The sequence below is a fragment of the Oncorhynchus tshawytscha genome, linkage group LG01 (genome assembly GCF_018296145.1).
Source record: "Oncorhynchus tshawytscha isolate Ot180627B linkage group LG01, Otsh_v2.0, whole genome shotgun sequence".
Lineage (NCBI taxonomy): Eukaryota > Metazoa > Chordata > Actinopteri > Salmoniformes > Salmonidae > Oncorhynchus > Oncorhynchus tshawytscha.
Window position 1 is genome coordinate 38314253 of NC_056429.1, and position 276506 is coordinate 38590758.

At 43.1% G+C, this 276506-nt stretch overlaps 7 protein-coding genes, 1 long non-coding RNA gene, 1 other non-coding gene and 1 pseudogene across 33 annotated transcripts; 6 read left to right on the forward strand and 4 right to left on the reverse strand.

Moving 5' to 3' along the window:
• The first annotated feature begins 1793 nt into the window (after window positions 1–1793).
• Window positions 1794–18059, forward strand: LOC112250362 (histone-binding protein N1/N2). Of its 4 annotated transcripts, none has more exons than XM_024420447.2 (15): window positions 1795–1985; window positions 3408–3452; window positions 3611–3724; window positions 8313–8393; window positions 8720–8838; window positions 9190–9561; window positions 9909–9949; window positions 13068–13135; window positions 13238–13311; window positions 13527–13715; window positions 14201–14370; window positions 16652–16756; window positions 16891–16968; window positions 17418–17543; window positions 17874–18059. In XM_024420447.2, exons 1-15 carry the CDS (start codon window positions 1927–1929, stop codon window positions 17910–17912), a joined length of 1680 nt encoding a protein of 559 aa, XP_024276215.2. In that variant the 5' UTR covers window positions 1795–1926; the 3' UTR covers window positions 17913–18059. The 4 variants fall into 4 exon arrangements, with proteins under 4 accessions (XP_024276231.2, XP_024276215.2, XP_024276223.2 ...); XM_024420455.2 differs by having other exon boundaries at window positions 9238–9561; XM_024420463.2 differs by lacking the exon at window positions 17418–17543 and having other exon boundaries at window positions 1794–1985.
• On the forward strand, window positions 13965–14098 carry LOC112261842. The gene has a single exon (XR_002955228.1). It is a non-coding gene; the product is annotated as a small nucleolar RNA SNORA16B/SNORA16A family (small nucleolar RNA).
• Window positions 18060–20551: 2492 nt separating the features above from the next.
• ccdc17 (coiled-coil domain containing 17) lies at window positions 20552–32328 on the reverse strand. Of its 3 annotated transcripts, none has more exons than XM_024420488.2 (13): window positions 31919–32328; window positions 31718–31852; window positions 31396–31600; window positions 30379–30523; window positions 27465–27572; window positions 27068–27204; window positions 26698–26820; window positions 26295–26497; window positions 26123–26199; window positions 25741–25956; window positions 22893–23115; window positions 22530–22640; window positions 20552–20850 (listed from the first exon to the last, which is right to left on the reverse strand). In XM_024420488.2, the coding sequence occupies exons 1-13, from the start codon at window positions 32117–32119 to the stop codon at window positions 20704–20706; spliced, it is 2031 nt and encodes a 676-aa protein (XP_024276256.1). In that variant the 5' UTR covers window positions 32120–32328; the 3' UTR covers window positions 20552–20703. The 3 variants fall into 3 exon arrangements, with proteins under 3 accessions (XP_024276256.1, XP_024276246.1, XP_024276265.1); XM_024420478.2 differs by having other exon boundaries at window positions 27035–27204; XM_024420497.2 differs by lacking the exon at window positions 31718–31852 and having other exon boundaries at window positions 27035–27204.
• Window positions 32329–36267: 3939 nt separating this feature from the next.
• On the reverse strand, window positions 36268–49916 carry LOC112250401 (fibronectin type III domain-containing protein 7). Its single transcript, XM_024420509.2, has 14 exons — window positions 49799–49916; window positions 49426–49441; window positions 48941–49198; window positions 48328–48588; window positions 47370–47627; window positions 46849–47103; window positions 46288–46542; window positions 45747–46004; window positions 45308–45565; window positions 44864–45118; window positions 44304–44564; window positions 43936–43965; window positions 43736–43773; window positions 36268–36394 (listed from the first exon to the last, which is right to left on the reverse strand). The coding sequence occupies exons 1-13, from the start codon at window positions 49850–49852 to the stop codon at window positions 43742–43744; spliced, it is 2451 nt and encodes an 816-aa protein (XP_024276277.1). The 5' UTR covers window positions 49853–49916; the 3' UTR covers window positions 36268–36394; window positions 43736–43741.
• On the forward strand, window positions 36319–49871 carry LOC112250405. 6 transcript variants are annotated; one of them, XR_006083290.1, is made up of 9 exons: window positions 44487–44622; window positions 44950–45144; window positions 45291–46035; window positions 46290–46357; window positions 46851–47147; window positions 47384–47599; window positions 47842–47939; window positions 48040–48117; window positions 48292–49871. It is a non-coding gene; the product is annotated as an uncharacterized LOC112250405 (long non-coding RNA). The 6 variants fall into 6 exon arrangements; XR_006083286.1 differs by adding an exon at window positions 36319–36563 and having other exon boundaries at window positions 44411–44622; window positions 47384–48117; XR_002953523.2 differs by having other exon boundaries at window positions 47384–48117; window positions 48292–48649; window positions 48797–49871.
• Window positions 49917–65124: 15208 nt separating the features above from the next.
• LOC112260441 lies at window positions 65125–70222 on the forward strand (annotated as a pseudogene).
• An 835-nt stretch (window positions 70223–71057) lies between these two features.
• LOC112250413 (G-protein-signaling modulator 2) lies at window positions 71058–92911 on the forward strand. Of its 3 annotated transcripts, none has more exons than XM_024420548.1 (14): window positions 71058–71254; window positions 83128–83349; window positions 84196–84331; window positions 87292–87431; window positions 87632–87755; window positions 87940–88055; window positions 88305–88460; window positions 88675–88783; window positions 89090–89261; window positions 89653–89729; window positions 90654–90869; window positions 91109–91271; window positions 91521–91759; window positions 91989–92911. In XM_024420548.1, exons 1-14 carry the CDS (start codon window positions 71226–71228, stop codon window positions 92166–92168), a joined length of 2079 nt encoding a protein of 692 aa, XP_024276316.1. In that variant the 5' UTR covers window positions 71058–71225; the 3' UTR covers window positions 92169–92911. The 3 variants fall into 3 exon arrangements, with proteins under 3 accessions (XP_024276316.1, XP_024276306.1, XP_024276298.1); XM_024420538.2 differs by lacking the exon at window positions 71058–71254 and adding an exon at window positions 73322–73507; XM_024420530.2 differs by lacking the exon at window positions 71058–71254 and adding an exon at window positions 78746–78990.
• A 10967-nt stretch (window positions 92912–103878) lies between these two features.
• LOC112250426 (dynein axonemal intermediate chain 3) lies at window positions 103879–140958 on the forward strand. 8 transcript variants are annotated; one of them, XM_024420579.2, is made up of 5 exons: window positions 103881–104158; window positions 104388–104623; window positions 118912–119041; window positions 119337–119433; window positions 126317–126945. In XM_024420579.2, the coding sequence occupies exons 2-5, from the start codon at window positions 104583–104585 to the stop codon at window positions 126544–126546; spliced, it is 498 nt and encodes a 165-aa protein (XP_024276347.1). In that variant the 5' UTR covers window positions 103881–104158; window positions 104388–104582; the 3' UTR covers window positions 126547–126945. The 8 variants fall into 8 exon arrangements, 4 of the variants coding, with proteins under 4 accessions (XP_024276338.1, XP_024276347.1, XP_024276328.1 ...); XM_024420560.2 differs by lacking the exon at window positions 126317–126945 and adding an exon at window positions 139422–140958 and having other exon boundaries at window positions 103882–104158; XR_002953527.2 differs by lacking the exon at window positions 126317–126945 and adding an exon at window positions 127382–127439 and having other exon boundaries at window positions 103902–104158.
• A 10059-nt stretch (window positions 140959–151017) lies between these two features.
• On the reverse strand, window positions 151018–241220 carry LOC112250445 (rho GTPase-activating protein SYDE2). Of its 6 annotated transcripts, none has more exons than XM_024420607.2 (7): window positions 238707–241217; window positions 214543–215277; window positions 194087–195273; window positions 190929–191055; window positions 169285–169466; window positions 168663–168894; window positions 151018–152840 (listed from the first exon to the last, which is right to left on the reverse strand). In XM_024420607.2, exons 1-7 carry the CDS (start codon window positions 240910–240912, stop codon window positions 152116–152118), a joined length of 5394 nt encoding a protein of 1797 aa, XP_024276375.1. In that variant the 5' UTR covers window positions 240913–241217; the 3' UTR covers window positions 151018–152115. The 6 variants fall into 6 exon arrangements, with proteins under 6 accessions (XP_024276375.1, XP_024276367.1, XP_024276394.1 ...); XM_024420599.2 differs by having other exon boundaries at window positions 194087–195276; window positions 238707–241216; XM_024420626.2 differs by having other exon boundaries at window positions 194087–195276; window positions 240804–241210.
• A 13684-nt stretch (window positions 241221–254904) lies between these two features.
• On the reverse strand, window positions 254905–265570 carry LOC112250471 (UPF0690 protein C1orf52 homolog). Its single transcript, XM_024420655.2, has 3 exons — window positions 265134–265570; window positions 257117–257330; window positions 254905–255830 (listed from the first exon to the last, which is right to left on the reverse strand). The coding sequence occupies exons 1-3, from the start codon at window positions 265440–265442 to the stop codon at window positions 255676–255678; spliced, it is 678 nt and encodes a 225-aa protein (XP_024276423.1). The 5' UTR covers window positions 265443–265570; the 3' UTR covers window positions 254905–255675.
• Between the last annotated feature and the right edge of the window lie 10936 nt (window positions 265571–276506).

Below are 276506 nucleotides of genomic sequence, written 5' to 3' on the forward strand. Positions count from 1 at the left end.
AATACTTTTAAGATCAATTGGATAAAACAATTCCTAAGAAGACCCACTTCTATGTGGAATTGTATTCCTCATCATGTCTTCTCTACTTTTGGTGGCCTTAACTTCATGTTGGTTTGCAATTATAATATTGGCAAAGTTCCAGTGAAACTTTCTGCTTTTCATCAGCAGGTTTTCTTGTCATGGTCCTTAATTTATAAGCATAATTTTTCTCCACACAGATATTATATATGGAATAATTGAGATATATTGTATAAAAAATACTTTGTTTTTAGAATATTGGTTCTGAATTACTATCCTATTGGTGAGACAACTGGTAAATGCAGAGGGTCTTTTACTCAGTTATAAGGAATTTGTATCACTTTACAAGGTCCCTGTAGCACCTACAGATTTTGCAATTGTTTTAGATGCCATTCCCTCAGGTTTTGCTTTATTATTCAGGAATGTGTCAAGACCTGACCCTCAGAGCCTACCTTCCGTTGACCCTGTTGACTCATCAGTAGGAAAGATTTGTTTCTCTTTTGGTCCATTCAACAACAGAGCGATATGAACCTTGTTTCAGCAGGATGTTGTATCTATCTATGCCTTAGTGAGATGGATTTATTTATAATATCTGTTGGAAAAGAAGTTTGGATGTTGGTTCACACATACCTACTTGTTAACAAAATGAAGGAAGTTTCCTTTAAATTATTCATAAATATTATCCTGCCAACCAACCACAATATGAAGAATTTTAAGGTAAAACATTAACTCAAATTGCTCCTTTTGTAATGACCACCCAGAAACAGTGTTGCATCTTTTTTGGCATTGTATTCATGTAAGAAAACTGTGGCAAGGCATCAGTAGATTTATAATTGAACACATTTATGAAGATCTTAAACTATTGTGGAGAGATGCACTGCTTGGATTCTTGACCTATGATAGAAATAAGATGAAACATTTTTATGTAATTAATTTAATTATTCTTTTGGCCAAATTTCATATTCACAAATGTAAATTTACAAAAAAACAAAAACAAATGTTCTTAACTTACAAAAAGAAATTGAACTATATTTTAAGACAATTAAATACTCTACTAACAAAAAAGCTGTTAGAATTATAAGTGTATGTATGTCCCTTAAGGTCCTTGTGTAATGTGATATTGTACCCCCTAGCCCAATTGTCCATAGTATATTATTCATATATACTTATGTTTCCACATGTACTTCCTGTATTGATTTGTTGTTAATAAAAAATAAAAGGTTTTCCCCTACTCCGCAAGGGCCGCGTCTTTTTGGAGCGATGGGTAACGATGCTTCGAGGGTGACTTTTCGATGTGTTTAGAGGGTCCCTGGTTCAAGCGAGGAGAGGGACGGAAGCAATACTTTTACAAAGTCTGACCCCATAACCTACACCACCCCTCTACCTTTCTGCATGCCCCCCCAGGGGGAAGTCCCATACAGGGGAAGAAATTCACCCGTTTTAAACAAAGTCCTCTACATGCAATGGATTGATTTCATGTTTTTTTATTAACAGTTGAACGGCATTCTTTCAGATCATTTAAGAACGTTACATTCGCAGGTAGCCTAGTGGTTAGAGCTTTGGGCCAGTAAACCGAAAGGTTGCTAGATCGAATGCCCGAGCTTACAAGGTAAAAATCTGTCGTTATGCCCCTGAACAAGGCAGTTAACCCACTGTTCATAGGAAGTCATTGTAAATAAGAATTTGTTCTTAACTGACTTGCCTGGTTAAATTAAGAAAATAAAAATTGTATCATGTTACTTTCCCTTTAATATTTTCTCCCGCGTTTAATCAAGTTGAAAGTTCAACGGAAGTGTGCACGGTGTCAGCAAACGCGCCAACAAAGAATAGTGTCAGTGAAATAAAGAACCTGACATTTTCCTAGAAAATCTGTTCATTCAGCTAGCTACACAGTTTACACTACGTTGTATGCGGAGTCAGTCACGTAACATGACAGAGGAAACAGCAGTTGCTTCAAGCTCAGGAAGGTGAGACATTTTGTAGGACATTTGTTTGTGTGCCTTCGCCTATCCCTCTGGTGTGTTAGCTAGAAGCTAGCTCACTTGTGTTTTGATAACTACCAACAGTATCTAGCTAATCACCAGTGTCTTTAAGCCGTTGTGTACTAGCTAGTTAGCCGAAACTTGTTCATGTTCCCATTCAATAAACAATGCAATATAGCAAGCTAACAATACGTTCCGCTCCAACACCCAACCAGCTACTTAAGGTGCGTTCGTAAATTCGCTCTAGCTATACTCTAATTTCGGAACAGTTTCGTCAGTGCCAGACAGAGCGCAGAATAACTGATGAATTTACGAACGCACAACACCCGTTGAATATAGCCGGTGTCAGTAAACGTCGTCAAAGCTTAATTAAATTGCTGCCAGCAACACAGTTAGTCGCCAACACTCGGGATAACATGGAACCAGCTCTGCTAGGGTGAGTAAGAAGGTCAGTGAGCCAACGTTAGCTTGACTGCCTTTTGAGGTCAGAACGCTCGGATCAACTCTTACTCCTCGGCTAGAGCGTCTAGTGTGCGCTCCAATAGCGAAATACTGAATTTTACGAACGGACATGACAATGCTCTGAATTTACGAACGCCCACAGCGCACTCCAGATTGACTTTACGAACACACCCTTAGTTAGCCCAATTGATGCTATTCGTGGGTGGTTAACCGTAGCCTTCTAATTGTCGTTAACTGCGTTACACTATCCTCTAGCTAACGGTACCGATTATTTGCTAGCTTCCGCGAATTGAACGTGACGATCTGTTGCACTTGCTAGCTAATGTTAATTTTATACGCCAAGGTAGCTAGATAGAGCTAACTAGTTAGCCCAAAATTGTTAGCTAATTGGCTGCGTTGCTAATTGGCTAGTGAAACTAGCTAGCAAAGCATGAAGCAATTCGCCTACTTCCTGGTACTCAAGAAATGCACGTGCTTGCTGGCGTGACATAGCTATGATGCTAACTAGAAATATTTTTCCAAAGCTTTCTATAGCTGAACAACGAACGCCACTTTTTTTTTTTTTGCTATCCGGCTCACCAGTTCAATTCAACGTTATTGTCAAGACACACCAGTGTCAACTTGCAAAACGTGTTTTTTTCTAACACTAACGTTACCTGGATGGCTCCTATCTCCTAGAAGCAACACTTCCGTTCGAAACAGGATAGAATAATAGTCACTGGCATACTGAGATTACCGGGGGGGCGGGGTGTCTGACTAAATTAATAAAGTTATGTTGCTCGAAGTTACGTTACCACTCCTGCACTTGGAGGTTTAACCCTAGCCTCATGACCTCTGCAAAAACTATTTAGCGTTCACAATAATGTTAATGTACCTAAACGTACTTGACTCGACAATATTTTGTAGCCTTTATTCTATAATTGACTGCATGTGTCACTGTTTCAGCATGGATGAAAAGCCTGGGTCATCAAGTGCTATGGCAGCAGACAGGTGAGGAACTGTGCTTTTTGATTTTGCTGGTTTGAATTTATACAGCTTTTATGATAAGGTTCCTCTTGTACCTTTTTTAGTCTCAACTCCACACTGATTTATCATGCAATAGGTTTGTTTGAGTGAAGTACAAAATATGAATTGTGTCTGTACCACAGCTCTGTCGACGTGATGGCGGAGGCAAAGAAGCTGATCGGCGCAGGGAACAGGCACCTGGTGATGGGAGATGTCGTTTCTGCAGTCCATGTGTTCCAGGAGGCTTGTGGCATGCTGTGAGTACTGAGAACAAATGGCTTGGACCAGGGGTTTGTGGGTCTGAGGAAAGAATGCCTTTGCAGAAAATTATTTTAGAAATCTGTCATTTTACATGACTGCAGACATTACAATCTATATGTTTTGTTTTTATACCACGCAACTTATCAACATGACAAGCTCCTCCTGACATTTGCATACTGAGATCAATAAATTACCCATGCCTTAAGTGTAGCCAATAGCATGGGCCAATTAAGAGTGGATACACTGTTAGGCCTATAATATGAGGAAGAAATTATAGTCTACCAACTTTCCAGTGGAACTCACCGGTTCAAACAGATTTTTCCCTCAAATGTATTTTGAAATATTGCCAAACAGCTTCTAGCCGCTGCCTGCTGTTCATTGAGTTGTGGCTGTTTTATATTTCCCACGCAGGCTGCCTAATTGCTGTAGACTAGGCCTATGTGCTCATGATGTGACCGCACAATCTACAGCAATTTTTAAAAATAAGCTATTGATCCTCAGTGTCTCTTATGCTGGTGTAGTATTTTCAATTATTTAATTTATTAATAGACAGGTGTAGCCTAATTATATCATTTTGCAAATGTATTTCAATTTATCTCCAGCACCCCTTTCTGCAACATTGTTTTCTTCCATGTTTACAATGAAGGCCAAATAAGTTAATCAACACTTATTAATTCAATCAATTGTGGTCAGTAACCCCATATGAGGTTATTGTGTAGGTAGGCCTAGTGTTAAAATAATCAGCAAGTAGCCTAGCCTACAATTACGAGAATTAATTCAGTAAGTCAATGAAGCGTGGTTTCAGTAATATTGTTATTGAAACGATGTAGGTCTTTTTGAACAATGCAAACGTATCAAATTACTTGAAGAGCTTATGTACAAATGTTTATTTGCATCAGTAGGCTAACTGACTGAAAAGTATCAATGTTCAGGGAAGCTCATCAGGTAGGCTATAGACTAGAGGTTGACCGATTGAATCGGAATGGCTGCTTAATTAGGGCCGATTTCAAGTTTTCATAACTATCGGAAATCTGTATTTTTGTACGCCTATTTATATATTTTTTTACACCTTTTATTTAACTAGGCAAGTCCAGTTAAGAACACATTATTATTTTCAATGACTGCCTAGGAACGGTGGGTTAACTGCCTCGTTCAGGGGCAGAACGACAGATTTTCACCTTGTCAGCTCGTGGGATCCAATCTTGCAACCTTACAGTTAACTAGCCCAACGCAATAACGACCTGCCCCTCTCTCGTTGCACTCCACAAGGAGACGGCCTGTTACGCGAATGCAGTAAGCCAAGGTAAGTTGCTAGCTAGCATTAAACTTATCTTATAAAAAAAAATCATAATCACTAGTTAACTACACATTGTTGATATTATCTAGCGTGTCCTGCGTTGCATATAATCTGACTGAGCATACAAGTATCTGACTGAGAGGTGGTACGCAGAAGCAGGCGTGTAAACATTAATTCAAACAGCACTTTCATGCATTTTGCCAGCAGCTCTTTGTTGTGCGTCAAGCATTGCGCTGTTTATGACTACAAGCCTATCAACTCCCAGATGAGGCTGGTGTAACTGAAGTGAAATGGCTTGCTAGTTAGCTCGCGCTAATAGCGTTTCAAACGTCACTCGCTCTGAGCCTTCTAGTAGTTGTTCCCCTTGCTCTGCATGGGTAACGCTGCTTCGATGGTGTCTGTTGTCGTTGTGTTGCTGGTTCGAGCCCAGGAAAGAGCGAGGAGAGGGACGGAAGCTATACTGTTACACTGGCAATACTAAAGTGCCTATAAGAACATCTAATAGTCAAAGGTTAATGAAATACAAATGGTATAGAGGGAAATAGTCCTATAATAACTACAACCTAAAACTTCTTACCTGGGAATATTGAAGACTCATGTTAAAAGGAACCACCAGCTTTCATATGTTCTCATGTTCTGAGCAAGGAACTGAAACGTTAGCTTTCTTACATGGCACATATTGCACTTTTACTTTCTTCTCCCAACACTTTGTTTTTGCATTATTTAAACCAAATTGAATGTTTCATTATTTACTTGAGGCTAAATTGATTTTATTGATGTATTCTATTAAGTTAAAATAAGTGTTCATTCAGTATTGTTGTAATTGTCATTATTACAAATACATTTTAAAAATTGTCCGGTATCGGCTTTTTTGGTCCTCCAATAATCGGTATCGGCGTTGAAAAATCATAATCGATTGACGTCTACTATAGACCTAGTGTGTGTGTGGAGAAGATATGCATTGCTTTCAATCGCTAGAATCAAATTTATTTATATAGCCCTTCTGATATCTCAAAGTGCTGTACAGAAACCCAGCCTAAAACCCCAAACAGCAAGCAAGACAGGTGTAGAAGCACGGTGGCCAGGAAAAACTCCCTAGAAGGGCCGAAGCCTGGTTCCTCTCTAGGTTATGAGGGGTGGCCAGCCCTCTTCTGGCTGTGTCGGGTGGCGATTATAACAGAACATGGCCAAGATGTTCATAAATGACCAGCATGGCCAAATAATAATAATCACAGTAGTTGTCGAGGGTGCAACAGGTCAGCACCTCAGGAGTAACTGTTAGTTGGCTTTTCATAGCCGATCATTGAGAGTATCGCTACCGCTCCTGCTGTCTCTAGAGTTGAAAACAGCAGGTCTGGGACAGGTAGCACGTCCGGTGAACAGGTCAGGGTTCCATAGCCGCTGGCAGAACAGTTGAAACTGGAGCAGCAGCACGGCCAGGTGGACTGGGGACAGCAAGGAGTCATCAGGCCAGGTAGTCCTGAGGCATGGTCCTAGGGCTGAGGTCCTCTTGAGAGATAAAGAGAAAGAAAGAAAATTAGAGAGAGCATACTTAAATTCACACAGGACACCGGATAAGACAGGAGAAATACTCCAGATATAACAGACTGACCCTAGCCCCCCGACAAACTACTGCAGCATAAATACTGGAGGCCGAGACAGGAGGGGTATAATCATAAGAATAATGAGAATCATCAGAATAATGATCATGAGCTCTCACCTTCAATTTATCTAATGTTTTCCAGCCTAATTATAACAATATTGAAAGAAATTCAGTGGGGTAAAACATCTGACATTGATGCTGGTCTCAAAGCAGCGCAATGATGCTGTCCCAATCAAACCGGTGCTGGAATTATTAGTTGACCACACATGGCAGTTGCGTTACATTTATTATAACCAGTGGTATTCTTTTAGCTGCCAGAGCATTATTATTAAGCCATCATTCTGAATGAAACTTCTATAAAATCATTTTAGAATATAGGCTATATACAATTCATCATGCATGATTGCCTACACATACTGTGACTAATCCTAAAACACAATTAGGCCTACCTTATTATAAATCGGGCCTTCACTGTCAGTTGATAACTTCATGTTGTACAGATGAAATGCCCATGCTGCATATGCATGCCAACTATTTGATCACAATCAGTTTCATGGTGTTAGGTTCTACATTTTCAGAGTAAATAACTCATGGACCCTAGACCCTTAACCAAGTTTAATTCTTCCCAAAGGGCCGTTACAGCTGTAGTTCAGACAAAGACATGTTCTCACCATCATATATATATATTTATATATATATTTATATATATATATATATTTATTAATTACACCCCCCCACTTTGGAAACTCCTCTCTAATCCTTACATCTTATGACTCGGCAGCAAGTAACAGGATAATAAACCATTATTTCTCCTTTCAGGGGATCTGACTTGACCTCAACCCCTCCTTCGCCTTATCCACAGATGTCCATCCATTTCCCCTATAGCAATCCTGTGACCACCTCCTGTCCACCCAACACATTCCAAAGCCATCTGTCTTTCTACAGAGACCCATTACCTTCTGACATAAAACCCAGTCTTTTTCACTTCTTATATACGGTCTGATCTGTCATGTCTTTGATCTCTCAATGGTCAAAGTTTACCCCGACTCCCAACAATGGGAATATGCGTTTCGACCTTCTTGAATGAAGTAAGGGTGGCTAATCAGCTGAACTCATCCACTTTTTACAGCAGATGGAGTTAATCACAGCCACATCATGATGGAGGAAAAAATGCAATATTTCAGCACAATCATCCTAAATTGTCATAATAAATTAGTGTTTCTGGTATAACAGTAGCCTGACACGATCACGCTATTATATTTGGTTTGTTATGTAGGATACTAATTCATCATGAAGTGATCTTGTGAGATACGGCTCCATTCTGAGACGTGGCGGAGCATCGCTCCGCTGTCCACCGGCAGCACTACACCACTGATTATAACGGTTGAATAACTTTGTGAGTTTAACGTAACCACATCTCTATGAACTAAGTGGCACATTCAGTTGACTATAATTTATTTACACCATTGCAGCAGTGCCAAAGATTTGGGCCTGACCCAACATTATTCGGTGATAAAGCCCTCAAAAGCCAGGTCCTGGTGAAGTCCATGCTTGGATTGACTGGATTTGTAATGCTATGAGGGTCATGTATTGATTGTGGATTTCTGATATTACAAGGAGCATTTAATTTATTCTTTACCTGACCTCAACCAGTACTGCTAATCTGACAGCTCTTGTCCTTCAGGGCTGCGAGGTATGGGGACACTGCAGATGAGTGTGGAGAGGCCTTCTTTCTGTGTGGGAAGTCTCTACTGGAGCTTGCCAGGTAAGTGGAAGAATGATACTGTTACTGTATGGGTCTTTTTTGACACATTTTCTAGTTACATTTTAGCAGACATTATCCAAACTGACTGGAAGAACTGTTGAGAATGAGTGACTTGTGTATTCACTATACATGGGGTATGTCCGGGTTTGGCTGGTGTAGGCCGTTATTGTAAATAATAATTTGTTCTTAACCTTTTTATTTAACTAGGCAAGTCAGTTATTAAAACAATTGTGGCCCATGTGGGATTCAAACCCACAAGCCTTCTGTTGCCAGCACCACACTCTGCGTTATGAATATTTGAATTAAATGGCTGTGTGGTGTTTCAGGGTGGAGAACACTGTCCTAGGTAATGCTCTTGAGGGAGTCCCTGAGGAGTCCTCTGAGGAGGAAGGAGAGGGAGAGAAGCCAGACAACTCAAAGATTGAGAGTGCTGACAACTTGGAAGGTGAGGAGTAGCCCATCTTCACCTGACCATCACTGTTTATGGCTGCTTGTCACGTAACTCCTAGCTAACTAGGCCAATTGACTTGTGCTGGAGCAAAAACTAACAATTGTTAATTTTTTTTCATTGGCATTAGTAGGTGTCTTCAACATGATATCAAGTATTTACATGCCCCCTGTCAATGGGCTTATCTGACATGGGAAGAGGGAATGACCCAGTCAGCTCTGTTCAGTGAGGGGGGGGAAAAGGCTGGTTCATGCTATGGTCACAGATTGAGCATTTATTTTGACATGCACTCTTTTTGGGGAGAATGATTTAACATAAGTTTTCATGCCCCATGTATCTCTGGTGTAGACAAAACAAGGGATGAGCTAAGAATGCAGGTTTATGATGTGACGGCAGAGAAAAAAACTGATGGGGAGGATGGCAAAGCTGAGCCAAAGGAGGAAGGGAAGAGTGAATCTGAGGCAGTGGCAGAGGGGGAGAAAGAAACCATGGAAACAGAAGCAAAGGCAGAGGACGCTGCCAAGCCTCCTGCCAAGAACGGGCGTGATGAGAAGTCTAAGCCTCCTGTGGATGGGGTGGAGGAGACTCTTTTTGCTCCTGAAGATGAAGCTAGAAAAGATAAGGAGGCTGGGCAAGAGGAAGCTCTGAAGGAGATTGGCGTGAAGGCTTCTGAAGAGAGGAATGGAGAGGAGGCTGCGGAGGAGAAGATGGAGGAAGAGGGTGAAGTTAAACTTATGTCCTGTGTAGGAATCTGTTCGGGTGCACCAAGTGGATTGGGACTAAAATACCATAAGAATGGCTGTTAAACAAATAGTTGTTGAACCTGCAGTAGGGCTGTAAAGGGATTGTAAACTCAAGTCTCACTTATCTTGCTAATGGAAGTTTAAGCTGCACTGTTGGGAATGGCCGCTGTCACATTATTACTGGAATCACAAGCTCTTCCTCTTCCACTTGTCTTTCCTAGTGAACTATAAAACTCTGGTTTTGTACAGTTGGTCTTTGGTTTTCCTGAAGTGTAGGACTGCTGCAGTTTAGGCTTACTGTATTCTCTTGGCCTCCACTCTTAGATGATGACGACGATGAAGGGGAAGGCACTGGTGAAGACAAAGTAAGTTATCCTTTAACCTCACTAGGGGGTGAGGCCAGGGGGTTGGCTAGCATCCCACCTGGCCAACATCCAGTGAAATTGCAGAGCACCAAAAACAGAAATACTCATAAAAATTCATTAAACTTACAAGTGTTATACATGGGTTTAAAGAAACTTCTTGTTAATCCAACCACTGTCAGATTTCAAAAAGGCTTTATGGCGAAAGCATACCGTGCGATTATCTGAGAACAAAGCCCAGCAGCCAAATCATTACAAACAGTAACAAGCCAAGTAGAGGAGTTACACAATTCAGAAATAGTGATACAATTAATCACTTGCCTATGATCTTCATATGTTTGCACTCAAGACTCTGATTTACTCAAATGTTCATTTTGTTCGATAATGTCCCTGTTTATATCCAAAAACCTCTGTTTTGTTCAATAATCCACTGTCTCAAACAACATCTGGTGACATTGCAGAGCGTGAAACTCAACAAAACAGAAATTATCATAATACACATAAAAGGTACAAATGTTATACACCGGCTTAAAGATAAACTTCTTGTTAATCCAACCGCTGTGTCAGATTTCAAAAAGGCTTTACGGTGAAAGCAAACCATACGATTATCTGAGAACAGCGCCCAGCAGACAAATCATTACAAACAGTTAGCAGCCAAGAAGAGGAGTAACAAAAGTCAGAAATGGCGATTAAAATGTACAGTGCCTTGCGAAAGTATTCGGCCCCCTTGAACTTTGCCACCTTTTGCCACATTTCAGGCTTCAAACATAAAGATATAAAACTGTATTTTTTTGTGAAGAATCAACAACAAGTGGGAGACAATCATGAAGTGGAACGACATTTATTGGATATTTCAAACTTTTTTAACAAATCAAAAACTGAAAAATTGGGCGTGCAAAATTATTCAGCCCCCTTAAGTTAATACTTTGTAGTGCCACCTTTTGCTGCGATTACAGCTGTAAGTCGCTTGGGGTATGTCTCTATCAGTTTTGCACATTGAGAGACTGAAATTGTTTCCCATTCCTCCTTGCAAAACAGCTCGAGCTCAGTGAGGTTGGATGGAGAGCATTTGTGAACAGCAGTTTTCAGTTCTTTCCACAGATTCTCGATTGGATTCAGGTCTGGACTTTGACTTGGCCATTCTAACACCTGGATATGTTTATGTTTATGTTTTTTGAACCATTCCATTGTAGATTTTGCTTTATGTTTTGGATCATTGTCTTGTTGGAAGACAAATCTCCGTCCCAGTCTCAGGTCTTTTGCAGACTCCATCAGGTTTTCTTCCAGAATGGTCCTGTATTTGGCTCCATCCATCTTCCCATCAATTTTAACCATCTTCCCTGTCCCTGCTGAAGAAAAGCAGGCCCAAACCATGATGCTGCCACCACCATGTTTGACAGTGGGGATGGTGTGGCCAGGGCGATAAGCTGTGTTGCTTTTACGCCAAACATAACGTTTTGCATTGTTGCCAAAAAATTCAATTTTGGTTTCATCTGACCAGAGCACCTTCTTCCACATGTTTGGTGTGTCTCCCAGGTGGCTTGTGGCAAACTTTAAACAACACTTTTTATGGATATCTTTAAGAAATGGCTTTCTTCTTGCCACTCTTCCATAAAGGCCAGATTTGTGCAATATACGACTGATTGTTGTCCTATGGACAGAGTCTCCCACCTCAGCTGTAGATCTCTGCAGTTCATCCAGAGTGATCATGGGCCTCTTGGCTGCATCTCTGATCAGTCTTCTCCTTGTATGAGCTGAAAGTTTAGAGGGACGGCCAGGTCTTGGTAGATTTGCAGTGGTCTGATACTCTTTCAATATTATCGCTTGCACAGTGCTCCTTGGGATGTTAAAAGCTTGGGAAATCTTTTTGTATCCAAATCTGGCTTTAAACTTCTTCACAACAGTATCTCGGACCTGCCTGGTGTGTTCCTTGTTCTTCATGATGCTCTCTGCGCTTTTAACGGACCTCTGAGACTATCACAGTGCAGGTGCATTTATACGGAGACTTGATTACACACAGGTGGATTGTATTTATCATCATTAGTCATTTAGGTCAACATTGGATCATTCAGAGATCCTCACTGAACTTCTGGAGAGAGTTTGCTGCACTGAAAGTAAAGGGGCTGAATAATTTTGCACGCCCAATTTTTCAGTTTTGATTTGTTTAAAAAAGTTTGAAATATCCAATAAATGTCGTTCCACTTCATGATTGTGTCCCACTTGTTGATTCTTCACAAAAAAATACAGTTTTATATCTTTATGTTTGAAGCCTGAAATGTGGCAAAAGGTCGCAAAGTTCAAGGGGGCCGAATACTTTCGCAAGGCACTGTATCACTTATCTTTGCTCTTCATATGGTTGCACTCCGAAGACTCCGTGTTACGCAATAAATGTTTGTTGTTCGATAATGTCCCTGTTTATGTCCAAAAACCTCAGTTTTGTTCAGCAATCCTTTGGAACAAAGCGCAGTCACAGACAGAATTAAAAATCAAAGTACCGTAAGTTCATAGAAACATGTCAAATGATGTTTTGTCATAAATAATCAATATTTCAACTGGACGAAAGTTTCGTCAATAGAAAAGGAGAAACGCGTAAGGCGCGCTCCCGATCGTGCGATGGACTCATGTCTGGAAATGTCCACTGTCCTCTCATTGAAAGAGCTGTATCGCCCTCATTTTTCAGAGTAAAAGCCCGAAACGATGCCTAAAGACTGGCCACGTGTAGAGGAAGCCATGGAGATCGTAAACTGGGTCTTAAGTCTTTGTATGGTGGATAGGCTTTCAATGGAAAAACCGCCTTTCAAAATAATAGTACTTCCTGGATGGATTTTCCTCAGGTTTTCACCTGCCATATCAGTTCTGTTAAACACAGACATTATTTTAACAGTTTTGATAACTTAAGTGTTTTTTCTATCCAAATCTACCAATTATATGCATATCCTAGCTTCTGGGCCAGAGTAGCAGGCAGTTTACTTTAAGCATACTTTTCATCCAAAATTCCAAATGCTGCCCCCTACCCTAGTGAAGTTAAACAATGTCTCTTTGTCACAATGTACTTATTTTGTATGAAAATATTTCACGAACATCTAACCTTTTTTTGTTTGCTTCTTCCCATCTCTTGTAGGAGGAGGAAGTGGGTAACCTGCAGCTGGCTTGGGAAATGCTGGAGGTCGCTAAGGTCATCTACAAAAGGTAAACGCTCCCTGTAGAAAGCTACCATGAAACTTTGTTTTGGGTGTACATTATTCCAATGGACTACCTTTCACCTGTTTCCCTCTCTCCTTATACAAACAGAAAGGAGAACAAGGAGGACCAGTTGATGGCTGCTCAGGCCTATCTGAAGCTGGGAGAAGTTGGAGCAGAATCTGGTATGATCTTCATTTGCTGTCTCTTGCACGTTTTATTTTTTGCTCAATGCAAAATGTTTTGCTACGGCTTGCCCTACTGAAAACGCACGTAGTTAATGTTGACTTTATACATCCCATTTCTGATCACCTTGCCCTTACCCCTCCCTCAGGTGTTAGACCCTTGCACCACACACTACAGATGTTTGTTTCATATTCACGTGCCTTCCCTCTTCTAGGTAACTACCCTGCAGCTGTGGAGGACTTCCAGGACTGCCTGTCCTTGCAGCTGAAGCACTTGCCCCCCCACAGCCGCCTGGTGGCCGAGACCCACTACCAACTGGGCATGACCTACTGCATCACTGGCCAATACAGCCAGGCCATCCAGCACTACAGCAGCTCAGTCAAAGTCATTGAGAGCCGCCTGGGTAAGGTGGATAAATAAAATGATACATGCCACGTATCTATGCATTTTAGTATTTGAACCTCCAACCTAGCCGTCGCTAGCGCCATGTTACCAATTTGGCCTTACAGGATGGATGGTGGGAGTGGGGTCTAGGGGACTCCCCTCTGACCTTCTCCAATGGGTTTTAAGGAGGAGAGAGAGAGAGAGAGAGAGAGAGAGAGAGAACGTGACGAGTATGCAACTGAGATTTTCCCTAAGTTTTAAGGAACTAACTGGCCCTCATCGAAGCCGATTTGGCATACTCTCAGCGGCGTCGGTCAACAAAGGAGCTAAAAGCGTCTTTTACCGATGACCACTGTTTAGATCTCTTGTAGCTTATCAGCGACAGTTTGGGAAAGAATATCAACTTTTTGCACTTGATTCGAAACTACCTGCAATCACTACTGCACTAGGTATGACTTGTCAACCTCTGACCTGTCACTTACAAACATTGTTTCTGGTTTCTAGCCATGCTCCAGGAGGTGATAGACAAGGCAGAAGGTGAAGACGGAGCCAAAGAGAAGACTGAGCTGGAGGAGCTGAAGCAGCTGCTGCCTGACGTCGCTGAGAAGGTAGAGGATGCCAAGGAGAGCCAGAGTATGGCAGGATCAGCCTCTGTGGCCATACAGCAGACATTGGTGAGTCCCTGTGGGATACTGGCTCGTCTCAGGGTTGTGTTTATTTGTCACCAAACAGACTGAAACTGGCAGGAACTTGTCCAGTAAATGCTCTTTTTAACCCTCCTGTTGTGTTCGTTTCATGTTAACTTCTTACGTCTCAAATCCCCTTAACGGGGTCGATATAACAACAGCCAGTGAAAGTGCAGGGCGCCAAATTCAAACATCTCATAATTAATATTCCTCAAACATATACAAGTATTTTACACCATTTTAAAGAAACTTAGTGTCCGATTTTCCAAAAGGCTTTACCACGAAAGCACACCAAACGATTGTTAGGTCAGCACCTAGTCACAGAAAAACACCGCCATTTTTCCAGCCAAAGAGAGAAAATGAATCACTAACCTTTGGTCTTCATCAGATGACACTCATAGGACTTCATGTTACACAATGCATGTGTGTTTTGTTCGATAAAGTTCATATTTATATCCAAAAATCTCAGTTTACATTGGCGCGTTATGTTCAGTGATGTTTTTCTTCCAAAACATCTGGTGATTTTGCAGAGAGCCACCTCAATTTACAGAAATACTCATAATAAACATTGATGAAAGATACAAGTGTTATGCATGGCATTATATAGATCCATTTCTCCTTAATGCAACCGCTGTGTCAGATTTCCAAAAAACTTCAAAAAAAGCACACCACGCAATAATCTGAGTACAGCGCTCAGACACAAAAACAAGCCATGTTGTGGCGTAAACAGAAGTCAGAAATAGCATTATAAATATTCACTTACCTTTGATCTTCATCAGAATGCACTCCCAGGAATCCCAGTTCCACAATAAATGTTTGTTTTGTCCAAATACCTCCCTTTTGTTCGTATTTAGTTCACAAATCCAAATTCATGAGGCGGCAGCACTAGGTCCAGACAAAGTCAAAAAGTTCCATTACAGTTCGTAGAAACATGTCAAACGATGTATAGAATCAATCTTTAGGGTGTTTTAACATATCTTCAGTAATGTTTCAACCAGAGAATTCCTTTGTCTTTAGAAATGCAATGGAATGCAGCGAACTCTCACGGGCGCGCGTGTGACTGAGCTCATGGCACTCGTGCCAGACACCTGGTTGAAACAGCTCTCATTCTCTCCCCCTTCACAGTAGAAGCCTCAAACAAGGTTCTAAAGGCTGTTGACATCCAGGGGAAGCCTTAGGAAGTGCAATTTGACCCCATAGACACTGTGCATTCGATAGGGAATGACTTGAAAAACTACAAACCCCTGGTTGGATTTTTTTTCTCAGGTTTTTGCCTGCCATATGAGTTCTGTTAGACATCATTCAAACAGTTTTAGAAATGTCAGTGTTTTCTATTCAAATCTACTAATAATATGCATATCTTAGCTTCTGGGCCTGAGTAGCAGGCAGTTTACTCTGGGCACCTTATTCATCCAAGCTACTCAATACTGCCCCCCCCAACCATAAATTAACGAATTCTGTGTTCTCGGTCCAAAATGACCACCCCATTATAGCTGATTCTAAATCCATAATAATACATGTTATCACCTGATGTTGTGTCAGATCTTTTTTATCAACTTAAGTTGTTGTGATCGTTAAGTTTTGAACTTCTATTTGCTATTTATGGCCTGTAGGCCTCATTGACCTGAGCTCACAACTTGTTTTTGAGATAATAATAAAAAAGCAGTGTGGATTATTTTCACTAACATACTCAGATGAACCCTTGCTATTTATCACAGGCTACTTTGTGTCAAAGTTTGACAAGGACTCTCGAACACACATTGCATGTAGGGGTCTGAAAGAGGAAGTGTCCATCTGATGAATGGGAATGTGCCTGAACTCAATGTTATACTATAATTGTAGTCTCACCCATTCATTTCTAATGACCGGGAACACCACAGGTGTACAAAAGTTAAATAAAACACCCAAAATGTAATGAAAATCATCCAAATGTATTTTGTGTGTTCATATGCCCCTGTGTGGACAAAGTCATTGACACTTATGACAATCAGATTAAATTAACTACATTTTTCAGAGAACTTGTAAATCGGTCCAATTTGACCACACAGCAGGAGGGTTAATTTACTGTTGTAAAGTGTTTTGATACGTGTTCTAATGAATGACTTAGTATAGCAGGTCTACTAAATGTTTATCACCAAGCAAGGAACAAGTTCAGTCCACTTCTCAATTGCTAATGAGAAGTTGACATGACGATTTAGCCAGCTTGTTTATGCCATTGATCTGTGGATGTACTGTCTTTCTTCTACTGATCATGTCTGATCTCTTCCAGGCTGGAGCTTCTACTTTGTCAGCATTCCCATCCTCTTCCTCATCAGCGTTTGCAGAAAATGGTGGACCTTCATCTTCCTGTTCATCAGCATTTGGAACCAGTCAGGTAACTACAGTCTGTACATTTTTTTTTCTTGCACCTGGAATGAAACCTAGTGCTAATTCAAACAAATTACTTGGATGTCATTAACTTCAGTAAGCAGCGGCTCTCATGACCAATTCCCTTGCCCTGTGTTTTAGATTTCTGTCAGATCGGCAGCCGATTGCGCATCTTCCTCCAAATCTGCATCAGACATTTCCCACCTGGTCAGGAAAAAGGTGAGATCCCTCCCCACCACCGCTGCGTACTACTACACCCAATCCCAGCCTAACAGGTGGCGAGGCTGCTCATACCCTGGTCTATACATCATGCTGTACATTACTGTGCTCTGCTTGTAGTAGACTCCTCCTTTGTCTAATCTGTTCATGCCCCCATTCCTAGTATGCTCATGTTGCATGAATTTCTTCCTTGCTCTTAGTTGCGAGGGTGACTTCTCTTTTTAATGGTGTTTAACTACTTTGCTTTCCATTCCAATCTCCCCTTTTGTGGTTGAGCGTTATGCATGTTTAGTACATGTTTTGATCGGGCTTGAATTCTGATGGCTGTGTGTGTATAGTTGTGATTGTGTAGCGGTGACTTTTGGCTTTTGTGATTGTGTGGGTAATGTTAGAGTAGATTGTGAGGGAGGTCATGTTGAGAAGTGACTTTGGTTTGTATTCCTGAACAGAGGAAAACTGAGGAGAGCCCCGTAAAGGACACTGATGCTAAAAAGACCAAGCAGGAAACTACAGTTAATGGCAGCGGCGATTCCGGCTCTGGCAGTAATGGAGTCCAGGAGAAAGGGGCACAGGAGGCGAGTTGATAGGTTTATAACTCATTCTCAGAAGGGTTAGGTGCAGCAGAGGAAGTTGCTATTGGTGGCATCATGTGAAAGGGGGACCCCCACCTTGAACTGTCCTTTTTAAACATTTGAACAGACTGGAGTGCTATGACATATTTGACCAAGACTCATACAGGGGGTTTAAGTTCTCAAACTGATTAATCTCTACCGTGTTAATGGACCCCTGATAAGAATGGCAGGTTTGTATATGTGGATTAAAGCAGAGTCCAGGCATTTAACATTCTGATCTACGTCTGCTGTCAGATTGGATGACACTTTCCCCCCCGTTATTTATTTGTATAGCCCGGCAAGCTGTCCGCCTCTGTGGAATCCTCGGTGTGAAGTAACTTCCTCTCCCTGATCTTCCAGCCAGCAGAGCAGGCCTGCCCCTTACGCCCATTTACACTTTTGTTTCTGTAAATATGACAATTTTTCACATTTGTTTGTCTAGTTTTTGTATACTTGTTGTAATAAAAGTTCATTAGAGTATTTGCAAATGTGAATCACTTGTCTTTGGAATTAATTCCACTTTTGCCACAGCTAATGGAGATGAGGCATCTTTTGTCTCATCTCCACTAGCTGTGCTGTTTGGCTGCGGCATCACTGTAGGGCTCAAAGGGATTCCTCAGGCAGTCCTCAGGCTAACAAGCTGATGCAGACACCCAAATATGAGAATGTTATCCATGGAATGGTTGCCCACCTTAAAGACAATATTTAACTGGGGCAATATGTGTGAGAGGTTTACCAGACTAGTGAGAGCCATGGCATGGGGACACTGGACCCCCCCTCTTGGCCAGGTTCCTTGGGTTAAATGCGAGAGGCATTCAGTTGTACAACTAACTAGGTGTTCCCTGACCTAGACCTAGTGCCTCCTCCCATGGAGGAGCCTCTTTTTTTTTTTTTTGGACCATCCCACTCCAGGAAACACTGCTCCCTGCTGGCTAGTGGTAGATGCACAGAATCAGAACTATGTCCTTGCCAGGTGAGAGCCCACCAAAATAAATCTGAGGGGCGGGGGGAAAGGAGCTCTGTATGAAACAGTCAACCAAGTACGACTCTTAAGTAGGTACTGGCCCATTGCTAAAAATGAAGTCGCCATAAGTGATGGAGTAGCTTGCTGTGGAAGTGCAGCAGTGGAATACTGAGTCCCCACACCTGTGAGGCAACAGGGAGGGAAGAGTCACTGCCTGCCTGAAAGACAGATCTACTGTCTTACTAGTAGACAGGTTTTTAGAAATGTTTGCAAATAAAAACCTTATTTACATAAGTATTTAGACCCTCTTGCTATGAGACTCAAAATTGAGATCAGGTGCATCCTGTTTCCATTGATAATCCTTGATGTTTCTAAAGCTTGACTGGAGTCCAATCAATAGAATTTACCACAGGTGGACATGCTTTGGAAAGGCACACACCTGTCTATTTAAGGTCACACAGTTGACCATGCATGTCAGAGCAAAAACCAAGCCATGAGGTAAAGTAATTGTCCGTAGCCCTCTGAGACAGGATTGTGTCGAGGCACCGATCTGGGGAAGGGTACCAACAAATGTCTGCAGCTTCGAAGGTCCCCAAGAACACTTAAATGGAAGAAGTTTGGCACAACTAAAACTCTTCCAAGACCTATCCACCTGGCCAAACTTAGCAATCGGGGGAGAAGGGCCTTGGTCAGGGAGGTGACAAAGAACCTGATGGTCACTCTGACAGAGCTCTAGAGTTCCTCTGTGGAGATGGGAGAACCTTCCAGAAGGACAACCAAGAGACAAATACCTTTGCTCACCTTTCTAGTCTTTTGGCTGTAGCCAATCAAAGGCTTCCTTCTACCTGAGGGGACATCCAACCCTTCTACCTCCTTGTCCTCTAAAAAGAAGGGATTGATCTCACTGAAACCCAAGTGCAGTAACTGAGCAAGGTTGGTTGGTGTGTATTGTGGAAATGTATTAGATTCCAGCTAAATTATATTGAACACAAATATGGATGCAATATGTAAAGTGTTGGTTTCATGAGCTGAAAAAAAATATCCCAGAAATGTTTCATATGCACAAAATGCTTATTCCACATTTTGACCAGAAATTTGTTTCGATCAATGTTAGCATTTCTCTTTTGCCAAGATAATCCATCCACCTGACAGGTGTAGCATATCAAGAAGCTGATTAAACAGCATGGTCATAAAACAGGTGCACAGGACAATAAAAGGCCACTCTAAAATGTAGTCTTGCCACAACACAATACCACAGATGTATTAAGTTTTGAGGGAGCGTGCGATTGGCAGTCTGATTGCAGGAATGTCATTGTATGCCGCAGCATTAAAATTTCCCTTCACTTGAACTAAGGGGCCTTGCCTGAACCATGAATAACAGCCCCAGACCATTATTCCTCTTCCACCAAACTTTCGTCCGTCAGACTGCCAGATGGTGATTCATCACTCCAGAGACCAATGGCGGCGAGCTTTACACCATTCCAGCCAAAGCTTGGCTTTGTGCATGTTGATCTTAGGCTTGTGTGTGGCTGCTTGGCCATGGAAACCCATTTAATGAAGCTCCCAACGAACAGTTCTTGTGCTGACGTTGCTCCCAGAGGCAGTTTGGAACTCAGTGAGTATTAAAACCGAGGACAGACGATTTTTACGCGCTTCAGCACTTGGCGGTCTTGTTCTGTGAGCTTGTGTGGTCTACCACTTCACAGCCTAGACATTACCACTTCACAATAACAGCACTTACAGTTGACCGGGGCAGAAATGTAACAAACTGACTTGGAAAGGTGACCTCCTATGCCGGTGCCACGTTGAAAGTCACTGAGCTCTTCAGTAAGGCCATTCTAAAGTAAATGTTTAGCTATGGAGATTGCATGTCTGTGTGCTCAATTTTACACACCTGTCAGCAATGGGTGTGGCTGAAATAGCCAAACCCGCATAACTTTGTAGTGTGTGTTAACGGTCTTCATCATAATACCATCATTGAAAACAGTGAAAAATAAAGTCATGGGTTTTTGTGTCTTTATTTGCACATTGTAAACTGACAACTTACAACAATCAATGGAAAAGGTCAAATGAAGTAACATGTACACCGCTCTCTCCTAAATAATCACAGTGATTATTGTACTTATTTCCATGCACTAAAATCATCAGTGTCATCATCAATCACCTCTGATTGGGGTCCTCCATGGGGGGAGGGTCTTTGTGATCAGTGTAGGGAAGGAGAGAAAAAAGGTTATTGGCTGCGGAGGGCTGTAACATTGACAAGGAAAGGGGTCTATTTCCTTGAAGAGTTGGAGGGATATTGGACACCTGTAATGACAGAGTACACACAACTACTATCAACAGAATAAACTCTCTGAAGCTTTATGTAGGACTGAACACACCAGGTCAGCATCTACAGCATTTTTGAAATGCGTACAGTGCCTTCGGAAAGTATTTAGATCCCTTGACCTGTTCCACATTTTGTTACGTTACAGCCTTATTCTAAAATGTATTAAACAAAAATATATCCTCAGCGATCCTTGCCCAAAATGACAAAGCGAAAACAGGTTTTTAGAAATGTTTGCAAATTTTAAAAACCTTATTTACATAAGTATTTAGACCCTTTGCTATGAGACTTGAAATTGAGATCAGGTGCATCCTGTTTCCATTGATCATCCTTCAGATGTTTCTACAACTTGATTGGAGTCTACCTGTGGTAGATTCAATTGATTGGACATGATTTGGAAAGGCACACACCTGCCTATATAAGGTCACAGTTGACAGTGCATGTCAGAGCAAAAAAACATAGCCATGAGGTCGAAGGAATTGTCCGTAGAGCTCCGAGACAGGATTGTGTCGATCTGGGGAAATGTCTGCAGCATTGAAGGTCCCCAAGAACACTGGCCTCCATCATTCTTAAATGGAAGAAGTTTTTAAACCACCAAGACTCTTCCAAGGGCTGTCCACCCGGCCAAACTGAGCAATCGGGGGAAAAGGGCCTTGGTCAGGGAGGTGACCAAGAACCCGATGGTCACTCTGACAGGGCTCTAGAGTTCCTCTGTGGAGATGGGAGAACCTTCCAGAAGGACAACCATCTCTGCAGCACTTCACCAATCAGCCCTGTATGGTATAGTGGTCAGACGGAAGCCACTCCTCAGTAAAATGCACATGACAGCCTGCTTGGAATCTAAAGAACTCTCAGACCATGAGAAACAAGTTTCTGCTGAGCATCACTTCTAAATGCTGAGTGTCACTTCTGGAAGAAACCTGGCACCACCCCTACGGTGAAGTGTGGTGGCAAGCAGGGACTGGGAGACTAGTCAGGGTCGAGGAAAAGATTAACAGAGCAAAGTACAGAGAGATCCTTGATGAAAACCTGCTCCGGGCCTCAGAGTGGGGCGACGGTTCACCTTCCAACAGGACAACGACCCTAAGCACACAGCCAAGACAATGAGGTAGTGGCTTCGGGACAAGTCTTTGAATGTCCTTGAGTGGCCCAGCCAAAGCCTGGACTTGAATCCGATCTAACATCTCTGGAGAGACCTGAAAATAGCTATGCAGCAATGCTCCCCATCCAATCTGACTGCTTGAGAGGATCTGCAGAGAGGAATGGGAGAAACTCCCCAAATACAGGTGTGCCAAGCTTGTAGAGTGGTACCCACAAGAAGACGACTCAAGTCTGTAATCACTGCCAAAGGTGCTTCAACAAAGTACAAAGTAAAGGGTCTGAATACTTATGTAATTGTGATATTTCCGTTTATTTTTACAACCCTGTTTTTGCTTTGTCATTATGGGGTATTGTGTATAGATTGAGACGGGGGGAAAAATAATTTTAATACATTTTAGAATATGGCTGTAACCTAACAAAATGTGGAAAAAGTCAAGGGGTCTGAATACTTTCCGAAGGCACTGTAAGTCACCACACAACTGGCAAACAGAGTCATGTTGAAACAGTACAATGATGTGGTCAGAGAAGGGTGTTTTTTGGAGAATATAATGAAATGTACCATGGAGGGGTACTTATAGTGGCTGGTGTTGCTTGGGTCAATCTTGGCGAGCGACTGCACATCCCGGTCCCGAGCATTGACCACCCGTAAACACAGCTCCATGTTGCCCACCTAGAAAACACAGACACACGACTTAGACGTCTGATCCCTTCGTGTGTGTTTCATCATGTGTCATTGCATCTTGCATGGCTTTCACACCTCATGACTTCCTAACACATAATAGTATTGCATGTGTTGGAAAAAATTGTATATGTATGTCATCCTTAACTGATATTGTCATTTTTAGGACCTTGTGTATAATGGATTTTCAATCCAACTTCATTCTAACCACTAGCAGTCAGCCAGACGGGTGTCTGCCCTCACCTGGGGGACTGAGTTGAGCTGGACTGGACTGAGGGATGGTCGGATGGGGAGGGCACGTACTGGCACTCTCCAGTATCCGCTCTGAACCTGATTGTGCTGGTCGAAGAGCTCCAGCCGTGCCCAGCCCCGGGACACCAGCCTCTGGACCTCCTGACTGTAGGCGTCCAGACCTCCGGCAGCTTGAAGCTCAACCACCAGAGACAGGGAGGGAGACGGCTGCATCCTGAAGGTAGAGAGTTTTGTCTTTTATTATTATTAAGTTTGGGGTCACTTAGAAATGTCCTTGTTTTTTTTTGTCCATTTAAAATAGTATCAAATTGATCAGAAATACAGTGTAGACACTGTTAATGTTGTAAATGACTAGCTGGAAACGGCAGGTTTTTTTATGGAATATCTACATGGGTGTACAGAGGCCTATTATCAGCAACAATGTGTTCCAATGGCACGTTGTGTTAGCTAATCCAAGTTTATCATTTTAAAAGGCTAATTGATCATTAGAAAACCCTTTTGCAATTATGTTAGCACAGCTGAAAACTGTTTTTCTGCTTATAGAAGGAATAAAACTGGCCTTCTTTAGACTAGTGAGTATCTGGAGCATCAGCATTTGTGGGTTCGATTACAGGCTCAAAAGGGCCAGAAACATAGACCTGTCTTCTGAAACTCATCAGTCTATTCTTGTTCGGAGAAATGAAGGCTATTCCAAGTGAGAAATTGCCAAGAAACAGAAGATCTCGTACAATGCTGTGTACTACTCCCTTCACAGAACAGCGCAAACTGGCTCTATCCAGAATAGAAAGAGGAGTGGGAGGCCCCGGTGCACAACTGAGCAAGAGGACAACTACATTAGTGTCTAGTTTGAGAAAAAGACACCTCCCAAGTCCTCAACTGGCAGCTTCATTAAATAGTACCCGCAAAACACCAGTCTCAATGTCAACAGTGAGGAGGCGACTCCGGGATGCTGGCCTTCTAGGCAGAGTTCCTCTGTCTAGTGTCTGTTCTTTTGCCCATCTTAATCTTGTATTTTTATTGGCCAGTCTGAGATGGCTTTTTCTTTGCAACTCTGCCTAGAAGGCCGGCATCCCGGAGTCACCTCTTCACTGTTGACTTTGAGACTGGTGTTTTGGAGGTACTATTTAATGAAGCTGCCAGTTGAGGACTTGAGCCATCTGTTTCTCAAACTAGACATATGAATATGTAGATATTCCTTACAAAATCAGCAGTTTCCAGCTACAATAGTAATTTACAACATTAACAATGTCTATACTGTCTCTGATCAATTTGATGTTATTTTAATGGACAAAAAAAATTAGCTTTTCTTTCAAAAACATTTCTAAATGACTTTTGAACGGTAGTGTATGTACAGTGGCAAGTAAAACTCTGTGAACCCTTTGGAATTACCTGGATTTCTGCGTAAATTGGTCATCAAATTTGATCTGATCTTCATCTGAGTCACAACAATAGACAAACAGTCTGCATAAACTAATAAAACACAAACAATTACACGTTTTCATGTCTTTATTGAACACACAGTGGAAACATTCATTCAGTAACTGGTTTACCCTCCGTTGGCAGCAATAACCTCAACCAAATGTTTTCTGTAGGTCAGGAGGAGGAATTTTGGACCATTCCTCTTTACAAAACTGTTTCAGTTCAGCAATATTCTTGGGATGTCTGGTGGGAACCGCTCTCTTGAGGTCACTGATGAACATCAAGGCTTTTAGAGATACTTTTGTAACCCTTTCCAGATTTATGCAAGTCCACAATTCTTACTCTTGGGTCTTAGATCTCTAAAGTTCGAGGCGGGCAATGCTTCTTGTGAATAGCAAACTCTCATTTTGTGAGTGTTTTTTATAGGGCAGGGCAGCTCTAACCAACATCTCGTTTCAATGATTGTACTCCAGGTTAGCTGACTCCAATTAGCTTTTGGAGAAGTCATTAGCCTAAGGGTTCACATGGTTTTGCCAACCTATACTGAGTGTTTAAATTATGTAGTCAATATAGACAAGAAAAATACAATAATTTGTGTGTTATTAGTTTAAGCAGACTGTGTTTGTCTGTTGTTGTGACTTAGGTGAAGATCGGATCTAATTTTAGAACCAATTTATGCAGAAATCCAGAGGGTTCACATACTTTTTCTTGTGTGTGTGTGTGTGTGTGTGTATACATGCATACATTTATTTATTTTACCCCTTTTTCTTACCAATTTCATGTTATCTAATTGGTAGTTAGTCTTCTCCCATCGATGCAACTCCCGTACGGACTCGGAAAGGTGAAGGTCGAGAGCCATGCGTACTCTGAAACATGATCCTGCCAAGCCGCTTCTTGACACACTGCTCGCTTAACTCAGAAGCCAGCCGCACCAATGTGTCGGAGGAAACACTGTCCAGCTGGTGTCCAAAGTCAGCATGCATGTGCCCGGCCCGCCACAAGGAGTCACTAGAGCGTGATGGGACATGGACATCCCGGCAGACCAAACCCTCCCCTAACCCGGACGACGCTGGGCCAATTATGGGCCGCCTCATGGGTCTCCCGGTCGCGATGCCTCTAGCACTGCGATGCACTGCCTTAGACCTCTGCGCCACTCGGGAGGCAGAGAGTTTTGTCTTAGACAAATGTGAAAGAGTGCATTTTCATTCCACCCCAAGTTGTAGTGAACAAGCAACCTTCTGAACAACACCACACACAACTCAAAGGAAACCTTAGCTAACAGCACGAGACAAGTCTGTCACTCAGTGAGCAACAATTGCCTTTTGATCTCAGGGAAGGTGGGCTGTCACCGATAGACTCCAGCCAACATGCTATGGATGAGTTTCACATGTACCTTTTCTTCTCCGGGTGCGTTGCTTACCTGGGCATAGGCTGTTTGACTGCCAGGAGGGCATAGTTCCCAGGGGGCACAGTTTGACTGTAGGGCTGACCCCCTCCAGGCTGGCACTGTGTAGGGGGCAATGGGGTAGGCCGCCCCACCTCCTGGCCTCCAGAGTAGAGACCAGCCACCGGACGCAGAACCCTCAGCGTGGCATCTACCCCAAGCATCAAGTCATAAAAGACAGCAAAACCAGCCCTGCAAATCAACAGGGTTTAGAGTAGTTTAGAGGTACTTCATACCTGCACATCTGAGTTAGTTATATAAATGTGTCTCTAATAATGTATGTGAAGGTAATGTTTTATTTTAATCATATAGAAAACTGAAATAGCCAACATAGATGTGCTAGTCATAATGGACTCACGCAGGGTCATAGGGCGCAGGCCCAAGGGAGTTGAGTACATGCCTTTCCTTGAGCGTGGAATGGGGCCTGGGCTGGGTCTGCAACAAGAACATATGGGGGATATACTATATGGGCCTAATGTCGTCAAAGAAAACCAGATAGATAAACAGCAATATTAACATAATAGCTTTACCAGTGCTGGAGGGGCATATATCTGGGCAAGGGGATGCATGGCTGGTGGGGCAGGGAATGGAGGGGGTGGGGGCAGCCTCCTGTCCCTAGGGCCCTCTCTGGCTCGCTCTACTTCCCTGCGAAGGCTCTCGAGCTCAGCCTGAATGCTGGCCATGTAGTGGGTGTGTTCTCTTTGGATCTGATGGAGCTCAGACCCCACTGCAACTGGATCAGAGGAATATAGAATCCCATCGAATTAGAACGACTCTACAAGCATTGGAATGGATAGTAATTCTACACATCCCATGGTAGTCACTGTGAATGTGGTTACTCCTAACTGCCATTGTTTGTCAGCAATGTTGCTTGTCTATGTATATAATTATGTGCATGTTAATCACAGAGATGAGATGGAGAGGACAACCCACCGTCTTCCCGATGGTGTTTGTCTCTGGCCAACTGGATTCTGAAGATCTCTTCCTCCAGTCTCTGGTTCTCTTGCTCCACAGCCAGCACCTCTGAGTTCCCAGCCCGCTGAGGAGGCTTCATCCCTGGGCAGAGAGAGTGGGAGAGAAGGGGTGGTTAGAGAGGCACCAAAGTTAAGAGGAGACAGTACTTTTTTCTTTAAAAAACAAACAATATTCAGTTATTTGTCTCTTAAAGATAACAGAAAGACAAATAGGTGCAGGCACAGACATAAACATGCACAATAGAAACAAATCACTCAAGGTGGCACTAAAGCACCCAATGTGACATCCTCCATACCCCAATGAAGGACCATGCAGGACTGACACTCACTCTTCCTCCTGCCATTGTTGTCATCCCCAGATTGGGCCTGTTGCTCTAGAGTGTGGGCCTCTGCCTGCATGTCATACATCTGGGCCAGGACAGCCGGATCAGAACCACCTGACTGCATGTAGTCCAGCCTCAGAGCTCTGTCACACCAACAGACACAGTCAAACACAGACATAGATACAGATATGTTGCAGGATAGTAATACCGTACATTGCTACTACTAACACTACAGCAACTATTTAACCAGGTTAGACATTGAGAACACATTTTCTTTTTGAATTATGACCTGACGGCTACTTACTTGCTCTATGATTACAGCTTCTAATATCACCAACAATGGTGCTAATAATAATGTGTACTTTTTGTACTATGAGGTGTAAGACATACAAATATTACTTACCTTATTTGGGTGGAGAGGGGTCCATCCACAGAGGATATTAGGTCAAAGTTGGCATTATGTCCCTTCCTGTGGTCAGGGTTGGGTGAGTCAGACGTGACCTCTTTGACCCTATGAAAAGCACAGAAGAACATCTTTGTTTGTTTGTTTTTTTCTTCTAGTTTATAACCATGTCTATTTATAACTTAGAACTCATCACTTACAGTTGAAGTGGGAAGATTACATACCCGTTTTTCAGCCACTGCACAAATTTCTTGTCAACAAACTCATTTTGGCAAGTCGGTTAGGACATCTACTTTGTGCAAAACACAAGTATTTTTTAATGTTTTATTTCCAGACAGATTAATTCACTGGATCACAATTCCAGTTGGTCAGAAGTTTAATTGCACTATGTTGACTGTGCCTTTAAACAGCTTGGAAAATTCCAGAAAATGATGTCATGGCTTTAGAAGCTTCTGATAGGCTAATTGACATAATTTGAGTCAATTGGAGGTGTACCTGTGGATGTATTTTAAGGCCTACCTTCAAACTCAGTACCTTCAAACTCAGTGCCTCTTTGCTTGACATCATGGGAAAATGAAAAGAAATCAGCCAAGACCTCAGGAAAAAAATAGTAGACCTCCACAAGTCTGGTTCATATTTGGGAGCAATTTCCAAACGCCTGAAGGTACCACGTTCATCTGTACAAACAATACTAAAGCAAGTATAAACACCACGGGACCACCTAGCTGTCACACCGCACAGGAAGGAGACGCGTTCTGTCTCCTAGAGATGAACGTACTTTGGTGCGAAAAGTACAAATCAATCCCAGAACAACAGAAAAGGACCTTGTGAAGGGTACAAAAGCATCTATATCCACAGTAAAACGAGTTCTATAATGACATAACCTGAAAGGCCGCTCAGCAAGGAAGAAGCCACTCCTCCAAAGCCACCATAAAAAAGCCAGACTACGGTTTGCAACTGCACATGGGGACAAAGATGGTACTTATTGGAGAAATGTCCTCTGTTCTGATGAAACAAAAATAGAACTGTTTGGCCATAATGACCATTGTTATGTTTGGAGGAAAAAGGGGGAGACTTGCAAGCTGAAGAACACCATCCCAACCGTGAAGCACAGGGGTGGCAGCATCATGTTGTGGGGGTGCTTTGCTGCAGGAGTGACTGGTGTACTTCACAAAATAGATGGCATCATGAGGAGGAAAATTATGTGCATATATTGAAGCAACATCTCAAGACATCAGTCAGGAAGTTAAAGCTTGGTCTCAAATGGGTCTTCCAAATGGACAATGACCTCAAGGATACTTCCAAAGTTGTGGCAAAATGGCTTAAGGACAACAAAGTCAAGGTATTGGAGTGGCCATCACAAAGCCCTGACCTCAATCCTATAGAACATTTGTGGGCAGAACTGAAAAAGCGTGTGCGAGCAAGGTGGCCTACAAACCTGACTCAGTTACACCAGCTCTGTCAGGAGGAATGGGCCAAAATTCAACCAACTTAATGTGGGAAGCTTGTGAAAGGCTAGCCAAAATGTTTGACCCAAGTTAAACAATTTAAAGGCAATGCTACCAAATACTAATTGAGTGTATGTAAACGTCTGACCCACTGGGAATGTGATGAAAGAAATAAAAGCTGAAATAAATCATTCTCCCTACTATTATTCTGACATTTTAAATTCTTTAAAAAAAGTGGGGATCCTAACTGACCTAAGACAGGAAATTTTTATTAGTATTAAATGTCAGGAATTGTGAAAAACTGAGTTTAAATGTATTTGGCTAAGGTGTATGTAAACTTCTGACTTCAACTGTACAGTCATGGCCAAAAGTTTTGAGACTGACACAAATATTAATTTTCACAAAGTCTGCTGCCTCAGTTTGTATGATGGCAATTTGCATATACTCCAGAATGTTATGAAGAGTGATCAGATGAATTGCAATTAATTGCAAAGTCCCTCTTTGCCATGCAAATGAATTGAATCCCCCAAAAACATTTCCACTGCATTTCAGCCCTGCCACAAAAGGACCAGCTGACATCATATCAGTGATTCTCTCATTAACACAGGTGTGAGTGTTGACGAGGACAAGGCTGGAGATCACTCTGACAAGCTGATTGAGTTTGAATAACAGACTGGAAGCTTCAAAAGGAGGGTGGTGCTTGGAATCATTGTTCTTCCTCTGTCAATCATGGTTACCTGCAAGGAAACCCGTGCCGTCATCATTGCTTTGCACAAAAAGGGCTTCACAGGCAAGGATATTGCTGCCAGTAAGATTGCACCTAAATCAACCATTTATCGGATCATCAAGAACTTCAAGGAGAGCGGTTAAATTGATGTGAAGAAGGTTTCAGGGCGCCCAAGAAAGTCCAGCAAGCGCCAGGACCATCTCCTAAAGTTGATTCAGCTGCGTAATCGGGGCACCACCAGTACAGAGCTTGCTCAGGAATGGCAGCAGGCAGGTGTGAGTGCATCTGCACACACAGTGAGGAGAAGACTTTTGGAGGATGGCCTGGTGTCAAGAAGGGCAACAGAAGCCACTTCTCTCCAGGAAAAACGGCAGGGACAGACTGATATTCTGCACAAGGTACAGGGACTGGACTGCTGAGGACTGGGGTAAAGGGTTATGTGGCCCATACGTTAATTGACAGCATGCCCGGGCGGATTGCAGAGGTCTTGAAAAAGAAGGGTCAACACTGCAAATATTGAAACTTTGCATCAACTTCATGTAATTGTCAATAAAAGCATTTGACACTTATGAAATGCTTGTAATTATACTTCAGTTTTCCATAGTAACATCTGACAAAAATATCTAAAGACACTGAAGCAGCAAACTTTGTAAAAATTAATATTTGTCATTCTCAAAACTTTTGGCCACGACTGTATGTGTGTGTGAGATGGTCATTTGCTGCCGTCTAGTGGACTCACCCAGGCTGCAGGGTAGTGATGTGGTCTTTGAGCTGCTGTAGAGCCTCTTCGTTTCTCACCTCCTGATCCCTCAGCTCCAGCAGCAAGGTCTCCAGGTGGGCCGTGCTACCCTGCCCTGCCAGGGCCCCAAGCTGCCATGCAATGTCTGACACACATACTAAATGTAATCCATTACAGTTACTAGTTACCTGTCCAAAATTGTAATCAGTAATTTAATTTTGGGATTACCCAAATTCAGTTACTTAATCTGAATACTTTACTTTTGGATTACTTTCCCCTTAAGAAAAACACAAATTAACCATCAAGCACATTTGGTGTGTCATGATAGTGGTCTCTGACTTGTGGTCAGACTCTCTCAGGTAGAATAAACTTAACTTGAATGTCATTGAGAAAACAGAAAAGTATCAATGTATTTTTTTGTTGCAAATATCCTTTCTGTATAAAAAAATGATACAAGAAGTTATCTTTTTTTTTACCCCCTTTTTCTCCCCAATTCCGATCTTGTCTTATCGCTGCCACTCCCCAATGTGCTCGAGAGGCAAAGGTCGTGTCATTTGTCCTCCGAAACATGACCGGCCTAACCGTGCTTCTTAACACCCACTCGCTTAACCCAGAAGCCAGCTGCACCAATGTGTGGAACACCGTTCACCTGATGACCAAGGTCAGCCTGCAGGCGCCCGGCCTGCCACAAGGTGTCGCTAGAGCGCGATGAGTATAGCCCCCCGGCCAAACCCTCCCTTAACCCGGACAATTGTGTGCCGCCCTATGGGACTCCCAATCACAGCCAGTTGGATCATACCTAGGTCTGTATTGACGCCTCTAGCACTGCGATGCAGTGCCTTAGACCGGCTACGCCACTCGGAAGGCAGTAATCTAGTTTTTTTGTATTGTATCTGTATCTGTAAAGTTACATGTAACTGATCACACTAGCCAATTTAACCTTTCTACATGAAAATCTGTATAAGAGATTCCTTCCTCCATATCTCTTTGTGTTGGAGGATCTCTATGGCCCCTTACCCTCTCTCTGTTGCTCCAGGAGTTGGTTGTGGGTCTGTATCTCTGCCAGCTCCTGGTTGTGCTGCTCTGCCATCTCTCTCAGCCTCTCCCTGTGGGCACACTTTCTCCCCAACACCTGGACCTGGTCCTCCAGACCTTCGGTCTCAATAGGCCATTTCGGCAGGTTGGGCATACTCCCCTCAATCGACATCCTCAGCTTGTGAAACTATAATTTCAAGCATGACATTTGTCTGAGTCTGTTAATTAATATTAAAGGGACTACAAAGGTGGCTATAGGTTATATTGCATGTCTAGATGGTTCAGATTAAGCGTTCGTAGGCACCTCATTAGTAAGGTTCCTCAATGCTAGGCTCTCTGACACACTGCCCTGTAGGTTATCTTCTTTCCCAGCTCTCCGTTCTGTGTCATTGGTCCTCCCCTGCATGTTCTGTAGGTGCATACCCCGCTGCTCTCTCAGCTACCAGGAACAATCAATGTTAGACAGACACACTACAAGAGCCACTATAACAGCTAACACACTTACCCTTATAAGATCAGGGGTGCGTGCCGGCTTTGGATAGAGTCCCTTTCGCTCAGGCTGCTCTTGTCTCAGCACCATAGGGTCTCCAATGCTGCTCCCGATACAGAATAATGCTTTGTGTTTCTCCAGAAGGCCAAGGGAGCGGAATGCCATACTACACTCCCGACAACGGAACTCTCCCAATGACTCCATCACTGCGTCCATTTTAGTCAAGTTCGCAGGGTAACAACAAAAGGCAAACACCACATGTCCCAAGAGTGAAAAATTAAATGTACTCCTAAATGAGCTAAACGATAATCATTAGACTATTTACCCCTCCCCTCCAAGTAAACATAGTTAGTTATGCGGTTACTTTTCTCATGTGCGTAACAGGACTGGATATGCTTCTGGTGATTTCCCTGTTTGTTGGTTACTGTCACCATGTCGACGACTGTGTTGTGGAGGACGGAGGGCCACAACACGGAATTCTCAAATCAGCTCTATAGTCTTTGACTACGCAAATTGCTTTTACAGGTGTCACTGGATAAGTCTAGTACTAAACATATCACTTCTGTATGATTTGATTATTTTATACAGAGAAGCAGACAACTGTTTGGCAATCTGATGCAAAATATTTATTAAAATGTTATTTTTTTAAGATGCAATAGTTTCTTTCTCGTACAGTACATGACGCCAAATCAGTAAATAATGTTCTCAAAATAATCTGAAATCTTTCAAAAGTCACACTTTATATTTTTTACAATCCACCTTGAATAAAGGCTGCAAGAACAATATGCAGACAAAATAAATTGTTTCAAAATGTACCAAATTAGAAAATAAAACAAAAAACAAAGAGCCTTAGATTTGTGGTAAAGCTGTCTGAACATTCTACCAGCCAGGATTTTTTTTTTCAAAATCTAGTACTGTAAATGAATACATTTTACAACAGCAGTTTCTCATGTAAGAAAGCAAACCCGTATCTTAATAGAAGCAGTAAGGGAGACTAAGTTTACAGTCTATCAACCGAATAACTTTAATTTTGCATGTCTGAAAATTAAAAAGACAACAGCTACGATGAGAAGTCACACTTAATGTTGGTTAAACATGAAACTGACATTACTTCTGAACTTTTGTTTATGCCTCAACTGGCTACATTCAAATCAGTATGGAATTAAAATAAAATGTTGGTCCATTACTGCAAATGAACACGGAAATAACAAAGAGAAACAACCGAAAACAGTTCTGGCTGGTGCAGACACACAACAGAAAACAAACACAATAGAAAACAGGCTACCTAAATATGGTTCTCAATCAGGGACAACGATTGACAGCTGCCTTTGATTGAGACCCATACCAGGCCAAACACAGAAATAGCAAATCATAGAAAAACTAACATAGACAACCCACCCAACTCACGCCCTGACCATACTAAAACAAAGACATAACAAAAGAACTAAGGTCAGAACGTGACAGTTCAATTGACATTTTAGCTCCTGGGAAAAGACTAAAAAAACGTATCGAAAGAAAGAAAAGCCCTAAGGAAGGTGTCACCTCTGAACCCTCTGTCACACCAGTGTTTGTATGACCAGTCTCTTGTGAATGAGCAGGAAGAGTGCAATTGAGCAAGGCACCGTGACGTTAGGAGGGGTGTAAAGCCACGTTAGGTGTCTGTGTCGTCATATGATGTCTGGCTGCTACTGGTGCTCTCGGTCTCTGTAACCTCTTCTAATTCAGGCTCTAAAGGGTTTCTCAAGGACAACAGCAGGGGCAGGCCCTTGAGAAGAGGCTTTAGGTGAACACTGTTCTGGCCAAACCTGTTCCTCTTCAACTAGAAAACACAGACAGTTTTGCACCAGATGAAAGTTGATTGTATTAGTTTTGGAACAGGGCTGCCTCTTGGGCGCATAAAGTACTTAAGTAAAAATACTTTAAAGTACTACTTAAGTAGTTTTTGGGGGGTATCTGTAATTTGGATTTGACAACTTTTACTCCACTACATTCATAAACAAAATAAATGTACTTTTTACTCCATACATTTTCCCTGACACCAAAAATTCTTGTTACATTTCAAATGCTTAGCAGGACAGGATAATGGTCAAATTCACACACTTATCAAGAGAGAATCCCTGGTCATCCATTCTGCCTCTGATCTGGCCTGGCTATCCGTAAATTGAAAACAAGAAAATTGTGGCGTCTTGTTTGCTTAATGTAAGGAATGTCAAATCAAAATCAAATTTTAATTAGTGACATGCACCGAATACAACAGGTGTAGACTTTACAGTGAAATGCTTACTTACGAGCCCCTAACCAACAATGCAGTTAAAAAAAAAATATGAGAGAATTAGAAATAAAAGTAACAAGTAATTCAAGAGCAGCAGTAAAATAACAATAGCGAGACTATGCACAGGGGGGTACCGGTACAGAGTCAATGATGCGGGTGAACTGGTTAGTTGAGGTAATATGTACATGTAGGTAGAGTTATTAAAGTGACTGTGACTATGAATAGATAACAGAGAGTTGCAGCGGTGCAAAATGGGTAGCCATTTGATTAGATGTTTAGAAGTCTTATGGCTTGGGTGGTAAGAAGCCTCTTGGACCTAGACTTGGCCCTCCGGTACAGCTTGCCGTGTGGTAACAGAGAGAACAGTCTATGACTAGGGTGGCTAGGGTCTTTGACAATTTTTAGGGCCTTCCTCTGACGCCGCCTGGTGTAGAGGTCCTGGATGGCAGGAAGTTTGGCCCCAGTGCAGTACGCACTACCCTCTGTAGTGCCTTACGGTCAGAGGCCGAGCAGTTGCCATACCAGTCAGGTTGCTCTCGATGGTGCAGCTGTACAACCTTTTGAGGATCTGAGGACCCATGACAAATGTTTTCAGTCTCCTGAGGGGGAATAGGTTTTTTCGTGCCCTCTTCACAACTGTCTTGGTGTGCTTGGACCATGTTAGTTTGTTGTGAAGAGGGCACGACAAAACCCAGTCCTGGAGGGCCGACACACTTGTGGTTTTCATCCTGTCCTTCTAATAAGGGACTAATTCAGACCTGGGACACCAGGTGAGTGTAATTCACTACGAGGTAGAAACAAAAAAAGTGTTTTCGGCCCTCCAGGGCCGTAATTTAACAGCCCTGGAGAAAAAAATCAGCGGCAGAGCAGAAGTTTAAGGGTTAAGAGTCTTACTCAAGGGCTTAACGGCAGCAGATGGCACCTGAGATTCTGATGTCAGAAACCCACTGGTTGCCAGCTCACTCCCATCAAATTTCCCCGTCAGCCCTGGGATTTGAACCGACAACCCTCCGGTTACTGGCACTGGAGATGATGAATACATTACATTATTAATTTGTTTAAAAGGTTTCATCACTTTAGAATATGCTTTCTTAGGAGTTATTGCGTTCATGTTTGTACGAAATGCTTATTTGCATTTGATTATGTGATTAAATCCATTTCAGGCTGTATGAAGAACAACACAGCATGAACATTTGGAATTGGTTGCAGCCAGGTTGTGGTTTTGAGAGCTTCAAAGTTGAGAACCCATAGGACCTTCAGAAGTGTGTCAATTTATTGGAGGAAGTATTAGAGGAAGTCCAGCCATGGTGGATTGGGAGTTGAAGGGAAGTGAGTGGTGATTGGATTGTCTGCAAGTCCATCAAGGAGTGTGGTGCTGGAAGTGAAGCATGATGGGGTTGGGCTTGGAAAGTACTTTTCTATAACAGCCTGAACTCTTTTTATCAATCTCTGAAATTATATTACAAATATCCAAACAACAAATAATTAATGTAAGAAATGTGTTTTATTGAAAGGAATATGCAACAGTTTTATAGAACTCAAAAAATACATACTTCAAACAGTTTTATTCTTATGGTTCATCCTGGGAATAAATGACAGAACTCAGAGAGGGCTTACAATTAGACAGGTGGAAGATGCAATAGTGTACACTTCAATTATTAAATGTTGTTCATCATTGTTTTTTATATTTCCAATTAATGATCGATAGTTGCCATTCGAGTTTCAGTTTTAATAACAAACATTTCAATTTCTGTGCATGATGTACAATTCTGTAAACCTTTGTACAATCAATACAAATATTTAAATGTGGAACATTTCACCTCCCTACTTGAATACATTTAATCCACATTTAGTTTGGTAACTACTTATCTTTTAAGTAGCAGTAGTAGTAGGTACTTTTTATTGCATTTTGCTGACATATATCCAAATAAAAACATTTAATTTCTCATTCTTATTAAAAACGATGCAATCACTTAATAAAAAAAGTGTTAGATAAAAATAAAGCTACTTATTCAGGATGAATTTGTTGTTTAATTCAGTATATTTGTTCAGATCAGTAACTATAGATGTTTTGCACATCCAAAAAACAGGTCTTAAACTAAACTATAATTTAGGCTGGGATATTTTGTAGAGGTTCACTTCCTCTTGGGGATTAGGTAGACTTGTTGGGGGAATGAGAAGCTTGTTTCTGCTCCTCCTGATATCTACGGGACTGGGAACTGTGAAAGCAGAGAAGAATAACATGAAAAAAAAAACATTTATTAGGCATGTTAAAAGGACAATTGCACTTCCTGATTTGGCCCGGTTTTGAAGATTGCTCATTAAGTAATGATGGCGGCCATGACTGAAGCCAAACGAGAGTTGTCTTGGTGGTGTGGTTTGATGTGGGTATGTTATGTTTGGATATTGTACCCTGGCAGTTTCTGTTTGTCCCTCCTGAGTCACCATAGCAACAGCATAGCCATTTCTTTAAAATAGCCAGAATTAATTTAAGATCCATCAAAAAAGCTGTAACTAATTTAGACGTTTTAGAGGTCTTAGTAGTGCAATTTGACATCGAGCTAAGGTCTTTGGTGCAGTATTTCTGAAGTTAAAACATGTGCATGAAAAACTGGTCAGTGCACTGCTTAGCATTCTTTCGAGTCGGGAAAGTCTGGCTGCGTGCTCAGGACTGATTTCTGAGAACAATAACATGTCTACAACTTCATAATCGGCAAGCAGTAAAACTATCATAGATAAAGCACAAGCTACACACTGTTTATCAGTACCTGAATCACTTAATAGCTAGCTAAGTTCCAACTGTTTGTCAATGAAGCTAGCAAGTAGAAGCGAGCAGGCACATTGAGCAGCCAGGCCACAATCAACTTATTAAGTCAATGGCAAATGGTGACTATACTTCAGTGCTGTTTAAAAAAAAAAAAACGTTTACACTATTATAGGCCTGCCGACTTTTGAAGATAGGAAATTTCACTCCAAGCTATCTTGAATCTCCTCCCCTAGCCGGGTCAGCACCCCTACTTCCCGTGGTTATGAATGCAACAGGTGGATTGATGTGAATATAATGTAGCCTATGGATCTGGGCTAATGCAAGTGGTGGGTTAAATCACTAGTAAGCCTAGTAGGCTGTATAGCCTGTTATCACATACTGTCATAAGCAGGGATGTAGTGCTGCCATAGCGGGAGGAAGAGGTGTCACTTTTTTCAGTTTGAGAATACACGGAGCTGCATGGTAAAATAATTTATAGAAAATTCATTCTGATAAATTCTAAATAAAATATATTTAGGCCTGATTTCCACTAAAATGCCATGAAAATGATAGAACGCCAAACTAAATAAATATGTAGGCTATAGATGCCTATTGGTAGCTAGCCTAAATGGCAGTCTGGTGTCATAGACTGGACCTAACATAGTAAACATAAATCCCAGAGACTCAAATTAGTTTGATATGTTGCGTTTGCTATGGTTACATAAGACAGATGGTTACTTAAGGCAAAAACGAAAGTAGGGTGGTTGCTCGGGGTGGAAGGTGGTTGTATAAAATGAACGACTAGCAAACAAAAGTTTACGAGTTTGAATCTTATCATGGACAACTTTAGTATTTTAGCTAATTAACTTTTCAACTACTTATTACTTTTTAAAATCTACTTTGCAACTACTTAGCATGTTAGATAACCCTTTCCGTAACCTTAACCCTTTTAGCTAACCCTAACCTTAACCCTTTAAACTTAACCTCGCTTTCGTATCGTTTGAGATTCCCATAGATTGGAAAGCTGCCTCGGTCATCCCCCTCTTCAAAGGGGGAGACACTCTAGACCCAAACTGCTACAGACCTATATTTATCCTACCCTGCCTTTCTAAGGTCTTCGAAAGCCAAGTTAACAAACAGATCACCGACCATTTCGAATCCCACCGTACCTACTTTGCTATGCAATCTGGTTTCAGAGCTGGTCATGGGTGCAGCTCAGCTACGCTCAAGGTCCTAAACAACATCATAACCACCATCGATAAGAGACATTACAGTGCAGCAGTATTCATTGACTTGGCCAAGGCTTTCGACTCTGTCAATCACAACATTCTTATCGGCAGACTCAACAGCCTTGGTTTCTCAAATGATTGCCTCGCCTGGTTCACCAACTACTTCTCTGATAGAGTTCAGTGTGTCAAATCGGAGGGCCTAGTGTCCGGACCTCTGGCAGTCTCTATGGGGGAGCCACAGGGTTCAATTCTCGGGCCGACTCTCTTCTCTGTATACATCAATGATGTCGCTCTTGCTGCTGGTGATTCTCTGATCCACTTCTACTCATACGACACCATTCTGTATACCTCTGGCCCTTCTTTGGACACTGTGTTATCTATCCTCCATACGAGCTTCAATGCCATACAACTTTCCGTGGTCTCAAACTGCTCTTAAATGCAAGTAAAACTAAATGCATGTTCTTCAACCGATCGCTGCCCACACCTGGCCGCCCATCTAGCATCACTACTCTGGACAGTTCTGACTTAGAATATGTGGACAACTACAAATACCTAGGTGTCTGGTTAGACTGTAAACTCTCCTTCCAGACTCACATTAAGCATCTCCAATCCAGAATTAAATCTAGAATTGGCTTCCTATTTTGCAACAAAGCATCCTTCACTCATGTTGCCAAACATACCCTCGTAAAACTGACCATCCTACCGATCCTCGACTTCGGCGATGTCATTTACAAAATAGCCTCCAACACTCTGCTCAGCAAACTGGATGCAGTCTATCACAGTGCCATCCATTTTGTCACCAAAGCCCCATATACTACCCACCACTGCGACCTGTACGCTCTCGTTGGCTGGCCCTCGCTTCACATTCAAACCAAACCAGCCAAACCCATTGGCTCCAGGTCATCTACAAGTCTCTGCAAGGTAAAGCCCCGCCTTATCTCAGCTCACTGGTCACCATAGCAACACCCACCCGTAGCACGTGCTCCAGCAGGTATATCTCACTGGTCACCCCCAAAGCCAATTCTATCTTTGGCCGCCTTTCATTCCAGTTCTCTGCTGCCAATGACTGGAACGAACTGCAAAAATCACTGAAGCTGGAGACTCATATCTCACTCACTAGCTTTAAGCACCAGCTGCCAGAGCAGCTCACAGATTACTGCACCTGTACATATCCCATCTGTAAATAGCCCATCCAACTACCTCACCCTCCCTCATCCTACCTCATTTGCACATACTGTATATAGACTTTTCTACTGTATTATTGACTGTATGTTTGTGTATTCCATGTGTAACTCTGTGTTGTTGTATGTGTCAAACTGCTTTGCTTTATCTACGGCCAGGTTGCAGTTGCAAATGAGAACTTGTTCTCAACTAGCCTACCTGGTTAAATAAAGGTGGGGGGAAAAAATCCTAACCCCTAGCCTAGCTAACGTTAGCCAGCTAGCTAGAATTCATAACATATCGTACGTTTTTGAAAATTAATGAGCATCTCGAATTTATGCACAGAATAATACGAAATGCTCTGAGACCAGGTTGTAAATGGTGGTTTCTTCCATGTATTCTTTCTCTATGGCGGTGGCACAAATGATGAACTGTAGGCGTGTGTGCAAAGACAAATCCATCGGAGGCTTGACCACTGTGTGGACCAAATCCAACGTAACAAGAACAACCACAGGCAGAAAACTCCACCAGGGGCTTGCTAAAACGGCTGTCATCAAAAGAGTCTTCTACAACGCACTTGAACTCGCCCTACTGTCCGAGTACTGTCCTTACACCAACGAGATCTAGGATCCAATTCCCCGCGTGTCTGCCATGAAGTTCCTAAGACTCCATGGACCCCCTTGCGCTGTGGAACCCAGAACGATACGTGACCACTGCTGCCTTTCAGCACCACAATTCGAAGGCCGCTCAAATAGTTTAAAATAACCCTTAAAACCTTTTGTGACTAGGGGGCAGTATTTTCATTTTTGGAAAAATAACGTTCCCGTAGTAAACAGGATATTTTGTCAGGACAAGATGCTACAATATGCATATAATTGACAGCTTAGAAAACACTCTAAAGTTTCCAAAACTGTAAAAATATTGTCTGTGAGTATAACAGAACTGATATTGCAGGCGAAAGCCTGAGAAAAATCCAATCCAGAAGGGACTCTTATTTAGAAAGCTGTACGTTCCTATGCGTCCCTATTGAGCAGTGAATGGGTAATCAACCAGATTCCTTTGTCTATGGCTTCCCTAATGTGTCTAGTGTCACAATGCATAGTTTCAGGCTTTTATTTTGAAAAATGAGCCTGAACGACAACATTGCGTCAGTGGTCAGCCGGAGGCTCTCAGATTGTTTTGTGCGTAATAGACAAATGCGGACATTGTTTCTCTCTTTCCTACTAAGAAGCCACCTGTCCCGGTTGATATATTATCGAATAGATATTTGAAAAACACCTTGAGGGTTGGTTTTAAAAAACGTTTGCCATGTTTCTGTCGATATTATGGATCTCATGTTTTGAAAGCGCTGCGTTCTAATACGTCCCTATTGAGCAGTGAATGGGCTATCAACCAGATTACTTTTTCCCGTATTCCCCAAGGTATCTACAGCATTGTGACGTAGTTTTACGCATTTATGTTGAAGAATACCCGTAAGCGGCTACATTGCGCAAGTGGTCACCTGATGCTCTCAGAGTGATTCTCGTGTAAAATACAGAGGTAGCCATTATTCCAATCGGTCCTACTGAAAAACCAATTGTCCCGGTGGATATATTATCGAATATATATTTGAAAAACACATTGATTATAAACAAGGTTTGCCATGTTTCTGTCGATATTATGGAGCTAATTTGGAATCTTTTTTGGTGTTTTCGTGACTGCAATTTCCGGGTGATTTCTCAGCCAAATGTGAAGAACAAATGGAGCTATTTCGCCTACAAAAATAATATTTTGGGAAAAAATGAACATTGGCTATCTACCTGGGAGTCTCGTGAGTGAAAACATCCAAAGCTCATCAAAGGTAAACGATTTAATTTGATTGCTTTTCTGATTTCCGTGACCAAGTTACCTGCTGCTAGCTGGACAAAATGCTATACTAGGCTATCGATAAACTTACACAAATGCTTGTCTAGCTTTGGCTGTAAAGCATATTTTGAAAATCTGAGATGACAGGGTGATTAACAAAAGGCTAAGCTGTGTCTCAATATATTTCACTTGTGATTTTCATGAATAGGAATATTTTCTAGCAATATTTATGTCCATTGCGTTATGCTAATTAGTGTCAGTCGATGATTACGCTCCCTCATGCGGGATGTGGAGTCACTAGAGTAAGACTAGTAGGCGTAGGCCTCATCACTTATGATTATTATTACTAGCAATACAAATATGATCACTTCTCATAATGGTGCTCGCTGCTCATTTAATAAAGTTAAATCAAAGCTGAATCAGATTCTGGCAAGATTACATAATGATAAATTAGTATTTTACATAACAGATACAAATATAATAGCATGTAAGCAGGGGCACAAATTTCACTGGGGATGGGGACATGCGCCCCCCACACACACATTCTGAAATTGCCTTTTTATCCCCCCCAGTTTTATCATTGGAATGTGATATAAAACGAGGCAATGGTGTGGTTTACAAAAACACCTGTCATTTTTTATCTGAAGCTGCACATTCTTTCATTTTTTCTCATGCAGCCAAAACTCAACGCGCCGCAGACTTTGATTGAAACAAAATAGGCCTACAAGAAATGATAATAGTTTGTTAACTTGTTGTTGAAATGACGTCTGTGCCCAGTGGATACCTTGTCTGGGACCTGATGTTTCAACCTTTTCTCTCTCTCTTGCTCTCACGTATATAGAAGAGGATGTTGGAGTATTTGTCAAATTATTTGATATCAGTTATTTTGCCATGAAGTCCCTCCAGTCCCCCTCCATATCAATCACTGATTGCAAATCTTCATAGTTTGTCACCAGATCTGATTAGCGGGGTGTCTGAGGACTCCAAATCACCCCCCTCCCTTATTGGAGACAACTTCTATAGAATTAACAATACAGTGGAAAATAGCTGTATATTGCTATAATGAAAATGTTTTGGGAACAGTTGACAATAGGTTTTCCTCCAAAAAACAATTGAATTACATAAATCTTCATAGTATGACACCAGAACCTGTTAACAGAGTGTCTGGGGATTCTAAATCACCCCCTTTATTGGCAACAATTGTATATAATTAACAGTACAGTAGCAAATAGCTGTATAGTGCTATAACTTATTTAGTTTAAATGGTACAGAAGCAAATGTTTAGATCAATCAAATGTATTTTATAAAGCTCTTTACAGTGCTTTACAGATACTCAGCCAAAACCCCCAAAAGAGCAAGCAATGTAGAAGCACAGTGGCTAAGAAAAACTCCCCAGAAGGCAGGAACCTAAGAACAAAGCTAGAGAGGAACCAGGCTTTGAGGGGTGGCAAAGTCCTCTTCTGGCTTTGCCGGGTGAAGATTTTATGAGTACATGTGGCCATTAAGGCAAGATCGTCAGTCAAGATGTTCAGAGATTACCAGTAAGGTCAAGTAATAACCATAAAAACGTTGTAGTGCTGATCATTGTCTCTGAATATACTGAAATTGTCTTTAAGGCCTTCGACTGGGGCCTTCTATGAAGGGAGTAGTACACAGCGTTGTATGAGATCTTCAGTTTCATCAGTTTTTGTAATTCTCATAATAGTGTTTTATATCAACTATCTATTTATTAGAAAGTTTAATTTCCCTATATCGATTATGTTACTTCAACTATACTACAGCTGTTCCTGTAAAATTACACACCCTGATCTGTTGCACCTGTCTTTGTGATTGTCTCCACCCCCCTCCTCCAGGTGTCGCCCATCTTCCCCATTATCCCCTGTGTATTTATACCTGTGTTCTCTGTTTGTCGGTTGCCAGTTCATCTTGTTTGTCAAGTCAACCAGCGTTTTCGTTCTCTGCGCCTGCTTTTCCCAGTCTGTCTTTTTCTCGCCCTCCTGGTTTTGACCCTTGCCTGTCCTGACTCTGAGCCCGCCTGCCTGACCACTCTGCCTGCCCCTGAGCCTGCCTGCCGACCTGTACCTTTGCCCCACCTCTGGATTATTGACCTTTGCCAGCCCGCCGTCCGGTACCGTTGCCCCACCTCTGGTTTACTGACCCCTGCCAGCCTTGACCTGTATATTGCCTGCACCTGTTGGATTATTAACCTGTTGTTAATTCAACGCTGTCTGCATCTGGGTTTTACCTTCATACCTGGTACACTGGATAGGTGCAGTGAAATGTGTATGTGACAATAAAACATATAAATACTGTATATAAAGATCTATGGCTGAAAACCCTATTCACTCTGACAGGGTATTGACCCATAAATTCAGTTTAATACTTCCTGTTGTGCTCTGCTGTGATTCGATCTGCCGCTCAAAGGCTATTTATTCCTAGAGTGTGTTCAGCTGGGATGACATGGGAGCTACTTTGGGAGATAATGGTAAATGCAGTAGTTATAGTATTATGAGTGTATGTTTGGATTGTGTACTAGGGGTGCTCTGACTCAAACTGATGAGAAATTGCATGATACATACCATCTGCTAGTCCAAACTTCTCTTTCCTCGATAGATTACTGTGGGAAAGAATATATTTGAGAAATGTTAGAGAAGTGAATACATTTAGCACTGATGCATAATTTCCCCTCCATTTTATCCCACAAAATACCATAGGCTTGAGTCTGTGAAAACCAATACTAGGCTACAGATCATTTATGGAAAAAAACTCAAAAACATACCCATTCCAACATTGCTTCCCGAGCAGGAAACTGAAATCAGACAAGAATATGTTAATCAATCAATCAATCAAATGTATTTGTAAAGCCCTTTTTACATCAGCTGATGTCACAAAGTGCTGTACAGAAACCCAGCCTAAAACCCCAAACAGCAAGCAATGCAGGTGTAGAAGCACGGTGGCTAGGAAAAACTCCCTAGAAAGGCCAGAACCTAGGAAGAAACCTAGAGAGGATAATAATCTGGTATATGCCAATGGCTTTGTAAAACCATGCTATACAAACAAAGCAAAATTAACTAGACTGAAATGTAATTTCCTTTTAGATTATGTATGTAGATCTTTCAAGTGGTATTGTGGTATTGAGTAGCCTACCTGAGTACATCCTCTGGGGGCAGAACTGGACCATGGCTCCGTCCTGGGTGAGAGGGGCCACCACTACGTTGTAGACGTCCCCACACATGATCTCCGGCACTTCACAGGTGTTGCCCCCGGGGGGAGGGGTGCAGGTGTAGTTGGACTGGCTACCAACCATCTTGGCCGTGTAGTTATGGAGACCGCCAGTGGAACGCCAGTATACACGCAGTGTGTTGTTGGCCATCCTGTACAGCTTCACGCCCGATGGACAACAAGCACCTGGGAGGGAAAGATAGTTCAGTAAGGCACAAGAGTGGCAACTGTGCAGGGCGCAATGGTATGTGGATGTTAAAATGTACTTGGCTATGATCAAACTCTTTTGATCAAACTCTTTTGTAACTTAATGTTATAGAAATGAATTGTGTGTAATTCACCTAGAGTCAGTAATTCACCTAGAACGTTTTCCATTTTTCCATTCCACTGACTCAGTGGTCCCATTGTTGCTATGATAGGTGCTTCTGTCTTTCACTCATTGGATGAGAAGCTGGGATCTATTAGTCTATCTATCTGTCACTCACTGGATGAGAAGCCATGATAGGTGCACTCAGACATGTGTCCAGTGCGGCTGATGGCCTCCATGCTGACGGTGTAGTTTGTTCCGCAGGTGATGCATCCCATCAGGCAGTGGGTGTCCAGGGTGTGGCAGCGGGCGGTGCCTTTCGGTGAGGTCAGAGAGGTCATGTAGGTGTGTGTGCCTCTCGCCATCGACCAGGTGACATTTGTCATGGCCTGAGTCACCTGTTCAACGTTAAAGGTTGCCGGGCAACAGGGTGCTAGAGGACGAATGGAAAGCACAATTGTGAGAAATGTATACTTCTTTTTTTTAATCTATCTGCAGATAGCTGAATGAACAACTTCATAAAATGTTCACCACAACATCACCAGTAACAAGTGATACCAGTAGTCCAAACGAATTAACCAAAACCTTTCCCTTTCTCCATATAGTTTCCATGGTTCCCTACCTGTTTCCAGTGGAATACTGTAGCTGGGAAAACTGTCGCCCACGGTGGTGGTTGCTATGGCGCTGACCTCATAGACCTCGCCACAGGGCAGGTCAAGTATCTCACAGGACGTTCCTCTGGAAGTGCAGGTGTTTCTGTTGTCCTGGGCCACTACGCTCACTTTGTAGGTGGTACCTGCTCTGTTGGGAGTACTAAAGCTGACATTGACACTGGTGGTGTTGATCTGGGTCACATTCAGGATCTCTGGCATACAGGGAGCTGAGAAAGAGAAAGTGAAGGAGAGAGGAAGTGGCATGGGGAGGGTTAGCGTCACAGTGATCTTTTACCTGTGGTTGTAATGACACACATCATGTTTTCCCATTCATCCAAATAAACTGGTGATATGATTAGTTAGCAGACACTTCTATGTGGCAATTTTTCTTAAAGATGTTTGTGTTACCTGTCTCCTTAGTGTGTGATCTGCAGGTGTGGTTGCACCCTCTAATCTCATTACAGGGGATCACCACCACACTGTAGGGGCTGTTACAGGTGAGGTCGGAGAGAGCGCACACTGGTGCCGTGTCGTTACACAGGATGACCTCTGACCCTTCCACCGCCCGCGTCTCGTACACCTCAGCCCCGCGCACTGCTGACCACATGATCTCCAGGGTGCCGGGGGAGGCCAGGGAGATGAACACGTCCTCGGGACAACAGGGTACTGGGGATGGACAGAGAGATAAAGGGAGAGAGTAAGAAAGAGAGAGAGAGACATGGAATATATTTATTTCAGTATTTATATCATTGTGAATATGAACTGATGTGGGCTATCTGAAGAACATCTATCAGCATTCATATTTATTTAGATCCCCCATTCAATGAGGTGAATGAGACTTGTGTGAAAAAATTGTATTTATTTTTTAAATAGCGTGATTTCAGAGGCACATTATGTGTGCTGGGTCTCTGGCACACCGCTAGACTGTAGAGCTAAAGCTTCTACTTACAGGTGGTGTAGTTGAGCACGGGGCCCGGTGGGCTGGATCCAGCCAGGCTGAAGGCGAACACAGTCATCAGGTAGGTGTATCCACACTGGCAGTGATAGTTACAGCTGGTGGAGCTGGTGTTGCACCTCTCCTCCTGACCATCATCCCTCTTGATGAAGGCCACGTAAGTGTCGGTGTAGGGTATGGCGTCCCACAACACAGAGCAATTACCTGCCTTGGTCTCCTCCACACGCAGAGGCTCTGGTGGGCAGGGGACTGAAGGGAAACACACGGCAGAGTGTGCAGTTATTAGATGTTCATCATATGGTTATTACATGTCTGTAATAGTGGCTAAAGGTTGAGTTATTCATGTTACTTTCAATAAATTCCTGTGTTGTTAGTACCTTACATATGCATCTCATGCGTTGATGAAATAGTAGAATGATCTCAAGTGTATCAATATGCTGTGCTTTACATAGCAGGTTTGTGTCTTCTATTACTAGATGTCACAAACCTGCCATATAACAAACAATTGATTTGTTTGCTTGATTGATTGACTGATTGATTGATATGTCTACGCACAGGTGATGAACTCCTCAGGAGCAGAAGGGATGCTGGGTCCTCCCTCGTTGATGGCTGTCACGGTGACGGTGTGTCTCTGGCCACACCCCACGGGGGCCAGGGTGCAGGTGCCGGTGGTAGAGGTACAGTTCAGCCCCTCTGAGCTGAAGGCCAGGTACTCCCCTGCCCCCTGAGATGGAGCCCAGGACACAGACAGACCGGCCTCAGAGCCCACCATCCTCACCTCCAACTCAGTGAGCACAGGGATGCATGGACCTGGAGGGAGGAGAGAGAAACAACATGAGCACACACACAATTAGGTACAGACCTAGACGAATCCTAAACGTGCTTACAAATATACTGCACAAATTGGCGCTCTTGCTTGCCATTTGCTCCACCCTATCCCTATCAGGTCTCAAAAAGGCCTCATTAACTGAAAGTTAAATAAAGCTAGATCAGGTACATTTTCTGAAGAAAATGAAACAGGGCAGTGTAACACTGAAGAGTGTACTTGCTAACCAAAAATCCCCTCTCTTCCTTACGTGTGATCTGGCAGACGGTGAAGTCGTCTCCCTGTCTTTTCTCGGGGTCCCAGGCATTGCCCTTGATGCAATAGGTTGTCCCAGCCTCCAGGCCAGAGAAGGTCACGCTGGTGTCAGTGGTGTTGAGCTTCACCCTGCTGTCTGAGCCCTCCATGATGATGCTAATGGTGTACAGGAAAACGTGGTCCACAGGCTCCCACCCCACCACAATGGTGTCATTGCTGAGAGAGGTGGAGTTGAGCTTGGGCGCAGCAACCACTTTAGGAGAGAGACAGCAATGAGACATGTTATGTAGAGTGTGTATTTGTTTGTCTGTGTTGGGGGTGTTCATGGTTTGCCTTTTATTTGTGTGATATCATTCAGAAAGCTCTAAAGTGTATTTTCTGTTCTGTGGGATCACTTTACAATGTACTACTACATGACTGAGATTTGAGACGATCAAAATTCTCTCCCTCTCCTCTGCCTTCTAAAGAAGGTCAAACCACAACACAATAGGATGAAACTGCTGGTGGCTTGTTTTGGTACATGAAGATATCCGATAGACTGACTAACTCAGGTCCTATTCCCAGGGTAACCAACACAGTGTTCTCAGTTGTCAACCCAGTTAGGTAAATCTCTTTGTGTATGGAGAGGGGTCAGATATAATTACAGCGCATACCTCCCTCCTCAGGGCAGCAAGAGCATCTCACTAATAGAGGAAAGTACCGGATTTGCAATACCTCATCTGAAATCAAGTTTTTAAGGTCAGGTATGTAGCTACAATCCTCTTCCTGGCTTTGGCTCATTTACGTCAGCAAAGAGATCGAGTGACTTATGGTGGGGGCACTGGAGATAAAGGTTGTTACTGTTTTCCCTATCAATGACTAATTTCTTTATACCAGGCTTTCATACTCTTGTGTTTTTTTTTCTTTCCCCCCAACAGACGGTGAATGTGAATGTGAGATACAAGGGACAATACCTGTCTTTGCTACCACAGGGAGGGAAGGCTGGCTCCTGCCTCCGCTGTTGATGGACATGACACTGAGAGTGTAGTCGGTGTAGGCCTGAAGGTTGAGCACGGTCCCAGGGGAAGAGGACACCTCGGTTTCGTAGAAGAAGGCCATGTCGGCGGTCTCGGCACGCAGGATGTAGGAAGTGGCCCCGGACACCTGAGTGAACTCCACGGTCATGCTCTCACTCTGTTTTGATGTTGCCATGTTGATGGTGGGCACCTCAGAAGCTACAGTAGGAAAAAAAACAAGAAGAGGGAATTGTTGAAACTCACGTAAGGAGATGGAAATGTAAGGATTGTAACCAGTTACACCACAATAATCATACCTGGTTTTATTTTTCACTATAAGCCCACTGTTATAATATACTTTATATTTCTTATGAGAGGTTGTCCCTTAACATTGCTCTAAATACAGATTTTATATATTCCCTTATAGCTCTGATGAGAGAGAAAAACAGAACTGGCCCTGGAGCGGTGATTAATGACAGAATATTACGAGATCACAACATAATGTATAGCCTATTGTTTCACCATCATCTCCTTAGGGTCACATAGGAGACATAGGAGACACTGATTTTACCGGTGGTCTCTTCTACTTCAGCCTGGCTCAAAACATTCAGGCTGTTATCCATGGCCTCAGCCCTGATGATGTACATGTTGTTGGGGGTTAGAGAGTTGATGGAGCCCATCACAGAGTTGGCACCGAACTGGGCGAAGGCTGAGGCATCCAGGGAGTTCTTGGAGGTTGCTGTGATCTTGTAGGAACTGGCTCCTGAGCATCTGCTCCACTGCACTGTCATACTCTTAGATGTTACGGTGAATATCGACACTGTGATTTCTATATGAGGAGAGAGATAGAATCACTGTCAAATGCTGGGTTCATGTCTGGATCAAATTAGAAAATATTATAGCACTACTATTGCATACATGTATTACAATTACATGATCATTCTAGTGTAATAATCAGGATTATTTTAATCCACTTTCATCCGACCATCATTTTCTGCAGTTGAAAAAATTGTTTAGGAATGTACATGTATTGTGACAAAAATATAAATGTTTTACCTGATGAAGCTGAACTCTGGAAGTAAAAACAGAAAAGGAAGTAAAAACCGTAAGAAATATATATATATAATACTTTTAAGGGAATGTAAAACAAATTATATTACACAATGTTCATACCAGAAGTTTTATGAAATTCAAGCAATCACTTTCCTGGAATGAATGTTCCCTACTCAAGGTTAATCTTACAGTACACCTGATGACAGGTATGCCAGTCAATAAGGCAGTGTTCCCTCTAGATAGCTCATTCCTCATTCCTCATTCATGTTCTTTGATGTTATTGCAATAGTAATGTATTTGAAATATATGCTATGTCCTACACAAATAGCACAGGTATAAAGCTTCACAGTAAAAAATTAAAAGTCTTCCTTCTTACCTGAGAGCCTATGCCTATCAAGGCGAAAATCACCATCCAATTAATAAATCCCATTCTGTTTTTTTCTTCTTGATGTTATCCTTTTCTGTTGTTTCTTGCACTCTAGGGCTTCTCTTGATTAGTTGAAAGGAGCTATTTGAGAATTGCTTCACGTTCTACGTTTATCCTTTCTTTAACACATTTCTGGTCTGTGTTGACTGAAATACCTATATGTGACCCCGCCCACTGCAGCCAATCATTGGCAGGGCTAGAACAGCTACCTGCAGGCAGTGTTGTGTTCAGTTCGCTCCAACGTTTGCTACGTTTGTATTGAATGACACATTTCCCCCAAAACGGTGCATGGGTACGTTTCTGTTTGCTCCCGTTTGGTGGGTGTGGTGAGGTGTGGCCTGATCAATAAGGGTATGACATTATCTCACATTTCTTTTAGACTAACATTTAGTTTTCAGCAGCCAATCACTGGCAGGGCTAGAATTTGTATAAACCTTGCTGTCTGTCTCTCTGATTTTTGCAACATTGTTTAAATATTAAAATTTGATCTCCAGCTGTCCATAGTAATGAACGTGTCGGGAGTCGTGACGAGACAGACAGGCAGGCAGAGTTTCGCAGCCAGTCGAAATCATGAATCAGCTGGCATAATTTTTATGGATATATACAAAGAAATGTAAATTGAAAAAAGGTAAAAACGAAACAAAGTGTAGCTAGTTTGCAGTCTTTCCAGCTTCAGTTTGAAGTGATTGTGTTAGCTATGTTGTTGGCTAGCTCCTCTGAACAACAGTGTCCTGATGAGAAAGTACATTTTCTTGCCCGGTGAAATCGCACCTCATTGGCTCATTGTTATTGATGTATCCAAATAAATGTTACAAGAAAACAGCATAAACAATTAAAAATGCAGCTACTGTTGTTATTCTGGCTGCACTGTTTGACGTGACTATAAGTTAGCCATAGTTGGCGAGCTAGCAAGCAAGCAAGGGATAAGAACATTGCCAGCCAGTTTGGCAATATAAAAATTGAACATTTCGAACAAAACAACAAGACTGAACTACTGGTTCGTGTCTCTGGCAAACGGATAGAAAACGAACGACCACCCGACTTGGGTAGCAACCCTACATTTGTGTCGGGACTGTTTCTTGTGAAAGGATGAAATAGTATGAATAAATTCATCCACAATTTTTGTTTAATTAAAATATGTAAATCATTATTTTAATATGTTGGTAACCCATTATATAAAAGTAATGCCATTTAAGTCAGTGTTTGGAAAATACAGTAAATTGGCACGGGTGTTGTTAGGCCCGAGAGGAAGTCGAGGGCTGGCAAAACGTGTCACTATATCCTCCAAAGACCGACTTCTCTGGCATTGTCACTTAATTATGAGTGCGATATCTCATGTGGGGATTCGCTAGGATCACCTACTCTCGGAATAACCTTTCAAAAGCATTTGTTGGAGACAAGACAGGTAGAATGGTGAATTAGGTTGTCCCACACATCCTTTAATAGGAGGTATTTTCCCGCCTTCTGGTTATTCTCAAGCATCCTTCTCTTCCTCATGCTCTTGTGAGCAGGGGAATACGGTGAGATATCTCACCCCTAATATCAGTGAAACTGGGGTTATGCAAGTAACCTTAAATTGTCCTTCAATTATTTGTTTTGATATCTCACATGTGGGGATATGGCCAACTCCCATATCGCAAAGACATGCTCTTAAAAGCAGTGTTAATTTCGTCAACAACAATAGTGGGAATAATATTAGTTAAACACCTATTTTTCTGTGGCAATTGAGAAGACTATAACTGACTATGTAGACCGAAAGAAAACTAAAAACAAAAATAATTTTTCAATTCAGTTGACTAAAACGAGACGAGAGGAAATTACCTCTGTGACAAAAATCTGACTAGAGAGTTTTTGGACAAGAGTTGAGAGCTTTTCAGTGATAAGCACAATTAAATATTAGCAGTGCAGATGCGCAGCTTTGTTCAGCAGTGGGAAGGACATGCCACACCCGGCACACACAGCCTACATCAGCTGTTGAGTTGCGGGGAAGCAAGCGATGAGTGTAGGCAGACAGGTGCCACCTCTGCCTCCAACTATACACATTGTGCAGGTGACTCTCTTGCTTCCCCGTAGCTACACTGTTAGCCATTTTTGCAATTTTATCAGTAGCTTACTGTATTAATCAACTGTATAAACTGAACACAGTAGATTGCACAGTAAAATACTTTTTTTTTTTTACAGCAACACTGCAAGACCTTTCTGTAATTTCAACAGTAAAACACTGTAAACTACTGTAAATGTGTTTTACAGTATTAATTATGGTGCATTGTGGGAAAATTTTGTGGGTGGGGAAAGAGTCTCTGCCCATTAAAATATTTTGTGCCTTGTAAGAGGCTATATTTGTCAAGTACCCCTGACTGCAGTGGCCAGGCTCAATGTGGATGGAACGTTTGACTTTTTTTTGTCCATCTGAGGTCGTTTGCTCAAGGCACACGTTGAATACAAAACGTATTTCATTTTTGAAGATCGTAAGAAATATTATATGAAGTGGTAACAGCAGATGTGTTTAAGGATGCAAATGAAAAGTTTTTATAACGTTCAAGACTTACGGCAAGGGAAAGTTCTGCAGGAGAGAACTAGGCACCACCATCGCCTAATTTGCTGCATGTTTTCATTTGAAAAGGAAAATCACACAATCGGATGGGTATCCCAAAAACCATTATATCCACTAGTGATGAGAATTTCATAATTTATACATACCTCAGTGAATATATCAGGAATATATTTCAGGATGTAGAAGACCCCCCCCAAGAAGTCACAGCATGTCACATCAGCATCCAGTTTGATGTATGAATTGTGTACGTAGTGTAAAAACTGTAGGCAATAGGTCCTAAAAAGTGTCAACAATAATAAACAATAAAAAGTATGAGCAATAACAGTAGTGTGCTGTGCTTGCTGCAAGCACAGAAATAATAATCACTTTACATATGTTATAACAGAAAATAGGACTAATATAATATACTGAATAGCCAGCATCTTACCATCACAACAAACACCCCACAGTTGTTTGTGAAACCTTGCTTTGGTAGGCCCTGTGGTGTGAACAAGGTACGATATTCAATAAAGGAATAACAATCAAGACTTTTGGTACAGTTCAGTGGAATCCTTTAAAGGAATATCTAACCTGAACATCATCCACACCAAAAGTCCTCAAAGGTCCAGGGGACAAGATCCGAGCACTGTTTCTGTGAACAGTGTATGTGAAGTAAAGGAAAAGTACAATTCAACAGCTTTTTATACTCCAGCATGCATAACAGTTTTGAACACAGTTGGAACTGAATTAGCCCAAGTATGTTTCACAACATGTATGGATGTTGCTGGACCAGAAAATGTATTTTCGACTGCAAACACACCATTTCTCACATCAATGCACTCACATGTCAAAGATCTTTCATTGGACACTGTTTCAAAGCAATGTGTATGCTTTCTTTGTAAATGTGTTTTGAAGTTTTTCTTATTTAACTTCAGTTTGCAGTGTGGACAAGTTACAAATGACTTTTCTTGACTTGCCATGTATGTTGGGACCAGGTGATTTCATTATTGTATATACTGTGTTTAGGCTGTGTAGACTCGCTATGTGTAACTAAGGGAATGGCATCAGCGATACACATTTAGAGCCAGCCAAACACAAGGCAGACATTGAAGAAACACAGAAAATCAACGCTCAAATCGATTACAGAACTGTGCATGTAAACCTAGGCTTATTGCTCAAGTAGGCAAATTTGTCCAAATAAGATTCCCTCATTGTGAGCAATTAGCTAGCTCACGTGCAAATCGGTGCTAATTAACGCTATGCTAACATCGGTACGGTATTTGGTCATATAAAAATATACCACTGCACTGGTATAACATGAATATTACAAAGTACATTACGCATAATGACAGTCTCAGTTACTTCCGTGGTTTATATTTTTATTCATGTAGGTTAGGTTAGGTTTGATTAAGATTCGTTTTCGTTGACGTTGATACCTTCGACGTTTACCTCAACTTGGGTGACCTTGAAGGAGCCGGGAAGGGTTCGGGTTATATGCGTTTGACTCCGACCACATTGAGCCCGGCCCCGAACTGCACACTGCAGTCAGGGGCTTCTCATATTTTTGCACCTTTGAGTGAGAATGCTGTGCCCCCACAGAATATGGTATTATAGTGTATTTCAGAAATTCTACAAACCTCTACAGTGACTTACTGGCCAATTGCTGCCAGTCATTTACTGTCATTCAGAATACATTTTGGAGTGCCAAAAACCTTTTGAACATTAGTGGGTGTGTGGTATTGGTTCTCACTCATTAAACATATTTTGAGGCGTGTCTTGTAAGAGGCTATATATGTTGCTGTGGTAAGGGAGATTGCTGTACGGATGTAAGTGATACTTGAGTGTTTCCCCAACAAATACATTTATATTTATAGGGGACACATCAAAGTGGCAGGAAATCTCAAACCTTTAATGTTTGAGTGGCTAGCCATATCCTTTTGATCTGGTTTGCCCTGTAGTCACTGTCATTTTAGAAGCCTTTGTTATAAGGCCTAAAATGCAAGTGATATAAAACCACCAAATATAAGTTGGTATGCTGTAATATATCATTAAAGTGGAACTAACAGCGTTTAAAATACTTTGCAGATATGAAATAAACAGATAATTATATCAATAAAAAAAATCAAATTCACAGTTTATGCTGCAAAACCAACTTTATAAGAGGTTTTAAAAATAGGTTATATTTTCCTCAACATTCCATGACATACACTAAGGCATTGTTGGCTGAATAGATGGATGCAGTTCAATGCATGATTAATATAATTCACCAATACTTTTCTTAGTAGTCCAAAAAATATTGCTATCAGGTTGTACATCACAGTTGGCCTGGTACATTGTTTGCTGTCTCTATTCGGGATGCACTGTTTCAGTTTCAATGACTCAATATGTTCGACAAAAACGGACGATTGTAACTAAGGCTGGGAATATCAATACAATCAAACTAGCAAGTCAGTCATAACTTTGCTAATATGCTAGTGTACATATTTATGGATCAAGCTAGCTGCTAGGAGGACATCATGTCATTGGATGAGTGACTGACTTTTTCCCCTTGTTTTGTTTTTCAGTGGCTACACAGCTAGAGATGCACGTGTCATTTGGTTTGGTGGCAAGACATGTGAATCACTTTGCTAGCTATGCTAAATGACTGTTATCCAGTTAGCATATCTCTTGTGTTTTAAAATTCACTCTGGCTAGCTATCTACCCTGATTTCAGAGCACTCTTGTTTAGGTATGCCAGAGTGCAGAATAACTGATGAATTTACAAAGGCACAAGACTCGGTGAATATGACTGGCGTCAGTAAATGTAGGCAAAAAAGTAATAATTATTGTTAGAGTTGCGTCAATTCGAATCTGCTATCAGGATAAATATGACAATGAGTCACTGATTGTATACTATGTATTTTTTATTAGCTAAGCAATAAATGGCAAATGTAACTTACGTATATATGGGCTCACTGTAATACCACGCAGGGCAGAACAGGGAACTGGCTGGATGTACGTAAACAGTGTTCTTATACTGTGATAAACCTGTCTGTTGGCCTATCACAGTAGAGGCTGAGCATGGTTTAGACTTGCTCAGCCTATCGCAGGCGCTCAGGCTGGTTCCCGCCTCATGGCGCTTCTTGGAGTCCTCCCTCCGTCGATGTATAGATTCTTATTGTTCTGGTATCGCAGCCTAGTTATAACATTTGCTCAGTTCCTGCTATTGTGTTGTTCAGTATTTTTCCATCTCAGTTAAACCTCGCGATGACCACCCCTCCCTATACCTGATTAACCACAACTTTGTAAGACACAGCAAGTCACACCATGTGCTCAATATTGTCACATACAAACACAAGGACAAATCATCTGCTGGGCTGTTATCTACAGTTTTGCAACATGCAGGTCACACCATGTTACTCAGTTCTTGTCACACACACAAACAGGTAAGTAGATGTAGCAAGCAGTTGTTTAATCTCATGATGATGCTCAAGTGCACAAATGCAGATACTTCACACAGCCAACATCAGATAATATTTAATCATATATATATATATATATATATATATATATATATATGGTAATGGCTATAATGTAAAACACAGAATCCCACATTAGTCACGAATGCTCTATAAAACACGTGTATAGGCTAACCAACTCTGCTAGGGCGACTAAAAGGATAATTGAGGTGTTCTCTCATTTGTGTCAGGAAGTAGCTAGCAAGCTAGTCAACTTCAGCGTGTTAGCTTGGTTGCTTGATTGGGACAACACATGCATTATTAGCAGGCAAAACTGCATTGTTGCTTAAGGGCTTGTAAGTAAGCATTCCACTGTAAGGTTGTATTCGGTACCTGTGATAAATAACATTTTATTTGAAGCTGCAAATCAAATTGTATTTGTCACATACGCCGAATACAACCGGTGTTGACCTAACAGTGAAATGCTTACTTACAAGCCCTTAATTAACCGACAATGCTTTAAGAAGTTAAGATTTTTTTTAAATAAGTGTTAATAAGTAGAACATAGAAAATAAAAGTAACAGATAATTAAACAGCAGCGGTAAAATAACAAGCGAGGCTGTATACAGGGGGTACCGGTACATAGTCTTAACTCTTAATTAACTCAATGTGTGAGGGCACCGGTTAGTCGAGGTAATTGAGGTAATATGTACATGTAGGTAGAGTTAAAGTGACTATGCATAGATTATAAAAAGAGAGTGGCAGCAGCGTAAACGAGGGGTCTGGGTAGCCATTTGATTAGCTGTTCAGTCTTATGGCATGGGGGTAGAAGCTGTTAAGACACTTTTTGGACCTAGATTTGGTGCTCCGGTACCGCTTGCTGTGCGGTAGCAGAGAGAACTATGACTATGGTGGCTGGAGTCTTTGACAATTTCTAGGGCCTTCCTCTGACACCGCCTGGTGTAGAGGTCCTGGATGGCAGGAAGCTTGGCCCCAGTGATGCACTGGGCCGTATGCACTACCCTCTGTAGTGCCTTGAGGTTGGAGGCAGAGCAGTTGCCATACCAGGCAGTGATGCAACCATGCTCTCGATGGTGCAGCTGTGGAACCTTTTGAGGATCTCAGGACCCATGCCAAATCTTTTCAGTCTCCTGGGGGGGATAGGCTCTGTCGTGCCCTCTTCATGACTGTCTTAGTGTGTGTGAACCATGATAGTTTGTTGGTGATGTGGACACCAAGGAACTTGAAACTCTCAACCTGTTAAACTAAAACCCCGTCGATGAGAATGAGGGCGTACTCGGGCCTCCTTTTCCTGTAGTCCACAATCATCTCCTTTGTCTTGATCACGTTGAGGGAGAGGTTGTTGTCCTGGCACCACATGGCCAGGTCTCTGACCTCCCCCTATAGGCTGTCTCATCGTTGTCGGTGATCAGGCCTACCACTGTTGTGTCATCAGCTGATTTGATGATGGTGCTGGAGTCGTGCCTGGCCATGCAGTCATGAGTGAACAGGGAGTACAGGAGGGGACTGAGCACGCACTCCTGAGGGGCCCCCATGTTGAGGATCAGCGTGGCGAATGTGTTGTTCCCTACCCTTACCACCGGGGGGCGGCCTGTCAGGATGTCCAGGATCCAGTTATAGAGGGAGTTGTTTAGTGGTGAAACATAAGATATTACAGTTTTTAATGCCCCGTTGGTAGGATATACGTGCTCGTAGTTCGTCTATTTTATTATCGATTGATTGTACATTGGCTAAAAGGACTGATGGTAAAGGTAGATTGCCCTCTCGGCGACAGATCCTTACAAGGCACCCGGATCGGCGTCCACGATAACTCTGTCTTTTCCTCCTGCGAATGACGGGGATGAGGGCCTTGTCGGGTGTCTGGTGTAAATCCTTCTTGTCCGACTCGTTGAAGAGGGGTGTGGTATTGATGGAGTTTGATGCGCCATGAGTTTGTGCTCATGGCGCATCAGAACATAACAGAACATAAAAACATTGTGGTTATTTATACATATAGAACATAATTAATGAGAGACTGGGTTAGCGAATTGTACTTGCAACCACGAATCCTAATGTATGACCATGAAATTCTAAGTACAATCTCAGGTAGTTCTTTCATCATTATAATCCCAATTAAAGTTGTGCTGTTGCAACTGCTTGTACACACACAGTCCAGTTCAAAGTGAATGATAGCAGGCCCTTGTGGCAAATACAGTACAGAGTGTGTTCTTAGTGCCAGCATCATTTTGTGTTGGTAAATGGAAAGCTACGAAAAATATAGATAAACTCTCTTGGTAAATAGTATTGTCTACAGCCCTCAAACTCAACTCTGTACTTCGAAGCCAGTTCCACTGAATTTAATTGTCCCCCTATAAATCAGGGACTGATTTAGACCTGGGACACCAGGTGTGTGCAATTATTTATCAGGTAGAACAGAAAACCAGCAGGCTCCGGACCTCGTAGGGTAAGATTTGAGTACAGCTGGTCTACAGCTGGTAGGGTATTCTAACTCAGGCGAGCATAACCTCAAATCTTCCATAATATTCGAGATCGTGCACTAGCTGCTGTTAACAGAGACAAACCCCCCCCCCCGATTGTATAGAAGAACCAGCTCGGGTTATGTTTTCCACGTCCTTGTTCATCCATGTCTCGGAGAAACATAGGATATTATAGTTCTTCAAATCACATTGATAGGATAGTCTTGAACGGAGGTCGTCCAGTTTATTCTCCACTGATTGCACATTCACCAATAGAATGGAGGGTGGAGGCGGTTTATTCACTCGCCGACGTAGTCTCGTCAGGTATCCCGCACGCCGGTCTTTAGAATGCCGCCTCTTCCTTTTTGAGTGTCAGGGTTTTGGGCCTGGTCTGAGCAGAATGTTCTTTGCCGCCGACTCACTGAAGTAGAAAGTCTCGTAGAAAGGATTGCGGTAATGTGTGGACAAAAGTTAAGATCTCTCATGCAACTGTTTGGACTAATGATTGCACCCCTTGACAGACAGCTAGGTCAGTGTATAGCCTTGGTCAGCATTGGTCAGTGCACTGTCAAGAAATATACAAATAGAATGCACTTGAGTGTAGGGTAACTTTTCCAATATATATATTTTTTTATGGCCTGAGAAATAGTATCTTTCATTGATTGTTTTGCCAGTTGGATCGTTTGTGGGAGGGGGCAGCTCTGACAGTCAATAACATAGCCTAGGGATTGACAAGTAGAACGTAATAAATACTAAGGTTAAGCTATCTACCATTCATCTTTCAACTAGGAATAAAGGAAACGATCATTGAGGAAGTCAGAAATATGGAAGGTAATGGGACTGGACCTGTTTATTTTGACACAACACTCACTATTGCGTTCTTGAATGCATTGACTGCATTCCTTCACCGTTCCATCACTTAGACCATGTTAATTGGGTTACGTGCTCTATTCCCGACTGCACACTACCCAGTCATTGTTTTGATACACTGCTGGTTGGGAATGTATTGTATGCTGCGTTTATGATTGACATCTCTCGTCTAATGTGAAACATTCAACACAGTGTCTTAATCAAAAGGTATCATATCAAGGTCATAACATGCATCTTTTCTTTCTCAGATATTGATCCTGGGCCACTTCAGCACTAAGCTTCTGTCGACATGCTGCAAAACGTCTGACCTGATGCAGGAGGGAATCACCAGTATGTCACACTAATGGAAATGATAATTTTCATAGATGTCTACTGTTTGGCCTTACTTGCGACCGTTGCGGATTGTAACCATGATTTCAGGACAACAATATGACAGCAATTGTGGTGGTGCACAATCTGTGGTTGACTTCTTGTAATTGGAGAATTACATTGCAAGTGGACGTTTTCACACCTCAAAGTGACGCTTCTGTTTCATGTAGAAGGGAGGTGAAAATATTAGATCCCTGTAAGGCTGTCTGTTTTGTTACATGCAAGATGGATATAAGAATGTGTCCCCACAACAGCATAAGCAAGACTGACATATCATTAGCATAGAACTTCTTATGTACTCAATTAGTACAAATAACCAAAGGCTACTTAGAATATGTTTAAAACAGTTGAAAGTGGTGTTATTGATATCCGCACCATGAACTGAAATTAAACTGTATTTTCTCTTAGTTGTGTAGGACCTCTACAAAAGCAGAGAGCCTGTACTGGAAATGAAGGCCATCTACTTCATGAGCCCGACAGCAAAGTTTCGACATCATTAAATGTCTCTACACCATACTCCACCTCAATATGAACACGTCTATATTGATCATCATTCCAAACAAAATAGTACAACTTGTTCTTCACGTGTTCTAGGTTTGACAGGGCTGTGAATGTGTATTTGTAGTGAAATATTTCCATTCAGTGTTGACAGTGTGTGGATGCCTTCATTGGTGACTTCAAGCTGAAACCTAAGTATAAAGCAGCATATGTTTATTTCACTGACTGTAAGTATATACTGAGGGAAGAAATATTCTGACTTTTTTATTATAAACCCCTTTATTGATGGTCAATTCTGGAACTCCTCCCCACATCAGATTGTTCTGATGAGTTGTTCAGCAAGATGAAATAGTACTGTGCAAAATACATACGTGTCTGCAAGGAAATAAACATTTCCTTCTTGCCCCAGGAGTCCCAAGTAAGTTTTTTTTCTTTTCCATTCACATAAGAAACTATTACTCTCCCTTACAAAATAGCTTGCACCATGTCAGTTACTGTAGGTTATTCATTTTTGTTGGTCTGTGAGTGGTGCTGGATTTCCGAAGGGCAAAAAGGTACACAAAATCCTGGAAGGGCGTTGCTCTAAAATCTTAATATGATGTTATAAAATGTGGCAATCTGTCAACGCTAGGATTCTGTAACGGAATATCTGGATACAGTAACACTTGTAGATTTATTCAAAAGACCTGTTCTGTTGTCAGGAGAAAATGCTTGAGGGGTGTGACTTGGATTATATGATCTGTGTTTTATCCCTCTTAAAAAAGCTGCTTTTAAGAATGCAGAAGCATGGGAAGATTATCAGTTACCGTGTGTTGATGGCACCTAGTATTTGAGAGTGAAGCTGAACACGATGAATTCAGTCAAAATTATTGGCTTTTGTAAATGGCATAAACACTTTTCTGGATGTTCCTCTCATCCATGTACAGTGGGGAGAACAAGTATTTGATACACTGCCGATTTTGCAGGTTTTCCTACTTACAAAGCATCTCAAGGTCCTGGAGTGGCCTAGCCAGTCTCCAGACCTGAACCCAATAGAACATTTTTGGAGGGAGCTGAAAGTCCGTATTGCCCAGCGACAGCCCCGAAACCTGAAGGATCTGGAGAAGGTCTGTATGGATGAGTGGGCCAAAATCCCTGCTGCAGTGTGTGCAAACCTGGTCAAGAACTACAGGAAACATATGATCTCTGTAATTGCAAACAAAGGTTTCTGTACCAAATATTAGGTTCTGCTTTTCTGAGGGGCTTTGACCCTGTGACCCCCATCCTTTTAGCTTGCCATGTGCCTTAAGCATGTTCTTGAACAGAAATACAGTGCCTTCAGAAAATATTCATCCTTTGTGTCACTGGGCTACACGCAATACCCCGTAATGTCAAAGTGTAATTATGTTTTTAGACATTTCTACAAATTCATAAAATATGAAAGGCTTATTTCACTTATAATTCACTGTTTCACAATTCCAGTGGGTCAGAAGTTTACATACACTAAGTTGACTGTGCCTTTAAACAGCTTGGAAAATTCCAGAAAATGATATCATGGCTTTAGAAGCTTCTTCTAATTGACTTAATTTGAGTCAATTGGAGGTGTACCTGTGGATGTATTTCAAGGCCTACCTTCAAACTCAGTGCCTCTTTGCTTGACATCATGGGAAAATCAAAGCAATCAGAGCAATTTCCAAACGCCTGTAGGTACCACGTTCATCTGTACAAACAATATTATGCATGTATAAACACCATGGGACCACGCAGCCGTCATACCGCTCAGGAAGGAGACACGCTCTGTCTCCTAGAAATGAACGTACTTTGGTGCGAAAAGTGCAAATCAATCCCAGAACAACAGCAAAGGACCTTGTGAAGATGCTGAAGGAAACAGGTACAAAAGTATATATATCCACAGTAAAACGAGTCCTATATCGATATAACCTGAAAGGCCACTCCAAAACCGCCATAAAAAAAGACAGATTACGGTTTGCAACTGCACATGGGGACAAAGATCGTACTTTTTAGAGAAATGTCCTCTGGTCGGATGAAACAAAAACAGAACCGTTTGGCATAATGACCATCGTTATGTTTGGGGTAAAAAGGGGGAGTCTTGCAAGCTGAAGAACACCATCCCAACCATGAAGCACAGGGGTGGCAGCATCATGTTGTGGGGGTGCTTTGCTGCAGTGGGGACTGGTGCACTTCACAAAATGGATGGCATCATGAGGTTGGAAATTATGTGGATATATTGAAGCAATATCTCAAGACATCAGTCAGGAAGTTAAAGCTTGGTCGCAAATGGGTCTTCCAAATGGACAATGACCCCAAGCATACTTCCAAAGTTGTGACAAAACGGAACCAAACATCTCGAATTTGACTCATCAGACCAAAGGACAGATTTCAACCAGTCTCTAATGTCCATTGCTCGTGTTTCTTGGCCCAAGCAAGTCTCCTCTTCTTAATGGTCCTTTTAATAGTGGTTTCTTTGCAGCAATTCGACCATGAAGGCCTGGTTCACGCAGTCTCCTCTGAACAGTTGATGTTGAGATGTGTTAGATACTTGAACTCTGAAGGCTGCAATTTGAGGTGCAGTTAACTAATGAACATCCTCTGCAGCAGAGGTAACTCTGGGTCTTCCTTTCCTGTGGCAGTTCTCATGAGAGCCAGTTTCATCATAATTCTTGATGGTTTTTGCGACTGCACTTGAAGAAACGTTCAAAGTTATTGAAGTTTTCCACATTGATTGACCTTCATGTCTTAAAGAAACTGTTGTTTCTCTTTGCTTTTTTGAGCTGCTCTTGACATAATATGGACTTGGTCTTTTACCAAATAGGGCTATCTTCTGTATAATACCCCTACCTTATCACAACACAACTGATTGGCTCAAACACATTAAACAGGAAAGAAATTCCACAAATTAACAAGGTACACCTGTTAATTGAAATGCATTCCAGGTGACTTCCTCATGAAGCTGGTTGAGAGAATGCCAAGAGTATGCAAAGCTGTAATCAAGGCAAAGGGTGGCAACTTTGAAAAATCTCGATTGTAAAATGTGAACTCGGCAAAAAAAGAAACAACCCTTTTTCAGAACCCTGTCTTTCAAAGATAATTCGTAAAAATCCAAATAACTTCAAGGATAGGGTTTAAACACTGTTTCCCATGCTTGTTCAATGATCCACAAACAATTAATGAACATGCACCTGTGGAATTGTTTTTAAGCTTACAGACGGTAGGCAATTAGGTCAGTTATGAAAACTTAGGACACTAAAGAGGCCTTTCTACTGACTCTGAAGAACACCAAAAGAAAGATGCCGAGGGTCCCTGCTCATCTGTGTGAACGTGCCTTAGGCATGCTGTAATGAGGCATGAGGACTGCAGATGTGGCTAGGGCAATAAATTGCAATGTCCGTACTGTGAGATCTCTAAGACAGCGCTACAGGGAGACAGGACGGACAGCTGATTGTCCTCACAGTGGCAGACCACGTGTAACAACACCTGCACAGGATCAGTACATCAGAACATCACATCTGCGGGACAGGTAGAGGATGGCAACAACTGCCCTAGTTACACCAGGAACGCACAATCCCTCCATCAGTGCTCAGACTGTCCGCAATAGGCTGGACTGAGGGCTTGTAGGGCTGTTGTAAGGCAGGTCCTTACCAGACATCACCGGCAACAACGTCGCCTATGGGCAAAAACCCACCGTCGCTGGACCAGACAGGACTGCCAAAAAGTGCTCTTCACTGACGAGTTGCGGTTTTGTCTCACCAGGGGTGATGGTCAGATTCATGTTTATCGTCGAAGGAATGAGCGTTACACCGATGCCTGTACTCTGGAGCGGGATCGATTTGGAGGTGGAGTGTCCGTCATGGTCTGGGGCGGTGTGTCACAGCATCATCGGACTGAGCTTGTTGTCATTGCAGGCAATCTCAACGCTGTGCGTTACAGGGAAGACATCCTCCTCCCTCATGTGGTACCCTTCCTGCAGGCTCATCCTGACATGACCCTCTAGCATGACAATGCCACCAGCCATACTGTTCGTCCTGTGCGTGATTTCCTACAAGACAGGAATGTCAGTGTTCTGCCATGGCCAGTGAAGAGCCGGATCTCAATCCCATTGAGCACGTCTGGGACCTGTTGGATCGGAGGGTGAGGGCTAGGGCCATTCCCCCGCAGAAATGTCCAGTAACTTGCAAGTGCCTTGGTGGAAGAGTGGGGTAACGTCTAACAGCAAGAACTGGCAAATCTGGTGCAGTCCATGAGGAGGAGATGCACTGCAGTACTTTAGTATCTGGTGTGGCCACCAGCTGCATTGACTGTTACTTTTGATTTTGACCCCCCTTTGTTCAGGGACAGATTATTCCATTTCTGTTAGTCACATAGTCACACGTCTGTGGAACTTGTTCAGTTTATGTCTCAGTTGTTAAATAGTGTTATGTTCATACAAATATTTACACATGTTAAGTTCGCTGAAAATAAACGCAGTTGACAGTGAGAGGACCTTTCTTTTTTGAGTTCATTTTTTTGGTTACTATATGTATTATTTCATAGTTTTGATGTTTTGTTGTCTTCACTATAATTCTACAATAAAGACAAACCCTTGAATGAGTATGTGTCCAGACTTTTGACCGGTACTGTACGTTTTGGGGTGTTTTTTTTAACGTACGCACGGTTTATAAATGAGGCCCCAGGACCTGGTGTCCCTGGAGGTGTTAAAAGGACAAATGGATGAACAGGTTGTTGGGACATCTAGTTGTCACCTGATGTCCCTAGTTTACGTGGCCTTTTGTAAGGAAGCATGTTTTACTTTACACACACCACACATATGCCTACACACACATCCACTCACTGTTTGTTTGCTGTTGTGTTTGTGCTGTTGGCAGTGTCTTCAGTCTTTGTCTGTTTTGTCTTAAATTGATTTTTTTGTTAGTTTTTATCCCAGCCCCCGTCACCACAGGAGGCCTTTTGCCTCTTACCAGGCCGTCATTGTAAATAAGAATTTGTTCTTAATTGACTTGCCTGGTTAAATAAAATAAAGTAAAATCATTGTATTTATCATTATTTTCTGTTTTCTAGATCACAATAAGTGGCTTATCCCAGCTTATGAAAAAGATGCCCCACTTCCGCAAGCAGGTGGCTCAGGTATGTAGCACCATGTAACCTGGTCCATTTTGGTTGTCATCCTGAGTTGGTCTGCTCTGTTTGGGTGTGATGCCTCTGAGGCCCAGTATATTGTGTTTTTTCTTTTCCACCTGCTCTCTATGGTAATGATACTGTGGAAAAACAGGTCAGTCCTCTATTATGTGACTGGGTTTGTTTGGAAATTAAAGCTGTTCACTTATACTGCCATGTGGGAAAATGTATTGATATTAGAATAAAATATTAGACTGTTTTTCTCAGCCATGTTTCTATGTCAACCACATAAAAATGTCCATCTGAATTTGACTGAAGACTGTATGAACCACTTCCAGAAGAATGTGCAGGAACTCTGCAAAGCTGAGCAGGAACTCTGCAAAGCTGAGCAGGAACTCTGCAAAGCTGAGCAGGAACTCTGCAAAGCTGAGCAGGAACTCTGCAAAGCTGAGCAGGTATGCTTTACAGTGTTTCATGTTTTTGGACAACATGTCGCTGTTGTAATGTACATGTCCCTTATGTATGGCCTTGTGGTTTCTGACTGATGCTGTGTGCTCACTGTTGTGTAGGACCTGGCAGTAGGGTCTGATGTGGAGGGTCAGAAGGTGAAGGACCCGATGAGGACACTGCTTCCTGTGCTGTTGCACCCCCACGACATCTACTGCAAGATCAGAGCTGTTCTCCTCTACATCTTCAGCCTCAACGGCAAGTCTGCTGCTCTGACTCACCCTGTGCCCTCACAGTTTTAAAGAGGATCTTTAAATGTACATGTAAACATTTAGATGCTTTTATATGGCATCTATTCAATTGAAAATTCAAAAAAAGTTTACAGTTTTAAAATGGAAGATCATGAATTCCTTATGTGCCCCTTGCCAAAGGTACCATTGGAGCTTCAGCTATAGGAATATTCCTTCAATAGAATCTCTTTTCGTTTGGCCTGAGGTAACTTTAGTCAATTACTATTTTTAAAACCTTTTTCTTTCTGGTTCTGAACAGGAACAACAGAGGAGAACCTGAACAAACTCATCCAACACGTTAAGATCGAGGAGGACAGAGTTTATTCTCAACTGGAGAGAACTGGGAGTCCCCACCACATCTTCGGTTAGTGGGATTTTATAGGGCATAGCTGTATGTAGTTTGCTAGATCTTAGCATGGTCATAGCCCAGGTGGATTATACAGTACCATCAGTGTATTGTATTATAGAGTGGAACTTCACTAGTTTTATGTTTTTTATTTTTCTTGCTATTCTTATTTTGTATCTTCTTACCTTAAACTTTACTTTTATTTATGGTTTTGTTTCTATGTCTCTCTTTCACTCTCTCCCTCTCTCCAGCCAAGCTTGTTCCCACTACTTAGGTCGTCTCGAAGGGAGCGATTTCAGGAAGAGACATACAACCTGTCCAGATGGACACCTGTCAAAGACCTGATGGAGGTCAGCGTAATGCAGACGATGATAACGTTGATAAACCGTTTCTTTGTCTCACAGAACAGAACTGTGTCACTTAGCTTTTTTCAGGCACAGGGAGGGAGGGAGTTACAAGGGCAGGGTGGAACAGGAAGTGATGGGCCCAAACAGAGCCTGTATTCACAATGTAGGAGTGCTATTCTAGGATCAGTTTACCCTTTTTAGATCTAGGTTCCATGGACAGTTTGGACCTGATCGTAGATCAGCACTTCTTCTCTGAGACACTCTGTAGAGTTCGAGGTGTCAAAAATGCTCTGAATGTGAAGTTTTATTACAGTTTTCATGAGTGCACCCCATAAAAGACACACTGGTAGCCTACACACCCATTTCACACATGTAGTTTGTTGTCATCTGTCAAAGCGGCACTACAATCAGAGGCTCCATGTGTAGCAACTGAAGTGGGAGATTAATAATCATTGCCGAATGGAATGAGTAGGCTACAATGATCAACCAACAGGTAGGCTGAGGTTTAATGTGAATAGAGTGTTGATGCAGTCAAGACCAGCACTACCAGATGGTATGATAGATGGCAGCAACAACTTTGTCAAACTAATGCCAGTCAGTTTGGACACGTTGTTCTCTCTATTTCTCTCCCTCCTTGCCACACACACCTGCCCCTGAGTCTCCATTGAAGTTTCCCACCCCCAAAAAGTTTCTCTTTAAAACGCATGTATTTCGATATCCGAAAACACATCATGATATTATTCAAGTAGTGAAATCATTTCAAATGCCCATCCCTAAATTGAACAAAGGCTCTGGTTACTCTGCTAGGGATGGGCATTTGAAGTTATTGCACTATTCAAAATGTTCAGATAGTCGAAATACATGTTAAAAATTCAATGGAGACCTGCTCATGCTACGAACTTGTTGCTGCCATAGGTTATCTATCTGGAGGTAGTGCTTGTCTTGACTGCATCAAATCGTTGTAAAGAAGCTAGCTAGCTACAGTAGTCCGCTAAGTTAGCCAGCTAGCTCAAGTAGCAAGTGTAATTTATGCTATTTTGCTATGCTCCCCGTACTGGTCTACAACAACTCCTTTCATATGAAACAGTAGCCTACCTTTTGGTTGATCATTGTAGCCTCCTCAATTAGCCAACTTCATTCTGTCATTTTTTAAATTACCCATGGAGCCTCTGTAGCGCCTCTGATTGACCGACAATAAGCTACACGTGTGTAGGCTACCAGTGCTACCATCTGACCTGAAATCCTGCAGCTGCGGTCTTGGAATTTGTTCATATAAATGCCAGAAGTTTAATTTCAAAGATGGATTTTAAATTCTAGCTTCTCAATCCAACGTGAACATTCTGGTAATTTCGGAAACTTGGTTGAATAATTCTGTGCTGGACTCTGATGTATCTCTGTCTGCTTATAATATTTACAGATTGGACAATTTGCAGAGGTGGTGGTGTAGACATTTATAAAGGACAATTTAAATGTTACAGTTTCTCTTGCTGCCTCTCTCCCTAAGCAGTTTGATTGTCTCGTTCTTAATGTGGGCCTTGGTCATAATAACCAGCTGACACTAGTAGGAGTGTATCGCCCTCTCTCGGCTCCCTCATGTTCTCTTAGCAATTCAGATACATTTATGTTATCTAAGTATGGTAAATCTGAACCATTCATTTCAGGCGATTTCAATATTGATTGTGGGAGGCCAGTGTCAGATACATTGAAAGATATTTGCTATGAGCTAGACCTGTCTCAGCCTATAACTGAGCCTACATGGCCACATCCTAAAGATCCATCAATCTACCCTGATTGATATTATTTTGACAGATACTCCAGATAAATATGTTGCTAGTGGGGTTTTCCCAGTGGATTTGAGTGACCGTTGTCTATGTCAGAGATGTGAGAATACATCAACCTAATCCCTCGTATCATCACTAAGAGGATCGTTAAAAACGTGTGAACAAGCTTTTTTACATTATTTTAGTGACCTTGATTGTATCCCAGCTATCCCTGCCTGGACCTGATTTTTCTTTAATCTTTTTTGCAAATGTATTTAATAATATTGTAGATAATCATGCATCCTTTAAAACTAAGAGTTAAAGGTAGATCGAATGCCTGGTTCACTCCTGATTTATCCGAAGTCATTCATAAGACATGTTGCGTGGGTCAAGGCCAGGAACACAGGTTTAGGCCCAGATTGGAAATATTTTAGGCTTCTGAAGAATCAATGTGTAAGACAGAAAGGCTAATCAGAAAGGCTAAATCTGATTTATTATGTAACCACTGTTTCTGATTCAGGAAATATTCAGGAGTGGCAGGGAGCATTGACACTCAAATCAAACTCAGAGGCTTCTCCCATCCCTGGCGTGTATTATGCCAGTTTGTGACAATGAGTGGTTCACGTTATTTTGCTGCATGTCAGTTATACAAGCTGAACTCTATAGCAGGAATTATCAACTAGATTCAGCAATTTATTTATAGAGCAGCTGATCGGGGGTACGGAACATAATTATTAATAATTTGTAGACTGCAAATTGACCACAATAATCCCAGATATAGTATTTAACTAAAACACCATTTCAAATATTGCTCACATTTGTATATGATCTCTCTATAATGCTTGGGAATACTTGGGACCAGACTTCCAAAATGAAAATCCCTTGGAGACAATTTCTGGTATTGTTAGTCTTATGTCCAAGAATGAAAATCCCCCAAAATATTAATTATTTTGTGGATTTGTTTAGGGCTCAGAGAACTTTTGTGGGGTGGGGGGGGCAGGCAAATAAAAAAAAACACGTGCCAAATTCGGGTCTGCGGGCCGACAGGTTGGGAACCCTGCTTTATAGTCTAGGTCTCGGATATGGAAGAGATGCAGATGATTCTTTTTTAATTAATAAAATCATATATGATAATGTAACTTATTAATAAGTTCCAATCTCACACACACCCTCTCCATATCTTAATCCCTCTCTCCTCTCCTAGTGCCCGTCAGAAACACAAGGCCAGTTCTCAGGATGAGCGGAGGAGTGGCTCCAGGCTCATCATCTTCGTCATTGGAGGGATCCGCTACTCAGAGATTCGCTGTGCCTACCAGGTCACACTGTCCATCAAGTCCTGTGAGGTCATCATAGGTGGGTACCAACAGCAGTGGGTGAATCTCAAAAGTATTCACGGTTAGTTGCGTCCTCTCTCATCGCTTCCAAGGTGAATTGAGACTTTTGAGATTCACCCAACCATTGCTATTGTCCCAAACTACAGCCCAGTCAGTACCTGTTCTAGTGCTTGACACCCCCTGCTGTAAATAAATGGTAGTACAAAAAACAAGAGGTAATGAATGAAAAATGAAGATTCACAGTACAACAGTATGGTTCTGTCATGGTCTTGAATGTCAGGCAAAGCAACACTACAGAATGTTCTTCATCTGTGATTTTAAGAACATTATTTTGTTAGTAAACAAACATGTAATTTTCATTATATCTCCAGGATCATCCCACATTGTGACCCAGATCAAGCTCCTAGACGATATTCAGGCCCTGAGCAAACCAACCTCCACCAAGGAGTCCTTTACAATAGTGAAAGAGTGACCCACCCTGTAACCCTTCCCCCTATGTAACACCAACCACACTCCCCTTTCCCTGTACCCCTTCCTCAAATGTAACACCATGGGTGGACAAAGTGTCCTCATAACTGAGGGAGAAAATGGGTCTCCCCCTCTCTGAGAATATGAGGCTTCTGTAATGTAATATATCAAATCTGCCACATGTTTTGCCAGGCTCCCTGAAGAATACAGTATCACAGCCATCTTTTACATTGTGTCAATTGATTGTTGGTGGTGAATCATCGCATTGGAGTGTGTAGGCTACATATATTACTAGCGCCCCATATTGACCCCGTATTAGCAACCTGAATTGAATTGACTGAATTTTTCAGACATATTTTTGGGGGATAAGTGCACCGTAGAACATATATAACATTAAATAAATGAACAAAATATCTCCACGTCTTTGATTTTCAGATCAGTGTGTAAGAGGAAGCTGCTGTAGAGTATTGAGACTGATCCATCCCTAGTCTGAGAGACAGAGCAGATTAGGCTCACAAATCAGTTTTTGAACACAGTATATAAATAGACAACAGGAGATGGAACAACATTGATACTACAGAGGACAAGACTTCCTCAAATTGTTGTTGCTAAATTAATTGAGCAATAAAGCATTATTAGTGATAATTAGGTGGACATGCATGTAATGTCTTCCATTTGCCTCATAACAGAGTCTTGTGAATCAGATTGCATTTCTTATTCAAATATTAGATTCGTTTATAGACCAAGTCCATTGACAGTAGTAGTCTAATGCTGCCTTTGTTTCCAAATTGACCTTGAAAACAGTAACAGAAAAGTAAAAATTACAATGTATCTCGACTATAGGTATGTCGAAATGTAATTGGTCAAGGATAAAAGTGTTACTATTAAGGCGTGGTTTGCTTCAAGTTGTGTTTAGCGCCATTGGCCAATTTGGTATTTTGTGGGAGGTGGGCACTGGCGAAAGTAGTGAGGCAAACATTTTTCACTTCAATGAAACGGTCTATTTGCTAAAAATCGACATTACTGCGAAATTGAAAATATGTATAGGATATGCTGTTAGGTTTCTGAAGTCTAAGCCACATTGAATAATGGGCGAATCCGAATACACAATTATAAGGTAAGTTTGTTCAGGCTACTAATGCGAACGTGCCAGACGACTCCACGCATGAAAACAGTTTATTAACCTTGGGGCTCATATGGAAATGTGCATGGAATTGAAGTCTAAATGCATGAATATCTACGCTACACTAACTATGTTTTATTGTACTGTGATTGAGAAGCTTCTTGCGTACTTTGTACTGATCTGGTATACACTAACAGCGAAAAATGGCATACTACCAAGTGGACCAACCAACAAAATGCAAACAAGGGAGTAAAATGCTTGATTGGTCCTAAGATTATGATCAGGGTAAAACAGTTTTAATCTATAAGGTAGGTCATATACTTCAAAATCAACTGGTATATTTCATTAGGTTTAATTACTGTCTGAATAAGGACAGGATATTGGGCAATTGGTGGCGTGTCAGATCTGACTTTGTACCAGTTCCTGACTCCAGCATGGTGGGCATGTTCATGATGTTGTCATTTTATTTTTTTAACCTTTTTATTTAACTAGGCAAGTCAGTTAAGAACAAATTCTTATTTACAATGATGGCCTACACCAACCAAACCTGGGCAAATTGTGTGCCGCCCTATTGGACTCCCAATCATGGCCGGTTGTGATACAGCCTGGATTCAAACCAGGTTGTCTGTAGTGATGCTTCTAGCACTGAGATGCAGTCCCTTAGACCGCTGCACCGCTCGGGAGCCCATTCATAGCCACACAGTGCAACCCAAATCCACAGTACAGCAAATTTCCCATCAGGTCCTGATGACTCGTTCGCAGATAAGTCCCGATGACTTATCTGCTGTGTTTCGCGCTTCTTTCCATCCATGTAGAAAACCAAATAACTTGCCCTGGCCCACCAGCCTGTCTTTCATCAGTCTTGAAAGTAGGTAAAATAAGCAAAAACCAGGGTTGAGAATGAGAAGCCTTCCAAACATCCAAGCCAAACATCCAAGCTGAAATGCAGGCAACCCTAATACAAAGTCTTCTATGAATGGTTGCCTTTTACACACTACTGGGCCTGCAGTCTCACTCCCTTGTCCCCATGTTGTGATTACGTTGAACCCTCTACAGCAGGGATTGGCAATTTTGATGGGGCTGGATGCCACAACAAATCTGAACTCCGCATGAGGGGCCGTAGTGACTCGCCGGTCTGCATCCTCTCATTCAGAGTGACTGACAAATCAATGTGGGCCTCCCTGTCCATAATTCGAACTTGATTATTACAAATTCAGATAGCTGGCTCGGCCAATAGAACATGTTTTAGCTGACATGGGCTAATTGAGTGACTGACATAACAAGAGAGGAACTTCTGATGCACAACCAAATTTGTGTATTATACTACTCTAACCCAGTAAATTGACACCAACTTTTTTTACGGCATACAAAAGGGGGGTGGTTGCCCATCCCTGCTCTACAGGATTCTGGCCCTAATCCTTCCAGTGCGAGGCCTGGTCTTACTGTATGTTACTGAGAGAGCACATTGAAACTGGAATGCTTTTCTCTAAGCCACCATAACATTGGAGTTAGTGCTTTACAAACGAGCCGTTTTGCCTATAGGTGAAGCTGGCTTGATATTTGAAACTCTGACCTTGACTTTTGGCGTACACAGTTCTGTTCAAGCCCCCAACCCTTTATACGCTGAATGTGTGTGTTCCTTTGTTGAATGTCTTGCCCGACCACTCTATAGTCTGGTCCAAAAAAACTCCAGGTGTTGTGGAGTTTAACTGACAGACTGCTCAGCTGATTCCGCTTTGTCCAGCTGCTTCTGCTTGCTGCTACTGTACCTCTATCACTGAGTCTGTGTTGCTATTGTGCTGCACATGGAGAATAAGGCCTTATTTCTCACCCAGAATCTCCAGTTTCCCTCTAATGAAACCGAGTGGGGGAGAGAGGTAATCGAGAGATGGGGGGTTTTACTTGTGAAGTCTTTGCTGTTGTTTTTCCCCTTGTGCAACGTTTGTGCGGTGCATTTTTTTCCACTGTCTTGCTTACCCTTTGGCACTCACACAGCAGTGTCTGCCTGACTTCCTTTTGAAATGGTTTACATCTGGTTTGGTTTTTATTTGAGCTACTACATTTTATTTCTTCCAAAGTGTATGGTTGGCTGTGATTCCTCCACCATGCTCTCTTTTTCTCCGCCTGGTTTTTAATTTGGATCATAATGACTTCTGTACTTGTTATGCACCCAAAATGGACAGCAGTGTTTCTCTGCTTAGCGCGCAGGATGAGGAGCAAGCGCTTCATACCCGCCACATATATAAAGTATGTGTGTTCTCTCTTATTTTGGGGCATGTAACTATGCCACCCTTTTGGAATGTCATTTGATGTATTGGTTAGTTCAATCTGTGTTCCCTGTGGTGACAGTGACCGGAGGTAGGCGATTCTCTCCTTCAGTCTCAGTACACCGACATCCCAGTGGTAGGCCAGTGATACGGAGTTGAAGTAGCCTGAGGTTGTAAGCAGTGTTTTTTTTTGTTGTTAATATTTAATAGCAGAATGAAACGATACTGAGAACCCTCAAGTGAATGCCTTGCTTTCTAATGTCTTTTATAGTTTGGCCTCGGTCCTCCACAGTGCACACTGTGAATGTTCTGCTCTCCATTTTGTAGCGTGTCTCTGAACTGAAGCACATTTCAAAACATGTCCAACTGTCATTCCGCAGACCGGTTTGCCTGGAAATGGAGCAAACCGGTATAGTGTAGATTACATAGCAACGTCTCTCTTCCTTGTAAAAAAATAACCCGCCCCATTTTACTGGGAGTAAAGATCCTGGTCAATAGACAAATAATCTGTCATTGCCATGTGCATGACTGAAACCTTAATTCAATACAATTTAGACCGGAGGTGTGAACTGACCAGTGCTTTGATGCCACTTGTCCTTGTGAAAGCTAATAGGTAAACATAGGGGTTCACCGTAGCATACACCCAAGCCGAGGGCACCTTGGGCCAGGACAGTCATTACGGTCGTTCCATGTCATTTCACCAAGCCATGACAGCCACCAACCTCAGATTGTTCTGAAATGATTTCTGTATTTAGAAACGGATAACATTCACATTCCTGTAACATTTTGTCAATATAATATGATATCTTAAAAATTCAGCTAATTGATTGCACCCAAATTGGCCATTTTAATTTATAGGATTCATATAATTTTTTAATAAATACAGTACCAAAATCTGTTTTGGACCAACATTTGTTTTTAGACCGTGAGTTAGACATATTCCTTTCAGACATAGAGCTGATACTATATACTTGTTGTTGAGGTGGGATTGGCTTTGGGAATGGAGGGTCCCTGGGTGGCTTTTAACCATTTCATTGGATTCCTCATGTCTAACTTGGTTAGAAACATGTTTGGTACAAATCAGATGTTAGGGACTATATTTATTGAATATTATATTAATCCTGTAAATTAAAATGGCTTTTATTTTTTATTTTTTTGGAATTTATATATATTGTAACATGTTGCAGGAATTATAATCTTATCTGTTTCTAACAGAAACAATTTCAGAACAATCAGCGACGGTGGGTGTCAATCCAATTGTATTTATTTTTGTGCTTTTTGAGGTGGAACAACCCATTTTTAATGAGTTAATGCACTAAATACAGACAAGTGGATTTCTTCAGATTGGCCTTATTTACCCAACTGGAGAATAAGTAGTGGGCCACCACAGTGCCTTGTAGAAAATTGAGTTCTTACCCTGTTCCTGTTGTGCAGCAGATACTATCTCCATCATGGACATTTGACTTCGTTATATCCGTCAGTTTAACCTTTCTCCAAAGTTCATATCAGGGGTGACTGAAACTCATGTAGGGGTTCCCTGAATCTCATCTTCACTATCTTTATTAATCTGTTTTCAAGTCAGTAATACACTACATGACCAAAAGTATGTGGACACCTGCTCTTCGACCATCTCATTCCAAAATCATGGGCATTAATATGGAATTGGTCCCCCTTTGCTGCTATAACAGCCTCCACTTACCTGGGAAGGCTTTTTCACTAGATGTTGAAACATTGCTTCGGGGACTTGCTTCCATTCAGCCACAAGGGCATTAGTGAGGCCCAACACTGATGTTGGGCGATTAGGCCTGGCTGGCAGTATGCATTCCAATTCATCCCAAAGGTGTTCGATACGGAAGTTTGGAAGTCGCCCAGTATGAAGAGCGGTGAGCCATCGTCAGGAAATTAGCTTCTCAAGGTGTCAAGCACATTGAGGAACTCTCCAATGGCACCTGGACTGTTTCGATGATGATCAAATAGCACCACAAATGCCAGACAGAAGGGTGGTTATAGACATGAGCAATCCACTGAATGATTTTGATGAAATCAATTTCAGGGACCGTTTCCGTATGTACAAAGAAAATGCAGCTAACATTTGTTTGCTTGAGTCATAACTTTCATCTGACTCTCTTCTGGGAAGGCCCATCCCTCCTTCACTTGAACACTGGGATTTTTTGCAGGGTGTCACGTCTGCTGCAGGCGCAGTTGATGAGTTTTTCTCAAGTCAGTTGTTCGACTGGAGCTAGCTAGTGTGTTCATGTTATCAAATGCCATTGAAATGGCAGCAGCGGTATGATGGCTAGCATATTCATGAGCCCGACATATGACTTCAGTACAAAATCCTCGACGACCCACTGCGCTGTCAGACTCAGCAATGCTCATGGGGCTGATATCGCTGGTCCAAATGTCAGTCGTGAAGCTAATGGCAGTAACGCTATTACTGTGTAACTCCGGTAGGGCAACATTTGAAAAATAGCGTGTGAACCGGTGATCGACCAGTAGGCGAAGAGCCAACATCACCCACGACAGAGAACAGTTGATTGTCAAGGGCCATGATTTCCATTATCTTGGTGTTAATGGATTTCACCTTTTGATTTGTCTTGCTGAAATTGTTTTACTCTTTCAAATGTCTGCTCGACTTGTTGACTGCTCGATCCACACAGCAGACATTGTGGGCTATGTTAGGAATGCTGTGTAGCACTACATTTTACGTGGCGTCATGTACCTACGTTATAGAGGTATGCATGTCAGCTTTGACATCAGTTTTGCACATCGGCGTTAAACTAGACATCGGGTCGACGGTAGCATTTTTAGCTAATATCATCTGATTCCAATATATCGTGCATCTCTATAACACATTGTCATTAAGATTCTAACAATATGACAAAAATGTAATGGTTATAACCAGTTTGGACATATATTTTTTTTAAAAATGGTTTTCCCCATTGCCCCTCCTGACATTAGGGCCTGCTCCACTCCCTTTTTCCTAGAGTTGAAGGTGCCGTGCCCAGTTGATAATCACCCCCATAATTGCTTCAAAACTGAATCAAAACTAATTTCACAGATATAACAATAGATTAAATAAAGTACAGTAGGATGGGGGAGAATGGGTGTTGATGTGCAAGGGGAAGCTAACGATGCATAATTATGTCATCACCAATTGTGAATGAAGAACAGGGCGGGTCATTGCATTGCATTCGTCTTTTCTAATTATAATCGCAAAATGGTGTACCCACTATCACTCCACCAAACACCAGCAGTTTTTTAAGTTGTCGGCATGCTTCAGTTCGCCTTGTAGGTGACCTGAACGATTGTGCTTGCATACTCCCTCAAAATACCTTTTGAGGGCCTACCGAGTGGCGCAGCAGTCTAAGGCATCTCTACAGACCCAGGTTTGATCCCGGGCTGTGTCGCAGCCGGCCGAAACCGGGAGACCGATGGGGCAGCACATCGTTGTCCCAGCATCCTCCAGGTTAGGGGAGTGTTTGGCTGGCCGTGATGACCTTGTTCCATCGAGATCTAGCGACTCTGGCGGGCCGGGTGCATGCATGCGGACGCAGTCGCCAGCTGGACAGTGTTTCCTCCGACACATTGGTGCGGCTGGCTTCCGGGTGAAGCGAGCAGTTTTTCAAGAAGCAGTGCAGCTTGGCAGGATCGTGTTTTGGAGGACACCTGGCTCTCGACCTTCACCTTTCCCGAGTCCGTACAGGAGTTGTAGCGATGGAAGAAGACTGTAACTGCCACTTGGATATCATGAAATGGGGAGAAAAAGGGGGATGTAATTAAATACATGTTTTAAAGACCTTTGCTTGAACAATGTAGTACCGTTTTGTCAATTTTGAGACGCTGTAACCAGTATACACAAAATAGTAGGATTTATAAAATCTATCATTCATTTTGACATTTTTTATCGAGTAAAATTCCACGACTAGAATCTCCATCCAAGTTATTTGGTGCAGTGTTTCTCATTGAAAAATATTTAGCATCTGATGCTGTTTTGCATCATATGATACAAAATGCATCATACGGGGATTATTTCCTTATTTTGAAACTAAAATATCTTAACTTGATTGCTGACAAGCAAAACATTGGGAATTATGTCAATAATGGAGTAATGAAACAAATACCAGAGTTTTGGGGTTTGAATTTTCCTCTAGACCTTAATGGAGTATGCTACACAGTGAGAGCATGCGTAATTTACAATGGCAAGACCTAGACAAATGGATGCACATGCTGCGTTAGCTTTGCTACAAGATCTAAATGAAAACGTCTCCGATGATCCAGAAATGAATCGTGACATTTCTGATTCATGCTGAACGGCTTTCCCTATCTGGGAAAGGATCAATATCAGGCAGCAGGTTAGTGCGTGTTGGATAATGTTTCGGATCAGATGGCATGGCTGTACTTTGTGAAAGGAGGAACTTGCTGCTGACCTGTTGCTGTGTTCTACAACATGCTTGACTTGGCTGCTATCAACGCACAGGTGTTGTTCATGAGTCTGACACACAGGGCTACGACACGAGTCTGACACACAGGGCTACGACACGAGTCTGACACACAGGGCTACGACACGAGTCTGACACACAGGGCTACGACACGAGAGCCAAAGCAGCAGCAAAGAGTCCATGTGAAGAAACTGCTAGTTGGGCAGATGCACTTGAGCAGAACCCATCACCATGGTCAATTTGGGTGCAATCAATTAGATTAATTTCTCAAAGAGCAAATTATATTAACAAAATAAATTTGCAGGAATGCTAATCTTCTGTTTTAGGGACCACAGCGTTTGGTCCCTAAAACAGTGCGCTGAACGATCAGCAGACGAACACTCGATCCACATTCGTTGAGGTGTCATAAGGAGTGGGTATGCCCAGCCTCAGTCAAGAGTTCACAGGTATTTTGTAACAAAAAGCATTAGTCAATCCGGGAGCCATTTAGCTATCCCCTGTAATTACCTATGAACATGCTGGCTAATGAGATGTGACACGCAACAGCAGGTGGCCAAGAGGAGGGAGGAGACGATATGCTGCCGTCGGCTAAGCCCTGCTTACTGTAGTCACTACCACAACCCTTGAACCCATTCCTGTATGTGAAACCTACTTTTACCTCGACTGCAGCCCTGACTCGACTGTCAACAGAAGATTTGATGCTCTGGATGTCTAACTGGGAGGGGTTAGGAGTCCAGGACAGAAGGCAGTTATAGCCCGAAGTTGTGCTGTTACTGCAGGTCAGAGAGACTGTTTTAGAGACTGTGTCGACATTGGCGAGTCTTCCTGGGGAGATATATATTTATTTTTAGTTTTTTTGTTGTTGTTGCTGTATCTGGGCTAGCTAACGGTTCACCGCCATTGGTATGTGTATGCACGCCAAAGGACAGCAACTGAGTTGTCTCTCCCGAGTGATCAAGAAGCTTGCGATGTCTGTCCTATCAAGGGTCCGGGAGTGGGTTAGGATGAAGAGAGGCAGCAGGTATGTTAGCTATAGGTGCAGCACTGAAGTCTCTGGATGACTGGCTCATATGTCAGGCCCCAAAGACCGATTAGCTTTGCATGGGTGTCGGGCATTATTCTAATCGAACTCTAATCACAGTAATGATTTGTCTTGGACATTGGTTGTTTGAATCGGATGCTGGAAAATGCTTGATTGGTAGTGAGGAGAGCAGGGGTTTACTGTATTGTAGGTGTTGGATTGAGTTGACTATGTTTTTGCCACTTCAGGCTGTGTGCCTCCAGCATGTGTTATATGCTGTGCTGTATGGAGGTGGGGAGTCATGCTTGGACAAAGCCATGCTAATTATGGTTAACTATGATGTGACGTAATAATAATCCTATAGTTTACTCTTCCCTCAGCAGTATACTCTCCGGGTAGGTACTGTAACCTTGTCCTCAGGCTAACCCAGGAAGAGTCTGGTGAAAGGCACTACTCTTCTGGTGAGACCATTTTTTAGAAATGCCTGTTGTTTTGCTGCCTCTATGGTGGCATCAGTGGAAGCCTGAAGCTGTACTTTTTAAGAAAGCAACAGAACTTCCCTGAGGAGTAACCAACCACAGCTGTTTTTAAGCTGGTGGTGGCAGGGTGTGGACTGTGTACTTCTACAGTATAGATGCAGATCCTAACCACATGCACGGATGGGTGTGCTGTGGAGCCAAACTGTCTTCGTGGAATGATGTTTGGTTCGGTATACCAACATGACAAATGTATTTCAGCAGTCCATGTCATTGGTCTGGTGTACCCGGAGTGCCCGTCTGTGCTATCATGCAAACTATTGTCATGCCATGTTTGGCATGAGCACAAACAGATCTGGGACCAGGATAGGTCTGGTATGCTCTGATTGGGACAGCACTTTGACCGTAACTGTTATGTTTGCTATTTGCGATCTTGTGTGTTTGTTCTGGTGGTGGTTGTTGTCGGCCTTTAACACTAGAACCGCCATAGGCCAACAGCCACTGATGTTTGATTTTGTAGCTATGACCTGCTCCTTCCATGACTTTTCCTAAATGTTTGTATTTTACACTACTCATTTGTCTGAATTTTAAAATCCTGAACAGAAAAGTATTTAGGGTCTTTTTCCCCATACGTATTCCTAACATAATCCGCCAAGACTGTGCTGTGGGACGTTGGTACCCAGCTACGCGCTAATGTGTCGCTCTCTCCTCACTGAATGAATCACAAATGGATGAAGGGGTGGTAATTGTGCACCTTACTTGACAGTTGAATTTAAGTTAGGCCTAACTGAATGAGGTTGATTTTTCATTTAGAACAACAATAATATAATGAGTTTGTTATGCCTTTATCAACACCAAATAATTTGACCATGCCTTTGGGGTTGATAACATTCTCTTTTACATTTTACTTTTGTAAAAATAAGCTGTTATTTGACTATTTACTATAACTCTTACTGAGTGACTGTATTGTAGGGGAAATGATAACATACTACATGTTGGAGTAGGCCATTAGAATAATGAAAAACATATCCTTGACTCTGTCCAGTGAAACAATTGATGCCAGCCCACTGAATGAATGACAAATGCATGGAATAGGTTATAAATGTGCAAGTTGCTAAACATCACATTTTAAAGTAGGCTGAATGAGGAGGTTGAAGATGTTGATTTATTTTAGAACAACAATGGTGTAATGCCTGTTTATCAGCTTTGGCACTCATGTTAATTTGACAGCACGCCTTGAGGGTTGATACGATTTCTCTTATGTTTTAGCTATTACAGGACTATGTTTACTTTAACTCTGTTACTAATGTAATTTATTGTAAGGGAAACATGAACAGGCTATGTGTTGCTTTAGGCCTTCAGAATGATGCAAACCATATCCTTGACTCTATCCAACTTGATGAGCGGAAAACAAACGATGCCACCGGCCTGCAACTCATTTTGTACATGATGAGTTAGCCTGTAGACAAGATTCAATTGACAATCTGATGAGAATATTCTGCAGTTTTGTCATACAGTGCATTTATTTTGTTTTATTCTTTTTTACTTTAGTTTATTTGGTAAATATTTTCTTAACTCTTCTTCACCTGCACTGTTGGTAAATGTGAACCTGCACTGTTCACATTAAGGTCTACACTTGTTGTATTCGGCGCATGTGACAAATATTTTGATTAGGAAGTATTCAAACCCCTTGACTTTTTCCACATTTTATGTTACAGCCTTATTCTAAAATGTATTCAATAGTTTTTTTCCCCCTCATCAATCTACACACTACTCCATAATGACAAAGAGAACTTTGTTTGTGCTAACTTATAACATTTAAATAATGATACCTTATGTAAATAAGTATTCGGACCCTTTGCTGTGAGACTCGAGATTGAGCTCAGGTGCATCCAGTTTCCATTGATCATCCTTCATGTTTCTACAAATTGATTGGAGTCCACCTGTGGTAAATTCAACTTGATTGGACATGATTTGGAGAGATACACACCTGTCTAAATAAGCTCCTACAGTGTCAGAGCAAAAACCAAGCCATGAGGTTGAAGGAATTGTCCGTAGAGCTCCGAGACAGGATTGTGTTGAGACACAGATCTGGGGAAGGTACTTAACAATTTCTGCAGCATTGAAGGTCCCCAAGAACACCGCAATCATTCTTAAATGGAAGAAGTTTTGAACCACCAAGACTCTTCCTAGAGCTGGCCAAACTGAGAAATTGGGTGTGAAGGGCCTTGGCCAAGAACCTGATGGTCACTCTGATAGAGCTCCAGAGTTCCTCTGTGGAGATAACTTTCCAGAAGGACAACCATCTCTGCAGAACTACACCAATCAGGCCCTTTATGGTAGAGTGGCCAGACGGAATCCACTCTTCAGTAAAAGGCACGACAGCCCTCTTGGAGTTTGCCAAAATGCACTTAAAGACACTGACCATGGTCTGATGATACCAAGATTGAACTCTTTGGCCTAAATGCCAAGTGTCACTTCTGGAGGAATCCTGGCACAATCCCGACGGTGAATTATGGCGGTGGTGACGTTTTTCAGCGGCAGGGACTGGGAGACTAGTCAGGCTCAAGGCAAAGATGAGTGGAGCAAAGTACAGAGATCCTAGATGAAAATCTGCTCCAGAGTGCTCAGGACCTCAGACTGGGGTGAATGTTCACCTTCCAACAGGACAACCACCCTAAGGACACAGCCAAGACAACGCAGGAGTGACTTTGGGACAAGTCTCTAAATGTCCTTGAGTGGCCCAGCCACAGCCCGGGCTTGAACCCGATCGAACTTCTCTGGAAAGACCTGAAAATAGCTGTGCAGCAACGCTCCCCATCCAACCTGACAGAGCTTCAGAGGATCTGCATAGAAGAATGGGAGAAACTCCCCAAATACAGTTGTGCCAAGCTTGTAGCATCAGACTCGAGGCTGTAATCGCTGCCAAAGGTGCTTCAGCCAAGCACTGATTAAAGGGTCTGAATACTTATGTAAATGTAATGTTACTGTTTTTTGCTTTGTCATTATGGGGAATTTTGTGTAGATTGGGGGGGGGGTGTACTTTCCGACTGCATTGTATGCTAAAGGGGACACCCAGGCAATGTTTTCTAGCGGGTACTTATATGCTGAAAGGGCATGTGGTTCTAGCGTTAATATTGTTTTACCCTGGCTACCACAATGTCCAGGTGCAATAAAAATTCCTTTCATAAAGATGTTGGTTAAATTTCACGTGTCTATAGGCAGAACTTGGCGTCTTCTGAGGTTGCGTTTCTAGCTGTTAAATCCGCTATAGTAGTCTTAGAATGATCTATTATGTGTAATATATGGTCTACTTTGAACCAGATGGATTATAGGCTAGATTTATGTTATGTTCTGGGCCTGGCACTGGGAGAATGAATGGATAAGGATGTTCATATAATGAGTTTTTTGGGGAGAACATGACTGACTCTGCATACATTTTGTTTTCCCCCTTTTGTTCTGCACCCTGTTTTATACAACCTTTTAAAATCTAGAAGTGTTTTGCCTTATCCTTCTGAATATATAATTTCCACACCTGAACAATCTAAAATTCAGAACTGATGAAAGTATACCTCAACTTTCCTCCGAAATGAGTTTCTGTTCCTAGACTGTCTGATCACAAGTGTGTGGAAATTGGGCTATAGTGTTTTTCTCCTTCTAGGATGGATATGTCCTGTCTGGAGCTGGCCCTGAAGGGAGAGAGGCAGTGTAAGGTGGGGGATTACCATGCTGGGGTCTCCTTCTTTGAGTCGGCCATCCAGGTGGGCACAGAGGACCTCCAGATCCTCAGCGCAATCTACAGCCAGCTGGGCAATGCGTACTTTCACCTGCAGGAGTACAGCAAGGCTCTGGAATACCACTGCCATGACCTCACCCTCACCAGGTACACACACTTAGCACGACCTCTCACTGACCAGGTACACAGCGCCGCCATGACATCGGAACACCGCTACAATCTCACTCTGACTTAACCTAATGTAGCAGGTGTAAAATAAACACGTGAAACTAAATGCCATACATTCTGGTCTTGACGAGAAGGGGGGGGGACACTTTTGGGATGTTTTCTTCTACACTGCTCAACCAATCCAGTAAATGTGGAGGAGGAGTTAAGATGGAGTTGTTGGACTCTACAGAGGCTACTTGGGTGCACACTACCGCCATGACCTCTCTGACCAGGAGCACACTACCACCATGACCGTAGGAACCTAAGGTCCGCCTTGAGCCGCTGCCTTTGGCCAAGTGAAGACGTCATTAGAGTAACGTGAGACTCTGCTGCCCTTATAAAACTGGTCCAATGAGAGTTTGTTTCAGTCTTAAATTTACATTCAAGTCATTTAGCAGACGTTCTTATCCAGAGTGACTGTATACATGTTCATACTGGTCCCCCTTGGGAATCAAACCCACAACCCTAGCGTTGCGAGTGCCATTCTCTACGAACTGAGCCACACGGGACCATGTGAACTGTGACGGTCTAGAGAAATGAGAGCTGGGGGACTGGCGAAGTGACCAAGTGATCAGTTTGTTGGTTTGGGCAGAAAGTAAGCAAAGCACCCAGTATCCCATGGGGATAAAACATTTATCACCTCAAATGGGAGCCTTACTCGAGTAGGGAGACAAATGCTGATTTGTGAAGCAAATTCTAATTGATATTTTCTCGGTCAAGAATGTCTCATGGTACAGTATACCATTGATGCTTCTCATTCTGTGTTTGGATGTGATTTCTCTCCAGAACCATTGGGGATGAACTTGGAGAAGCAAAAGCCAGTGGCAACCTTGGAAACACCCTGAAGGTTCTGGGACGGTTTGATGAAGCAGTGGTCTGTTGCCAAAGACACTATGACATTACCAGAGGGATGTACGATAAGGTGAGACATTCAAACGTAATAATTACATCACAAGTGTTAGGTTCTAAACAGAGTAAAAACTCAAATGGAATACTAGGAAAAGCTCAAAGTTTATTCACCCACTAGGTCAAACAGCTGCTAAGACAAATACCTGTTTACACAAGCACATATAGAGTATTTATACACTCTTACTAGGTGGGGTGTCAACTCCTTCCATCTAGACAGCCAATACAACTGTTGCTAGTCAGGAACTTAATTGCTTCCTCTCGCTGGTGTAGTCATGGCCCCTCCCCCTGCTAGAACCTTCATGTGTATGTAAGTATGTGTGTGTAACAGGACTGTTCCTTGTCACTTCACCTGACCTGACGCCGAAATCCTCACTCCTCTCTAATCCACGGCTGTCCTACCTTATCAGTTACTGAAACCAAACTGTTGCCCTTTGCCTCCCTCCTTAGGAGCCTTGAGATTTGTCTCTTACCCCCTTTATCTCTCCAATTTTGATCTCATCTCATCGCTGCAACTCCCCACCGCCAAACCGCTCTATTTAACAACCGCCAGCTGCACCAATGAGTCAGAGGAAACACCGTTCAACTGAACGGTCAGCCTGCAGGTGCCCGGCCTGCCACAAGGAGTCGCTAGAACGTGATAAGCCAAGTAAAGCTTTCCCAGCCAAACCCTCCCGTAACCCAGATGATGCTGGGCCAATTGTGCGCCGCCCTATGGGACTCCTGATTACGGCCGGTTGTGGTACAGCCTGGGATCGAACCCAGGTCTGTGGTGACTGCTCCCGGGTCTGTGGTGACTGCTGGAATAAGTGATTAATAATTACAATTGAAGTCTAAGTTTACTTACACCTTAGCCAAATGCATTTCAACTCAGTTTTTCACAATTCCTGACATTTAATCGCAGTAAAAATTAGACCGCTGCACCACTCGGGAGGCCCAACAACACAATGTTTTGACAGAATGTCAACTTTATTCACTCCCCCTTCCTCACGCAGTAACTTTCCATACACCTAGTTCTCATCCACCCTCCATTGACCTCAACATAAACCACCCTTACATGTAACATAATCAATAAGTTCTAGTATGGTAACATGAATAAGTATATTTCAAGCTAGAATCCAACACAAGTAAATAATATTCTTGTATTGTAATTAGTAGTACTCAGCAACCCTGGTCCTGGAGAGAAACATGCTGTTCTAATCTTGGTTCCAGCCCAACACACATCTTATTCAAACGTTCAATCATAACATCAAGACCTTGTTTAATGAAGATTTAGTGCTAGACTGGAACGAAAGACCACTGATTGTGGCCATTAATGTATTTAGCCAAATACATTTAAACTCAGATTTTCACAATTCCTGACATTTAATCATAGTAAAAAATCCCTGTCTTAGGTCAGTTAGGGTCACCACTTTATTTTAAGGATGTGAAATGTCAGAATAATAGTAGAGAGAATGATTCACTTCAGCTTCATCACATTCCCAGTGGGTCAGATGTTTACATACACTCAATTAGTATTTGTTAGCATTGTCTTTAAATTGTTTAACTTGGGTCAAACATTTTGGGTAGCCTTTCACAAGCTTCCCACAATAAGTTGGGTGAATTTTGGCCCATTCCTCCTGACAGAGCTGGTGTAACTGAGTCAGGTTTGTAGGCCACCTTGCTCGCACATGCTTTTTCAGTTCTGCTCACAATATTTTTCTAGGATTGAGGTCAGGGCTTTGATGGCCACTCCAATACTCTGACTTTGTTGTTATTAAGCCATTGTGCCACAACTTTGGAAGTATGCTTGGGGGTCATTGTCCATTTGGAAGACCCATTTGCGGCCAAGCTTTAACTTCCTGACTGATGTCTTGAGGTATTGCTTCAATATATCCACATAAGTTTTCTCCTCGTGTTGCCATCTATTTTGTGAAGTCCACCAGTCCATCCTGCAGCAAAGCACCCCCACAACATGATGCTGCCCCCCCTGTGCTTCACGGTTGGGATGGTGTTCTTCAGTTTGCAAGCCTCCAAACATAACGATGGTCATTATGGTCAAACAGTTCTATTTTTGTTTCATCAGAACAGAGGACATTTCTCAGAGGACATTTCTCCAAAAAGTACGATCTTTGTCCCCATATTGCAAACTGTAGTCTGGCTATTTTATGGTGGTTTTGGAGCAGTGGCTTCTTCCATGCTGAGTGGCCTTTCAGGTTATGTCTATCGGACTTGTTTTTACTGTGGCTATAGATACTTTTGTACCTGTTTCCTCCAGCATCTTCACAAGGTCCTTTGCTGCTGTTCTGGGATTGATTTGCACTTTTCGCAAAGTACGTTCATCTCTAGGAGACAGAGCGCTTCTCCTTCCTGTGCGGTATGACGTCTAGGTGGTCCCATGGTGTTTATACTTGCATACTATTGTTTGTACAGATGAATGTGGTACCTTCAGGCGTTTGGAAATTGCTCCCAAGGATGAATCAGACTTGTGGAGGTGTACAATTTTTTTTCGCAGGTCTTGGCTGATATCTTTGATTTTCCTATGATGTCAAGCAAAGAGGCACCGAGTTTGAAGGCAGGCCTTGAAATACAACAGGCACACCTCCAATTTACTCAAATGATCTCAATTAGCCTATCAGAAGCTTCTAAAGCCATGACATCATTTTCTGGAATTTTCCAAGTTGTTTAAAGGCACAGTCAACTTCTGACCCACCGGAATTGTGATACAGTGAAATGTAAACAATTGTTGGAAAAATTACTTGTGTCATGCACAAAGTAGATGTCCTAACCGACTTGCCAAAACTATAGTTAACAAGAAATTTGTGGAGTGGTTGAAAAAACAGGTTTTAATGACTCCGACCTTATGTAAATTTCTGACTTCAACTGTATGTGTTGATGTCTAGACTAGTTTGACGCCCAACCCTCTTTGTGTGCTGGGCAAGTATTTACAATGTTGGTTGTGTTGGCCTGTTCCTCTCTGTGTGTGTGTGTGTGTAGGTTGGGCAGGCCCGAGCGCTGTATAATTTTGGCAACGTTTACTACTCCAAGGGGAAGAGTATCTGCTGGACTGGAGCAGAGCCAGGAGAAATCCCAGAGGAGGCCAAGTTTGCGCTAGTCAAAGCCACAGAGTATTACGAGTGAGTTAATCAGTGGGTTTTTATAATGGAGTCTGCCTATGATGTAAAGAGTGTAATGGTGAATAAGTATGACTTTTGTGAATGTCTGTGACCTTTTTAATACTTTATATGATGGCGTCTGCTGATAAATGACAGTAAATTACGAATAAATTACTTTTGGTGAATGTTACCCTTAATACTTTTGTCTGTTTATTGTATAGATTAAACCTGTCCATTGTGAAGGACTTGGAGGATCGGGCAGCACAGGGACGAACCTATGGTAACCTAGGTAACGCATACTATCTGCTCGGAAACTTCCAGAAAACTGTGGGGGCCCATGAACAGGTACATACCCTAAATTAGTGGCATCACAAGTCTTAGTACATGACTATCAGGGTTATTATTTCTATATATTTTTGTGATGCATGTGTGAATATTGTTGTATGATATTATATGTTCTCGTTACTTTATTTAGTAGAAAAGAGAACATATCACTCGGACCACTCAAATTCTTCCATTTGTTTTGAAGCGTCTCCTCATCGCTAAGGAGTTTGGCGACAGGGCGGCTGAAAGGAGGGCCTACTGTAACCTAGGGAACGCCTACATCTTCCTGGGCCAGTTTGGAGTGGCAGCTGAACATTACAAGTGAGTGGACTTACTTCCTTAGACCAATTGACCATCAAAGGCCCAGGGACTTCTCAGACACTACTGCCAAGTTAGTACATGTATGTTTGGATGTGGGAAAGAATAAAAACAAAAAAAGAAGGAAAAGTGGGGGGGAATTATAAGTGAATGTTTCTGGAAATCTCTTACCAAAGCCTCACAGTTAGGGGCAAGCAAGATTAGTTTCTGGTGACCTCTTCCTTATCATCCCTTGACCTCTGCCCCCCCCAGGAGGACTCTGCAGCTGGCCAGGCTGCTGAAGGACAAGGCTGTGGAGGCTCAGGCCTGTTACAGCCTGGGGAACACCTACACACTGCTGCGCGACTACGAGAGAGCCATAGACTACCACCTCAAACACCTCATCATCGCACGGGAGCTCAAGGACAGGTACACACACTTACAATACTTGGTTGCTTATGGTTGTCGATCGTGTATGACCATGACCATCTTTAATTATGAGTCCTCTGAACATGACCATCTTCTTTGCCTAAGACATGCATTGTTCAAAAGGCTTATGCAAAGTGTTCACAGTAGGGAAGTGTACTTTCTGAGTTGGCAATTACTCAATCTCCCTTATGTCTGTCCTTCTGTGTTTGTTCAGAGTCGGAGAGGGAAGAGCGTGCTGGAGTTTAGGAAATGCCCACACGGCCCTGGGGAATCATCAGGATGCCGTTCACTTTGCTGAGAAACATCTGGAGATATCCAAAGAGGTGTACAGCCTGGTCAATGTTTACTCCACCTCCCCTATCTGATGCATGTTATCAGTACCTGTCATCTAGTCACAGATCTTTCTACATGGAATTAACCTGCTCGTTATTATCCGATAAGTCACAACTCTAGGAATTCCGTATGAATAAAATGAACGAGGCAATCTCTTCCGGTACTGAGGGGAGGGGTGAGGACAGCACCTCGACTCTCTATATGGCCAGATTATTCCCCAGCTGTGTTCGAGTTCTTCTTCTTAATGTAGTTATGTTTTTTTCTCTAATACACTTCTCATCCTCCATTTTGTCCAGACTGGAGACAAAAATAGCGAGGCAACAGCCAGGATGAACTTGTCAGACCTGAAGTTATTGCTGGTTCTGGGTCAGAACCCAAGCTCAAGCCTCAACACCAACAGCAGCTCCAACTTTAACAGCAACAGCTCTGTTCGGACTGAGAACCTCAGGAAGCAGAATACCTTACCAGGTACAAGTCCTTACCGTCCTACCAGTAACAATGCGACAGTATTATTATGATGTACTATATATATATTGATTTTTGTGTAAATCAATATGGTCCTGTGTGGCTCAGTTGGTAGAGCATGGCGCTTGCAACATTGATCGTGGGTTTGATTCCCACTGGGGTCACCCATGCGAAAATGTACGCACACGGGTTACTGTAAGTCGCTTTGAATAAAAGCGTCTGCTAAATGGCATATAATATTATTATAAATAACCATTATTCCATTTGAACTCATTATGCTGAACCTTACACAAATCTGTAGTTCAAAGTCAGTCCAGGTGCAAGCCTGGCAAAGTGACACTTGCAAATGGATACATATGGCACACACACCGACTTCTGATTTTGTTCGTTTCAGGCGTTAAGTCAGAAGGAAGGAGTAACAGTATGGAGAACTTGGAGGTGGTAGGACTGAGTCCTGAAAAAACTGTGGAGGTGGGTACAAAAATATGTACAGTACACATGCATGTTAAGACACTTACATATTCTTATGAGCAGGAATACCCCCTCTCCGTCATGTTACTATTGAATTGATTTACACTACCGTTCAGAAGTTTGGGGTCACTTGGAAATGTCCTTTTTGCAACGAAAAAGCCATATCTCAGACTGGCCAATAAAAAGAAAAGCTTAAGATCTGATCCGGGGCCTCCCACTCCACTTTCTATTCTGGTTGGAGCCAGTTTGCTCTGTTCTGTGAAGGGAGTATTACACAGCGTTTTACCAGATCTTCATTTTCATGGCAATTTCTTGCATAGAATAGCCTTCATTTCTCAGAACAAGAATAGACTGACGAGTTTCAGAAGACAGGTCTATGTTTCTGGCCATTTTGAGCCTGTAATTGAACCCACAAATGCTGATGCTCCAGATACTTAACTAGTCTAAAGAAGGACAGTTTTTTTTCTTCTTTAATGAGCACAACAGTTTTCAGCTGTGCTAACATACTTGCAAAATTATTTTATAATGATCAATTAGCCTTTTAAATGATCAACTTGGATTAGCTAACACAACGTGCCATGAGAACACAGGAGTGATGGTTGCTGATAATGGGCCGCCGTACGCCTATGTAGATATTCCATAAAAATTCAGCGGTTCCAGCTACAATAGTAATTTACAACGTTAACAATGTCTACACTATTTTAATGGATAAAAAAATTGCTTTTCTTTCAAAAACAAGGAAACGTCTAAGTGACCCCAAACTTTGAACGGTAGTGTATGTAAATTTAGTTTTTATTGATTGGTTATATAGCGCTGGTGACGTCTCGACTAAACTGCCTACACACACCACCTATCACGCCCCTATCCTCCATGTTTATTTTCATGTACCGGTACGCTTGTCTTCATGTACTGCCCTTACAACAGAACTGGGACGAAGGTGTGTTCAGGCCTCCTAATCCTAAATCCAGCATGGCCAAGGCCTCCTCCAAGCTGTTCTTTATCAACCGGCTCAGAGGGAAGAAACACAAGAAGCACAGCTCTCCTACCAGAGATGGAGTTCTCCAGGACACCAGGAACAAACCCACAGCCCCAGAGATGGACACACAGAAGTCAGAAGCCACGGTAGCTTCAACCGTAGAGGTAGGCCTACATAGTAGCGTAATCATATAATTGGTCTATTGCTATTATTTTAAATGCATTCCTACGGGTTCAACAGCCTACTTTGGTTTAGCTACAGTAGATGACATGGAGGCTGGGCATGTTGTGCAGTCTATTGTAGAATTCTTGTCTTAGTAATGATATTCTTTTTATGGTTGTCATTATATCTGAGACTTTTCTGGTTGTTTTAGTGGGTGTTTTGTGCCTCTTTTCTCCTGTAGATTGGAGGTTCTGACACTCTGGGTGATGAAGGCTTCTTTGACCTCCTAAGTCGTTTCCAGGGCAGCAGAATGGAAGACCAAAGATGCTCCTTATTGGACGACCAGAGCAGTCTCATCGACCCACTCTCTCTCTGTACCACCCCACCCGTAGCCATGAGGAAATGTAAGTTAGTCTCGCCCACCCTCTGCATTACATGTGTCTACCAATGTGCCTGGTTGGCACTTTGTGACCTACAGATCGTCCAATGCCTTTCCTGTACGTGCCTTGTGATTTTCCTCCTTGAATTTTGTGTTCATAATAAAAAATAATATTGCTTTGGCAAAGGAGATGTAGCTTTCAGGCTAAACTGAAACTACTTCTTCCTTTTCCTCATCACCCCTTCCTCACCTCTCTGTCCTCTGCTACCTCAAGTAACTACTTCCGCGTGCGAGGCCAACCTGGAGCCTGGGCATTTCCTGGACCTGCTGGCCACCTCCCAGGGCCGTCGGCTGGACGAGCAGAGAGCCAGCGTGGGCAGCAGCTTCCCCGGTCTACGTCTCTGCAGCTCCAATCATTCCCTCAGCCCCCCCACCACGCGCAGTCCCCTGATGACCAGTACTGACCAGCCTCAGGCTGATGACGTTTTCTTCGACATGCTAGTCAAGTGCCAGGTAATCAAGACCTAGCCTACAGTAGGCAATTTTAGGTGGTTCACTGAAAATGACTTTACTATTCAGAAGTTAGTAAAAGCCTCATTTGCTTACACCTTAGTACTGATTATAAAGATGATGAATTGTAACTCATGGACCAAATTTATTGAAAAATACTATATTTCAGAAATTTTGACTGACACTGTTGATTTGAGATCAAAATCTGGTCTGCTCCAATGTGCCTCTGTAGGGTTCTAGACTGAATGACCAGCGGTCTACAGTGCCCCCTCTCCCCACTAAGGGTTCTACTGTCCCAGACGAGGACTTCTTAAGCCTCATCCTGCGATCCCAGGCCAACAGGATGGACGAGCAGCGGGTCCCACTACCTCCCAGCTCTGATGCTGTCCCTAGCCAGCCCTGCCCAGACTGATGCCTTATATGTCTGCCTACCTATCCTCTAACTTCAGCTCATTCCTGAACTCCTCACAGCCTGTTCCAGACTGACTATCCCACTTTTACCTGCCCAGGCACGAGCTCCTCAAGATTGATGCAATCATCACAGGGTTTCCTCTACCACAGCTGGAAAATGTATCTACCCTGTGAACCCAAATAACCTCTGCCAGACATTCACGACAGTATTCCCCTTTACACTCTGGATTCACACAGCCGGGCTCAGACAGTCAATTACATGGGTCTCCAACTCCACACAACTTTCAATGGATTAGTGGACCGTCTTCTCTGCAGGGAAACATGATCTGAGCCCCCACACTACTGTAGAATCACCAGGTTTGAGTTGGAAGAAGCGACATGAACTTGACTCCTGCTGAAATGTTTGAATTGTGTTTTTATTTCTATACAGTGTTTGAGTTGACACTTTCTATTATTGTACAGAAATGTTATTCTGGCAGAGATTTTCATTTTTTTCATTTTTTATATGGTGACGGATCCTTTCAGCTGTTCTCAGTATGTGAAGAACCAGACATTGCAATGAACTTTGACACCAATTTACCAGACATGTCATAAACACCTTTTTAATGAAATGTAGACACATACAAGCTTATGTTGATAGAGTAAAAAAATATGATGCGCAAAAAAATTTATTGTACAGGCCAGCAATGTTTTTTTTACTTCTAGTTTATGCTGACCATGGGGAAATAAATCATTTCAACACTTTTTGTGCTTTTACCACATTTTCTCCCAAATTTCGTGATATCCAATTGGTAGTTAGTCTTGTCCCATCTCTGCAACTCCTCTACGGACTCGGCAGAGGTGGATGTGGAGAGCCATGCGCCCTCCGAAACACGACCCTGCCAAGCTGCACTGCTTCTTGACACACTGCTCGCTTAACCCGGAAGCCAGCTGCACCAATGTGTTGGAGGAAACACCGTCCAGCTGGCGACCGACGTTAGCTTGCAGGCGCCCGCTACAAAATTCACTAGAGTGCAATGGGACAAGGAAATCCCGGATGACGCTGGGCCAATTGTGTGCCGCCTCATGAGTCTCCCGGTCGTGTTCGGCTGTGACACAGCCTGGGATCGAACCCGGGTCTGTAGTGACGCATCAAGCTGTTTCCAGTATCCTAATCCACTCTGATTCAATGCTCGCTCATAACTAGAAGCAAAATGTCCTTTGGAACTCCAGCTAAAAAGCTACAATCTACTGGGCTAAGGAAAAATATGTTTAGGGAAAGGCAACTTCTGGCAACATTAATCAAATGAATGGTGGAAAGTCTTTGAACGATTCACTATTTAATGTTTACAGTACATTCAAATAATCATCTCACATATAAAGCTGGTGCATATCAGTGCCTATCTTCATGTGGTCATAAAATGTAAAGAAGTTTATCAGGCATTTTACACCGTGACTATTCATAACAGGTCCTACCTCATCCCCAGGCTCGATGCTACTGCTTAGAGAGTTGGCTGGTAGATGTGATTTAAAATAGGTCTAGAAGTCCAGGACAATAACATAGTTTTGCAGGGCTAAACCATATAGTCATGTGCTGGTCATGGTTATGTACACGGTAAGGTTTCTTAATAATCTCTAACTTCAGGAGACCGATAAAGGTCCACTATGGCTGTCTATTGATTCAGATCTGTTTTTCTCGTGAGTTGGGGGACAACTTTTTAGAGGTTAAGTTACATTGGTTGAATTTTGAATTAACATCAAACCCCTGTGATGTCACTCAGGTTGATCTCACTTGGGGAAGCAGCTGGTTATGGAGGAGCAGGTACTGGAGCCCGACTCCCCTCGACCTGGTAGCATGCTGAGGTGGGCAGGTCTTTGCACTCTGACAATGAACACAGGCAGAGCAGACACTGATCCACTCCTGTTGCTGCAAGACAAACAACAGGAGGATTGTTCTGATTATGAATATTTTGAATAGAAAGAAATGTCAAAAGGGGAAAAAAACTCATGGGAAATGTAATAACAGAAGTGCATATTCAAACAGCAGATCAAAATATTAGGCTTAGAAATCGGTTGAAGTTAGGGAAAGGGTTCATGTCTGCTGGCTGTATACACTGCCTATAATGTGTCGTAGATATCGGTGATTAAGAAGGAGATGAATGTGTAGAGGTAGACTCTGCTGAACAGACACACCAAATAACTAATCTGCTGTATGTCCTTGGAAAATAGGATATGTGTTATCTCTGTTGGTCAAGGAGAACAGGCACTCTGATACTGTGTTCCAAAACTCACAGCTAAACAAAATGGTTATGGTAATAAAATAACTTTTCCCAGTTAGGTCTTTTTCTGTTAACACCTGCACCTGTGTGGTTGAGTGATAACACTCTAAACACAAAGATCAATTCCAGTTTGATCTTGTGGCAGGGCCCGAGCACGATCCAGCCACAGAAACGGTATCCCAGGTAGAAGATTCTGGTACTGAAACGCTGCTCTCAGGGTCAGAGTGGGAATCTAGGAATACCCCAGCACAATATACACATCAATGGAATTCTGGTGGAATTGATCAAATATTCCACTTAACTAAATAATAGGGCTTGTGCGAAGCATCAAGTTTTGAATTCAACATGAGTGTCTTACATTGTACCTCTTGAAGTAGCCCATGTAGTGTATGACTCTCATCAAAATGAGAACTGTGCCTGTCCCAAGAAAGATGTTGCAGACATTGTAATGGGTCAGAATCTAATGGGGGAAAGAACAAACGCTGTCACCACAAATTAAACATATGTATGTGAAGGCACAGACACACAGTACAAAACTTTACCTTTGTCTGGATTTTGAGAATGGAGCCAATGAGGATATACCAGCCTTTCAGAAACTCCAGTCTATCTGACCATGGAACCTCAACACTGGTGGACTATACAGAAGTCTATGTACTCCTGTCAAATCACACAGACAGGTTTACACAGACTCAGCAAAAAAAGAAATGTCCCCACTCAACTATGTTCATTTTCCGCAAACAATGTAAATATTTGTATGAATATAAGATTCAACAACAGACATAAACTGAACAAGTTCCACAGACGTGACTAACAGAGAAATGGAATGTGTCACTGAACAAAGGGGGAGGGGGTCAAAATCAAAATGAACACTCAGTATCTGGTGTGGCCAGATACTGCATTAAGTACAGCAGTGCCTCTCCTCGGCATGGACTGCACCAGATTTGCCAGTTCTTGCTGTGAGATGGTACCCCACTCATCCACCAAGGCACCTGCAAGTTCCCGGACATTTCTTGCGGGAATGGCCCTAGCCCTCACCCTCCGATCCAACAGGTTCCAGATATGCTCAATGGGATTGAGATCCGGGCTCCTCGCTGGCCATGGCAGAACACTGACATTCCTGTCTTGCAGGAAATCACGCACAGAACGAGCAGTATGGCTGGTGGCATTGTCATGCTGTAGGGTCATGTCAGGATGAGCCTGCAGGAAGGGTACCACATGAGGGAGGAGGATTTCTTCCCTGTAACGCACAGCATTGAGTTTGCCTGTAATGACAACAAGCTTAGTCCGATAATGCTGTGACACACCTCCCCAGACCATGACGGACCCTCCACCTCCAAATCGATCCCGCTCCAGAGTACAGGCCTCGGTGTAACGCTCATTCCTTTGACGATAAACGCGAATCCGACCATCACCCCTGGTGAGACAAAACCGCGACTCGTCAGTGAAGAGCACTTTTTGCCTGTCCTGTCTGGTCCAGCGAAGGTGGGTTTGTGCCCATAGGCAATGTTGTTGTCGGTGATGTCTGCCTACAAGCCCTCAGTCCAGCCTCTCTCAGCCTATTGTGGACAGTCTGACCACTGATGGAGGGATTGTGCATTCCTGGTGTAACTCAGGCAGTTGTTGTTGTCATCCCCCACCTGTCCCGCTGGTGTGATGTTCGGATGTACCGATCCTGTGCAGGTGTTGTTACACGTGGCCTGCCATTGCGAGGACGATCAGCTGTCCGTCCTGTCTCCTTGTAGCGCTGTCTTAGGCGTCTCACAGTACGGACATTGCAATTTATTGCCCTGGCCACATCTGCAGTCCTCATGCCTCCTTGCGGCATGCCGAAGACACATTCACGCAGATGAGCAGGGACCCTCGGCATCTTTCTTTTGGTGTTTTTCAGAGTCAGTAGAAAGCCCTCTTTAGTGTCCTAAGTTTTCATAACTGACCTTAATTGCCTACCGTCTGTAAGCTGTTAGTGTCTTAATGACCGTTTCACAGGTGCATGTTCATTAATTGTTTATGGTTCATTGAACAAGCATGGGAAACAGATCTTTGAAGTTATTTGGATTTTTACGAATTATCTTTGACAAGATAGGGTCCTGAAAAAGGGACGTTTCTTTTTTTGCTGAGTTAATATATCAATAAAAAATATGCGGATTCATAACTGACTGGCTGAGAAAAGACGTCCGTCTTGTCCTGATGTTGTGTAGTGGTGTGGGGGCTGTGCTTTGGCAAAGTGGGTGGGGTTTATCCTTCCTGTTTGGCCCTGTCCGGGGGTGTCCTCGGATGGGTCCACAGTGTCTCCTGACCCCTCCTGTCTCAGCCTCCAGTATTTATGCGGCAGTAGTTTATGTGTCGGGGGGCTGGGGTCAGTTTGTTATATCTGGAGTACTTCTCCTGTCCTATTCGGTGTCCTGTGTGAATCTAAGTGTGCATTCTCTCCTTCTCTCTCTCGGAGGACCTGAGCCCTAGGACCATGCCCCAGGATTACCTGACATGATGACTCCTTGCTGTCCCCAGTCGACCTGGCCGTGCTGCTGCTCCAGTTTCAACTGTTCTGCCTTCTTATTATTCGAACATGCTGATCATTTATGAACATTTGAACATCTTGGCCATGTTCTGTTATAATCTCCACCCGGCACAGCCAGAAGAGGACTGGCCACCCCACATAGCCTGGTTCCTCTCTAGGTTTCTTCCTAGGTTTTGGCCTTTCTAGGGAGTTTTTCCTAGCCACCGTGCTTCTACACCTGCATTGCTTGCTGTTTGGGGTTTTAGGCTGGGTTTCTGTACAGCACTTTGAGATATCAGCTGATGTACAAAGGGCTATATAAATAAATTTGATTTGATTTGATGTTAATTCTCAATTGGAGATCGAATTTCAATATTGAAACAATGTTGTAAATGTCGAGAGACAGACAGCAATGATTGTACAACTGCCTGTTGTTGCAAACCAAATGTTAGGCTAGAAGCAAGGGGAAATAATATCTAGATGCTTTTTACAGTGGAGATCAAGTTAATTAATTGGCTGGTAGGACATTGGATGTGCAGGAATTTCTCAGATGGAACAGAAAACAAGATGTACATTTTTGCATCGTAGGCTAACCTGTGCTAAACAGGTTTTTCGCTTAGAACGCGTCTCAACCAATGAGTCAGGTTTGTAGGCCTCCTTGCTGGCTCATGCTTTTTCAGTTCTGCCCACAAATGTTCTATAGGATCGAGGTCAGGGCTTTGTGATGGCCACTCCAACACCTTGACTTTGTTGTCCTTAAGCCATTTTGCCACAACTTTGAAAGTATGCTTGGGGTCATTGTCCATTTGGAAGACCCATTTGTGACCAAGCTTTAACTTTCTGACAGATGTCTTGAGATATTGCTTCAATATAGCCACATAATTTCCCCTCCTCATGTTGCCATCTATTCTGTGAAGTGCACCTGTCCCTCCTGCAGCAAAGCACCCCCACAACATCACAACATGATGTGATGCCCCCCCCCCTGTGCTTCACGGTTGGGATGGTGTTCTTCAGCTTGAAAGCCTTGCCCTTTTTCTTCCAAACATAATGATGGTTATTTTGGCCAAACAGTTCTATTTTTGTTCCATCAGACCAGAGGCCATTTCTCCAAAAAGTACGATATTTGTCCCCATGTGCAGTTGCAAACCGTAGTCTGGCTTTTTTATGGCAGTTTTGGAGCAGTGGCTTCTTCCTTGCTGAGCGGCCTTTCAGGTTATGTCGATATAGGACTCGTTTTACTGTGGATATAGATATTGTTGTACCTGTTTCCTCCAGCATCTTCACAAGGTCCTTTGCTGCCGTTCTGGGATTGATTTGCACTTTTCGCACCAAAGTACGTTCATCTCTAGGAGACAGAATGCGTCTCCTTCCTGAGCGTTATGACAGCTGCGTGGTCCCATGGTGTTTATACTCGCGTACTATTGTTTGTACAGACGAACGTGGTACCTTCAGTCGTTTGGAAATTGCTCCCAAGGATGAACCAGACTTGTGGAGGTCTACAATTGTTTTCTGAGGTCTTGCCTGATTTCTTTTGATTTTCCCATGATGTCAAGCTGAGTTTGAAGGTAGGCCTTGAAATACAACCACAGGTACACCACCAATTGACTCTTCTAAAGCATGACATGATTTTCTGGAATTTTCCAAGCTGTTTAAACTTAGTGTATGTAAACTTCTGACTCACTGGAATTGTGATACAGTGAATTATATGTGAAATAATCTGTCTGTAAACAATTTTTGGAAAAATGACTTAGATGTCCTAACCGGCTTGCCAAAACTATAGTTTGTTAACAAGAAATGTGTGGAGTGGTTGAACACTTGTGTTGGAGTCATTAAAACTAGTTTATGTAAACTTCTGGCTTCAACTGTATGTACAAGGTGGGCATTTCTTCATAAAACAACTTTGAAGCACTGACCTTCGGCAAATCGATGTATTTGGAGCTAGATTCCACAACGCCTGACCTCTAATCCATGAGTTTATTCTGCTACTGTTACTCTAACGTTTAATACTAGTAGGAGTTAATCTTAGCTAGCCAAAGAAGAACAACCACGCCACCCTTATTCCCCACCGCCGTTAACTAGTTCGTTTACAAACTTTGTCATTTCTATCTTATCCATCAAAGTGTTTTTCTCTACCCTGTTTAGTTTCACCACGTGCCACCCAATGTCTCTACAACTAGTTTTAACAGTTAAGACAGTAGCAAGTATTTGCCATCAGATGTCGCCACAGCACATGTTTTGTTCTGACTAGCTGGCTCTGTAAACTGGGCTGAAAATTACACTGAGTACTTGTGAACAAGCCTCAATCGATTTCCATGGATTTTGTCACACACCAGACAGAAAGTAGACAAAACAGACTAAATAAAGTAGGTGTAGTAGGGTGTTTGATACAGCATATTAACTCTAAATACCTTGTACTCCACTTCAAATATATCTGTGATTAGTCCTAACTGCAGGCATGACCACAAAGAGACCCAAGAGCACAGCCAGTGTGGGCAATAAAGTGAAAGCCAAAGGTGTGTATGACCCCCATATATAATAAGTATATGGTATAACCTCTTGAGTATATCTAACTTTGGATCACCATATTTATTCACCTTTTTATATAACGCTAATGTAATTTAAATGAAAAGTAAAGTAAATAAAGTATGACAATTCAACATTTCTTCTGTTTTGAATCCATGTAGACAAACAAGGCTGATGAGTCTCCTGTAGGAAGTGTTGCAGGGACTGGTAAGATTTATTTGATGCATTATACAGGCTAATAGACATTTTCCTGAATGTTCCTGGCTCATTTCCTGTAGATCAAACTCATGATACTGCAATGGCTAACACTTAAATATAGAACAATAAGCGGGGACCGCCCAGGCATGAGTTCACTGAAATTCACTGGACTCTCTTCTACTGCTCCAGAAATGTAGACCACTGACACCATTTCTCTGATGTTTCCATTGAAATTCAATAAATCATTAGCAACCTGAATTCTGCTTTCTGAATAGGCCAGCGATGGGTCTCTAACATAAAGGGTTGTGTGAAAATGCTTTGCCTAAATTACTGCAGCCGTCGCTATAGTATAATCTCACTATAGCCTGACTGATTTACAATTTGGTAATAAGGACATCATTTCCCGCTGAAACTATCAAGTCTGTCTGATAAACACCAGCATGATCTACATCTGGTTTCTCATCAATTCACATTACTTTCGCAGCAGAAATAAACACAGTACTCTAACATACTTCTGTTCCAAAACAAACAGGACAGAGAACAGCTCTTTGCAAAGTACCCTCCTGATTGAATGGCAAGCCTGTATATGAATGCTTGGCTGGCTGAGAAGGCCTGGCTCCTACGATACACGTCGTTCACTCAGAGAGATACTAAGGGTTCCAGAGGAAGCCTAAGGCCTGAGCCTATTTTCCTCTTTAACAGTGATGTAATGTGTACAATATACTCAACAGTGCTGACTCTTTGGGGGGGAAAAACCTGTATACCCTCTGCATGCTTTTGATGTGAGCAAGGGTGTACTGTTGCAGACCCTGTGGACATGCACACGACTACTGGTATAATACACTGCTCAAAAAAATAAAGGGAACACTTAAACAACACAATGTAACTCCAAGTCAATCACACTTCTGTGAAATCAAACTGTCCACTTAGGAAGCAACACTGATTGACAATACATTTCATATGCTGTGTGCAAATGGAATAGACAACAGGTGGAAATTATAGGCAATTAGCAAGACACCCCCAATAAAGGAGTGGTTCTGCAGGTGATAACCACAGACCACTTCTCAGTTCCTATGCTTCCTGGCTGATGTTTTGGTCACTTTTGAATGCTGGCGGTGCTTTCACTCTAGTGGTAGCACGAGACTGACTCTACAACCCACACAAGTGGCTCAGGTACTGCAGCTCATCCAGGATGGCACATCAATGCGAGCTGTGGCAAGAAGGTTTGCTGTGTCTGTCATCGTAGTGTCCAGAGCATGGAGGCGCTACCAGGAGACAGGCCAGTACATCGGGAGACGTGGTGGGGGTTGTGCTTACAGCCCAACACCGTGCAGGACATTTGGCATTTGCCAGAGAACACCAAGATTGGCAAATTCGCCACTGGCACCCTCTGCTCTTCACAGATGAAAGCAGGTTCACACTGAGCACATGTGACAGTCTGGAGACGCCGTGGAGAATGTTCTGCTGCCTGCAACATCCTCCAGCATGACCGGTTTGGCGGTGGGTCAGTCATGGTGTGGGATGGCATTTCTTTGGGGGGCCGCACAGCCCTCCATGTGCTCGCCAGAGGTAGCCTGACTGCCATTAGGTACCGAGATGAGATCCTCAGACCCCTTGTAAGACCATATGCTGGTGCGGTTGGCCCTGGGTTCCTCCTAATGCAAGACAATGCTAGACCTCATGTGGCTGGAGTGTGTCAGCAGTTCCTGCAAGAGGAAGGCATTGATGCTATGGACTGGCCCGCCCGTTCCCCAGACCTGAATCCAATTGAACACATCTGGGACATCATGTCTCGCTCCATCCGCCACGTTGCACCACAGACTGTCCAGGAGTTGGCGGATGCTTTAGTCCAGGTCTGGGAGGAGATCCCTCAGGAGACCATCCGCCACCTCATCAGGAGCATGCCCAGGAGTTGTAGGGAGGTCATACAGGCACGTGGAGGCCATACACATGACTGAGCCTCATTTTGACTTGTTTTAAGGACATTACATCAAAGTTGGATCAGCCTGTAGTGTGGTTTTCCACTTTAATTTTGAGTGTGACTCCAAATCCAGACCTCCATGGGTTGATAAATTTGATTTCCATTGATAATGTTTGTGTGATTTTGTTGTCAGCACATTCAACTATGTAAAGAAAAAAGTATTTAATAAGAATATTTCATTAATTCAGATCTAGGATGTGTTATTTTAGTGTTCCCTTGATTTTTTTGAGCAGTGTATATATTTTTTACAACTCAATCTCATCCCTACATTGTCAGAGGCAGAGCTGCTTTCATGTACTGTATTTCAACGCCACCCCTGCAAACATGCTTTTGGTAATCTGTCTCAATTATAAGTCTTAACAAATGCAGGCCAGACCAGCAGAGGAAAGGCGTATCTTTTTACTTTAGATTAGGTCATCGGATCTTGTGAAAAGGGAATATGAGAGTGTTATGCACTTGGGAGGGTCGTCTTAGCTGATGCAGTATGACACAGCCCTATAGAATATAATGTGTTGGAGTTGCTCTGGAGAATAGTTTAAGCTATAGGTTAAGTATGCTTGGTCTGTCTTTTGTAATTTGAAAAGGTGTGTTAGACAAGGTTCAATAGTTGTTTTTGTTTTTTTGTGGGGGGGGTTCTTAGCCACAGGAAGTAGGGTTGCTGTAGCAACCACTGAAAAGAAAAGGAAATTGTAGACAAAAAATGTTTTGCTCACAAAAGTAGTCCACTCGGCCTTTACTGGTATTGGCGGACCGATATAGCCGTCTGAGGCGCATGCATCAACAAAACTCATCTGCCACTAGCCGTAGACTTTCTAGGGTCATATTCAGTAGGGCACACCATAGCAAAACATTTTGCCACAGAAAATATAAATAAGTGTTCTTATTGGACAAATTCCATAAACAGTCTGACCCTTTTCCCTCTCACATCAAATGACATCTTCCCCATGACTTTGACCTCTGCCACCCAGGAGCAGTTTGGGTGTCGCTGGGATGAGGACGTGGCTGGGGACAACCCCTACAAGATCTTGAGGAAAGAGGACATCGTGCAGGACATGAGGATTAGGGCGGCCATGTCTGATTTCAACCCACCAGATGGTGCTAGTAGGCTGATCTAAGTCCTTATTTTCATGCAATATCCTTCCAACCAATATGATGGTTGAATCAGAGATCTCATGATTAGGTTGAGGGGTCTAGGTAAGAAAAATACCTGCTGCCACAGTTCCTAGCCTGGTCCCCAGCCTGGTCTCATTGACTAGACGTAACATAGTACATTTAAATCCAGGACACTCATATTACTTTGATATGTCAAGTTTGGTATGGTTACATAAGACAGATGGTTACTTAAAAAGGCAAAAGTGAAAATAGGGTTGATGGTTGGGGTGGATGGGTGGGTGTATAACGCAAACGTCTAGCAACACAAAGGTTGCAATTTCGAATCTCATCGCGCACAGCTTTAGCATTTTAGGTAGCAACTTTTCAACTACTTTTAAGCTACTTCGCATATTAGCTAACCCTAACTCTAACCTTAACCCTTTTAACTAACCCTTCCTCTAACACTAACCCTTAAACCTAACTCCTAAACTTAACCCTAACCTTAACTCTAACCCCTAAGCCTAACTCCTAGCCTAGCTAATGTTAGCCAGCTAGCTAACGTTTGCCACCTAGCTAGAATTTGTAACATATCATACGTTTTGTAAATTTGTAACATATTGTATGTTTTGCAAATTCGTAACCTATTGTTCGAAATGGGTGATGGACATCCCCAAATTAATACATACTATATGAAACGTAACATATTATACTAAATCGAGGGTCTCAGATTTACGCAGACATAATACGAAATGCTCTGAGACCAGGTTGTGGTTTCAGATCTGTTTCTGTTTTTAACCATAAGAGATGGAAAGACAGCACAAACACGTCTGGGAAAGGGCAACTTAGTACCCACCTTTCACTCTATTTCCTTTCACTCTAAATATATAAAGACCCATCTTACTCTTCTTACTCCACCTAGCATCCACCTTTCCTGTGTTTTGTAGCATGCCCCAACACTAGACTAGATCATCAAATATCACTCCGCTGTGTGGTGTAGTGCCGTTTCCACGGTGACGTGTGGGTGGTTGTTTGTCCTCTAACACCCTGTGACAACAACTCGGGCTCTTACTGACCCAGACCCCCCCAGCCCTTGTTAATGATCTTGTGCTAATACTGTTAATGTCTCACTCACAATGACACACATTTTGTGTCATGACCAAATGTTAAAATGATGTTGAGTCTAAAGTGTTAAATAGATATCGCTGTTTTAGTCAGGGTACTTCTGCTCTGGTTTAAAAGTATCATATTTCATAACACCCTCATGTTATGCAGACCTGCAATTCCCCGTGTGCAGTGCACTGTGCACTCAATGACCTTTCTTGTGTGTGATAAAACAGGACTACCTTTAGGATGAGCTCCTCCTGGTCTACGTCAGGGTCTTCATCGACGTATCCAGCTTCTACCTGCTTCTAACAGTGGAAGCAAAGGACAGGCACCTAAAGGTGAGTCCATTTATTACCTGTAATCTGCTTGTCAGAATCATCTTTTTTTAAACCGTGTGTATTCTGCATGTACTCTGTGACATACAGTAGGAAATCACATTTTACAACTGTATATACATGAATTAGAAAGAATAATGAAATGAAAGTAAGTGATTAAACTCAAAACAGCTCATGAAGAATGTCATCCTTCCTATTCTCATCATTTATAATGTGTGCCTGACTCATGCAGCCCATAGTGGCCGTGTGGGATGAGGAGGCTTTGGAGCGAGAGTCATCTGAAGTGTTTGCAGCACAAATCCAACAATGAGTTGTTTGGAAGGAATCGGTGACAGTGGCTAACCGCAAGCCTTGCAACTGGTAATTCAGACTGGGAAAATACGTTTTGAACGGTCATCCAATTCGGAATTGTAAATCTTTTTCTTTGATGACAAAATTTGCCAACGAAGGACCGCCGCTCACAACAAGGTCAGTCCAAAAATGTCTTATATGTTGCTGCATAAATTATGTAATACGCCAGAGAGATATGGTCAGTCATATCAGTATGTTTTTTTAAAGGCAGTAAACGAGGCTGAATGAATTGTTTCGCTGCCAGACAATGCTCTGCTTATAGTCAGGTGTAGCAGTGCCATGGTAAGATGTTGGGACTGCTGTTGGGACAGCTTTATGTACGCCCTAAAAGTTTGTGGGCACCGTTTGTCACCGTTATAGTGCAATCAATGTATAGTTTAGTGTTGTGTAGTGGCTTTGCTGGCATACATCCCACTTTCATTTTTTGGCCCCACCAAGATTTACATGCTAAAATCACAACTGAGTACTGCATTCTGAATTAAATTACTTGTAGCTATTGGCCAGTAAGTTACTGCAGAGTTTCAGGACTAGGTTTAGTAAAACTCCTAAAATACAGTATGTTACCATTTTGTGTGGTGGTACAGAATTCTTAATCATGGGTTCAACAAGTATAGCCACTTACAAGGCACGCCTTAAAATATGTTAATGAGCCAGAGACTCTTTCCACCGCCTACAACATTTTCATTCTACATTGTTTTACTTTTGAAATTACAGAAAGGTCTGACAGTGTGCTGTAAAATGAATGTATGGTGTTTTACAGTGCATTATACGGTAATCTGCTGTATTCAGTTTATACAGTATCATAATGTTAATTAATACAGTAAATGACAGATCAAATGACAAAAGTGGCTAACAGTGTAAGGATTACATTAAAAACGACCCAGCTGCTCGGTCAACCCAGCATGAAAGTAAAAAATACCCAACTGATGTTTAAATTAACCCATGTTTGGTATAATCGCAACAAGCCAACATGTTGGGTTATTCACGCAACCCAACTGTCTGGGTCAAAAATAACCCAGCGTGTGTTCTGTCCAATATTTCTGAAAAAATATACAAATATGCACATCCAACTTATCAGGTGCAGGACAGAAGAACATGTCATGACGAAGATCTAACACGGATCAACATTATTATTTTTTTGTGTGTATGATTAAATCACCATCGGAGCATAGCAGAGTTGCAGACATTTCTTTTTTCTCTGTACAATATTTACCCAGCACTGGGTTACCAAAGAACACAAATTGGGTTGTTTTTAAACCAGCATTTTGTAGGTGTTGAGATACAGGTATTGACACACTCTGACTAATAAACTTCTTTGTGCTGTTGTCATCTCAGGTTGTGTTATGGGATATATCCGCCCACGTAGAACAATTACAGAGTACACGCACCAGCAGTGGAAATAACATCACAATGAACACTAACGTACAACCCAATGTCCTAAAAACACTGACTTGATCCCAGTGGTATACCTCATGTGAAGTCATTGTTAAAACGTCTTTGGGACTGGGGGGCAGTATTGAGTAGCTTGGATAATAAGGTGCCCAGAGTAAACTGCTTGCTACTCAGGCCCAAAAGCTAGAATATGCATACAATTAGTAGATTTGAATAGAAAACACTCTGAAGTTTCTAAAACTGTTTGAATGATGTATGTGAGTATAACAGAAATCCAGCCAGGAAGTGACAAATCTGAGGTTTGTAGTTTTCCAAGTAATTGCCTATCGTATATACAGTGTCTATAGGGTCATATTGCACTTCCTAAGGCTTCCACTAGATGTCAACAGTCTTTAGAACCTTGTTTGAGACTTCTACTGTGAAGGGGGAGAGAATGAGAGCTGTTTCAACCAGGTGTGTGGTAGAGTGCCATGAGCTCAGACCTGCGCGCGCCCGTGAGAGTTAGCTGCATTCCATTGCATTTCTAAAGACAAAGGAATTGTCCGGTTGAAACATTATTGAAGATTTATAATAAAAACATCCTAAAGATTGATTCTATACATCGTTTGACATGTTTCTACGAACTGTAATATAACTTTTTGGACTTTTCGTCTGAACTTTCGCCTGGACTTGCCCGCGCCTCGAGAGTTTGGATTTGTGAACTAAACGCGCAAACAAAACAAGGTATTTGGACATAAATTATGGACTTTATCGAACAAAACAAACATTTATTGTGGAAATGGGATTCCTGGGAGTGCATTCTGATGAAGATCATTAAAGGTAAGTGACTATTTAAAAAGCTATTTCTGATTTCTGTTGACTCCAACATGGCGGATATCTTTTTGGGTTGTGTTGGTCTCTAAGTGCTGTACTCAGATTATTGATGGTTTGCTTTTTCCGAGAATTTCTTTTTGAAATCTGACACAGGGGTTGTCCAAATAACTCCTTTTGGTTTGCGCATTCAGTACACAATGTAAACTCATGACGCGTGGGCAGGTCCAGGCAAAAGTTCAGACGAAAAGTCATATTACAGTTCGTAGAAACATGTCAAACGATATATGGAATCAATCTTTAAGATGTTTTTATCATAAATCTTCAATAATCTTCCAACCGGAGAATTCCTTTGTCTGTAGAAAAGCAATGGAACGCGAGGTAACTTTCACATGAACGCGCGTCACGAGCTCGTGGCTCTCTGCCAGACCTGTAACTCATTCCCACCTCCTTTACAGTAGAAGCATCAAACAAGGTTCTAAAGACTGTTGACATCTAGTGGAAGCCTTAGGAAGTGCAACATGACCAATATCCCACTGTATCTTCAATAGGGAATGAGTTAAAAAAATGACCAACCTCAGATTTCCCACTTCCTGGTTGGATTTTGTTCTCAGGTTTTCGCCTGCCATATGAGTTCTGTTATACTCACAGACATCATTCAAAATTTTTTAGAAATGTCGGAGTGTTTTCTATCCAAATCTCATACTATTCCTATATTAGCAACTGGGACTGAGTAGCAGGCAGTTTACTCTGGGCACGCTTTTCATCCAAACGTGAAAATGATTCCCCCTAGCCCAAACAGGTTTTAAGCAAGCGGAACATTACTACAACATTGTAGACTATCTCTGCCCTAACTTAACCATATACCTCTGGTAAACCAAACCTAACCTAACCATATACCCTGGCAAAACCAGACCTAATTAGAACACAGCAAATTCTCCAGTGTTTAAAACAAAATCAACACTGTGAGTGTTGTCTGTGGACCCATATAGAGACAGTGTTAAAGTGTTAAATTAACACACTGCTTAGTGTAAATTCTTACTCAGATATTTCCCAGAGTGCCTTGCCTTTCGAGTAAATTGTATACCGGACACTTCTGATCTCCAGCACCATGGGTACCCATACAGTTAACTACACATTCCTTTTTCTATGCACTCCTGCACACTCATCACATCACTGCTGCAACATGACCATAAGCTTTTCACCTAAAACACCATGATGGGTTTGTGGAAAAATGCTTGCGCGGAATAACTGACACAGTCTAACTTGACTTTGCCAGGAAAAGACTCTGCACCAAAACTCAGCAGGACAGACAGTGTCTTTCTTCTCTGTTTCACCATGCGTTCCACCGGGTCTGTCGCACAGCATGGAGAAGACTAAGCTTTGCGACTACCTAAAGCATCTAAACTGAAACAACCATTTCAGTAACGGGCGCAATAAATCCAAGTAACATATTGGATAAGTTAGAAACATTTTTTGTAATTTATATTTGGGTAGAATAAGATGAATTAATGAATCAATCAAACACAAACATAGATTTTGAAACAAGTATCAAGTATGAAGACAAAGAAAGAAAGATGCTCATCAGAGAACGGGGTAAAACAAACAATTATAAAAAGTATTCCTGCAATAGAGCATGCTGGTAATGATAATGTTATAATGACGGATGTGGTTCAAAGTGATGGGTGTGATTTTCACGCCCCTGTATTAGTTAAATACGTATGGCATTGTGTTAAATAAGTATTTTATTTATTGACAGCATATTCACTTAGGATCTAATTTTGTGAATTCCATGGAACTGAAAAAGGGTGAATGCAACAACCGTGTCTGTGTCACTAACAAATACTGTACGGTCATGGGTGGTAAACTCTAGAATTTACTCAAAATGCAAGGCACTCGAATTATGCTTGAATAAGGCTTTACACTAAGCAGTGTGTTGATGTAACACTTTCCCAGTGTCTATATGGGTCCACAGACTACACACTTTGTGTTGATTTAACACTCTCAGTGTATTTTTTTTCCAACACTGGAGAATTTGCTTTGTAACAGTACAACCTGGTGAGTCCAAAGCCATTGCCACCGCCATCCCATATGGAGGTGGTCTCCCAAGTGGCACACTAGTCTAAGGCACTGCATTGCAGTGCTAGAGGCACCACTACAGACCCTGGTTCGTTCCCAGGCGGAGCCACAACCGGCCGTGATCGGGAGTCCCATAAGGCGGCGCACAATTGGCCCAGTGTCTTGAGGGTTTGGCCAGTGGAGTAGGCCGTCACTGTAAATAAGAATTTGTTCTTAACTGACTTGCCTAGTTAAATAAAATAATTATCCAACCTTCATAAGTCTCTATCTCTGTCTATTACATTCTTAGAAGTAAAAGAGCCTCAAAGAACATTTTGGGATTCAAAAGAGTGCCACACAGTTGTTTTTTATTGTCACATACACCAGATGGGTGCAGTGAAATGTGCTGTTTTGCAGGGTCAGCCATAGTAGTACGTAGTACAACACTACTGGAGCAAATTAGGGTTAAGTGCCTTGCTCAAGGGCACATCCACAGATTTGTCACTTTGTCGGCTCAGGTATTCAAATCAGTGACCATTTGCTTACTGTCCCAAAGCGCTAACCACTAGGCTACCTGCCGCCATTTGAGGAACCCCTGTGTAAAGGTTCAAATAGAATCCTTTTGGTGATGATATGGGTAACATGTTTTACCTTTTTAATAATATATTGTAGTGGTGACAGCCTATCATAAGATTGGAAGCGTGGATTATTGGACATCTGGCTTTCAGATAGTTACTTTTGGCCACCCGTGAGAGTAAATGTCATTCCTGTTCATAATGTTAAAGGTCATGAACAGTCAAAATCATGTTTTTCAGTAAATTGGATGATATTTGTATGAACCAAATCAAAGTAGGAAAAAATGACTGTTGCTTCCACATTATGTTGATCAAGTTTGATCATAAAGTTACTGTGCCCCTCTCCCATGTCAAACACTTGGATTCAGGAGGTGGGATTATTGAGGGGATATGGTGACATCACCCTAACTCTCATTTTAATACACCAATGGTAACATGATAATCTCTTACCTAATTTAAATAAGTACTGCCAACATCTGAGAAGTACTGAAAGGGAAATTAACCTTCCTCAAGCATTGATGGTTTCCAGCCAATTGTATCGGAAATAGATTAATTACTCAAGGTATTAAAAGTTTTAGTTTAGTTTATTAATGCGACCATTTAAAAAAACAAGCACACATAAAACTTGAAAAAGCCATACATGCACATGAATAAAATCATCGAGGATAACAAACAAAGTCTGGGACTTATTTCCATTGTGGTCCTCTTGAGACGAGATGGCTAGACAAGATGGAACACAGTATGGCAGTGAAATAATAAAACAAAAACAGAGAAGAACATCTATCTCATCATTCCAGTTACATCATAGGGGTTATTCATATGGGCACAGAAGACATCAAACATATTTTTACTTGATTTTTTAAAGCTGCCCAGAGAGGATGTTGTTTTTATGGGAAGGGGGAACTCATTCCATTCTGAAGCTCCAGTATACAAGAAACGACATTTCCCAGCATTACTCCTGAACCTGTTTAAGCACACATCAGCAACACCTGATCTGGTGGTGTGATTGTGTGCATCCCTAACACTAGGAAAGTAATCACTTAGATATCTGGGCACAGGACCATAAATACTCCTGTAAACCAAACCTAGTCTAATCTGGGACACCCTAGCCTCAACATGCAGCCAGTTTAGTTCCTGGAAGCAGCTCCTGCCTATGTGAGTACGTGGACTCACCTTCAATACTACCCTGATCAGCTTATTCTGGGCTATCTGGAGCTTCCCCTTCATAAGTTTAGATAAGCCCCCAAACCAGCAAGCAGCTTGGACTTTCTAGCCAAAAACTTAGTCCTGGCATTAACCTTCCCTAGCACCTTATTTGCGATGCTCACACCTCCCAAGCTTCCATCAAGGATACATCCCAAGTAGCTGACAGAGGTTTTAGTAGTCAGCACCTCACCCCCTAACTCCACTCTGATTTCAGACGACCTACACAATTTAGGTCTGGATCCAAAAATAATTGCTTTAGTTTTCCCTAAGTGCAGAGATAGCTTATTATCTCCAAGCCATTTGCTACACTATTTATCCAAGGCAAAGATACGTATTTGTCTCCCCTTTCATCTGTGTCTGGTGCTAGCTAGTTACTGACTAGCTACGTCTTCAGCCAGCATGGAACAAAAGGGGGGCAAGGGTAGTTTAAAACTCTGACGCAGTTGTCATCTCAACACATCCATCATTGCATCTGTGAACCGCTGAACAAGAGACATGCCAAACAGGAAATGTATAAAAAAATAATTATTCTTGTCATAGGCATTTCAAAGAGCTGTCAGTCAAGGTGAGCTGATGAATATAAGTTCCCCGCCCACTCAGCCTGTCTTTTCAAACTTCCTGGTAGTTAGCCATGAGAGAAAAATGAAATGTTCTCATATGTTTTGACATTTTGCATGTGAATCAGAATGACTGCTTAAGTTTCTAAACTCAACATTTTTGTTTTCCTCTCTACATTCTTTTGTCTCTCTTCGATTGAATTTTCTTTCAACTGACTAGGGGACAGTGCTAGTGACAGTGGCTTGACTGCAGCTGGTGCTGTTCCCCTAGTCCACGGACCACTCCGACACCTGAATGACTGGAGACAAAGCAAAGGTAACAGTCTAGTCCCCCCGGACCCTCTGAGCTGCCTTCACCAGTCATATCACCCCCGATCCCTCCACCAAGACAGTTTAGGGGGCCACCAAGCAGTCAGACCTGTGAACAGCCAAGAACCACCGAACAACAAAAACTACCCACCAGAAGCCCTCTCAACCCCAGTTACCCATCACCATGTCCCTGACAATACCATCAGAACAGAAAGACACACTCCAGATGGCTGTTCATAGTTGCATCCCCACTAGGGAATCCATCCATAGACACCACAAGGTACGTAGAGAGAACTGCCCCCACGGACCCACTCACACTGAACACACGTCCCATCTGTTTGTGAGTGCTCCGTGGCCAGGTGGGTCTAGGCCCTGTTTATTCCCTCTGTCCTCCAGCGTCCAGCCTTGCCGCTGCATTGCACTTCCTCCAGCACCAGTCCCAGCATCAACTCAGTTCCCGGTTTCCAGTACCAGATCACAAAACGAGACACAGACCTTCACTCAGAGCGAGCAGGCCACAAGGGAGTGCCACCGTTGACCTCCAGATCTTCCTTATGTGTCTGCTTGCGCCTCAGATGGTCCTTCCTCCCCTATGTAGACCCGGTACCCAGCCATGGTTACCAGCCCCTTCGTCAACCCTGGACACAGCATTGGTCACCACAACCGCCACCTCTACCCAGCCATCGAATATAAGTTTTTCTGTGGTGTTCATCGTTTTTTTTTTCAGCATGCCTTTTAATGAGCAGTTGATTAGATTTTTGTGCTATGATTTCATGACTTAATAATGTAATTCCTTATTATTTATTAAACTGTTTATTTACTGAATTATTGATTATCTTTTAACTTGACTGAAATGTGTACATGTTTTGACTTAATATACAATATAATATAAATAATATTAACATTGCTGTTTACATATAGTAATAAAGTGGTAGCTACTCCAACATTGGAATTTGCATAGGCTTTTGAAGAACACGGACACCTCTATCAACCTCAATGGAACTACAAATCTTTGCATCCAGCCTTAGCATGTACTTGACAGTACAACAAAACCGATGAACATGAATTACATTTACTCTACTGGGTAGCCCAAAAAGATCTACAGTGCCTTGCAAAAGTATTCACCCCCACCCCCCTATTTTGTTGCATTACAACATGTAAATTATAAGGATATTTATTTGGATTTCATGTAATGGACATACACAAAATAGTCCAAATTGGTGAAGTGAAATGAAAAAAATTACTTGCTTCAAAAAAGTATTTTAAAAAATAAATGGAAAAGTGGTGCGTGCATATGTATTCACCCCCTTTGCTATGAAGCCCCTAAATAGGATCTGGTGCAACCAATTACCTTCAGAAGTCACATAATTAGTTAGATTGCACACAGGTGGACTTCATTTAAGTGTCACATGATCTGTCACATGATCTCAGTATACATACACCTGTTCTGAATGGCCCCAGAGTCTGCAACACCACTATGCAAGGGGCACCACCAAGCAAGCGGCACTATGAAGACCAAGGAGCTCTCCAAACACGTCAGGGACAAAGTTGTGGAGAAGTACAGATCAGGGTTGGGTTATAAAAAAATATCAAAAACTTTGAACATCCCACAGAGCTCCATTAAAACCATTATTAAATAATGGAAAGAATATGGCACCACAACAAACCTGCCAATTGAGGGCCGCCCACCAAAACTCACGAACCAGGCAAGGAGGGCATTAATCAGAAAGGCAACAAAGTGACCAAAGATAAGCCTGAAGGAGATGCAAAGCTCCACAGTGGAGATTGGAGTATCTGTCCATAGGACCACTTTAAGCCGTACACTCCACAGAGCTGGGCTTTATGGAAGAGTGGCCAGAAGAAAATAAGCAAACATGTTTGGTATTCGCCATGTGGGAGACTCCCCAAACATATGGAATAAGGTTCTTTGGTCAGATGAGACTAAAATTGAGCTATTTGGCCATCAAGGAAAACGCTATGTCTGGCACAAGCCCAACACCTCTCATCTCCATGAGAACACCATCATGCTGTGGGGATGTTTTTCATTGGCAGGGACTGGGAAACTGGTCAGAATTGAAGGAATGATGGATGGTGCTAAATATAGGGAAATTCTTGAGGGAAACCTGTTTCAGTCTCCAGGAGATTTGAGACTGTCTTGGAATGTCCTAGACCCAGACCTCAAATCCAATTGAGAATATGTGGTATGACTTAAAGATTGCTGTACCCCACTGAACCCATCCAACTTGAAGGAGCTGGAGCAGTTTTGCCTTGTAGAATGGGCTAAAATCCCAGTAGCTAGATGTGCCATGCTTATAGAGACATACCAAGAGACTTGCAGCTGTAATTGCTGCAAAGGTGGCTCTACAAAGTATTGACTTTGGGGGGGTTGAATAGTTATGCACACTCAAGTTTTCCGTTTTTTTTGTCTTATTTCTTGTTTGTTTCACAATAAAAAATGAAACGCCATTGAAACGCCAAGTGCTTTGAAGTACACTGCTCTGAATCAAACATAACAGCACTAGGATTTACACATCCGTTGCAAGACAACATAATGTGACTTTCAGGCCTGATGTGTTTGGTAAACTATGAGCTTCAGGGCACTGTATTAGGTTAAAAAAAAATGTGTCGCTGGGCTACACACAACACCCCATAATGTCATAGTATAATTATGTTTTTGGATTTTTTTTTTTAAACAAAATAATAAAAATGAAAAAAGCTGAAATGTCTTAAGTCAATAAGTATTCAGGAGTAAACATTTGCTTAACAAGTTGTATGGACTCATTCTGTATGCAATAAGAGTGTTTCACATGATTTTTGAATGACTAACGTATCTCTGTATTCCACATGTATGTGTACTAACATATGTGTGGAGTACAGAGATACAGAGATAAGGATGGATCAACAATGTTGATAAGGATGGATCAACAATGTTGTGGTCCCGTGCGGCTCAGATGGGAGAGCATGGCACTTGCAACGCCAGGGTTTTGATATCCCCCGGGGACCAGTACAAATTAAAATGTACGTACTCACTATAAATCACTCTGGATATGAGTCTGCTAAATTACTAAAATGTAAAATTCCACAAAACCAACCTAATTGATAGAGTGAAAAGAAAGAAGTCTGTACAGAATAAAAAACATTCCAAAACATGCATCCTGTTTGCTAGAAGGCACTACAGTAATACTGCAAAAAAAATGGCAAAGCAATTAACTTTTTGTCCTGAATATAAAGTATTATGTTTGGGGCAAATCCAATACAACACATTACTGAGTAAGACTCTACATATTTTCAAGCATAGTGGTGGCTGCATCATGTTATGGTTTTTCAGGATAAAAAAAGAAACAGAATGGAGCTAATCACAGGCAAAATCCTAGAGGAAAACCTGGTTCAGTCTGCTTTCCACCAGACACTGAGAGATGAATTCACCTTTCAGCAGGACAATAACCAAAACCACTAGGCCAAATCTACACTGGAGTTGCTTACCAAGAAGGCAGTCAATGTTCCAGAGTGGCCTAGTTACAGTTTTGACTTAAATCTACTTGAAAGTATATGGCAAAACATGAAATGTGTTGTCTAGCAATGATCAACAACTAATTTGACAGAGCTTGAAGGATTTTGAAAAATACAATGAGCAAATGTTGCACAATCCAGGTGTGGAAAGCTCTTAGAGACTTACCCAGAAAGACTCACAGCTGTCATCACTACCAAAGATGCTTCTCGAAGGATTGACTCAGGGGTTTGAATACGTATGTAAATGAGATATTTCTGTATTTCATTTTCAATAGATTTGTAAATATTTATAAAAACATGTTTTCACTGTCATTATAGGGTATTGTGTGTAGATGGGTGAGGGAAAAAAATATATTTAACCCATTTTGAATTTGAATTCACAACAAAATGTGGAATATGTCAAAGGGTATGAATAGTTTCTGAAGCCACTGTATGTACAGTGTTGGGGAAGCTTCTTCATGATAAATTATATCTAAATTTGAAATGCCATAGACTACTGACTGCAAGAACAGTTCACTCTAGACTCAGATGTTAACAGAATGTGTAATTTAGTCTGTCAAACACAAAAACTATGTTTTAGGTCAGAATTAAGCAGGTCTAATGCCAAAACAATTGTACATTCTTGCCCACATTTATTTGAGCAAAAAAGAGCTACAGTACGTACTTCCAGTATTTAGCTACTCCGCTACATGGCAAAAAAAGTAGTTAATTAACTACTGAAAACACTACCAAGATTTTGAATTTAAATGTATTTAAATTACTAGCTGAACTACATATATTCTATTCACCTTGGATATCTCTTGGTGAAGGCCACAGGACTGAAAATGAATACATGTAACAACCATAAGGCTGCATCTTCTCTCCCTTCATTTATCTGTTTCTCTGTTTACTCCAGTCAACATCCATTATCCAGAGTCAACAACACTCACACACACCACACTCCAGCTCTTAACTAAGCGCTGTATGTAGGCCCCTGATAGGACGGTTACAGCCGATACCACACACACGTACACAAACACACGGCTGACATAAAACACACATCTGATTACATTTTGGCAGAACGAACATGGTCAGTTCTATCAGCTAAAGGCAAATTAACAACGAGTGCTTTGAAAGGCATGCTCTTACTAGCACCTGCTACTAACTTATCAAACGTAGTGCACAGTATAGGGAATAGGGTGCCATTTGGGATGAATCCAGTGACATACATCAAGGCCCATCCAGTAGACATACAGCATCCCCAAGCATGCAGCTACACTGTTTAGTCTAGATCTCTTTCAAATAATCCAGTGAACTCAGCCCTCATGAGAAACAGAGCCAACTGTGGTTGCCAAAGTAAAAAGTTCAATCGCATGCTCTGCTTTAGGCAGTATGTACAGTAATATAAACCACAGTCTGGTTTAATTTAGACTGTTAACAAAGCAACTAACTACAGTGTTTGATTTTGGTCTTGGATGGAATATAATAGAATAGAAATGATCATTCTGTTACAATGAAGTATTTAGAATTATCTATGCCAAAGAGAGAGTTCAAATACTGTACATTTAGTTGTTTTGTTACGAGTGGAAATTCAAACCAGAATGTGATTTATATTATAGTTGTAACTCTGTATCTTCCATAGTACTATTATGTTATGGAGACTATTGATTGACCTTTTCAGTGTGTATGACATCCTGCAGTTTGCTGTTTGTTCTCTGCTGTTTTTCTATGACTACCACACTATAAACCCCAAGGCATTTTTAACTCAAATACTTACAGTAAGTTGAACTCAAAGTCAATGAACAGTAATCATTACTTAAACTGTTTATATGGTACTGACTCAAAACTAAATTGAGAAGTCACATCAAGTACATTTTTTAGGTTATGATAACAAAAGAACTTTTTATCCAGCATGCTCTACTGTAGGTAATTTTTTTCACGAATTTTTTTTAATATCTGCGTCTTTGCATGTACATTGAGTGATTGATTGAATAATCCTATACTACACAAAGATAAATAACATACATTTTTCTAAACAGAGCCACTCATTTTGTTGGATTTTTTGCATCCGTTACTGAAACGGTTGTTCCAGTTTTAATGGCTTAGCTAAGTCTCCTCACACTGTCCCTATGTCTAGCAGTCATTATGAAGATAAAAATGCAGGTCAATAAATATTCTAACTGTTGGATATCCTAACTCTGGCTAGATTCCAATTGGAATCACATGTCCGCATAATATGACTTGCAGGTACGATTGTGGAATTCTGGTGAATTTCCCAGGTTTTTCCAGAAATATCTGTTGGAAGATTAAAATCTGGGAATTTTGGTTAAAGTTACTGGAATTCTGCAACCCTACTTGAATGCCTAATGTGGCCTATAAACCAGGTATGTTATGGCACTGTACTAGAGTAAAGCTAGGCCTCGACAAGGCCTTACGCGTTATGTATTGTCATAAAGAGTTTAACGATAATGTTCACCTTGGATGAAGGCCACAGAACCATGTCTCTGTCACTAACAAATACAGTCATGGTTAGTAACTCTACAATTCACTTGAAAAGGCATTCTGGGAAATTATATTGGAGCTGTGGCTTAGTGGGAGCGTTACATTTGTGTTGATACAACTCAAATTTGGACACCGTACAGGGTCACGGTGACTCTATTGGTTTGAGTAAAGACTACACTATCACTTTAAGTAAATGTACTCAAATATATTAAGTACAACAGGTTTCCTCAAAAGTATTGAGTAATGACAGCCATTGTGATTTACAGTTTGAAAGGATGCTGCTTCCACTGTAGAATACAAATCTATTAGATCATGTAAAAACATTTATCATTTTTGTTGGTTCTTACCATGGGAAAAATACTAATGTCTTTTGTGCTTGGCTATTTGACTTAGATGTGTTTTTTTCTACTTCTAAATTCTAAATTCTTGAAAGTTTTCCTGTTTTCCAACTCACTCGGCGCCCACCTTATCAGATCTAAAGTAAACACTAACAAAGTGCCCAAAATACCAGAGAATGGGAGAACTACTCAACACAAAGCCGACGCTTTAAAGCTTTCACGCCTAATTTACACACTGACATTCAAACACTTTACGTGAAAAGGGTCAACTAGGCCCTCTTATCGATCTAATGATTTCTGAGTCTAATTTTGGAATGATGACCCTGTATAAATTGCAATCCAATCGGACTTAAAAGCACTTTGACCGTTATGCAATTCATTTTTAGCAGGATCTGAGATGGTGGATCAGTGAAAGCAGCTACAGCAGAGAAGGGCTATAGTAAGAGGTTTATAGGAGAGGTCAAGGGTGAATGTTACAATTGGCTTTTAGACATATTACTGTGGTCCATCTACAGTCAGGGATCCTGTCAAAACAAGCCTCCCTAACAGGTCAGAGCATATAATACCAGGTGACACATCTTCAAGTAACTTGTCATGATGCCTTTATAGTGCTGTTGTCTAATGATATCACTAGCTACGTGCCTTTCACACAGCTTCATTTACCAAGGAAGAGAAGAGGTGTTAGGCAAGATTTTGAAACACAATGTACTGTATGTGCAGTAATAATACCAATGGAGACTTACAAGGCAACCCTTTCTTCATGCTCTATGCTTGCATGGAGTGAACATTAGTTCATTAGGCAAGGATTTTCTACTAGAACATCCCTGGTCATCCCTACTGCCTCTGATCTGGCGGACCCACTAAACATAAATGTAAATTATGTCTGAGTGTTGGAGTGTGCTATCCGTCAATAAAAAAACAAAGACAATTGCACTGTCTGGTTTGCCTTACCCTATTGGATTAATAAATATTGTAAGACTCCAACCATCTGCATCTGGGTCTCGCCTTGTGTCATGATACTGACTGGTACAGTATAGGCTCAAAGTGACATAAACATAAAATACCTGACTAAATACAATCATCCTATTTAAAAGAAATACTGAATTACCCTCTGTCTGTCTCTGTCTGTGTCTCTCTGTCTGTCTCTCTGTCTCTCTCTGACACCGCAGTGTGATGTTTTGGGACATCTGTGCTCCCAGACCATGGCCGACCAGAGGAAGGCAGAGGAGAAACCCCTGGAGAATCCTCACAGAGTTCCCAACACCTTCAAACACCTCAACCTGGAAACCACGATTCAGGGTACGGCATAACATACTGTAGCATTACTGGTTTATAACAAACCCTGTTGTTTAGTGGTAACACTCCTGGCACATATAATGTCAATCCCCATGTTAACCCTTCTTACCTTCACATCTACCTTCCCCTCCACGTCTAATCTGAGTTACAAATACAGTAGAACATAATGAAAGAGTGGTGTTTCACTCTTTTTTTCAAATATATACGAAAAAATGCCTGATTTAGTAATGCACTGTGTGTTTGACAGTTCTCTAAAGGTATTAGATAAATGTCAAAGCTATTCTCTCTGTTATGTCAGGTTTCCCTGCCTAAGATCAATACCGACGCAGAGTACAGCCCTTTGAAATTCAGCCTGCGAGACAACACCTGTGACAACCATACAGGTAGAAATGCAGGTGAGCATCTCTCTTCCCTCTGTTCATTTCTCTTGCTGTTAGTCTTCTTTTCCTCTTCTCGTGTCCACCCTTTTTTTCGATCACCTTGAAGCAACATACTGTAGGTGAGCAGGACACTGAACTGTGAAGGCAGGAAGACCCCCCCCAAAAAAAAAAACAATCTGTCCTTAAATCAGGAATCTTAGGAGAAAAATATAAAAGCTATAACAGAAACGAGACTGGTTACTCTGTGTCATGGACCCGCAGGGCACACACTATTTTTGGATTGTGTTTGCCAGTGTGTGTGTGTACATTGCGTACGACCTGCTTGTGTGTGAGTGTGCACTGTCTCAGTTTCTACTTTGGATCAGTGAGCGCCATGATCAGTGGGGCATGGCCGCCCAAACCGCCTCGGCTCTCTCGCATCTGGTTTCACACTGTTTTTAACGATCCGTCAAAGACCCAAACAAGGCTCTCATAGTGAAAGGGCAATAGCTTTATTGACTGTCAGCTGTTTGCAATATGCTGCCAAGCCCCTGGGGCCAAAAGATGTCCATTAGTCCTGGGTGATACATCAACAAGAAAACCAGCTTTGATGAAGGTTATGGAATTAATACACTTTAAGTTCCTGAGCCCAAGGTCAGTTTGCCTTGTGTTATTCATTTACATGACTTTCCTTGATCTGTCCAGACCTTATATTTAGCCTCACAACACAGTGCTTTACCATTTTCTTTTCAGGACATCCAGGGTTACAAGTAGAACACAAACAATTTGACATAAACAGTTGCCTTCATGAGTTTTATTGACAAATGTCAATAAAACAAATAAGGTCTGCCAAAGCAAAAACCTGATTAAAATGAATGCATATGAATACTGTACATTCAGAAATGGTTTGCTCAGTGGGAAATGAGTATCCATCTAGTCAGTGACAACTGTCTGGAATTTGGAGTTTGTAACATCAACTATGTGAGCTTATTACAGTATTATAGACACTATGTTCTTGTATTTCATATGATTTTCTATGTAGAGGAACCCCTTACCGTCTAATGACTCTTCAGTAGCTTGTGAGCGTCATAGAGCAAAACATTTCATAGATAGCTTTTAATAGTTTGTAGCTCCAATCATTCTTACTCAAATCAAATCAAATTTATTTATATAGCCCTTCGTACATCAGCTGATATCTCAAAGTGCTGTACAGAAACCCAGCCTAAAACCCCAAACAGCAAGCAATGCAGGTGTAGAAGCACGGTGGCTAGGAAAAACTCCCTAGAAAGGCCAAAACCTAGGAAGAAACCTAGAGAGGAACCAGGCTATGTGGGGTGGCCAGTCCTCTTCTGGCTGTGCCGGGTGGAGATTATAACAGAACATGGCCAAGATGTTCAAATGTTCATAAATGACCAGCATGGTCGAATAATAATAAGGCAGAACAGTTGAAACTGGAGCAGCAGCACAGTCAGGTGGAAGTTGAAACTGGAGCAGCAGCATGGTCAGGTGGACTGGGGACAGCAAGGAGTCATCATGTCAGGTAGTCCTGGGGCATGGTCCTAGGGCTCAGGTCAGTTGAAACTGGAACAGCAGCATGGCCAGGTGGACTGGGGACAGCAAGGAGTCATCATGTCAGGTAGTCCTGGAGCTCAGGTCCTAGGGCTCGGGTCCTCCGAGAGAGAGAAAGAAAGAGAGAAGGAGAGAATTAGAGAACGCACACTTAGATTCACACAGGACACCGAATAGGACAGGAGAAGTACTCCAGATATAACAAACTGACCCCAGCCCCCGACACATAAACTACTGCAGCATAAATACTGGAGGCTGAGACAGGAGGGGTCAGGAGACACTGTGGCCCCATCCGAGGTCACCCCGGACAGGGCCAAACAGGAAGGATATAACCCCACCCACTTTGCCAAAGCACAGCCCCCACACCACTAGAGGGATATCTTCAACCACCAACTTACCATCCTGAGACAAGGCTGAGTATAGCCCACAAAGATCTCCGCCACGGCACAACCCAAGGGGGGCGCCAACCCAGACAGGATGACCACAACAGTGAATCAACCCACTCAGGTGACGCACCCTCCAGGGACGGCATGAGAGAGCCCCAGTAAGCCAGTGACCCAGCCCCTGTAATAGGGTTAGAGGCAGAGAATCCCAGTGGAAAGAGGGGAACCGGCCAGGCAGAGACAGCAAGGGCGGTTCGTTGCTCCAGAGCCTTTCCGTTCACCTTCCCACTCCTGGGCCAGACTACACTCAATCATATGACCCACTGAAGAGATGAGTCTTCAGTAAAGACTTAAAGGTTGAGACCGAGTTTGCGTCTCTGACATGGGTAGGCAGACCGTTCCATAAAAATGGAGCTCTATAGGAGAAAGCCCTGCCTCCAGCTGTTTGCTTAGAAATTCTAGGGACAATTAGGAGGCCTGCGTCTTGTGACCGTAGCGTACGTGTAGGTATGTACGGCAGGACCAAATCAGAGAGATAGGTAGGAGCAAGCCCATGTAATGCTTTGTAGGTTAGCAGTAAAACCTTGAAATCAGCCCTTGCTTTGACAGGAAGCCAGTGTAGAGAGGCTAGCACTGGAGTAATATGATCAAATTTTTTGGTTCTAGTCAGGATTCTAGCAGCCAACTGAAGTTTATTTAGTGCTTTATCCGGGTAGCCGGAAAATAGAGCATTGCAGTAGTCTAACCTAGAAGTGACAAAAGCATGGATTAATTTTTCTGCATCATTTTTGGACAGAAAGTTTCTGATTTTTGCAATGTTACGTAGATGGAAAAAAGATGTCCTTGAAATGGTCTTGATATGTTCTTCAAAAGAGAGATCAGGGTCCAGAGTAACGCCGAGGTCCTTCACAGTTTTATTTGAGACGACTGTACAACCATTAAGATTAATTGTCAGATTCAACAGAATATCTCTTTGTTTCTTGGGACCTAGAACAAGCATCTCTGTTTTGTCCGAGTTTAATAGTAGAAAGTTTGCAGCCATCCACTTCCTTATGTCTGAAACACATGCTTCTAGCGAGGGCAATTTTGGGGCTTCACCATGTTTCATTGAAATGTACAGCTGTGTGTCATCCGCATAGCAGTGAAAGTTTACATTATGTTTTCGAATAACATCCCCAAGAGGTAAAATATATAGTGAGAACAATAGTGGTCCTAAAACGGAACCTTGAGGAACACCGAAATTTACAGTTGATTTGTCAGAGGACAAACCATTCACAGAGACAAACTGATATCTTTCCGACAGATAAGATCTAAACCAGGCCAGAACTTGTCCGTGTAGACCAATTTGGGTTTCCAATCTCTCCAAAAGAATGTGGTGATCGATGGTATCAAAAGCGGCACTAAGGTCTAGGAGCACGAGGACAGATGCAGAGCCTCGGTCCGATGCCATTAAAATGTCATTTACCACCTTCACAAGTGCCGTCTCAGTGCTATGATGGGGTCTAAAACCAGACTGAAGCATTTCGTATACATTGTTTGTCTTCAGGAAGGCAGTGAGTTGCTGAGCAACAGCCTTCTCTAAAATTTTTGAGAGGAATGGAAGATTCGATATAGGCCGATAGTTTTTTATATTTTCTGGGTCAAGGTTTGGCTTTTTCAAGAGAGGCTTTATTACTGCCACTTTTAGTGAGTTTGGTACACATCCAGTGGATAGAGAGCCGTTTATTATGTTCAACATAGGAGGGCCAAGCACAGGAAGCAGCTCTTTCAGTAGTTTAGTTGGAATAGGGTCCAGTATGCAGCTTGAAGGTTTAGAGGCCATGATTATTTTCATCATTGTGTCAAGAGATATAGTACTAAAACACTTGAGCGTCTCTCTTGATCCTAGGTCCTGGCAGAGTTGTGCAGACTCAGGACAACTGAGGTTTGGAGGAATACGCAGGTTTAAAGAAGAGTCCGTAATTTGCTTTCTAATAATCATAATCTTTTCCTCAAAGAAGTTCATGAATTTATCACTGCTAAAGTGAAAGTCATCCTCTCTTGGGGAATGCTGCTTTTTAGTTAGCTTTGCGACAGTATCAAAAAGGAATTTCGGATTGTTCTTATTTTCCTCAATTAAGTTAGAAAAATAGGATGATCGAGCAGCAGTAAGGGCTCTTCGGTACTGCACGGTACTGTCTTTCCAAGCTAGTCGGAAGACTTCCAGTTTGGTGTGGCGCCATTTCCGTTCCAATTTTCTGGAAGCTTGCTTCAGAGCTCGGGTATTTTCTGTGTACCAGGGAGCTAGTTTCTTATGAGAATTTTTTTTTAGTTTTTAGGGGTGCAACTGCATCTAGGGTATTGCGCAAGGTTAAATTGAGATCCTCAGTTAGGTGGTTAACTGATTTTTGTCCTCTGGCGTCCTTGGGTAGGCAGAGGGAGTCTGGAAGGGCATCAAGGAATCTTTGTGTTGTCTGTGAATTTATAGCACGACTTTTGATGTTCCTTGGTTGGGGTCTGAGCAGATTATTTGTTGCAATTGCAAACGTAATAAAATGGTGGTCCGATAGTCCAGGATTATGAGGAAAAACATTAAGATCCACCACATTTATTCCATGGGACAAAACTAGGTCCAGCGTATGACTGTGACAGTGAGTGGGTCCAGAGACATGTTGGACAAAACCCACTGAGTCGATGATGGCTCCGAAAGCCTTTTGGAGTGGGTCTGTGGACTTTTCCATGTGAATATTAAAGTCACCAAAGATTAGAATATTATCTGCTATGACTACAAGGTCCGATAGGAATTCAGGGAACTCAGTGAGAAACGCTGTATATGGCCCAGGAGGCCTGTAAACAGTAGCTATAAAAAGTGATTGAGTAGGCTGCATAGATTTCATGACTAGAAGCTCAAAAGACGAAAACGTCATTTTTTTTTTTTGTAAATTGAAATTTGCTATCGTAAATGTTAGCAACCCCTCCGCCTTTGCGGGATGCACGGGGATATGGTCACTAGTGTAGCCAGGAGGTGAGGCCTCATTTAAAACAGTAAATTCATCAGGCTTAAGCCATGTTTCAGTCAGGCCAATCACATCAAGATTATGATCAGTGATTAGTTCATTGACTATAATTGCCTTTGAAGTAAGGGATCTAACATTAAGTAGCCCTATTTTGAGATGTGAGGTATCATGATCTCTTTCAGTAATGACAGGAATGGAGGTGGTCTTTATCCTAGTGAGATTGCTAAGGCGAACACCGCCATGTTTAGTTTTGCCCAACCTAGGTCGAGGCACAGACACGGTCTCAATGGTGATAGCTGAGCTGACTACACTGACTGTGCTAGTGGCAGACTCCACTATGCTGGCAGGCTGGCTAACAGCCTGCTGCCTGGCCTGCACCCTATTTCATTGTGGAGCTAGAGGAGTTAGAGCCCTGTCTATGTTGGTAGATAAGATGAGAGCACCCCTCCAGCTAGGATGGAGTCCGTCACTCCTCAGCAGGTCAGGCTTGGTCCTGTTTGTGGGTGAGTCCCAGAAAGAGGGCCAATTATCTACAAATTCTATCTTTTGGGAGGGGCAGAAAACAGTTTTCAACCAGCGATTGAGTTGTGAGACTCTGCTGTAGAGCTCATCACTCCCCCTAACTGGGAGGGGGCCAGAGACAATTACTCGATGCCGACACATCTTTCTAGCTGATATGCACGCAGAAGCTATGTTGCGCTTGGTGATCTCTGACTGTTTCATCCTAACATCGTTGGTGCCGACGTGGATAACAATATCTCTATACTCTCTACACTCGCCAGTTTTAGCTTTAGCCAGCACCATCTTCAGATTAGCCTTAACGTCGGTAGCCCTGCCCCCGGGTAAACAGTGTATGATCGCTGGATGATTCGCTTTAAGTCTAATGCTGCGGGTAATGGAGTCGCCAATGACTAGAGTTTTCAATTTGTCAGAGCTAATGGTGGGAAGCTTCGGCGTCTCAGACCCCGTAACGGGAGGAGTAGAGACCAGAGAAGAATCGGCCTCTGACTCCGACCCGCTGCTTAATGGGGAAAACCGGTTGAAAGTTTCTGTCGGCTGAATGAGCGACACCGGTTGAGCGTTCCTACAGCATTTCCTTCCAGAAACCGTGAGAAAGTTGTCCGGCTGCGGGGACTGTGTCAGGGGATTTATACTACTATCTGTACTTACTGGTGGCACAGACGCTGTTTCATCCTTTCCTACACTGAAATTACCCTTGCCTAACGATTGCGTCTGAAGCTGGGCTTGCAGCACAGCTATCCTCGCCGTAAGGCGAGTACAGCGGCTGCAATTAGAAGGCATCATGTTAATGTTACTACTTAGCTTCGGCTGTTGGAGGTCCTGACGAATCGTGTCCAGATAAAGCGTCCGGAGTGAAAAAGTTGAAAAAGTTGAGGAAAAAATAAATAAATATATGAACGGTAATTAAAAAGTGAAAACCGTAAAGTTGTCAGGTAGCAAAACAGGTTGGCAACAAAACGCACAGCAACTCGAAAACAAGCCTGCAAGTTGTGACCGGAAATGACGTACCTCGTAAGGTTTCTCGTATCTCTTACTCTACAGATGCGCCCCTGCATCACAAACACCGCTCTAGCTCAGCCTGCGTGTTTGTGCTGCAGAAGTCTGTAGCTCAAACACACCATTTTTAAAAGGGGTTAGCACTCCAAATCGTGCTGGCGTTGTGGTGGGACCGACCCTCATATTCTCCATCTCCCTTCTTCCTCTCTCCTGCTGATGGACAGATGACAGAGCTGGCACCTATCATCACATAGCTGCAGGAGGACCCTGTCTGTACTGCGGTCAACTGCCCTGCTCCACTCACAGTGATCAGGATAAAGAGAACAGGAGTAGTGGGGAAAAAGCTACAAAAACTAAGCTACTGGGGAAAAAATGCCCTAACCATGATGTTTAACTACTTCACAACATTGCTCACTCTCTGCTCCTTCTGATAACCTCTGTTGGACCTCACAGACAGGGCCCACCTGAATGCAGAGAGATCAGAGGTTGTTCCAAAGTACGCCCTACTCAGAGTGCCTTCAGCCAAACAACTCAAGCCACTGGAGGACATCAGCAACAAGTTCTATGCAGGAACCGAAGTACAGTACTGTAGGTTCTCTTGCCCATATCTCCTGTATACATGGATGGATGGAGGTTTCAAAGGGGAAACTAATATCAAGAAACTCAAAAGTACATATTACTAGAGGAAGAATGAGTTTCATTGAGTTATGGAGTTAATACTCTCCCGCATCTATCATAAAGTAATCAATTCAAGTCACAGATCTCGTCATATGCCAACTATACACTCTCCAACCTGGGGCTTAGTCACAGTAAGGTAAAAGCTCTGTTGTTCTTTCTATCATGTTTTGCCCCCAGGACAGGGAGATTGTGTACACAGACTGGAAGTTGGAGAAGGGCAATGACTCTGGAAGACTGTTCAGTAAGGTCACCGTAGATTAGACTTGACCTAATATCATTATATAATATACTCTAACTTGAGTGGTGTAAAGTACTTAAGTAAAAATACTTTAAAGTACTACTTAAGTATCTGTACTTTACTATTTTTTATTTTTTATGACTTTTACTTCACTATATTCCTAAAGACAAGAGTTTACTCCATACATTTTCACTGACACCCAAAAGTATTTGTTACATTTTGAATGCTTAGCAAGAAAATGGTCCAATTCACTAATTATCAAGAGAACATCCCTGGTCATCCCTATTGCCTTTGATCTGGCAGACTCATAGCACACAGGCTTTGTTTGTAAATTATGTCTGAGTTTTGGAGTATGTTCCTGGCTATCTGTAAATGAAAAAAAACAAGAGAATGGTGCTTTCTGGTTTTCTTAATATAAGGAATTTTAAATGATTTATACTTTTACTTTTGCTACTTAAAACCAAATACTTTTACTCAAGTAGTATTTTACTGGATTACTTTTACTTGAGTAATGTTCTTTATTTTTTTGTGTATTTTACCCCCTTTTCTCCCCAATTTTGATCTTGTCTCATCGCTGCAACTCTCCAACGGGCTCGGGAAAGGCGAAGGTCGAGCCATGCATCCTCTGAAACATGACCCACCAAACAGCGCTTCTTAACACCCGCCCGCTTAACCTGGATGCCAGCTGCACCAATGTGTAGGAGGAAACAACGTTCAACTGATGACTGAAGTCAGCCTGCAGGCCCCCAGCCTGCCACAAGGAGTCGCTAGAGCGCAATGAGACAAGTAAATCCCCCTCTGGCCAAACCCTCCCCTAACCCAGGCAGCGCTGGGCCAATTGTGCACCGCCTTATGGGACTACCGGTCACGACACACCCTGGGTTCGAACTCTTAGACCACTGCGCCACTCAGGATGCCCTACTTGAGTCATTTTCTATTAAGATATCTTTACTTTTACTCAAGTGGGACAATTGAGTACTTTTTCTAACACTGTCTAACTCACTTTGAACAGCTAACAACAATCTCCTAAACCTCTAGAGCTTTGAGTAATGGGGAAGAAATGAGTTGCAAATTGAATATATTTTGCTTTCATCAAGAATTCCTTAAGTATGATGAATGTAACCTCTCTTATGTAAAAAAACACATGAGTTCACATATGGAAAATCACATGATTTCACATGAAAAGAAAAATGAGTTATGATACACACACACAGTGCTTTTAGCATTGTGTTTTGACCTTTCATATTTGACACGTATGACTACATTGTCTGTTTTTGTTATTCAACGTGTCATCACCTGGGATTTCAACTGGGTTCACTGCATTCGGATTTTCCTGCCACGTCGCCATGTCTGTGTCAATAACTGATTTCACCTGTATTCCTACACTTTGGATTTCAAAGTAAATCACTAGACAACTATATAGAAAACATGGTCCTTACCCTTATGGAAAAACCTCATGAATTTCACGTGTTTCACATGCGATCTTATTTGGTTAATATGAGAAGCAACATGTCATAAGCAACGTGTCATAACATGAAACTACACATGTGAAAACATGATCTCATGAAAAATATATGTGAAATAAATGTGACACATAGATATGAAACCTCCCTAAATCATGGCATTGAACATTTCCGCAGACTTTTAGCCTTCCATAACTGGCTACGAGACTGTTGCAGATCTGTGAGTGTAACATTTATTGACAATGTTGATACTTTCTGGAAACAAATCTTGTATTATAAGGAAGCATGGGATCCTTTCACAGCATTATGAGGCTGCGTTGAGACAATGACTTATCAATGACCCAAGCCCAGCTCATTTAATCACTACCGTTGTGTCACTGAGTTGTCATAATGCTTCAGCAAATGTACATTATCCCAGGGGCGCTGGACGACACAATGTAAGTAACCTAATTTATTTCCCTCTTACTGCCCTGAAGGCCTCTGCTGATCCTACAGCTATTGTATGCAGTAATCATATGCCTATGAACCAGAGTTATACTGTTAGCACTGAGGTGGTGTGCCCTAGCAGGGAGTACACTGTGTGCAGCTCACCCTGCTCTAACATAAATAACATCTCTACCTTTATTTTTTATTTATTTTATTTCACCTATATTTAACCAGCTAGGCTAGTTGAGAACAAGTTCTAATTTGCAACTGCGACCTGGCCAAGATAAAGCAAAGCAGTGTGACACAGACAACAACACAGAGTTACACATGGAGTAAACAATAAACAAGCAAATAACACAATAAACAAATCAATGACACAGTAGAGAAAAGAAAGTATATATACAGTGTGTGCAAAAGGCATGAGGAGGTAGGCAATAAATAGGCCATAGGAGCGAATAGTTACAATTTAGCAGATTAACACTGGAGTGATACATGAGCAGATGATGATGTACAAGTAGAGATACTGGTGTGCAAAAGAGCAGAAAAGTAAATAAAATGAAAACAGTATGGGGATGAGGTAGCTAGATTGGGTGGGCTATTTACAGATGGACTATGTACAGCTGCAGCAATCGGTTAGCTGCTCAGATAGTTGATGTTTAAAGTTGTTGAGGGAAATAAAAGTCTCCAGCTTCAGCGATTTTTGCAATTCGTTCCAGTCACTGGCAGCAGAGAACTGGAAGGAACGGCGGCCAAATGAGGTGCTGGCTTTGGGGATTATCAGTGAGATATACCTGCTGGAATGTGTGCTACGGGTGGGTGTTGTTATCGTGACCAGTGAACTGAGATAAGGCGGAGCCTTACCTAGCATAGACTTATAGATGACCTGGAGCCAGGGGGTCTGGCGACGAATATGTAGCGAGGGCCAGCCGACTAGAGCATACTGGTCGCAGTGGTGGGTGGTATAAGGTGATTTGGTAACAAAACGGATGGCACTGTGATTGACTGCATCCAGTTTGCTGAGTAGAGTGTTGGAAGCTATTTTGTAGATGACATCGCCAAAGTCGAGGATCGGTAGGATAGTCAGTTTTACTAGGGTAAGTTTGGCGGCGTGAGTGAAGGAGGCTTTGTTGCGAAATAGAAAGCCGATTCTAGATTTGATTTTTGATTGGAGATGTTTAATATGAGTCTGGAAGGAGAGTTTACAGTTTATCCAGACACCTAGGTATTTATAGTTGTCCACATATTCTAGGTAGGAACCGTCCAGGGTGGTGATGTTAGTCGGGCGGGCGTGTGCGGGCAGCGAACGATTGAAAAGCATGCATTTAGTTTTACTAGCGTTTAAGAGCAGTTGGAGGCCACGGAAGGAGTGTTGTATGGCATTGAAGCTCGTTTGGAGGTTAGTTAGCACAGTGTCCAAGGAAGGGCCAGAAGTATACAGAATGGTGTCGTCTGCGTAGAGGTGGATCAGGGAATCGCCCGCAGCAAGAGCGACATCATTGATATATACAGAGAAAAGAGTCGGCCCAAGAATTGAACCCTGTGGCACCCCCTTTGAGACTGCCAGAGGTCCGGACAACATGCCCCCCGATTTCACACACTGAACTCTGTCTGCAAAGTAGTTGGTGAACCAGGCGAGGCTTTCATTAGAAAAACCAAGGCTATTGAGTCTGCCGATAAGAATACGGTGATTGAGTCTTTACTATTTATATTTTTTGTCAACTTTTACTCCACTAAATTCCTAATGAAAATAATGTACTATTTACTCCATACATTTTTCCTGACACCCAAAAGTACTACTACATTTTGAAAGCTTAGCAGGACAAGAAAATGGTCCAATTCACACACATCAAGAGAACATCCCTGGCCATCCCTATTGCCTCTTATCTGGCAGACTCACTAAACAGCAGTGCAGTAAATGTCTACATTTCTTGTTTCTTCTTCTTCTTCTTTTGTGTATTACTTTTGTACTGTTAAACATTCACTGCACTGCTGGAGCTAGAAACACAAGCATTTAAATTAGTAAGAAAAAAGAAGAAGAAACAAGAAATTTAGAAATACCAGAACGAGCAATGTCAGAATCCAAAATATAAATGTGTGGTGTATATAGACAGAATAGACATTATAGAGTGCATTGACTTTTTCCACATTTTGTTACATTACTGTAAGGACAGACGCTTGGAGACGAGAAGTAAATACATGGAGCGAACATTTAATGAATTAACAGACATGAAACAGAACACGGTCAGTGTCTGGACAAGGGAAAACAAAACAACAATAATGCTGACACGGAGATGAAACAGAGGAAACAGACAGACATAGGGAAGGCAACCAAAATGTGAAGGATTCCAAGTGAGTCCAATGAGCGCAGATGCACGTAAGTATTCAGGCCGTTTGCTATGAGACTCGAAATTGAGCTCAGGTGCATCCTGTTTCCTCTGATCATCCTTGAGATGTTTCTACAAATTGATTGGAGTCCACCTGTGGTCAATTCAATTGATTGGACATTATTTAGAAAGGTACATACCTGTCTATATAAGGTTCCACAGTTGACACTGCATGTCAGAGCAAAAACCAAGACATGAAGTCAAAGGAATTTTCCATAGAGCTCCAAGACAGGATTGTGTCGAGGCACAGATCTGGGGAAGGGTACCATAAAAATTTTGCAGCATTGGAGGTCCCCAAGAACACAGTGGCCTCCATCATTCTTAAATGGAAGAAGTTTGGAACCACCAAGACTCTTCCTAGAGCTGGCCTCCAAACTGAGCAATTGGGGGAAAATGGCCTTGGTCAGAGAGGTAACCAAGAACCCGATGCTCACACTGACAGAGCTCCAGAGGTTCTCTGTGGAGATGGGAGAACCTTCCAGAAGGACAACCATCTCTACAACACAATCAGGCCTTCATGGTAGATTGGAGAGATGGAAGCCACTCGTCAGTAAAAGTCACATGACAGCTTGCTTGGACTTTGCCAGAAGGCAACTAAAGACTCTCAGACCATGAGAAACAATATTCTCTGCTCGGATGTGACCAAGATTGAACTCTTTGGCCTGAATGCCAAGCGTCACATCTGGAGGAAACATGGCACCACCCCTACAGTGAAGGATGGTGGTGGCAACATCATGCTGTGGGGATGTTTATCAGCGGCAGGGACTGGGAGACTAGTCAGGATCAACAGAAAGATGAAAGAAGCAAAGTATAGAGAGATCATTGATGAAAACCTGCTCCAGAGCGCTCAGGACCTCAGACTTGGGCGAAGAATCACCTTCCAACAGGACAACAACGACCCCAAGCACACAGCCAACACAACACAGGAGTGGCTTCGGGACAAGTCTCTGAATATCCTTGAGTGGCCCAGCCAGAGCACAGACTTGAACCTGATCTAACATCTCTGGAGGGACCTGAAAATAGCTGTGCAGCAACGCTCCCCATCCAACCCGACAGAGTTTGAGAGGATCTGCAGAGAAGAATGGGAGAAACACACCAAATACAGGTGTGCCAAGCTTGTAGCATCATACCCAAGAAGATTCGATGCTGTAATTGCTGCCAAAGGTGCTTCAACTAAGTACTGAGTCAAGGATCTGAATGCTTATGTAAATTAGATTTTTCAGTTTACATTTTTTTTATACATTTGCAAAAAATTCTGAAGTACTGTTTTTGCTTTGTCATTATGGTGTATTGTGTGTAGATTGAAGAGGGGGGAAAAACAATTTAATCATCCATTTTAGAATAAGGCTGTAACATAACAAAATGTGGAAAAAGTCAAGGGGAGTGAACTGTATAAGTAGGAAAAAGGTATGTACAGTTGTAGTTATATAGGATGAGCTATTTTGAGAATACAGTATGTACATATAAAGTGAGTAATCAATAAGCATAGATTCTCAGAAATAAAATACAATTTCAACAGAATAATGTTGCAGGAATGCTCATCTTATCTGCATCTAACTACAGAAACTATTTCAGAACAATAACCATTATGTATACATTATTTCACGTGACCAGTGTTAAATGACTCTGTGTACCTATGGCAACAGTCAGTCTCTAAGGCGCAGGGTAGAGTACCGGGTGATAGCCGGCTAGGGACAGTTTCTAAGGTTCAAGGCCAGCTAGTGATGGCTGTTTAACCAGGCAGGTGCCGTGATACAAGTCAGTAATCGGCGTCCCTCCATGTCTGATGACATCGGGAGATGACGTGGAAACCGGCCATTAGGGGGCGACCGTAATCGCTGTTACCTTCAAGTAGGTTTCGGTTTTGCTAGGGTGTTGTGGATTGTTGTAAGATTTTGTTCAAGATTTTGTTTTAGGCCTGTCTCAAACCTTAACCCTAACTTTAGCCATTCAAAGTTAATGCCTAACCTTAAGAATTCAGAGTTAATGTCTAAACTTTACCCTAACCTTAAAAACTTGGAGTTAATGCATAAACAAACCATAAACACTTTGATATTTGACGCTTGGAACAACTTCGAAATTAGATTTTTGAGGAACATGGATGAACGTCTAATTCTGATATGAGACTGTGAAATCTTGATGAGTTTAACAGCCTGATGGCATAGAGATAGAACCTAAACTCATAGGAAGGAACACAATTTAAATCATCCCCCAAATTGTACCTTAATGTATCTTTGCCACCCCAAAATGGGAATGTCTACTAATCTTAACCATATGCCATTGTAGAGCACTAAGGGAAGCTGACAGTGATTATGATTGAAACCTGCGTTTAGCCTTTTTATTCAGAAATTATACCGTATTTGGCTCAGAGATTATGTTTATTTATTCTCTTTCCTCTCAAATAGACAGAACAAAATGACTGCTATGGCATAAATTAATGTCAAGATGATCGAAGACTAGCTTAGGGCTAGAGAATATATTTCTTTTCAATTCAAACAAATCTCTCTCGTCCACCCATTGTTTTTTCGCTCAGTTGGAGACACAAACACACAAATTAAATTCCGACGAGACCAAATACTTTTACGACTAGGCTACAAAGACGCCAACCTCGAAAATGTAAAAACAAACACAGTAATTACTGTTTTCAGAAATGTGTTTTGATTTTCTTTCGTCTGTCCCTGATAAGATTGAAATTCAAAATGCTCTTTATTGAAATAACTCTCTCACTTTCTCACTCACACCATACACTGAATTTGTACTTGCTAGTCCTGGCCTGCTGCTGATGAGTATGCGGACTGGGTTGTGGATATGAAACTAGAGTTAAGGTTAGGGTTGAACCCGGGATGTGGGACATGAAGCTATGGTTTGGGCCAAGAATAGGCCTCTTGAAATTCAACCATAGCACTGTTGCGGTGTGAGAAAGAACAGTCTCTTGATGACAGTATGTCCATGGCAACACTGTGACATTATGTGACCTCCTGCTGTCCTCCTACCAGCACAGCACAGCGTCCTCCATCGGACTCTGCTTTCATCTGCTCATATTTGCCTTCCTGTCATGTGAGGTTTCACACTGACGCTTTAGTGTTCACATCCACTCCAAGCAGGGGTGTGTGTGCGTGCATGTGTAAAAAAATGTACGTGTTAAGTGAGTGTATGTTCGTGTGTAAAAATAAAGGTGTGTTCGTGTGTCTGGACGTGCACGTGTTTGCGTTACGTGTGTGGGCTCTAGAAAACATTCTTTAGCCTCTGCAGCTGGGCCTAAGAGCTGAGATGAGCATGTGTGAAATGTGTGGAGTTTGCAGAGAGATTTAGACTTCACAGAAAGATGTAGACCTCCCCGTCCAGCCCCCAACCCTCTACCCCCCCCTCCCTACCCCTTCCCTAGACCCCCACACCCCCACTAAGAGCAGCTAGCAGCGATGGCCAGCCCAGCACAATGCCCCAGCCGATGGCTTCATTTGACAGATCAGATTTACAGGCCTCCTGCCTAGCACCTGGTTGCGTTGTTTCCCAGGATATGGAGGAGAAAGCTCAAGAGGCAGCTAGCTGTGATAAAATAGGAATGCAGCCCAGGCCAGGCAAGTAAAGCATCCCCCCGTAGTTTCTTCAGATGTCTCGCAGTTACAGATCTCTTATTTTTATGTTTGGGAAATCTCTGTGGCTTAGATGCTTAGATGAAGAAATCAACTGAGGAAAATCTGACAACATGAATACTCTCCTTCTCTGGAGGGGGGTTATGGTGAGTTCAAAAGGTTTATGAGAGTTGTTGTTTACTGTTCTGTGAGGGCTACCATGTGACCATCTTGGTAGCAGCTACAGCATACTTTCTTAGTTTGACTGTAGGTTGAACAATGTAGTTTGACACAGCATACTTTCTAAAACTACAACTAGCCAACCCATGTATGCTTGTATGGCATGCTTAGTCAAGTATCCCTTCATGAGCTTCTCAACTATAACTTATGAAAACAGTGTCATAACTGCATTAAAACGGATTATAACTGTGTAATAACCACAGATATATGTATGTTGGAGCACATTCAATAGCCAGCCTGGGAGTGCAGCAGTCAGATCAGGTCCCAGGGAGAATTGGGGACAGAGTGGTGGGAATATGAGGGGTCCTTTGTCACCCTTCGCTTGTTGGTGCTCGGGGGACATATGGATGCCTGCCTGCCCCATCCCTCAGACCCCCTACACCTGCCTCACTGAGCCCTCTCACCCCACCTCCTCCCTCTCACCCCTTCCACCTCCTCTCTCTGACAGGTCCGTGTGAGTAAGTCATGGAGAGTGAAGTCACCTGTGTGGCATTTCATCTGTCCGACATTCTTTCCCTTGGTGTTCTCCATGCTTTCTCTCATACTCTGTGTATTTATCTTGCGTTCTCTCACTCTCCCTCATTATTGCTCGCTCAGAGATGGTATCGGACCCATGGCGTGACAACCTGGCAAAGGCTAGCTGCCTCCGCATTTTGCAGTATCCCCTCCCTTCCCTAATCCATCCATTGCTCTCCCTCCCTTCCCTAATCCATCCATTGCTCTCCCTCCCTCCCCTAATCCATTTATTCCTCTCCCTCCCTCCCCTAATCCATCCATTGCTCTCCCTCCCTCCCTCGGCACCTCCAGTCTCTTTCATGGTAACCACCGCCTGTCACTGGTGACTATGGAGCTGTTTACCCACTCTCGACCTCAAATGTAACCCTGTCCCTCTCTTTTCAGTTTCCCTATTTCACCCCCCCAGGGAAGAGTGGCCCCATAACAAACCAGACCAAACTCACCCCATTCATTCCCAAAGGCATCACTGTCCATCTCAAACCCAGCCCCTGCATAGGGTAAACTCATAAAAAGTTCAGGCAGTGCTTTTCTTTTTTGTCCCATGCTACAGACGTCTATATCGGTTCCGCTAATACAGGACTAGTAAAGGCCTAGTGCACTAATCACTAACTTTGTGATAAAAAATAAATAAAAATAAAAACGTTTATTTATTCTGCAGCACCCTCAGCACCCCTAATTCCCGTGGCTATGCAGACGTGTGTGTGCACGTGCATGTATGTATGTGTGAAAAGCTCACTCATTATTTATGAGGAAGCTCTCCCTTCACTGCATGTACCTACTAGCAAAACAAGGATTCACACCGTTTTCTGAACAATTTAATGAAAACAAATCCAGATTTCAATAGTGTACATAGAAAATATAGAGTGTAACAAATGACATGTTCAATCGAATAGACACTTTGTGAGTTGTCTGGGTGGTGGGCCACTGGTCTCAGAAAGCATCAGACATCATACTGAATACTGGACACCAGAGTTGGGGTCAATTCCATTTCAATTCAGCAAGTAAGCTGAAATTCCAATTAAATTAACTGAAATGGAGTTGACCCCAACCATGCTGGTCACAGGGTGTCTTATCAGGTGTAAGACTGAACAGTGGGTTAGGGTAGGATGTCAGATGTCAACCTTGTTGTCCGTGTCAGACAGCATACCCATGTCCTTCAGTATGACTTTCTCCAAGGACAAGTATTCCTGATAAAAATTAAAAAAACATTTTTTAGCCTCTGCAGCTGGGCCTAAGAGCTGAGATGAACATGTGTGAAATGTGTGGAGTGACCTTTTGCAGAGAGATTTAGACCTCCCTGTGCGACCCCCATAGCTTCATATCCACATCCTAGTCCACATCCTGGGGTTAGGGTTTGGGTTGTGGTTGGTTAGGATTGAACCAGGAGGTGGACATTAAGCTAGGGTTAGGGTTGAGGATAGGGTTAGATTTACACCAGGATGTGGGCATGAAGATAGGGTTGGGATTTGGGTTGTGGTTAAGGTTAGGCTTAGGGTTGAAATCCTAACCCTGGCTTCATGTCCACATCCCGGTTCAACCCCAAGGTTAGCCTCAACCACAACCATAACCCTAGTTTAATGTCGACATCCTGGTTCAACTCTAGCCCTAGCGTCAACCACAACCCTAACCCTAAGCCTAAACCTACCTTCATGTCCACATCCTGGTTAAACCTAGCTCTCTGCCAACACTGGTTACATTGTACTGCAATTACACAGTAATAACAACACTGTAATGTAAAGTGTTTGACACTTAAGTTGATTTTACAGACTGATCATGAATTTGCTGCTTCATCACAAATGTCGCCACACACATAAATCACTCAAGTTTCCTCTAAAGTCCCCTCAGGGATGGGAGGTAAATTTCATTAGTTGACTTTTGAACCCATAAGAGATCAGGTGGCCAGGGTATTGGAATGGAATGTTACCTCTTGATTCCTTCATTTTCTCTTTTTAAAGCTATGTTGAGTTTTCACCAAAGGCTAGGCCTACTCTCTCCACCATAAAGCTGACAGCTGAGGCACACAATGGGAGGGATTTGAAGGTGTGTGTGTGTGTGTGTGTGTGTGTGTGCCTGCCTTACAGTCCCAGTGCGCTCTGGGAAACCTGATCTGAGACGATTTAAGCAGAACTTTGAGAGGAGACTGGGTGGTGTCATCATCGCAATCTGGAATATCACTGCACTTCCTCTGAGGATTGAATCATCACCACAACCAATATTTTATCAATCAGGCCAGGGGCAAATGTATGAGAAAGGAATGAAGACAGAATTTGTGGTGAATAAGCGGACGCTAGTTGAGATGTTCCGCTTGCAAATTGTAGGGGTCCAAATCTCGATGAGAAAGACCAACGCAGCTGTCAAGGGTTATTTTAAAGCTTACCGTTCATTTTGCTTTCTCCTTCATCCCCACCAAAGCCAACGCTGATCCTCATACTGTTCTCACACTGAAAGGAGATTGCTCTCCTGAAGAAGGGAGAGAGAGTAAGAGAGGGAGGGGAGAGAGAGAGGGGCATAGAGAGAGACAGGAGGAGAGAGAGGGATAGAGAGAGAGGTGATTCCGCTAAGCGGAATTATTAGCCTTATTAAAATGAAATTTACTAGTCCTGAGTGACAGACGAATGGTGGCGGAGCCTCAGAGGCCAGGGGATAGTTGAGGAGCCAGTTTGGAGACAGCGAGCAGGGGTACTCTATGTTGTGTGAGGCCCCGACCACAGGATCAGAAGCGCCGCTTCTCTGTTTTTTCCTCTCTCCCTTTCCTCTTGTCCTCATCGTCTCCCCATATAACCCTGTCTCCTCTCATCCTTTCTTCTCCCACTCATCACACCCCTTCTCTGTTCTCCCCTCTCTCCATTCTTCACTTTCAACTCTTTTATGTCCTATCTTCTTCATTTTCTCTAATTATACACCCTCTCCACTCATCCTCTCTTCCTCCTCTCATCTCACCACCCTGCTCCTGAACACAGCTAGCTACCAGAGGAATCTGTCAGGGATTTATCAGAGATATGCTCTACAGGCTTCAGATGAGCTTCCAAGTAACAGGGCTGCCACCCGCAGGAAGAATAGACCAGACAAGAAACACATCAGAAGGAAGCAGGACTTTGGGTAAAATGTGATTAATAGTCGTCCTATTGAAGGACACTGCATGTTTGGAATGTCTATCCTGGCTGCAGTTTTTCGAGAATGTTAAGGTTCACAGACATTATGGAGGCTTAACTCCAACGATCTATCATGGTCAAAACACACCAAGACAGTCGTGAAGACGGCACGACAAAAACTTTCCCCCCTCAGGAGACTGAAAAGATTTGGCATGGGTCCCCAGATCGTCAAAAATGTTCTACAGCTGCACCATCGAGAGCATCTTGAACGGTTGCATCACCACCTGGTATGGTAACTGCTCAGCATCTGACCGTAAGGCGCTACAGAGGGTAGTGCGTACGGCCCAGTACATCACTGGTGCCAAGCTTCCTGCCATCCAGGACTTATATAATAGGCGGTGTCAGAGGAAAGCCCATAAAATTTGTCAGAGACTCCAATCACCCAAGTTATAGACTGTTTTCTCTGCTACCGCACGGCAAGCGGTACCGGAGCGCCAAGTCTAGGACCAAAAGGCTCATTAACAACTTCTACCCCCAAGCCATAAGACTGCTGAACAATTAATCAAATGGCCACCAGTCAATTTACATTGACTCCTCCCCCCATGCATTTGTTTTATACACTGCTGCTACTCGCTGTTAATTATCTATGCATAGTCACTTCACCCCTACCAATTACCTCGACTAACCTGTAACCCCCGCACACTAACATGTACCCCTGCACACTGACTCGGTACCAGTACCCCCTGTATATAGCCTTTATATTGTCATTTTATTGTGTTACTTTTTATAATTTTTTAATAAAATTGGTAAATATTTTCTTAACTCTTCTTGAACTACACTGTTGGTTAAGGGCTTGAAAGTAAGCATTTCACATTAAGGTCTACACTTGTTGTATTCGGTGCATGTGACAAATAAAGTTTGATTCTATTTTTTTTTGTATTTAATACAGCAGATGGGGCCACGGTGGAGAGCATCAGAAGCTTTAAGTTCTTCAGTGTGCACATTACTAAGGACCTGAAATGGTCCCTTCACACCGACAGCATGGCGCTACAGCGCCTACTTCAACCTCAGGAGGCTGAAGAAGTTTGGCCCCTAAGACCCTCACAATTCTCTACAGATGCACCATTGAGAGCATTCTGTTGGGTTGTATCATCACATGGTATGGGAACTGGTACAGCCCAACGCATCATCGGGGGCACACTGTCTGCCCTCCAGGACTTCTACAGCACCCGGTGTCATAGGAAAGCCAAGAAAATCATCAAGGACCTCAGCCACCTGAGCCATGGTCTGTTCGACCCACTACCATCTAGAGACAGTACATGTGCATCAAAGCTTGGACAGAGAGACTGAGAAACAGCTTCTATCTCCAGACCATCAGACTGTTAAACAGTCATCACTAGTCAGCCTCCGCCCAGTACCCTGCCCTGAACCTTAGAGACTGTCACTAACCAGCTACTACCTGGTACACTACACTGAACCTTAGAGACTGTCACTAACCAGCTACTACCTGGTACACTACACTGAACCTTAGAGACTGTCACTAACCAGCTACTACCTGGTACACTAAACTGAACCTTAGAGACTGTCACTAACCAGCTACTACCTGGTACACTACACTGAACCTTAGAGACTGTCACTAACCAGCTACTACCTGGTACACTACACTGAACCTTAGAGACTGTCACTAACCAGCTACTACCTGGTACACTACACTGAACCTTAGAGACTGTCACTAACCAGCTACTACCTGGTACACTACACTGAACCTTAGAGACTGTCACTAACCAGCTACTACCTGGTACACTACACTGAACCTTAGAGACTGTCACTAACCAGCTACTACCTGGTACACTAAACTGAACCTTAGAGACTGCTGCCCTATGAGCCATTGAACACTGGTCACGTAACAATGTTTACATACTGTTTTACCCACTTAATTTGTACTGTATACATACTGCAATGTGATGTCATTACTCAAAACGTTTGAGGAAACCTGTTGCACTTAATATATCTGAGTACAGTTACTTAAAGGGATTTTTTAGTCTTTACTCAAACCGATAGAGTCACTGTGACCCAGTAGGGGGTCCAGATTTGAGTTGTATAAGCTTGAAAAAAATACACCCCCACTAATTCACACGTTCAATATAATTTCCCAGTGAGCCTTTTTGAGTCAATTGTAGAATTACCACCCATGCCTGTATTTGTTAGTGACGGAGAGATAGTTGTTGAATAAAAAAAATTCAGTCCTGTGGCCTTCAAGTGAGTTTCTAGGTGATTGTGATCATTATAATTGATATGGTCCTTATTTTGAGGCCTAATACAGTGGACTGAAAATCATGGTTTACAGGCCACATCTGGCCTGCAAGTAGTGTTGCAAAACTCTGTTAACTTTCCCAAAAAATCGTGCTTGAGGCCTCCCAGGTGGCGCAGTAGTCTAAAGCACTGCATTGCAGTGCTAGCTGTGCCACCAGAGACTCTGGGGTCGAGCCCAGGCTCTGTCGCAGCCGGCCGCGACAGAGCGGCCAGCTCCGACACATTGGTGAGGCTGGCGCCTGTCCGGGTTAAGAAGCAGTGTGGCTTGGTTGGGTTGTGTTTCGGAGGACGCATGGCTCTCGACCTTCGTCTCTCCCGAGCCCATACGGGAGTTGTAGCGATGAGACAAGACAGTAACTAATAACAATTTGATACACATTGGTGCGGCTGGCGTCTGTCCGGGTTAAGAAGCAGTGTGGCTTGGTTGGGTTGTGTTTCAGAGGACACATGGCTCTCGACCTTCGTCTCTCCCGAGCCCATATGGGAGTTGTAGCGATGAGACAAGACAGTAACTACTAACAATTTGATACCACGAAATTGGGGAGAAAAATGGGGTAAATAAATAAAAACTAAAATCCTGCTTGAAGGAGTTCTGGAAAACCTGGGAAAATATACCTCTACCTGCAAGTCACATTTCACCTGCAATCTGCATTCATATTGACTGGCAGGGTTGGGAATAGTGTGAGGAGACTACCACAGCCATTTAAACTGCAGCAACCATTTCTGTATTTATTTTTGTGCGGCATCAGATGAATCAATCAACAACTCAATTTACATGCAAAAACACAGATATTAAAAACAATTCCAAGAAAAATCGACCTGCAGTAGAACATGCTGGGAAAAAAATGTTATCATAACTTCAAAAAATAGAGTAGATGTGACTTCATCTTTAGGTTTGAGTCAGTACCACATAAACCTTTTAAGTAATGCAAACTTAACGTACTAGTAACATAAACATTTCGTTGCACACGCTATAGCATCTACTAAACTGTGTACGTGACCAATAAACTTTGATTTGATTTCATGCAATCCTATTCTAGACTTCTAAAAATAGACTGAGTTGACCACTGACCAACTTTTGCTAAGCCGAACTGGAACTGCGGGATCACCAGTTCCGCATCTCTGAGCAGTGACAGGTGACAGAGAGAGATTTTAATATGTAAATCAATTTTCTTTGTCAATGATACTTATTTTCTTCGTAAATAATACTTAATGCAACGTATAATAATCCCTATTCTAGACTTCTGAGAATATACTTAACTGATCACTGACCCTGTAAATAAAAGTGGCTTGGAACCGGGCGTGGAATGCGAGCCGCCTAGAGTGCACTGGCATACAGTACCGTACACTCTCACAGCTCTGGGTAATCATGTATCTGTCATACGTCTATTTTTTATTTATGTAATACATCATTTTGACAGTAACCCTCCAAAAAGTAATTCATAAACAACGCCAGTGCAGTGAGTGGAGTTTACTCAGGTCTTCCAAAGTGCATATCAGACCAAGAGCCTAATGCTTCCTAGGTAATTCTTTGAGTTTTATTATAGGAAATGACAGTTACAGGAATGGTAAAAACAGCGTGGTTGCCATGGCAACATCGGGGAAAATGGGCAGAAGTGAGTGGTGCTTAAGATACAGCAGTTCTGCAACATCTTTAGTTGAGCCTGTCATTCTCCTTAATTGACGGCCTTAACACATTATGGAAAGAGATTAACTGTAGGCCTATAGGAAGCTCTAGGGACAGGTCGTCTGGATACTGGACAGCCAGTAAATTGGCAGATGCAAACAGCTTATCATCTTTAGTGGACAATTTTGTTCATACTGGTGAATCGGCGTTTGAGTTGTGTGGTTGCAATATCAAAAATCCCTCTGGTATATCTTGGCATGCATCATTCAAGACTAACTTTAAATTGTGTGCAGCGCAATGGACATATAATACACAATGTCTCAGGAAAGACTGTCTCGGTTAGGCAATACTCATTATCAAAAACAGTAGGGCCCGCAACCTGCACTCTTAAAAAATATGTGTTATTGTTACGGATACAGGTATCTTGAGTGTGTATCCTCTGTGTGTGTGTATTTCTTTTCTCTCCTTCTCCCCTCACAGGTGACAATCATCATTCCTCAATCAGTCATCAATCTGAAGACACCCCCCCTCCTGTTTCCAATTCCCAATCACATCCCCTTTCCCTTGGTTTAAAAACCCATTCAGTTGTTTTCCCCAGGTCTCTCTCCCTCTCTCTTTGTATGCAGAGAGCTCGCTTTTGTTTTTGCAACTACATGGCACGTTGTCTGTTATCCTGTGAGTATTGTTTTGTTATGGTGGTTGACACTTTTTGTTGATGGTGGGAAAAGGGGGTACCAAGTCAAGTTGCCCATGGGCCTACATTACACGTAGGAATACTTTGTCTAAATACCCTAGTTAGAACTGGGCGGACCACCCGCTGTATTTTATTGGTTAGGTAGTTAGCTGTATTGAAGTAGGCTAGTCTAGCTTAGTGGTGTTTTTGGATATTTGTTTCTTTCCTTGGGTCCAGCTCCGCCCCTTTTTCCCGCCCCCCTTTACCGTGTGTTTTAAAAATAAATCCTGAGTGTTTGACGGTAGATTTAAGTTGTCTGTTTTTTTGTTCTCACTGTTCCTTTTCACTGGTATAATTTGCATGAGTTGTTACGGGTCTCGTTTCCACCCGCCCCCCATAGATTGCAGGGCCTAAACAATTCATAACAGTTTTTTTTTAACACATCTGTGTATCTGTTTAGGGATGACACTTGCTGTGTTACTTTTAACACAACCACTGCATTGGCACAACATGATTTGTATTAATGTTTTGTGTCAATTCCTGCAATTAATGTGTTAAAAGCTGAATACACCCTAGATGTGTTAGATTGTTGACCAATCACATTGCGGATCCGAAGTCTTTATGCATCTATGCTGCGGCCACACGCCCTCGCCCTCATGCTCTTAAAAGTGAAGTGACAACTGACAGTCTGGAGTGAGTCTCTGCCAGCCAGCAGGCAGAATACGAAACAAGGTAGATTTACTCGTTATCTGAATGAGGTAACCATTTTAAGCTAATGCGGAGTGGACACAGCAACGTTTTTGCCCTGATTTATAAAAAAAATGTCTGAAGAAGTTAGGCACGATCTTACAATTATCATAATTCCCAGCATGCTCTACTGCAGGCTGATGATTTAAAAATGTTGTTTTTTTGTGGGGGGGGGGGGTAGATCAGCTTCAATATTGTAGCTTACATTTATGTTATTGTCTGCATCATGTCCAATCCCCCATATATTATTTGTAAATGTCTACACATGAATATAGTGCATTCAGAAAGTATTCAGACCCCTTGGTGGTTACATTACAGCCTTACTCTAAAATTGATTAAATTGTTTTTCCCTCATCAGTCTACACACAATACCCCATAATGACAAAGCAAAAACAGGTTTTTAGAAATTGTTGCCAATTTATTCAAAATAAAAACATTTAATATCAAATTTACATACAGTTGAAGTCGGAAGTTTACATACACCTTAGCCAAATACATTAAACTCAGTTTTTCACAATTCCTGACCTTAAATCCTCATGTTCCCTGTCTTAAGTCAGTTAGGATCAGCTTTTATTTCTTTCATCACATTCCCAGTGGGTCAGAAGTTTACATACACTCAATTAGTATTTGTTAGCATTGCCTTTTAAATTGTTTAACTTGGGTCAAATGTTTCGGGTAGCCTTCCACAAGCTTCCCACAATAAGTTGGGTGAACTTTGGCCAATTCCTCCTGACAGAGCTGGTGTAACTGAGTCAGGTTTGTAGGCCTCCTTGCTCGCACACTTTTTCAGTTGTACCCACAAATTTTCTATAGGATTGAGGTCAGGGCTTTGTGATGGACACTCCAATACCTTGACTTTGTTGTCCTTAAGCACTTTTGCCACAACTTTGGAAGTATGCTTGGGGTTATTGTCCACTTGGAAGACTCATTTGTGACCAAGCTTTAACTTCCTGACTGATGTCTTGATGTGGCTTCAATATTTGCACATTTTCCTCCTCATGAGGAATCTATTTTTTGCCATCTATTTTGTGAAGTGCACCTGTCCCTCCTGCAGCAAAGCACCCCCACAACATGATACTGTCACCCCCTGTGCTTCATGGTTGGGTTGGTGTTCTTCGGCTTGCAAGCATCCCCCTTTTCCTCCAAACATAACAAGCGGTACCGGAGTGCCAAGTCTAGGACCAAGGTTTCTCAACAGTTTTTACCCCCAAGCCATAAGACTTCTGAACAGGTAACCAAATGGCTACCCTATTTGCATTGTGTGCCCCCCCCCCCAACCCCTCTTTTACGCTGCTGATACTCTGTTTATCATATATGCATAGTCACTAACTATACATTAATGTCCATACTACCTCAATTGGCCCAACCAACCAGTGCTCCCGCACATTGGCTAACCGGGCTATCTGCATTGTGTCCCACCCATCAACCCCTCTTTGACACTACTGCTCCACTGTTCATCATATGCATAGTCACTTTAACCATATCAACATGTACATACTACCTCAATCAGCACGACTAACCGGTGTCTGTATATAGCCTCGCTACTGGTATTTTTCAATGTCTTTTTACTGTTTTTATTTCTTTACTTACCTATTGTTCACTTAATACCTTTTTTGCACTATTGGTTTGAGCCTGTAAGTGAGCATTTCACTAAGTCTACACCTGTTGTACTCTGCACGTGACAAATAAACTTTGATTTGGTCGTTATGGCCAAACATTTTTTTTGTTGGCTTCATCAGACCAGAGGACATTTCTCCAAAAAGTACAGTCTTTGTCCACATCTGCAATTGCAAACCGTAGTCTGGATTTTGTTATGGAGATTTTGGGGCAGTGTCTTTTTCCTTGCTGAGTGGCCTTTCAGGTTATTTCGATATAGGACTTGTTTTACTGTGTCTATAGATACTTTTGTACTTGTTTCCTCCAGCATCTTCACAAGGTCATTTGCTGCTGTTCTGGGATTGATTTGCACTTTTCGCACAAATATGTTAATCTCTAGACAGAACACGTCTCCTTTCTTGAGCGGTATGGCAGCTGCGTGGTCCTATGGTGTTTATACTGGTGTACTATTGTTTGTACAGATGAACATGGTACCTTCAGGCGTTTGGAAATCGCTCCCAAGGATGAACCAGACCTGTTGTCTTAAAAAAAAAAAGTATTGGCTGACCACTTGATTTTCCCATGATGCAAAGAGGTACTGAGTTGAAAGGTAGGCCTTGAAATATATCCACAGGTACACCTCCAATTGACTCAAATTATGTCAATTAGCCTATCGGAAGCTTCTAAAGCCATGACATAATTTTCTGGAATTTCCAAGCTGTTTGAAGGCCCAGTCAACTTAGTGTATGTAAACTTCTGACCCACTGGAATTGTGATAGTGACATAATCTGTCTGTAAACAATTGTTGGAAAAATTACTTGTCACGCACAAAGTAGATGTCCTAACTGACTTGCCAAAACTATAGTTAACAAGAAATGTCTAAGTATTCAGAATCTTTACTCAGTACTTTTGTTGAAGCACCTTTGGCAGTGATTACAGCCTCAAGTCTTCTTGGGTATGACGCTACTAGCGTGGCACACCTGTATTTGGAAAGTTTTTCCATTCTTCTCTGCAGATCCTCTAGCTCTGTTAGGTTGGATGGGGAGCATCACTACAGCTATTTTCAGGTCTCCAAGTCCAGGCTTGGGCTACTCAAGGACATTCAGAGACTTTTCCTTAAGCCACTTCTGCGTTTTATTGGCTGTGTGCTTAGGGTCGTTGTGCTGTTGGAAGGTGAACCTTCACCCCCGTCTGAGGTCCTGAGCACTCTGAAGCAGGTTTTAATCAAGGGTCTCTCTATTCTTTGCACCCTTCATCATTCCCTAAATCCTGACTATTCTACCAGTCCTTGCTGCTGATAAACATCCCCTCAGCATGATGCTGCCACCACCGTGCTTCACCGTAGGGATGGTGCCAGGTTTCCTTGTGGGGCCCCTGTGTTGAGCATCAGCAAAGTGAGGGTGTTTCCTTATTCCTAAACTAATTTGGAAATGGTTGGGCGCTTATTTCTCTGTCCTCTCTGTTCGAAATGGTGTGCACGTTCGAGTTGGATGTTGTTGACCGCTTTGCGTGGGATTTGAAGCATGGTAAGAAAGAATTCCTTCACAACATTTTCAGGAACTTTGCCATATTTTTCTTGGATTCCATTAAGTACCAGGTTTAATCTCATAGATCTGATCTGTATATCAAGTAAGGCTTCTCTCAGAAAGATCTCTTTTTAAGTTCATTAATGTCCATTTCAATCTTATTGACTGTCCCTTTTTAGCTTGTTTGTTTCTTTTGAGGTTTGTCTTCAACTCCTTTTTATATCTTTACTGACTAATTCAAGTATGCCCAGTTTGGTATTTATCAATTTTAACATTGTTTTCCATCCTTACCATTCCCAGTGGTGAAAAGCACAAATTATCTGTGTTTGAGGCATTGGTTTTTCTTTTGGAGATTGGTTCTCCTTGTTAACGCTCCGTCATGTTGGATGTTGCTTGTTTTCAGGCCGTTCTCCTGTATCAAAGGTACGACATTGTCTGAGTTGGTTATCTAGCTATCACTAACGTGTATGCAACAATATTTTCCATGTACAGAATTTGTTTCATTTAAGATTTTGTATATGGAGCACTGTATTAAATGTCCCGAACAGTCATCCTGATTCCCATGTAAAATAGGCTCTTGAGTGACTAAAATATCACCCATAATGTTTTGGGAGGGATAGAAATGCAAGTGCAATGTCTGAGTGTAACACAACTTAGTTGGCAGGCGAAACCCCGAGGACAAACCATCCAGGATTTTTTTTTTTGAGGTCACTCTTTTCAATGGGTTTTCTATGTGGATCTAGATTTCTAAGGCACTTGCTTGCAGTTCCTATTGCTTCCACTGGATGTCAACAGTCTTTAGGAATTGGTTGATGTTTTTCCTTTGTGAAATGAAGGGCTGTTCAGAACGAGGGTCGAGTCTAGTGTACTGTTGTGGTTGGAGCGCGCGACCTGAAAGCTCGCTCCACTTTGGTTTTATCCGCTATTGAATGCAGTTTATCCCGTCTTAATTGAACTTATTTACGTTAAATACCTGATTGTACTACAAAAGTTATTTGAAATGTTTGGACAAAGATTACAGGTAATTCATTTGATCTTTTGTAGTCATCTTGCATGAGTTGGAACTGGTGTTTTCTGGATCAAACGTGCCAAATAAATTGACATTTTGGAGATATAACGACGGAATTAATCGAACAAAAGGACCATTTGTGATGTTTATGGGACATATTGGAGTGCCAACAGAAGAAGCTCTTCAAAGGTAAGGTATGAATTATATCGTTATTTCTGAGTTTTGTGTCTTTCCTAGCGGGATGAAATATGATTGTCTGTTTGTTTGATAGGGTGCTGTCCTCAAATAATCGCATGGTTTGCTTTCGCCCTAAAGCCTTTTTGAAATCTGACACCGTGGCTGGATTAACAAGAATTTAAGCTTATTTTGACATTGCATGTGTATTTTCAAGAATGTTAAATATGTACAATTCTGTAGTTTGAATTTGGCGCCCTGCACTTTCACTGGCTGTTGGTCAGGTGGGACGGTAGCATCCCATCTAGCCTAGAGGATATTCCATAATCATGTAGACTAATCTACCCGCGCTGTATCTGCGAGCTGTTGACTAGAGCACGTGTCAAGACTAGACTAGGCACATTTACTATTTAACACAACAGTATGTGTGACACTACTATCAGCAGAGTTGAAAATGCGTTGGACACATTATTGGACTTTTATTCGGTACATGAAAACCTAAGCAAAAAAGTCATCACTTACTGATTATGATCAGTTATGTGGATTTTAGAACATTCACATGAAAATCTGTCACCAATTGGATTCGAAACATAGCTATTAATCTACATTTTTTAAATTCATCTTCCGTTTGGCATGTCTCTAGTGATGCATTTCACGTCACTGACGGAAGTGTTGATATGACAACTGCATCAGAGTTTTGAATGATCTTTCCCCTCCTTTTGTTCCATGCTGGCTGAAGACCTAGCTAGCCCGTAACTAGCTAACACCAGACAGATCAAAGGGAAGATTAATATTTTCCACATGAATAGTGTAAACATTTATTTGCTGACACCCACAGTCAAATTTTGGCACCAGTAGAGTAGCTATCTAGCTATATAAACCATGCCCCTCAAACATGGCTTCTCCGATGTTGGTTACAAGGCAGTACTTATGTAAATTAGGTAAGAGAATATCATGTTACCATTGCTGTATTAAAATGAGAGCGAGTGATGTCACCCTTTCCCCTTAATAATCCCGCCTCCTGAATGCAAGTGTTTGACATGGGGGAGGGGACTAGTAACTTTATCAATGTAGATTTATTTTTTCTTACTTCGGTCATCAAAAGGTCGAAGTTTGCCTCCCTAAAATATCATGAGGTGACCTGTTGGCGGTTCAGAGAAACTACGTTATGCTACGGCTAGTAGGCCACTTTTGGTAAGCAGAACTGGCACTGTGGTATGAACCAAGCCTGACGTGGAATGTAAGTTGCCTAGTGGGCCACTTTTGGTAAGCAGAACTGGTGCTGATATACAACTTGAAATTCTCTATGAGAACTTTGACATTTCAGCACTTTTAGAGCAAGCCAATCTAGATTTAGACTGACTCAAAAGACCTGGGAGAATTATAGATTTTTTTCACAGGGTGATGAAAAGCATACCTACAGTCACCAGTGCGGTAAACTCTGTACCCTGAAGCTTCACTAATGAACCTAGTTCATAACTAAAATGCTACACGAACACCCATCACATCAAAAACGTTACAAAACCATTTATCTGGAGTTCTATGTTCACTCACGGCTGAAGGTGTTTATAATTGTAATGTTACCACTTGGGATGGGCCACTCAACAGGGCTACTATGATGAGGGCTGTCTTTTGGGAATGTCCCAGAAGCAGGGCCGTGCACCGGGAGATTCCCAGAGTACAGGGGCAATTCCCAAAACCATTTGGAAAAAGCCAGGAACTTTTCTCTTCTTTCTTGTGATTTATTGCTTTGTTCCAACTGTTAGCGAAAATAGATTAATCAAAATTCCTGCAGAACTCAACATCTAAATCATGAATGAAAATAAAACAAGAAATCACAATGGATTTCCGGAAGCAACACCGTAGAAACTAAGATCCAAAATTGACTTATTTTAGTGTTATGCCATTGTAGTAAATGGTCAAAAGTGAATAGCAAAATTATGTCTAACAGACACATGCATCTCAAAATGGAATGTTTCACTTGGGATGTTTTACTCTCAGCAGGGAAATCATTTTGCCTCAGAAGATGATTGAAATCAAATGGAATAAATATTGTAACCAGAGACTCAAAGACACGTGAAATATATAATTTAGTATGACCATACATTTATCAAGATCAGTACAAAGAAGAAAAGGCAGCTCATAGCGTGAAGAGACAGATTATGCTTGACTAGTTTAGTCGCCTGTGAGTGTCTTTCCTGTGAGTGTCTTTCCTGTGAGTGATAAACAGCTGTTGCACTCTGCTGAACCTTTCAAACTGAACCTCCAGTCCAGACGCCATCCATGCCTAGAGGTAAGGAACCAGTGCCAGACCAGAATTTCAACCAGAAAAACATACTTATGTAATGGCTTATAGGGCTTTGTTCAAAAGTAGTGCACTATGTAGGGAATATGGTGTCATTTCGGACACAACCAAAGTTTGACACTGGATAGTTTCACCATCGACTGCACTGCCATAGCCACAGGGATTAGCTAGCTGAATGATTTTCCTTTATTATTTGAATTTAATGTCATTTTGAACAACCTTGTTGTTAGGCTGTGTGCGTGAGCAGCTGCCAAATGGATGACAAAGTGGCATAGGAACACATTTGAAATAATCTGTGTACACATTTATGGTAATCTCGGGAGATGGGAAATATACATGTTTATGTCAGTAATAAAGCTATTGACCATGCAACAATCCCCACCAGTACCTTTTTTTAAAACACATATATACACAGCTCAGACTAACCTGCGAACAAAAACAGATGGCAAATATGTACAATAAATAAAATAAATTTTAAAAAGCAATATCTCTTATCCTGCAAGAACACATCTCATTTATATTACAGCTTAAATTGTACCATTAGTCCAGCATGTTTAGTTTCAGATAGTCCCCCCCATGCTATCTATAGATCCATACTACAAAGGTAATGGAGAGCATTTAAATATGCCTGTATGGAAATATATATATTAGCTGTAAAAAATAATATTCTCAACATTGATATATACATTTGTTAAATACTGGTCATTCTGGATTGCTGAAAATTTGCTTCTATGTATTTAGGTAGGGGACTCCCATAGCCCTCGCTGTAGCCCTTTTCAAACTGTTTCTATGAAACATGGGAACTGCTGTTCTTCAGGCAGTACGTACTGTACATAAGTTTACCATATTTGGCTTTTGCTCTTGAAACCCGCAAGTGATCACTGTCTGTTTCTAGATCACGTAGGAGGTTGGGGAGAAGGTAATGAAAGAAAAACAGACAGCAATGTCATTCACTTATTTTTCAAACGTATACATTTTTCTATCCCTCTTTAATTTGCTTCAGATTAGCTACTCTGCATGTTCTAGCAAGTAGAGACACTTATCACCCGTATTTCCTCATTTATGTGTATATCTATCGTAGTCAAGCAGCTATGTCTGTGACTTTGTACATGATAGAGTCTGTGGGTCTATCCCAGGCTCCATCTGCCCATTCGCCAGAGCCCAGCAGCGTTGTCCTCCTTGCCCCAGGAGGAGGGGGGTTCAGTGGGCTAGCTGGTAGCTTTCCTCCCAGTCCATAGCCAGCCATACTGCGTGTACCATATACTGTACCTAAACATCATCTTCTATACAATAAAGCCTGCCTCACAAGTGCATTGTTGTACATCATAATCGTACATCAATAGAAAAGCTGTCCCCTGCCTTAAAGTCCAACCTTCACACAATTAAGGCACTGTTTACACCCCTGGGGGTCAATGGGTTCTTCTAATAAGAAGAGGGGCAACAACAAAAACAAAACATTAATGAAACATCACGGAATGTATTGCGGGTAGGTGCTAAATGAGGTGTCCAGCCAATCACACACCAGAGTTCTGCAGGAACACACAATACTGTTGTTGCACATGCCACTGTGTCGTCATGGATTCACCACGGCAATCCTGGGGCCCAATTCCTGAACCCCAACAACTCAAGTCTTGAGCTCCTAGAATAGTCAAGGCCCCCCCTCCGCGTTTGAGTCAGTAGCTGACGTTGAGCTTGTTCTTGTTGAGTTCTCTCTCCAGGTTGCCTATAAGCGTGTCGATGCTCTCCTGCAGGTCTCGCAGGTTGACCTTGTTGCTGAGCACGGGGCTGATGTCCTGGATCTTCATGTAGGCCTGGTACGTGTGCTCTTTGGGGAGGTGGAGGGGCAGGATGCGCTTATCATCACACACCCTGTTGTCTGATGGCTGACCACCACTGGAGCCATCACGCTCCTCCACTCTCCTCTCTGCTTCTCTCTCCTCTGCTTCCCTCTCCTCTTTCTCCACTTCTACAGGTCCTTCCATCACCTCCTCGGGTAACGGGGGCTCCTGTTCGGCTGTGGCTGGCTCTGCCTGTCCCCTGTCCAGTAACCATTCCTGTCTCTGCTCCTCTCCTCCTTCCTGTCCCTTGTCCTCTACCCCCTCTAGTTCCTCTTCAGTGACCTCCATATCCTCAGAAGGAACATCAGCATAGTCATTTTCCTCCCGGGACCGAGGGGGGAAGTAGCTCTGTCCACAGCGGCTCCAGTCCCCGGCGTAACGGTTGCTAGGGCTGTCCAGACGGCCCGGCCTGGGCCGCAGCACCCCGGCCATCTCTGCATCGCTCAAGGTCAGCACCTGGGGGCGCTCCTTCCTCCGACGCAGGGGGGGAACGGCCAGCTGGTCGGCTGGGCCGGGGGGCCCTGGGATGGGGGATGAGTTCTTGTCACGTGGGTCCATCACTGGAAGGAGAGATAGAAATAAAGAGTAAACAGGAAGCTATTCAGTCAGTGCCAATTCCTGGTGTATGGCACATGCTCTTCAAACATTGTTGGTGTAAACCAATTACTCAAATCCAAATCCCCCTTTTCGCCCCAATTTCGTGGTATCCAATTGGTAGTTAGTCTTTTCTCATCGCTGCAACTCCCATACGGACTCAGGAGAGGCGAAGGTTGAGAGCCGTGTGTCCCCCGAAACACGACCCAACCAAGCTTCTTAACCCAGAAGCCAGCCACACCAATGTGTCCGAGAAAACACCTGGTGACCATGTCAATGTGCATGCCTTCGGTCCGTCACAGGAGTTGCTAGAGCTCAATGGGACAAGGACATCCCTGCCAGCCGAACCCTCACCTAACAATGCTGGGCCAATTGTGCGCCACCCCATTCGTCTCAAGGTCGAGGCCAGCTGAGACAGAGCTCGAACCAGGATCTCTAGTGGCACAGTTAGCACTGCAATGTAGTGCCTTAGACCACTGCGCCACTCGGGAGGCCCTCAATTGAAATGTTTTAAGCACAATGTACACACAAGGTCCTCCTGGAGTTAAATTCCGGATCTAAAAGTGGTATTTCCGACATGCTAAATCCACTCCAACACACTCTACTACTTTTTAAATTAGTCTTCAAATATTAGGTACAAATCACATCTAACTCAACACACATCCCTGCTTTGGGGTGAAGGAGGAGGGGGGGGGGGGAAATCACATGATATGAACATGTCTTATCTAAGGAGAAGAACACTGAGCACTCCAACCACCACTTCCCAGTTACCTGTCCTCCTGTCGGTCTCTGTGTACCTAGTACACTGTGTTCCCGACAGTACATCTTTAGATACCTCCTACAGTCAGTGGCGGAATAAAACAAAAACAAACAAACATTTCAGAGGTAAAACAGACAATGTCCACTCACTGCAACAAGAGCAACCTGTCAGACAGTTTACAGGAAAATACCTTTGACTTGACTTTTATATCTCCTTTATGCTGAAGGAGGAAGAAAGTAAAGTACACAAATCCCACAGTGGTACAGTAGAGCCAACCGTTGGTTCTGATATCATACTGTATGAATAATACTTTTAAATCATTGTAAACCCATTGAGGAAATAACCCTGAACTCCTCTCCACCCCATCCTGCCACACACCTTCCTGGAAACTTCCACATCCAGGGCTGCTCCCACTGTACTGGGATCAGTTAAAAATATCCAATGAACTCTCTCTGGCCACAAAATAAACACCACAGCATGCACCAAAGCCAATGAGTCACACGCACATTTTCACCTCCTCATGAAATACACCAAATTCCAAGGCCCGACAATCACATACAGTACTACACCTATCAGCCCACACACACGCACACACTGGCAACCCGTCATTCAGGGCAGGTGGCGCAGGTCATTGACAAATAAAATGAGGTCAAATCCGATTATATCTATAGTAGTTTTGATTGGACTGATCATGTCAACCTGTTTTGAGCCCCACCTTTTAAGCTAAGGTGTGGCGTCTGTTTCGCATGTTACATCAGTTTGCAAGTAATGCAATTAAAAAAAAAAAGAATCATTAAGTTAATTAAGCTGCATACAAAATTGGTCTCTTTTTTTGCTTTCTTAAGGCAGCTCAAATGCAGGTGTTTCAGCCTACCGCTTTCTGTGGTGGAGGGGCAGCCAGCGGAAAATACGGAGCGTAGGGGTTGGTAACGTTTTCTAGTTGCACCGTGATTGGCTCAGTGTTCTGTCACTCATGGGGATACTACCTCACCTCCAAATCTAAGGGTAGAGCTTTGAAATTCACACCCCTTGGGTGCTGCCATAGAGTTACATAAGAAGCGCCCATCCAAGAAGGCTCAAGGTCATTAACAACAGGTAAAATTACGTCAAATCACGTTATATCTACAGTAGCTTTGATTGGACTGATCATGTCATACTTTCAAAATCTTAGTTTGTAAGCTAGCAGTCATTTATCAAGTTGACAATCTACTGCTAAATGGTTTTTAATCATTGTCATATGAAGATGAAGAATGAAGAGAAATTATAAATAAAATGTATCGGTGCTCATTGGACATAAACATTAAACAAGTTGGAAATCGTACCCCTGTAGAGATACTGGGGTGCAAAGGAGCGAAAAAATAAATAACAGTATGGGGATGATGTAGTTGGATGGGCAGTTTACAGATGGGCTATGTGCAGTGATCTGTGAGCTGCTCTGACAGCTGGTGCTTAAAGTTAGAGGGGGAGATATGAGTCTCTAGTTTCAGTGATTTTTGCAATTGGTTCCAGTCATTGGCAGCAGAGAACTGGAAGGAAAGGCAGCCAAAGGAGGAATTGGCTTTGGGGGAGAACAGTGAAATATATCTGCTGGAGCACATGCTGCAGGTGGGTGCTGCTATGGTGACCAGTGAGCTGAGATAAGGCGGGGCTTTACCTAGCAAAGACTTACAGATGACCTGGAGCCAGCGGGTTTGGCGACCAATATGAAGCGAGGGCCAGCCAACGAGAGCAGTGGTGGGTAGTATATGGGGCTTTGGTAACAAAACAGATTGCACTGTGATAGACTGCATCCAATTTGCTGAGTAGAGTGTTGGAGGCTATTTTGTAAATTACATCGCCGATGTCAAGGATCGCTAGGATACCCTCGTAAAACTGACTATGTTTGGCAGCATGAGTGAAGGGTGCTTTGTTTCGAAATAGTGAGCCAATTCTAGATTTAATTTTGGATTGGAGATGCTTAATGTGAGTCTGGAAGGAGAGTTTACAATCTAACCAGACACCTAGATATTTGCAGTTGTCCACATATTCTAAGTCAGTTCCGTCCAGAGTAGTGATGCTCGACATGCGGGCAGGTGCGGGCATCGATCGGTTGAAGAGCATGCACTTAGTTTTACTTGCATTTAAGAGCAGTTGGAGGCCACGGAAGGAGAGTTGTATGGCATTGAAGCTCGTCTGGAGGTTAGTTAACACAGTGTCCAAATAAGGGCCAGAGGTATACAAAATGGTGTCGTCTGCGTAGAGTTGTATCAGAGAATCACCAGCAGCAAGAGCGACATCATTGATGTATACAGAGAAGAGAGTCGGCCCAAGAATTGAACCCTGTGGCACCCCCATAGACTCCCAGAAGTCCGGACATCAGGCCCTCCGATTTGACACACTGAACTCTGTCTGAGAAGTCATTGGTGAACCGGGCGAGGGAGTCATTTGAGAAACCAATGCTGTTGAGTCTGCCGATAGGAATGTGGTGATTGACAGAGTCGAAAGCCTTTGCCAGGTCGATGAATACAGCTGCACAGTAATGTCTCTTATCGATGGCGGTTATGATATCGTTCAGGACCTTGAGCGTGGCTGAGGTGCACCAATGACCAGCTTGGAAACCAGATGACATAGCGGAGAAGGTACGGCGGGAATCTAAATGGTTGGTGATCTGTTTGTTAACTTAGATTTCGAAGACCTTAGCTGGGAGGAGCTCTACAGGTGCTCTACAGGATGCAAATTTCTGTTTGAAAAAGCTAGCCTTTGCTTTCCTAACTTCTGTGAAAAGTTGCATATCGCGGGGCTATTCCATGCTAATGCAGTACACCACAGGATGTTTTTGTGCTGGTCAAGGGCAGTCAGGTCTGGAGTGAACCAAGGTCTATATCTGTTCCTGGTTCTACATTTTTTGAATGGGCATGCTTATTTAAGATGGTGAGGAAAGCACTTTTAAAGAATAACCAGGCATCCTCTATTGACGGAATGAGGTCAATATCCTTCCAGGATACCTGGGCCAGGTCGATTAGAAAGGACTGCTTGCTGAAGAGTTTTAGGGAGCGTTTGACAGTGATGAGGGGTGGTCGTTTGACCGCAGACCTATTACGGATGCAGGCAATGAGGCAGTGATCGCTGAGATCCTGGTTGAAGACAGCAGAGGTGTATTTGGAGGGCAGGTTGGTTAGGATGATATCTATGAGGGTGCCCGTGTTTACGGATTTGGGGTTGTACCTGGTAGGTTCATTGATCATTTGTGTGAGATTGATGGCATCTATCCAAGATGGCGTAGCAGTAAGTCGTCCTGTCTCGTCGTGTCCCTCGTATATATCGTCTATTTTTCGTTTTTTACATTTTTCTTCAAAAACATTTTGCTAAACCTAAGCTTCCAAATACTTCCAAATACTCTCCTGCAACTCGCCTCACCCAATGTAGCTATTTTTCCTAAAGTATTTATATTTACTTCGGAACCGGAACCCCTCAACTGAAGCTAGCCGGCTAACCACCAGCTATGCTAGCGGTCTTCAGCTAACCGGTCATCAGCTAAGCTAACCTTTAGCTCGGAAAGCTCTCGCCAGCTCGAACAACGCGACTAACCAGAGCATAACGGACCTATTTATTTTTCATCCCCGGATTCATCCCTGGATTCCCACCGCAAACGGAACATTTCAGCTGGATCTTCACAACTAGCTATCTAGCTAAACCGCAACCCCGGATGATTACTCCTGGCTAGCGCTTCCACCCACTTAGCGTGAAGCTAGCCCGGCCAGCGCACCTGTACTACCACCGTAGCATACTCCTGGGCTACAATACCCGGGCCCACGACCGGTGTATCGATGTCACCGCATGAAGAGGAATAAACACTCACCCCATCGCGACGTCCCCTAAAGGCCAACTCCCTAGCCCTCGCTATCTCCCTGCTTGCTAAACTCGGCCTGCTAACTGCTAGCTTGTCTATCCCCGGTCTGCTAACTGCTACCTTGTTTAGCCCGGGCCTACGAACTGTTAGCCTGTTAGCACAGGCCTGCTAACTGCTGGCTTGTCTAGCCCGGGCCTACGAACTGTTAGCCTGTTAGCACAGGCCTGCTAACTGCTAGCTTGTCTAGCCCGGGCCTACGAACTGTTAGCTTGTTAGCACAGGCCTGCTAACCGTCTGAATCGCCGCGTCCCAAACACTCACCGGACCCATATTTACTTTCTATCTCTTCTTGATTTTTAATCTGTTTATACCTTTCCGGAAACCTGCCTCACCCAATGTGATACGGAATCGCTATTATTTTAAATTTTTAGAACACACTCAAGAACCTCCAGAAGGTAACCAGCTAACTAGCTACAAGCTATTTAGTCATTGTTAACTTTTTTTTCAACCTGGATAACACTCGCCAGTCCAGCTTCCCTGCCCCATCCACCGCTGCCCCCTGGACACTGATCTCTTGGCTACATAGCTGATGCACTCTGGACTGTCCATTAATCACGGTACTCCATTCTGCTTGTTTATGTTTTATCTGTCGGCCCCGTTGCCTAGTCAACGCCATTTTACCTGCTGTTGTGCTAGTTGATTAGCTGTTGTCTCACCTACTGTTTAAGCTAGCTTTCCCAATTCAACACCTGTGATTACTGTATGCCTCGCTGTATGTCTCTCTCAAATGTCAATATGCCTTGTATACTGTTGCTCAGGTTAGTTATCATTGTTCTAGTTCACAATGGAGCCCCTAGTTCTACTCTTCATACCCCTGATAACTCCTTTGTCCCACCTCCCACACATGCGGTGACCTCACCCATTACAACCAGCATGTCCAGAGACACAACCTCTCATCACCCAGTGCCTGGGCTTACCCCCGCTGTACCCGCACCCCACCATACCCCTGTCTGCGCATTATGCCCTGAATATATTCTACCATGCCCAGAAACCTGCTCCTCTTATTCTCTGTCCCCAACGCTCTAGGCGACCAGTTTTGATAGCCTTTAGCCGCACCCTCATACCACTCCTTCTCTGTTCTGCGGGTGATGTGGAGGTAAACCCAGGCCCTGCATGTCCCCAGGCACCCTCATTTGTTGACTTCTGTGATCGAAAAAGCCTTGGTTTCATGCATGTCAACATCAGAAGCCTCCTCCCTAAGTTTGTTTTACTCACTGCTCTAGCACACTCTGCTAACCCTGATGTCCTTGCTGTGTCTGAATCCTGGCTCAGGAAGGCCACCAAAAATTCAGAGATTTCCATACCCAACTATAACATCTTCCGTCAAGATAGAACTGCTAAAGGGGGAGGAGTTGCAGTCTACTGCAGAGAGAGCCTGCAAAGTAATGTCATACTTTCCAGGTCCATACCCAAACAGTTCGAACTACTAATTTTGAAAATTACTCTCTCCAGAAATAAGTCTCTCACTGTTGCCGCCTGCTACCGACCCCCCTCAGCTCCCAGCTGTGCCCTGGACACCATTTGTGAATTGATCGCCCCCCCATCTAGCTTCAGAGTTTGTTCTGTTAGGTGACCTAAACTGGGATATGCTTAACACCCCGGCAGTCCTACAATCTAAGCTAGATGCCCTCAATCTCACACAAATCATCAAGGAACCCACCAGGTACAACCCTAACTCTGTAAACAAGGGCACCCTCATAGACGTCATCCTGACCAACTGGCCCTCCAAATACACCTCCGCTGTCTTCAACCAGGATCTCAGCGATCACTGCCTCATTGCCTGTATCCGCTACGGAGCCGCAGTCAAACGACCACCCCTCATCACTGTCAAACGCTCCCTAAAACACTTCTGTGAGCAGGCCTTTCTAATCGACCTGGCCCAGGTATCCTGGAAGGACATTGACCTCATTCCGTCAGTTGAGGATGCCTGGTCATTCTTTAAAAGTAACTTCCTTACCATTTTAGATAAGCATGCTCCGTTCAAAAAATGCAGAACTAAGAACAGATACAGTCCTTGGTTCACCCCAGACCTGACTGCCCTCGACCAGCACAAAAACATCCTGTGGCGGACTGCAATAGCATCGAATAGTCCCCGGGATATGCAACTGTTCAGGGAAGTCCGGAACCAATACACGCAGTCAGTCAGGAAAGCTAAGGCCAGCTTCTTCAGGCAGAAGTTTGCATCCTGTAGCTCCAACTCCAAAAAGTTCTGGGACACTGAAGTCCATGGAGAACAAGAGCACCTCCTCCCAGCTGCCCACTGCACTGAGGCTAGGTAACACGGTCACCACCGATAAATCCATGATTATCGAAAACTTCAATAAGCATTTCTCAACGGCTGGCCATGCCTTCCGCCTGGCTACTCCAACCTCGGCCAACAGCTCTGCCCACCCGGCAGCTCCTCGCCCAAGCCTCTCCAGGTTCTCCTTTACCCAAATCCAGATAGCAGATGTTCTGAAAGAGCTGCAAAACCTGGACCCGTACAAATCAGCTGGGCTTGACAATCTGGACCCCTATTTCTGAAACTTTCCGCCGCCATTGTCGCAACCCCTATTACCAGCCTGTTCAACCTCTCTTTCATATCGTCTGAGATCCCCAAGGATTGAAAGCTGCCGCAGTCATCCCCCTCTTCAAAGGGGGAGACACCCTGGACCCAAACTGTTACAGACCTATATCCATCCTGCCCTGCCTATCTAAGGTCTTCGAAAGCCAAGTCAACAAACAGGTCACTGACCATCTCGAATCCCACCGTACCTTCTCCGCTGTGCAATCTGGTTTCCGAGCCGGTCACGGGTGCACCTCAGCAACACTCAGGTACTAAACGATATCATAACCGCCATCGATAAAAGACAGTACTGTGCAGCCGTCTTCATTGACCTTGCCAAGGCTTTCGACTCTGTCAATCACCATATTCTTATCGGCAGACTCAGTAGCCTCGGTTTTTCGGATGACTGCCTTGCCTGGTTCACCAATTACTTTGCAGACAGAGTTCAGTGTGTCAAATTGGAGGGCATGCTGTCCGGTCCTCTGGCAGTCTCTATGGGGTGCCACAGGGTTCAATTCTCGGGCCGACTCTTTTCTCTGTATATATCAATGATGTTGCTCTTGCTGCGGGCGATTCCCTGATCCACCTCTACGCAGACGACACCATTCTATATACTTTCGGCCCGTCATTGGACACTGTGCTATCTAACCTCCAAACAAGCTTCAATGCCATACAACACTCCTTCCGTGGCCTCCAACTGCTCTTAAACGCTAGTAAAACCAAATGCATGCTTTTCAACCGATCGCTGCCTGCACCCGCATGCCCGACTAGCATCACCACCCTGGATGGTTCCGACCTTGAATATGTGGACATCTATAAGTACCTAGGTGTCTGGCTAGACTGCAAACTCTCCTTCCAGACTCATATCAAACATCTCCAATCGAAAATCAAATCAAGAGTCGGCTTTCTATTCCGCAACAAAGCCTCCTTCACTCACGCCGCCAAGCTTACCCTAGTAAAACTGACTATCCTTCCGATCCTCGACTTTGGCGATGTCATCTACAAAATGGCTTCCAACACTCTACTCAGCAAACTGGATGCAGTCTATCACAGTGCCATCCGTTTTGTCACTAAAGCACCTTATACCACCCACCACTGCGACCTGTATGCTCTGGTCGGCTGGCCCTCGTTACATATTCGTCGCCAGACCCACTGGCTCCAGGTCATCTACAAGTCCATGCTAGGTAAAGCTCCGCCTTATCTCAGTTCACTGGTCACGATGGCAACACCCATCCGTAGCACACGCTCCAGCAGGTGTATCTCACTGATCATCCCTAAAGCCAACACCTCATTTGGCCGCCTTTCGTTCCAGTACTCTGCTGCCTGTGACTGGAACGAATTGCAAAAATCGCTGAAGTTGGAGACTTATCTCCCTCACCAACTTCAAACATCAGCTATCTGAGCAGCTAACCGATCGCTGCTGCTGTACATAGCCTATTGGTAAATAGCCCACCCATTTTCACCTACCTCATCCCCATACTGTTTTTATTTATTTACTTGCTCTTTTGCACATCAATATCTCTACCTGTACATGACCATCTGATCATTTATCACTCCAGTGTTAATCTGCAAAATTTTAATTATTCGCCTACCTCCTCATGCCTTTTGCACACATTATATATAGACTCCCCCCTTTGTTTTCTACTGTGTTATTGACTTGTTAATTGTTTATTCCATGTGTAACTCTGTTGTCTGCTCACACTGCTATGCTTTATCTTGGCCAGGTCGCAGTTGCAAATGAGAACTTGTTCTCAACTGGCCTACCTGGTTAAATAAAGGTGAAATAAAAAAAATATATAAAAAAAATTGTAGGACGGCCGCAGTGTGTCCCAGTTTAGGTCACCTAACAGTAGGAGCTCTGACGATAGATGGGGGGGAATCAATTCACATATGGTGTCCAGGGCACAGCTGGGGGCAGAAGGTGGTCTATAGCAAGTGGCAACGGTGAGAGACTTGTCTCTGGAAAGGTGAATATTTTAAAAGTAGAAGCTCAAATCGTTTCGGCACAGACCTGGATAGTATGACAGGGAGATATGTATACCGTAGCTAAGAAAGTAATACTAAGTGTATGTTGTGTAGTTGTTATTAGCCCATGTGCCTCACCTTAATAATTTGGTCCCTTTTCCCCCTCTTAATTTTGACTACTGTTCTGACTTGGTGGTACACATGTAGCCTCGCCTGTTTTAGAGAAATGTTATCAAATACTGTAAGGGCTTTCATTGTCTGCTTATACGCCCCCTTTATTTATCATATGGTTCGGACTTTGTGTACAGGGAGAATACTGTAAGAACGACCCATGTTCTGAATTACATTTCAAAAGTGCTGAACAAATACTTAGTGGGGAGAACAAGTATTTGATACACTGCTGATTTTGCAGGTTTTCCTACTTACAAAGCATGTACAGGTGTGTGAATCTTATCTTAGGTACACTTCTACTGTGAGAGGCGGAATTAAAACAAAAATCCAGAAATTCACATTGTATCATTTTTAAGTAATTCATTTGCATTTTATTGCATGCCATAAGTATTTTATCACCTACCAACCAGTAAGAATTCCGGCTCTCACAGTCCTGTTAGTTTTTCGTTAAGAAGCCCTCCTGTTCTTCACTCATTATCTGTATTAACTGCACCTATTTGAACTTGTTACCTGTATAAAAGACACCTGTCCACACACTCAATCAAAACTGACTCCAATCTCTCCACAATGGCCAAGACCAGAGAGCTGTGTAAGGACATCAGCGATAAAATTGTAGACCTGCACACGGCTGGGATGGGCTACAGGACAATAGGCAAGCAGCTTGGTGAGAAGGCAACAACTGTTGGCGCAATTATTAGAAAATGGAAGAAGTTCAAGATGACCCTCGTTCTGGGGCTCCATGGAAGATCTCACCTCATGGGGCATCAATGATCATGAGGAAGGTGAGGGATCAGCCCAGAACTACACGGCAGGACCTGGTCAATGACCTGAAGAGAGCTGGGACCACAGTCAAAGAAAACCATTAGTAACACACTACGCCGTCATGGACGTGCAGCGCACACAAGGTCCCCCTGCTCAAGCCAGCGCATGTCCAGGCCTGTCTGAAGTTTGCCAATGACCATCTGGATGATCCAGAGGAGGAATGGGAGAAGGTCATGTGGTCTGATGAGACAAAAATAGAGCTTTTTGGTCTAAACTCCTCGCCGTGTTTGGAGGAAGAAGAAGGATGAGTACAACCCCAACCGTGAAGCATGGAGGTGGAAACATCATTCTTTGGGGATGCTTTTTTGCAAAGGGGACAGGACGACTGCACCGTATTGAGGGGAGGATGGATGGGGCCATGTATCGCGAGATCTTGGTCAACAACCTCCTTCCCTCAGTAAGAGCATTGAAGATGGGTCGTGGCTGGGTCTTCCAGCGTGACAATGATCCAAAACACACAGCCAGGGCAACTAAGAAGTGGCTCCGTAAGAAGCATCCAAAGGTCCTGGAGTGGCCTAGCCAGTCTCCAGACCTGAACCCAATAGAAAATCTTTGGAGGGTGCTGAAAGTCCGTATTGCCCAGCGACAGCCCCGAAACCTGAAGGATCTGGAGAAGGTCTGTTTGGAGGAGTGGCCCAAAATCCCTGCTGCAGTGTGTGCAAACCTGGTCAAGAACTACAGGAAACGTATGATCTCTGTAATTGCAAACAGGTTTCTGTACCAAATATTAAGCCCTGCTTTGCTGATGTATCTCATACTTATGTCATGCAATAAAAAGCCAATTAATTACTTAAAAATCATACGTGATTTTCTGAATTTTTGTTTTAGATTCCGTCTCTCACAGTTGAAGTGTACCTATGATAAATTACAGACCTCTACATGCTTTGTAAGTAGGAAATACTGACGATTATGCAGGTTATCAAATACTTGTTCTCCCCACTGTATATTGACTTCGTCTGTCCTAGCTTGCTCATTTATGTCTAAAACGAAATGCTGGATTGCCTCATCAGCTCATCGTCCCCTTATGCCATAATTTGTTACATCTCAATTGTCAATATAAACCACATTGGTTTAAGCAAGTCAGCCATATAAGCTATGTTTTTTTTAAAGGCAGTAAAATGAGGCTGAATTAACTGTTTTGCTGCCAGACAAGGCTCTGCAGATAGCCAGGTGTAGCAGTGGTAAGGTATTGGGACTGCTGTTGGGAAAGCTTTATGTAGGCCCTAACAATTTGTGGGCACCGTTTGTCACCGTCATAGTGCAATTCATGTATTGTTTAGTTTTGTGTTGTAGTGGCTTTGCTGGCATGCATCTAAAACATATTTGTTTGCCCCACAAGATTGACATGCTAAAATCGGCACTGTACACACATACAGTAAATTAACACAAAACAAAGCATGTACAGAGGCCAAGCAAAGCATTCTCCCAGACATACACTCCCAGACACACACTCCAGGCCTATGCAACTATGCATTGGAAGGTGTGGACCTTGTGAAGAAGCTGAAAATATCCTATAATGGTTTTTAAACATTAGACTAGACTAAAGCTGGGAGAGCTATGGGCTAAGGTTAGGACTGGAATGTCCTTAATTATAGACTGGCCGCATTACACACTGAGCTGAGGAAGTGGGCATGAAGAACAGGAGGTGTGTTTGTGTAAACAGATTTGCGGGCCAGCCAAGACTTGAATTTCAGTTTGGTCAAGGTTAGAGTTACTCACTCAGGACACACCTCTAGGCTCTAGCCAGGGATGGAAACTACACTGACGCAGAAGTATTTTTTTTTTTACTCAAATACTTCTAGTATGTTGAACTCAAAGTTAATGAAAAGTAATTTATTACTTAAAATGTTTATGGTACTGACCCAAACTAAATGAGAAGTCGCATATACTACATTTTTTAAATTTATGATAAATAAACTTTTTACCCAGCATGCTCTACTACAGGTAGATTTTTTTGAAATTGTTTTTAATATCTGTTTTTGCATGTACATTGAGTGATTGGTTGATTGATATTATGCTACACAATGATAAATAACATACAATTTCCTAAACTGATCCAATCATTTTGATAGATTTTGGCACACATTACTGAAATGGTTGTTCCAGATTAAATGGCTTAGATAGCATCTGCACATTTTTCCTAATCCTGGCAGTCATTATGAAATAAGGTTGCGGATGAATATAAATTCCAACAGTTGGATTTCCACACCAATTCCAACAAAAAATTACACTTTGCAAAGAAGCATAATGTGACTTACAAGCTTCCAGAAATCCCAGATGGAAGATTAAAATCTGTGAATTTGGAGAAAGTTACTGGAATTTTGCAACCCTACTAACAGGCCTGATGTGGCCTGTAAACCATGAGTTTCAAGCCACTGTATTAGGGTAATGCTAGGCCTCAAAATAAGGTGTGATGAGATATGTAATGTTTCATCATAAAGAGTTTAATTATAATGATAAATAGCCAAGGAACTCACTTGAAGGCCACATGTTCAAAAATGTATGAATTCAGGAACCATGTCTCTGTCACTAACAAATACATTCTTCGGGGGTAAGTCTACAATTCGCTCGAGGCAAGGCACACTGTGAAATTATATTGGTGGTATGGCTTAGTGTTGGCGAGGCTTCCAATTTATTATTTTTGACCACCCGCGAGTAGAAGTGTTGTAACTGGTCTATGGTAGAGGTACATTATATTAGAGTTGTGGATTACTGGGGGTGTGGCTTTCAGTTAGTTATTTTTGGCAACCTGTGAGTGGAAGTGTTAGACCAGTTAAACTGGTCTATGGTAGAGGTACAGCTTTGCAGCTGACAAATGAATGGGTACAATATTCAACAACAGTCTGTTCTCTCAGGTACAAAATTATCTGAGATGGTTTCCTTGGACTGAATATCTGACTAGCACTAACATGTTTGCAATCTTTAAATAAGGATATTTTCCATGTACAGAATTTGTTTCATGTAAGACTTTCATGTAAGCACTGAAAGTATTCATACCCTTTGACTTATTCTTATTATTTTGCTGTGTTCCACTTTAACATGATCAGGTATTGTGTGTGTGTAAAGCCAGTGACAAAATAAGTCAAGGGGTGTAAATACTTTCTGAAGGCACTGTATACAGTTGAAGTCGGAAGTTTACATACACTTAGGTTGGAGTCAATTAAAATCATTTTTCAAACAATCCACAAATATCTTGTTAACAAACTATAGTTTTGGCAAGTTGATTAGGACATCTACTTTGTGCATGACAAGTAATTTTTCCAACAATTGTTTACAGACAGATTATTTCATTTATAGTTCACTGTATCACAATTCCAGTGGGTCAGAAGTTTACATACACTAAGCTGGCTGTGCCTTTTAAACAGCTTGGAAAATTCCAGAAAATGATGTCATGGATGTATTTCAAGGCCTACCTTCAAACTCAGTGACTCTTTGCTTGACATCATGGGAAAATCAAAAGAAATCAGCCAAGACCTCAGAAAATAAATTGTAGACCTCCAAGTCTGGTTCATCCTTGGGAGCAATTTCCAAATGCCTGAAGGTACCACGTTCATCTGTACAAACAATAGTACGCAAGTATAAACACCATGGGACCATGCAGCCGTCATACTGCTCAGGAAGGAGACACGTTCGGTCTCCTAGAAATTAATGTACTTTGGTGTGCAAATCAATCCCAGAACAACAGCAAAGGACCTCGTGAAGATGCTGGAGGAAACCGGTACAGAAATATCTATATCCACAGTAAAACAAGTCCTATATCGACATAACCTGAAAGGCCACTCAGCAAGGAAGAAGCCACTGCACATGGGGACAAAGATCGTACTTTTTGGAGAAAAGTCCTCTGGTCTGATGAAACAAAAATAGAACTGTTTGGCTATAATGACCATTGTTATGTTTGGAGGAGAAGGGGGAGGCTTGCAAGCCGAAGAACACCATCCCAACCACGAAGCATCATGTTGTGGGGGTGCTTTGCTGCACTTCACAATGATGAGGAGGAAAATTATGAGCATATATTGAAGCAACATCTGAAGACATCAGTCAGGAAGTTAAAGCTTGGTCGCAAATGGTTCTTCCAAATGGACAATGACCCCAAGCATACTTCCAAAGTTGTGGCAAAAGTGCCTAAGGACAACAAAGTCAAGGTATTGGAGTGGCCATCACAAAGCCCTGACCTCAATCCTATAGAACATTTGTGGGCAGAACTGAAAAAGCGTGTGTGAGCAAGGATGCCTACAAACCTGACTCAGTTACACCAGCTATGTCAGGAGGAATGGGCCAAAATTCACCTAACTTATTGTGGGAAGCTTGTGGAAGGCTACCTGAAACATTTAAACAATGTTAAAACCAAGTTAAACAATTTAAAGGCAATACTACCAAATACTAATTGAGTGTATGTAAACTTCTGACTCACTGGGAATGTGATGAAATAAATAAAAGCTGAAATAAATCAGTCTACTATTATTCTGACATTTCACATTCTTAAAATAAAGTGGTGATCCTAACTGACACGAGACAGGGAATTCTTACTAGGATTAAATGTCAGGAAATGTGAAAAACTGAGTTTAAATGTATTTGGCTAAGGTGTATGTAAACTTCTGACTTCAACTGTGTACACAACACTATGAAGTTAAATTGGTTAGAGAAAATGTTAGATCTGAGGGGATCAGACAGTTACTGTATAGTCTTAGTCTTCTCTTCCCCATCCTCGTTAGAGGCAGCACATCCATCGGCACAGGATTTGACAACCAAACCCTCTGGCAACCCTACGCTCATCTTTCTTTCATATCCCAGTTATACTCATCTGTCTCGTATCACCGTGCACACAAAGAAGACAGCTGCTGAGAGCAGAACAGAGACACATTAACAACCATAGAGCCACAGTTGGTCCAGGATGTCTTCAGATGCATCCCAAATGGCACCCTATTTGCTTTTACAGTGCACTTCTTTTGACCAGGTCCCATAGGGCTCTGGACAAAAGTAGTGCACTATATAAGGAATAGGGTGCCATTTTAGAAGCACACTTTCTCTGGACGGTGATTTATATAAAAGCGTCCCTGCCCACTGAGCTTGGTTTACAGTAAGGCTTTGGCCGTCATGATGAAGCACTCTGTGGAGCATTTAATCTATGATGAACGAACAGATGTGGCGAATGGCTATCTGCTGTGTGTGTGCGTGCGTGTCAGCTAAAGTGCCAACCCAGCCTTTAAAAGTCATGTTTAGAACAGAACCACAGCACAGTGCTGGGAACAATTTGCACTAGAAAGCATCCGGGGGAACAATATGTCCTTCTAAGAAATGGCTTGTCTGATTTTGGGTGAATGCTTAAGTCTGTTATTACTTGTTTATTAAGTTGTTGTTTTAGTAATTCAGAATGCCCATGTACTGTAGACACACTACTCAACGGCCTGATTTAAAAGGCTGATACATTCACTGCAGGAGTAATGAGCCAGTAATAAAGATAGGCATTTTTATATTTACTAAATGGCTCTAGATCCAGTGGTACTGCATGGTACTACACCATGAAGTATACTGGTTTAGAATGCATCCCTGACCAAGATGGCTGCCATATCACCTCATTCTAGAGTTATGAAGGTTCACTTCAAAGGCCACTCTAGTATTGTATCTCCATAGTGTACCTGGCCATAGCTGCAGCAGGTAGTGTAGCACTTCAATATGTTTCTTGAAGTGTAGGGCGCTGGCCAGCTCCTCCGAGTCGATGAAGACCCGGTTGCTATGACAGCTGGCCTCCTGGCGTTGGCTGAGCAGCACGGGGCCGAAGCATACCGCCAGGTTCTGACACGTCATCTTGTTGACCTCGTGGTATGACGCCACCAGCTTGAGATGGTCCAGCAGCCTCCGCAGGGTCAACTGGGGTAACAGAGACAGAAAACATGCTGGGTAAGGGCGGATCAACACTGACCAAAGACACGGCTCCTTTTTAGAAACACAAACGCACTAAGGGAAAGGAAATACCTAGTCAGTTGCACAACAATGCATTCAACCGAAATGTGTCGCTTATTGGATCTTTGTTTATGCTATTGCTATTTCTCTCAGCTACTGTTATTTCCTAACATCAAGAGGGTTTGAAACTGTGTACTGTGAACGCTGCACAGTACTAATGAACATTACTGAAGGAACTTGGTGAATGTAGAGAACCAAGAGCACTGTGAACTCAAAGGCAACTGCAAAAGCACTTTGTGACAAATGTTGATTTATGTATAAACTTCATTGATCGATTGAAGAGGAACTGTCCCTTACCCTCTCCACCTCTGGCAGGTTCTCCAGGAGACTGACGGTGTGTTCTGTGTCTGCCGGGTCATTTTCACATCTTCCTGCTCCGATACGTAGAGGTCTCTGAGCCATAGAGTCCAACACAGTCTCATACAAGTGCTTAGTGATAAGGGGGTAGGGCAACTCACGCAGGTAGTCCTTCAGAACACCTGGAGAGAGAGGGAGAGAGAGAAGAAGAGGGGAAGGGAGGAGAGAGCGAGTGAGAGAGCATGAGAAACTCTTCATTGAGTTAACAGAAAATGATTTCTGATCATAACTCTGATAATGATTACAGCTGCCAGATGTTACTTAAGAGGACAGCAAAGATTTTCACCAGAAAGGACACAATGAACAACACCACTGTCTGTTTGTGCTCTGTGGACCTTATCAGCTGGGCTTCATATGTTTTTTTTTTTTTTTTTTTTTTTTTACACGGCTCAATGAAGTGAAATACCTCTTATGTACTACTTCACAAGACAGCTTAAAATACCTGACAAATCCCTAAAAATATTATCTTTACGAAGAGTCATTATTGAGAAAAGCTAAGTGTTTTCTTCTCCCCTTTTATACAGCAGGCCAGACCTGGCACACACTCTGCTGGCTGCCAAGGCTTTTAAGACTCATTGTTGTGGTGGACTCTGTTCTGATTGAAATTGGGTATGACATGGCAGCCTCAGAATGTCGGAGGTGGTGGTGAGGCGAAGAGGGGGGCGCTTGGGTCTGTGATGGCGTGGGCATTCACACCTGTAACTCCAGCCACATTCAGCCTTCCCCAGGCTCAGACAAAAGAGACGAACAAACATGAAGCCCACACTGTCTATATACACTAAGCCCCTTGCCTTTTCTTTTCATGAAGGGGGAGGACAAATACAGAAATAAAGAAAGAAGAAAAAAGGTATTGACAGCGTGTCAATTCTTTGAGGTGGACTGGAATATTTTCTCTTTTTTTCAGTGCCTAACTACCCAGCTAGCACCTTTGGTTCATTGGAAGTTGTGGGAACGTATACTTTTCTGTGTTTACGTTCTGAGAAGAAATGTTCTGGGAATGTTATTCTTCCCCCAAGACAAGACTGCGAAATATTTTTTATTTTATTTTTTTAAACAAACTTTGAGGCCGTTCTTCTACTCCCTAGCCAGAAGACTGCTAAATATTTAACCAATTAGCTGCCCGGACTATCTGCATTGACCCTTTTTGAGCTAGCTTTTTTAAAACTCATCACATATGCTGCTGCTACTGTTTATTATCGGTCACTTTATTCCTAGTTATATGTACATATGTAACTCAATTACTTCGTACCCCTGCACATCAACTCAGTACTGGTACCCCGTGTATATATCCAAGTTATCGTTACTCATTGTGAATTTATTATTACGTGTTTTATTTTAATATTATTTTTCCAGTTGAAGTCGGAAGTTCACATATACTCATTAAAACTCGTTTTTCAACCACTCCACAAATATCTTATTAACATACTATAGTTTTGGCAAGTCGGTTAGGACATCTACTTTGTGCATGACAAGTAATTTTTCCAACAATTGTTTACAGACAGATTATTTCACTATCACAATTGGGTCAGATGTTTGCATACACTAAGTTGACTGTGCCTGTAAACAGCTTGGAAAATTCCAGAAAATGATGTCATGGCTTTAGAAACTTCTGATAGGCTAATTGACATAATTTGAGTCAATTGGAGGTGTACCTGTGGATGTATTTCAAGGCCTACCTTCAAACTCAGTGTCTCTTTGCTTGACATCATGGGAAAAACTAAAGAAATCAGCCAAGACATCATAAAAATAAATTGTAGACCTCCACAAGTCTGGTTCATCCTTGGGAGCATTTACAAACGCCTGAAGGTACCATGTTCATCTGTACAAACAATAGTAAGCAAGTATAAACACCATGGGACCACGCAGCCGTCATACCGCACAGGAAGGAGGCGCGTTCTGTCTCCTAGAGATGAACATATTTTGGTGCAAAAAGTGCAAATCAATCCCAGAACAACAGCAAAGGACCTTGTGAAGATGCTGGAGGAAACAGGGACAAAAGTATCTATATCCACAGTAAAACGATTCCTATATCGACATCGACACTCAGCAAGGAAGAAGCCACTGCTCCAAAACCGTCATTAACTTTCACTGAATTATTTAATAAGAAATTTAATAACACTGCTAGCTTATTTGGGGTTAACTTTTTCGAAATCCAAGCAGATAGGACATATGCAAATTCATTACCTGGAGATTATGGCATCAGACCGAGGCTCTGCATCTGTCCTCGTGCTCCTAGACCTTATTGCTGCCTTTGATACCACCGAACACCACATTCTTTTGGAGAGATTGGAAACTCAATTCGGTCTACACGTACAAGTTCTGGCCTGGTTTAGATCTCATCTGTCGGAAAGATATCAGTTTGTCCTCTGACAAATTTCGGTGTTCCTCAAGGTTCCGTTTTAGGACCACTATTGTTTTCACTATATATTTGACCTCTTGGTGATGTCATTCGGAAACATAATGTTAACTTTCACTGCTATGCAGATGACACACAGCTGAACATTGATGAAACATGGTGAAGCCCCCAAATTGCTCTCGCTGGAAGCCTGTGTTTCAGACATAAGGAAGTGTATGGCTGCAAATGTTCTACTTTTAAACTCGGACAAAACAGAGATACTTGTTCTAGGTCCCAAGAAACAAAGAGATCTTCTGTTGAATCTGACAATTCATCTTAATGGTTGTACAGTCATCTCAAATAAAACTGAAGGACCTTGGCATTACTCGGGACCCTGATCTCTCTTTTGACGAACATATCAAGACTGTTTCAAAGACAGCTTTTTTCCATCTACGTAACATTGCAAAAATCGAACTTTCTGTCAAAATGATGCAGAAAAATTAATCCATGCTTTTGTCACTTCTAGGTTAGACTACTGCAATGCTCTACTTTCCGGCTACGCAGATAAAGCACTAAATAAACTTCAGTTAGTGCTAAATACGGCTGCTAGAATCTTGACTAGAACACAACAATTTGATCATATTACTCTAGTGCTAGCCTCTCTACACTGGCATCCTGTTAAGGCAAGGGCTGATTTCAAGGTTTTACTGCTAACCTACAAAGCATTACATGGGCTTGCTCCTACCCATCGTTCCGATTTGGTCCTGCCGTACATACCTACACGTATGCTACGGTCACAAGACGCAGGCCTCCCAACTGTCCCTAGATTTTCTAAGCAAACAGCTGGAGGCAGGGCTTTCTCCTATAGAGCTCAAATTTTAAGGAATGGTCTTTCTATCCATGTGAGAGACGCAAACTCGGTCTCAATCTTTAAGTCTTTACTGAAGACTCATCTCTTCAGTAGGTCCTATGATTGAGTGTAGTCTGGCCCAGGAGTGTGAAGGTGAATGGAAAGGCTCTGGAGCAATGAACCGCCCTTGCGGTCTCTGCCTGGCCGGTTCCCCTCTCTCCACTGGGATTCTCTGTCTCCAACCCTATTACAGGGGCTGAGTCACTGGCTTACTGGTGCTCTTCAATGCCATCCCTAGCAGGGGTGAGTCACTGACGTGATCTTCCTGTCTGGGTTGGCACTCCCCCTTGGGTTGTGCCGTGGCGGAGATATTTGTGGGCTATACTCGGCCTTGTCTCAGGATGCTAAGTTGGTGGTTGAAGATCTCTCTAGTGATGTGGGGGCAGTGCTTTGGCAAAGTGGGTGGGGTTATATCCTGCCTGTTTGGCCCTGTCCGGGGGTATCGTTGGATGGGTCCACAGTGTCTCCCCCTGTCTCAGTCCCCAGTATTTCCCCCTGTCTCGGCCTCCAGTATTTATGCTGCAGTAGTTTGTGTCGGGGGGCTAGGGTCAGTCTGTTATATCTGGAGTATTTCTCCTGTGTCCTGTGTGAATTTAAGTATGCTCTCTCTAATTCTCTCTCTTTCTCTCTCTCGGAGGACCTGAGCCCTAGGACCATGCCTCAGGACTACCTGGCCTGATGACTCCTTGCTGTCCCCAGTCCACCTGGCCATGCTGTTGCTCCAGTTTCAACTGTTCTGCCTGCGGCTATGGATCCCTGACTATTTCACGGGACGTGCTACCTGTCCAAGACCTGCTGTTTTCAACTCTCTAGAGACAGCAGGAGCGGTAGAGATACTCTTAATGATCGGCTATGAAAAGCCAACTGACATTTACTCCTGAGGTGCTGACCTGTTGCACCCTCGACAACCACTGATTATTATTATTTGACCCTGCTGGTCATCTATGAACATTTGAACATCTTGGCCATTTTCTGTTATAATCTCCACCCGGCACTACCAGAAGAGGACGACCACCCTTTCAGAGCCTGATTCCTCTCTAGGTTTCTTCCTAGGTTCCGGCTTCTCTAAGGAGTTTTTCCTAGCCACCGTGCTTCTACACCTGCATTGCTTGCTGTTTGGGGTTTTAGGCTGGGTATCTGTACAGAACTTTGAGATATCAGCTGATGTAAGAAGGGCTTTAAAAACAATCAATTTGATTTATTTGATTAATCATGGAAACATTTCTTTTTTATTGTGACATTGGGAAAAAAATGTTTTAATCAATTCTAGAATATGGCTGTAACGTAACAAAATGTGGAAATTATCAAGGGGTCTGAATACTGAACCAAATTGTCTATCTTATAACAATAAGCATTTGTGCCAATTTGAATTAAAATTGGTTCAGTGGGTACTGACGGAACATAGGGCTGAGGGAACAAAGAGATGAGGGAAGGATAGGAAGAGTAATGTACATTTTTACCAATATTTTATTTCTAACATTGCAACTCACCGTCTAGCAGTTTCATAGTGACAATGTTCTTTAACAGACTACTTCCAAGATGACGTAGCAGTCAGACGTCTTTGTCCTGTCGTGTCCCTTATATCTTATTACATCTTTTTCTTCGAATATCTTAAAATATATTTTCCTAAACCTCAACTTCAAAATACTCTCCTGCAACCCGCCTCATCCAATGTGCCGTGGATCTGCTTTTTTCTAAAGTATTTCTATTTACTTTGGATCTGGAATCCCTCAACTGAAGCTAGCCGGCTAACTACCTACCAGCGATCAGTTAGCAAACCACTGCTAGCGGTCATCAGCTAACCTTTAGCTCGGAAAGCTCTCGCCAGTTTGAACAACGTGACTCAAACCAGAGCATAACAGACCTATTTCTCTCCATATCCCCGGATTCCTACCGCAAACTCGGAACATTTTCATCTGGATCTTCGCAACTAGCTAACCGCATTCCGGGGTGACCACTCCTGGCTAGCGTTTCCATCCCGGAGCAAGCACCAATTAGCCTGAAGCTAGCCCGGCCAGGGCTCCTGTGCTACCACCGAAGCCCACTCCTGGGCTACAATATCCGATCCTCTACGACTGGAATAACGACAATCTGCCCGAGGATTCCAACAGGCCCCTCAGGCGCGACGCCCGCTGAAGGCCCATTCTGCTAACCTGCTAGCTACCTAGAGCTACTTGGAACCCTACTAATCCACGACTGGCCTATCGACGTCACCGCACGAAGAGGCAAAAACAGATTACCCCCATCGCGACGTGCCACAAAGGTTAACTTGCTAGCTCCGGTCTGCTAACTGCTAGCTTGCCTGCCCCGGTCTGCTAACTGCTAGCTTGCCTGCCCCGGTCTGCTAACTGCTAGCTTGCCTGCCCCGGTCTGCTAACTGCTAGCTTGCCTGCCCCGGTCTGCTAACTGCTAGCTTGCCTGCCCCGGTCTGCTAACTGCTAGCTTGCCTGCCCCGGTCTGCCTGCTAGCTTGCCTGCCCCGTCTGCTAACTGCTAGCTTGCCTGCCCCGGTCTGCTAACTGCTAGCTTGCCTGCCCCGGTCTGCTAACTGCTAGCTTGCCTGCCCCGGTCTGCTAACTGCTAGCTTGTTTAGCCCCGGCCTACTAACTGTTAGCATTGGCCTGCTAACGGTCTGAATCGCCGTGTCCCCAGTCAGTCCAACCACTCACTGGACCCATATGTTCACTTGGCTACGCATGCCTCTCTCTAATATCAATATGCCTCGTCCATTACTGTCCTGGTTAGTGATTACTGTCTTATTTCACTGTAGAGCCTCTAGCCCTGCTCAATACGTCTTAACCAACCATGTTCCACTTCCTACATATGCGATGACATCACCTGGTTTAAACGTCTCTAGAGACTATATCTCTCTCCTCATTACTCAATGCCTAGGTTTACCTCCAATGTACTCACATCCTACCTTACCTTTGTCTGTACACTATGCATTTAATCTATGCTATCGTGCCCAGAAACCTGCTCCTTTTACCCTCTGTTCCGAACGTGCTAGACGGTCAGTTCGTATAGCACCTAGCCGTACCCTTATCCTACTTCTCCTCTGTTCCTCTGGTGATGTAGAGGTTAATCCAGGTCCTGCAGTGCCCAGCTCCACTCCCACTCCGCAGGTGCTCTCATTTGTTGACTTCTGTAACAGTAAACATGCATGAAACCAAGGCTTTAACATTAGAAGCCTACTCCCTAAGTTTGTTTTACTCACTGCTTTTGCACACTCTGCCAACCAGGATGTCTTAGCCGTGTATGAATCCTGGCTTAGGAAAACCACCAAAAACCCTGAAATCTCCATCGCTAACTATAACATTTTCCGCCAAAATAGAACTGCCAAAGGGGGCAGTGTTGCTATCTACTGCAAAGATGTTCTGTATTACTATCCAAGTCTGTACCCAAACACTTTCTACTTCTAAAAATTCACCTTTCCAGAAACAAGTCTCTCACTGTTGCCACTTGCTATACACCTCCCTCTGCCCCCAACTGTGCCCTCGATACCATATGTGAATTGATTGCCCCCCATCTATCTTCCGAGCTCGTGCTACTAGGTGACCTAAACTGGGACATGCTTAACACCCCGGCCATCCTACAATCCAAGCTTGATGCCCTCAATCTCACAAATTATCAATGAACCTACCAGGTACAACTCCAAATCCGTAAACACAGGGCACCTTCATAGATGTCATCCTAACTAACTCGCCCTCCAAATACACCTCTGCTATTTTCAATCAAGATCTCAGCGATCACTGCCTCATTACCTGCATCCATTAATGGGTCTGCGACCAAACGACCACCCCTCATCACGGTCCATGGAGAATAAGAGCACCTCCTCCCAGCTGCCCACTGCTCTGAGGCTAGGAAACATTGTCACCACTGATTAAATCCACTATAATTGAGAATTTCAATAAGCATTTCTCTACGGCTGGCCATGCTTTCCACATGGCTACTCTACCCCGGTCAACTGCCCGGCACCGTCCACAGCAACCCGGCAAAGCCCCCACCATTTCTCCTTTACCCAAATCCAGATAGCTGATGTTCTGAAAGAGCTGCAAAATCTGGACCCCTACAACTCTAGCCGGGCTAGACAATCTGGACCCTCTTTCTAAAATGATCTGCCGAAATTGTTGCAACCCCTATTACTAGCCTGTTCAACCTCTCTTTCGTATCATCTGAGATTCCCAAAGATTGGAAAGCTGCCGCGGTCATCCCCCTTTTCAAAGGGGGTGACACTCTAGACCCAAACTGCTACAGTCCTATATCTATCCTACCCTGTCTTTCTAAGGTCTTCAAAAGCCAAGTTAACAAAACAGATTACTGACCATTTCGAATCCCACCATACCTTCTCCGCTATGCAATCTGGTTTCAGAGCTGGTCATGGGTGCACCTCAGCCACGCTCAGTCCTACACGACATCTTAACTGCCATCAATAAGAGACATTACTGTGCAGCCGTATTCATCGACCTGGCCAAGGCTTTCGACACTGTCAATCACCACATTCTTATTGGCAGACTCGACAGCCTTGCTTTCTCAAATGATTGCCTCGCCTGGTTCACCAACTACTTCTCTGATAGAGTTCAGTGTGTCAAATCGGAGGGCCTGTTGTCCGGACCTCTGGGAGTCTCTATGGGGGTGCCACAGGGTTCAATCCTCGGGCCGACTCTTTTCTCTGTAAACATCAATGATGTTGCTCTTGCTGCTGGTGATTCTCTGATACACCTCTATGCAGACGACACCATTCTGTATACTTCTGACCCTTCTTTGGACACGGTGTTACCTAACCTCCAGATGAGCTGCAATGCCATACAACTCTCCTTCCGTGGCCTCCAACTGCTTAAACGCAAGTAAAACTAAATGCATGCTAATCACTGCTCGCCCGTATAGCGTCACTATTGACGGCTCTTACTTAGAATACGTAGACAACTACAAATACCTAGGTGTTTGGTTAGACTGTAAACTCTCCTTCCAGACTCACATTAAGCATCTCCAATCCAAAATGAAATCTAGAATCGGCTTCCTATAGCGCAACAAAGCATCCTTCACTCATGCTGCCAAACATACCCTCGTAAAACTGACCATCCTATCGATCCTCGACTTCGGTGATGTAATCTATAAAATAGCCTCCAACACTCTACTCAACAAACTGGATGCAGTCTATCACAGTGCCATCCATTTTGTCACTAAAGCCCCATACACTACCCACCATTGCGACCTGTACGCTCTCGTTGGTTGGCCCTCGCTTCATACTCGTCGCCAAACCCACTGGCTACAGGTTATCTACAAGTCTCTGCTAGGTAAAGCCCCGCTTTATCTCAGCTCACTGGTCACCATAGCAGCACCCACTAGTAGCACACGCTCCAGCAGGTATATCTCACTAGTCACCCCCAAAGCCAATTCCTCCTTTGGTCGTCTTTCCTTCCAGTTCTCTGCTGCCAATGACTGGAACGAACTACAAAAATCTCTAAAGCTGGAGATTCATCTCCCTCACTAGCTTTAAGCACCAGCTGTCAGAGCAGCTCACAGATCACTGCACCTGTACATCGCCCATCTGTAAACAGCCCATCTATCTACCTACCTCATCCCCATACTGTATTTAGTTATTTATTTATCTTACTCCTTTGCACCCCAGTATCTCTACTTGCACATTCATCTTCTGCACATCTACCATTTGTGTTTAATTGCTATGTTGTAAGTACTTCGCCACCATGGCCTATTTATTGCCCTAACTCCCTTATCTTACCTAATTTGCACTGGCTTTGGGGGTGACTAGTGAGATATACCTGCTGGAGCGTGTGCTACTAGTGGGTGCTGCTATGGTGACCAGTGAGCTGAGATAAGCGGGGCTTTACCTAGCAGAGACTTGTAGATAACCTGTAGCCAGCCACTGTACATAGACTTTTTGTTTTCTTTTGTTCTACTGTATTATTGACTGTTTAGTTTATTCCATGTGTAACTCTGTTGTTGTATGAGTCGAATTGCTATGCTTTACCTTGGCCAGGTCACAGTTGAAAATGAGAACTTTGTCTCAACTAGCCTACCTGGTTAAATAAAAGGTAAAATAATTAAATTTATTTTTTAGAGGAGCAATGAGAGCATGAATCAAATGTTCACTTTTTATCCCGTCCATTCCCATTGTCCACTTAAGGAAGAGAGTCATTAACTTAATGCTGTCCTGTCTATTTCAGACTGCCGGGCATAAACACCATCCCTGCTACCCACTAATCCAGTCATAGACAGGAAACAAAGAGCAGATTGACCATTAAATGGGAATCTGGGATTAGGCTTCTTTTTAGTGGTGGAATAACTCCCCAGAGATGGAATAATGAAGTACTGTTCCATTCGATTCTCATTCCAGTGCATGAAGTCTGGCAGGAATGCAGAAGGTGGACTCCTGTTGACATAGTGATGTACAGTGCATTCAGAAAGTATTTAGACCCTTTGACTTTTTCCACATTTTGTTACAGCCTTATTCTAAAATTAAATAAACACATCCTCAATCTACACACAATACACCATAATGACAAAGTGAAAACAGGGTTTTATACATTTTAGCAAATGTATTAAAATAAACTGAAATAACTTCACAAGTTTTCAGAACCTTTGCTATGAGACTCAAAATTGAGCTCAGGTGCATCCTGTTTCCATTAATCATCCTTGAGATGTTTCTACAACTTCGAGTCCCTCTGCGGTAAATTCAGTTGATTGGATATGATTTGGAAAGGCAAACACATGTTTATAAGGTCACAGTTGAAAGTGTATGTCTGAGCAAAAACCAAGCCATGAGGTCGAAGGAATTGTCAGTAGAGCTCCGAGACACGATTGTGTCGAGGCACAGATCTGGAGAAGGGTACCAAAACATTTCTGCAGCATTGAAGGTCCCCAAAAACACTGTCCTCCATCATTCTTAAATGGAAGAAGTTTAGAACCGCCAAGACTCTTCCTTGAGCTGTCTTCCCAGCCAAACTGAGCAATCTGGGAGAAGGGCCTAGGTCAGGGAAGTGACCAAGAACCGGATGGTCACTGACAGAGCTCTAGTGGTCCTCTGTGGAGATGTAAGAACCTTTCAGAAGGACAACCACCTCCGCACACTCCACCAATCAGGCCTTTATGGTAGAGGGGCCAGATGGAAGCCACTCTTCAGTAAAAGGCACCTAAACTCTCAGACCATGAGAAACAAGATTCTCTTGTCTGATGAAACCAAGCGTCACGTTTGGAGGAAACCTGGCACCATCCATACGGTGAAGAATGGTGGTGGCAGCATCATGCTGTGGGGATGTTTTTCAGTGGCAGGGACTAGGAGACTATTCAGGATCGAAGGAAAGATGAACGGAGCAAAGTACAGAGAGATCCTTGATGAAAACCTTCTCCAGAGCGCTCAGGACCTCAGACTGGGGTGAAGGTTCACCTTCCAACAGGACAACGACCCTAAGCACACAGCCAAGACAACGCAGGAATGGCTTCGGGACAAGTTTTATGTCCTTGAGTGCCCAGCCAGAGCCCGGACTTGAATCCGATCGAACATCTCTGGAGACCTGAAAATAGCTGTGCAGCGACACTACCCATCCAACCTGACAGAGGTTGACAGGATCTACAGCGAAGAATGGGAGAAACTCCCCAAATAAAGGTACGTCAAGCTTGTAGAATCATACCAAAGAAGACTCAACGATGTAATCGCTGTCAAAGGTGCTTCAACAAAGTACTGAGTACAGGGTCTGAATATTTACTGTACCAGTCAACATTTTGGACACACCTACTCATTGAAGGGTTTTTATTTATTTGACTATTTTCTACATTGTACAATAGTGAAGATATCAAAACTATGAAATAACAAATATGGAATCATGTAGGAACCAAAAAAGTGTTAAACATCTAAATATATTTTATATTTGAGATTCTTCAAATAAGCCACCCTTTGCCTTGATGACAGCTTTGCACCCTCTTGGCATTCTTTCAAATCAGCTTCATGAGAGTCACCTGGAATGCTTTTCCAACAGTCTTGAAGGAGTTCCCACATATGCTGAGCACTTTTTGGCTGCTTTTCCTTCACTCTGCAGTCCAACTCATCCCAAACCATCTCAATTGGGTTGAGGTCAGGTGATTGTGGAGGTCACATCATCTGATGCAGCACTCCATCACTCTCCTTCTTCGTCAAATAGCCCTTACACAGCCTGGAGGTGTGTTTTTTTTGGTCATTGTCCTGTTGAAAAACAAATGATAATCCCACTAAGTGCAAACCAGATGGGATGGCATATCGCTGCAGAATGTTGTGGTAGCCATGCTGATTAAGTGTGCCTTGAAAAGTGTGCCTTGAAATAAATCACAGAAAGTGTCAACAGAAAAGCACCCTCACACCTCCTCCTCCATGCTTCACGGTGGGAACCGCACATGCAAAGATAATCCGTTCACCTACTCTGCATCGCACAAAGATACAGCGGTTGAAACCAAAAATCTCACATTTGGACATTTCCACCGGTCTACTGTCCATTGCTCGTGTTTCTTTGCCCAAGCAAGTCTCTTCTTATTATTGGTAGTGGTTTCTTTGGAGCAATTCGACCATGAAGGCCTGGTTCACACAGTCTCCTCTAAACAGTTGATGTATCTGTTACATGAACTCTGAGAAAGCATTTTTTAGGCAGCAAGCTGAGGAAGTTAATTGCCGATTTCTGAGGCTGGTAACTCTAATGAACTTATCCTCTGCAGCAGAGGTAACTCTGGGTCTTCCTTTCCTGTGGCGGTCCTCATGAGAGCCAGTTTCATCATAGCGCTTCATGGTTTTTGCGACTGCACTTGAAGAAATGTTCAAAGTTCTAGACATTTTCCGGATTGACTGCCCTTCATGTCTTAAAGTAATGATGGACTGTCGTTTCGATTTGCTTATTTGAGCTGTTCTTGCCTTAATATGGACTTGGTCTTTTACCAAATAGTGCTATCTTCTGTATACCCTCATAATTTGTTACAACACAACAGATTGGCTCAAATGCATTAAGAAGGAAAGAAATTCCACAAATTAACTTAACAAGGCACACCTGTTAATTGAAATGCATTCCAAGGTGACTACCTCATGGAGCTGGTTGAGAGAATGCCAAGAGTGGCTACTTCGAAGAATTTGTTTAACAATTTTTTTGGTTATAACTTGATTCCAAATCTGTTATTTCAGAGTTTTGATGTCTTCACTATTATTCTAGAATGTGGAAAATAGTAAAAATAAAGAAAAACCCTGGAATGAGTGTGTCCAAACGTTTGACTGGTACTGTATGTAAATGTAATATGTGTTTTAATTTTGAATAAATTTGCAACAATTTCTAAAAACCTGTTTTTTTTATTCATCATTATGGGGCGGTGTGTGTAGATTGAGGGGAAAAAAACTATTGAATCTATTTTAGAATAAGACTAACGTAACAAAATGTGGAAAAAGTCAAGATGTCTGAATACTTTCCGAATGCACTCTAGATTCAGTTCACTGTTGAAAAGTCCAAGATGACTTGGACTTCCAACTGACTCTCTGGGTCAGTTGTGATTTATTCAGCAGAGACATCCAACTTAAACACACGGGCAAGAGCATAGTACATAGGTACAGTATAGAGATAAGAATATCAACAGCGACTACACTAGGTGTGAATGTACTAACCAAATCTGAAGAAAATATGTATAGTAGGGTCCTACTGTATGTTAAAGATACTTATACACTTAGTGTACAAAACATTAAGAACACCTGCTTATTCCAAAACATAGACAGACCACGTTAATTCTGGTGAAAGCTATGATCACTTATTGATGTCACTTGTTAAATCCACTTCAAATCAGTGTAGAGGGATTTTTAAACCTTGAGACAATTGAACGGGGTATGGTGGTAGGTACCAGGCATACTGGGTTGTGGCAAGAACTGCAAGCCTGCTGGGTTTTTCCACGCTTCTTTGTGTATCAGGAATGGTCCACCACCCAACTTGACACAACGGTGGGAAGCGTTGAAGTCAACATGGGCCAGCATCCCTACGGAACTCTTTCAAAACCTTGCAGGTTCTATGCCCCGACGAATTAAGGCTGTTCATTCAGTGTATTTTATTTTGTCTTTACTGTGTAAAAAAATATATTTCCTTCCTATATTGCTCCTATACTGTGTCATAGAACTCATGGTGTGTGACCGTTTCTTCCCCTCCCGCTGAGCCTAACCCAGGTCTGTTTGCACATTATGAGCCTTCCTGCAGACCCAACATGGCTCAATACAGCAGTACAGAGAAGAGAGTCTGCGGTCTGTGCATTCCAACACCACACAGCCGTGGTTGTATCGCAGGAAAAAAATCCTGCAAAACTAAGTCTGCTGTGTCAACCAATCAGGGAAGGCACTTAAAGCAGACTTCTCTCTCTAGAGAGTCTATTCGCATTGATGAGGAATAAGGAGAACTTCGAGAAATACCGATTCGCGAGAGACATTACTTTAATGCAAACTGCGTATTGTAGAAAGCTACCTCCGGAGGTCGCACACGACACTCCCACAACAGTTGCCCCTCTATAAGTAGGGCAGCGTAAACAGAAATGTCTTGTTGAGCCCAACATTCGTTCAGTAAAAATAATAATAGCAGAGCGATGTTTTTGAAACAGCTGAAATGTATAGACATTTTCATTACATTTGAGACTTGTTTTTATTGAGTTTTCACCTGCAATTTTCGCTGTAGCTTTAAAGGTCCTGAACAGTCAAAATCATGTTTTTCATTAAATGAAACTCACTCACACAAGTCAAGGTCAGGCTCAGGGGTGAACAGGTGTCCTTGCTCTGCAGGTGTTACCCTTATTTTCACAGCCTGTCTGACAGGCAACAAACACGCAATGGAAAGGAGAACTGTTGTTCAGGGAAGGTGTTTTGGTTTTTCGGTGAAGTTGTTTTGGGATTTTGTGCCAGTAATTAGCTTTGAAACGGCTGAGAAATAGTTTTTTTGGTCCAAATTGTAATCACTGAAAGGCAAATCTCACTGTAGATCGGCCCAAAAACTGAAACAGTAGAGTAGACTTTTGCAGAATCTCTACAGAAATATCAGGAAACATTATGACATCCATACACTACAAGACTAATACTGTAAGTGGGGAAATGTTATAAAACCTTTGAACAAAAACTGCAGGTCACTGCTGCTGTCGGCCGGTGCCACCCTAAAGCAACAAATTACGGTCATGTTCTCCTACCAACACTACAACCCCAATTTCAGCACCCCCACTACTCCCCCATCCACTCGAACCAGGAGACCAGTAGAGAGAGGGCCGGGGGGGGGTTGTTCAGTCCTTGTGTTGCCTGCTACTCTCTCTGACACCCATCCACCCACTCACACAGGGCCATGGCTGTAGGTCTTTGTATGGCAGGCTGACCACCTCCCTCCGGGGCCTTCCTGCCTCCTGGTGGCCTAGAGCTCAGCTAATCCACCACGCGCGAGTGAGCCAAATACCATCTGTATTTGTTTGGCAACAAAGGGGGCACTTGTTAATGTCTTTCCATGTCTTCACTGCATTGGGAGGGCTGGAGTGGAGGGAAGTGGACTGGCGGTATGAAAAATAATTCAAGTTAGCTAGCTGAGCTACAAACTGGGGTCTGTATCCCTGATAAACTAGGCTTGCAAAACGAGGTAATCTATGGCAGTCTATGGTAACTTTGGTCATTTATACTTTAATAACCTTTTAAAAAGTTAATATATAGTGTAAATGTTTTATATCTGTGTCCATATTGTCCATGAGTTTCTAGTAGAAAGATCATATGGCTTAAGAGAAAATAGCCTAATTAATGAAAAAAGCATCTGATCAAAAATGGAATGATTTTCTATTAATTCTGCAACTCTTCCAACTATTGACTTTAACTCAACTGCCACCAGTTTGGCGTCAATATTTACAACAAAGACATTGATATTGTAGAATAAATAAAGTGTGTAAAAACGCCTAAGACAGAGCTACAGGGAGACAGGACGGACAGCTGATTGTCCTCACAGTGGCAGACCATGTGTAACAACACCTGCACAGGATCGGTACGTCCGAACATCACACCTGCGGGACAGGTACAGGACGGCAACAACTGCCCGAGTTACACCAGGAACGCACAATCCCTCCATTAATGCTCAGACTGTTCGCAATAGGCTGAGAGAGGCTGGACTGAGGGCTTGTAGGCCTGTTGTAAGGCAGGTCCTCACCAGACATCACGGACAACAACGTCGCCTATGGGCACAAACCCACCGTCGCTGGACCAGACAGGACTGGCAAAAAGGGCTCTTCACTGAAGAGTCACGGATTTGTCTCACCAGGGGTGATGGTCAGATTCCCGTTTATCGTAGAAGAAATGAGCGTTACACCGAGGCCTGTACTCTGGAGCGGAATCGATTTGGAGGTGCAGGGTCCGTCATGGTCTGGGGCGGTGTGTCACAGCATCACCCGACCGAGCTTGTTGTCATTGCAGGCAATCTCAACGCTGTGCGTTACAAGGAAGACATCCTCCTCCCTCATGTGGTACCCTTCCTGCAGGCTCATCCTGACATGACCCTCCAGCATGACAATGCCATCAGCCATACTGCTCGTTCTGTGCGTTATTTCCTGCAAGATAGGAATGTCAGTGTTCTGCCATGGCCAGCGAAGAGCCCGGATCTCAATCCCATTGAGCACGTCTGGGACCTGTTGGATCGGAGGGTGAGGGCTAGGGCCATTCCCCCCAGAAATGTCCGGGAACTAGCAGGTGCTTTGGTGGAAGAGTGGGGTACCATCTCACAGCAAGAACTGGCAAATCTGGTGTAGTCAATGAGGAGGAGAGGCACTGAAGTACTTAATGCAACTGGTGGCCACACCAGATACTGACTGTTACTTTTGATTTTGACCCTCCCTTTGTTCAGGGACACATTATTCCATTTGTTAGTCACATGTCTGTGGAACCTGTTCTGTTTATGTCTCAGTTGTTGAATCTTATGTTCATACAAATATTTACACGTTACGTTTGCTGAAAATAAACGCAGTTGACAGTGAGAGGACGTGTCTTTTTTCTGCTGAGTTTACAAGGCCACACAGAGGCCCAAAGATAATTAGGCACCTGTGATAATCTCAAGTACCCAAAAGAGTCTCTGATGGCACAGCTGGCGCTGCAGTACAGCACCCCTTAACCACTGCGCCACCCTGGAGGCCAAATTCTGGTACTTTACAGGTAAACATAGAAAGTTAGCAGTAATATAATACCCTCCCTTTGCAAACCTGTAACAAACCAACAAGTGAAAAAGGAGTCTCAACTTTCGGTTTCTTCTTTGGAGCAACTAGCAGCTCAACACACTGGCCTAACTTTCACTGTTCTGTTCATTTTAGAACACATCACTGAGGCTTCTTGTTGGCTTCCTGCCAAGCAGAAAGTTGCTTGAAAGGGCTGATAGGGCTATCCTCTCAGATAACTGTCAACTGTCCTTGCATTAGCTACCAGGTGGAGCAACAAGATCAGTTAACCCTTGTTTGGTGTTCGGGTCTGTAAGGACCCATTTTCAATGTTTACTAAAATAAAAATGATACAATGATAGAACCTGAGACTCATTGGTCTTGGCTCATTTTCTGTGAAGAACACGTAAAAGAACACCTTTTCGTTGAGTGCACACTGCACCCCCCCTACACATGTATATTACATATGTGGTGTTTCGGTCCATTGGAACCGAGGGTAATAAGAGTATGGAAAAGTGTGTGTGTGTAGGTGAAAACAAATACAAATGAAACAAAAAGGTTTGCTGTGTGCCTTCACTGTCTTCCTCCTCCCTGGGCCTGCTGTTTCAACATAGCACCAAGAACCTCTCTGTCTGTGTCCCTGCCTGTCTCCCGCTTTTCTCGCACTCTTTACCCTTTGTAGTGTGTGAAGATGAAGATGACGAGATTGACTCCCAGCCAGCCCCAGGACCACAAGTCAACAGCAAGCTCAACAGCAGCTTGAAGGAGGAGAAATATGGATGTCAAAAAAATTCTGAAATTGAGTGTTTTTTTTTGCCCAAGGAATGAGCCACCCCGCATGGCTGCCAATGTGATAAGGATGCAACCAGGGCCGACACAGAAGGCTGTTACTCATGTGTAGGACATAATGTCTTCTTTTGAACTGTTCATCCCAGACACCATTCAGAAAATCATTGTGGACTGCACTAATTTGGAGGGAAGGCATGTTTTTGGAGAGAGACGGAAGGAGATGGACCATACTCATTTACATGCATACTTTGGGGTTCTTATCCTTGTGAAACTGGCAGATAACTTTTTCATGCAACAATGTATCTGGAAAACATCCCACATTATTGCCAGGATTATCCACTTCGATAACCGAGACACCAGACCAGTTCGGCGGCAGAAGGACAAGCTAGCTGCAAATCAGGTCAGTGTGTGGGACAAGTGGGTGGACCACCTTCCCCTGTTTTACAACTCTGGGCCCAACATTACTGTTGATGAGCAGCTTATGCATTTAGGCGCTGCTGCCCCTTCAGGCAGTACATATCTTCTAAACACATGAAATATGGAAAAGATCTGGGCTGACTGCGATGCTGCTTCACAATATGCGTAGAACTTGCAAGTGTATACGGGGAAGCCAGATGGAGGAGCCCCTGAGAAGAACCAAGGGATGCAGGTTGTCTTGGACGTGACAGGGACTCCGTGGCCGCAACATCACGTGATGAGTAAACCGGCGCCGGAGAAAAAGGCATTTTTATGTGCCCCCAACCGATTGCGTTTTTTTGTTCATTTATTTGTGTTGTTTAACTTATTTTGTACATAATGTTGCCGCTACAGTCTCTTATGACCAAAAATTACTTTTGGACATCAGGACTGCGATTAATCACCACGGACTACCAGAATCCTTTTTTTTCCTTTGACGAGTCCGACGCGAACGATATACTGCTTTCTCAGGAACAGGCCCAGATCCCCGTGATTTGCGTGAAGCGGAGGCAGAGAAAAAGGGGGTCGGAAGGCGGGCTGCCTTTTTGAGAATTCGTAGGCGATCGAATAAACCCCCCACTTCCTTCCATTCAGCTAGCAAACGTGCATTCTTTGGAGAATACAATAGAAGATCTTCGCGGAGGATTAAACTACCAACGGGGCATTCAGAAACAGTAATATCTTATGCTTCACAGAGTCGTGGATGAATGACGGCACTATCAACATACAGCTGGCTGGTCATACACTGCACCGGCAGGATAGAACAGCAGGGTCTGGTAAGACAAGGGGCAACGGACGATGTATTTTTGTAAATAACCGCTGAATGAGCTGTATTCCGCTATAAGCAAACAAGAAAACACTCACCCAGAGGCGGCCCTCCTAGTAGCTGTGGACTTTAATGCAGGGAAACTTAAATCCATTTTACAACATTTCTATCAGCATGTTAAATACACGAACAGGCCGATTTATTCCTCTGAGTTTGTGTTCACGGCTGACACGTCCCTAGTGTCCTATGTGCCAAAGAAAGGCAAAAATGTGGTACTCATGAGTACGCTGCATAGGGATGGGAGAGTCTGTGTGGCCAGGAAACCAGAAATCATAATGGATTACAATGCCACAAAAGGAGGGGTGGACAACTTAGACAAGCTGTTGACTGGCTACAGTTGCAAAAGAAGAACCCTACGGTGGCCACTTGTGATATTCTTCAACATCTTCAACGCGGTTGTCATCTGAATGACATTGAACACAGATTGGAACAGGGGGAAGCTCCAGAGGAGACGGCTCTTTCTTGGGGAGCTGGGCAAGTCATTGGTAAGACCTCAAATCCAGAGGAGGCAACATATCCCAAGGACCCCAGCTTCTGCAGCCATCGTGAGGAGGTTTCAGGAGGAGGATGCTGGTGTGAGTGATGTTGTTGCATGTGTGTGTGTCTGAATCTCCTACCTTGGCTTGCTGTAACTATGTATGTGAGTGAGATGTTAGTAAAAGTCCTGAACTAAGCATTTTCATCATTGTAGATTGCATCCGGTAGCAACAAAAAGAAGCGCTGCGATGTGTGTGGACCCAAGAAAGACAGGAAGACGCAGTACACATGCATCAAGTGCAAGAAATACATTTGCAACCACACACAGTAAAACTCTGTCCTGCATGTGGTGTATAGACCAGCCTTAATTTGTGTTCAATGGGGCTCATTTATCATTTCCATAAAACACTATGTAAAATTTGTCCTTCCAATTTGTTCAGATCAAAGCAATAAACATCAATAGTGATAAACCTTGTTTCATTTATATTTGTTCAAGATAATGATTTATTCCACCCATGTTTTGATTATCTAAAAAAAAAAAAAAACTGCGCTTTTATTGATAAATGTGATCTAGCAGAGGTAAATTGCACATACTAACCATGTATGCTGTCTATATTGCTTGTAATTGGTATAAGACAACATCTAAGTATTAGGTATTTTTACAAAAATTCTGTATTGGGTCCATCAGACCTGTGAACTTTGGGTGAATAACAAAAACATGAACACCACACAAGGGATCCTTGTATAGGCTCCTAGCTATGTTACATAGACTAAAAATAAATTCTACTGCAAGAAGAACTTCAAAATGGCAGATGATGTTAATGACCCAGTAGGCCTCTCTTTACTGCCTCCCTTGGTTAAGCATTACGGATTCTACAAGCGGGACCAGACGAGTCAGAGGTAATCCCTGCCTGGTGGACTGAAAACACACAACCGTGACTAAAAGTAAAATGACCAGCTTGTCCCTCCATCTGTGCTACTGTCTAAAGGGGCTGGTGACTGGAGGGCTGGGGGACTGGAGGGTGGGTCTGTGGACACTGGGTCCTGCCAAAGCCTCCCAGCCCTGGAGGAATTGTCCCCTAGTCAAAGAGGGCTAAGAGAGAGATCGCGCGTCTGCCCCCCTCCACCTCCCTCCCTGATTTAAGCCACATCCCAGCTGTTAACACAGACTCTGATTCAATTACAGTACAGATCTGCAAAGTCCAGACTCCCGTTGTCTATGTGTCTATTGACTACATGTTAACCTACAACAACAAAAAAACGTCTGAATGTACATAGCAAAAACTTTATGGGGTGAAACTGAAAGTGCAAGGAAAATCTAACCCCAGAAAATCTGCTGATACAAAAAGAGTTAGCTAAATAAATTCAGTTAATTTATGTCAGCTACTGTTCTGTATTCAGAACATGACAACCATGATGAGGCTGTTTGCTGAAGTTGGTAACTTTGTCTGGGATCCAGGTTTGAAACAAAGGAAGGCCAGGCAGTGCACATGTTTTGCAAGCTCTGGCTTAAACTTTGACCTGGTCTTCCTTTTTACTACCTCTGCCTTTTAAATTAGCCGTGTGACAAGCCAGCCCTCACCGACTCCTCTTAGCTCATACATTTGGCATGCTTATTAGCCTCTCCCTCTCTCTCTCTGTCTCTCTCTCTCTCTCTCTCTCTCTGGCTGGCCTGACTCCACTCAAACCACCAACCCCCATATCTACCACCGCTCTCTGCCCAGCCTGACCCAGCCCAGGACAACCACCCTTCCTCACGCCACTCCCTCAGCCCATCTACAACAGCCTCATGCTCGGCAGAGCAAATTTAGGCAGCAAGCAAAAACCAACAATCCACGCTAGTGTTGGCCCTTTTTTTAATGACCCACTCAACTGTTAACTGTGTTCTTTGCCCTGCCATGCATTCAGATCAAAGCAGGCATCATACGAGGACTCCTATGGGCCTCTTCCCAATCCCACAATGCCCAAGGGATTCCATGGTCTTCCTCTTTTTTTCCGGTGGGAGAAATCCATGAGCAAGTATTTTTCTCTTAACTGTCTATTCCCGGAATCTGTATTCATTGGTTGACTGAAGGTGACATGGCAGGAAGACTCTAGAAGTGAACAGATAACTGGTGGTTAATTCAGCCATTTTGATCAGGCTAATATTCTTCTGCATGGGAAAGAGGAAAATTGGACATTCACACAAGTCCCCACATGATCAGGCAGAACAAATACAAATATTTAGTAAATTAAATAGTTTGTCCTAGTTTGTCACTGGCACTGATAGAAACCAGTGAGGAATTACAGTACTTTAAGCAGAGTGAAACTGGGTTATGGTCTCCTCTTGTGTAGATAATGGCAAAACTGTGTATGTGTTCCGGAGGTGGTCAGAGTTGTGTGTCTGAACCTGGAAGAGAGGAATGAAGGATTGACCTAAATGCATGTTGGCCTGGATGATTGGCTGGTTCGTGTGAGGACTCTCCCCTCAGGCAAACTCACATACGGGTGGTATGCTGACTGGAATGCCTTTACTACAAAACGCACGCACGCACACACAGACTTGTATGACATGTGTATATGTCACACACACAGCAAGTGTTTAGTATATGTTAGGGGACAGAGGTTCAGATGCGGTTGGCAGTGTAATGTTACCTGTGATGACGTTGATGTCAGGGTAGGTGTTTTCACAGAGCTCCACGCCTAGGCTGTCCCTCTCAAAGGCCTCCCGCAGCTCCTTCTTTACTGCTGCTGAGCCACACAGACGGTAGAGGCCCACAACCTGGAGAAAACACACACCTAGCTTAAATATTTTCCCAAATATAACCAGGTCATTCACAACCCATTCACCCACATACACAATCCGTCTAAATTGGTTCAAGGATGGTTCAAAAAATGGTTCAAAAATTCTCTTTTAACCTGTCCCTCCTCTTCATCTATACTGATTGAAGTGGATTTAAGAAGTGACATCAATAAGGGACCATGGCTTTCACCTGGATTCACCTGGTTAGTCTATGTCATGGAAAGAGCAGGTGTTAGAGCAATGTTTTGTGTATATTCAGCATGACATTCATGTGAGCATTATAATATCACTACAACCCAAAATGAATGTGAAATGCATTCATAAATTAGACATGACAGCAATTCATTTAGACTACTTTGCATTTGTCTGGGCTTGCTATCAGTAGCCAGCCATCAGCCATGGGTGGAGCATTGCACCCTGGAAGTTGAAATGCTGTCTGGGAATCGTAGTATGCTGTGTAAAATCCATTGTTGTTTCTATGATGTGTAGACTATATTGCAATATAGAAGCTTCAGAAATGAGTTTCAAAGTGTTTTTTTAATGTCATTTTGGATGCTCTGAGTCTCATATGGTTTTGCATAAGGAAAACTTTTTTATTTTTCTAAAGAAATTGAATATAGAAGATATTCTACTTGTTATTTTAGTTCTACCGGTTATTAACATATTGTTTCATGTTTAAAAAAAAGAAAGCCCAGTGGTTTCTGTGACTTTAGCTAATCAGTTGCTGTGGTATCGTTTCGGTATCGAGTATCGTTTTGGTATTGAGTAATGTTTCAGTGTTGACTATCTTGATACTTAACCTGGTATCGAAGTCAGAATTCTGGTATCGTGACAACACTAAGCTGGACACAATATCTATAGTTTTTACAGATCTACAGGCTCCAACCACATGTCTATACAGGCTACTAGCCACACTGTTCGTGCCTGAGATCTCTCGGTTCTGTCTAGCATTTCTAAACCTCACTCCCTCACACGAGAGGGAGAAAAATAGGCAGATTAGACAAGGATTTAGCTTTGTGCAAAAGTAAACAGAAGTCACTGGGCACAATGAACAAGTCCATTGAGAGAAAGCTCTACCTTTAGCTTAGGGTCAGTAGAAGCTCAGAGGAGAGAGCAGAGCAGCAGGCGCTGGTGTGACAGCTGCTAGTGAAGAGGCCTTGGCCTTATCTACTGCACTGCTGAGCAACATACATACACATGTACGCACGCACAGGAAATAATGGTCTGTCCTCGTCTTAATTAAAAACAGAATGGTTTACTCTGGTGAGTTAGGGACTTTCTGAATACACACACCACACACCACACACCACACACCACACACCACACACAACACACACCACACACACACAACTAACTAACTAACTAAGCCAATCAGTAGGGAGTGGAACTTCACAGGTTGAAAAAAGATGGTTGCACCTGCACCATTTCCAGACTTCTGACCCCTCGTAGCTTCTGATATCAGCTGGCTATTTTTGTCAATATGTCTGGTAGAGATACTGTACTTTCTTAAAGGCATCTGACTCTACTAAACACAAAAAAACATGCATTACAGCATCCACACACATTACTCGCTTCTGTGACACCAATCTGCAGTCTTTTCAGAACATCCACAATCATCCCCAAGTGCCTTAAAAGCTTCAGAGCCCCTCGGGCCATGCATTTGTGGAGACACTGAAACGAGAGTAGTCTCCATCTAGGGATACACATAATTATTTCTAAAGACATGCTATGCTGTTTGTCTGGCTCTCTCTGCCTGCCTCAGTGACAAGTCCTATAAATTCCTGTGTAATCTGGTGTAGATCCCCTCCTAACCTCTCTCAGCATGGGCCCCTGGGGGACCACAGGGTAAAGATGGCGCCAAACTGCATCTAGTGATACATAGTCATATCCCCTTACATAAGCTCTACTATGTCTTTGACATATGTGTGTCTCTTTAAAACAGAGAAAGAGAACAGGAGAGAGAAATGGAGAGAACAAGAGAGAGACATGGAGAGAGTGAGAAGGGGAGAGAGAAATAAATGGACTAGTACAAAGAAAACAGCGGTAATAAATTAACTTGGCCAGTGGCTAAAACCATTAGCACAACACTGATTGGCCCAAATGCATAGCCACCCCAGTTAGGGACAGTCCCATGGCATGCTCAGTGTCTAGGCCAGACAGTCCCTTTAGAGTAACACGGATAAATGTCCTCTATAAGAACCTGAAGGAAGGTCTACCTATGAGACTGCTGGTAGCCATATAGTCCCCTTCCCCTACTGAGGGCAAGTCCATGTAGAGCAGTCAGCCAGAGGACTGATAGATGAGCTGTGTTATGTAGTGTAGGAGAGGCCTGGAGAAAGGCCCTGGAGAATGGCCCGATGGAGGTTGCCCACCAAGGACCAGCCACTCAGGACACCTGCTGCCCGTAGCATCCTCCCTAAGATGGATGGAATTTCTATGGCAGCAGCCAGACACTTTTACTGCTGGGTGGCATCTCAGCTAATTAGAAGAAACCAGTGCCAAAGGAGAGAGACTAATTAGAGAGTCTCTCTCCTTTGGCACTCGGCATCAAAGAAGAAGACGGGAAGAAGAGGTATAGAGCAGTTCTCATATGGTACATGTGTAGCCAGCCTCCCAATACCCCTGCTGCCTGTCTCGCTCTGTTCCATCTCTCTCTCTTTCTGTATCACATAAAAGGCCACTTGCAACATGAAAACAAGAAGGCCTGTTATGTGATGCATGGTCTAATGTCTGCCACTCAACCAGAATCATCCAGAACTCGCCTCTGGACATGTTCCTCTCTCACCGAATGCTGAGTAACCAGGCCACTCACTCAGCTTGCTGGCTGGCTGTCACAATATGAAAGCACTGTACTGGATATTCCTTGCCAAAATCAGTAGTTGGCTAACTAAGAAAGTCCAAGGTCTAAATAAGGGCTCTCTGACAGTCCAAGACCTGTGGGCCAAATGTTCATTGTTGGACATAAAAGGCTGTAAAAACATTAAACATTAACACCATGAACTGAACTCACCTGGCAGCCTCTCGTCTCGATCTCCGTGATGCACTTCTCAATGAGCAGGGGCAGCATGAGTCCTGTATTTTCCCTCACAACCACCCTCCAGGCCTCCACCCCAAACATCTGTGGCTCCCGGTCCCCATTGTAGCCTCCATCCAGGGAGTTCTGCCACTGCTCCATCAGGTTCAGCTTCACGTAGATCAGGCCTCGAGGCTCCAGCTTCACCGCCAGCTGATGACTCCTGGTCACCCTGAAGAGTGCCGGTAACACCACTGTGCCGTAACAGCACACCCGGTTCTTCTTGGGTGTGGGGTCCCAGCTGAACACCACTAGTTTCAGGTGCTGGGCGTTCTCCAGCTCAATGTTGAAGGTGTGGTCCATGTCTAGGAAGGTGGTCCGACAGGTGAGCAGGGCAGTGCGCGCCTTGTTGACCGAATCCACCTGGATGGCACAGTAGACGTCTCGGGAGTCGAAGCGTGGTGGCTTGAGGTCCTCGGCGCCGTAGAAGTGCAGGCTCATCAGGCCCGAGATGTATTGGGTGCACTTAGGCTGTTCTGTGAAGGCGTAGTGGCGGAAAGCGTCAATGTCTAGTTCTGTGCCATGCAGCCTGGGGCTGCCACTTCCTCCTGTTACTCCTCCAGCTCCTGTTCTCTCTCCTCCGCCAGTGGCTGGGTCTTTCTCCTTCCCATTGCCTCCCTTGGCCTCTGAGGACCCGTGCTTCCCAGACTTGGTCACCAGTTCTGGGGAGTCCCCGTCACTGAGGTAGCCCCCCTTGCTAGCCGACTTGGAGGTCCCGCTGCTCTTCATCTTGCTGTAGCTTTGCTGCGTCGACACACTGCTGTCCAGGTGATACCTCGAGATCACATTATGGCTAGCCACCGCCCCCTGCCCACCCCTTGGGGACAACCTGGGAGGAGCTGGGCCTGGTTCTGACCCGTAATTGTTTTTGGGACACTGGGTCCTTGTCTTTAAGATGCTGCTCTCGCTGGCTCCGTTGCAGCTGCTGTTGTTGTTGCTAGGGGTCCCTTTTACGCTGAGCTTGCGGCTGAGTTCTGGAAGCTTCTTCATCTTCATGGAGAGTTTCCTGACAGTGCGTGGAGACTTGATCCTGTCCGGGAATGACCAGTTGAGGGAGCTTCCCTTTTTGGCAGGGTTGAGGCCTGAGGGCGGCGGGAAGTCAGGGATGGCCATTTCAGGGGCTTCTGCTGCAGGGAAACAACCAGGACAGAGAGAGCGGTAGACATCATTTTAAACTATGAAAATACACCAAGATAATAGATTACCAAGATATTACACCAAGATAACACTCAACCTCGTGGCACTAAAGAAGGGCACTGGAAAGATTTCTTAAATTCATTTGCCATGTACTTACTGTATACAGTTGAGGTCAGAAGTTTACACACATTTAGGTTGGAGTCAATAAAACTAATTTTTCAACACCTCCACAAGTATCTTGTTAACAAACTATAGTTTTGGCAAGTCGGTTAGGACATCTACTTTGTGCATGACACAAGTAATTTTCCAACAATTGTTTACAGACAGATTATTTCACTTATAATTCACTGTATCACAATTCCAGTGGGTCAGAAGTTTACATATACTATGTTGACTGTGCCTTTAAACAGCTTGGAAAATTCCAGAAAATGATGTCATGGCTTAGAAGCTTCTGATAGGCTAATTGACATAATTTGAGTCAATTGGAGGTGTACCTGGGGATGTAATTTAAGGCCAACCTTCCAACTCAGTGCCTCTTTGCTTGACATCATGGGAAAATCAAAAGAAATCAGCCAAGACCTCAGAAAAAAAATGGTAGACCTCCACAAGTCTAGTTTTCAAATGCCTGAAGGTACCACGTTCATCTGTACAAACAATAGTACGCAAGTATAAACACCATGGGACCATGCAGCTGTCATACCGCTCAGGAAGGAGACATGTTCTCTCTCCTAGAAATGAACATACTTTGGTGCAAAAAGTGCAAATCAATCCCAGAACAACAACAAAGGACCTTGTGAAGATGCTAGAGGAAACAGGTACCGAAGTATCTATATCCACAGTAAAACGAGTCCTATGAAATGAATCACTATTATTATGCTGACATTTCAAATTCTTAAAATAAAGTGGTGATCCTAACTGACCTAAAACAGGCAATATTTACTAGGATTAAATGTCAGGAATTGTGAAAAACGGAGTTAAAATTATTTTGGCTTAGGTGTATGTAAACTTCCGACTTCAACTGTAAGTCAGTGTTTAGCTTTTCACTTTGTGAGCAAAGATTAGACATCTGACATTTAGACAGGGGTTTAAATTAGACTAATATGGGACTAAATTCAATCGCATTACACTGTTGGCAACCACTTGCATACCAGGTCAGACCATGATAAACTTCACCATTGAAAAAAAAAATAGGTCAGCCCTTAGCTAATAATTCATTCTAGTGTTGTGTTTAATTGAATTAAATGCTGGGGAAATTCAAATTAGATTACGCCAGATCTTATTTGCAAAGGTGCACGCAAGCCACGGCTGAAACAAACTGCTTCACAAAGAGGAATGCTTCACGGCGCATGGCTAACATTACTGAAGGCAGTCTGTTACTCTAGGTATAGATACTGTATGTCTGGTATGCATCTATAACTTGCCTAACAGGGATATGAACTTACATTCAGGAATGTTAGTCAGAGACAAGACAGAAGCTGTCACAGCCGTCGTTCAAGGAAGATCAAAGCGCAGCGTGGTAAGCGTACATTCTTTTACTTGTTAAAATGTCGCCACAAAACACGACCGTGAAGCTTACAAGGGCTATTGTACCCCTAACAAAGTCAAATTCCCACAATGACAAAAGGCTGCCTAAGTATGATTCCCAATCAGAGACAACGATAGACAGCTGTCCCTGATTGAGAACCATACCCGGCCAAAACATAGAAATACAAAAACATAGAAAACAGATCATAGAATGCCCACCCAAATCACACCCTGACCAAACCAAATAGAGACATAAAAAGCTTCTATAAGGTCAGGGCATGACAGTACCCCTGCAAAACCTGAACCTATAGGGGAGGGTCCGGGTGGGCATCTATCCGTGGTGGCGGCTCAGGCCAGGCTAGCTACAGCTTAGATCAGGGATGGGCAACCTGGAAGCAAGTTTGCTGCAATTCTACACATTTTGCCATGGGGCGGAGAGAAATGTTTGCAGTTTTAATGATTATATCTGAGTGAGACTGACTTACAAAATCAATAATTAACCATGATAACAAGTTCAGATAGCTGGCTGCTAATCTAATTTAGCAATCTAAAAATTTTGACTGACATAACAAGAGAAAAACTGCTGATGCACAACCACATTTCGAAATGGTACCTTGTGTATTCTACGATTCTTCTATGGTATATTGGCGATCACACAATTGAATGTGCATCCTGCCACCTACTATACGAGATGGAATCAGGATTCCCCAAAAAACGGAAATATAAAAAAACGTACAAAAAATAAATAAATAAAACAGATCTGATCCCTACACGAGCTCAAGGGGAGCCTGGGAGGGCGGGTCTTCTGGCGCCAGTACCCCTTGCAAGTCTTTCCTTGAGTCCCAAAAACCTTTCTGCTGCAGCCACAATAATGTCTAGTTTCTTCCACTTTTTTGAGACCTGTGCTGTACAGTTTCTAACTGTGGCAATGAACGCAACGCAAATCCACCTTTTTAACACACATGGTATCTTTTGTCTGGCAGCAATCAAACTACTATTATAACTCGCAACAAGTTCAGACCCTGAGTTCAAACATTTTATGGGGGATTGATCGGAGGTCCTTCAAAAGTGGGGTCGCGGGTTGCATGCCGGCAGTTGCCCATTCCCGGACCGGATGCTTGAGCCATTTCAAATGTAAAATAGTGCTTTTCCATTCGCTTTCTAAATAGGATTTACTCCCTTCGTTACCCTCTTCCCTTTTCACGCACTACAGGGAAAATACCTTCAGCTTCAAGGGAGATGATGCCCAAAACATGTAACACAGTGGAAAATTATGATGGAAAATAAGTATTTGGTCAATAACAAAAGTTTCTCAATACTTTGTTATATACCCTTTGTTGGCCATGACAGAGGTCAAACGTTTTCTGTAAGTCTTCACAAGGTTTTCAGACACTGTTGCTGGAATTTTGGCCCATTCCTCCATGCAGATCTCCTCTAGAGCAGTGATGTTTTGGGGCTGTTGCTGGGCAACACAGACTTTCAACTCCCTCCAAAGATTTTCTATGGGGTTGAGAGCTGGAGACTGGCTAGGCCACTCTTCATTGCCCGGGTGGTGTGTTTGGGATCATTGTCATGCTGAAAGACCCAGCCACATTTCATCTTTAATGCCCTTGCTGATGGAAGGAGGTTTTCACTCACAATCTCACGATACATGGCCCCATTCATTCTTTCCTTTACACGGATCAGTCGTCCTGGTCCCTTTGCAGAAAAACAGCCCCAAAGCATGATGTTTCCACCTCCATGCTTCACAGTAGATATGGTGTTCTTTGGATGCAACTCAGCATTCTTTGTCCTCCAAACACGACGAGTTGAGTTTTTACCAAAAAGTTCTAATTTGGTTTCATCTGACCATATTACATTCTCCCAATCTTCTTCTGGATCATTCAAATGCTCTCTAGCAAACTTCAGACGGGCCTGGACATGTACTGGCTTAAGCAGGGGGACATGTCTGGCACTGCAGGATTTGAGTCCCTGGCGGCATAGTGTGTTACTGATGGTAGGCTTTGTTACTTTTGTCCCAGCTCTCTGCAGGTCATTCACTAGGTCCCCCCGTGTGGTTCTGGGATTTTTGCTCACTATAGATAGCGTGTCTCGAGTGAGCCATGTTTCAGTGAAACAGAACGTTACAATCTCTGATGTCTCTCTGGAAGGCAACCCTTGCTTGGATTTCGTCTACCTTGTTGTCAAGAGACTGGACATTGGCGAGTAGTATGCTCGGGAGCGGTGCGCGATGTGCCTGTCTACGGAGCCTGACCAGAAGACCGCTCCGTCTGCCCCTTCTACGGCGCCGTTGTTTTTGGGTCACCGGCTGGGATCCGATCCATTGTCCTGGGTGGTAGGCCAAACAGAGGATCCGCTTCGGGAAAGTCATATTCCTGGTCGTAATGTTGGTGAGTTGACGTTGCTCTTACATACAATAGTTCCTCCCGACTGTATGTAATAAAACCTAAGATTACCTGGGGTAACAATGTAAGAAATAACAAAAAAATGTAAGAAATAACACATAAAAAAAAAATACTGCATAGTTTCCTCGGAATTCTAAGCGAGGCGGCTATCTCTGTCAGCGCTGGAATGCCAAGATTGTAGCGTCATATCCAAGAAGACTCCATGCTGTAATTGCTGCCAAATGTGATTCAACAAAGTACGGAGTAAAGGGTCTGAATACTTATGTAAATGTGATATTTCAGTTTTTATAAATTAGCAACATTTCTAAAAACCTGTTCTTGCTTTGTCATTATAGAGTATTGTGTATAGATTGATGAGGGAAAAAAACTATTTAATACATTTTAGAATAAAGCTGTAGAGCAACAAAATGTGAAAAAAGTCAAGGTATCTGAATACTTTCCGAAGGCATGGTATATTGTACAGAACCTAAAACACTCACCAGTGTTTGATTTGGTGCACTGCAGTACTAGTATCTACATTCATGGCCTCCGAAGACAGTCAATATCTAGTACAAGTAAAACAAAAACGTGATTTAATTTCTTTAACATTGCATTACTTTCTGGGCACAATTCTTTTACAGTTGAAAATAAGACATTAAATCACTTGAAAACAGGCTACAATGTGCCTATTCTCTCTTTACAGTTCTCACGTGTGTATCATTCCATTTTTCTGTTTTCAAACTGCAAGTTCCTCCACATTGCTGAGACAAAGGAGTCATTCTATTGGCTAATCACTGAAAGAGCGCAAAGCAGAGGGAGAGAGAGGGAGTCAGAAAGAGGGTGAGAATGGAGAATGAGAGAAAAAGAGAGGCAATATAGAGAGGGAATAGGAGTAAAAGAGAGAGTAAGAGAGATGAGAGTAACATTTTTTAGAGAAGATGACAACATCCCCTGCTCTATTTTCAGAGAGGCCTGCTGTGCTATTCTGGTGAGGGATAAAAGCTTTGCATGCTTTGGTTCGGCTGGCGCCTAGCTGAACTCTGTTAGGCGAACCGAACGAGTGTGCTCCATACTCCCTTAAAAGACCTTCACTTGAAAAAAAGAGACAAAGCAGCAACAGTACTGTTTGTCCATCATGAGACTCCGCGGGCCTGTATACTCTTCCTCAAAATAGTCCGAATTAATCTAAGATACCGTAACTCAAGAAATCTGTCATTCATTTTGACGTGTTTGACAATCGGACTAAAATGTTTGGTGCAGTATTTCTCAACTGATAAAAATGTGCATGAAAACGAGTCATCTGTTGTTGAATGACAACAAATATTTAATTGAAGAACCCCTACTGTTGACCGACGAAAGGGCGCAGACTTTGGCTCCGTAATTCGACCGAAGACCAAAACGAGAAAAAACCCGTCACAAAATGGCATCATTATATATGCACGGAATGTTTCTAACTGTTTCGGATGGGAATGATGCGGACGCCTTAAGAGGGAGGCAGGGAATGGGCAGAGGAGGGGTAAGAGGGAGGCAAGGAGGGGCCAGAGGAGGTGTCAGAAGCTGTAGAAAAGGGTAAAGGGGAAAGAATAGTGCAGGGTGGGTTGCTGCATGCATGGAGAGGTGCAAAGGAGGAGGTATGGAGTATGGGGGGGACTAAGGCACCCCTTGTCCTGAGAATCAGAGGCCTGGCCAGTGAAAAGGGGTGTTCTGACATTCCATAATAAACCATGTTTAGGCTCCCTTCCTTTTCCTCTGGCGGCTGAACATACTTCCCTGTCAGCTAGTGCTTCATCATGATAACAAACACCAACACAGAGAGGGGGGAAAAGCCTCTGGAAGAAGTGCCAAACAACATCTAAAGTTGGGCCATGTCCCAGATATTGAGGTTTAGGTTTGGCCAAACTCACGACTCACACTGAAACCACTGGAACACACGTTTGACCAATCAGACTGCGTACCCAAAACTAACCGTTTCATAATTCCCCCATAAGAAAAAAACGTGTTAAGTGTATGTTCAAAATCATTGTCAATATCATTGTCAAATCAATATTTGAAATCTGTTTTCAGATTAGTACATGTGGAAATGTCTTCGGCAATTATCCAAAAATCTAATGGTATAAACAGAACCCTCATCCACAACAGCCAACCGGGTCAAATCAGGTGGATATAACATTTACCAAGTATAATAATATTACCTAAAAAAACATTTCCAATGACTACTGTGCTGTTTTCCATAGTTCCCTCACAGCTCTCTTCTGTAGCCATTCACCCTCTGGCAACAGCAGAGACAGAAGGAAAGACACCGACACCCTCTACCTGATATTCAGGGGCACTGTTTGATACTTAACATCGTGGGGTCATGTTCATAAGGTCAAAGGGCGAAGGGTTGCATTCCACCCGCTGGAACCGGAGCTGAGTGACCAGTGTCACCCCCACCCTCCATACCCCATACCCCTCGCCCCCGTACCCTCTGTGACCCCCAGGCCGACCCCAGGCAGCCTGCCACTGACACCTCTCACAAAGAGCAGGAATTTATGGCCCTTGGCTTGATTGCCTGTAACAATGTTCTGGGCCCAGACAGCTGCTAAGAGAGGGAACGGTCTGTTTATTTTCGAAGGACTGTGTGTGTGTGTGCGTGCAGGTTTTTTTCCGGAATAAAAATGGGGCTTAGGTGGTGGGCGTGGCCATGGGTGTGGCCAATGGTGCAGTCGCCAACCTAACATTTTAGAGGCCCTCCTGGCCGCAGTGACAATATTAATCTGTTTTAAAGTTTTTCCTGCACTTCTACACATTTTGCCATGTGGTGGAGATACCATGATACAGTTTAATGCAAATTTCCTGCAATTTTACGCGTTGCCATCAAAATATATTGTAAATATATGTATTTATAACCCTTGACTTTTTTCCACATTTTCTTGTGTTACAGCCTAAATTTCAAATGGATTAAATGGAGATTTTGTGTCTGGCCTACGCACAATACCCCATAATGTCAAAGTGGAAACAGCTCAGGGAAAACAGCTCAGCCACCACCATGAGGCCAATGGTGACTTTAAAACCGTTACAGAGTTCATTGGCTGTGATAGGAGAAAACTGAGGATGGATCAACAACATTATAGTTACTCCACAATACTAACCTAAATGACAGAGTGAAAAGGAGGAAGCCTGTACAGAATACAAATATTCCAAAACATGCATCCTGTTTGCAATAAGGCACTAAAGTAAAACTGAAAGCAATTAACTTTATGTCCTGAACTGCAAAAATATGGTAAAGAAATTAACTTAATGTCCTGAATACAAAGTACTATGTTTGGGGAAAATCCAGCAAAACACATCAGTATGTACCACTCTTCATATTTTCAAGCATGGTGGTGGCTGCATCATGTTATGGGTATGCTTGTCATCGGCAAGGACTAGGGAGTTTTTTAGGATAAAAATAAATGAAATAGAGCTAAGCACAGGTAAAATCCTAGAAGAAAACAGGGTTCAGTATGCTTTCCAAAAGACACTGGGAGACAAATTCACCTTTCAGCAGGGCAATAACCTAAAACACTAGGCCAAATCTGCACTGGAGTTGCTTATAAAGACGACATTGAATGTTCCTGAGTGGCCTAGTTACAGTTTTGACTTAAATCGGTTTGAAAATCTATGGAAAATGGCTGTCTAGCAATGATCAACAACCACCTTGACAGAGCTTGACATTTTTTTTAAAGAACAATTTGCAAATATTGTACAATCCAGGTGTGCAAAGCTCTTAAACACTTACCCAGAAAGACTCAACTCAAATTGCTGCCAACGGTGACACAGGGTTGTGAATACTTATGTAAATGAGATATTTATGTTTTCCATTTGTCATTTAAGGGGTATTGTGTGTAACACAACAACATGTGGAATAAGTCAAGGGGTATGAATACTCCCTGAAGGCACTGTATACACTGAACAAAAACAAACGCAACAATTTTAAAGATTTTACTGAGTTACAGTTCAAATGAGGTAAATCAGTCAATTGAAATGAATTCATTAAGCTCTAATCTATGGATTTCACATGATTGGGAATAAAGATATGCATCTGTTGAGCACAGATACCTGAAAAAAAGGTAGGAGCATGGATAAGAAACCAGTCAGTATCTGATGTGACCACAATTTTTCTCATGCAGCGTGACACATCTCCTTTGCATAGAATTGATCAGGCTGTTGATTGTGGTCTGTGGAATGTTTTCCCACTCCTCTTCTATGGCTGTGCGAAGTTGCTGGATATTGGCGGGAACTGGAACGCGCTGTCGTACACGTCAATCAAGAATATCCCGAAACATGCTCAGTGGGTGACATGTCTGGTGAGTATGCAGGCCATGGAAGAACTAGGACATTTTCAGTTACAAGGAATAGTTTACAGATGCTTGCGACATGGGGCCATGCATTATCATGCTGAAACATGAGGTGATGGTGGCGGACGAATGGCACGACAATGGGCCTCCGGATCTCGTCCCGCCATCTCTGTCCATTCAAATTACCATCAATAAAATGCAATTGTGTTCGTTGTCCGTAGCTTCTGCTGGCCCATACCATAACCCCACCTCCACCATGGGGCACTCTGTTCACAATGTTAACATCAGCAAACCACTCACAGAACGCCATACACGCTGTCTGCCATCTGCCCTGTACAGTTGAAATAGGGATTCATCCGTGAAGAGCACACTTCTCCAGCATGCCAGCGGCCGCCAAAGGTGAGCATTTGCCCACTGAAGTCAGTTTACAATACCAAACTGCAGTCAAGGCAAGACCCTGGTAAGGACGACGAGCACGCAGATGAGCTTCCCTGAGACATTTTCTGACAGTTTATGCAGAAATGATTTGGTTGTGCAAACCCACAGTTTCATCAGCTGTCTGGGTGGCTGGTCTCAGACGATCCCGCAGGTGAAGAAGCAGGATGTGGAGGTTCTGGGCTAGCGTGATTACATGTGGTCTAGGCTGTGACGCTGGTTGGAGATACTGCCTAATTCCCTAAAATTACGATGGAGGAGGCTTATGGTAGATAAAATTAACATTCAATATTCTGGCAACAGCTCTGGTAGACATTCCTGCAGTCATTATGCAAATTGCCTACTCCCTTGAGACATATGTGGCATTGTGTTGTATGACAAAACTGCACATTTTAGAGTGGCCTTTTATTGTTCCCAGCACAAGGTGCACCTGTGTAATGATCATACTGTTAAATCAGCTTCTTGATATGCCACACATCATGTGGATGGATTATCTTGGCAAAGGAGAAATGCACACTAACAGGGATGTTAACAAATGTGTGTACAACATTTTAGAGAAATAAACTTTTTGTGGGTCTGGAAAATTTCTGAGATGTTTTATTTCAGCTCATAAAACATGGAACACTTTACATGTTGCTTTCATATTTTTGCTCAGTCATTCAAACTAGTTTTTCAACCACTCCACAAATGTCTTGTTAACAAACTATAGTTTTGGCAAGTCGGTCCGGGCATCTACTTTGTGCATGACAAGTCATTTTTCCAACAATTGTTTACAGACAGATTATTTCACTGTATCACAAACTCTTTGGCATGAATGCCAAGCATCACGTTTGGAGGAAACCTTGCACCATCCCTATGGTGAAACATGGTGGTAGCAGCATCATGCTGTGGGGTTGTTTTTCAGTGACAGGGAGTGAGAGACTAGTCAGGATCAAGGCAAAGATGAATGGAGCAGAGAGATCAGAGCACTCAGGACCTCAGACTGGGGTGAAGGTTCACCTTTCAATAGGACAACAACCCTAAGCACACAGCCAAGACGACACAGGAGTGGCTTCGGGACAAGTCTCTGAATGTCCTTGAGTGGTTCAGCCAGAGTCCGGACTTGAACCCGGTCGAACATCTCTGGAGAGACCTGAAAATAGCTGTGCAGCGACGCTCGCCATCCAACCTGACAGAGCTTGAGGATCTGCAGAGAATAATTGGAGTAACTCCAATTAGGAAAATAATAGTTTGCAGGAAAAATAATTGTTTGTCACAGCAGGAAAATAATCCTACAGCAAAATGTGAATTACTATGTGGATTATAGTTAAATGGACATTTTTTGTAGGGGTTGATACATTTTCCATTAGGGCAAATCAATTCTGACATTTTTAAGTGGAAATTTCAAACTTTAGAAGCCTTTTTAAACCTTGAACACACAAGTTTGCATTTCCGGCTGTGCATGAAAGTTCTCAGCAACAGAAGAGGGATCAAATTAAGGTTCAATATCTGTATATAAGGAATAGGATACCATTTGGGATGCAGCGAGAGATTCTACTCTATTGGTGGCTCTCCTTGTGCTCTAAATCATTCAGTGCTGGATTCCTTTCAGGACTCCGAAGGCGTTTCATTACAATGGTGACCAAACCCCTGCTAACATAGACTGCGTCTGAAATGGCACCGTATTCCCTATATATTGCACTACTTTTGACCAAAGGGTGCCAATTGGGATGCAACAATAGCCAGGCATGCAGGCAGTCTCTTCCTGGTCTCATTTGCACAGCAACATGGCTACCTGCCAACGCAGCTTGTCCTGCTCTCTATATAGGCTAAGGAAGCTACTACAACAGGAATTTAATCTCAGCTCAGACCTCCTCTATATCTCCAGCACAGTGTGTGTGTGCGTGCATGTGCATACGTGCATGCACAAGTGTATTTGTGTGTGTGTTCGTCTATTTTCTAAATTCATGAAATTATCATTAATTTACTACAGTACTGCACTTTTGCTGACTGATCCAATCAAAACAACCATAAAAATAGAGCTGACCACATATGACCCCATCGGTCCAACTACCAGATTCCCATCCAGGCGCTAAGGGAACACTTTGCCTCTAAATGTGCTCTATAGTCCATCAATCATTATCCTCAATACAAACGCAGCATTCAGCAAAGAGTCTAAGGGTGTATCCGGTTAGGAAAACGATCCAACCAGCTGGACAGACAGAGAGATAAAGGGTCTTGTGTTGGAGTGGGTCATTCTAATCTAACGTGCACAAATACATTATTATTCAACAGACATTATTTCGAGCCAATACAAAGCGTTATCCATTTTTAGCCAGTTGTAATAAAGTAGCTTCTGTCCTCTTCATAGGTTTGGAACAAAGTGAAGAAGGGATATTGAGACTTTATAGGAGAAGAGGAGGAAGAGGAGTGTGAAAGGATGTAGGCATCACAAAAACCTGGAAGAGGAGGACATCATGGTTCCTCTCTATCTCTCTTATTCTAATCTAGGCCTTCTTTTACAGGCTGCATGGGGACAAATCTGGCATTACTGAAAGCAGTGACCCTACTACTCCACTCCCCTGTCTTTCCCTGCTCCTCTGTTTACATAGCCTGCGACCCGTGGTAGATTGAGTGACAGGTCTCCATTACTCCCTGCGGGGAGAGGAGTGGAAACATTACATGACCAAATAGTCCAGTCAGTCAATCACAGATAGGAGGCGAAGAACACAGCACATTAGACATGTATTTTTAAATTAAGTCCTCAACCTCCCCACATCCCTCACCAACCAGCTAGTAGCACACCCTGCTTAAATCAGGGACACGTATGATGCATTGTCCTCCTGCAAACCCAAAACACAACCTGTCACCCTGCCACTCCCTTCTGTTACAGTGTCACATTTAGATGGAGCAGTCAGCTCCAGATACATCCCAAAGGATTATGGGAGTATCTTTACCACTTTACAGAGACCTGGCCACGTTAATCAGAGCTAGGGTTGCAAAGCTACCGGTAATTTACTGGAATCTTCAGTAATTTTGGCAATTAACAGGAAATATATGGCAATCTATGGTAACTTTGTTTATTTACACTTGAATAACTTTTAAAAAATGTATTCATACAGTGCCTTCATAAAGTATTCACACCCCTTGACTTTTTACTGTGTTACAAAGTGGGATTAAAATCATGTCATTTTTCATCAACGATCAACAAAATACTCTGATGTCAGTGTAAGAAACTCTTAACATTCGTAAACAACTCATTAAAAATAAAACACTTCTTGTCATAGATTTAAGCAGATTTAAGTCAAAACTGTAACTCAGCCACTCAGGAACATTCACTGTCTTCATGGTAAGCAACTCCAGTGTAGATTTGGCCTAGTGTTTTAGGTTATTGTCCTGCTGAAAGGTGAATTAATCTCCCAGTGTCTGGTGGAAAGCAGACTGAACCAGGTTTTCCTCATGAATTTCGCCTGTTCTTAGCTCCATTCTGTTTCTTTTTATCCTGAAAAACTCCCCAGTCCTTCATGATTACAGGAATACCAATAACATGATGCAGCTCCACTATACTTGAAAATATGAGGAGTGGTGCTCAGTAATGTGTTGTATTAGATTTGCCCCAAACATAACACTTTGTATTCAGGACTAAAAGTTAATTGCTTTGACAGGTTTTTTGCTGTTTAAATTGAGTGCCTTGTTGCAAACAGGGTGCATGTTTTTATTCTGTACAGGCTTCCTTCTTTTCGCTTTGTCATTTAGGTTAGTATTGTGGCGCAACTACAATAGTGTTCATCCATCCTCAGGTTTCTTCGATCACAGCCATTAAACTGTGTAACTGTTTTAAAGTCACCATTTGCCTCATGGTGAAATCACTGGGCGGTTTCCTTCCTCTCCGACAAATGAGTTAGGATAGACGGCAGTGCCTTTCTATTGACAGGGTGTATTGATACACCACCAAAAGAGTAATTAATAACTGCACCATGCTCAAAGGGATATTCAATGTCTACTTTTTTTCTTTACCCATCTACCAATAGGTGTCCTCCTTTACGAGGCATTGGAACCTCCCTGGTCTTTTGTATGCGTGTACAGAGGTGAGGTAGTCATTCAAAAATACGTATAAACACTATCATTGCACAGAGAGTGAGTCCATGCAACTTATTGTGTCTTGTTGACCATTTGGTTCAAGAGAAAATAGCCTAATTAATGGCTTTATTTTCAATTAACTCTAAAACTCTTCCACCTATAGATTTTTCCCCCCACATCTGCCACCAGTTTGACGCCAAAACATAGACAACATATTTATCAATCAATCAAATGTAGTTATAAAGCCCTTCTTACATCAGCTGATGTCAAAGTGCTGTACAGAAAAGCAGCCGAAAATCCCAAACAGCAAGCAATACAGGTGTAGAAGCACAGTGGCTCGAAAAGGCCAGAACCTAAGAAGAAACCTAGAGAGGAACCAGGCTATGAGGGGTGGCCAGTTCTCTTCTGGCTGTGCCGGGTGGAGATTATAACAGAACATGGCCAAGATGTTCAAATGTTCATAGATGACCAGCAGGGTCAAATAATAATAAATCGCAGTGGTTGTAGAGGGTGCAACAGGTCAGCACCTCAGGAGTAAATGTCAGTTGGCTTTTCATAGCCGATCATTCAGAGTATCTCTACCGCTCCTGCTGTCTCTAGAGAGTTGAAAACAGGTCTGGGAAACAGGTCAGGGTTCCATAGCCGCAGAACAGTTGAAACTGGAGCAGCAGCACGACCAGGTGGACTGGGGACAGCAAGGAATCATCACAAGGCTTGACACACACATATATATCTATATCATGCTAAAACCCTCATATTTACAATCATGTTTTACAGCTTTGTAATTCTGTTTTAATAACTGCATAAATTATACATGTGATAAGGTCTCAGAGGGCCAGAAATCATTACAGACAACTGTGATAATCTGAAGCACCCAAAAAGGTCAGCACATGGTGTCACTGAGAGACGGAATTTTGCTGTTGTCCCATTGGCCGAGCTGTTTGCAATCCATCCGTCAAGCCTTGTGTTGTGTCACTCACTCTCACAAAGGTTCAGGGAGAATGTTCCCTCAGAACACATTGTTTTGGAAGGAATGTCACAAAGACTATGGTCTTGTAAACGTTGGAGATGTAGGCTGAGGGAAAACCAAACACCCCCCTCCCCGCCAAAGGAAAGTGTTAAACAAATATGAGATTCGAAGTAGCCACCCTTTGCCTTGACAGCTTTGCACACTCTTGGCATTCTCTCAACCAGCTTCATGAGATAGTCCAATCGACTGCACTTCAATTAACAGGTGTGCCTTGTTAAAAGTTAATTTGTGGACTTTCTTCCCTTCTTAATGCGTTTAAGCCAATAAGTTGTGTTGTGACAAATTATGGGAGTATACAGAAGAGTGCCCTATTTGGTAAAAGACCAAGTCCATATTAAGGCAAGAACAGCTCGAATAAGCAAGTAGAAATGACAGTCCATCATTACTTTAACCTCTTGATCCTACTTGAGACGCAGACGTCCCAACTAGAGCTCTGGAAATGCAAATGCGCTACGCTAAACGCTAATAGTATTAGTTAAAACACAAACGTTCATTAAAATACACATGCTTGGTATTGAAATAAAGCTACACTCGTTGTGAATCCAGGCACCGAGTCAGATTTTTTAAAAAGCTTTTCGGCGAAAGCATGAGAAGCTATTATCTGATAGCATGTAACACCCCAAAAGACCCGTAGGGGATGTAAACAAAAGAATTAGCATAGTCGGCGCTACACAAACCGCACAATAAAATATAAAACATTCATTACCTTTGACCATCTTCTTTCTTGGCACTCCTTGATGTCCCATAATCAATACTGGGTCTTTTTTTGGATTAAATCGGTCCATATATAGCCTAGGTATCGATCTATGAAGACTGTGTGATAAACGGAAAAAAAATAGCGTTTCATAACGTAACGTCATTTTTTAAAAGTTAAAAAGTCGATGATAAACTTTCACAAAACACTTCGAAATACCTTTCTAATGCAACTGTAGGTATTACTACACGTTAATAAGCTATAAAAATCATCAGGAGGCGATGTAAATTCGATAGCTGGTCGTGTGGAAAAAATGTCCGGAAAAACACAGAGACGATGCATCAAGTTGGTGGTCGGAGGGAATCGGTTCCCTTTGGTCGGATCTACCAAGAATCAAATCAGAATCAAATGAGAAGACTCTATACATCCTGTGGAAGCTGTAGGTACTGCAACCTCGGCCTCATTTAATACGGTTCACCTTTAACAATGGGTTGAAGTGGCGCATGGATATTTTTTTCCATCTCCAGTGATCAGATTTTCCTGCGCTTTTCGATGAAACAGACGTTCTGTTATAGTCACAGCCGTGATTTAAACAGTTTTAGAAACGTCTGAGTGTTTTCTATCCACACATACTAATCATATGCATATACTATATTCCTGGCATGAGTAGCAGGACGCCAAAATGTTGCGCGATTTTTAACAGAATTTTCGAAAAAGTACTTAAGAGGTTTTAAGACATGGTCAGTCACTCTGGAAAATTTTTATACATTTGAAAGTTTCTTCAAGTGCAGTCGCAAAACATATCAAGTGCTATAATGAAACTGGATCTCATGAAGACCGCCACAGGAAAGGAAGACCCAGAGTTACCTCTGCTGCAGAAGATAAGTTCATTAGAGTTACCAGCCTCAGAAATTACAGCCCAAATAAATGCTTCAGAGTTCAAGTAGCATCAACTGTTCAGAGGAGACTGCGTGAATCAGGCTTTCATGGTCAAATTGCTGTAAAGAAACCACTACTAAACGACACCAATAATAATAATAATAAGAAAATGATTGACAATAAATGCAAATGGAATAGACAACAGGTGGAAATTATAGGCAATTAGCAAGACACCCACAATAAAGGAGTGGTTCTGCAGGTGGTGACCACAGACCAGTTCCTATGCTTCCTGGCTGATGTTTCGTCACTTTTGAATGCTGGCGGTGCTTTCACTCTAGTGGTAGCATGAGACTGAGTCTCCAACCCACACAAGTGGCTCAGGTAGTGCAGCTCATCCAGGATGGCACATCAATGCGAGCTGTGGCAAGAAGGTTTGCTGTGTCTGTCAGCGTAGTGTCCAGAGCATGGAGGCGCTACCAGGAGACAGGCCAGTACATCAGAAGATGTGGAGGAGGCCGTAGGAGGGCAACAACCCAGTAGCAGGACCGCTACCTCCGCATTTGTGCAAGGAGGAGCAGGAGGAGCACTGCCAGAGCCCTGCAAAATGATCTCCAGCAGGCCACAAATGTGCATGTGTCTGCTCAAACGGTCAGAATCAGACTCCATGAGGGTGGTATGAGGGCCCGACGTCCACAGGTGGGGGTTGAGCTTACAGCCCAACACTGTGCAGGACGTTTGGCATTTGCCAGAGAACACCAAGATTGGCAAATTCGCCACTTGCGCCCTGTGCTCTTCACAGATGAAAGCAGGTTCACACTGAGCACATGTGACAGACGTGACAGAGTCTGGAGACGCCATGGAGAACGTTCTGCTGCCTGCAACATCCTCCAGCATGACCGGTTTGGCAGTGGGTCAGTCATCGTGTGGGGTGGCATTTCTTTGGGGGGCCGCACAGCCCTCCATGTGCTCACCAGAGGTAGCCTGACTGCCATTAGGTACCGAGATGAGATCCTCAGACCCCTTGTGAGAACATATGCTGGTGCGGTTGGCCCTGGGTTCCTCCTAATGCAAGACAATGCTAGACCTCATGTGGCTGGAGTGTGTCAGCAGTTCCTGCAAGAGGAAGGCATTGATGCTATGGATTGGCCCACCCATTCCCCAGACCTGAATCCAATTGAGCACATCTGGGACATCATGTCTTTCTCCATCCACCAACGCCACGTTGCACCACAGACTGTCCAGGAGTTGGCGGATGCTTTAGTCCAGGTCTGGGAGGAGATCCCTCAGGAGACCATCCGCCACCTCATCAGGAGCATGCCCAGGAGTTGTAGGGAGGTCATACAGGCACGTGGAGGCCACACACACTACTGAGCCTCATTTTGACTTGTTTTAAGGACATTACATCAAAGTTGGTTCAGCCTGTCGTGTGGTTTTCCACTTTAATTTTGAGTGTGACTCCAAATCCAGACCTCCATGGGTTGATAAATTTGATTTCCATTGATAATTTTTGCGTGATTTTTGTTGTCAGCACATTCAACTATGTAAAGAAAAAAGTATTTAATAAGAATATTTTATTCATTCAGATCTAGGATGTGTTATTTTAGTGTTCCCTTTATTTTTTTGAGCAGTGTATATTATCAAAATCTGTTTTTTGGCAGAAATGCCTTCTCGAACAAGTGAACTTTCATATGCCTTAACAAAAGTGTATGCCATCTGTAAATACGAATACAATTGTTAGATTATGAGCATAGTTGGTTTAGCCACAGAAAAAGGGAGCAACCTTCCCGCTAGCCATCATTGGCTGAGATAATAAGTGGGCTGGACATGCCGAGAGGTGAGTTTGAACAGATTGATCTGTGGTGTAGCATATTGTGTCTATAAAATGAGCTGCTCGTTATGCGTAGATAATCCTTTCTACTGCATTTTTTAAAAACATAACGTTAGCCATGGAGAACTGCAAATATGTTGGTACTGCTCTCAATAACATTTGCTGCCCTGAATTTATCAGGCACTATCGACAAAGGTCAGAGGGAAAAGTTGTGATGGACTACTTTCTGGAGGACGATCGTGCCATGCGGACTCTGACTGAAAATTAATCAGACGATGAGGAAATCCCTGATTTAGGTAGACATTTTTTTGTGGTTTGAACCTATTTGGTTAACTTTCGCTAGCTATGACAATCGGTTTGAATTGCAAGTTAAATCTTGCTGTTAGTTAGCCAGCTGAAGTTTGATGGCTGGCTTGCTAGCTAACATGGTTCATACACAATCTCAGAATGCCATTTCACATCTATTGTATAATAATGCTCAAATATTTGTATATGGAGTTTGTCTTTCAGCATCAGTAGAACACGCCTGACTCTCCTCTACCAGTCATACAAGGAGAATGGTCTAATGCCTCCCATCAAAAAGAGAGCTGGCCCAAGCAAGCACTGATTACAACTGAAGCATGAGGCCTTGTAGCAAGTGGTGAACTTCAACAACTACACAGAGGATAATGCAATTGCATTACCAGAGGTATGTGTAGTTGGGCTCTCTTCCTTCAGGAATCTGTGGAGAAAAGTGCTGCCCCACATCTCAAGCACTAAGCCCAGTACAGACCTGTGCTTGCAGTGCCAGAGGTTTAACTATCAGGTATTCAGATCTGCTAGAAACTGTTGAGTCAGCCAAGCTGAGGAAGCAAGAGCAGCATCTCCTGCTTGTTCAGAGTGAGTGGTCTGTCTACCAGAAGATGGTCGTTGACTGCAATACCACCTGTCAAGACCTGCAGACATCAGGATGCATTACAGCTATGATTTTGCCCAACAAGTAACATTTCCTCCTTTATACTGATTAATTGGAACTACCCATCCCGGATCCGGGAAAATTGTCATCAACTACACTAATTAGCATAGCGCAACGGCCAACTAATCTTACTAGAAAATATTAATATTCATGAAATCACAAGTGAAATATAGCGAAACACAGCTTAGCCTTTTGTTAATCACCCTGTCGTCTCAGATTTTGAAATTATGCTTTACAGCCAAAGCAAGACAAGTGTATCGATAGCCTAGCATAGCATTATGTTCAGCTAGCAGCAGGAAGCTTGGTCAAGAAAATCAGAAAAGCAATCAAATTAACCGTTTACCTTTGATCTTCGGATGTTTTCACTGACGAGACTCCCAGTTAGACAGCAAATTGTCCTTTTGTTCGATAAAGATTATTTTTATACCCAAAATACCTCAGTTTGTTTGTCACGTTATGTTGAGAAATCCACCGGAAATAGCGGTCACGAAAACGGCAATTTTTTTCTGCAAATTACATCCATAATATTGACAGAAACATGTCAAACGTTTTTTATAATCAATCCTCAAGGTCTTTTTCAAATATCTATTCGATAATATATCACCTGGGACAATTGGCTTTTCAGTATGAGTGAGAGGAAAAATGACTACCTCTGTCTTTTATGCAAGAATCACTGAGAGCCCTCAGCTGGCCACTTACGCAATGTAGTCATTTACGCTAATTCTTCAACATAAAGGTGTGAAACTACGTCAAAATGCTAATGATAAATGCATAGTCATCCAGCAAAGGCAGCAGCGCAATCATCAACTACATGCACCATTTCTTCACCAACTACGGAGTTTTTGGAAAGACGTGTGGACGTGAATTGTGATAACTGCAGTGGCCAAAACAATAACAAGTTTGTGCTCTGGTATTGTGTCTGAGTAAACATCATGTAATATTTATAAAATATTTTAATCTGGAAACTTTCTGTTCACCTGGAACTTTCACTTATTGTAGTCTACTACCACTTTTAGTCTTAATTATTACTACACTACTCACTGTTTAGCACATGACGTTACATTTGAATCCTTAAAAATATGGGTGGGGCTGGCTTAAGAGGGTGAGAACAATAGGTAGCCCTAGAATTCTAGAGAGCGTGTTCTTTACCTGTAGCTGTGGCTCTGCTGGAAATGGTTGGCCACTCTTGAGGTTTGCACGTGAGCAGCATCTGTCTTTGCAGATGTAGAGACGGCCCCATGCAACGCATGGCAATCCCCTGCTGACTCCGCTCTCCACCTCCGCAACCCATGCTCTCCCCCACACCCTCCAGGTTAGGGCTGCATCCCTCCAGGGCCCGCCTGACCCCAACCTCCTCTCCCCTGCTGGGCCTCCTCTGGGTCTGGGGGACGTGAGGATCCTGGGGCCGTGTTTGGACCATCAGCCTGACCTGGGGGGTGGGAGTGGGTCTGTGGCTGTGATGCAGCTCTGGTTCCTCATCCTCAGGGATGGGGTTGTACCAGATCTCCCCCTCATCGTCCGCATCATTCTCCTCAGTCGGTTCCACACACCTGGAACGAGGCGCCACACAGGCGTGGCCCATTCTAACGAGGGGCAGGTGTAGGTGGAATGGGTGGGATAAGGTTGGCCCGGGAGGGTTTAGGTTCTCTGGGGAGGGGCTAAGAGGGGGGAGTGGAGCTTTTCCGTGTCCATTGTATTCCTCTGCTCCCAGAAGGTACTGGGGTTCGTCCGTGGCGTGACGCGGCCTCCCAGAGCTCTGCTGGAGCCAGTTACGTTTCTTGGAGACGGTAATGGTGTTGAGCGGGGGTCTCCATAGCGACGTCTCGACAGCCTTGCCACCGTCCACATCAAGGCCGTTGGAGGAGTGGTCATTTTCTATCAGAGCTGCAGGAGAGAGAGAGAGAGACGTGTCAGACTGTAGAGCAGGAGAGACTGAGGCTGCATCTGAAATGGCATCCCAATGTCTGGTCAAAAGTAGTGCACTATGTAGAGAAAAGGGTGCCATTTTGGACGCATTCTAACACTAGTATCTCACGCGACCATCTGCTTACCTGTGCCTCTTCATACAGGAGCCCTAACACACGAAGAGATATCCAGGCAACTATCACTGTGGAAATTGTGGAGGCTGTTTTATAACCCTTATCACCACCTGTTGAATCATAGCCTCCCACTTGTTTCCTAAACCCAACATTTGATGAAATGATTCTATTTGCTTTGGGAGGATAACAATGTGTCTTTTCTCTTTCACACTCAACCACAACCACACTATTCGAAAACCAAACACGCCATCTCTCCTCACGGCTGTATTTCACTTCTGACAGTCAGAATGAAATGTGTGTTTTGTCAATATCCTCTTCTGTTCTATATTTTGACCAAACAAATGTTTTAATTACTACGCTATAGGCCCTGTACCGTACTGGCACATTTCGCTCCAATGACTTCCCATCTCGGAAATGTCTGCTTGGGGAATGTGCGAGCTCAAACCGAACAGGCGATCACAAAGAGAGACGGGAATAGAGTGAGAGCGCCTCAAAACACTCTACACTCCTCAAACAGAGCGGAAAGAAAATCAGAAAAAACCCTGCCGCCATGACAGCTGTGAAAATAGAAGAGCGAGGGATCAAGAGGAGGAGGGGATGGAGGGATGAGAATCATGGTTGGGGCAGTTGAAATATACTGAACAACTATATAAAACACAACAATTTCAAAGATTTTACCGAGTTACAGTTCATCTGTTGGTCACAGATACCCCCCCAAAAAAGAAAAGGTTGTGAATCAGAAAACTAGTCAGTATACCGGTGTGACCACCATTTGCCTCATGCAGCACAACACATCTCCTTTGCATAGAGTTGATCAAGCTGTTGATTGTGGCCTGTGGAATGATGTCCCACTCCTCGTCAATGGCTGTGCGAAGTTGCTAGATATTGGCAGGAACTGGCAGAGCACCCAAAAATGCTCAATGGGTGACATATCTGGTGAGTATGCAGGCCATGGAGGATCTGGGACATTTTCAACTTCCACTAATTGTGTACAGATCCTTGCGACATGGGGCCATGCATTATCATGCTAAAACATGAGGTGATGGCAGCGGATGAATGGCACAACAATGAGCCTCAGGATCTCTTCATGGTATCTCTGTGCATTATTGCCATCAATAAAATACAATTGTGTTTATTGTTCATAGATTATGCCTGCCAATACCATAACCCCATCGCCACCATGGGGCACTCAGTTCACATCGTTGACATCAGCAAACCGCTTGCCCACACGACACCATAAATGTGATCTGCGGTTGTGAGGCCAGATGGACGTACTGCCAAATCCTCAAAAACGACGTTGGAGGCGGCTTATGGTAGAGAAATTAACATTTAATTATCTGGCAATAGCTCTGGAGAACATTCCTGCAGTAAGCATGCCAATTGCCTCCTCAAAACTTGAGACATCTGTGGCATTGTATTGTGCGACAAACATTTGAGGGATATTTTATTGTCCCCAGCACAAGGTGTTCAATCAGCCGCTTGATATGCCACACCTGTCATGTGGATGGATTATCTTGGCAAAGGAGAAATGGTCACCAACAGGGATGTAGACAAGTTTGTGCACCAAATTTGAGAGAAATAAGCTTTGTGTGTATGAAACAATACTGGGATCCTTTATTTCAGCTCATGAAACATGGGACCAACACTTTACATGTTGCGTTATATTTTTGTTCAGTGTAAGTACAGCCAGTGGCAATACGAACATAAATAGGATCTGAAGAAAGGTGGCGATGTGGTGGCTTCAGACTTGATATTCCTCAAAGGGTTCAGAGAGTTACATCCCCATTCAACGCAACAAGAGAAGGGGTGTCTGTCTGTACAGCTCGCAGCTCTGTGTGTACAGTTTACCTAGCAGATAGTAAAAAGACTCTTACAAGTCGCAAAGTAATTAACCCTGCAAATCATGCAAAGATTGTCTGTCTGACAGGTCCTGTTTTTCTGCTGGGAGTGTTGACAAGCCATGGGCTGATGAGCAGATGCTGCCTGCTGGGAGAGAAAGAGAAAAACCGACCAGCTAGATCTGAGTGGGCTGGATCCTGCTGCTACGCACATGGCATGGCAGTCTTCTCCTCAGCTTAGATGAGCTCTCCACAGGACACGCTAATGACAAGTTCTCGTTTCCTTAAGGAAACAGATTTCATGTCAGCCAGTCTACAACCACCAAATAACAGACTGGCTGCCGAGAATATTTCACGTATAAAACAAAAATGACATGGAATTAGCCCTCCCGGGCCCTCCCGGGCTAACCGAGTTTGGGGTCACTTGATTCTGGCCATTTTGGGCCTGTAATCGAACCCACAAATGCTGATGCTCCAGATGCTCAACTAGTCTAATGAAGGCCAGCTTTATTGCTTCTTTAATCAGAACAGCAGTTTTTAGCTGTACTAACAATTGCAAAAGGGTTTTCTAATGATCAATTAGCCTTTTACAATTATAAAAACTTGTATTAGCTAACACAATGTGCCATTGGAACACGGGAGTGATGGTTGCTGATAATGGACCTCTGTACCTCTATGTAGATATTCCATAAAAAAATAAAAGCCGTTTCCAGCTACAATAGTCATTTACAACATTAACAAAATCTACACTGTATTTCTGATCAATTTTATGTTATGTTAGTGGAGAAAAAAATTGCTTCCCTTTCAAAAACAAGGACATTTCTAAGTGATCCCAAACTTTTGAACGGTAGTGTCGAGTCCAGGGTTGGGTGTTTGTGTGTGTGGACACGTCTGTGTCAGAATAAATTGCTCCATTTCTTTTTAACCTGTACAATCAGGAATTTAAGAAAACAGATATCACGTGGCCTGTAAAGTTGCGTAAATTGGCTAGCTATTCTGAGTTCTCTAGATTGAGACTAAGATGCTTTTGTGAGTATGTTTGTGTGCGTGCGTGGACTTCATGGTGAGAGACTCGAGCTCCATTGGGTTTCCTCTTCTCACATTGCAGACAGAGTTCAGTGTGTCAAATCGGAGGGCATGCTGTCCTGTCCTCTGGCAGTCTCTATGGGGGTGCCACAGGGTTCAAGCCTCGGGCCGACTCTTTTCTCTGTATATATCAATGATGTTGCTCTTGCTGCGTGCGATTCCCTGATCCACCTCTACGCAGACGACACCATTCTATATACTTCCGGCCCGTCCTTGGACACTGTGCTATCTAACCTCCAAACGAGCTTCAATGCCATACAACACTCCTTCCGTGGCCTCCAACTGCTCTTAAACGCTAGTAAAACCAAATGCATGCTTTTCAACCATTCGCTGCCTGCACCCGCACGCCTGACCAGCATCACCACCCTGGATGGTTCCGACCTTGAATATGTGGACATCTATAAGTACCTAGGTGTCTGGCTCGACTGTAAACTCTCCTTCCAGACTCATATCAAACATCTCCAATCGAAAATCAAGTCAAGAGTCGGCTTTCTATTCCGCAACAAAGCCTCCTTCACTAACGCCGCCAAACTCACCCTAGTAAAACTGCCTATCCTACCGATCCTCGAAATGCTAGGTAAAGCTTCGCCTTATCTCAGTTCACTGGTCACGATGGCAACACCCATCCGCCTTATCTCAGTTCACTGCGCTCCAGCAGGTGTATCTCACTGATCATCCCTAAAGCCAACACCTCATTTGGCCGCCTTTCGTTCCAGTTCTCTGCTGCCTGTGACTGGAACGAATTGCAAAAATCGCTGAAGTTGGAGACTTTTATCTCCCTCACCAACTTTAAACATCTGCTATCCGAGCAGCTAACCGATTGCTGCAGCTGTACATAGTCTATCGGTAAATAGCCCACCCATTTTTACCTACCTCATCCCCATACTGTTTTTATTTATTTACTTTTCTGCTCTTTTGCACACCAATATCTCTACCTGTACATGACCATCTGATCATTTATCACTCCAGTGTTAATCTGCAAAATTGTAATCATTCGCCTACCTCCTCATGCCTTTTGCACACAATGTATATAGACTCTCTTTTTTTCTACTGTGTTATTGACTTGTTAATTGTTTACTCCATGTGTAACTCTGTGTTGTCTGTTCACACTGCTATGCTTTATCTTGGCCAGGTCGCAGTTGCAAATGAGAACTTGTTCTCAACTAGCCTACCTGGTTAAATAAAGGTGAAATAAAAAAAAGAAAGAAAATCGACTGACTGCATTTGATTAACTCTTAAAAGAAAGCAACTGTTGACTTTGGAATAATTGCTGCCATCTACACTACCCAAATCCCTTCAACCGAGCCTTAAAGTGTGAAGTTCCTCTCACCATAACAGATGGTTTTTTGGAGTTATTGAATCATTTCATGCTTCCTGAGAAAAAAATATTCCTATGATTCTCAGTCCCCCTACTGAGGCCTACAAAAAAGGTGGTCGGCCCATGGGCCGACAGTTGCCCATCCCTGGTTTGAATAGAAGCCACTTCCTAATAGGGCTGACCCTATTTAGTCGATGGTAGATTGTTTGGTCAATAGGCTGCTGATTGACCGAGTTTTCTTTAGTCGAGCAGTAGCAAAAAATAAATAAATATATATATTATATATATCAGTCAAAAGTTTGGGAGACACCTACGCATTGCCAGATTTCTTTTATTTTTTACTATTTTCTACATTGTAGAATAATAGTGAAAACATGAAAACTATCTGTACATTTTTGGACAAACTGATCATAGCGAAAAAATAAAATATTTTTGCCATTCCCACTGCGTAAACACATTGAAAATAGGCTTACAATAACTCCTGATAAAGTTGGGTAGCTGATATTCAGTGCTTAAATAGCCATATTGATTAGTCACAGGAATGAAGACTAACAAAGCCAATGCAATGGCATATTTTACAAAAGGTGGACCTACCACATGGATGGGCTACACCCTAGTAAGCACGAGCAGAATTATTTTGGATGTCTTTTTTTTAATCCTGTCTGCACATTGTTTTTTGGTGTTTTACAAATGGTAGGCTTACCGCATACAAAAAAACTCAACTTCAGGCAATGACGTAGGCTACACCTTAGTAAGCATGGACCGACATCGATGCCTTTTAAACATAATTTTTGGTTTAAATTATGTATTTTAGACGTCTTGCTTACGGGGACTATTCTAGTTTTGCGGGGGCAACATTTTTTGGTCTCACCTATGGTGGCAGAATGGCAAAGATCAGCCCTGGCTATAGGTCAGGCACTATTGTGCCCTATTCAGACAGGATTTGTTTTTCTGGGGAGGTCGGGTAATGTAATTATGTGCACAAGCATAAAACAACACATCTGTCATTTTTGTCACATCCGAATCTACCACGTCAGTAATTTGATAAACACTTTGATGTTCTGTGGTGATCGCTGCAGCAGTGAGACAACGGGTGCTAGTCACAGTCACTCGCTATCTTTATTTTTTAAACACAGCACAGCAAGTCTGTGCCTGGCCCAGCACAATCAAATCAATTGCTGGTCAGACACCCTCAAGTCATTTGTGTGTCTTTAATTATGTGTGCTTAAAGCATCAGACAAACTCAGTGAATATAGTTGATTAAAACACATAGGATGTGTCAATATATGGAAAAATACAAGTCCAAAAATGTCGACCAATCAAATGAACAGACAGCCTTTCATAATACACTCTTATCTGCGTACAGGAACACACATACATTAAAGAGGTAACCACTTCAATTCAAAAAGTCTGACTCTGCACACTTCAAGGATACCAAAAATCTTAAAGTGCTTCGCCACATTTATATTTACTACAACTAAGCAAGAAGCACGCCAGGAATCTGTTTACAGTGAGCGAGCCAGCAGTGTGTTAGTATTAGCTCAGCTTAAGCTCATGTCCTCTTGGAAGGGATGGTGTGTTTACTTTAGCTTGTGCTAAAGTTTAGGGACTGGCCTGTTAGCTTTAGCAGGTGCTGAGTAAAGGAGATGGCCTGTTAGCTTTAGCTTGTGCTAAGTTTAGGGACTGGCCTGTTAGCTTTAGCTTGTGCTAAAGTTTAGGGACTGGCCTGTTAGCTTTAGCAGGTGCTGAGTAAAGGAGATGGCCTGTTAGCTTTAGCTTGTGCTAAGTTTAGGGACTGGCCTGTTAGCTTTAGCTTGTGCTAAGTTTAGGGACTGGCCTGTTAGCTTTAGCTTGTACTAAGTTTAGGGACTGGCCTGTTTACTTTAGCTTGTGCTAAAGTTTAGGGACTGGCCTGTTAGCTTTAGCAGGTGCTGAGTAAAGGAGATGTCCTGTTAGATTTAGCAGGTGCTGACTAAAGTTCCACGAAATGAGTGCATTTTGTGTCTCTGATATTTAAATGTTTTATATGAATAAAGACTTGCTAAAGTGTCAAAATTCAGACATGTCCCTTCTTTTTTGGCACGGTTACAGTCAACCAGTTACTTTATTAAGGAACTTACTCCAGCCACCCAACCAACCCACAGACTGTGCTCTCTGCTACCGCATGGCAGTGGAGTAAAGTACTTCATTACAAATACTTTAAAGTTCTACTTGTCGTTTTTTGGGGTATTTCTATGTGACAACTTTTACTTAACTACATCCCTAAAAGAAAATGATGTACTTTACGCCATACATTTTCCCTGACACTCAAAAGTACTTGTTACATTTTGAATGGCTAGCAGGACAGGACGATTGTCAAATGAATGCACTTATCAAGATAACATCCCTGGTCATCCCTATTGCCTCTGATCTGTCAGACTCACTAAACACAAATGCTTCATTTATAAATTGTGTTGGAGTGTGCCCCTAGCTATCCATAAATTAAAACAAATACTTTTACTCAAGTATGACAATTGGGTACTTTTTCCACCACTGCCATTGTGGTGCCATATTCTTTCAATTTTTTAAAATAATGGATTTAATGAAGTCCAAAGTTTCAGATATTTTTTTTATAACCCAACCCTGATGTGTACTTCTCCTCAACTTTGTTCCTGACCTAAAAATACTGAGATCATGTGACAGATCATGTGACACTTAGATTGCACACAGGTGGACTTTATTTAACTAATTATGTGACTTCTGAAGGTAATTGGTTGCACCAGATCTTATTTAGGGGCTTCATAGCAAATGGGGTGAATACATATGCACGCACCACTTTTCCGTTTTTGTTTTTTGTTTTTGAAATAAGTTATTTTTTTCATTTCACTTCACCAATTTGGACTATTTTGTGTATGTCCATTATATGAAATCCAAATAAAAATACATTTTAAATTACAGGTTGTAATGCAACAAAATAGGAAAAACGCCAAGAGGGATGAATACATTTGCAAGGCACTGTCAATCCATTTTATATACACCATCACAATGAATCCATTATTTATGTTAGGCAGGTCTAAAGAAACAATATGATATGAAGAAAATGTATATCAGAAGAACAGAATAGCATCCCACTGGGCAAATACGTCATTTCATCATCTAGTTTTGAATTACATTTGGTTGAGTTGTGAATTCAACATGAAATCAACAAAACATTTCACCATGCTTTATGGATGGTTTAAAATGCCCTTATGTTGATGACTTTTTGCAAATCCAATTCGTTTTCCACATTGATTAAATGTCATCACGTAGATTTTTGGGGTTGAAATGACAAAAGCTGTGTGCATTAAGGAAATAGACAGCTGGCTCAAATAGACCAGGCTCATGGATATAAAGTTTGAATAAGGTAACCAGTCCATCCAGTATGCATATTAATTCAGTCCACAGTCAAAGGTGATTATTAGAGTTAGCTTAATTTTGCAGTAGCTTCCTCCCGAATGGAGCAGTGGTCTAAGGCACTGCATCGCAGAACTGAGGCGCCACTACAGCCTGGGGTTCGATCCGGCCATGACCGTTGAGCCCCATAGGGCAGTGCACAATTGTCCCAGTGTCGTTCAGGATAGGGTAGGGCTTGGCCGGGGGGGCTTTCCTTGGCTCAACACGCTCTAGCGACTCCTTGTGGTGGGCCGGGTGCCTGCAAGCTGACCTCGGTTGTCAGTCGAACAGTGTTTTCCCCGAAACATTGGCAAGGCTGGCTTCCAGGTTAAGTGAGCAGTGTGTGAAGAAGCAGCACAGTGCTGCTTGGCAGGTCATGATTTGGAGGATGCATGTCTCAACCTTCGCCTCTCCTGAACCCGTTGGGTATTTGTAGGGGTGAGACAACATAGTAACTACCAATTGGGGAGAAAAATGGGGTGAAATATAAATAATAACAAATCCCCCCCAAAATTTGCAGTGGCCTATAGGCTACACCAATTATGTACCAAAGACATCTTAAATCTTTTTTTTTTTGCTGTGCTATTAGGTTATGTATTGTATAATGGCACAATCTTTATTTTAATTCAGGCTTTTTTGGGGGCTTGGGCTCATAAACTCCTCTCACTGTCAACTGCGTGTATTTTCAGTAAACTTAATGTGTAAATATTTGTATGAACATAACAAGATTCAACAACTGAGACACAAACTGAACAAGTTCCACAGACATGTGACTAACAGAAATGGAATAATGTGTCCCTGAACAAAGGGGGGGGGGTGATTGGGAGGCCTCACCCACTGATCCAACAGGTCCCAGACATGCTCAAATGGATTGAGATCCCGGCTCTTCGCTGGCCGTGGCAGAACACTGACATTCCTATCTTTCAGGAAATCACGCACAGAACGAGCAGTATGGCTGGTGGCATTGTCATGCTGGAGGGTCATGTCAGGATGAGCCTGCAGGAAGGGTACCACATGAGGGAGGAGGATGTCTTCTCTGTAACACACAGCATTGAGATTGCCTGCAATGACAACAAGCTCAGTCCGATGATGCTGTGACACACCGCCCAAGATCATGACGGACCCTCCACCTCCAAATCGATCCCGCTCCAGAGTACAGGCCTCGGTGTAACGCTCATTCCTTCGAAGATAAACGCGAATCCGACCATCAACCCTGGTGAGACAAAACCACGTATCTGCCTTACAACAGGCCTATAAGTCCTCAGTCCAGCCTCTCTCAGCCTATTGCGGACAGACAGCACTGATGGAGGGATTGTGCGTTCCTGGTGTAAGTCGGGCAGTTGTTGTTGCCATCCTGTACCTGTCCCGCAGGTGTGATGTTCGGATGTACCGATCCTGTGCAGGTGTTGTTATAAGTGGTCTGCCACTCCGAGGACAATCAGCTGTCCATCCTGTCTCCCTGTAGTGCTGTCTTAGGCATCTCACAGTAAGCACATTACAATTTATTAGTTTTAAAAGTGTGAAACTGTTTTGATGATAAGTGTTTGATGTGATTTTTGAGTGCATTTGTATCATGAGAATGAAGGGACAAGAGCGCTGAGTACCAGGCCATTAGTGAGCTGGCGGTCGTTAGCGAGTTGGGTACTTCCCCCGCATCAGCGCCATTTGTGTACAGAGCGAATAGGAGGAGATTACCGTGACTCAGCGGTCAAGTAGAATTTGACTGCGGTCATGCGTCATGACTGCCGGTGTGGCAGTAATACGGTAACCGCAACAGCCCTAGTCTTAGCTCAAGTTGAATTAGAGGCAGCAGTCTTACAGCCCAGTGTGAGTTGAGCTGGTCACTGCAGAGCTGTCTCCTTTAAGGGGTCTTTCATTAAGAGAGAGGGATCGTGCGCCAACACGTAGAACATTCCAGACCACAGCTCCTCTAGATTTACAGCCTTCTCCTAGACCTCCATCACACACGGCACGGCACCACCTTCCCCTAACACTACTCTTTCCCTTTGCTACTATCTACTGTACCATCGCACTCAAACTGTAAACGCATATGCCCTTCATATCAACATACGATGCTTTGAAAATAAAAAATACTCTGGTTGTAGGACAACACCTTTGCCATGGAGCCTCAGGCAGGAAAGAGCCAACTGAAAAATAACTTCTGCGTGTTCTAGAAAAGTTACTCCTATCATCCATCAACTCAGTAAGCTGTGTGAGAACTAAAGAAATGGTGAAAAACATTTAAACTGGGTAGACCCCAACACCAGCGTGTGAGCGCAGTATGAGTGTGAGCACGGTGTGTGTGCGCTGTTTGTGTGTGTATACCCTGACCCGACCCCAAGATAACAGTAGTTATCCTGAGGCTTCATTCGACCCGAGCTGCTATTTGGCGTGAGAGTCTGGTGACCTTCACCACCAGTGTCCATAATGGTCTCCACACACACACATACAAACAGACAGACAGACACACAGTGCAGGCCAATTAAAAGTCACGCAGAGTGAGTGCTGTACCACTGTGTCTCGGAGAGTGTCCTTCCTGCCCAATGAACATTCAAGACCTTAGGGGTAACAGATGGCCTGGTTAAATAACACACTGGTGTGTGTGTGTGTGTGTGTGTGTCAGTCAGTCCTCTTCCATGCAATCACATGACCCTGCCACCCTGTTGCAAGGGTGAGAATTGGAAACAGTTTCACCCTCCTGTTCACATAGAATTCAAAAGAAAAGAACAAGAATAATTCTCTCCTGCCTATTCAATCATACAGCTATTTCCTTTTCTTTGGAATCTTAAACAACAAAAACCCCAAAACAGACAGACAGCTTCCTGACTAAGTCATCAGATGAAAATGAAGATGCTGGTGCTTGACTTTGACTTGGAGAGTATCGTATGATTCATAGTCGAGTCATCTTCTACATTAAGATGTCTGGCTCTGCCACCCTGGTGCCTCCTCTACCTCATTCATCACCTGATCTGTCATTAGCATCACCAGCATCCCATAAATCTATCCACCTACACAAACAGCAGACAAGAGGAAGCATTGTACCTGGTAACCTGGAACTGGTGCTGTGTATGTTTGTGAGAGAAAACCATGCAGCTCAGTAACAAGACTTGGCGTGATACAGACACTGAGAGCGACAGTCTTAACAACATGACTTAACAGTGGAGGGAAGTAGGTAAAGAGGATCAGATGACATATTTCCTTCCTTTTTGATTTTGTAGCAACTTTAATAGATTAACAAGAGCAAGGGAGATCACTTTACCCTGGGTTATGTGTTATGGCAAAAGGGCTATGCCACCATTTTGAAAAGCATCAGCTCTTAAGACCAGATATGTCACCTTTATAAAGTATGTGAAACATCTATTATTTGTGAAACATCTATGTCAAGGGTTTATGAAGCCTTTACGACCTTATAAGTTATATAGTGTGACCACGGACAAATATTACGAGGGAAACAGACTGAGCCACAGACGGAGGCATGACAGGAACTGAGAAAAGGAGAGGCAGGGATACAGAGAAAGTCTCATTTTCAAAGTTCAAACAGCAGGTGGGTGTTTTACCCTGCTGGCTAGCATGGCTATACGGTGCATTCAGGAAAGTATTCAGACCGCTTGACTTTTCCCACATTTTGTTAGGTTACAGCCTTGTTCTAAATGAGATGAAATTGTTTATTTCCCCCCTCATCAATCTACACACAATATACCGCATAATGACAAAGTAAAAACAGGTTTTTAGACATTTTTGCAAATGTATAAAAAAATACACAAAACAAATCACATTTACATAAGCATTCAGATCCTTTAATCAGTACTTTGTTGAAGCACCTTTGGCAGCAATTACAGCCTTGAGTCTTCTTGGTTATGACGCTAGAAGCTTGGCACAACTGTATTTGGGGCGTTTCTCCCATTCTTCTCTGCAGATCCTCTCAAGCTGTCAGGTTGGATGGGGAGCATCGCTGCGTCACAGCTATTTTCAGGTCTCTCCAGAGATGTTCGATCAGGTTCAAGTCCGGACACTGTCTGGGCCACTCAAGGACATTCAGAGACTTGTCCCGAACCCAATCCTGCATTGTTGTAGCTGTGTGCTTAGGGTTGTTGTTCTGTTGGAAGGTGAACGTTCGCCACAGTCTGAGGTCCTGAGCACTCTGGAGCAGGTTTTCATCAAGGAGCTCTCTGTACTTGGCGCACTTTCTTCTTTCCCTCGATCCTGACTAGTCTCCCAGTCCCTGCCGCTGAAAAACATCCCCACAGCATGATGCTGCCACCACCACCATGCTTCAACATAGGGATGGTGCAAGGTTCCCTCCAGACGTGACACTTAGCATTCAGGCCAAAGAGTTCAATCTTGAGTTCATCAGACCAGATAATCTTGTTTCTCATGGTCTGAGAGTCCTTTAACTGCCTTTTGGTAAACTCCAAGTGGGCTGTCATGTGAATTAGGGATGGCACGATATATTGGTGAACATATCGGAATCGGACGATATTAGCTAAAAATGACAACATCGTATCAGCCCGATGTCTAGTTTAACGCCGATGTGCAAAACCGATGTCAAAGCTGACATGCATACCTATATAACGTAAGTACATGAAGTAATGACGCCACGTAAAACTTTGCGCTACACGTGCAACACAGCATTCCTAACCTAGCCCACAATGTCTGCTGTGTGGATGGAGCAGTCAACAAGTCGCGCAGTCATTTGAAAGAGTAAGAACATTTCAGTGAGACAACTCAAAGGCGAAACCCATTAACGCCAAGATGTACGTCCTTGTGTAACAGCTCTCGTTTGTAAAAGGAGAGGACCAAAGTGCAGCGTGGAAAGTGTTCATGATATTTATTATCAAAAAAACACTCAAACAAAAATAACAAAGCGAAAAAGAAAGTGAACAGTTACGTCAGGCACAGACACTAAACCAAAAATAACACCCCACAAAACCTAAACGGAAAATCACAACTTATGTATGATCCCCAATCAGAGACAACGATAGACAGCTGCCTCTGATTGGGAACCACACTCGACAAAAAAATCAAAGAAATAGAAAACAGATTTTCCCACCCAAGTCACACCCTGACCCAACCAAACATAGAGAATAAATAAGGATCTCTAAGGTCAGGGAGTGACACCTTGACAATCAATTTGTTCTCTATCGTGGGTGATGTTGGCTTTCGCCGACTGGTCAAGCACTGGTACACACTACCAGGTGCGCTATTTTTCAGATGTTGCCCTACCGGAGTTACACAGTGATAGCGTCACTGCTATTAGCGTCATGACATACTATGGAACGTAGTTTGGGTCAATGCTGGTCAAAAAGGATACACGTCAAATAACACGATTTGACCCGTTACATAAGCTTATAGAATGTTGTGTGTTCTGAATTTGCACGTGCTGTCAAAGCTGTTCAAAAAAGTATGCAAACAAGCAAACACCAGCCACAAACGATGTGTTTACAATACTGAGTTAGTAATAAATTTGTTATCATTATTTGTTAGCCACTTGGTAGCCACTTGTTGTTCGCCTATTGAAATTGAACTTCAGTTCATGAAAATAAATAGCTAGCCAGCCACTTAACCCTGTTGCCCAAAGCTAACGTTATAAGCACTGGAGAGACGCTATCCGAGGTAGTGCAGCCAACGGGTTTCTCCACGCATCGCGCCGACAGAAACAAACATCTTTCTGGTAAGAAGAGGGGCGGGGGCGTATGCCTTATGACTAACGTGACATGGTGTGATGAAAGAAACATACAGGAACTCAAATCCTTCTGTTCATCTGATTTAGAATTCCTCACAATCAAATGTAGACCGCATTATCTACCAAGAGAATTCTCTTCGATTATAATCACAGCCGTATATATCCCCCCCCAAGCAGACACATCGATGGCTCTGAACTAACTTTATTTAACTCTCTGCAAACTGGAAACGATTTATCCGGAGGCTGCATTCATTGTAGCTGGGGATTTTAACAAGGCTAATCTGAAAACAAGACTCCCTAAATTTGATCAGCATATCGATTGCGCAACCAGGGGTGGAAAGACCTTGGATCATTGTTACTCTAACTTCCGCGACGCATATAAGGCCCTGCCCCGCCCCCCTTTCGGAAAAGCTGACCACGACTCCATTTTGTTGATCCCTGCCTACAGACAGAAACTAAAACAAGAGGCTCCCACACTGAGGTCTGTCCAACGCTGGTCCGACCAAGCTGACTCCACACTCCAAGACTGCTTCCATCACGTGGACTGGGAGATGTTTCGTATTGCGTCAGATAACAACATTGACGAATACGCTGATTCGGTGTGCGAGTTCATTAGAACGTGCGTTGAAGATGTCGTTCCCATAGCAACAATTAAAACATTCCCTAACCAGAAACCGTGGATTGATGGCAGCATTCGTGTGAAACTGAAAGCGCAAACCACTGCTTTTAATCAGGGCAAGGTGTCTGGTAACATGACTGAATACAAACAGTGCAGCTATTCCCTCCGCAAGGCTATCAAACAAGCTAAGCGTCAGTACAGAGACAAAGTAGAATCTCAATTCAACGGATCAGACACAAGAGGCATGTGGCAGGGTCTACAGTCAATCACGGACTACAGGAAGAAATCCAGCCCAGTCATGGACCAGGATGTCTTGCTCCCAGGCAGACTAAATAACTTTTTTGCCCGCTTTGAGGACAATACAGTGCCACTGACACGGCCTGCAATGAAAACATGCGGTCTCTCCTTCACTGCAGCCGAGGTGAGTAAGACATTTAACGTGTTAACCCTCGCAAGGCTGCAGGCCCAGACGGCATCCCCAGCCGCGCCCTCAGAGCATGCGCAGACCAGCTGGCCGGTGTGTTTACGGACATATTCAATCAATCCCTATACCAGCCTGCTGTTCCCACATGCTTCAAGAGGGCCACCATTGTTCCTGTTCCCAAGAAAGCTAAGGTAACAGAGCTAAACGACTACCGCCCCGTAGCACTCACATCCGTCATCATGAAGTGCTTTGAGAGACTAGTCAAGGACCATATCACCTCCACCCTACCTGACACCCTAGACCCACTCCAATTTGCTTACCGCCCAAATAGGTCCACAGACGATGCAATCTCAACCACACTGCACACTGCCCTAACCCATCTGGACAAGAGGAATACCTATGTGAGAATGCTGTTCATCGACTACAGCTCGGCATTCAACACCATAGTACCCTCCAAGCTCGTCATCAAGCTCGAGACCCTGGGTCTCGACCCCGCCCTGTGCAACTGGGTACTGGACTTGCTGACGGGCCGCCCCCAGGTGGTGAGGGTAGGCAACAACATCTCCTCCCCGCTGATCCTCAACACTGGGGCCCCACAAGGGTGCATTCTGAGCCCTCTCCTGTACTCCCTGTTCACCCACGACTGCGTGGCCACGCACGCCTCCAACTCAATCATCAAGTTTGCGGACGACACAACAGTGGTAGACTTGATTACCAACAACGACGAGACGGCCTACAGGGAGGAGGTGAGGGCCCTCGGAGTGTGGTGTCAGGAAAATAACCTCACACTCAACGTCAACAAAACTAAGGAGATGATTGTGGACTTCAGGAAACAGCAGAGGGAACACCCCCCTATCCACATCGATGGAACAGTAGTGGAGAGGGTAGCAAGTTTTAAGTTCCTCGGCATACACATCACAGACAAACTGAATTGGTCCACTCACACAGACAGCATCGTGAAGAAGGCGCAGCAGCGCCTCTTCAACCTCAGGAGGCTGAAGAAATTCGGCTTGTCACCAAAAGCACTCACAAACTTCTACAGATGCACAATCGAGAGCATCCTGGCGGGCTGTATCACCGCCTGGTACGGCAACTGCTCCGCCCTCAACCGTAAGGCTCTCCAGAGGGTAGTGAGGTCTGCACAACGCATCACCGGGGGCAAACTACCTGCCCTCCAGGACACCTACACCACCCGATGTTACAGGAAGGCCATAAAGATCATCAAGGACATCAACCACCCGAGCCACTGCCTGTTCACCCCGCTATCATCCAGAAGGCGAGGTCAGTACAGGTGCATCAAAGCTGGAACCGAGAGACAGAAGCTGTTTTTCAATCTCAAGGCCATCAGACTGTTAAACAGCCACCACTAACATTGAGTGGCTGCTGCCAACACACTGACAATGACACTGACTCAACTCCAGCCACTTTAATAATGGGAATTGATGGGAAATTATGTAAATATATAAACAATGCTACCTTATATAATGTTACTTACCCTACATTATTCATCTCATATGCATACGTATATACTGTACTCTATATCATCGACTGCATCCTTATGTAATACATGTATCACTAGCCACTTTAACTATGCCACTTTGTTTACATACTCATCTCATATGTATATACTGTACTCGATATCAGCTACTGTATCTTGCCTATGCTGCTCTGTACCATCACTCATTCATATATCCTTATGTACATATTCTTTATCCCCTTACACTGTGTATAAGACAGTAGTTTTGGAATTGTTAGTTAGATTACTTGTTGGTTATTACTGCATTGTCGGAACTAGAAGCACAAGCATTTCGCTACACTCGCAAATAAAATTTGATTTGATTTGATTTATGTGTTGTGAAGCTAGAAACAATAAGGATTTGGCACAATAGTGGAATTTGCAGTTTGCCTTCAAAATAAAAGTACCTCTTTGAAAGTGATGCAGAAGGTTACAATTAGTGGAATCATGCCATATTTAGACTAGATAATGTTAAACAAGGTTGGAATTGGAAGCAATGAAATGGGGTATCAGTCTACTCTGTGTCACCCACAGAACACAACTGTAAAGAGTTTACGCAAATATTAGCGCTGTAGCTCTTATCGCGGGACTGTGACTGTATGACATCACCTCCCCAGTCAGCCTATTGTGTGTAATGACATTTTTATTGCACTGTACAGCTTTACCTAAGGTTTGGGGATCAATGCAATGGGGTATCAGTCTACTCAATACCTCAAATATTTTTTCCCAACATCCTCCTCAGAGTTATCAGACTCCAAAACATCCTCGCAGTATTGTTTTTCCTCAGAAATAGTGTTTAATACACATAGATAATTGTGGCTCAATTCACAGTTGTTTCAGAGTCCCCCAATAAGAGCTACGGCGCTAATGTTCTCTGGGTGTCTGAGTAGACTGATACCCCATGTCATTGATCCACAATCCATAGGTAAGGTTGTACAGTGAAATAAGTATGCCCCCAATGTAATTCTAAAGTATAATACATTCAGTGTGATTTCAAATGATTTTTGTCAAGTGAACAAATTATTGTCTTTTGTTGATTTTATATAACAACATTCCGACCTTGTTAAAGCATGATCTATTCAATTATGGCACAATTCTACTATTTGAATTAATTTGCATCACTGTCAAAGACATACTTTGATTTTGAAGACTAACAGCAAAGTCCACTATTGTGGCTAATCTTTATTGTGGCCAGCTTCACATAGATGGGGCCGACCACCATTTAATCAAATAAGAACTGTCTTGTAAATTAGGGTTATTTTAGATGATGACCCCTAGCTATATAGTTAGCTAGCTAACTATATAGCTACTGAAACAGATGTCATTTTGCTATGTTTTTGGGGAATATATATTTTTTTCATCCATGAGCTAGCTAGCTTTTTTTATTGACCAGCACTGTAGGTGCGCAAGACAACTTCACCAGCATCATAGCATACGTATCGATGAATCGTTGTGACATATGAAATACAAGTGATAGTGTAATCAATGTGTAATAACTACGTAAAAAATACATGAACATGTTAAATTATTATGTGACGTGCAGTCATATTCAGGTCCTGATTGGTCAACAAGCTTATTTGACACGTCAAATAGTGTTATTTGACACTCAGTGTTATGTTACACATCAAATAGTGTTATTTGACACTCAGTGTTATTTTACACATCAAATAGTGATATTTGACACTCATACAGTGTTATTTGACGTGTATCTTTTTTGACACGCAAAGACCCAAACGGCGTTCCATAGAAATCCTGGTTGAGAATGAAACGACTGAGCAAATGAACAATGAAACAGCACAGCAAGTAAGTGAAAGAAATAGGTTTTGATTATGTTTTACTGGTAACGGGACACACGTACATGTCAGCAAAATAACTTTTTGGTCAGTGTGTGGTGTGTGTGTAACTTTTATTTAACTAGGCAAGTCAGATAAGAATAAATTCTTACTTACAATGACAGCCTACCCCGGGCCAAACCCGGACGACGCTGGGCCAATTGTGTGCCGCCATACGTGAGCCCAATCACGGCCGGGTGTGATAGAGCCTGGATTCAAACCAGGGACTGTAGTGACACGTCTTGCACTGAAATGCAATGCCTTAGACTACTGTGTCCATGAGTGTGTGTTAACTATTTAACTGTACTAGAATGTTTAAAAGGCAGCTAAAATGTTAAATATCAGTTATAGGTATAATTTTGGGGGGCAAGGAAAATATCAGATATCGGTATCGGCACATCACTAGTCTGAATACTTTCCGAATGCACTGTATACGGCCAAGTTATCATTACTCATTTTATTTATTCTTCGTGTTATTTTTTTCTATTCTTTTTCTATTTTTCTCTCTGCTTTGTTGGGAAGCTAAGGAAGCATTTCACAATTTGTCTACACCAGGGGTTTACAAAGCATGTGACAACTGTTTTGCAAAAGTAGTTGACTGCAAGTGTTACTCAAGGTTGAAAATGCATTGCACTACGTCAGACAGCAAGTGGCTGTCAGTTTGAAGGTGCTCAGTGTGGATTGCGAACGGCTCCAGCAACTTCACAAGCTGCTCTAGCTTGGCCCAGTCGCGAGTCAGCAAGTTGGTGGCTGTGGGTTGCGAACGGGTCCGGCAACTTCACAAGCTGTTCTAGCTTGGTCCAGTCACGCTCCGTGCTCGCCCTCTGATTTCTTCCCTGTTAGCTAGTGACAGCTAGTGACAGCTAGTGACAGCTAGTGACAGCTAGTGACAGCTAGTGACAGCTAGTGACAGCTAGTGACAGCTAGTGACAGCTAGTGACAGCTAGTGACAGCTAGTGACAGCTAGTGACAGCTAGTGATAGCTAGTGATAGCTAGTGATAGCTAGTGATAGCTAGTGATAATGATACACAAGCTACCCACTGGGCATAAACTGGTTTAATCAACATTGTTACCACGTCATTTCAACAACAAAAAAATCTATGTGATGTAGTTTTTATTTTATTTTCAGTTTTTGTTTACTACAATAACCTTGGTCTCACTTCACACACGCATGCATGGCATGCACACACACGTGTACGTACACACAAACACGCACACACACACACACACACACACACGATAAGACATCTGACAACTTCTCACTAGTCTATTGTAACCTACTTCCCTAGACACTCAGACTCACATCACTGTGAATAGCAAGTATAGTGTAGGTGATGAATCAGAAGAGGATTTTCACACTAGACTTTAAAACGACTGTCGTAAAATATAATTTACACTCCAAATCAAATGAATGATTTTCCTGAATTCAAAGTGAATTCTAATTTCCAATTTAAAAAACCAGGAGGGGGATTAAAAGGGATCGCTGTTACTGTCAGCCCAGACACATATAAACATCTACATAAATTAAGAGGGAGCCTATAAAAGGAGAGTTTATCGTCTGGGGGTAGCAATTGAGTCACGCTTTGAGAGGTTTGTGCATTTCTTTTTTAAAGTGAGTGAGTGAGTGAGTGAGTGAGTGAGTGAGTGAGTGAGTGAGTGAGTGAGTGGTGTGAGTGGTGAGTGAGTGAGTGAGTGAGTGAGTGAGTGAGTGAGTGAGTGACCCACCCACCCACCCACCCACAGGGGTAGAATAAGCTCTAGGGCTGACCTTGGTAAATACTTCATCACTCCCCATTTTGTTCATTCATACTGAGGAATTAAGTAACAGGGTGCAATCATGTTAAACAACACGAATGGCATTCTAAATATTCACTCCCAGGTCCTTTTAAAATGCAAGTTACCATGGAGATGTGGGTTGGGTAAACTTATGTAGTAAGGAGGGGGGGGGGGAATGACAGCCCAATCCCCCCACTTTCTTCTTTCCTATCCCCAACAACAACCTACAGAGAGAGGTGGAATGAGGTGGAAACGGAGCTGCACTTCCTAATCTCGTGCCAAATGTATGACCATATTAGAGACACATATTTCCCTCAGATTACACAGATCAACAATGAATTTGAAAACAAACCCAATTTTGATAAACTCCCATATCTACTGGGTGAAATCCCACAGTGTGTCATCACAGCAGCAATATTTGTGACCTGTTGCCACAAGTAAAGGGCAATCGGTGAAGAACAAACACCATTGTAAATACAGCCCATATTTATGTTGATTTATTTTCCCTTTTATACTTGAACTATTTGGACATCATTACAATACTGTATATAGACATAATATAATATTTGAAATGTCTTGATTCTTTTGGAACTTCTGTGAGTGTAATGTTCCCTGTTAATTTTTATTGTTTATTTCACTTTTGTTTATTATCTACTTCACTTGCTTTGGCAATGTTAACATTTGTTTCCCATGCCAATAAAGCCCTTGAATTGAATTGAGAGACACCTTCCCTTCCCAGGTTCCTGAGCTAGTCTTTTCTATACATCCCAGTTCGTACACAGCAGAAATAGCCTAGAGGCCTGTATCTCTCTCTCCCCTCTCTTTCTTCTCATGTTTGTCAACTTCAACATGTATGGTTGGACAGTGGAAAAGCTCAGAAGTGATTGAACTTCTCTACGATGACAGAAGAAGAGAGTAGAGTATAAAAAGATGAATAGAGTGACAGAGATGGAAAAAAAGAGAGAAAGATGAGGAGAGATACAGATATGAGAGAGTAGAAAAAGAGAGAGTAGAAGGTTAGCAGCACCCCTCCCCTCTCTCTCCCCCCCCCCTCTTGAATAAATTCAATTTAAGGGCTTTATTGGCATGGGAAACATATTTTTGCCAAAGCAAGCGATAATAATAAACAAAAGTGAAATAAAGACATTTCAAATGTCATATTATGTGCAAAAAAAAAAGTACAAAGGGGAAGATAAACAAACATAAATATGGTTTATATTTATATTTTCTAACAGTGTTTTCTTGTGGCAACAGGTCACAAATATTGCTGCCGTGTGATTGCACGCTGTGAGGGAAATATGTGTCTCTAAAGACAAACAGAGAGGCATTTCCGCTGCAGTCCGGAGATCACACTATTTCTAGCACTGCACCAGAGAGAGTCAACAACAGCACCCAGCACGTGGCCTAACGCCCTATTGGTTTACCCTGGACCAGACTCTCAACCCACCACAGTCACACACACACACGCACACACGCACACACACACACACACACACACACACACACACACACGCACACACACACACACACACACACACACACACACACACACACACACACACACACACACACACACACACACAATGGAACAACAACCGGACATGACAGGGATAGGTTTTCTAACATGGTAATATCAAAACAGGATATCCATTTGTGTTTATTATACAATGTTTTCATCTCAATTTTTGCTGGTAAGCAACATTAAACATTAATACACATTATTATATTTATTGTTCAAGAGCCATTTTTTATACATACAGTTGAAGTCGAATGTTTACATACACCTCAGCCAAATACATTTAAACTCAGTTTTTCACAATTCCTGACATATAATCAGAGTAAAAATGTCCCTGTCTTAGGTCAGTTAGGATCACCACTTTATTTTTAAGAATGTGAAATGTCAGAATAATAGTATAGAGAATGATTTATTTCAGCTTTAATATTTTTCATCACATTCCCAATGGGTCAGAAGTTTACATACACTCAATTAGTATTTGGTAGCATTTCCTTTTAAATTGTTTAACTTGGGTCAAACATTTCAGGTAGCCTTCCACAAGGTTCCCACAATAAGTTGGGTGACTTTTGGCCCATTCCTCCTGAAAGAGCTGGTGTAACGGAGTCAGGTTTGTAGACCTCCTTGCTTGCACACACTTTTTCAGTTCTGCCCACAAATTTTCTATAGTATTGAGATCAGGGCTTTGTGATGGCCACTCCAATACCTTGACTTTGTTGTCCTTAAGCCATTTTGCCACAACTTTGGAAGTATGCTTGGGGTCATTGTCCATTTGGAAGACCCATTTGCGACCAAGCTTTAACTTCCTGACTGATGTCTTGAGATGTTGCTTCAATATATCCACATCATTTTCCATCCTCATGATGCCATCTATTCTGTGACGTGCACCAGTCCCTTCTGCAGCAAAGCACCCCCACAACATAATTCTGCCACCCCCGTGCTTTACGGTTGGCATGGTGTTCTTCGGCTTGCAAGCATCCCCCTTTTTCCTCCAAACATAACAATGGTCATTATGAACAAACAGTTGTATTTTTGTTTCATCAGACCTGAGGACATTTCTCCAAAAAGTAGGATATTTGTCCCTACGTGCAGTTGCAAATCGTAGTCTGGCTTTTTTATGGCGGTTTTATGAGCGGCCTTTCAGGTTATGTCAATATAGGACTCGTTTTACTGTGGAAATAGATACTTTTGTACCTGTTTCCTCCAGCATCTTCACAAGGTCCATTGCTTTTGTTCTGGGATTGATTTGCACTTTTCGTACCAAAGTATGTTCATCTCTAGGAGACAGAACGCGTCTCCTTCCTGTGCGGTATGACGGCTGCGTGGTCCCATGGTGTTTATACTTGCATACTATTGTTTGTACAGATGAACGTGGTACCTTCAGGCGTTTGGAAATTGCTCCCAAGGATGAACCAGACATGTGGAGGTCTACAATTTTCTTTCTAATGTCTTGGCTGATTTCTTTTGATTTTCTCATAATGTGAAGCAAAGAGGCACTGAGTTTGAAGGTAGGCCTTGAAATATATCCACAGGTACACCTCCAATTAACTCAAAATTATGTCAATTAGCCTATCAGAAGCTTCTAAAGCCATGACATTTTCTGGAATTTTCCAAGCTGTTTAAAGGCTTAGTGTATGTAAAACGTCTGACTCACTGGAATTGTGATACAGTGAATTATAAGTGACATAATCTGTCTGTAAACAATTGTTGAAAAAATTACTTGTGTCATACACAAAGTAGATGTCCTAACCGACTTGCCAAACCTATAGTTTGTTAACAAGACATTTGTGGAGTGGTTGAAAAATGAGTTTTAATGACTCCAACCTAAGTGTATGTAAACTTCCGACTTCTACTGTATCCACCACCTCCACCAGTATCACCGTTATCAAGAGCATGAGACAACAGAGTGAGTTAGTGGTTATTGTTACTATTACAGCGTGACCCTCTATAACCCTGTGATGCGATATTCAGTGTTAAAATGTATCGTAAATTAGTGTGTGAAGGAGAAGAACCAGAACCCGCCACAAGTTAGACTTTAGAGAATCCTACTAAGGAAAGCAAAGAGGCCGGTCAGACAGGCATTCATTCCGTCCCTTTGGTTTGCATCCAGAGAGGGGAGATTGAGACCACCACCACCAGACGAAGTAGTTTAATATGGGTGAAGGAGGTTGGAGGAGGACAACAGGTGGGAGATTCCCTGGATGGGAGAGTGAATCCACTGGGGGAGCCACCACCACCCCAGGAGAGGCCTTCCTACCTGACTTCTGTGTTGCCTGGCCCTGGCATGAGACCACTGCGGCTGGTTTAGCCCTGTCAAATCTGGTCGTCAGGGCTTCTGGTTTAGAACCACCTGGTCCTGAGCTGACCTGGCCCTGTCTGGGCCGTGGTGCCCTATCCAGGCCACCATGAGCACCATGGGGTTGGGGCGTGGACCCTGCGATGCGCTGCTTCATCTCAGATGACAGTAGGCGGCCTTTGTGCATCCACTCCTGCATCTTGTTGACGGTGACACCGTGGGCCTTGGCAGAGCCTCCCTTGTCCAGAGTCCAACCGCTCATCTCTCTGTCCCGATTGTTGTTACCACCCTGCTGGGGTTCTGCATTGTCGGACGACCCGGTAAGGCTGTTGACCGAGCCTCTACTCTCATTTAACTTGCCATTGTCACCGGTGTCTTGGAGTAGGCCGTCGCTGCTCGCGCCACCATCGTAGCTAGTCTGTTTCTCAAATGGGTCAGAGGCTCCAACAGCCTTCGGCCTATTTGCTCCATCCCCATCCTCACAGGCCCCAACAACCAAAGGGCTTTGGGAACCGAGGCCCTGGATACAGGGCCCATTGTGCACGCCACTGGAGTGTTTGATAGTTCCGTCACTAGTGGATCGCAGTAAGGGGGCCCTAATCCTGCTAGCAGATAGGTTTACAAGGCTCTTGCAAATTAAATTAGTGTTATTTTCACTCAGCAGGCACAATGGGAGCGAGTCCATGTCAGACACCTGTTGGGCACTGTACTCTCCAGATGACAAAGCATCACTGCCCACGTGCTTGAAGGAGGACCACGAGCACATGCTCTTCTGATCTTTAAATCCATTGACACTGACCTGACCATCAAAACTAATATCATGCATGGCGTTTATAAGTAGGTAATATGCCTCTTTCAACTGGCTGTGTAGTCTGTCTGTCTCCTGCACACTGTCACTGATGACATGTCCTTTTGGAACATCTATTCCCGACTCTATGCTTCCTACTTTATCAGAGCCCTTTCTGTCACTTGGTCCTACTGACTCCGATATGTAAAAGGGGAGAATTTCGTTATCATAGTAATCGTTATCCTCGCTATCTATAGAGTTGTTTCGGAGTGTTCCCTCTCTAGCGCATATGAAATGGGAAGCCACGTTTACGTCGCATATCTCCAATTCAGTGGGGAAGAATGTGGGGCTCTGCAAATGTGTCACCCTAATGTTGTCCCCGGTAAATTCAGGCGAGCTCCGGTAGCGCTCGATGTCTCTAATAACAATGTTTTCCTCCGTGTAACTACCGGTCGGATGATGTCCACATAGGGCACCCAGCGGATACATTTGCATCCAGTTAGTTGTAACGTTTGTTTCCAATATTTGGTTGTGGCCAGGATGCAATTTTGCCTTGCCTTTTAAATAATTTATTGACCTCTGCGCGTTCTCTGCCTTGTAGTTGTACACAGTTTGATGGCAGGAGTCTGCCTGCCCGTCGCTGACTCGAGTCTTTAGATATGCGTCAAAGCAGACATTTGTCCCATTACTTTTTGAAGCAGGATAGTGGCCACCTGTCAGTTTAACTCCCTCTCGATCTACAACACCAGGCCGTCTGTGGTATATAATGTTATAATTAGGACTACTGCCACCGAAACCTATGGAGTCCCCTGCGCCGTACTGTCGCGGAATGGGGCCAAAGTGTTTTCTCTGTTCGTGCGGTTTCCCGATCTGTTCTTGTTGTACTTGTCTCGAGAAGTAGCCGTTAGGGATTCTGCCCATCTCGTACCTATCGTGCCCCCCGTACTGCGTTGCTATTTGAAGTGAGACCCCCAAGAGTTCTTCATTAACTCGACTCCTAAACCCCGAGCCCCCGCTGCCCTGATTGTCTCCCGGCCCCCGGCTAGTGTTTATGTGCATTGTAGCTGGAGCCTCGTACTCCTGGGGAAACACACTAGTCTTAACAACTCCTACCGTGCTCTGCTCCCAAACTGATCCAACCTTGTTTTCTACAATCCCATTCACATAACTCTCGTTGCCTCTCATGATATTGTCTGCCACACAATGCAACTCTGCGAACATTACTACTCGATGAGCTTGTCCGTTTGGGTTTTGAGAAACTTTTTCTTTACCTTCTCTGCACCCATTAGCTGCAGCTCCGTATCCACCAACCGGTGTCCCATTCTTGGATTTCTTCCCCCGAAGTTTTGCTAGTAAAGTCCTCCGCAGAGGATCAGCCATTCCTTACTTTCCACCCGGTGTTTCTCCAGTTTCAGCACACGCCCCCTGGTCGGTAGAGACCGAGTTTGAGTACCCTTTCTGTGGACAAAACTCGCCGAGCGTACGGTGTCCTCTCCATTCTCCACTGTCACATCTAATATGCCCCCCTTCACTGTCTATAGCTAGTTAGCTTGTTAGCTCACTTGCACCTCTCGCTTTTCACTCCCTCCGCACTCCGCTATCTGTCTCCCCTCATCTCTGTGCTTGCAGTTAAAATATTTGGAATATTTTCTGGCGGTGATAGGAGCGCATTGCGCAAACTCGTGCGCAACTAGTGGGTTCAAAATGTTTAGCTGGCTGCTACATCGCACAACTTCACCGAATATGTTGTGAATTTGGCTACATAGTATCCCAACGACACAACGTGTGACATTGTATCCTAGAGGTAACATGTGACAGATTAGTAAACCACTGGTTACATTCCAGTGAATCAATAAACGCATTATGCAAAGTCCTATAGGCTTGGTCGTGCATAATATAATTATACTAATACTAATAATAATAATATAATAACGGTTTCAAATGTGGTTTCCAAGCCATTCCACAAACTCTAGACAACTCATATAGCTATAATATAGAAGTGTTTATCACCAACATGTTTGTCAATCTCAATATAATTTCTTGGTTTTTACCGACTTGTCAGTGCACGTATTTTCCCGGAGGATATGGAGTACAAGGCATCAGTGAACCTGATGACTTCTGTGCATGTCTGCAGAACAGATTTACAAGATGCTCAAGATTTGTTTTAATGAGTTGAGCATGACAATAAAATCACAACAAAAGATGGTAGACAGAGTGAGTAGACTAAGTATTACTATCATGTATCTCCCTTCACTACCAGTAAGCTAAACCACTTGATGGAACAGGTTACTGATTACTTATGCATTCATTTTTCTGTACTTTCTTGGAAAATAAGATACACTGATGTTACTTTATGCACTGATACAATGTAATTACACAAATGATTCCCTTTTTTTTGTTATTCTGGAATTAAGACCTATGAGATAGTGTTGCTGGGAAATCCTTATTTTTAAGTGAACAGCCTTTATAGCGTTCAAATCCGACAGCACTTGGTCCTTGACCTGCTTAATACAAGTGCAAGACCACGAGTAGCCTTCTGCTCAAAGGCATCATAGGCCCCCTCAGATTTGTCCTGTTTAAAAATGTTAAATAAAAATCGCTATATTTTTTGGGTTTGTTGTAAAAAGGGTTGTTGTTTCTCTGTAATACCACTAGCCACTTATACATTTTATGAAGTTGGCTTTAGCTGGCCTAGCTGGCCTCTCCCCCAACTTCACTACTAGCTACCAAGAAGCCATTTAAGGCTATCAATGAATTTAGAGTAGCTAGCTTGTCTAAGTATCTTAGCTGCCATGCCTGCTGGCCAGGTTGGTAGATCTGAAAAGTAAGAAATTACTAAAAAAGATGCACATTCCTTTCAATCTTCTACCCAGATTTTAGCAGTGATGCAGAGAAGCAGATGTAGTTTCTTAAATTAAAATGTTTTAAATAACACCAGTCAGGGGGTAAGATGGCTCTAGAGGTGTGCTTGGATATGCAGATATCTTTGTTTGTTGAATAAACCCCCCCCAGATTGTTGGGATGCATGACGCCCCTGGCTGTCATAGATGAGCGTATAAAACATGGACAGTCTAGTTTTATTTACTTAAGCAAAACACAGTGAGTGAAGTCACATGGCAAAGCAACATTCCTTTTAAGGTCTCTAGTAGAATGCTAGTCTCATAGTAACATTACAGTTGGGCAACAACCAACGTTGCCAAGTAGTGAGAGCATCCAAGCCTGTTCCAAGTGCCTTATACATGTAAGAGCACATTGCAATTTACACTGCAAGCTCCACGATACGACAGGGAAAGAAGAAGATGTTTGGTTTCTTTTTTCAATCACTCAGTTTACTCTTTGTGATGGATGGCAGGGGCAGAACATCTGCTTGGCTGGACCCTATTCAGACAAACCTGTGGTTGTGTGCTTGTGTGTAGGCTGTGTGTGTGTGTGTGTGAGAGAGAGAATGTGGTGGACAGAGGGCTTTGCAGCTGTTGGGGCTCTCGTCCCGATGGCTGGCCATTGTTCCCAGTCTCTCCCCCCAGCCTGGTTTATGGGCCTTCACATTTTTCAATCCGCACCGCAACTAAATGTATGGCCATGACATGCAGCCTTTCTCAGGTTATAAATTAGACTGGATCCCACTGTCAGAGCTGCAGCATTGCAAAGGGCCTCCTTTATGCTCAAGAGAGTCACTATTCCTTTCACATGCATTCCTCTGTATCCTCTCACCATTTGGAATGATGAGAAAACCATGAAAACAACACAAAACAAACTGTTTTCAGTTGAGAACACAGTGTTAAATGTTCTATTCGAACTTCAAAATGTCTGGGAAAAAAGCAGTGAAACTGAATTTGTGGTCTTGTTCCCAGGTCCGGCTCCAGGCATAGGCGACATAAGCAGTCGCTTAACGACCCCAGGCTTTTGTTATGTCACTCACTAAAATGTTTCAGATTGGTAAATTTGCTGGCTAGCTTAGCATGGCTGAATTTCCGACCGGGCATGAAGGGCATGTGCCCAGGGGCCCTGAACTCCAGAGGGCCACCATTGATTTTGTTAGTCACCTCTCACTCCGATATTTTAACATGGCAACAGTCATGACAAAATGTGTACAATTTCAGGAACTTTGTTTTAAAACAACATTTTTCTCCCCATCCTATGGCCCTAGCACCCCAAAAGGCTAAGACCAGCCCTGATTGTCCCTAAAGTGAATAGTTAGAATTTGTTTATACATTGATATACAGACATTCATCTGTATTCCAACCACTGCCAAACAAAATGTTGTCATCACAACATCTTCCACGAAATCTTACAAATCCCGACACAGCTTTATAAGTAGTGCACACTGTTAAGCATCAAGACAACACACGACACTCCCAGGCTAGACCAGGGCAGGGTTATCTTTAAGCCTCCAGTCCAGTGCATGTGTTTGCTACTTGACCTTCTCCGGACACTTAAGCCTCTTCAGGCAAAACATGACAGAGATGTAGAGAAACACATCTCTAACCATAAACCTACTGCTGTCCAGGAAGGCTATCAGGCTATCCCTCTGGCTCAGTGGGTTGGGGTTGGCCCCCTGCTCTGCCTTTGTCTCTGCTTGGCTTTATCAACAGACAGCCAATAACATGTTTATCATCACAAGAGGTCTCCTTATCTCCCTCCCTGCTACTGTTCACCATCCATCCACAGCCTCTCATCTCCCTCTCTGGGGTGTGGCTCCATTTTACTGCCACACACCATTGATCTCAGGCATGTTCACACTCTAGAGAGAGTCTTTCCTCTATAATACCACCAAAATGCCGTGGGCCCAGTTTCCCAAAAGCATCTTAAGGCTAAGTTTATCTTTAGAACCATCAAGGGTTCTAACGATGAATTTAGCCTTAAGATGCTTTTTGGGAACCTGGGCCCTGATCCACTATGTGTTTAGACATTTTATGATTATGATAATTATGTTGTTACCTCACACACACACACACATCTTGATAACATGTGTTTAATGTACAGCTGGGACATCAACGTGTTGCCATACATGAAGCATTTAATGACATATTTAAAGAAAGGATTTGTCCCTAGCTGATATCCCGGGTTATCTCCTCTGCAACATGTTTGTCAGAATGGGCCAGCCAGTGGTGTTAAAACCCACTGTTTGCTTCTAGAAAACATCTGCCCATGGCCCCTGCTGGCAGTGGGAGTGAGAAGAGACAACACAGGGCCTGCCTCTCAGCACCCAGCGGACCTAGGTTCAAATACTATTAGAAATTGTTCAAAATACTTTGAGCGCTTGCTCTAGCTAGCCTGTCTGGAGTTGTCAGATGGGCAAGGTTTGCAGGTTTTGGACTCTTCTATTGACCAGGCAAGCTCAATCAAGCGCATACAATAACATTTATATGAACCCAGGTCTGCGCTTCTCAGCAGCACCCACCACCCAGCATTCCCTGCAAGCCTCGCTGACAACCTGACAGCCCTCTTTCCTGGCACTTAGTAGTCCTCTCTCTCGCAGGGAGTAAATGTAGACCACAGGACAGTAAAGCAGCAGATAACAGCAGTGGCCAGAGCCATGGAATTATATTATACCATCATCATTTGGGTTTGATACCACAACTAGCACATGGAAAAAAACTAGGAGTATGAAACAAACAAGGTCAAACAAGGTCTTCATTCACGAAGTATATCCATATCACTAAGGTATAGGGTCACTGGAAATGAGTAGTTAAGGACTTTTAAGAGCAAGGTAGCAACACCCAGAGCTATGGATTAAAGAGGTCTCATCCCAGAGGGCACTCTGTTTTTCCAGGACATCATCATCATCATCATCAGGGCTTGACTTTACTGGATATGTGACACATAACAGACTGTACAGGATGTCATGTCATCATATGATACAACATTAGACTTGGGAGATGTTCACTTATCAGGCATATAATAAGGGACGTTTGACATATACATGACATTTACAGGGGACATATACTTGACCTTACAGTAAATGTCTCATATCATGCCTAGTAAATCACTAAGTAATGTTTTAATAAAACTACACTTAAGAGGACATAGGCCTGCTTGACCTTACAGTAAACGTGTTGCATGCTGTGTCCTGTCATGCCCGCTTGTAAAAATAAAATAATAATCTACACTTGGAGTAGTTCACTGGTGATGGATGAATTCATCTGAATTAAGAAAAACAAAAAGTCATAGGTCGCATACACAGATTTGCAGGTGTTATAGCAGGTGCAGCAAAATACTTGTGTTACTAGCGTCAACAATGCAGTAAAATGTCTAGCAAGTACCATATGAATACTGTAGAAAAGGCCCATGGAGTTGGTGGAATAATCCTTTAATGCATTGCCATTTACTCAGCTGGGCCAGGGGCGCTTTAATTAGGTCAGGTGGAAATGTCCGACACATCTCAACTCCATAAAAGGAGGAAATTGGTTATGTTAAGGATTATGTGGTCGAGTTTCCGACATCAAAGGGCAAGCCCACCAGAGCTCAAAGAGTTGATGGATCAACTATACGTTTCAGCCATCAACCATCTCCTTTGAGCCAAGGACCGGAAACTGCGTTGGAGCAGGAAAGTGGTCTACATGAAGAACCTATGGAGGAGATAACTCCCACCGCACAGGTCGAACAGCTTCCTGAGGCAGGCTCCGCTCACCCCTTAACCAATGGGAAATCGTTGAAGCACTCTAGACAGAGTGGGAGTTCGACCAGTGGATACCCCTTTGGAAGTGGCCATGGCAGCCGCCATTCACTAGCCCTCAGCGATTCACAGACCGCTGTCCTACAAGAGAGGATGAAACTATTAGCTTTGGAAGAAATTGAGCGTCAGATTGAGGAGTAACGACAGGCTGATGAACGATGTCACCAATTGGATGTGCAGGCCCGTAGAGCTCTACAGGAAAGGGAATTCATTGCCAAGGACCTGGCACAGCAGCGACAGAACCGTCAAGCCAGAAGGGAATTGGAGGAGGCACGGATGGTCTCATCCTTCCTGGAGAGGAACGAACAGGTAGTTGACCTGACCACCCCTCCACATGGACCTGAACTGTCTGCCTTTCTTTCCCAATCTGCCCCTCTGGGACAGCATGGCACACAGTCCCCAGAGGCTCCGGGGTCAACAGCCAACCCGGAGCACGGGAGACAGGCCGCTATGCCAGTGACACAAGTTAGCATTCCTCCATCTGGACAAAGCATCACTCCTTCGCCTTTCCGCCAATTACCAACCAAGGCAAATTGTTCCTTTCGTCCAGGGCCAGGCCAGTCCTCAAACAACAGGTCGGAGGGCTCTCGCCCAATTGCGACTGACACAAATGGAGGGTCTGGGACAGTAGGGGACCAGCCCAATGAGGCCACAGTGGGCTCATCAGAAGTCCCGGGTTTATCCTTCACGCAACCAGAAGAGGGAGCCAACATTATGAAACTTCTAGTAGCCTCAGCCTATGGAATTCCCAGACCCAAACTGCCATACTTTGAAAATGGAAAGGAGAGTGAATTTGTCCTTTTGGAAATGGCATTGGAGAGCCTACTGGGTATTCACAGTCATCTGTCAGAACGCTACAAATACCAAGTACTAATGGATCATTTGCGGTTTCCCAGTGCATACAGGCTGGCCCAATCCTTTATGCACTCCGCAACACCATACACTACAGCTCTCCAGGCCCTGAAGGCGAGATATGGTGAGCCACGTCAGCTAGTCCAGAATGAACTAAACAACATCCTGAACACGTCTCCAATTAAAATGGGAGACCATGCTGCCTTCCAAGAATTCTCCCTGGCTGTCCAATCCCTGACCTCGATGTTCCAATCCGTTGAAGGAGAAGACGGGAACGAGCTGAAATGTGGCTCCCACATGGACAGGCTTCTTAGCAAACTTCCAGTGTACCTCAGAGACAGTTTCATTGAACATTGTTTGAATAAGGGCATTCTGAAAGAGGGCTCGAGAAGCACCTATGCTCTTAGAGACCTGGCCGCATGGTTGGAGGTGAAGGCAAAGGCGAAGAGCATCACTCACCAGGTCACAATCTCAGCCATAGCCACCAGAGGAAGGAAGGAGTTTGAACGCCAGGAGGGACAGAAAAGGCCAAATCCCACTACCATGTACTTAAATAGTGAGGCCGGGGAGGAACCCGGGAAGAAGACCCCTCAAGAGCAAGAACATCAAATTCCAGCCTTACTGCCCATATTGCAAAAGTAAGGGGCACTTCCTTGGCTCATGCCCCAGGGTAAAAAAGCTCACTCAAACTCAATTGAAGGCCTGGATCACTTCAGGCGAGCGATGCTACAAGTGTGCCCGTAGCCATAAGGCGGAGACCTGCACATTGAGGAAACCCTGCAACCGCTGTAAAGAAATCCATCTCACCGTGTTGCATGATCTAATCCCCTAAGCACAGAAGGAGCAGAGTATGCTCATGGTAGGAGCTGCAAAGGAGCTGTACCTTGACCAGCAGAACCGGTCTCCAAGGGTCATGTTGAAGGTGGTTAAGGTCACTCTGCAAAGTGAAGGGAGGCGCATTGATACATTCAACCGTTCTAGATGATGGGTCAGAAAGAACAATCATTCTCACGGCGGCCACCTGTCAGCTTAACCTGGAGGGGACCCCCGAGACCCTTAATCTCAGAACGGTGCGACATGATGTTATCCAAATGAAAGGCTCTGCTGTAACCTTTAGTATTTCACCTTCAGGAAACGGGGACGTGGCCTATAACATCACCAATGCCTTCACGGCAGATGGCTTGAATCTCGCAGAACACTCCTGCCTGGTAAGTGTTCTACAGAAACAATATCCTCATCTATGAGGATTGCCTCTTCCTAACCTGGCTAGAGTAGCGCCACTCATCCTGATTGGGTCAGACCACCCACATCTCGTCACCCCGACTGAGCCTATACAGGACTACCTGACATGATGACTCCTTGCTGTCCCCAGTCCACCTGGCCATGCTGCTGCTCCAGTTTCAACTTCCACCTGACTGTGCTGCTGCTCCAGTTTCAACTGTTCTGCCTTATTACTATTTGACCATGCTGGTCATTTATGAACATTTGAACATCTTGGCCATGTTCTGTTATAATCTCCACCCGGCACAGCCAGAAGAGGACTGGCCACCCCACATAGCCTGGTTCCTCTCTAGGTTTCTTCCTAGGTTTTGGCCTTTCTAGGGAGTTTTTCCTAGCCACCGTGCTTCTACACCTGCATTGCTTGCTGTTTGGGGTTTTAGGCTGGGTTTCTGTACAGCACTTTGAGATATCAGCTGATGTACGAAGGGCTATATAAATAAATTTGATTTGATATACGAGCTGGACCAGAAGGAGGGCCCATTGCTGTCCATACATCCTTGGGTTGGGCTGTGCAAGGTCCATCCCATCTACTTCTCTCCACCCAAGCTGTACAGTCACAGCAAGTACTCTTCACCAGAAGCAATCCAGATCCATTCCCCTGTGCAGCCACGGACCTCCTTCGGAATGTTGAGATGCTCTGGAAGATGGACACCTTCTCCAACCGGAAGCTACAGGAGGTCACTCGCTCGAAACATGACTCCTATGCATTAGACCTCCTGGAGAAGAGCACCACCACCACTGAAATGGATGGCGTTCACAGGTATGCAACCCCACTGCTACAGGTGCCCAACCATCCTCCTCTGGCAACCACGACACGGGCTGTACTCCCACTACTGCGTGGAACAGAGCGACGCCTGGTGAAGAATCCTGAGCTTGCAGAAGTTCATAACCGAGAGATTCATAACCTTGTGAAGGCAGGCTACGTCACTGAATTGACAGCTCATGAAGAGGAAAATGCACTCCATGAATCCTGGTATCTCCCTCACTATGTTATCCAGCAACATGGTGGGAAGTATAGACTTGTCTTCAACTGTTCATTCCAAGCTGCTGGTCAAAGCCTGAATGACTGTCTACTCCCCGGACCAACCTTAGGTCCTTCCTTGCTCGGTGTCCTTCTCCGGTTCCGGCAGCACTCTACAGCCATCAGTGGAGACATCAAAACCATGTTTCATCAGATTCGTTTACTGCCTTCTGACACCACACTGCTCCGGTTCATATGGCGAGTTATGGAACGAGATGCAGAGCCCACAATCTATGAATGGCAGGTACTCCCATTTGGCACCACCTGCAGTCCTTGCTGTGCTATATACTCTCTGCAGAGACACGCACGGGAGCATCCAGACAGTGACCCAGAAGTATTGGATTCAGTGGAAAATGCCTTCTATGTGGATAACTGCTTACAGAGCGTCCCATCCACGGCTGAAGCGAAAGCACTCCTTGATAAAGTACGGAATCTCCTGTCCAAAGGGGGATTTGAGGTCCGACAGTGGGCTTGTAACAGAGCGGAGGTTATCCAGCACCTCCCGACACAAGCTAGGTCCAGTAGCAGTGAACTATGGCTAACGCAGTCTGGTGCTAACCCAGAAGAGCCCACTCTAGGACTGAGGTGGAGCTGCATACCGGATACCCTGGGGTATAAGCACAGCTCATCCCCGAGTACCGAAACCCCCACTCTGCGCACCATCTATCGGACCCTGGCCAGTCAATACGATCCCCTTGGGTATATCCTGCCATACACAACACGGGCCAAAGTCTTAGTCCAAGACCTGTGGCAGACCAAGAGGGACTGGGATGAACCAATCCACCCGGCTGACCTAGTGGAACGATGGATCTGTTGGGAAACGGAGTTAACGGAGCTCTCTGATGTCCAAATGCCAAGATGTTATGTACCATCCTGTGCTGACCAACCGGGATCATGCCTGGAACTGCATGTGTTCTGTGATGCTTTGGAGCGAGCTTATGGGGTGGTTTCCTATCTTAGAGTGAAGGATAAGGCAGGCCACACCCATGTCTCCTTTGTCATGGCCAGGTCCAGGGTCGCACCCAAGAAGCAGTTGTCAATGCCTAGGCTGGAACTCAGTGCTGCCCTTTCCGGAGCCCAGTTGGCCTCTACCTTGCGAGCCGAGCTCACCTTGCCAATCCAACGGGTCATCTACTGGAGTGATTCGACCACTGTATTGACCTGGCTCAAGTCGGAGTCCGCAGGTATAAGGTGTTTGTCGGAACTCGCATTGCGGAAATCCAAGCCCTAACAGAAGTCCAGGACTGGAGGTATGTTGATAGCATAAACAATCCTGCTGATGACGTTACTCGTGGTAAAACCCTTAAGGAATTGGCTGAACCCCATCGCTGGAGCTTGGAACCACCATTCTTGTCCCATCCAGAGAACGAGTGGCCGACAGCCCCCAGGCGTGCGGCCCCTCCGCAACCAACTGAAGCTCATGAGTTAAAGAAGTCCGCCCAATGCTACAGCATCTCTACGGAACCACCAACGGCTCTCCCTGACCTAACACAATCACAAACACTGCCGGATCTGATCGCCGCCACAAACCAGACCTCAGATGGGGTGGCTTCTATACCCATCTCCCTCGCGGCAGAGACACTACTCCTCCAGCAAGCACAAGTAGTTAGCTTCCCTGAGGAGTTAAAAGCTCTGAAAGCCGATAGGGAAGTGGCTAAGGACAGCAGTCTTCTCTCTCTTGCCCCAGAATATAATCCAATCCTTGGAGTGATCAGAGTCGGAGGGAGGTTTTGGACCCAGATGCTATCCACCCAATTATCCTTGACTCCAGACACCCTCTTACCAGGCTCCTCATCAAGAGTTATGATGAGAGGCTTCTCCACCCAGGGCCAGAGAGGGTCTATGGGGAGATGAGGCGGAAGTACTGGATAATTGGAGGACGAGGAGCCATTCGTAAGCACCAATACGCCTGCGTAGAATGTCAGAGATGGCGGGCCGGAGCTACGGTGCCCAAAATGGCAGATTTACCTCCTGCTCGCTTGCGCCTCCTTAAACCACCCTTCTGGTCAACAGGAGTAGATTGCTTTGGCCCCTTGATGATCAAGTTAGGTCATCGTGTGGAAAAGCGCTGGGGCATTCTATTCAAGTGTTTGACAACCAGATGTGTCCACCTGGACCTACTGGAGAGTTTGGATACTGAAGCCTTCCTCATGGCCCTACGGCGGTTTATCTCCCGACGGGGGAAACCCTACGAGATCCTGGCTGACAGAGGTACGAACATCAAGGAAGGAGAAGCCAGGTTGGCGGAAGCCTTCCAAGCCATGGAACCCAGCCTCCAGGATCAGCTGATGGACCAACAAATCTCATTCAAATTTAACCCTCCGGGCGCTCCTCTTTTTGGAGGAACATAGGAGCGAGAGATCAAATCTGCAAAGACGGCCTTACGAGTCGTCCTGAGGGACCAAACTGTCACTGAAACTGTCTTGAGGACCGTCCTGATAGAGGTGGAAGGGATTCTGAACTCCAAACCCTTGGGATATCTCTCTGCAGACATCGCTGACCCCGATCCGGTTACACCGAATATGCTCTTGATGGGACGCCGAGATGCGTCACTTCCTCAAGCCATGTATGCTGATACCAACCTCGTAGGCAGACGCCGGTGGCGACACAGCTAATCTTAGCTGACCATTTTTGGGCCCGATTCATTCGGGATTACCTACCAAGTCTACAGCACAGAGGGAAATGGCAGAGCGAAATGGCCGGCCTGGAAACTGGTCAAGTAGTAATGATGGTGGACCCTCAGCTGCCTCGAGCCTCCTGGCCGGTGGGCCGTATAACTAAGACCATGCCTGGGACTGATGGTCGTGTTAGATCAGTGGAGATCCAGGTGAAGAACCGGATATCCGGCCAGTTGCCCGACTAATTCCTCTACCTGAGATGACAGAGGACGGGGAGCAATGAGCCTTTTTTGAGGAGTGTGGAATTTAACACATTTCCGGGGTGGCTGTAGAAAAGGCCCATGGAGTTGGTGGAATAATCCTTTAATGCATTGCCATTTACTCAGCTGGGCCAGGGGCGTTTTAATTAGGTCAGGTGGAAATGTCCGACAGATCTCAACTCCATAAAAGGAGGAAATTGCCATCGCCTGATCTCGCTGCTCTCTTCCTTAACTCCATCTGATCCAGAAGTTCTGGGCGTCCATGAATCCACCGACTCTTACCTGTCATCTGAATTATCTGTGGCGATCGGGAGAGTGGGCCATTCAGTTATTGTTTATAGTTATTACCGCGGAGCGTGGCTTGGAGCGCACGCTTCAAACATATTGTGTAATGTGAATTGTCAATGATCACGGCCCTACGGATCCTCATAGGCCAATTATGCAATCAATATGGTTCATATGTATTGAAATTAATTATATGTACACATGAAGACAATTGAAAGAGTGAAATGAGAAACGTCATTGTTTGCTAACTGATTGACTTTGATAATGGGGATTATAGATTGTATAACCATTCACTGTTTGTATTCTTTCATAATTTATGATAACTAGTTACGAGCCTAAATGACTCACGGATGTTTACTATTGAATTCTTAATGAACTGGACTGTTGAACTCCCTAACTTTTATGTTAATAATGAATGATATGATCTTTGATTATGAATTTGATTGGATACATGTTATTTGTTTCCTTTGTGATGCAGCACAGACTACTAAGTAAATATACCACTTTATGGTTAAAGGAATTCCTGCCTCAGTCTCATCCATTCCTCTGTCACCTGACACGTGACCACCTGTTCACACAGATTCCACTAATCTTTGAAATACACAAATAATCACAAATCAAGAAATGACAGAATGGGTCCAATCAACAACCTAGAGTAAATATATTAGAGTGAGCTGAGCATGTGTCAGAATCCAGAGTATAAGTAGGTGGTGTGTATAGACAGTATATCATTTGGAAAGAAAATGTTATGTAGACCGATTGGCAGTATTTCAATTACTTGAGTATTTTGTAAATTTAATTACATTGGGCTGAACTACACTCCAATGTATTTTGTAACAAGATACTTTCAAGAGCTGTAATTTGTTTTATAAACAGTCTGATGGCACTATGGTGTGATAAGAGCGTCTGCTAAATTAACTAAATATACAGTGCCTTCAGAAAGTATTCATACCGCTGGACTTTATCCAAATGTTGTTGTTAGTCTGAATTTAAAATGGATTCAATTAAGATTGTCACTGGCCTACACACAATAGCCCATTTAGTCAAATTGGAATTGTTTTAGGACATTTTTACTTATTAATAAAACATTTAAAGCTGAAATGTCGAGTCAATAAGTATTCAACCCCTTTGTTATGGCAACCCTAAACAAGCTCCGAGAGTAAAAATGTGCTTAACAAAGACACATAATAAGTTGTGTGACTAACTGTGTGTGCAATAATACTGTTAAACATTTTTTTTTAATGACCTCTCTGTATCCCACACATACAATTATCTGTAATGGCCCTCAGTCGAGCAGTGAATTTCAAAGACAGATTCAACCACGAAGACCAGGAAAGTTGTCCAATGCCTCGCACTGCTGAATAAGTCAAGAGGTAATACTTACTTTCTGAAGGCACTGTACCACTAGAGCAAATTAGCCTTCCCCACCAGTGAGACGGTCATGGACTGTAATGTATAGGGTTTATGCATTGCTGACAGGCATTCTTTCCTTCCTCCCCGTCGTACATGTGAATTTCCACACTACATTGCAAAACCCACGTCTTGTGTCAGGCATTCACTATCTTGAACATTGATGGATGTTACCTTGCTGGTCATCCACCGAGTCAGGGGAGAAGAGTTACACCAACCGCAAATATGGTTGATTTATCAGTCTCCTGCTCCAGAGCTGGATCTGGTACACATTTCAGGGAAGGCCAGGCACATACCCGGAACAGGAATATGATCAAAAGCATATTTAAGAATTTAGTTAAGAATTGCGGAAACATCTTTTTCCCCCCCCTAGGGCTAAATCACCATTATATCACCATTATATTTGCTCCATTGACTACTGTACATTTCAGAATAGGAAATGCACATTTCATGCTTGTCACATTCTCAAAAAAAAAAAACAGGTTACAAAATGTCAAATACACCCAAGTGATGTTAAACCTTAGAATGAAATGCGGAATATGAACAATGTATGATAATAGGAATAATCTATTCATAAACAGTATGTCCATACTAGCATGGTATAGTTTAATTGGAAATGACTAGCTATAAAGCACTTGAGGGCTAAGGAAATACAATTTAAAAAACAGAACAAGAGTTAAAGTAATGTTTAACAGACAGAATCATTTCACAGGTGTTTCCAGCCACGTGAAACATCCTTTACTTATCTGAAGTACACTGCCAGTACAGCATGTGGTAAAATGTTCCAAGTGACTCTTTTCACACTCGTTTCACAATATGGCACCTTGAACGTCACCTTGCTCCCCCCTGGTGTCTCACTCAACATTTTGCTTTGTTCATTACACTTATGCTTGATTGACCATTTAGCGTTCGCATCAATGTACAGTAGACTTCTTTGGTCAAGCTAAAGAATGAAAGCTAATCAACAAGTCATTAACATTCCCTTTATTGCATCAGTTGTGTGTGACAAGGGAATGCACTAAAAAACTGACATTAAACTGTCAGTGTGTGGTTAACTGTATACATATTGTACAGACGCAGTAAAAGACACGGCAACATAAGTTACTACTACTGCAAATGAGCCTTTCCCTCCAGTGAAAAGGTTGTGTACCAAATGTGGCCCAATGGCGCCATCAGGTGGATATTTTATGTAAATGAAAAGTTATCCACTTGGTTTCAATCAGTCTATCAAATGCAGTCTATCTTGACCGCAATCAATGTTCTCGCCAACAGACACACTAATAATGCAATGTCTTTACCGTACATTTCTTGCTATAATCCAAATGAACCCATTTTTGATTTCCCCCAAAGCAGTTCAAAGATATTCATCCAAATCAAGCCAATAATATGTAGGTCAGGTAGTTGTCTATGTACAACGAAAACATTGGACAATACCTACAGACACACAAACTCAGGAATAAATGCGTTTTCCACTAGTGTCTGGATAATATGCGCGTCAAAGATATACCAAGGGATTACAAATAACAGTTCAAATGTTTCAATAACAATAACATCTATATCATGTGTACTGGGTAGACGAGCACTGGACCATTCACATAACCAGGGGCTGGACACGGGAGAAGAAAGAGTAGTGTGAGGGTGTCTGAGGGGGAAAGCTGTAGGACAGTCCCTGAGGGTTAGTGCACCCAGACTTTGGATCAAAACCCAAATCAAAGCCCAGGTTTCAACCAGATCTAGGCCTCAGTCCGCGTTCTGCCTGAGAATCCTCTTCTCTTCCTCTACGAAACTCTTGTCAGATGTGGCCTGGCCCAGATCCCGCTTCCTCTTCTCCTTCTGTTGGAAGCTCTCTACCCTCCTCTTTTTTGCTGACACGGATGCCTTGTCTCCGTCCTCGTCTACAACAGGGAGAAAACAGCACGTCAGAATTGTAATTCAGAAATGAACTGAGATTGCATAGCCACCTACTGTGCTTAAGTCTTGCCTAACCAGCACCGATTTCCCCCCTGCTATAAATATCAAGTTACTGTTTATCAGAGCGGGAGAGAGAGTCATTATTTTCTGTATGAAAGTCATTGAGAGATGTACAGGCATAGATATAGAACCCAGGCAGATAAGCAGATACAACAGAGTTAAAGATGATATGTTGGCAGCTGTATGAACTTCTACAGTGTACCTCGGGTAGTACCAAATAAGATGGAAGCTATACCACAGACAAAAGGGGAAACCCAGACAAATCACAGGGGCTATAAATCTGAAGCGTCCGTTTAGAACGTCGCCGCTAAATACTTACTTGGCCCTTTCTAAAAGTAAAAAAAAAAATGCATTGCTTAGGAGTGCAAGGGCGAATGTAAGTTTATTGGGTCGCATACACAGTTTAGCAGGTGTTATAGCAGTGCAATGAATAACTAGCTCCTAACAAGGCAGTCGGATGTCAAACAATTACAATTGTACGAATAATACAACAAAAAGCAAGATTAAGAATGGCGGGAAAGAATCCAATTAGCAACCCAAATAGCACTGTAGCAGTATCAAAACGCAATTATGCATACAGCACCAGTCAAAAGTTGACACACCTAGTCATTCAAGAGTTATTTTTTCTATATTGAAGAATAATAGTGAAGACAAAACTATGAAATAACACATGGAATCATGTAGTAACCGAAAAATCTAAATATATTTTATCTTTGAGAATCTTCAAAGTAGCCACCCTTTGCCTTGACAGCTTTGCACACTCACAATCCAGTATATAAATACATGGTGTGTATAAACCATACAACTAAATACAATTTAGAGTAGTAGAAATATTAGAATAAGCTATGGTCGGGGATACAGTGACCAAACGGGAAGTGACCAGTGGTTCAATGTCTCTACGAGATGGGAAAGCAGCATTGGCTTTGAGTGTGTATGAGTGACTTTTGTGTGAGTGAGTGTGCATCACCTGGTATGCTGAGTGAGTGTGTTTCAATAGGCGTTCAGTAGGCGCTCCCTAACAGAAATATGCAAATACATAATAAAACACACCAATAGGATCTTGCTAGTTCTTGCTCGTTTCTGCCCATTTTTCTTAATTTGCTCCAATTTGAAAGAACACCAATGATAAATCTTGGGTTAGTTATCAGTATTTTTGCCTATACTAAGCAGGCAGACCCTGGTCAGTCATACAGATATTGTTTCCCCCTACCTGAATCTGATGGCTGTTCCTCTGTGGGCAGGAAGACAGCGTTGCCCATGTGAGGCTGTGGAGCGTCTTCTCCGTTATCCTCGTAGATGTTGGACCACTTTATGGCCATGTCCATACCTGGGGGAGCTCCCTTCTTGGGCTTCTCAGTTTCTGTGGCATAACTCTGAGGAGGGGGCACCGCATTTGTCTTCCACATCTTGAACTCCTTGGCAGGCTGCAGGCAAAAGATACTCATAATCAACTCCCCTTTTACTTAAAAAAAACAAAAAGGGGTCCCCTATTCATCTGTGCCTTAAGGGTACGGTTTACAATGCATGGGGTTATAATACAACACCTATTCGGTGTATGTGACAAAACATATACACTAAGTGGCCAGTTTACAAAAAATTGTTTGTGCTTACAGACAGTGAATCACGTGGCCGTGGCTTGCTATATAATGCAGGTAGACAGGCATCGAGACATTCAGTTACTGTTTGATTGAATGTTAGAATGGGCAAAGCGAGTGACCTAAGCGACTGAGTGTTGTATGATCTGTGCCAGGCGTGCCGGTTCTAGGGCTGTGGCGGTCACGAAATCTCATCAGCTGGTGATTGTCAAAGCAAATAATTGCCGGTTGCACGGTTATTGATTGTTAATAAACAAATATTTAGCATCTCCTGGCTTCCTGGCCTACAAGCCACTGATGGAGACCTTTGGAACATCTACATTTGAAAAAGTCTAATAAATCCATGTAATATAGACTACATCTTCACAATACATCCATTTATTTTAGACAGGTCTAAATAAACATGATATTAAGAAAATGTTGTCTATTTCAGAAGAACAGAACACCATACTCGGAGTTGTCCTGAAATTAGGTCCTGATCTGGCTATGCCATTTGGCTGTAGGCTACACTAGTTCAATTAGCAGAAAATATTTGATTAGAATTCCGTGGCATTATTTTATTTAATGAAGAATTCAATTGAACAAAGCTGAATAAAATAGAAAGGATATTTTCTCCAAACGATTTGAGGGAGTGCGCACATGCGGCTATTCTGTGTCGAGCCTGTTAACAAAGAAACAGGTACTCCTATATGCTTAATTTAGAGTTGTTAATGTAACTTTAGTTGTTCAACAAATGTTGGGCTATGTGTTTGATTTGTAATACATTGTAAGGCTATATGATGCGACTAATGATTTGAAAAAAGTCAGTTGAAAAGGCATGAGCTCTGCTTTTTTTTTGTGCAGGCTGTACACGCTTCATCAGTCTCTCATTCACAATTTGACAAGCACTTGATATTGCCTTGAATTTCCCGGTGGCATCCCCTTCGTGTGGCCATAACGAACACGAAAACAATCCATGCCTTTTGTGGCCAGTAGCCGTTGTGCCCTTGGGCTCAATATAATAATTATAATTCCCTTCTCCCTGAGTGCTGCGTATTCAGAAGCATCTCTCACTCACATGGCTCTCCATCACGTGACTGGGTCTTTCTCACAGGCTACAAGTGAAGACACATGTCGAGGACGCAACTGCGTGCAACCTTATCCAATTCCAAGGCGCATACTGAAGATATTGGAAGAACTGTCCACATTTACTTTTCGTCAGCCAACAAGATGAGTAGCCTAACAAACAGCAAAAGCACTAGCCTATGTCAATCTACTATCATCCATAGTATAAAAGTTGACTTATTTCATTCTGTGCGAGGAATAAATATTCCAAACAGTCTGGGACAGTTGTGGTATGCGATAGATCCCAAATTAATACAACCACTAGCATCAAAAACACTTTTTGGCGATACGATCATCGTTCTCGATTTGGCCAACCTAGGGGTGCAAATTGACTAACCAACCCTCATGAACTGGGCAATAAACAGCAGAACATTTTCCAAACTGTCAAATGACATGACTAACAGAAAATACTATCCATGTAATACAAGGAATGGACATTTTCATTAAGAGATTCATTTGAAAGAAAACGAGCAACAATAGCAAGCCTATCGTCTAACGCTCAAAAGGCTAAAGCCTATTATTGGACACACAACTGCTGTAATGAAGCAGCTCATCAAACCTCCTTTTTCAAACATTTACCAAAATGCAATTAGCAGGAAAACACTGTTTAAACAGTGCACGTAATGAGAGCAGTTTCATATATGACAAAGATTAAAATTACTATCAGCAATTTAGAAAAGAGGCTGAATCTAATAGCAACAACTAGGATGTGCTGCTAATATGACCAGGATTGTGCCATTGGCTTGTTGATATAAAAAAAAGTTGATATGAAAACGAATAGGAGAGAAATGCTGGTAATTGGCATGAGTAATCCACATTTCTATGGTTGGATTTTTGCTAAGCTACTTTGAAGCAAGGTAAGACATTCCTCATTATTTGAAGTCAAACGTTCAGGTTTCAAAGAATGAAACTGCCTCAACCGTGGTAATGTGGTGGGTGACGAACTGATAGCCTGCCTACCGTTGACTATAGCTTATGCACTCGAATGGCGGGCGCGCTTTAATTACGAGTTGAAACTGAGAAATAAAAATAGCTATTTTTAAAATTGCGGTCATCAAAAGAGGTTAACACGCGACTGCATTTAGAATTTGTTGCACAATGACTGGGTTTATAAAAAACACATTTCACTCTAGTACTAGCTTTTCGAGAAGCTGCTCTCAGGTGAAAGGCTATTCCGATCCTCAAACTAGTTTCTGTATGCTTTGTGCGTGTGATAAATAAGATACATGACGACTAATGAAAATACAGTCGAGAAAATTAATTCCCACTAAAGCATGACCGGTCAAATATATTTTCAGCATCTAAAACCGATTAACGGTTAAGATCCCTTGGCCAAACATTTATCTTCTAAAATGTCTGTGTCAAATCAAAATGATCTGTTCCAGCTGCAGGTGGTTCTTTTGAATTTAGAAAATGCTCCTTTATTTAAAAAATGAAATGTTTTGCTCCATGAAGTAATCCAACAATATGTACGCCGCCATCTTGTCTATTTAAAATCTTCTCTCATTGATTGAGACAGGTGGGTCCACCCCAAAGTGTCTCGATCAATGAGAGAAGATCTTGTGCCCAAGAACGCCAAAGTAACCTGTTTAAATGACTATCACCCTGTAGCACTCACATCTGTAGCCATGAATTGCTTTGAAAGGTTGGTCAAGGCTCACATCAACACCATCATCCCAGACACCCTGGACCCACTCGCCCTAACAGATCCACAGATGACGCAATCTATATTGCACTCCAGTGGCGTATATTCATGGATGCCAAGCTTCCCCCTCAAAAAATGTACCTAGAATTTTATTTATTTATTATATATACATTTTTTTCCTTTCTAGGTACATTTTATATATATATATTTAGTCTGTTTTCATAATTTTCCTTCAATTCGCAATAGGCTGAATGTATCTCACCGGAGAAACGGCAACCCTGTCTCCGTAGGCCATTATCTGATGCTATCTGGTCATAAAGAATATGACATTGTTGATGTCCGTAGCATTGAATGCAATGGAAGCCAGAGAGCATTTTGCCTCCCTTGTATAAAATAGCCAATCAGCGTGAATAGTCCTAGCGCACCAAAAAAAGTGTCAAGTGAAGCCAGTGTGGATTTGGCTACACTGTGATCACATCGCATTAAGAGAAATACGCAATTGACAGAAACAACTTGAATTGTTGCATATTGTTATGTTCCTCCAGTTGCTAGCTAGCTAAAATGGACCCTTTCCTAAATTAGCCTTGTGGTTTTACTTAATTCTCCATACTGGCCAATGATTATAACGGCAATTCTGATCCAACCATAAATTCAAACATTGTGCACCTGGACTGAAAGGATGGAAGTTCAACATGTAGAAGGCCAATGTTAACTAGATGCAGGCCAATGAAAGTAAATTAGGCTAGCGAGGGAGCATTTTAGCCAGGAATCTTAGGATAGCAAAAACTAAAAGCTTGTACTGTATGACAGTCAAGAACGCACGCAAACACACAAATCAGAACCATGGACAGCCGCCTCATCTTTAGCTTAAGTTGATTGGACTAAATTGTTTTTTTCTTTTCTTTTAGTTGTCACTGTAGACTAATAAGCATTTCGCTACACTACAAGCATTTCGCTACACTACAAGCATTTCGCTACACACAAGCATTTCGCTACACTCGCATTAACATCTGCTAACCATGTGTATGTGACAAATAAAATTTGATTTGAGCATAGGTGATTTAATGATGTTGAAATGTTAAAGTTGAAATGGTGATGGAATAGTGGAGGTAGCTCCTGTTTTCTTTGCGACTTGCGCTAACTGTGGTTCGAAATCAATAGTTATTTAGTAGTCTGAAAATGTCAGGAAAAAAACAACTTGCAGGTTATGTAACTGTAGGTTATGTAACTGTTTGTTCCATCCAATATGCTTTGTGGACTTCACCGGACAGAGGTTGCCATCCGGTATATTGTGATGAAACAAAGGTGTGGTTTAATCTATTCTGCCACTGTTTTCTTCGTGTCTCGGCCTTAGGCCTATATATCATGGTCGCAAGGCAAATGAACTAACGGTATAGAGCAAACACAATTATCACAACATAGGTTGTAATACGGCTTATTTATTTCTGGCTTGGCTCCTTCAGTGATTTCACCCATGCACCGCTACTGTTGCACTCCACATGTCCCTTTCCCACTTAGACAGAAGGAGCGCCTACGTGAGAATGCTATTCATTGACTACAGCTCAGCATTCAACACCATAGTACCCTCTAGGATCACTAAGCTAAGGACCCTGGGACTGAACACCCCCCTCTGCAACTGGATCCTGGACTTCCTGATGGGATGCCCCCTCGTGGTGAGGAAAGGCAACAACATCCACCATGCTGACCCGCAACATGGGGACCCCTCAGGGGTGTGTGCTCAGTCCCCTCCTGTATTCCCTGTTCACCCATGACTGTGTGTCCATGCTTGACTCCAACGCCATCATTAAGTATGCAGATGAAACAACGGTGGAAGGTCTGATCCCCGACGCCGTGATAGCCTATAGGGAGGAGGTCATAGACCTGGCAGAGTGGACTACAGGAAATGGAGGGCTGAGTACGCCCCCATTAAGATCGATGGGGCTGTAGTGGAGCGGGTCAAGAGCTTCAAGTTCCTCAGTGTCCACATCACTAAGGGATCTATCAAGGTCCAAACACACCAACACAGTCATGAAAATGGCATGACAACACATTTCCCTCCTCAGGAAGCAGAAAAGATTTGGCATGGGCCATCAGATCCTCAAAAAGTTCTACAGCTGCACCATTAAGAGCATCTTGGCTGGCTGCATCACCACTTGGTATGGCAACCGCTTGGCATCTGACCGCAAGGCAGTACAGAGGGTAGTGTATACTGCCCTATATATATCACTGGGTCGAACCCTCTGCCATCCAAGACCTCTATACCAGGCAGAGGAAGGCCCTAACAATTGTAAAATACTCCAGACACCCAAGTCATAGACAGTTCTCTCTGCTACCATACAGCAAGCAATACAGATGTACGAAGACTGGATCCAACAAGACCCTGAAAAGCTTCTACCCCCAAGTCATAAGACTGCTAACGAGTTAGTTAAATAGTTAGCCAAATAGCTACCCAGACTATCACATACATTGTTACTACCATTTACCACCTGTCACTTTATTCCTAGTTAAATGTACAAATCTACTTCAATTACCTCCTACCCCTGCACATCTACTCGGTACTGGTACCCCTTGTATATACTGATGTATTTATTATTACGTGTTTTACTTTTCTACTATTATTTTTTCTTTGCATTGTTGGGAAAAGCATTTCACTTAGTCCACAAATGGAGGAATACACATTGTTGGATTGCTTCATCGAGTAAAACATTTATTTTAATAAACGGGGCATTTTCTAAATTCGAACAAACCACCTGCAACTGGACACAGATATTTGAAAAGATACATGTTTGGCCGAATCGAGAACAAAGATGGTATCGTCAAGTTCAGCTTGGTCGAATATTCTCTGCTACGCCAAACAGTACCTATCCTGTAACACTAATGGAGCATCACATTAGCCGTTACAATCTGCTAGCCATTATAGCAGATGAGCTGGCAGTCAAGTAAAGCTTGAAAATCCCTGGAATAGAGCTTGCCAGTTGACGAGTCGTGGAAAGTTAGCGGAAGTGGATGATGAGTTTGAATCAGCGCGTCAAGCAAAGTTGGTGAAGACGAATGTTCTGAATGGACAACAGTAGTATCGAAAAACTGGAACAAAAAGGAAAGTGTCTAAAATTGGAGTGGAGGATACTTGTATGAATGATAATGATAATCATTTCTTGTTGGGATGCATTTGCTGAGTAAGAAAGCATATGTGGGAGACTCGTTTGAGGTGTCGAAAATGGTGAAGTATGCGCTCGGAAAAGTAGTCGGTCATAGTTACCAGGAGTGGTCTTATTTGGATTAATTGTATTTCCGAAGAACAGAGGAAGGTTGCAGTGAGAATCCAGACAACAGGTGGTGTTTTTTGAACTTAGTAGAACACCAGTCAGAGGAGTCATCTCAGGGTTGAAGACGGATGTTCAGGTTGAATCCCTGAAGAGAATTCCTGGTGTGGTTGGTGCCTGGCGTCTGACCCGCTGGGTGAATGGAGAAAAATAAGAAAGTCTGTCAGTCCTGTTGTTTTTTGATAAGGAGCAAATACCTACGCATGTGAAGCTTTGTTATGTAAGATACGCTGTAAGAGCTTTCGTCCCCAAACCATTGCAGTGTAAGAATTGTAAAGGATAGTGTGTGCAGATGGAGAGAGTATATTGAAGAACGGTGTGTAGAAGAACAACGGTGTTGCAATTGTGGTGGGGATCATGATCCCAAGTTCCTGGAGTGCCCTGTAAGGGTGAAGGAGATTGAGGTGGCAAACATTAGAGCGGTCAATCAAATCTCCTATGTAGAGGGGATTAAAAGAATTGAGAAAACAAGTGATGCACCACAGCGTAGCTGCAAGTCAAAAGGTACCCTGTGTGTTAAAAATGTGGATTTTGTGGCGTTCATGGCCAGTTACAAACTGTACAGCCCTAAAAATTGTCAAAGACCCAAGCCACCCTAGTCATAGACTGTTCTCTCTACTTCCGCATGGCAAGCAGTACCGGAGCGCCAATAAATGTTTTTGGGACTTAATGATTTTAAATCTGAAGACTTGCAAGGGTTACTTGCGCCAGAAGACCAGACCTCCCAGGTTCCCCTTCAGCCTTTGTTGGGATGAGATCAGTTTTTTAATTAACAGAAAAAGTTTGATTTAGTTTATTTACTGTTAGTTTGATAGTTTTGGTATTTAATTGCATTTGTGGGAATCCTGTTTCCATCCCGCACTGTAGGTGGCGGAATGCACATTAAATTGTGTGATCGCCAATATAGCAAAGAAGAACTCTCCAATTTGTAGTCCTAAAACACGGAAATAAATTAACTCTGGTTTGTTCAGCCATCCCGATGGCAAAAAAGAGGGTTTGGGAATAAACGCCGAAAATTAAGTCTAAGGTTAATACAGGCTTAGGAGGTCGTATACGTTTTGTTATATGATGTTATATGAGATAAGAGGTCAGTTAACGAGACCTTTATGAATTATGAAACTTTTGTGATTTATGTTTTTTATTACCACAATTTCTTTAAAAAATCACAAAAAATGACGTTAGCTGATGAAGGTTAACTCACAGAACAAAACGTATAAGATCAAAGCCTGTGATTACCACAAACATTATTTTCTGCTTTTCTCCCAAAACCGCCATTCATTTTCCTCATAGCAGCCTTTGTCCAAGGAACCATGGCGGAGTGTCTACAAAAATAATTACTATTTCTCTCTAAGCCTGTGCCAACACTGTAGTTTAGCTTGCTTGTAAAACTAACGTTATCTAGCTGGTAGAATACAGTACAGTGGTGTTTAACTGGCTAATGTAACACTACACTAACGTTAGCTACTAGCAGTAGCTGCTATATTGTTGTATCGCTGTGGGAATTAACTGGCTAGTTACATAGCAACGGAATGCTAGCTAGATTCGTATTTTTTACAGTACCTCTTCGGGAGCTTTCACGGCGCGGCTCTCCCAATCTATCTGTTTATTCAATGGGTTGTACAGGAAGGATGGCTTGGCAACCGACTTGAAGAGCTCGTCAGGTTTGGGTAGAGGAGCTCCACTAACCGCCCGCTTGGTCCCGTGTTGGGGAGATTTGTTGCCGCTTCCAGTAGCATCGTCCTCCCCCTTTCCTCTCGATTTCTTCTGGCCCTGTTCATCAGAATCGCTGCTGTTACTATCGCTACTGTCACTCAGATCATCGTAACTCATGAAGTAATGGAAAGAGTCTGGTTTCTTCTTATCAACCATACTGATGAAAGGATTACATTAGCTAGTAATACGTTGAATTTAACTTTAGAGATAGGAATATAATGCCCTAGCTAATTAGCAAGCAACCTTGATGATTTTGCTGGTTACTCCATTTTGAATCACTATTGCCGTAAAATTTGTAATACCCTAAAAAGTTGTCGTAAAACTATTTTCTTAAAGGAGCAGTAGTCCCTTTTTTTCAAGACACTCAACATAACTTTGTGAACAGTTATTTTCCTCAAGCTCAATACACAACCACATTGTATATTTACCATAATCAAAATGTATTTTCATTTCTTAAACCAGGGCTGTAATATACAGTGTGTGTGAGTGTCTCCTAACCTACAGATTATTCGTATAGTATACAGTATATACTGATAAAAAATATAAACACAACATATAGACTGTTGGTCCCATGACCTCATGAACTGAAATAACAAATTTTGTTCACAAATTTATTGGCATTCCTGTTAGTGAGTATTTCTCATTTGCCAAGATAATACACCCACCTGTGACAGGTGTGGCAAGAAGCTGGTTAAACAGCATGATAATTACACAGGTGCACCTTGTGTTGGGGACAATAAAAGGCCACTCTAAAATTTGCAGTTTTGTAACAACATAATGCCACAGATGTCTCAAGTTTTGAGGGAGTGTGCAATTGGAAAGGTGACTGCAGGAATGTCCACCAGAACTGTAATTGAATGTTCATTTCTCTACCATAAGTTGCCACCAATGTAATTTTAGAGAATTTGGCAGTACGTCCAACCGGCCTCAAAACCGCAGACTACGTGTAACCACGACAGCTGTGGACCTCCACATCTGGCTTCTTCACCCGCGGGATCGTCTGAGACCAGCCTCCCGGACAACTGATGAAACTGTGGGTTTGCACAACCGTGGAATTTCTGCACAAACTGTCAGAAACCGTCACAGGGAAGCTCATCTGAGTGCTCAGTATCCTCACCCAGGGTCTTGACCTGACTGCAGTTTGCCATCGTAACCAACTTCAGTGGGCAAATGCTCACCTTCGATGGCCACTGGCATGCTGGAAAGTGTGCTCTTCATGTATGAATCCCGGTTTCAACTGTAACAGGCAGATGGCAGACGGCTTGGTGTTTATTATGGCGTTTTGTGGGCAAGCGGTTTGCTGATGCCAACGTTGTGAACAGAGTGCCCCACGGTGGCCTGGGGTTATGAAATGGGCAGGCATAAACTGAGGACAACAAACACAATTGCATTTTATTGATGGCAATTTTAATGCACAGAGATACCATAACAAGATCCTGACGCCCATTGTCGTGCCATTCATCCGCTGCCATCACCTCATGTTTAAGCATGATAATGCACAGCCCTATGTCGCAAGGATCTCTACAGAATTCCTGGAAGCTGAAAATGTCCCAGTTCTTCCAGGGCCTGCATACTCACCAGACATGTCACCCATTGAGCATATTTGGGATTCTCAGGATCGACGTGTACGACAGCGTGTTCCAGTTTCTGCCAATATCCAGCAACTTCGCATAGCCATTGAAGAGGAGTGGGACCACATTCCACAGGCCACAATCAACAGCCAGATCAACTCTATGCGAAGGAAATGTGTTGCGCTGCATGAAGCAAATGGTGGTCACACCAGATACTGACTGGTTATCTGATCCACGTCCCTACCTTTTGTTAAGGTATCTGTGACCAACAGATGCATATCTGTATTCCCAGTCATGTGAAACCCATAGATTAGGGCCTAATGAATTGATTTAAATTGATTGATTTCCTTATATGAACTGTAACTCAGTAAAATCTATGTTGCCTTTTATATATTTGTTCAGTGTATATGTTTTTGCAAAACTCTTTTGGGGGCAAAAAAGAATCACTTGCGGGCCTGTTTTGGTCCGCGGGCGGCCTGTTGCCGACCCTTGACACAGAGGACTCCATCTAATAAATATAGTTATGTTATATTGTGAACATAACAATGGATTGAATGAGTACATTTTATACTTGTCTCTTATCTCAGGTGAGTCGATATTCACGTCAAATTATGTCATTCCCTTTCGACCACGCCCACAAATTGGTGAAATAAAATTATTTCCCATTGCAAAATTTTCAACTTAGTTGCAGATTTTTTTGTTATACAGAAATAACAAAACATGCCGAAAAGCTGCTGTGTTGTTCAATGTACTTGTAACCAGGCCAAAAATCCCGACCTATGGTTCACAATGCTCCAATGTAGCAAAATGGAGCCTGAGAGAAGAGCCCTGTGCGGCTTCAGGCTATTCGGTGTGGAAGAGTGGGAGATGTCAGGACCCGATGTCCAAGGAGGCCGACTACAGGTAGCTACAGTACGTGTATGTAAAACATTTTATCACACAAGACATTTAGCTGGTTTAGCATAGTCTGTTTGTAACTCCAGTCACTACTGTATAGTTTGTTTATGTTGTTGGTCTTGGCTAGCCTAATATTCCAGTCTGCTCGTTTTAGTCAATTACAAAAAACGACATTTAAGAAAAGTACAAAAGATTACTTTTCAACATTGCCTGCTCCCGAGTGTTCTCACTATTTAGCAAAACATAATATTGTAGGGCTTCCATCATGCCACTTTTCATGATGGTCTAGGAAAATAAACATATTTAAATGTGATTTATATGTTATGAAAATGTTCAGACCTCATGCACTTGCAAAACACATGGTCATAATCCCAAAGATTTAAAAAAAAATACACCTAAATATTTTCTGAATAATTTGTTCTCATGTTCATCTTCCAAGGCCATCCAGTTGTAAAAAGATTTCAATGATCAAATATGCGACCACCAGGGAGCAATATAACACTTATTTTTGAATGTGTGACCGAGGCAAAAGACTGCTAGTGCAGCCCAATCACTGTCTACTATATCAGCCTCCATATCATGTACATATGTCTCTAAGAAGTCAACAGTTCAATTTGAGTTAAGTTTATTGTACAAAGTAGATGAAACGCTCAAATCAAGATGCAGTGTAAAAGTACTATGGCTGAGCTAGACTACCACTCTAACCAAACATCTAAAACAGAAATGGGCAACTCCAGTCCTTTGGGGCTGGAGTATTGTCAAACGTTTCCCCCATCCCTAGCAAACTGTTGATTAAACTAAATGTATTCTAAACTGAAGATCATGATTAGTTGATTATTGGAGTCAGGTGTGTTAGCTGGGGCTGGGGATAAAGTGTGACACCAATCAGGCCCCTGAGGAATGGAGTTGCCCATCAAAACATGGACAATTCTAAACCCTTCTATGCAGTGGAAGGTTTAGGCATAGGCAACATGGGCAGCCGCCCGGGGCGGCATCTTGCCAAGGGTGGCATGGGGCACCCGCACAAAAATAAATAAAAAAATAAAGTATTCAATAAAAAAATATATAACTAAACATTCCGAATGGTGACATTTATACAATCGGTTTTCTTTCGCTACAAGTCCATGCTAGGTAAAGCTCCGCCTTATCTCAGTTCACTGGTCACGATGGCAACACCCACCCGTAGCACGCGCTCCAGCAGGTGTATCTCACTGATCATCCCTAAAGCCAACACCTCATTTGGCCGCCTTTCGTTCCAGTTCTCTGCTGCCTGTGACTGGAACGAATTGCAAAAATCGCTGAAGTTGGAGACTTTTATCTCCCTCACCAACTTCAAACATCTGCTATCCGAGCAGCTAACCGATCGCTGCAGCTGTACATAGTCTATTGGTAAATAGCACACCCATTTTTACCTACCTCATCCCCATACTGTTTTTATTTATTTACTTTTCTGCTCTTTTGCACACCAATATCTCTACCTGTACATGACCATCTGATCATTTATCACATCATTATTCGCCTACCTCCTCATGCCTTTTGCACACAATGTATATAGACTCCATTTTTTTCTACTCTGTTATTGACTTGTTAATTGTTTACTCCATGTGTAACTCTGTGTTGTCTGTTCACACTGCTATGCTTTATCTTGGCCAGGTCGCAGCTGCAAATGAGAACTTGTTCTCAACTAGCCTACCTGGTTAAATAAAGGTGAAATAAAAAATAAAAAATAAAATGCACGTAATGCCAATGATATCATGTGACCGTGTGGGACTGAACATTAGTTCTCTCCTCCGAGAGAGAGAAAGAAAGAGAGAATTAGAGAGAGCATATGTGGGGTGGCCAGTCCTCTTCTGGCTGTGCCGTGTGGGACTGAACTTTATGAACATTTGAACATCTTGGCCATGTTCTGTTATAATCTCCACCCGGCACAGCCAGAAGAGGACTGGCCACCCCACATATGCTCTCTCTAATTCTCTCTTTCTTTCTCTCTCTCGGAGGACCTGAGCCCTAGGACCATGCCCCAGGACTACCTGACATGATGACTCCTTGCTGTCCCCAGTCCACCTGACCGTGCTGCTGCTCCAGTTTCAACTGTTCTGCCTTATTATTATACGACCATGCTGGTCATTTATGAACATTTGAACATCTTGGCCATGTTCTGTTATATTCTCCACCCGGCACAGCCAGAAGAGGACTGGCCACCCCACATAGCCTTGTTCCTCTCTAGGTTTCTTCCTAGGTTTTGGCCTTTCTAGGGAGTTTTTCCTAGCCACCGTGCTTCTACACCTGCATTGCTTGCTGTTTGGGGTTTTAGGCTGGGTTTCTGTACAGCACTTTGAGATATCAGCTGATGTACGAAGGGCTATATAAATAAATTTGATTTGATGATTTAATTTTGACTGCTGGTCAATTAACCTTGTCGGAGTTGGCACCCTGATTCTAGATTGTGAGCTAGGCAGGCTACTGTCTGGGAAGGTCTCCCACTCAGAAGTACGAGATGGGGAGGGGGCGGGGGTAGGTTGACCTCAGGTCTCCCCAGGGGGAGCGGGAGAATCTATCAAATAGCGCACCTCTAACTTTGTACTGTACTATGCAATTAGTTGTGCAATTTAATTTAGGTGTTTCTTGTTTGAAGTACAATAGTGTAATAATCAGGTTCTCTTTTTTGTAAGTGTGTTATTCTATTTGTGTGATATAGGATTTGTGCAATTTAGTTTTATTGGTGTGTTTTTTGTTAGCAATAGTGTAAGAGTGGAATAATTTGTCATTTTTATTTGTATTTACATACTAATATTTGTTTGTATTTGTCTTTGTTACGTCTTTTGATATTTATGAGTCTTATTGTTGTATATATATTTATATTGATATAGTTTTAAATATTACGATTCATTATTTGTGTTGTTGCAAATGTGTCACGTTCTGACCTTTTTATTTCCTTGGTTTTGTCTTTATTTAGTATGGTCACGGCTTGAGTTGGGGTGGGCAGTCTATGTGTGTTTTTCTATGTTGGGGTTTTGAGTTCAGCCTAGTATGGTTCTCAATCAGAGGCAGGTGTCGTTATCTACTTAGGTAGCCTGGGTTTCACTTTTGAGTTGTGGGTGTTTGTTTTCCGAGTCAGTGTTTGTCACCACACGGAACTGTTTCGTTGATGCACGTTATTTTTGTTTTGTTCGAGTGTTCAGTTGTTTTCGTAATAAATCATTATGGACACTTACCACACTGCAAATTGGTCCAATCTATCTTACTCCTCATCAGAGGAAGACGACGAACATTACAGAAACACCCACCAACCAAGGACCAAGCAGCGTGGTAATCGGCAGCAGCAGCGGCTAAAAACACAGGACACTTGGACATGGGAGGAGATTCTGGACGGTAAGGGACCATGGGCACAGGCTGGAGAATGTAGCCTCCCCAAGGCTGAGCTGGAGGCAGCGAAGCGGAGAGGAGGCAGCACGGCAGCGCGGCTGGAAGCCCGAGAGGCAGCCCCAAATATTTCTTGGGGAGAGCACATGGGGAGTGTGGCGAAGGCAGGTAGGAGACCCGCGCCAACTTCCCGTGCTTACCGGAGACGAGCCAGGTGCCATGAAGCCGGCTCTACGCATCTGGTCTCCAGTGCGTCTCCTCGGGCCGGCGTACATGGCACCAGCCTTACGCATGGTGTCCCCGGTTCGCCAGCACAGCCCAGTGCGGGCTATTCCACCTCGCCGCACTGGCCTGGCTATGGGGAGCATTCAACCAGGTAAGGTTGGGCAGGCTCGGTGCTCAAGAGCTCCAGTGCGCCTGCACGGTCCGGTCTACCCAGTGCCACCTCCACGCACCAGCCCACGCACCAGCCCATCAGTCAGGAAGTTAAAGCTTGGTCGCAAATGGGTCTTCCAAATGGACAATGACCCCAAGCATACTTCCAAAGTTGTGTCAAAATGGCTCCTAATCTCAGCTCATTACCTGTATAAAAGACACCTGGGTGACAGTAACCTTTCAGATTGAGAGGGGGTCAAATACTTATTTACCTCATTAAAATGCAAATAAATGTTTAACATTTTTGACGTGATTTTCTGAATTTTTAAAAATGTTATTCTGTCTCTCACTGTTCAAATAAACCTACCATTTAAATTTATAGACTGATAATTTCTTTGTTAGTGGGCAAACGTACAAAATCAGGATCAAATACTTTTTTTCCCTCATTGTAGTTGGTGAACCAGGCGAGGCAGTCATTTGAGAAACCAAGGCTGTTGAGTCTGCCGAATTAGAATGCGGTGATTGACAGAGTCGAAAGCCTTGGCCAGGTCGATGAAGACGGCTGCACAGTACTGTCTTTTATCGATGGTGGTTTTGATATTGTTTAGGACCTTGAGCGTAGCTGAGATGCACCCATGACCAGCTCGGAAACCAGATTGCATAGCAGAGAATGTACGGTGGGATTCGAAAGGATCGGTGATCTGTTTGTTAACTTGGCTTTCGAAGACTTTAGAAAGGCTGGGTAGGATAGATATAGGTCTGTAACAGTTTGGGTCTAGAGTGTCTCCCCCCTTGAAGAGGGGGATGACCGCGGCAGCTTTCCAATCTTTTGGGATCTCAGACGATACGAAAGAGGGGTTGAACAGGCTAGTAATATGGGTTGCAACAATTGTGGCGGATAATTTTAGAAAGAGAGGGTCCAGATTGTCTAGCCCAGCTGATTTGTAGGGGTCCAGATTTTGCAGCTCTTTCAGAACATCAGCTATCTGGATTTGGGTGAAGGAGAAGTGGGGGAGGCTTGGGCAAGTTGCTGTGGGGGGTGCAGAGCTGTTGGCCCGGGGTAGAGGTAGCCAGGTGGAAAGCATAGCCAGCCGTTTAAAAACGCTTATTGAAATTCTCGATTATCGCAGATTTATCGGTGGTGACAGTGTTTCTTTGCCTCAGTGCAGTGGGCAGCTGGGAGGAGGTGCTCTTATTCTCCATGGACATTAGTGTCCCAGAACATTTTGAGGTTTGTGCTACAGGATGCAAATTTCTGTTTGAAAAAGCTAGCCTTTTCTTTCCTAACTGCCTGTGTATATTGGTTCCTAACTTCCTTGAAAAGTTGCATATCGTGGGGGCTATTCGATGCTAATGCAGTAAACCACAGGATGTTTTTGTGCTGGTCAAGGGCAGTCAAGTCTGGAGTGAACCAAGGGCTATATCTGTTCTTAGTTCCATTTTTTTTAATGGGGCATGCTTATTTAAGATGGTGAGGAAAGCACTTTTAAAGAATAACCAGTAATCCTCTACAGACGGAATGAGGTCAATATCCTTCCAGGATACCCGGGCCAGGTCGATTAGAAAGGCCTGTTCGCTGAAGTGTTTTAAGGAGCGTTTGACAGTGATGAAGGGTGGTCGTTTGACCGTGGACCCATTATGGACGTAGGCAATGAGACAGTGATCGCCGAGATCCTGGTTGAAGCAGAGGTGTATTTAGAGGGCAGGTTGGTCAGGATGATATTTATGAGGGTGCCCGTGTTTACGGATATAGGGTTGTACCTTTGAAGGTTTGTTTATAATTTGTGTGAGATTGGGGGCATCTAGCTTAGTTTGTAGGACTGTCGGGGTGTTAAGCATATCCCAGTTTAAGTCACCTAACAGTCCAAACTCTGAAGATAAATGGGGGGCAATCAATTCACATATGGTGTCCAGGGCACAGCTGGGGGCTGAGAGGGGTCTATAACATGTGGCAACAGTGAGAGACTTATTTCTGGAAAGGTGGATTTTTAAAAGTAGAAGCTCAAACTGTTTTAGCACAGACCTGGATAGCATGACAGAAGTCTGCAGACTATCTCTGCAGTAGATTGCAACTCCGCCCCCTTTGGCAGTTCTATCTTGCCGGAAAATGTTGTAGTTGGGGATGGAAATTTCAGAAATGTCGGTGGCCTTCCTAAGCCAGGATTCAGACATGGCTAGAACATCATGGTTGGCGGAGTGTGCTAAAGCAGTGAATAAAACACACTTAGGTAGGAGGCTTCTGATGTTAACATGCATGAAACCAAGGCTTTGGTTTATCTAGGCTCTTGGTGTAAAATGTTGTCATGTGGAACAGCACATTATTTTGCAGGGGAGGGGGCGTACGTTTATCTGCAAGAAAGTTGTCATCACTGATAGAAAAAAATATGAATCCTTGGATAGATTTGTCTTTTGGCGAATCTATTTGGCAAAAATTCAGATTATCACATGCAAAAGCCTTGGTGGGATGAGGTGATTATTCTAACTTTCAGCAGTAGAATACAACTGCAGTCCATTTGTAATCTACTGCCTGCTCTGCTCTGGTCAACAGTAGTGCACTATGTAGGGAATAGGGTGCCATTTGGGACGTAAGCCTAGACAGCCACTAACTGAGTGAAATCTGCTCTGAGCTGGATCAACATATCATAGGATAACGTTATCCTGTCTCGTTTTTGCTTTAAGTTATTCGTCAACTGATATTTATGTCAGTTGGCCATGCTCCCAGCAGGCTTTGCGGTGCCAATGGGAAAAGATGAGTGTCAACCACTTGATGTTTATGTCAATACACTGCAGTCAATGGGAAAAGATCAGTGTTGGAGGCTTGACGTGTATGTCAATACATTGTGTTCAATTTGAAAAGATGAGCGTCACAGAGTTGATGCTTATGTCAATACTTTCCAGTAAATGGGGGGCTTAGACAGACAGACGTCTCTCTATTCCCCCCTCTCACAGTCTCTCCTTCTCTTTGCCTGTCTCTATCCCCATCCTCCTTATCCCTATCTCTTCTTTCTCCCTCTGCTTTCTATGTCTTCCTTACTGCTCTTTCTTTTTCCCTCTCTGCTCTCTCTCTCTCCCCTTCTCTCTCCACTTCTCCTTCTCCCCCTCTCTCCTTCCTCCACAGACAGAATATTGACACATAAATACACAGGCCATCCCTGTAAGGTAACAATGGGTTGTGTGAAAGGATGGGTAGCTTCAAGTAAGATCTACCTTTCTGCAATGTAGTCGGGGTGGGCCGACTTAATTAATAGTGACACATGTGGCAAGGACTACAGGCTATCACAGACTACAAAGGCAAATCCAGCTGTCTGTTGCCGACTGAAGCCTCCCTCCCAGACAAGTTTAACACAGATTGCATTCCTGGCTGTGTCCTCGGAGTGTGCACTGAGCAACTGGAGGGTGCCTTCTCGGACATCTTCAACCTGTCCCAGGCTGTAGTCCCCACTTGGTTCAAGAAGACCAGCGTCGTCCCAGTGCCCAAGAAAACCAAGGTGACATGCCCAAATGACTATCACTCTGTCACATTCACCCCTATCATCATGAACTGCTTTGAGTGGCTGATCGTGTCGCACATCAAGGCCAGCATGCCAAGCACACTGGAAAGACTCCAATTTTCCTACCACTCCAACATATACACGGAACATGTAATTTCCATCGCTATTCACACAGCCCTAACACATCTGGACAAGAGGAACACCTATGTGAGAATGCTGTTCATTGACTACAGTTCAGAGTTCAACACCATTGTTCCTTCCAAGCACAACACCAAGCTCAGAGCCCTGAATCTGCAATTGGATTCTGGACATCCTGACTGGCAGACCACAGGCTGTGAGGATGGTCAAAAACACTTCCTCCACACCGACTCTTACCACAGCCCCCCCAGGGGTGTGCCCTCAGTCCTCTGCTGTACTCCTTGTTCACCATCGACAGCGTGGTTTGCCTGACACCAACTCCATCATTCAAGTTTGCAGATGACACCATGGTTGTAGGCCTGATAACCAATGACAATGAGTCAGCCTATAGGGAGGAGGTGCTAAGTGAACAGGTATTGTGGTGCCAAGACCACAACCTCATCCTCAACGTCAGCAAAGCAAAGGAGTTGATTGTTGAATTCAGGAAGCAGAGGAGGGAACACAACCCCGATCTACACCACGAGCAGTATTAGAGTCAGCAGTCACGAGGAAAGTAGAGCGTCCACATCACCGAGGGCTTGACATGGATCCACAACACCACCACTCTTGTCAAGAGGGTGCAACAGCACCTCTACCTCCTAAGGCGGCATGCCAGGCCGGGTCCTTTCTAAATACTACCGCTGCACGATCTAGAAAGTCCAGACCATTTGCATTACATCCTGGCATGGGAATTGCCTCATCCAGAACCACAAGACCCTCCAGCGGGTGGTGAAGACAGTCCAGTACATCACTAGGGCAGTGTTCCAACCCATCTCATGAAATCTATTTGAAACGGAGCCTGAGGAAGTCTCACAGCAGCGTCAAGGATCCCACACACCCCATTCACGAGCTGTTCACTCCCTTACTGTCAGGCAGACTGTATAGGAGCATGAGGTCTGATACCAACAGGCTCACACACTTTGGATCTTCAAGCCATCAGACTCCTGAACACTCGAACTGGACTGACCACCTGCACTGACTCTCCGCTCCTTAGCACTCATTCACTCACTCACTCACTCACTCACTTGCAGGAGAGTACCCCCTTTCTGATACTTGTGTAAATATTGTACTATAAATGGTGCCTTCCTTTATACTTATGCTAAAATGTTTTTCTATTCTACTGAGCCATTTCCTTTGTTTGTATTCTGATCTTTTATTGTAATGTAGTTCACGAAAGTTCAGTCAGGAAATCTGGTCTGAATGCTTGTTTAACTTCATTCAGTAAGCATGACTTTTGTTTCCTAGTAGGAATGAATACAAACGTATCATCAGCAAAGCTTCTTGTTCCTTCTCTTCTTTCCTGGAATGTCCGTCACCGATTTACAGTACCTTATAGCATGGTTGCT

What these genes read in the sequence shown, in the direction of transcription:
- LOC112250471 (XM_024420655.2), bottom strand. Translation starts at nt 265,442, where the DNA reads ATGGTTGATAAGAAGAAACCAGACTCTTTCCATTACTTCATGAGTTAC. An exon ending in CCGTGAAAGCTCCCGAAGAG is followed by an intron (nt 257,331 to 265,133) that starts GTACTGTAAAAA and finishes TTTTGCCTGCAG; the next exon opens with CCTGCCAAGGAGTTCAAGAT. An exon ending in GGAACAGCCATCAGATTCAG is followed by an intron (nt 255,831 to 257,116) that starts GTAGGGGGAAAC and finishes TCCCTGTTGTAG; the next exon opens with ACGAGGACGGAGACAAGGCA.
- LOC112250413 (XM_024420530.2), top strand. Translation starts at nt 78,875, where the DNA reads ATGTGTATGCACGCCAAAGGACAGCAACTGAGTTGTCTCTCCCGAGTG. An exon ending in AAAGCCACAGAGTATTACGA is followed by an intron (nt 87,432 to 87,631) that starts GTGAGTTAATCA and finishes TTTATTGTATAG; the next exon opens with ATTAAACCTGTCCATTGTGA. An exon ending in GAAGCAGAATACCTTACCAG is followed by an intron (nt 89,262 to 89,652) that starts GTACAAGTCCTT and finishes TGTTCGTTTCAG; the next exon opens with GCGTTAAGTCAGAAGGAAGG.
- ccdc17 (XM_024420478.2), bottom strand. Translation starts at nt 32,119, where the DNA reads ATGGACGCAGTGATGGAGTCATTGGGAGAGTTCCGTTGTCGGGAGTGT. An exon ending in CCCCTCTCCACCCAAATAAG is followed by an intron (nt 27,205 to 27,464) that starts GTAAGTAATATT and finishes TTGGTGTGACAG; the next exon opens with AGCTCTGAGGCTGGACTACA. An exon ending in ACTATAAGTACCCCTCCATG is followed by an intron (nt 20,851 to 22,529) that starts GTACATTTCATT and finishes CTGTCATTACAG; the next exon opens with GTGTCCAATATCCCTCCAAC.
- LOC112250362 (XM_024420447.2), top strand. Translation starts at nt 1,927, where the DNA reads ATGCGGAGTCAGTCACGTAACATGACAGAGGAAACAGCAGTTGCTTCA. An exon ending in GTTGCTTCAAGCTCAGGAAG is followed by an intron (nt 1,986 to 3,407) that starts GTGAGACATTTT and finishes TCACTGTTTCAG; the next exon opens with CATGGATGAAAAGCCTGGGT. An exon ending in CAGCATTTGGAACCAGTCAG is followed by an intron (nt 16,757 to 16,890) that starts GTAACTACAGTC and finishes CCTGTGTTTTAG; the next exon opens with ATTTCTGTCAGATCGGCAGC.
- LOC112250445 (XM_024420599.2), bottom strand. Translation starts at nt 240,912, where the DNA reads ATGGCTGATCCTCTGCGGAGGACTTTACTAGCAAAACTTCGGGGGAAG. An exon ending in TGACATCAACGTCATCACAG is followed by an intron (nt 169,467 to 190,928) that starts GTAACATTACAC and finishes CTCTCTCTCCAG; the next exon opens with GTGTTCTGAAGGACTACCTG. An exon ending in CCTGCTGCAGCTATGGCCAG is followed by an intron (nt 152,841 to 168,662) that starts GTACACTATGGA and finishes CTCTCCTTCCAG; the next exon opens with TGATGGACCCACGTGACAAG.
- LOC112250426 (XM_024420560.2), top strand. Translation starts at nt 104,583, where the DNA reads ATGACAAAATTTGCCAACGAAGGACCGCCGCTCACAACAAG. An exon ending in CCTGGAAACCACGATTCAGG is followed by an intron (nt 119,042 to 119,336) that starts GTACGGCATAAC and finishes CTGTTATGTCAG; the next exon opens with GTTTCCCTGCCTAAGATCAA. An exon ending in CCATACAGGTAGAAATGCAG is followed by an intron (nt 119,434 to 139,421) that starts GTGAGCATCTCT and finishes TATTTAATACAG; the next exon opens with CAGATGGGGCCACGGTGGAG.
- LOC112250401 (XM_024420509.2), bottom strand. Translation starts at nt 49,852, where the DNA reads ATGGGATTTATTAATTGGATGGTGATTTTCGCCTTGATAGGCATAGGC. An exon ending in CACCGTCTGCCAGATCACAC is followed by an intron (nt 47,104 to 47,369) that starts GTAAGGAAGAGA and finishes TCCTCCCTCCAG; the next exon opens with GTCCATGCATCCCTGTGCTC. An exon ending in CGTGCTCAACTACACCACCT is followed by an intron (nt 46,005 to 46,287) that starts GTAAGTAGAAGC and finishes GTCCATCCCCAG; the next exon opens with TACCCTGTTGTCCCGAGGAC.